At 40.0% G+C, this 288,358-nt stretch overlaps 8 protein-coding genes and 3 long non-coding RNA genes across 15 annotated transcripts in view; 5 read left to right on the top strand and 6 right to left on the bottom strand.

Annotated features, from left to right (window-relative positions):
• The window catches only part of TERB2 (telomere repeat binding bouquet formation protein 2), a 24,096-nt gene extending 1,206 nt beyond the window's left edge, over positions 1 to 22,890 (bottom strand). The window contains exons 1-7 of the mRNA XM_082450186.1: positions 20,678 to 22,890; positions 20,480 to 20,561; positions 19,547 to 19,686; positions 17,466 to 17,527; positions 13,894 to 13,979; positions 6,007 to 6,095; positions 1 to 708 (exon numbers count right to left, since the gene is read on the bottom strand). The exon at positions 1 to 708 is cut by the window's left edge and continues 1,206 nt beyond it. Of these exons, the coding sequence (XP_082306312.1) occupies positions 566 to 708; positions 6,007 to 6,095; positions 13,894 to 13,979; positions 17,466 to 17,527; positions 19,547 to 19,686; positions 20,480 to 20,561; positions 20,678 to 20,741 (666 nt within the window). The 5' untranslated portion in view covers positions 20,742 to 22,890 and the 3' untranslated portion in view covers positions 1 to 565. The remainder of the gene's footprint in view (positions 709 to 6,006; positions 6,096 to 13,893; positions 13,980 to 17,465; positions 17,528 to 19,546; positions 19,687 to 20,479; positions 20,562 to 20,677) is intronic.
• Positions 22,891 to 22,987: 97 nt separating this feature from the next.
• On the bottom strand, positions 22,988 to 83,806 carry TRIM69 (tripartite motif containing 69). 2 transcript variants are annotated; one of them, XM_082450105.1, is made up of 8 exons: positions 83,515 to 83,806; positions 78,811 to 79,346; positions 40,678 to 41,154; positions 39,734 to 39,829; positions 37,182 to 37,415; positions 36,383 to 36,405; positions 36,176 to 36,300; positions 22,988 to 27,161 (listed from the first exon to the last, which is right to left on the bottom strand). In XM_082450105.1, the coding sequence occupies exons 2-8, from the start codon at positions 79,081 to 79,083 to the stop codon at positions 26,620 to 26,622; spliced, it is 1,770 nt and encodes a 589-aa protein (XP_082306231.1). In that variant the 5' UTR covers positions 79,084 to 79,346; positions 83,515 to 83,806; the 3' UTR covers positions 22,988 to 26,619. The 2 variants fall into 2 exon arrangements, with proteins under 2 accessions (XP_082306231.1, XP_082306232.1); XM_082450106.1 differs by lacking the exon at positions 39,734 to 39,829 and having other exon boundaries at positions 83,515 to 83,805.
• LOC309655220 lies at positions 41,174 to 73,068 on the top strand. The gene is made up of 2 exons (XR_014260662.1): positions 41,174 to 44,878; positions 52,691 to 73,068. It is a non-coding gene; the product is annotated as an uncharacterized lncRNA (long non-coding RNA).
• Positions 83,807 to 95,088: 11,282 nt separating the features above from the next.
• Positions 95,089 to 101,952, bottom strand: LOC309655200 (beta-2-microglobulin-like). Its single transcript, XM_082450176.1, has 4 exons — positions 101,794 to 101,952; positions 98,196 to 98,471; positions 97,597 to 97,624; positions 95,089 to 95,612 (listed from the first exon to the last, which is right to left on the bottom strand). The coding sequence occupies exons 1-3, from the start codon at positions 101,858 to 101,860 to the stop codon at positions 97,611 to 97,613; spliced, it is 357 nt and encodes a 118-aa protein (XP_082306302.1). The 5' UTR covers positions 101,861 to 101,952; the 3' UTR covers positions 95,089 to 95,612; positions 97,597 to 97,610.
• A 5,900-nt stretch (positions 101,953 to 107,852) lies between these two features.
• LOC309655208 lies at positions 107,853 to 115,759 on the top strand. Its single transcript, XR_014260647.1, has 2 exons — positions 107,853 to 115,486; positions 115,528 to 115,759. It is a non-coding gene; the product is annotated as an uncharacterized lncRNA (long non-coding RNA).
• On the bottom strand, positions 114,636 to 121,330 carry LOC309655199 (beta-2-microglobulin). The gene is made up of 4 exons (XM_082450175.1): positions 121,173 to 121,330; positions 117,776 to 118,051; positions 117,177 to 117,204; positions 114,636 to 115,811 (listed from the first exon to the last, which is right to left on the bottom strand). The coding sequence occupies exons 1-3, from the start codon at positions 121,237 to 121,239 to the stop codon at positions 117,191 to 117,193; spliced, it is 357 nt and encodes a 118-aa protein (XP_082306301.1). The 5' UTR covers positions 121,240 to 121,330; the 3' UTR covers positions 114,636 to 115,811; positions 117,177 to 117,190.
• A 1,563-nt stretch (positions 121,331 to 122,893) lies between these two features.
• On the top strand, positions 122,894 to 128,603 carry LOC309655209. Its single transcript, XR_014260648.1, has 2 exons — positions 122,894 to 128,330; positions 128,372 to 128,603. It is a non-coding gene; the product is annotated as an uncharacterized lncRNA (long non-coding RNA).
• LOC309655198 (beta-2-microglobulin-like) lies at positions 128,053 to 134,173 on the bottom strand. Its single transcript, XM_082450174.1, has 4 exons — positions 134,021 to 134,173; positions 130,620 to 130,895; positions 130,021 to 130,048; positions 128,053 to 128,655 (listed from the first exon to the last, which is right to left on the bottom strand). Exons 1-3 carry the CDS (start codon positions 134,085 to 134,087, stop codon positions 130,035 to 130,037), a joined length of 357 nt encoding a protein of 118 aa, XP_082306300.1. The 5' UTR covers positions 134,088 to 134,173; the 3' UTR covers positions 128,053 to 128,655; positions 130,021 to 130,034.
• Positions 134,174 to 150,924: 16,751 nt separating this feature from the next.
• Positions 150,925 to 160,687, top strand: PATL2 (PAT1 homolog 2). The gene is made up of 14 exons (XM_082450179.1): positions 150,925 to 151,044; positions 151,650 to 151,879; positions 152,497 to 152,577; positions 153,042 to 153,184; positions 153,694 to 153,765; positions 153,995 to 154,136; positions 155,420 to 155,540; positions 155,644 to 155,741; positions 155,955 to 156,008; positions 156,109 to 156,236; positions 156,376 to 156,535; positions 157,051 to 157,191; positions 157,859 to 157,956; positions 158,525 to 160,687. Exons 1-14 carry the CDS (start codon positions 151,002 to 151,004, stop codon positions 158,676 to 158,678), a joined length of 1,665 nt encoding a protein of 554 aa, XP_082306305.1. The 5' UTR covers positions 150,925 to 151,001; the 3' UTR covers positions 158,679 to 160,687.
• A 982-nt stretch (positions 160,688 to 161,669) lies between these two features.
• On the top strand, positions 161,670 to 250,039 carry SPG11 (SPG11 vesicle trafficking associated, spatacsin). 3 transcript variants are annotated; one of them, XM_082450057.1, is made up of 40 exons: positions 161,670 to 161,923; positions 164,521 to 164,705; positions 165,650 to 165,874; positions 167,320 to 167,521; positions 172,093 to 172,230; positions 172,418 to 172,866; positions 173,943 to 174,088; positions 183,783 to 183,915; positions 192,100 to 192,255; positions 192,665 to 192,840; positions 194,507 to 194,683; positions 195,559 to 195,630; positions 195,920 to 196,047; positions 196,368 to 196,549; positions 197,285 to 197,498; positions 200,797 to 201,000; positions 202,330 to 202,436; positions 204,245 to 204,390; positions 205,567 to 205,728; positions 208,065 to 208,131; positions 212,281 to 212,446; positions 213,579 to 213,784; positions 214,370 to 214,478; positions 215,408 to 215,567; positions 215,941 to 216,213; positions 216,849 to 217,049; positions 217,828 to 217,935; positions 231,381 to 231,543; positions 233,724 to 233,938; positions 234,389 to 235,142; positions 240,779 to 240,918; positions 241,672 to 241,870; positions 242,292 to 242,429; positions 244,385 to 244,518; positions 245,295 to 245,402; positions 247,157 to 247,325; positions 247,783 to 247,871; positions 248,021 to 248,176; positions 248,892 to 249,043; positions 249,515 to 250,039. In XM_082450057.1, the coding sequence occupies exons 1-40, from the start codon at positions 161,757 to 161,759 to the stop codon at positions 249,693 to 249,695; spliced, it is 7,257 nt and encodes a 2,418-aa protein (XP_082306183.1). In that variant the 5' UTR covers positions 161,670 to 161,756; the 3' UTR covers positions 249,696 to 250,039. The 3 variants fall into 3 exon arrangements, 2 of the variants coding, with proteins under 2 accessions (XP_082306183.1, XP_082306182.1); XM_082450056.1 differs by having other exon boundaries at positions 161,692 to 162,164; XR_014260637.1 differs by lacking the exons at positions 247,157 to 247,325; positions 247,783 to 247,871; positions 248,021 to 248,176; positions 248,892 to 249,043; positions 249,515 to 250,039 and having other exon boundaries at positions 161,692 to 162,164; positions 242,292 to 242,371.
• A 727-nt stretch (positions 250,040 to 250,766) lies between these two features.
• Positions 250,767 to 275,880, bottom strand: EIF3J (eukaryotic translation initiation factor 3 subunit J). Of its 2 annotated transcripts, none has more exons than XM_082450166.1 (8): positions 275,721 to 275,880; positions 275,531 to 275,634; positions 262,712 to 262,769; positions 262,115 to 262,203; positions 256,980 to 257,094; positions 254,293 to 254,454; positions 252,205 to 252,278; positions 250,767 to 251,854 (listed from the first exon to the last, which is right to left on the bottom strand). In XM_082450166.1, exons 1-8 carry the CDS (start codon positions 275,755 to 275,757, stop codon positions 251,723 to 251,725), a joined length of 771 nt encoding a protein of 256 aa, XP_082306292.1. In that variant the 5' UTR covers positions 275,758 to 275,880; the 3' UTR covers positions 250,767 to 251,722. The 2 variants fall into 2 exon arrangements, with proteins under 2 accessions (XP_082306292.1, XP_082306291.1); XM_082450165.1 differs by having other exon boundaries at positions 262,115 to 262,206; positions 275,721 to 275,879.
• Positions 275,881 to 288,358: the final 12,478 nt, after the last annotated feature.

Here is a 288,358-nt window from a genome sequence, read left to right as displayed (position 1 = left end):
ACATAACACTTGTTTACATTAAATCACTTCTGATACATTTATTATCAGAAACTGTCCATACATGAAGTCTGAGTTATTAAAATGTTTTACTTTTACTTTCTTACATATTTTTCAAGTCAGAAACAGTAATTCAAAACTCAACTATTGTGTTCTAATTTTTTAGTCAAAATAAGATGACCAGAATCATAAAACTTAGCATTTACAACATTAAACCTAGAAAAAATATGCATAATTAATAGAACATTAAAGCCAAAAGAATATCTGACACAGAGAGAGAGAAATTAAGACTTCTTATGAAGTATGTTTCATTGACAATTACCCCATAACAACTGTGCACTCAGAATTTGTGGACATAACCTTACAAGCAGGGGAAAAGTCCAGCCCAAATGTCAAAACACAGAGCCAAATGAATCTGAATTTCCTAAAGATACATTTTGAGGAAGAAAGAATTCTTTCTTCTCCATTTCCCCATCCTTCTGTCCCAAAGAGGAGAATTTAAAATTATGTACATCTTTGGTAATATTTTACAGAAAATAAATGCCGAGATAGAAGGACAATATTTAACTTAGTATTTCCTCTTCAATTCGTTTTTTATAGCAGACATGTTAATGTCATTTTGAACATGGTACGCCAAATAACCTGAACTTCCAGGAATGAAGTCATGTAGCTCCCCAAGAAATTTCTTCATGGCATCAATTGATACATAACCTACAGAATAAAATATATATATACGAAATTCTATCATATTATCTGCTTTTCAATGTCTTTGATTTATTAGAGTTAAGATTCCCAAAGAGTGTTTTTAGAAAAGAAGTAAAAAGAAGAAATACCAGTGAGAAGATTCTCCGTGAAACTTGATAATTATCAGGGAACACCCTCCTCCCCCCTTCACCACTATCCCCCCAGCCTTCTACCTCCTTTTAAAACACAGATTCTTGATTTGCCACTTTGACTACAGAGAGTGTGATGTACAGGTTGGGGATGGAACATAAAAGTACCTAGACCAAAATAACTGGGACGTGTGTCTGGCTTAGAATGTAATCACTTAGAACTACCTATCCAACTAGCTACTAACAGCACAAACAGCTAGCTCATCTTCCCTAGTACAGCAAGCGACACTTTCCTGCACTGCTAACACTGAGATAACAGTCTTCAGTAAAAAAATTAATAGAAAAATTTTTATCACTGCTTGGTCAACAAAGGTTATAGGTGTGAGTAATTCTGATGTCATTAATAATCTGAAATAGATATGAGAATCAAAAAGAAAACCTAGAATGGGGAGAGCTTAAGGACTCAATGACTTTAAGCAATATTTCCTTGATAGCAGTTGCTCATCTGAGTGATAATGTTTCATGTATAATATGTGTTTGTGGTTTATACTAAAGTTGAAACCTGGTTTAAAAGTAGATACTGTATGAAAAAAATTCTGGTAGAGCTCAGGGATGATTGAATTTAGACCACCACCATTATCACCAGGCTATCTATACAGTTTGACTGTTTATAATAATAGATAATAAATTCACAGTTAATAAATTAACTATGAAGCCAATTATATAAAATAGACTAGTATCTTTAAAGATATTTTAATCATAGCCATTTACTTCAGAAAATCTTTTAAAGCACAATTACTATACTCCATACTGTTCATGGTCTTTGCCTAACGGCTAGATTTCTGTGTAAAATAAACTAGCACATAAAAATATTAAGGTTTAATTAATTGCACATATACACTGTGTGAAGTTTCTAAAGATATGTGTGAGGATAGAAAATTTTTAAATAATTACCATATTAATAAAAATATTCCTGTAAGGTAAAGAAGGATAGGACATTTATGCATAAAAATGGATTATTGTAGCAGTTTTGGAGTAGTTAGGACTTTAGGCTGAAGTTCACATACATCCAATTTAAACTAGCTTAAACAAAAGGGGAGTTTACTGGAAGGACATTGCCATATCAGTCAAACTATGGGGAAGGCAAACATATTGCTGCGAGTCAGAAATAACTAGCACCAGCTCTCATGGCCATGTCACTAACCTCCAGTTTTTTCCTCTGCATGTTAGTTTCATTTTCCTCTCTTGACACAAGCTGGCTTTCCGTACATGGTAGAAAACATGCCCGCTGATAGCCCTTAAGTTTTATATCTTAGAGCTATGGTCACTTGAATAAGAACGACATGACTGCTGCATTCCATGTCTAGAAATCCAGACAAAGAACTGTGATTGGCCCAGCTCAGATCAGTTATTCACTCCCAAACCAACTGTTGCGGGTAGGAGCAAGCTCATGTTTTAGAAAATGTAACCCAAATGAATTGGGAAGAAGAAAAGAGAGTTCTTAGGAAAGGCATTCTTGGTGGACAATTCCATATGAGTCTGTGGTAGCCAGCCCGCCCCAGATGACCCTGAATGATCCCTATCTCCTGGTATTCACAAATTTGTGTAGTCTCCTCCTACTTTGTACTTGGGTTGGTCTATATGACCAGCAGCACTTGGCAGAAGTAATGATATGTCACTTCTGAGAATAGGATATAAAAAAGACATGGCTTCTCTTTGTCTTGGGCACACTCTTTCTCCCACTTGCATTTCGCACTCTGAGGAAAGAAAGCTACCATGTTGTGAACAGCCCTATGGAAAAGTCCACTTGGTGAGGAGTCTAAGCCTTTTGCCAAAACCCAGCAAAAATCCAAGGCCTGCCAACAACCACATGCATGAGCTTTGAAATGGATTTTCCAGTCCCAGCCGTCCCTTGAAATAACTGCAGCCTGGCAAACAAAGTGACTGCAACCTTATTAGAGATTATGAGACAGAAGTATCCAACCAAGATGCTCCTGGATTCCTGGCCCTCAGAAACTATGTAATAGTAAGTGTCCGTTGTTTTAAGCTGCTAAATTTTGGAGCAATTTGTTACACAGCAACAGATAATTAATACAGTATCTACTATAAGTTCCCAAACTTTTAATTATCAGAATTTTTGTTTAAAAATTTTGCCTGCAAGATATTTATCATTATTAGTAATTTTTTTCCTTTTATTAATCACACAAGTAGCTGTTAATCAGAACTTTTTATCATGGGTAATAACCAGTGATATCAGACCTAGAGGATTTAATTGCAGTCAAAAACAAAAAACAGACCAAAAAAAAATCCATTGATATTTTATGGGACATTGGTAATGCCTGTATATATTTTTGGTTGTCACAACTTGGGGGTCACGGGGGTGGGGGCAGGTTTCTGGATGGGATACTACTGGCATCTAGTGGGCACTGGCCAGGGTTGCCCTCTCCAACAAAGAATACCTGTCCTAAAATGCCGGCAGTTCCAGGACTGAGAAACCCTGTTCTACGGTATAGCTCCAACTTGTACTTTCTAAAACCAAACATCTAATCAGTTTTATTTTAAGAGATTTAACATTCACTGAGTTGAACTCAACCCATTTTGAGGAAGAGACAGTCAAGGTATAGTCACAAAAATTGATACCACTGCCTAAATTAGAACTCTCACTCACTACATTTTTAAGTAACACAAGATGATTTTCCCAACAAGAAGTTATTTCTTCCTGTACAAGCAGATGGGCATGGTAAAAAAGGAAGGACTGTCACTTCACATCAAAATTAAAGACAAATGAATTATCTTTTTTTTTTTTTGGCCATACCATGCAGGATCTTAGTTCCCCAACCAGGGATCAAACCCGTGCCCCCTGAAATGGAAGCATGGAGTCTTAAGGGGCATGGAGTCTTAACCACTGGACCACCAGAGAAGTCCCTGAATTATCTTTTAAAAAATGAAGCTTTCTTCCAAGAAAGTGTTATTTTAAAATTTAATGTAGAAATATAAAGGAAGATAATTATTCAATTGCACAAATTAAAAAATCAAAAATTTTACTTCTACTGATAAAATCAATACCAGCTTACCACAGGTTAAAATTATACTTTAAAGATTCTGACTAATGATTATTTTTACAGTTCTTTTTTAGTTTGTTTTTATATAACACTGTCATGTCTTTTTGAACAGTCAGATGGCAATGAAACATAGAGCAACATTGTTACTTGTCCAAATCTAAGCATTTGTCTTTATTGTGTGGCTGATTTTAATATTTATCATTGATTTTTATAATATGTTATCAAACACTTGGTAAGTCCAAATGAACAAAAGATATTTAGTACCTGGTGATGGAGTTGCCTGAAGCAAACTCAATACCAGTACTATACCACAACCATGGTTTAACGTACCTACACTATATCTGAATATGTAGGTGTAAGGATAAATCTAGGCAGCAATCAGCTACTCCCAGTCTTAGTACTTAAATACAGTTGACTCACCAGTAAGGTGGGGGTTAAGGGTGCCAACCCTTCCTGTAGTCGAAAATCCACTTATAATATATAGCTAGCCCTGGGGATTCAAGGTTCCTCTTATCTGTGGTTCTACATCCACAAACTCAACCAACTGAGGATTATGTAGAACTGTAGCATTTATTATTGAAAAAAATCCTCATATATGTGGACCCTCATAGTTCAAACCCATGTTGTCCAAAGGTCAACTGTACTTCTACTTAGTTCATTGTCCTTTGGAGTCAACAATTGCTCCTAAGCGTTCCAAAACTGACTTTTCTACTATCACAGTTGGATAGAAGTTTTCTTTGATGTCTCCAACACTCAGCCCAAAACTACACATTAAAAGTTCTTTTTGAAGTGCTTTTCTGAAGGCTATTTTATATCACTCAAATGAACAGGAGAAAAAAAAATAATAAAACAAATGGCTAGACAAATTGGTTAGAAGGAACAGTAATATGAGAGAAGACATTTAGGAATTTGTGAACTAGTTGCAAGAGGTGGTTTTGACACTGCTAAATAAAGAGAAAATGATAAATGTACAAATGATTTTATAATGCAATGTCAAAAAGCCTATACTTTTTAATTGCAGTGTTTTAAAAACAATTTTTTTAAAACTTCTATTTTTAAAATTATCGATGACCCTGCTGAATACTACCCAGATCAAATTATCCAAATATTATTTCCTTATCTCACCTCACGTAGCACTATCCAAATCCCAATGGTTACTTTTCAACTAGTTCCCTTGTTTGCACCCTCTCAATGTCAGCCTCAGTTAGCTGTCTTCTCTTTATGTTGGGCACTAGGAAACCCAAATATGGAGTCCATCGACACCTGGGTGATCCATGAAAGGGCTTCCGGGCATATCTGAGCCTCTTTAAATTACATGTAAAGTTTGTGTGTTATGTTTGTGTGTGTGTATGCTTAGGGAAAGGGACCTATGTTTCATCAGATTCTCAAAGGAAACTATAATTAGAATTGTCCATACAATTAATCTTCCAAATTGGGACACTTAAGAGTAAAGCAGAAACTAACACACCATTGTAAAGCAATTATGCTCCAATAAAGATGTTAAAAATATAAAAAAGAGTAAACGCTAATGCCAGGACAACACGTATAAATTGGGACTGTCTAATGTAAACAGGGGTGTGTTTTCACCTTACCTATAGACCAGGAATTTTTTTTAAACATCTTTATTGGAGTATAATTGCTTTACAATGGTGTGTTAGTTTCTGCTTTATGACAAAGTGAATCAGCTATACATATACATATATCCCCATATCTCCTCCCTCTTGCGTCTCCCTCCCACCTTCCCTATCCCACCCCTCTAGGTGGCCACAAAGCACCGAGCTGATCTCCCTATGCTATGTGGCTGCTTCCCACTAGCTATCTACTTTACATTTGGTAGTGTATATGTGTCCATGCCACTCTCTCACTTCGTCCCAGCTTACCCTTCCCCCTCCCCATGTCCTCAAGTCTATTCTCTACGTCTAGGGGCAGGACAGACCAGCATTTTAACACAGAAAATATGGGGCCTATCTTTGGCTTAGTTCTGCAGATTAATTTACTTAACGTGTGAATGATGTCTCCTATTAGCATGTATAATAGAGGGGGTTCTACTTTGTACAAAATGTTCCCTTGTTTCTTCCCTACTTGGGTTGACTCTAAATTTTATTTTAAATTACCTGTTACCATGTTGTTCACTGGATAATTCTGAAGAGGGAAGTACATCTGCTTTTCTACAACTGGAGTCCTTATAAAATGCTTTTCTGTGCTATAAAATATAGAAACATATAGAAAGTCATGTTTATATTTTTTTGGACTTGTTTTACAAATGAGAAATGATTCCAGGCAATATATATAGCAATCTAATTGCTCTGTGATCAGACTTCAGTCTTATTGGGTGAAAACGTTAACTATGAACTTCTTTGTGCTTCTAAGTAATACAAGGGCCCATATACATATTTTTGGTTTTCTTGGCTGCTTCATAAAACAAATATTTACTGAGTAAATACAGATGTGGGTCTTTTTCTCAATATTCTTGAAAGTATAATAATGCAATAATACTTTATAATTAGATAAAAAACAGATATACATATGTAATCTTAAATATGTTAAAAGAAAAGTCTCCATTTTAAATAATCACAGCATTTATTATTATTCAGTGTTCAAATAATTGGAATTCTATTAATTCATACTTCCACACTTTAAAATAAATAAAAAATGATGTCTGGGAAAATCATGAGGTATACTAAGTGACTTCTGAGTTAAAAAGAAAAAAGTTAAATTATTCTGAGTGTGGTTGTATAGTATATAATTAATTATATTCTAATTTTTAAAGAGCTAAGCAGTTTTCAACTAAAATATCCTATTTTCTAACTGCCAAATAACAATTTACTATATTTAGACTACATATAATCCATAGATAATACAATTGTATGAAAATAAAAACCTTAATAAAAAATTGAAGTCATCCTTAAATTTATTTTCCTAAAAAATCTAAAATTACACTGAGTGATAACAAAGGTTTTATTTTCAATTTGTTTAAAAGTTAGAGTTCATCTAAACTCTACTAAAAGAAACCATAGCTCAGTTAGGATGAGATCCTACAAATAAAGCAAAACAATGTTCCCAGAAAACTCAGGGACTAAACAAGGATACCCATTATCATTGTTATTATTTATCATGGCTCTAAAATTTCTGGCCAAGCAAAAAGAGATGGGGGAGGGGAGAGAAAGAAATGGAAGAGATATCTAGTGAAATGGAAGAGTTATATAGTAAAACGGAAGAAGAAATAGTTTCATTATTAACAAATGATATAAATGTGTACCCTGAAAAGCCAAGAGAATCAACTGAAATATTTTTAGACTCTTAAAGATTCCAAGTGGGTAAATATAAGACAAATACCCCCAAATAAATGACTTTTCTATGTCAGCAATAACTAATGAAGGAAAAAATGATCCAATCCACAATAGCAACAAAATTCATAAAAATCTAGGAATAACATAATAAGCAGTTTCTGATTCTATCTGTAGAAAAGTCAGGAAACTTTACTAAGATATAGAAAAGAAAAATAAAGAAAAACAAAAAAGCATTGTCTTGGAGAGGAATACTGAAAATTATAAAGACATCAATTCTTCTCAACTTTCATACAATTCTCAATAAAATCCCAAAGGGATTTTAGTGTTTAAGAAAAAAATAATTCTAAAATTCACATGAACAATCACATGTTAGAAGATCTAATAGGAGGCAAGAACAAATTTACAACAGAATGAAAAAAATACCTAGTAATAATCTTAAAAGAAGTATAAGATTTATATGAAAGAAATATGAAAGTGTTTTTTAAGGACCACAAAAGAAAACTTGAACAAGTAAGGAAAAAAATACCATTTTCTCGGATAGGAAGATTCAATATCAAAGTCTCCCTAAATTAATCTATAATTTTTTGTAATGTCACTAAAAATAACAACAGAAATTTTTGTTTTAATATGAACAAGCTGGTTCCAAAATTCAGATGCAAAAGTAAACCAGGAAGAATAGTTAACTAAGAAAATTTGGAAAGAGCAAGGAGGAGGAACTAGCTCTAGTTATTAAATCATATTATAAACAATTGAAACAGAGTGGCATTGTTGCATGACAAATTAATGTAATAGAATATAAAGTCCAGAAATAGACCCAGATACTTATGTGGATTTAACCTAGGATAAAGGTGGCATTTCAGTACAGTGGGGGAAAAGATGAATTATTCAATCAATAGCCAAGAGTAGGTAACTATCTGAAAAAAAAAGAAGGAGGTGGATCGCCACCTCATATCTTACACCAAGATATATTCCAAACGTATCAAAGATTTGAATTTAAAAATAAAGAAATCACTAAGAAGAAACCATAGCAAAATAATAACAGTAATCTTAGAGAAGACTTTCCTAAGTATGACATAAAACTCAAAAAGCCATTAAAGAAAATATTAATAAGAATGAATACATATAGTAAAAAATTTCTGCATGCAAAACCCAACATTTTTAAAGTCAAAAGACAAACATAAGCTAATAACTGTAATTTATTTCACAAAAAATTCATTCTCCTAAACGTAAAGGGTTCTTGCAAAAAAAAAAAGTCAATAGAAAAATGTGCAAAGGATATGAACAAACAGTTCACAGAATAGGAACTATAAATGGTTCTTAAACTATGAAAAGACATTCAACCTCACTCATAATAATGGCAATTCAGACAAAAAACTAGAGTGAGATACCACTTTATATCTATCAGATTAGGAAAGACCAAAACATATGTTAGCACACTGCGTTGGAGAAAGTATAGAAGAAAGAATGGTGACTAACCATCCCAGTTTACCCTAGATTGAGGGGTTTCTCAGGACATGGGCTTTTCAGTGCTAAAACCAGGACAGTCCCAAGCAAACCTGGATGGCTGGTTACCCTAGCCTGGAAAAGGTACTTAAATATACAAACACTAGGAATGTAAACTGGTTTAACCTCTATGGAGGGCAATTTGACAATGATTATATCAAGGATACAAAATGTATATGCCTTTTGACCTAGCAATTCCCCTTCTAAGAATTACCCTAAAGACACTCGCACACATGCAAAATGACATTACATGATCAATCACTGAAGCACTGTTTTTAACAGCAAATTAGAAATTACCTGAAAGTCCAGTAAAATAGGAGACTAGTTAAATAAATTATGGTAAATCCATACAATAAAATACTACACAGCACAAAAATGAAAAAGCTCTTTATGTAGTAATATGGAATGATCTCCAAGGTAAATTATTAAGAGAAAAAAGGAAAGGTGTTGAACAATGTTTATAGAATATTACTATTTGTGAAGAAAAGAAAAAAATGAAAGAATATTTATTTGAATTAGCTAGTATATGCATATATAAGAAACTGATAACATTGGTTGCCTCTGAGAGGGAAACTGGCTATCTAGGAGTCAGTATATTTCATAGTTTCCCCTTTTGTGTATCTTGGATTTTGAACCATATGAATATATTTCCTATTAAAAATAATTAAAATTTGAAAATAGAAAAATAATAAGTAGGCATGAAGAACTAAGGAAGAGATTTTTAAAAGGAGAGTATCACACTGGTCAGAATGGCCATCATCAAAAAATCTACAAACAATAAATGCTGGAGAGGGTGTGGAGAAAAGGGGACCCTCTTGCACTGTTGGTGGGAATGTAAATTGATACAGCCACTATGGAGAACAGTATGGAGATTCCTTAAAAAACTAAAAATAGAACTACCATATGACCCAGCAATCCCACTACTGGGCATATACCCTGAGAAAACCATAATTCAAAAAGAGTCGTGTACCACAATGTTCACTGCAGCTCTATTTACAATAGTCAGGACATGGAAGCAACCTAAGCGTCCATCGACAGATGAATGGATAAAGAAGATGTGGCACATATATACAATGGAACATTACTCAGCCATAAAAAGAAACAAAGTTGAGTTATCTGTAGTGAGGTGGATGGACCCAGAGTCTGTCATACAGAGTGAAGTCAGAAAGAGAAAAACAAATACCGTATGCTAACACATATATATGGAATCTAGAAAAAAAAAAAATGGTCATGAAGAACCTAGGGGCAAGACGGGAATAAAGACGCAGACCTACTAGAGAATGGACTTGAGGGCATGGGGAGGGGGAAGGGTAAGCTGGGACAAAGTGAGAGAGTGGCATGGACATACCTACACTACCAAATGTAAAATAGATAGCTAGTGAGAAGCAGCCACATAGCACAGGGAGATCAGCTCGGTGCTTTGTGACCACCTAGAGGGGTGGGATAGGGAGGGTGGGAGGGAGGGAGACGCAAGAGGGAAGAGATATGGGGATATATGTATATGTATAACTGATTCACTTTGTTATAAAGCAGAAACTAACACACCATTGTAAAGCAATTATAGTCCAGTAAAGATGTTAAAAAAAAAAATTCCCTGTGCTATACAGTAGGTCCTTGTTGATGATCTGTTTTATATAGAGTAGGGTGTGTATGTTAATCCCATGCTTCTAATTTATCCCTCCCCCCACCTTTCCCCTTTCGTAACCATAAGTTTGCTTTCTATGTCTGTGGGTCTGTTTATATTTTGCATATAAGTTCATTTGTATCATTTTTTTAGATTCCACATATAAACAGTATCATTTGAAATAAATAAATAAATAAAAATAAAAGGAGAGTAATGAGTTTGGTATTTACTTGCCTTGTCAGGTATTAAAATACATAAAGTTATATAACTTAAAAGAATATTGTATTGATATCAAAATAGATCCATAGATTAATGGAATAAAACAGTCTAAAAACAGATCTCCAGACACATTAAACACAACATATGAGAATGGAAATCACATCAGTTGGAGATAGATTTATTCTTAAAAAACTGGTGGAAAATTCTTATTTGTAAGACAAAAATAAACTTCGATCTTCACCTATTACCATACATCAAAATAAATATCTGCAGAATTAAAAACCAATTTGATACCTGAATGGGAAAGGACTTTTCTGAATATAAAAGCGACAGAAGAAATAATAAAGGAAAAGTGATTAGTTTAACAATGTAAAAACTCAAAGCTTGTATCTCTAAAAAATATAAGCCAGAGAACAATCTGAGGAAACAATGTGACAAACTGGCAAAAGGATAATATAGCTAAAAATGTCAGACAAGTTGATAAGAAAAGCAATAAGACTCCCAATAGAAAATGGAGAAAGGATAAAAACAAGTCACAGAAAAGAAAATGTAAAATGCTAATAAATTCAAAAAGATTCAAACCTACTAGTAATCAAAGAAAAATGCAAATTAAAACAAGATGCTATTTTTCATCTATTAAATTAGCACAAGCCTTCTTATTAATACTCAATATACTGATGAGGATGTGGTGAGACCAACACTGGTGGTAGTTTTAAATTTGTGCTTTTGAGGGAAGCAACTGACAATAGGCATCACGGCCTTTAAAAACACTCACACCTCATTAATACCGTAAATTCCACATCTGAGAATTTACATTAAGAAAATTATCAAGGGAATTCCCTGGTGGTCCAGTGGTTAGGACTCTGTGCTTTCACTGCCAAGGGCCCGGGTTCTATCCCTGGTTGGGGAACTAAGATCGCACAAGCTACGTGCCACGGCCAAAAGAAAAAGAAAAAAATCTAAAAAGTAGAGAAAGATTTATTTTTAAAAAGATGTTCATGAAAGTGCCGCAAGAGTAACAAATTGTAAATTTTTTTTAAAAAAATTAAAGGAAGGTGGTTAAACAGACAATAAGATTAAATGCCATATACAGCCATTACAAATCATAATATCAAATAAGGTTTTTCAAAATGGGGAACTGCCCATAGAATACTAAATGGAAAATCAAGAGACAGACTATATCTGCAGTCTGACCTCAACTCTACTTAATGTGTATGTCTGTATAATGCTAGCAAGAAACGTACTAATGTTGATGGTGGTTATCTGAGTGGTGGGTTTGCTTATAATTTAAATTTTCTTTATTCTTTTCTTTTTTAGTACTTTTTCTTTTTTTAGTATTTTCCATTTTGACAAATTACACACATTATATTTATAATAAAATAATTAAGAACAAGAAAAATAAGCAAAAATTCATGCCATTTTCAGAAGATCTGGGAACATACTGGGAAAGGAAAACAGCATAGTGATTAAGAATTTGGACTGGATCAGCTAGAGTCGGTGTCAAATTAGGTTCACTACTTAAATAATATTGGGTGAATTATTTAGCTCTCTGAACCTGTTTCCTCAATTGTAAAACGAGGCTAATGCTATTTAACTATCTTACAAGGTTGTGAGAATCAAATGAAATACTGTGAACTGCTTAGCTCACAAATGTCTTGTATTTGGCAAGTGTTCAAAAACTAGTTCACCACTTAGTGTTCACTATCACTAGTAGCATGCCAAAAAAATAAACTTCGAGTAGGGACAAAGTGTATTTTATCTATGTTTGCACTGCACCCTCTGGTGGTTCCACAAAGAAAAAGGCTCTAAGTAGACACCTACCTTTGTCTATTTTTGTTGTTGTTATTGGAAAATACTGGACATATTTTCCCCAGATTTGTAAGCCCTCTTTGTATATTAAGGAAAATAGCCTTTGTCAAATACTTTTTCAAGTGTATATTTTTCTTTTGTCTTGGTTTATGGTATTTTTATTTCCATGTGCAAGTTTAAAATATTTTTGGTAGTCATATTATCAATCTTTTCCTTATGCTTCTGCATTTTGCAGGACAACCATTTCTGTTTTCTTTTTTTTTTTTTAATTTATTTGCTTGTGCCGGGTCTTAGTTGCGGCACGCGGGATCTTTAGTTGCGGCATGTGGGATATTTTAGTTGCAGCATGCAGGATCTAGTTCCCTGACCAGGGATCGAACCTGGGCCCCATGCAATGGGAGTGGAGTCTTAACCATTGGACCTCCAGGGAAGTCCAAGGACAACCATTTCTTGAAAAACAAAAAAACATATATATATCTGATGTCTTCCCTAGTCAAGTGAATCACTGGGAGTTACTTTTTAATTTCTATTTCCCATTCTTCTCTTACAAGGTCACTTAGGATAACCATTTTCTCCTACTTCTTCTATTTCATTTTTCTTCCTCTCCTTACCAGTTTCTTATCTCAGAAACCATAACAAGTTCAAAGGAGTGCTATACATAGAGATCCCAAAGACCTAGAATATGGATACTCAAACCCAAGTGGTGGATTATCTAGAAGTCATAGGACCATGAAGCAATAGTTTACTAAACTTAAAATAATTAAATACAAAACTTCATGTTAAATCAGATAATAACTTATTTCAAATTAAAGAAAAACAGATAGGAGGTACAAAAGGTATTAAAAAATTATGGGAAAAAAACTTAAAATTAAAAAAACTATATAAATTAAACTCATTAATTCTTATATTGAAGAAAGATCATTTTTATTTCAGCAGCTAAATACCAGACTTTCATATAGTTAATGCTCCCTATGAACATCTGAAAACCACTGAACTGGAAAATACGGAATTAGGACTAGATAATGAGTAAGCCTGAAACAAGGGGGCCTCTCAGAGATTGGCCCTAACACAATGGCAAGTCCATGTTTGTTTGTCTTTTAAGATATAATTTTAATTTCTTAAACCAAAGTAGCCACATTACGAACAATTTGGAAAGGAAATGGGGAAATCACCCAGAACTTCCAATCATAATAAAATTACTGCTAATATTTCTTTCTCATTATAATACATATTTTAAAAATAATGTAACAGTGATCAAAATATACATAAAATTTTTGTTTATTTTCTGCAAGGAGAGTCTAGCATAATAGTTAAATGCATGCGTTCTGGAATTAGACTGACCCAGTTCAAATCCTGCTTCTCCCCATTTAATAAAAGTTTGTATGACTTTGGGTGAATTACTTAATCTATATATACTTGATCTCTTTTTCTGTAAAATGGCAATGGTGATAATGATATCAATCTCATAAGACTGTGAAAATTAAATGAGATAAACACACAGTGTTCAAAGGTGTCTATACTGAATTGAATATCAGTGAAGTATACAAATTCAGTACCTTTTAGATAATTCTTTTTTGTGATCTGTTGCTAGTACACTGCTTTCCCTAAGGGACTTTATTTTGTTTGGTGTCACTTCATCATGCTGTGGAGAGCAAAAGAAATCACATTTTAAAAAATCAGCACACCAATGATGCAATCGATAACGTTTTCTTAAAAAGTAAAGAAAAAAATTTGCAATATATATCAAGAGTCACAAAAATATTTATACACTCAGGTCCATCCCATCTAGTTTGGTGGGAAAAACTCACAAAATTTTGTACACACACACATACACACACAGAATTATATATTTTTAGAGATACGTAAAGAAAGAAGACCAGCATTTTTAAAATATCAGCTGTGCTTGTATTAGATAGTAAAACTGACTTATTTTATTCTCTTTTTGATTTTTTAAAATTTTCCCTAAAGTGGTCATATTACTTTTTAGTTTAAAAAAATAAGGAAACCAAAAAAAGTATTATTAATTTAAACTTTCTTAAAATCCTTGACTTGAAAACTCCTAGGCTTCCTGTGAGCTACAAATCAAAAATATGAAGTAAGCTGAACAAATTAAGTTTCCCCTTCAAAATTAAAGTGGAGTATTTAGCTATGAAGTTACAAAAGAACTAAATGTATATTAAGCTTTTCCAAAAGATTATGTGAAAGTGACTGACCTCAGATACTGGTATCTATCACATAATATATTTACTTAATATGCCATTAGGAAATTTCTATATTTGGGTCACAAATCCACTCCAAACAATAATAATATTCCCCAAATTACCTTCCAGGTTTACCCTTTTTAAAAAATATTTATTTCTTTATTTGGCTGCATCAGGTCTTGGTTGCGGCGTGAAGGCTTGTCTGTGGCTTCTCTCTAGCTGTGGCACGCGGGCTCTAGAGTGCGCGGGCTTAGTTGCCCCGTGGCATGTGGGATCTTAGTTACCTGACCAGGGATTGAACCCGCATACCCTGTATTGGAAGGCGGATTCTTAACCACTGGACCACCAGGGAAGTCCCCAGATTTACCCTTATTATTGCCATTGGATGAAGTACCTTCTACTTACATATTCCATGGTTACATTATTATAATTGGATAATATTCAACATCAATCAATATTTGAAAGAACAAAATCCTTTACCGTATAATCATACAATTTCTAGAGTCAACAGTCGGTACAGGCATGTGCTACTAATTTTTTAGTAGAAAAAAACATTGGATTGGGTTGGAGCTGAGAAAATCTGGTTCCACTTTGCTAATATCTGGCTATGTGAACTAAGTCAGGTCTTTACCTTCTTACCTCAGTTTTCTCATTTCTAAAACAGAATGATTAAATTAACAATCTTTAAGGGCCTTTCGGTATACTCAATAATTATTATCAAATAATAACCATTCTACCACCATTCATGTCCCTGGAAACACTCTGACAAGTCAAGGATTAGATATTTGATCCTTAGTACAACATAGCCAAAGATACTAAAAGAGCTATTATTTTCAGATGATGACACTTTGGGAAGAAATAACAAGTTAATGAAAGGAATACAAAATGCATAAATTAATTGCTGGGCTTTAGACACAGAGATTTTCTCTCTTTTTATTCTGAAACAATTCAAGCTTACTGAAAAGTTAAAGAATAATACAATAAGTACTATAAACCTTTTGCCCAGATTCACAAAGTGTTAACATTTTTGCCACACTGCATGCCCTCTCTCTCTCATTTTTTATTTTTGCTGGACCATTTGAAAATATTTGCAGATATTATGACATTTCACTCCTTAATCTTTAGCATGCATTTTCTAAAAAAAAAAAAACAACATTCTTTTATCATTATAATACCACTATCATAATTAAGAAAATTAACATTAACTCAATATCACCTAATATACATTGCATATTTAAATTTTTCCAATTGTTCTCAAAATTTCTTTTTTACCTTTTTTTAAATTAAAAAATCCAGAATCCAATCAAGGTTCATACATCACATTTGGTTGTTATGCCTCAATCTAGAACAGTCTTCCCTGTTTTTTTTGTTTTTTTATGACATTGTTTTAAAGAGTCTAAGCCAGTTAGTTGTTTTGTGACATGTTCCATAATCTGGAATTATGTGAGTATTTACTCATGATTAGATTCAGAATTTTGAACAAGAACACTACGAGATAATATTGTGTACTTTTCCTTTTTTGGCACCACAAGGTGGGCGAGATCTTATTTCCCCGACCAGGATTCGAACCGGGGCCATGGCAGTGAAAGTGCCGAGTCTTAACCACTGGATCCCCAGGGAATTCCCTATATTGTGTACTTTTTATTATATCACATCGAGCTGAACATAACAAGAGGTTGTTCCAATATTGGTGATGCTAAATTTTATCAGTTGGTTATGGTGGTGTCTGCCAGGTCCCTCCATTGTAAAGGTACAAGCATTGCTTGCCTTTGTAATTAATAAGTGATCATCAATGAAGTGATCATTTTAGATCATGATTTTAACACCCATTAATGACCCTTGCCTAAATCAATTATTTTACTGGGGGTGGCACAGTGCGAATTTTCTATTCTATCATCCTTTCTTCGTTTATTACCTTTTATTCTGAAAGGAAATTTTCCTTTATCCTACCCTTTCCTTCCTTCCTTCCTTCCTTCTTCCCTTTCCACCTTTCTTCCTCCTTTCCTTCCTCTGTTCTTCCTTTTTTATTTCTTTATGCTTTTGGAGTATCACTATGGAATCACGGATTTTTTTAAAAATTTAATGTATGGGCTTCCCTGGTGGTGCAGTGGTTAAGAATCCACCTGCCAATACAGGGGACATGGGTTCGAGCCCTGGTCCCGGAAGATCCCACATGCCGCGGAGCAACTAAGCCTGTGCGCCATAACTACTGAGCCTGCGTGCCACAACTATTGAAGCCCGTGCACCTAGAGCCCGTGCTCCGCAACAAGAGAAGCCACCACAATGAGAAGCCCACCCACCACAACAAAGAGTAGCCCCCGCTCGCCGCAACTATAGAAAGCCTGTGAGCATCAACAAAGACCCAACGCAGCCAAAAATAAATAAATTTATATTTTAAAAAATTTAATGTATTATAATCCATTATTCTTTTTGATGCTCAAATTATCCCAAATTTGGCTTTGCATAAAGATTCTGAAGTAAGTCACAAGCATAGGCAAATTTGAGGCAGGATGGCAAAAGCTAAAAAACTTTCAGTATTGCACACATTTATTAAGAGGTATTAGTCAGAACATTTAACAAATGGTACAACACAGGAATTAATCAAATAGCATCTACACTGGCAGTAAAGAACTGGTAAATACTGTGTACCTATTACTCCCTTAATATTACTGAGATTTTCAAGTTTTTTCAAATTTTCAAGTTTTTTACGTGAATAATTTTATTCATACAAAAATATCTCAATTTTACTAAGGTACTAGTGTAAAAATAATGTCAAACTAGATATGTTCAATAAAAGCATGTCCTTTAAATTCCTTACTCTGGGTCATTGGTGCTAACATGTCACAAGTAAGCATTTTTAAGATTACATTGCTTTCAAAATTTTTTGAAACTGTAGATTCTAATCGAGTACCTTAATTTACTCTTACCTTTTCTATCAGAAAATGTTGGTCTTGTTCCCAGATAAAACTACCAATTTTTCTTCTTATTTCTGTAGTAAGAAAAACAAATCCAATACTGTTTTTTAAAAAGTAACTTTGTAGAATTTTCTGAATTTTGTTTAGGTTTCAAATTTCTAAGTCAGTATTATTCCACTTGCATCAAAAGTACCTAAGATACTTGTTTAAAATGCAGATTCTTTTTGAACCAGATCATTGAGGAGAAGCTGGGGAATTGCATTTCTAACAAACTCTCCAGGTGACTCCAGTGCATTATGAGAATCATTGTTGTAAACTTTTTTGGCTGTAATACATATCTTCATCCGATGTCAGTGTCTTTAGGCCAAGCATTAATAAAGAAGACAACTGTCTAGTCAAAATAAAAGGCATAAAATTCCTGAATCTGTAGAGTGCTTCAAGAATTCAAGAGTTTACTTTGTTAAAAAAAAGGTTGGATGAGCAACATGTCTAGTGGGCGTGGTAGTACAGGAATTCTACAATGCTCAGCATGTCAAAGGACTATGAAATTATCTTAAATCAATGATCTCAAAAGTTTCCACAGTAGCCCACTCAAGGACAAAAAGTTAACATTCTTCTAGACCTAAGCTGTCCAATATAGCAGCCACTAGACTAGATACATATTGAAACGTGTGGCTAGTCCAAAATGAGATGTGCTGTTAAGTTTAAAATAAACATTGGATTTCAAATCCAGTATCAAAAAAGAATGTAAAATTTATCAATAATTTTTATACTGATTATATATTGAAATGGTAATATTTTAGATACATTAGGTTAAATAAAACATTTCTTAAAATTAACTTCATCTCTTTTTATTATTTTTAATGTGGGTATTAGAAAATTTTAAATTAGTATGTGGCTTACATTTGTTTGCCTCTCACACTTCTACTAGACAATCCTGGTCTAGGTGGATAATAATGCATACTTTTCATTTTTAAAAAGGATCATGTTTTCATTTAAAACAGATTTTTTTTTAAAAATTGAATGCATTTTAATGTAAGATGCTAAACACAAAGACTTAATAGGAGTGATAATTTAAAATTAGATCAGATAGTCATTCCACAATATAAGTTCCCTGAAGGTGGGTATTCTCTGATTTGCAGTTTTTGAGTAAATCAATTCTCCTATCCAGTTATTAATTTATTTACATAACCACTTAGAACAATTTATTTTTATAAATTATAACTAGGTCTCACCAGGACATCAACTATAGAAGGAACCCAATCTTTGGGGTTTCCAAAGCTCTTCTATAGAAACATTTTTCAAGTTTTGTTTTTTTTTTTTTTTAAATGCTCTGCTCACTGGGAATTTTTACTACTTTCAGTCAGTCTTTCTAGGGATGGACACATACACATCAAAAAACACATCAAGAATTGGATAATAATGCAAGACCTACAAAAATGGGATATTTAAAGTTAGTCCATAAAAGATAGGTAGGATTTGGACAGAACAGGATAAGAAAGGGTGTTCCAAGCAGGGAAAACTAAACAAACCAATCTCAGAAGCAATTTATTCACTTGCCCTTTACTTGATAGGGTTGCTGAAATAATTAATGCGAAAGTACTTTCAATAATATAAAGAACAATATAAATATATGGGTTTATTATCACACTGAATCTTGAAATATCAGGAAAAAAATCCAGAGCAATAATGGTGAGATTCAAAACTAGCAACGAACATTAATTATATACTCACAGGTGAGACTACTTAATATCTCATTTTATCCTCAAAATAACTCGGGAGGTGACAAAATTAGTAAGTGTTGGATCCTAGCCAGTGAACACTGTGAGGACAACATCTGTATCTTACTCACCACTGAATCCCCAGCACCTTGGTTGAAACATGGCACACAGTAAGAGCTCAGTGAACGTGTGAATGAATGATAAACAAAGCGAGGATACACACCCAAGGCAATCTGATCCAAAGTACATGCTTTTCTATTTATATTAAATGATACAAAACACAAAAATCTCTGAGAACAAAGATGAGTAAAGTTGGGTGACATAGCTGGATTTGGCAGTCTAACAGAGATTAGATGAAAGATCTTTGCTAACCTTTTTGAAGGCATTCAGGAGGAAGAATGAAATGACCTAAGGCCACAGAGTTTTTTGTTTCAGCATTAGCTACTGCAGAGAGATAGCAGGCGTGAAAAACTGTAGCATTATCTTCTATGTAATCAAGACTCTGATATATTCTAGGAGAAAGAAAGAAAATATTTGAAGTTATGAAATGAACAAGAATGTATTCAACGTTTCAAAACAAAGAATAAATGAACGGAAAGAGAATTATCGGTAGGTAATCAGGAGACTGGGGGCGGGGGAGTGAAGGGGTGAGAAGGGGATCAGCCAGGACGGTGATCAGACGTCTGTTTTGTAAACATAATCGGACCGCAATGTGAAGGGGGATCACAGGTGGACAGATTGGAGGCAGAGCAACCTCTCAGATAAACTACTGTGATTTGGGGGCAAGAGGTAATTTACGGTGTATACTAAGATAGTGGCAGGAAGAACAAAGAACATTTACAGGGGCACAATCCATGGTGTTCGGTCATGGATTAATTGGATTAATTAATGGATTAATGGGGGTAGGGGTTATTATTCAAAAGAAACTACCAAGGTTTTAAGTTTAAGAACACAGCAGCTGGTACAGGTATGAGAGGCAATCAGGAGATTTGGTTTAAACATGTTGAATATGAGGGTCCTTCAAGGCGCCACGGGGATGTGGGAGAGTCAAATGGAAACACACCACTGGAACTCGGGAAAAGATTTGAGGACCGGGTAGGAGGCCATGCCATTGCGGCAGAAAAGAGAGGAGAAAGGTTAGCTATTCCCACCCCTACTTCCTCCCCGCACATCTAGGACTGGGCTGAAAACTTGCTCGTTTCCAGTATCTTCCTATTATCAATATTTATTAGTGGACTGCAACGTCTATCTCCAACTCCTGGCTCCTCATGACCCAAAAGGTACTGCCAGGTGGGCTTCAGGTACCTCAGCGTGTCTGGGTGTGAGGCATCGCAGCTGAACAAGAAGTCGGCGGCCCTCGGGTCGCTGATGGTCCCCCCTTCGTCCACTGTGGAGGCAAGAGCACAGGGTAAGCCCATCAAGTGTCCTGCGGCCAAGGTACCAGAGGGAGGAGGGGGTGCTCCCCTCCCCACCTCACCCACCCGCTTCTGCCCAGCTTCCTACCCCAGAACTGCCTCAGGTTGCGGCTGACGCTGCGGCAAAACCAACCCCGCTGCCCTTGAAACATGGCGCCGCCTCACACGCCTCACAAGCGAGGACGTGGGGGAGGGGGCCAGGAGCCGAGATCACTGATTGGTCGGACGTCCAAAGCCAGCTCCATGATTGGTTCTCAGAGTAATGGGCGGGGAAAGCCTGAGGCACAAGGGAGAAGGTTCCCGGCGCTGGAAGCCTGTGCGGACCAGCTCGTGGTATTGTGAGGAGGTTCCTCGGCTTCCCCTCACTCGGTGGAGGAGGCAGGTCAGTCGTGCTTGTGAGATTTAAACCTTAAGTATTAACAAAGTTGTTGTGCTGTGTTATTATTTTGAAGCAAAACTCATTTTATCACTTCTTCTATAAATGTTTCAGCTGGAATCTCTAAAAGATGAAGACTTCTTAAAAAACAATATCATTGGACTTCCCTGGCGGTCCAATGGTTAACACTCCACAATTCCACTGCAGGGAACAGGGTTTCTATCCCTGTTCCAGGAACTAAGATCCCACATGGTACATCCCACATGCCGCATGGTGCAGGCAAAAAAAAAAAAAACTTAAAAAATAACAATTCTTCAATATAGTCATATATCACCAGTGTTCAAATTATGTTTTCTTTATAGTTTCCCCACCCCCCGCCTTACATCAGTTTTGATAAGCTATATTTTTCTGGTGTTGGGTCCATTTAATCTAAAATTTCAAAAATATTGATATAAAGTTGACCATAAATCCTTTTATAATATTTTGTAATGTCTGCAGGCTCTGTGGCAATGGTTCCTTTTCCATTTCTGATATTAGTTACTGATGTTAGTGGCTTCTTTTCATTTCTTAGTCTCACCAGAAGTTTGTCATTTTTATTAGACTTTTTCAAAGAACAAACTTATGACATTTTTGATACTCCCATATATTTCTTTTGTATATCCTTAATTTCTGCCCTTATAATTTCCTTTTACTTTTTTTTTTTTTTTGGCTTTAAATTGCTGTTCTTTTTCTAATTTCTTGAAAGAGATGACTGATTTTCATCCTTTGTTTTTCTAATATGCGCATATGAGACTTACCGATTCCGTTTAAACTGTGTGCCAGTTTTTCAGATGTCATTTTTCATTATCATTCAATTCAAAATGTTTTCAGATTTCCAATAGGAGTTTTTTTGATCCATGGGTTATTTAAAATATTTAAAAATTTCCAAATACATGTGATTAGTTATTTTGTTATCGATGTCTGGTTTAAATGAATTAAGGTCAAAGAATATAGCTTGTGTGATTATAATCCTTTTAAATTTGTTGAAATTTTCCTTCTAACTGAAGTATTTGGTCAGTGTTCTGTGTGTGTTTGCAAAGAATGCCCTGCAGCTGTTGGATGTTCTCAGGTGTTTGGTACAGTGTTCTAACATATGTTCATTGAGTCAAGTTTGTTAATCATATTGTCTGATTCTTCTATCAATTACCGAGAGAGGCATGTTAAAAATCTCCTAAGCTGTTTGTAGATTTATTAATTTATTGTTAATTACTGCTTTATCTACATTGAAATTATGTTGTTAGGTGCATGCAAATTTATACTTGTTACTTTTAGTTGATTGAACAATTAAGCATTGAAATATAAAAGGCAGAACTTTAAAACATGTAGAATAAAACACAGGAGAATATCTCTCTGACCTCTGAGAAGGATTTTTTTGTAAATGAGGCACAAGTATTAAGCCATAGGAGAAGATATTTGCAGTGCAAATAACTAACAAAGGATATGGTATCCAGAACATATAAGTAACCCTATGAATCAATAAGAGACAATCTGATGCAAAATTGGGCAAACATCTGTATAGGCATTTCACAGAAGAGGAAACTTAAATGGTTAATAAAATTATGAAAAGATGCTCAACCACAGTGGTAATTAGGGAAATGCAAACTAAAACCAGGAGATACCATTATGTGTACCCACCTTACTGATAAAAACTGACTTGGCAAAGACATAGATTAATGGGAACTCCCACTGCTGGTGGCAGTGTAAATTGGCACAATAGAGTTGACCAACTGTTCAGCATTACTTACTTGAAGATGTGCATACCCTGTGTACCAGTGCTTATCAGGTGTAAACCTAGAGAATTCTTGCTCCCATTTACCAGGTCACATATCCAATAATGTTTATGGCAACATTGTTGCTTTTAGCAATAGCAACAGCAACAATTAAAAAAATAAAACAACTAGAAACAACTACTTACCTATTAACAGTAGTTTGGATGTTTAAATTGTTGAATTTTCATACACTGGAATACAACATAAGTTTGAATTTTATTTATTTATTTATTTTTAAGTTTGAATTTTAAAAAAGCGAAGGAAGGCGTACAACATGATTCCATTCATTTAAAGTTGAAAGAACAGACATAATGAAACTATACTTTCTAGGAATACGTACATATATAGAATAGAAAAAACTAAACAATACATTTGTTGGAAAAACATACCTATGAATTATTTGCAAAAAAGAAAAATCCAGACACAAAATGTAGAATAGTGATTACCTCAGGGCTGGGAGAGATACACAGGGGCCTTCAAAGGTTTTGATACTGTTCTATTTCCAAAGCTAGATGGTGAATTAATGAGTGTTTGTTTCTTCGTATTATTCTCCAAACTGTACATATACATTGCATACATGCTTCTGAATGTATTTTACAAGGCATTTTCCTTTTGAGGTTCTCACCGCAGTGAATCCCAACACACTGACTGGGGCCTCTATATCCTCTACTTCATTTTTTTTTTTTTTTAAGGGAATGCTATTTATTTACTTATTTATTTGGCTGTGTTGGGTCTTCGTTTCTGTGCAAGGGTTTTCTCTAGCTGCGGCGAGCGGGGGCCACTCTTCATCGCGGTGCGCGGGCCTCTCACTGTCGCGGCCTCTCTTGTTGTGGAGCACAAGCTCCAGACGTGCAGGCTCAGTAGTTATGGCTCACGGGCCCAGTTGCTCCGCGGCATGTGGGATCTTCCCAGACCAGGGCTCGAACCCGTGTCCCCTGCATTGGCAGGCAGATTCTCAACCACTGCACCACCAGGGAAGCCCTACTTCATTTTTTGGTTACTATCAGCCTCATCTCCTGTGGCCTGAGAGAAAACAGTATATAAGATAGCCCCAGTCATGCTTCTTAGTGAATACTATTCAGAGTCTATTTCTAGCAGGGAAATCCCATATTGGTGTTTCATAATTCATACTCGTTAGAAGAATTCCTGCCTTTTTTAAAATGTTATTTTATTTATTTATTTATTTACGGCTGCGTTGGGTCTTCTTTGCTGCGCGTGGGCTTTCTCTAGTTGCGGCGAGCGGGGGCTTGTGGTTCACGGGCTCTAGAGCACAGGCTCAGTAGTTGTGGTGCACAGGCTCAGTTGTTCCACGGCATGTGGGATCTTCCTGGACCAGGGATCGGACCCATGTCCCCTGCGCTGGCAGGCGGATTCTTAACCACCACGCCACCAGGGAAGTCCCGAATTCCTGCCTTTAATTACAGTCTGAGTTCCAAGTAGAGGGATTGTTCAAATTACTCAGTATAGAATAACCAATTATAAAAATAACCAATTATCTGGGAAAACTGTGGGAAATTTGTGTCATCTGTGTTAAGACAACTACTGGAGAGCTGAGGTAGTATATCAGAAAAGGTATTAAGGTTGACTCCTACAGATAGTGGAAAATATGTATACACCTGTGGCCTGTTCTAATTCCCTTGGTGATCTGAATAAAACATTCATTTTTTCTTTCCCTTTTTTTAAACACAGCTTTATTGTGGTATAATTTACATCTCAAAAAGTTGCCCATTATAAGTTTACAGTCCATTTATTTCTAGTATATATATATAGCTATGCAACCATCACTACAAAACATTCATTTTTAAGAAGTATATTTTCCAAATCTAGATTAGAATTTATATTCATTGCTACTCATCTTTCATTATGTCCAACTTAATCAATCTTTTCCTTAGAATTTTCTCCTATTCTGATGAATGTTGACCTCCCCTTTCTTTGAACTCTGTAGCACTTGTCTGTCCCCAGGGACAGACTTTAGATATCAATTATCTAGAATTCTGTATATGACTTAGCTAGACCCTCTTCTTTCTCCCAAATTCTTTGTTACATTACTTGAAATTTTACAGTGGCTAAAATCCCACCATTAGAATTATTTACTTATTTATATGGACTATATATTAGCTAGTAAGTAGTATTGTGTTGATGTTAAATTTTCTGAATTTGATAGTTTAGTGCTGTGATTAGGTAAGAGAATACCTTGGTTCTTAGAAGATACTTGCGGATGTATTTAGGAATAAGAATTATAATGCCTGCAACTTAATCTAAAGTAGTTCAGCAAAAATAACATTAGTAATAATTATACTCACACACAAAATCATATGGGGTGGATGCGGGGGAGAGAGACTAAGAAAATGTAGCAAAATGTTAATAATTGGTAATGTAGGTGGAGAGTATATGGGAGTTTATCATATAAATATGTAATTTTTCCTCTACGTTTGAATTTTTTTTAAAGATTATAAAAGGAGAGAAATCATGTTCCTTTAGTTCAGTGGTTCCCTACCCTAGCCACATGTTAGTAAGCTTTTACAAACTACGAATGCCTAGGCCCCATCTGCTAGAGATTTTTATTTAATTGGTCTTAGGTGGGGTCCAGGCACCCGAATTTCTTTTATATCCCCCTAGATGAACCTTTCTTTTTCTTTTTATGCTTCTTTTATATCCTTCGAAACATCTAGCAAGGCTCCAGGCACAAAATAGGTCCTTATTACATTCCAGTTAAAATGAATTCATTTTTTTTTAAAAAAAGGTAATTTCTTAAATGTAGCCATAACATGTCATGGCTGTTTGCCCAAATCAGCAGCTATAAATGTATGTATATTGTATATACCAACACTATACGAATATTACCTGTAGTTGTATGTATCCTTCCCACTATGACAGATAGGATAGAGGGCTTTTATCCTGCCCAAAGAGCTGTGCTAATTGTAATTTTAGAGGGCCATGCTGCAGGTCCTAAGTACTGCACCCCTGCCCCCCATCTCTCCCAAAAAAACTGTCAGATATAGAGCATGAAGCCCAGTTAGATGGGACTTCCAAAGGAAAGGAAATAGGGATGGTTCATCAAGGGTACTGCTGAGATCAATAAGCCTAAGAAGTTTAGGCTTAGAAAGAAGGAACAAGCTAGAGGATGAATATATTGGAGAGGACAAGATGAAATATATGGGTATTTAAATTATAGGCAGTAATGACTAAAAGGATATAGTCAAAAGTAAATGGAAATACTTAAATGTATTTGAATACAGAAAAACAAGTGCTCCATAGGTAGGTAAAGCAAGAAAAAGGGACTGAGAAAGAGTCAGAGATTCGCTGGACTAAAAAGTATCTTGAGAGAATTCAAGACAAGATTATAAACTAGCCCAGAACATTTTATTCTTTAAATCTCTGGAACAGTTTTTTTTTTTAATTACAGTAACAAGTTCCAGAAAATAAATGTGTTGCAAAATGTATATTAAAAGATAATTAAATAGGAAGAAGAGCACACATCTAAAAATTAATCTATTGAGTCATTATGTTGGAGAATAAGGACAGTATGATAGAATTTCTGAGCACGTTTGAAAAGGGTTCCTGAGCATCACAAACTCAAGTTGCATTTTGCTCCAGTTACAATAGGATGATGATCATGCTCATGAGAATGGCTCCTGTGTCATAGTTGACCCCAGAGAGTTAGAATGACATCTTGAAAAGCTCCAGTGAAATCCACTTAGAACAGTGAGAACAGAATTCAATTTGTGAATCCTCTTTTCATTATTCCAGAGTTCCCCATAACTTGGGAAGAGAAACCAGTGAGACTGGTAAACTATTTCAATACCTCTTTAATAATGCTCTGAATTTCTACAATAGTATCACAAATTACTGTGGATGTAAGATATGCAATGGTTCTTTATTCTCTCCACCATCATTAAGGCAAGGGCAGAAGTAGGGATAAAGTTTCTCCATGAAGGTGCTACTGAAGGTGTAAATGTGGGTCATAGTTTTAGCATTGTAGAAGGATACCTGCCCTCCCTCATAATCCAGGTATATGCCCACCTTGTTGAGGTTGTTAGTCAGTTTCAGACTACAGGAAGGCAAATCCAGAGCCTTTAGATCAGTTTGGTTCCGTAGCCTTAAAAGCCAGAATCCTTGCTCAGGAGTTAGAGGACAGCTGCCCTTCCGAAGGATGGATTCTCTGACGACTCCAACTGTCCATTTTGTCTTCTTTGCTACTTCTACTTCCCAGTACCACCTTCCAGATGTGAAGCCTTTTGAGCCCAGCACAGCCACACTTGAGTCAAACCTCTCTGGATCATCAGGCATTACCTGCTTAATGTCACCATGCCATACACTTGTTCGGTTTTTGGAGAGCACTAGATTTGGGTGAGCAGTTTTAGGGTCCAGAGTTAATGGAGACAGGCCTAGTAAGAAAATAAGAGAAAGCAGGGCATGGGGGAAAAGGGGTGAATGCAGGTTCCCATAGATAGTATTTACATAGACACCAGTGCTTTATCTCCCCAATGCCATATACTCTTAGACAGGCAGGTAATTACTTATATACTTTATATTGTTTTGATATCCATGTGGCTATATTCTAGACATTTTTATATTTGTGGTAAAAATCAGACTTTACTCTGAAGCAATTATTATACTCTAATAAAAAATGCAAATAAGATAAATCTGTACTAATAAATATAAGAAAATACAAATACTGAAAGGGTAAAGATTAGGTAAGTGGGTCCTAGGAAAGCTTTCTAAGGGCAATAAGCATTTTAGTTTTGATGTAACATCTATGAGATGTATCAGGATGCTTTGGGTAAAAAAAAGCAAAAAAGGAATGAGTTAAAAACAGTAGCTTGCATGAGAGAGAAGATAAGGGCTTGCCCGTTAGAAGCAGGTGAGACTGAGCTAACTGGCACAGAATTTAGAGGACAATGGTGATAAGTTTACATTTGGTTTAATAGACCCTGGAACTTTTGAGGTCTGGAATGGTTGATGCCACTGATAATCAGAATGTGGTTCACAAACTGTGTAATTGCCAGTCTGTGACAGGATAGTACAGAATTGAGAGTAAGCTCTTAGAAACGTTCATAGAATTCTGACAGAGTAATTTTGTCAGTTGATTTTGTTAAAAAACTGGGCTTGCACTTTGTTATTTTAATTCCACTTTTTCAAGTAATTAATTTATATCATATTCTACAAACATATCAGTTTTAAAAACTGGTCCTTTATCACAGGTAATTTGACAAGTATTGGTTTAGACAAATCAATGGGCAGCAGTATAAAAAAGAATTTCTAAATGAAGAGAGATTGGAAGCATATCAGCAAGAAGGTGACAAATTCTAGATGTGAGATCATTGAACCTTGGCACAAAATTTGATACAGGAAACACAAAAACTATTGTGTGTTCACATCATGGACACAGATACAAATATGCATACATTTGTTGTTAATGGATTTACTTATACTTGGAAGCAAGATCAATCCAGTCTATCTCTCTCTTCTCAGAAAAGCCTGAATCTTTTCCATCATCCCAAGGATTTTTTCTTTCTAACAAGAGGCTTTGAAGAATCCTGAAAATTTCCCATATAGGCTGAATCTTCTCTCTCACACAGATCCTCATCCACTTTGGGTTGTTACTTTTTCCAGTGTGAGAACTAGGATTTCTTTGGAGGTATCATAAAGAATTCCTGCCAACCTTTTAAGAACCGCAGTCTGCTCTCATCACCAAACCTCTGACACCTCCAGCTAGCTCAGCTGGCCCTGGCTTTGAGGGTTCCTGGGAGTCAGCTTTGCATCCCCTTTCTTCTTATGCCATGTTCAATCCAACAGTAAGTTCTGTCAGCTCCACATTTAAAATATATTCTGAGCCTACTCTGAATATATAGACAGATAACTTCCACAAATACCACTGGCTTGGAACTACTGCAATAGCTTTTTAACTGTTCTGTTTCCACTCTTGCCTTTTTGCAGCCTATTCTGCCCATAACACGAATGAGATCATCCAGTTCTCCTACTCAAAATGCTCTTATGCTTCCCATCACCCAAGGTAAAATCCAGAGTCCTTACAGAGCAAACAAGACATACATGATTTACCCACTTCTCTGACCTCATTTCCCACCACTTACCACCCCTTCGCCCCATTTAGTTTGGTCCAACCACCTTTGCCTTTTGGCTCTTCCTTGAACATACTAAGCTCATTCCTACTTCAGAGACTTTACACTTTCTAACCTTGTCCCTAAACACTCTTTCCCCATATGTTCACTCCTTCACATCATTCAGGCCTTTATTCATGCAAGTTCAATAAAATGTTAATGATAGAATCTAGGTAGGTGTAGGAGTGTTCATTGTAAAAGTCTATAAACTTTTCAGTATGTTTAGAAATGTCCACAGTAAAACATAGGGAGAGGGGACTGTTTGCTCAGAGAGGTTTTCTCTGGCCATTCTATCTAAAATAGCATGTTCATCTGTCTATCACTGTTTGTACTCTTATCTTGCTTTATTTTCTCTCATGAATAATTATTTACTGAGTATACCATGCTTTGTTTTCTTCACAATAGTTATCACTATGTGAAATTATTTACTTGTTCATTGTCTCTTCCGTTGGAGTGTAGTCTCTAGAAGGGCAGGGACCATATCTGTTTTGTTTCCTCATATATCTTCAAAATTTTGAACTGTTCCTAGGTATTCAAGTAACTATTTGTTAAACAAATAAACAAACTTCAGTTAGAGTTCCATTTGAAACCTTGACACTAATTAATTTCACCATGCTTCGTATTCCTGTTATCCTTGGCATAAACGCCCAGAATGTAGACTCCTCTAATGATTTATTCTCTACTGTACTTTTATCCCCACCCTTCTGTTCTTTACCTCCTCTGCCTTCACCCATCCTTCCGCTGTTCCCACCCAACCCTTTCCACTCTGCCCTTTAGAACTACCTCCCTAATTATCTCTCCTGCATCCTCAGTTTACAGAATTTTCTCATCACCTCCTTAATTTAACATAAATCTGGCTGGTTCTTCCAAAAAACAAACTAACTAACTGAAAAACAGCTTCCAGAAGTTCATGAGGCTACTCATTTTCTAAATTCAGATGCCAGAGATCAGGTTGCCACCACTGCTACTTCCAGACCCATACTCTACCTCTCATCCTCATGTAAAAAAATCACTCTTCATTTGAGGCTCTTGTCATTCCATTTCATATTTCCCTCTATCTCTATTTGATGCTATTATGTACAAAGTTCCTGGTTATACCCCCTGCACTTTGGGTTAACCTTACTTCTCTACCCCAAATCCAGCCCATCATCTCAAGTGATTTTACTATCTTTTAGATATAGCTACTCTTCTATTCTTGCATGTCCTTGACTTTACTGCTGGTGACTTTTGACTCCATTACATCTAAGCTGTCCATATCAATGACTATATTCTGGATCTTGTAGTCATCAGGAACTATTCATTCTCTAAAATCTTCAATTCAGATATGCCATACTCTTTATTTTTTGAGCTTTCTCACCCTCATCTCTCCCTACAACCATTACTTGACTTCATTAACATCTCTAGTCCCCTATCTCTCTTTATTATCTCTCTTTGCTTCCTGGCTTAAAATCCTTCCCTAAACAGTTAGCAGTGATAGCTTTGTTGCCAATAGCCTCAACGCTTATATCCTCTTACACTATTTCTGCAGCATCTGCCATGCAACTCTCCAACCTTGGATTTATTCAACTATTCAAATTAACACCCCAATTCCTGACCATTGCAGGAGGAAAATCACAAAATTGTGCATACAGGTACCACTACAAATTCATTATTTCCACTCTATGCTTGGCCATCAGCACTGCCCAGAACTCTTATATTTCCCAAATCAAATCCTCTCCAATTCCTCACAACAGCAGTTTCAAACCTTCAACTCCCACCTCAAACCCCTATTCCACCACTTCCCTCCTCACTCCCAGGCAGAAGACTTCATCTCCTGTTTCACAGAGAAGCTACAGTACATCTTATAGGAATCCCTCAGTTCTTCCCACTCATACTGCAAACCCCACCCCACAGAATTGTTCACTTCTACCATCTTTATCTCCTCTCCAGTTTCAGAGGAAACTGTGGAAAGTCAATACCTCTCTCTGCTGTAGCTCTCACTCTTCCCTACTTCCACCAATTATTCCCTTTCTTATACTGTTGATTTCTGCCTTTCTACAGGCTGCTTCCCTTCAGCATGTTTTCCATTCATACATCTTCTCTTCTTAGAGAAACTTCTCAAATGAGTGATCTATTCACTTCATTACTGCCTCATTCCAAATTACTCCTGAACCCTACACAATAACTTCTACTCATTCCACTCTTTTGAAATTGGCCTTGCCAAAGTCACCAGATGTTGTTTAAAATATCTCTTTTCCAGTCATTTTCTAAATTGATCTTCGCATTTGGCGTGAATGACCATTCCCTTCTCTTTGACAGTCTCTTTGTTTTAGATTCCATGTGGACTTCATTTCCTGGTTTTTCTTTTATTTCTGTTGCCAGAATTCCTCAGTCTCTTCTGAGGCTTCATTGACCTTCATCTGTTGTTATTCTCTATAACATGCTCTCTCTCTTTGACTGTATGTTCTCAGTTTCCTTAGGAAATCTCATTTACATGAATAGCTTCAGCTACCCCGACTCTATATTGATTATTCCAGCCCTGGCCTCCCTCCTAAGCTCCAGTTAGAATAATTACCCATGTGAATATATTCACTTAGTTGTCCTGTAGGTCAACACAACATGGCCAAAACTGAACTCATCAGCACCCTCCAAAATCTGCATCTCCTGTATTTCCATCCTTGACATCACCTTTCTCTATCCCTTACCACCAGTTACTGTCCTGTATATTTCAGCTCCAGGAATTCTGCCTCCAGAATCTATTCTTTATTTTCCATTCCCATTCCCATGCCTCTGGCTTACATCTTAATAATTTTTCACCTAGAGGGTTTCTACAGACTCTAACTTGGTCTTCTAGCCTTTCCTGAGGAGCAGAAACTATGTCTTTTATTTCCATATCCTTGGAGCCCAACTTAATGCTTAGCATGTAGTAGGCCCTCTAGAAGAGTGTGTTGAATGAATGAGTGAACTTTGGTGATATTTTACTAATACACACAAAACTAAAGGAAATATATTAAAATATTTTAAGTTAAACAATTCCCTACACTGGAATACATGAATAGCCTTATTGTCCATGGTTGCTTTTTCACTGCAGTGGCATAGTTAAGTACTTTCAACAAAGACCAAACAGCCCACAAAGCCTAAAATATTTACTGTCTGACCCTTTACAGAAAAAATATCAGCCCCTATCCTAAAGCAACAGCCTCATTTATAAGGCAGGAAAGAAGAAAATAGGAATCTGCAGAATAAGCAAAGGCCTAGAAATAAGGAGTATAAAGTATATTTTACCAAGGTTTGACCATGGTGCATTATTATTAAAATAGCCATCTATTAAATAAATCCCATTTGATTTTCTTAAATGTAAAATTATACCAAAGAGAAAAAAATCAGTTTGTGCTTTAAATGATTGCTAAAAGTGAAATTTGATTTTACAGGCAAAGAATACAAGAAGAAAAACACTGTGATCCTGAGACAGCTAGAATTTGCAGGGTAGAGTAACACAGAGGAGGGAGCTGTACATAGACTTTCAAACATCTACAAAGGGATTCCCTCAAGGCTGTGGCTGAATATTGCCACATGTGTGCAGTGAAACTCATAAAGTCCAGAGAGAAAATCTCCAGAAAGCAGTAGGCCTAATAATTTCTAGAGCTCACACAAGACTGGGAATAGTTTTCAATCCTGTCAGCCAGAATGGAAAAATGTTATAGTATGTAGAACATCAGACAGAGTACTCAGAAGGTTAATACCTTAGAAAATTGGCAAAGTTAACCCTAGATTAAAGGCTGCTCTTGAACCACTCTAACAAAGCTTAAAGGCTCAGCAAAGCTTAGAGTGTCAAAAGGAACAAAGTTATTTCAAATAACTTCACTAAATGCCAAAGTTAAATCCATAGAGCTTAAAGGATTACAACAAAATTCAGCAAATAGCGGTGTAAAACTGATCATGTTTGGCAGCCAGAAGAGACAAATCTCCCATGCAGAATTCCAAATAATTTATGTAGATACTCCACCCTCAAGGAGGAGGGAGCATAACTACCCACTCCTTAAGTGTGGGCTGCACATAGTAACTTGCTTCCAAAGTATACAGTATGGAAAAGGGAGGGGGGAATAACTTTACAGTGGAGAAACTTAACAAACACTACCTCAGCTAGGTGATGAAAGCCAACATCAACAGTCGTAAATTATGTTGACAGTATGTATGCTTGATATGATGTGATGAAAATGGCACTTTAACTCTGTGGTCTTCCTCTCAATAACTCATAACGCTGGTCTTATCATGAGAAAATCATCAGACAAATTGCAATAATGTGGCATCCTACAAAATACATGACCAGTATTCCTCAAAACTGTCAAAGTCATCAAAAAACAAGGAAAGTCTGAGAAACTGTCACAGCCAAGAAGAGCTTAACGAAACATGACGACTAAATGTAATGTGGAACCTTAGATGTGATCCTGGAATAGAAAAATGACATTAGGTAAAAAAACAAGGAAATCTAAAGAAACTATTGACTTTAGTTAATAGTAATGTATTAGTATTGATTCATTAATTATAAATCATGTATCACACTAAATATAAGATAATAATAATATAAACTAGGAATGAGGTATACAAGAACTCTCTGTACTATCTTTTCAATTTTTCTGTAAATCTAAAGGTATTCTAAAAAAATTAAGTCAATTAAAAATTTTTAAAAATACCAGCCATGCAAAGCAGCAGGAAAATATGACCTACAGTCTCAAGAAAACTCAAGCAATAACAACATGTTAGAAATTACAATAGTGGTGGAATTAGCAGACAAAGACATTAAAACAGCTATTATATATATCTTCCATTTGCATGAGAATGTAGATGAAACAAGAACATGGTAAGGAGAGAAACTGAAGATATAAAAAGACCCAACTTTTTGAAGAAATGAAATGTATCTGAAATGAAAAACATCTTGTACAGGATTAACAGAAGATTAGACAGTGCAGATGAAAAGATGAGAGAACTTGAATAGCAATAGAAGCTATTCAGAATGAAGCACAGAAAGAAAAAAGGCTAAAAAATGCTGAACATCAATGACAAGTGAGACAATTTTAGGTGGTCTAACATATGTAAAATTAGAGTTCCAGAAGGAGAGAAGAAAAGGTGGATAGGTAAAAAAAACTCTTGAAGAAATAATAGCTGACATTTTCACAAACTTGGTGAAAACAATAAACCCATTGATCCAAGAAACTCAATGAACCACAAACTAAATAAATAAAAAGAAAACACACCAAGACCCAGCATAATCAAACTGGTGGAAACAAGTGACAAAAAAAGTAAATCTTACAAGGAGAAAAGAGATAGTACATACAGAGAAATGAATATAAAAATGATAATAGACATCTCATCAGAAACTATACAAGTGAGAAAACAATGGAGTGACTTTTTATATTAGTGAAAAGAAGTCCATTAACCCAGAATTCTATATGAGGGAATATATCTTTCAAAAAAATAAGGTAAAATAAAACTGTGGTGGTATCCAAACATTATCAAGAGAAAACCCAATATGTAGTGAAAGATGAAAAAAATGACATAAAAATGGAGATTGATATTAAGAGAAACAAAAAGAGTCTTCTAGATCAGCGTGGACAGTACTCCATATGGATGAACCAGAGGCCAAAGGGGGGGGGGAAAAAAAAGCTGAAGGCAAAGCGAAAGAAAGAAAAGGGGGAAAGCAAAGCAAAAGCAGTAAAGGCAGTGAAGGGTTTGGCCTGGTAGACTCTTAAAAACTTGAAAAATGTCACATGGGATAGATCTTTGATTAGAATGTATACATTAGTTTCAGCTTCCACCAAATGAAAACTTTATTTCCATATTTTAACTTGGCCTTTTTCAATTTAAACCCAGCATAACTTCTCAAATTTGTTTTGGGAACTTCAATAAAGTATCTTTTTTGATGGAGTTAAAAAAAAATCAAAAAGATCGACATTATCAAGTTTTAGCAAGGATTTGGAGAAACCGGGACTCTCATCCACTGGAGGTGGCAATTAAGATGGTACCACCACTTAAGAAAAAAATGTGATAGTTTCTTATAGTTAAGCATATACCTAACATACAACCTAGCAATCCCATCACTAGATATTTACCCTAAAGAAATTAAAACACAAAGATTTGTAAACAAATGTTCAGGCAAGTTTATTCATACTAGCCATAAACTAGAAACTACCCAAATGTCCATCAGTTGGTGAATGACTAAGCAAATTGTGATGTATCCATAAAATACAGTGATTGATACATGCAACAACATAGGTGAATCTCAAAAAGCATTTTGCTAAGTGAAAAAAGCCAAACAGAAAAGATTACATAATGTATGGTTCCACTTATATGAGATTTTAGAAAAGACAACTAAAGTGAAATAAAGTAGATCAGTGAGTGTCAGTGGCTGAGGCTAGAAGAAAAGGATTGACTGCAAAGGGGTATGCGGGAACTTGCTGGGATGACAGAAGTTTTCTATATCTTGATTTTGGAGATGTTTACATAAGTGTATACATTTGTCAAACTCATCAAGTTGTACTTTACAATTGGTGAATTTTATTCTGTGTTAATTATACCTCAGTACTGATTTTTTTCAATATCAGTTACCTGGAAAAATTAACAAGGATAGATTTGTGATTTTCATTAAATCAGTAACTACAAATAATAATGAGTCTATATGAAGTCCAGAAAAAACTTTATTTAGAGCTTTATTTCTGTAACGATTTTTATTTAGAACTTTATTTTATGTTCTTGAAATGTCATTTGTGTTCTTTTGTCCTGCTCAGTTTTTTGGTATCTGCAGGATGACAAAAACTTAGTGTTCTTATTAGGCACATCTATTGAAATAATTGGTTTTCTTTTGAAGCACTTAAGATCTCTAAACAGTCTCCTAAGATGAGATACTCCATGTTACGAACATCAAGCACAAGAGGAACTGTATTCATACACATGATGAGTATGTACAGTAACCTCCTCCTCCAGGGCAGAGATGCCTTAGGGACTTACATAACTGTTTTAGAAAAACATTAAAATATTGGTTGTCACATTTGATAGAACAATCCAACAAAATCATAGGCTGAGAAGTAATTCGGACATCAGACTCTGTTTACCAGTACAAAGTCATAAATTCTTAGATGATGGTAAGAGAAGAAATTCAGTCATACCAACTAGCCTTCTTTTGGCTAAACTTCACCCCTCCCTCTGTCCAGACGCTAACGTACTATTTAGGGCCACAGAAGACGTCCCACAGATGAAACATAAAGTGAGAGCCCCAGGAACAAATAACTACTATCCACTGATACCTGGAGAGAGAGTGGACTGCATTTCCCTCCACATCATATACTGGATGGGACCTCTGAACAGGCCTGGGTTCAGCTTTCTGGAGATAAGCTCTCTGGGTGTCAGCACCCTCATTCCTTGCTCCAAGCTGCAGGGGACATTAATCATTTATTCTTAGACATCCTCCAGGGACTGAAGGAAGGGTATTAATACCACACGGAAACAATTACCTATCCAAGAGAGGTGTGATGTCCTAGGAGAGGAAAGGAGAAATAGAAAGGTTAGATGCCTGTTCATCAGCTCCAGAAATTTCTTTGGTCATACAGGCCACCACCAGAATTTGATGGTCAAAACTGCGCTCCTATGCAGATGGTCCCCATCCCATTGCCACCAACTCCTCTCATCCTCCATATGCCTTTTCTGATCTTCATCCTTCATCTATCCCAGGATAAACTGGCTTACTTTGCTCTGATTTTCTAGAGTTCGCTTTTACAGGGAACAAGAAAGAAATTAAGGTTAAGCTGTTTTTACCTACACTGCCACATAGTCTCAGGAGAAAAACACAATAGGTATTCCAACCCCAAGGCCACTTTTCCTTACTCTGGCTAATAAAGCTTCTGAGCACTGAGGTAGTAACCAATGCCACTTTAGAGGTGAAGCCTGAGGAAGCAGAAATTGACCAACAGCTTTTCAAACAGGTCAATTTATGATTGCTGAGAGCCAGTAAAAGATACAACTTAGGTGGCAACATTCTTACTTTTGAGAAATAAAGCTTCAAATTTCTTTATGGAGAAATATTAAAACATGCTGGTTTTCATGGCATTTTATTATCTTCTTTTCTAAGAGTGTGGAAGTAAAGCTTAAAACTGAGTATAAGGTAAAAGCAGCCTCCTGCTTTTCTCCCAAGGAATCTTAAAAGCACTACAGCAGTTTTTTTACCCTCCTGGAGGGGAAAATCTGCTTCTACATCCTTTCCAACCCTCTTTCCCCCTCTATTGTACCCATAGTCATGTTGGTATGGAGTCTCACTTTGAGAAAGTCGAAGGAGTTCTGCTGTTCCATCCGTGCCTGGATGCTCACCAACATCTCCTTGGCTAGGAGGCACTGTTCTTGAATGTGGCTCAGATTCAGCTCCATCTCCTCATTCAAGGCTTTCCCCTCTTCTCGGAGCTCATTTAAAGCGTCCTTTTCTTTGCTGTGCAGGAACTGATGCAGCTTTAGAAACTCCAAGGAGATGTGTTGCTGCAGATGTAGCTTGTTTTCCTGGAAAACTCCATGATTATCGCAATGGTAATTACTGAGATTAACACTTGGGGATGGGGGCCCACACCACTAACACTCACACACTTGGGAAATACTATAACAGGAAAATGCATGCAAATGGCTATCAACATTCAACTGTACTAAAAGGAGCCCTTTGGGAGACTTACTCTGTCTCTCCCAGCTAGTTTAATAGTTCAGCACGAAATAGTCAAAAGTCATCCTAGGTTCCTATTGCAGTACTGAGGTGGGAACCAATGCCATATTAAATAAGACCATGGGGTTAATCAAACATTTTTAAATGAATGATAATTCCCTTTTATGCAGAAGTACAAACCAATATCTACCAAGTGATGCTGTTAGACTGGGTCCATATGAGGCTGGAAGAACTGTCCTTTTTTAAGAAATCAGAACTGGGGGAGATGCCATTCCTGCTGCCAGGACAATATAGAAGAAGCAAGAGATGGGCAATGTCTGAAGCACTGAAATTGATAACTGCTACACTGGCATCTCTTTTCTTAGGTGACCTCAACATCCTCATGGGTATGCCATCTGGCATCCTGGCTTCTCAGTTCCTCATCATCATTTCTAGTGATTTTTACCTTTATCTACTCGTTCTTTTAGTCACATTGAGGATTTTATCATCCCCAGCAATTGTACCATCTCTAAAATTGCTTTTTATGCTCACTTACTCAGGTACCCCTATTGCAACAATTATTGGGTCTCATTGAAACTTCCTGTTCATTGACCCCTTCATTTCCATTCATCAACTTTTCTCTCTTCATGTCCCCTATTATCCAGCTTACATTCTATGGTCAGTCATTATAATTGCACTCTTAAAATAGTCTTAACTCTCACTGTCCTCTAGGTCAGACTTTTCCATTTTTCCTTTTACCTATTTCACCACTATCTCTCAGTCTTATTTGTTGGTTCTGTCTCCTCTAACCAAGCTCTAAATATTAGATTATTTGATATTCTGCCCTGGGCTCTTTCCCCTTCTCATTCTACACTCTCTTTCTAGGTAATAGCCTCTTCTCTCACAACTTTAAATACAATCTATATGCTGACTTCTTATTTTCATCCTAGAGCAACTTCTGAGCTCCAGATTCCTATATCCAACTGTCTATTTGATATCATCACTCACCTCTCACATCTAATCAATCACCACATGCAGGTAATTTTTATTTCCAAAGCATATGCTGAAGCTATTTATTTCTTTTGATCTCTACTGCCTTTCTAGTCCAAGCCATCATCATTCTCTGGGATCACTGCCACAGCCCTCTGCTAACCATTATCCTTGTCATTGTCTTTCTCCAATCCATACTCCACACAGCCACCAGACTGATGCTTTCAAAATGAGATGAAGCCATGTCCTATTTAAACCCTTTAATGACTTCTCATTATTCACAGGATGAAGTTCAAAATTCCTAACATTATCTACAAGGGCCTACATGATTGGCCCCATATCTGCCTTTTAAGTCTCATCTTGCTTACCCGGATCCAGCTTAATTGGCCTTCTCTCTGTTTAACACAGCAACTAACTTCCTGTCTCAGAAATTTTCCGTATGCTCTTTACTCTTCACAGAACATTTTCCAGGCAATTTCCTTCATATTCACCTCACCCAGTTCACTTGACTAAGGATAACACTTATCCTTTCAATTCTCAATTTTTAATAAGTGGCTTCTTCAAAGAACACCCAGTCTAGATTAGGTTCTCCATTTATATGCTCTAATATACCCTATATTTTCATTTATAGTAGTTACCACAGTTGTTGTTTTATTGTTATTGGTGGGATTGTTTAATTAACATCTATCTCCCACCATGGTAGGAATATAGTGTCTAGTATAATACCTGACCCACTCAATAAATATTTGTTGAATGAATGAATGTTGACTGTAATAGCTGAACTAGGATCTCTTACAACAAGAACAAGATCCTCTTGAGACATCATTTCCATCTATCCTTCTTCTTTCCCTCATTGTACATAGTTCTTCTTCCAGATGCCAAATGCCAGAGAAGACACCCCTCTATAGAATAATTAATGAAGAAACAGAACTCCCAGTTTATTCCCCCAACCTAGGAACTGATTTGCCAAGTCTCTTAACCATTAAGCTCCTGTGAAGTTGAAAGTATAAGCAATAGTTTTATTTAGTTTTAGGGAAGCTAGGAAAGATCAAATCAGATGAGAAAAGCCAGCAATCGGAGAGACCTTGGTTCAAAGGTGCCTGGTATGTAAAGGTACCTTTCCACCCACATAGCTGAAGTTACAAGGAGGGTATATTCCGGTTGTATCTCATAACCCCTCTACCCTGCTCCTCACCTTGTGAGTAGCAATAGCATCTTTCTGCCTGTTCCTCAGGGACTGAAGTTCCTTCAGGGTTGCCTCCAGTTGACCCTGATGGATGGTAAGCTCCTCCTGGGAATACCATATAGAATTAACCCATGGTAATTGAGAGATAAAGGGCCATAAGGGACATCTCCCCCAAAGCCCCAGGGTGTCAGGGGAAAAAAAAGCAAGCTCTTGCTACAAAAGTCTCCTTTACCCTGTATCGTAATTTCTGTCTCTTCCAAAAATTGTGAAGAAAATTACAAGCAGCAGAAAAACTTAGTTTTATCCTCTTATTAGCTAACTTCAGGGGTTTGAAGAAGATAAGAGAGCTCTATATATTTTCTACTCTAGTTACACTGTTCTCACTATCTATACTTTTACTTGCATTGTTCTCACTTAAAACACTCATTTCTTCCTTCTGCCCATCCAAATTCAAATAATTTTCCAGTTCAAACTTTCTTTCACCATGCCTCTCCTGACTATTTCAGTTTTCTCTAATCTACTCTGAAATTCTAAACATTTGTGAATTACAAATGTGACAAAAATTTAGCTCACAACAGTAGACTATCTTATATTGCTTTGGTGGTTTTATTCATTTTAAACTTGACTAAATTTCAAGACTTTTATAACAAAAGCAGTATCTTATATGTCCATATTCTGTACAGTGTCTAGTAGAATGCTGTCGTGGCAGGGTTTGGGTTAAATATTTGATTGACTGAGGGAGTAGACCAGAGCTCCTTCACTGCTTTCCTATAATTGGCAACTATAGAAAAAGAACTTTGCAAGATATGTTGTATTTTCTGAGCACTCTGAGCTTTCTAGTAATCATCTGAATAAAGGGGTGGTATTGAAAGAGAGAAGAAGTCCAACAAAAGATTTTTACCAGCCTTACTAAGGAATTGCTCAAGATTGCTCAAGACCCAGGGCTCACCCACCGTGAAGAAACGGACAGCATCAGAGATCTGCAGGAATTCTTTAGACTGCCCCACAGACAATCGAGCATCTTTGCATTGAAAGCATATCAGTTTCCCGTCTGGCTTACTGAATAGTTTCAGGTTCTCTCCATGCTCTGGGCACTGTGGATGGCCCTTGAGTAGGGGTAGCTTCTTAATCTTCTCTACCAGCTTCTCCAGTACAAGGTTAAATGTACAGTTGCTGTATTGACATAGCATCTTACACTCAGGACAGAATGTTTCTTTTGCTTGCTGCTTCCAAAAGTTTTGGATACAAGACTGACAGAAGTTGTGGCCACAGCTTAGCATCAGTGGATCACGAAACCAATCATTACACAGTGGGCAGTGTAACTCCATAGTAATATCTTGTATCTGCGCTTTAGAAGGTATCTGAGTGATGAAATCATTCACTTCAACGTAGTTGTCTGGGTCAATGTTGACGGAGGGGTTGGAAGATACCTTTGGAAAAGAACAGCTAAAATGAGTTTTTCTTTCTTATTGCCCATTTCAGCATTCCAGGATAGTGGGCTCTATTCCTAAAGGAGCTGAGAATTGGTGCAGTCAGAGTAAAAGCACCATAATCTCTTCTTTGAAAGTGATCAATAAATTCATTGTTATCTAACATCATAGTTTATTACTACTCCCAACATTATTAAACTTTAATAGAGAACCAAGGCAGAAGAACAAAGAGTACTCAATCAAAGAAATGTATTTCATTGTACATCACTTCTTCCACCCACTTTCTCTATGTTTCAGTTGAAAGTTTTACTTCCAACTTCTGTTCTACTAGTTATTACCTTTTTGGGTTTTTTTGTTTTCTGGAAGTCATATGCAAAGAACTGGAAGATCAGTCAAGATTCCTCAGTCAATGGCATAATATCACCGACCATAATATCATCCAGGCCCTCCACCCATCCTTTTTAAAAAACACATTACAGAAATAATATTTATACAGAAAAATGCACAATCATAAGTGTACAGCTCAATAACTTTTTACAAAATGAACACATCTGTGTAATCATCACCCCAATCAAGAAACATTTTCAGCATCCCAGAAGCTCCCCATATGCCTGCTTCAAGTCACTATCCCTCATCAAGGTTGACCCCCATCCTGACTTCCAACACTATACATTAGTTTTGCCTGTTTTTGAATTTTATATAAATGCAGCCATGCAATATATACTCTTGTTGTTGGCTTCTTTGGTCAACATTATATTTATGAAATTTATTCATATTGTTCTATATAGTTGTGGTCCATTCATCCTCGTTGCTGTATAGTATCCATTGTGTAAATATACCATAATTTATTTCTCCATTCTACTGTTGATAGACTTTTAGGTAATTACCAGTGTGGAGCTATTATAAATAGTGTTGCTAAGAACATTCCTGCTCATGTTCTTTGGTGAAAAAATGTTATATACAGACATACCTTGGAGATGTTGCAGGTTGGGTTCCATACCACCACAATAAAGTGAATATCACAGTAAAGTGAGTAACACAAAATTTTTGGTTTTCCAGTGCATATAAAAGTTATTACTGTAGTCTATTACATGTGCAATAACATGGTGTCTAAAAAATGCACATACCTTAGTTAAAAAATACTTTATTGCTAAAATATGCTAACCATCATCTGAGCCTTCAGCGAGTGGTAATCTTTTTGCTAGTGGAGAGTCTTGCCTTGATGTTGACAGCTGATCAGGCTGGTGGTTGCTGAAGGCTGGGGTGGCTATGGCAGTTTCTTAGAATAAGACAACAATGAAGTTTTCTGCATCGATTGACTCTTCCTTTCATGAATGATTTCTCTTTAGAATGCAATGCTGTTTGATAGCATTTTACCCACAGTAGAACTTCTTTCAAAATTGGAGTCAGTCCTCTCAAACCTTGCCAATGCTTTATCAACTAATTTTATGTAATATTCTAAATCCTTTGTTGTCATATCAACACTCTTTACAGCATCTTCACCAGGAGTAGATTTTATCTCAAGAAACCACTTTTTTCCTCATCCATAATAAGCAACTCTTCATCTATTAAAGTTTCATCATGAGATTGCAGCAATTCAGTCACATCTTTAGGCTCCACTTCTGATTCTAGTTCTCTTGCTGTTTCCACCACATCTGCAGGTACTTCCTCCACTGAAGTTTTGAACCCCTCAAAGTCATCCATGCAGGTTGGAATCAACTTCTTCCAAACTCCTGTGTATGTTGATATTTTGACCTCTTCCCGCGAATCATGAATGTTCTTAATGGTATCTAGAATGGTGAATCCTTTCCAGAAGGCTTTCAATCTACTTTGCCCAGATCCATCAGAGGAATCACTATCTAAGGCAGCTATAGCCTTACAAAATGTATTTCTTAAATGGTAAGACTTGAAAGTTGAAATTACTCCTTGATCCATGGGCTGCAGAATGGATGTCATGTTAGCAGGCATGAAAACAGCATGAATCTCATTGTACATCTCGATCAGAGTTCTTGAGTGATCAGATGAATTGTCAATGATATTTTGAAAGGAATCTTTTTCTGAGCAGTAGGTCTCAACAGTGGACTTAAAATAGTCAGTAAACCATGTTGTCAACAGATGTGTTGTCATATAGGCTTTGTTTATAGAACACAGGCATAGTAGATTTAATGTAAATCTTAAGGGCCCTAGGATTTTCAGAATGGTAAATGAGCATTGGCTTCAACTTAAAGTTATCAGTTGCATTAGCCCTTAACAAGAGAGTCAGCCTGGCCTTTGAAGCTTAGAAGCCAGCCATTGACTACTCCTCTCTAGCTATGAAAGTTCTAGATGGCATCTTCTTCCAATATAAGGCTGTTTTATCTACATTGAGAATCTGTTGTTTAGTGTAGTCACCTTCACCACTGATCTTAGCTAGATCTTGTGGATAACTTGCTGCATCTTCTACATCAGCACTTGCTACTTCACCTTGAATTTTATGTTATGGAGATGGTTCCTTAAACCTCATGAATCAACTTCGGCTAGATTCAAACTTTTCTTCTGCAGCTTCCTCACCTCTGTAAGCCTTCATAGGAAGAGAATTAGGGCCTTGCTCTAGATTAGGCTTTGACTTAAGGGAACGTTGTAGCTGGTTTGATCTTCTATCCAGAGCACTAGAGCTTTCTCCATTATCAGCAATAAGGCTGTTTCACTTTCTTACTATTCACATGCTTATTGGAGTAGCACTTTTAACTTCCTTCAAGAACATATTCTTTGCATTCACAACTTGGCTAACTGGCACAAGAGGCCTAGCTTTTGGCCTATCTTGGCTTTTGACATGCCTTCCTCACCAAGCTTAATCATTTCTAGCTTTTGATTTGAGGTGAGAGACATGTGACTCTTCCTTTCACTTGAACACTTAGAGGTCATTGTAGGGTTATTAGTCAGCCAAATGTCAATATTGTTATGTCTCAGGGAATAGGGAGGCCCAGGGAAAGGGAGAGAGACAAAGGAATGACCCATCTGTGTAGCAATCAGAACACAAACAACCTTTATCGATTAAGTTCCCTGTTTTATGTGAGTGTGATCTGTGGGGCCTCAGAACAATTACAATAGTAACATCAAAGATCCCTAATCACAGATAACATATTATCTGTGATAATAAATAGAATAATAATATATAATTATATATTTAATTATATAATAATAAATATAATAATATGTAATATCTCATATAATTAATATAATAACTTGAAAGTTTGAAATATTACAAGAATTATCAAAATGTGACACAGAGACACAAAGTGAGCAAATGCTTTTGGAAAAATGGCACTGATAGACTTGCAGAGCACAGGGTTGACACAGACCTTCAATCTGTAAAAAATGCTCAATGCTATTAATAACATTCTTGTTTGTGTCTCTTTGTGAACATGTGTAAGCATTTCTCAAGGATCTGTACCTAGAAATAGCATTGCTAGATCATGGGATATGTAACTCTTTAACTTTACTAGATAATACCAAACGGTTTGCCAAAATAAATGTAGCAATTTACACTGTACTAGCAGAGGATGAAAATTTTGGTTGTTCCATATCCTCACTAACACATATTATTGTCAAATTTTCTATTTTTTGCCAAACCAGCAGGTGTGTAATGGTACCTCAGTATAACTTTAATTTGCATTTTTGTGATTACTAATGCAGTTGAACGTTTTTTCACCTATTTGTGGATCCTCTTTTGTTAAGAGAAGAAGTGTCCATTTAAGTCTTTTTTTTTTTTTTTTTTTTTATTTAACATCTTTATTGAAGTATAATTGCCTTACAATGGTGTGTTAGCTTCTGCTTTATAACAAAGTGAATCAGTTATACATATACAATATGTTCCCATTTCTCTTCCCTCTTGCATCTCCCTCCCTCCCACCCTCCCCATCCCATCCCTCTAGATGGTCACAAAGCACCGAGCTGATCTCCCTGTGCTATGCGGCTGCTTCCCACTAGTTATCTATTTTACATTTGGTGGTGTATATATGTCCATGACACTCTCTTACCCTGTCACATCTCACCCCACCCCCTCCCCATATCCTCAAGTCCATTCTCTAGTAGGTCTGTGTCTTTATTCCCGTCTTGCCACTAGGTTCTTCATGGCCTCTTTTTTTTTTTTTTTTTTTTTTTTTTCCCCTTAGATTCCGTATATATGTGTTAGCATACTGTATTTGTTTTTCTCTTTCTGACTTACTTCACTCTGTATGACAGACTCTAACTCCATCCACCTCATTACAAATACCTCCATTTCATTTCTTTTTATGGCTGAGTAATATTCCATTGTATATATGTGCCACATCTTCTTTATCCATTCATCTGTCGATGGACATTTAGATTGCTTCCATGTCCTGGCTATTGTAAATAGAGCTGCAATGAACATTTTGGTACATGACTCTTTTTGACCTATGGTTTTCTCAGGGTATATGCCCAGTAGTGGGATTGCTGGGTCGTATGGTAGTTCTATTTGTAGTTTTTTAAGGAACCTCCATACTGTTCTCCATAGTGGCTGTATCAATTTACATTCCCACCAACAGTGCAAGAGTGTTCCCTTTCCTCCACACCCTCTCCAGCATTTATTGTTTCTAGATTTTTTGATGATGGCCATTCTGACCGGTGTGAGATGATATCTCATTGTAGTTTTGATTTGCATTTCTCTAATGATTAATGATGTTGAGCATTCTTTCATGTGTCTGTAGGCCATCTGTATATCTTCTTTGGAGAAATGTCTATTTAGGTCTTCGGCCCATTTTTGGATTGGGTTATTCGTTTTTTTGTTATTGAGCTGCATGAGCTGCTTGTAAATCTTGGAGATTAATCCTTTGTCAGTTGCTTCATTTGCAAATATTTTCTCCCATTCTGATGGTTGTCTTTTGGTCTTGTTTATGGTTTCCTTTGCTGTGCAAAAGCTTTTAAGTTTCATTAGGTCCCATTTGTTTATTTGTGTTCTTATTTCCATTTCTCTGGGAGCTGGGTCAAAAAGAATCTTGCTGTGATGTATGTCATAGAGTGTTCTGCCTATGTTTTCCTCTAAGAGTTTGATAGTGTCTGCCCTTACACTTAGGTCTTTAATCCATTTTGAGTTTATTTTTGTGCATGGTGTCAGGGAGTGTTCTATTTTCATACTTTTACATGTACCTGTCCAATTTTCCCAGCACCACTTATTGAAGAGGCTGTCTTTTCTCCACTGTATATGCTTGCCTCCTTTATCAAAAATAAGGTGCCCATATGTGTGTGGGTTTATCTCTGGGCTTTCTATCCTGTTCCATTGATCTATATTTCTGTTTTTGTGCCAGTACCAAACTGTCTTGATTACTGAAGCTTTGTAATATAGTCTGAAGTCAGGGAGCCTGATTCCCCCAGCTCCATTTTTCGTTCTCAAGATTGCTTTGGCTATTCGGGGTCTTTTGTGTTTCCATACAAATTGTGAAATTTTTTGTTCTAATTCTGTGAAAAATGCCAGTGGTAGTTTGATAGGGATTGCATTGAATCTGTAGATTGCTTTGGGTAGTAGAGTCATTTTCACAATGTTGATTCTTCCAATCCAGGAACATGGTATATCTCTCCATCTATTTGTATCATCTTTAATTTCTTTCATCAGTGTCTTATAATTTTCTGCATACAGGTCTTTTGTCTCCTTAGGTAGGTTTATTCCTAGATATTTTATTCTTTTTGTTGCAATGGTAAATGGGAGTGTTTTCTTAATTTCACTTTCAGATTTTTCGTCATTAGTGTATAGAAATGCAAGAGATTTCTGTGCATTAATTTTGTATCCTGCTACTTTACCAAATTCATTGATTAGCTCTAGGAGTTTTCTGGTAGCATCTTTAGGATTCTCTATGTATAGTATCATGTCATCTGCAAATAGTGACAGCTTTACTTCTTCTTTTCCGATTTGGATTCCTTTTATTTCTTTGTCTTCTCTGATTGCTGTGGCTAACACTTCCAAAACTATGTTGAATAATAGTGGTGAGAGTGGGCAACCTTGTCTTGTTCCTGATCTTAGTGGAAATGGTTTCAGTTTTTCACCATTGAGGACAATGTTGGCTGTGGGTTTGTCATATATGGCCTTTATTATGTTGAGGAAAGTTCCCTCTATGCCTACTTTCTGCAGGGCTTTTATCATAAATGGGTGTTGAATTTTGTCGAAAGCTTTCTCTGCATCTATTGAGATGATCATATGGTTTTTCTCCTTCAGTTTGTTAATATGATGTATCACATTGATTGATTTGCGTATATTGAAGAATCCTTGCATTCCTGGGATAAACCCCACTTGATCATGGTGTATGATCCTTTTAATGTGCTGTTGGATTCTGTTTGCTAGTATTTTGTTGAGGATTTTTGCATCTATGTTCATCAGTGATATTGGCCTGTAGTTTTCTTTCTTTGTGACATCTTTGTCTGGTTTTGGTATCAGGGTGATGGTGGCCTCGTAGAATGAGTTTGGAAGTGTTCCTCCCTCTGCAATATTTTGGAAGAGTTTGAGAAGGATAGGTGTTAGCTCTTCTCTAAATGTTTGATAGAATTCACCTGTGAAGCCATCTGGTCCTGGGCTTTTGTTTGTTGGAAGGTTTTTAATCACAGTTTCAATTTCAGTGCTTGTGATTGGTCTGTTCATATTTTCTATTTCTTCCTGGTTCAGTCTCGGCAGTTTGTGCCTTTCTAAGAATCTGTCCATTTCTTCCAGGTTGTCCATTTTATTGGCATAGAGTTGCTTGTAGTAATCTCTCATGATCTTTTGTATTTCTGCAGTGTCAGTGGTTACTTCTCCTTTTTCATTTCTAATTCTATTGATCTGAGTCTTCTCCCTTTTTCTCTTGATGAGTCTGGCTAATGGTTTATCAATTTTGTTTATCTTCTCAAAGAACCAGCTTTTAGTTTCATTGATTTTTGCTATTGTTTCCTTCATTTCTTTTTCATTTATTTCTGACCTGATCTTTATAATTTCTTTCCTTCTGCTGGCTTTGGGGTTTTTTTGTTCTTCTTTCTCTAATTGCTTTAGGTGCAAGGTTAGGTTGTTTATTCGAGATGTTTCCTGTTTCTTGAGGTAGGCTTGTATTGCTATAAACTTCCCTCTTAGCACTGCTTTTGCTGCGTCCCATAGGTTTTGGGTCGTCGTATCTCCATTGTCATTTGTTTCTAGGTATTTTTTGATTTCCCCTTTGATTTCTTCAGTGATCACTTCGTTATTAAGTAATGTATTGTGTAGCCTCCATGTGTTTGTATTTTTTACAGGTCTTTTCCTGTAATTGATATCTAGTCTCATAGCGTTGTGGTCGGAAAAGATACTTGATACGATTTCAATTTTCTTAAATTTACCAAGGCTTGATTTGTGACCCAAGATATGATCTATCCTGGAGAATGTTCCATGAGCACTTGAGAAAAATGTGTATTCTGTTGTTTTTGGATGGAATGTCCTATAAATATCAATTAAGTCTATCTTGTTTAATGTATCATTTAAAGCTTGTGTTTCCTTATTTATTTTCATTTTGGATGATCTGTCCATTGGTGAGAGTGGGGTGTTAAAGTCCCCTACTATGATTGTGTTGCTGTCGATTTCCCCTTTTATGGCTGTTAGTATTTGCCTTATGTATTGAGGTGCTCCTATGTTGGGTGCATAAATATTTACAATTGTTATACCTTCCTCTTGTATCGATCCCTTGATCATTATATAGTGTCCTTCTTTGTCTCTTGTAATAGTCTTTATTTTAAAGTCTATTTTGTCTGATATGAGAATTGCTACTCCAGCTTTCTTTTGATTTCCATTTGCATGGAATATCTTTTTCCATCCCCTCACTTTCAGTCTATATGTGTCTCTAGGTCTGAAGTGGGTCTCTTGTAGACAGCATATATATGGGTCTTGTTTTTGTATCCATTCAGCCAGCCTGTGTCTTTTGGTGGGAGCATTTAATCCATTTACATTCAAGGTAATTATCGATATGTATGTTCCTATTCCCATTTTCTTAAATGTTTTGGGTTTGTTATTGTAGATGTTTTCCTTCTCTTGTGTTTCTTGCCTAGAGAAGTTCCTTTAGCATTTGTTGTAAAGCTGGTTTGGTGGTGCTGAACTCTCTCAGCTTTTGCTTGTCTGTAAAGGTTTTAATTTCTCCATCGAATCTGAATGAGATCCTTGCTGGGTAGTGTAATCTTGGTTGCAGGTTTTTCTCCTTCATCACTTTAAGTATATCCTGCCACTCCCTTCTGGCTTGCAGAGTTTCTGCTGAAAGATCAGATGTTAACCTTATGGGGATTCCCTTGTGTGTTATTTGTTTTTTTTCCCTTGCTGCCTTTAATATGTTTTCCTTATATTTAATTTTTGATAGTTTGATTAATATGTGTCTTGGTGTGTTTCTCCTTGGGTTTATCCTGTATGGGACTCTCTGTGCTTCCAGGACTTGATTAACTATTTCCTTTCCCATATTAGGGAAGTTTTCAACTATAATCTCTTCAAATATCTTCTCAGTCCCTTTCTTTTTCTCTTCTTCTTCTGGGACCCCTATAATTCGAATGTTGGCGCGTTTAATGTTGTCCCAGAGGTCTCTGAGACTGTCCTCAGTTCTTTTCATTCTTTTTTCTTTATCCTGCTCTGCAGTAGTTATTTCCACCATTTTATCTTCCAGGTCACTTATCCTTTCTTCTGCCTCAGTTATTCTGCTATTGATCCCATCTAGAGTATTTTTAATTTCATTTATTGTGGTTTTCATCATTGCTTGGTTCCTCTTTAGTTCTTCTACGTCCTTGTTAAATGTTTCTTGCATTTTGTCTATTCTATTTCCAAGATTTTGGATCATCCTTACTATCATTATTCTGAATTCTTTTTCAGGTAGACTACCTATTTCCTCTTCATTTGTTAAGTCTGGTATGTTCTGACCCTGCTCCTTCATCTGCTGTGTGTTTTTCTGTCGTCTCATTTTGCTTATCTTACTGTGTTTGGGGTCTCCTTTTCACAGGCTGCAGGTTCGTAGTTCCTGTTGTTTTTGGTATCTGTCCCCAGTGGCTAAGGTTGGTTCAGTGGGTTGTGTAGGCTTCCTGGTGGAGGGAACTAGTGCCTGAGCTCTGGTGGATGAGGTTGGCTCTTGTCTTTCTGGTGGGCACGTCCACGTCTGGTGGTGTATTTTGGGGTGTCTGTGGCCTTATTATGATTTTAGGCAGCCTCTCTGCTAATGGATGGGGCTGTGTTCCTGTCTTGCTAGTTGTTTGGCATATGGTGTCCAGCACTGTAGCTTGTTGGTCGTTGAGTGAAGCTGGGTCTTGATGTTGAGATGGAGATCTCTGAGAGATTTTTGCCGTTTGGTATTACGTGAAGCTGGGAGGTCTCTTGTGGACCAGTGTCCTGAAGTTGGCTCTCCCACTTCAGAGGCACGGCCCTGATGCCTGGCTGGAGTACCAAGAGCCTTTCGTCCACACGGCTCAGAGTAAAAGGGAGAAAAAATAGAAAGAAAGAAAGAAAGAAAGAAAGAGGCTATAATATAGTGAAGTAAAATAAAGCTATTGTAAAGCAAAGCTATACAGACAAAATCGCACCCAGAAGCATATACATATACACTCACAAATAAAGGAAAAGGGGAAAAATTAATATATCCTGCTCCCAAAGTCCACCTCCTGAATTTGGGATGATTCGTTGTCTATTCAGGTATTCACCAGATGCAGGCACATCAAGTTGTTTGTGGAGTTTTAATCCGCTGCTTCTAAGGTTGCTGGGAGAGATTTCCCCTTATCTTCCCTGTTCGCACAGTTCCTGGGGTTCAGCTTTGGATTTGGACCCGCCTCTGCGTGTAGGTCGCCTGAGGGCGTCTATTCCCCGCACAGACAGGACGGGGTTAAAGGAGCAGCTGCTTCGGGGGCTCTGTCTCCCTCAGGCCGCGGGGAGGGAGGTGTACAGAGGAGGCGGGGTGAGCCTGCGGCGGCCGAGGCCGGCGTGACGTTGCACCAGCCTGAGGCGGGCAGTGCGTTCTCCCGGGGAACTTGTCCCCGGATCACGGGACCCTGGCAGTGGCGGGCTGCACAGGCTCCCGGGAGGGGCGATGTGGAGAGTGACTTGTGCTCACACACAGGCTTTTTGGAGGCGGCAGCAGCAGCCCCAGCGTCTCACGCCCGTCTCTGGGGTCCGTGCTGATCGCCGCGGCTCACGCCTTTCTCTGGAGTTCGTTTAGGCGGCACTCTGAATCCCCTCTCCTTGCGCGCCGCGAAACAAAGAGGCAAGAAAAAGTCTCTTGCCTCTTCGGCAGCTGCAGACTTTTTCCCGGACTCCCTACCAGCCAGCTGTGGTGCGCTAACCCCTTCAGGCTGTGTTCACGCCGCCAGCCCCAGTCCTCTCCCTGCGATCCAACCGAAACCGAAACCCGAGCCTCAGCTCCCAGCCCCGCCCGCCGAGCAGACAAGCCTCTCGGGCTGGTGAGTGCTGCTCCGCGCCGAGCCTCTGTGCGGGAGTCTCTCCGTTTTTTTCCTCTGCGCCCCTGTTGCTGTGGGGTCTGCGGTGATCGCCGCGGCTCGCGCCCTTCTCTGGAGTTCGTTTAGGCGGCGCTCTGAATCCCCTCTCCTTGCGCGCCGCGAAACAAAGAGGCAAGAAAAAGTCCCTTGCCTCTTCGGCAGCTGCAGACTTTTTCCCGGTCTCCCTCCCAGCCAGCTGTTGTGCGCTAATCCCTTCAGGCTGTGTTCACGCCGCCAGCCTCAGTCCTCTCCCTGCGATCCGACCGAAGCCGAGCCTCAGCTCCCAGCCCCGCCCGCCCCGGCGGGGGAGCAGACAAGCCTCTCGGGCTGGAGAGTGCTGCTCGGCGCCGAGCCTCTGTGCGGGAATCTCTCCGTTTTTCCCTCTGCGCCCCTGTTGCTGTGGGATCCGCGTTGGTAGCTGCGGCTCGCGCCCGTCTCTGAAGTTCGTTTAGGCAGCGCTCTGAATCCCCTCTCCTCGCGCACCCGGAAACAAAGAGGGAAGAAAAAGTCTCTTGCCTCTTCGGCAGCTGCAGACTTTTTCCCGGACTCCCTCTTGGCTAGCTGTGGTGCACTAACGCCTTCAGTCTGTGTTCACGCCGCCAACCCCAGTCCTCTCCCTGCGATCCGACCGAAGCCCGAGCCTCAGCTCCCAGCCCCGCCCGCCCCGGCGGGTGAGCAGACAAGCCTCTCGGGCTGGAGAGTGCTGCTCGGCGCCGAGCCTCCGTGCGGGAGTCTCTCCGCTTTGCCCTCCGCACCCCTGTGGCTGCGCTCTCCTCCGTGGCTCCGAAGCTTCCCCCCTCTGCCACCCGCAGTCTCCGCCCGCGAAGGGGCTTCCTAGTGCGTGGAAATCTTTCCTCCTTCACGGCTCCCTCCCACTAGTGCAGGTGCCGTCCCTATTCTTTTGTCTCTGTTATTTCTTTTTTCTTTTGCCCTACCCAGGTACGGGGGGAGTTTCTTGCCTTTTTGGAGGTCGGACGTTTTCTGCCAGCGTTCAGTGGGTGTTCTGTAGGAGCAGTTCCACGTGTAGATGTATTTCTACTGTATCTGTGGGAAGGAAGGTGATCTCCGCGTCTTACTCTTCCGCCATCTTCCCGAGGACCCCATTTAAGTCTTTTGTTCATTTTTTTCTAATGAGTTGTTTGTCCTCTTATTGATTCAGAGTAGTTGTCTATATATCCCAGATACTAGTTCTATTTTGGTTGTGTTGTAAATATCTTCTCCCACCTCTCAGTATATGGCTTGTCTTTTCACCCCTATTATAGTGTCTTCCCATGAACAGAAGTTCTTAATTTTAGTGTAATTCGGTTTATAAATCTCTTCTATTTTATACTTTGCCTATATTAGAGGTGAGTCCCTACAGAGAATATCTGTGTTTACTTCTGCTTGGAGATCCAGATTACTACCAACCTCCACTATTTTATGTTAATATTATTGGTTTCAAGTCTCTAGATCATAAAGGGATTGTAAATTTTAAGCCTAACCCTGTATGAGGGCAAGCTTGTGGTTAAAAATTCTCTAGGGACACTCTTGTTTATCACTCAGACCCCAGATCAAGATAGTTAAGTTTCGTTTTTTTTTTTTTCTCTTTGCTACCCCTTCACTGAGGATGTAGCTCTTCAAATGTTTTACCTTTATTCAAGGTTCTCAGGTCCAACTACATACTTGGTGTGGGTCTAAAGATTGTTAAATCTGGGTTTTCCTGAGATACACAGAAGATCTCAGTGCAGATACAGCTCTCAGTAACTCCAGCCCATCTCACTGCTTTCCAATCTGTATTCTTTGGAATTTCTTTTTACTTTCTTTTACACTCAAGTATGCATTACAAAGGATGTTTGTTACAGCTTAACTGGCATTTCTAGATGTTCTATAGTGGTAGGTTTTCCAGGATAAATGGTTCACAGTTTTGCCAGAAATGGAACTTAAAATGTATATCTTCAAGTAATTTTTAAAGAAAGTCTGAATAGGGAGTATATTCCATTGGAATAATTTCACTTCCAGTAGTAGTAACCCTATTTTGTCCTAGCATTTGAATGATAGCTTGTGTAGGTTTAGAACTTTCAGTTCCAAACCTTTCCCTCTCAGTACTTTATAGACATTTTCCTTTATTTGCATTTAGTGTTACAGATGAGAAATCCAGTGCCAGTTTGATTCTCACTTCCTTTAGGAATGAGTTTATTTCCCTCTAGAAACTTGTAGGATTTTCTCTTTATTTGGAAATTCACAAATTTTTAGCAGGATGGCTCTAAGTTTATTTCTCTTTTCAGTATTTCTCAGTATTAAGTGATCTTTTTAGCCTAAACAATCAAAACATTATTTAGCTCAGATAATTTTTATTTAACTTTATTGGTTATTTCTTCCTTTTTATCTTCTGTTTTCTTCCTTTAGACTTCATATTAGATGGACATTAAATCTACTACATCTAACATCTTTGTCTCGTAATTTTTCTTTAAAGCTTCTCCCTCTCTCTCCCTCCCCCACCCCTTTACATTCTAGGAGCATTCTTAAATTTGATATTCTAATCCCCTAATTCAGTTTTGGCTGCATTCATTCTGATATTCAGTCCTTTCTCAGAGCTATTTTTGGCTAGAAGGCAATCATGTTTTTAACTTCCAAGACTGCTTTCTTGTTGTTTAGTTATTCCCTTCTCAAATATTCCAGGATGAAGTTGTTCTCTTTAATCTCTATTGAGATGTAGATTAAAATTTTTTTTAGTTCTCTTTTGTTTCTGGTAGTAACTCTTGTTTCTTTGTTCTGGTTATTTGTTCTGCTGGTGTAGCTTGAGATTTCTCTTTCATGTTGTGGGTATTACTCAAAATTTCTGATGATTCTTAAATATCCATTTTATAAATGAAAGCCTAGATCTATTAATATTGCAGTTCTGTGGGCCTCTTTGGCATATAAGAAGTTAGTGCAATGGCAGATTTAAATGAATCAGATGGAATGTGCCAACAGATAAACATCCCTTCAGTGTGTGAAGGTCCCACGTCTGTTGTAAGAATTTGAAGTTACCAGGAACACTGTCCTGTTCTCTCTCCAGCTTTCACTCCTACACTGAGAGCATATTCCTGCATTGTTTAGAGAGAGGCTGTTGCCAGCTGTACCTGGCACTAACACAAAGCCGGTTTACACAGAGCCAAGAACTGGTCCATCTCTGCCAACCTCTCAATTAATACTCAGTTGAACTTTAGCCTTATTCTACTGTAAGCACAGCTGACTTTGAACTTAAAGTTATTAAAGTGTTTTCTCAGGATCTAACACTTCAGCAGTCTCTCCTCTAGAGTTGTGCTGCAGATTTTTTATCAGTTTGGTTTCTATACCACCAAATCCCATTTTCTTTATATCATGCAAACATTCCCCAGTGTTCTTGGTCCACTCCTAGCAATTCACTATGTTCTAGCACAGTTGTGGATTTATTCTTTGTTATATGTATACTTTATGAAATTTGTATGGGATTTTTGAGAAGGTGGACAGTATGTGCAGCCTGCCATCTTGAACTGGTAGTTCAAAGTAATACATTTTAAATCACAGAATTTCAAGCTTTAGTACTCTTTTATTTTTATTTTTAAAATTTTTTTGGGAATGCCACGCAGCATGTAGAATCTCAGTTCCCTGACCAGAGATTGAACCCACTCCACCTGCAGTGGCAGCGTGGAGTCTTAACCACTGGGCCGCCAGGGAAATCCCACTTTAGTAGTCTTTTAGATGCTGCATTCCTGGCTATACTCTAACTATACCACTTACATGACCACCTCTCTGTCTATGTATAAGGCTAAGGGCCACAAATCAAGGGCAAGTTGTGGGGGAAAAAACACACAGAAATAGTAAAAGGGGAAGAAGAGAGAAGGGCAGGAAAGATTCTTTTCTGGCCAATTAGGACCCAGATTCTGAGTGATTTAAATAAGCCAGTCTTTTTTACTCTCAAGCTGATCTCTGGAGCCAACAAATATGCTCTCACTCTACCTAGACTCAGGTGTCCAAGTCCAAACTCAGTGGACCAAGCAGGCACTATAATTACCTAGTACTTCCCACCCCTCATTTTGAGAAGAGAACTCAGGAAGAAAATACCTTCTTTCTCTGTAGTTCTGAACACTTTGGGGATTTCAGTTTGCAGAGCCAGCAGAGGCTTCAGATAGACTTTAAGAACATCAGTCAATAAAACAAGAGTAGCTTTGATAGGTCAGGCAAAGCATTAAACTGAAAAAGGAGCCCAGCCCTTCCTATTGATTAATAGTAACCATTGCACACTTTTCTACAGAAGAACATTGAATTGGGCCTTTAGCAGCTGCCTGATTCATTTTATTTCCTCACCTGTACTAAATATGCTTAAGCTCTAAGTTTTGTTTTGTTTTTTAAATTAATTAATTAATTTATTTATGGCTGTGTTGGGTCTTCGTTTCCGTGCAAGGGCCCTCTTCAGTTGCGGCAAGTGGGGACATTCTTCATCGCGGTGCGCAGGCCTTTCACCATCGCGGCCTCTCTTGTTGCGGAGCACAGGCTCCAGACGCGCAGGCTCAGTAATTGTGGCTCAGGGGCCCAGCCGTTCCGTGGCATGTGGGAACCTCCCAGACCAGGGCTCGAACCTGTGTCCCCTGCATTGGCAGGCAGACCCTCAACCACTGCGCCACCAGGGAAGCCCCCAAGCTCTAAGTTTTAAATTTAAGTACAAAATGCAGTAGATTAAAATTTTCAGTTCAGTACTGACATCACTAAATATGGCAGAGGAGGAAGTCAAGGGAGAACTCCACAAAAACAACTAATAAACTTGCAAAAACTGTCAGAATCAACCTTTGCAGAACTCCAGGACCTAGTAAAAAAAAAAAAATTACAACTAGGGGAAAACTAAAGGAAGAAAGAAGCTGCCACATTGTAGTAAGAATGTACTGTAGTGTTTTCATTCACTTACCATCCCTCACTCTCCAAATTGGTGGCAGCCATGAAGATGGCAGTTGCACTCTTGGTGCAGGTTGCTAGTGCCAGAGGAAATATGTACCTTATTCTCAAACAATTGTGGTAGTATTTTCCACTTTTTCTGGTGGCTCCCTCAAGGGTCAGAACAAGGGCTTGCCTTTGTTTTGTCTAACCCAGAGAGTTCCCAGGGCTGGGACAGCTCCTGGGAGGCTTTTGCTGAATGTACTTAAAGGCAAAAGGATTGGATACATCAACCTGTGGGAAGGGATAATAGGACAAGACCAAAAAGCCTTGGAAGGAAGTTAGAAAATAAGATACGTGGGGCATAAGAGCTTTTAAAAGCTCCAGTATATACTGGGGAGTCAAGAAACCCAAGTGCATGCCCAGGTCTGGATATGTGTTCAGAAAATGCCTGAGAAGACACTAAGCTTTCACCTCTGGCTGACCTTCAGGCTCCACATGAGTGAGAAGTAAAGGCTAAGGCAGAGTTGTAAGTGGCCTGGCTAAATGTTGAAGGAGTGCCCAACACAGAGCCAACTGGAAAAGACTGGAAGATTACATTTTCTTTTTCTTTTTTTCTCTTCTTGGCTCCAAGCATTTGAGCCAAATTTTGTCAAAACACTAGCTGACCACTAAGTTAATGGAACATAGGTTTCAGTGGCCACACATGACAGAGATAGCAAACTGTAAAAAAATAGTTTAGAAAAGTCACTAAGTGAAAAATAGCAACCCACAATAAGCAGAAAAAAAAAACAAAAACAGGTAGGGAGAATTTCATTTCCAGAGTTGCCACATTATAATATTCAAAATATCCAGTTTTAAACAAAAAAGCCATGCAAAAAAACAAGAAAGTATGACCCATTCACAGGGGAAGAAAAATCGATAGAAAATTTCCCTAAGGAAACCCAGGATTTGGACTTACTAGACAAAGACTTTAAATCAACTATCTTAAATATGGTTAAACAGCTAAAGGAACCATGGCCAAAGAACTACAGGAAGCCAGGAGAACAATGTCTCATCACATAGAGACTATCAATAAAAAGATAGAAATAATGAAAAGGAAGCAAATAGAAAATTTGGAAATGAAAAGTACAATAACTGAAATTAAAAATTCACTGAAGAGCAGAAAGAGAAAAGAATGACCAAAATGAACAGAGCCTAACAGACCTTTGGGACACTATCAGGCATACCAACATATGCATAATGGAAGTCCCAGAAAGAGAGGAGAGAGAGAAATGTGCAGAAACCGTATTTGAAGAAATAATGGCTGAAAAGTTCCCAAATATGATGAAAGACATGAATCTATAAACATCCAAGAAACTCAACAAACTCCAAGCAGGATAAATTCAAAGAGATCATGCCAAGACACAGTATAGTCAAACTGTCAAATGACAGAGACAAAGAGAATCATGAAAGCAGAAAAAAAAAAAGCAGCAGTTCATCATGTACAAGAGAGCGTCAATAAGATATACAGCTGATTTCTCCTTCAAAAACGTGGAAGCCAGAAGACAGTGGGATGATATATTTAAAATGCAGGAAAAATAAATGTTAACTAAGAATTCTATATTCATCAAAACTAACCTTCAAAAATGAAAGAGGAGATAAATGAAAACTGATGGAGGTAATCACTAGTAGACCCACTCTACAAGAAATGTTAAAGGGAGTCCTTCAGGCTAAAATGAAAGGACACTAGGAAGTAACTTGAAGACATTAAGAAATAAAGAACAATGGTAAAGGTAAACATAGGTAAATATAAAAGACAAAATTGTTGCAGTTTCTGGTTTTTAACTCCTTTATCATTTTTTAAATTCATAAAACAATAATTATAAGCATACATTAATGGGCATATAATGTATAAAGATGTAATTGGTGACAATGACAACATAAAGAGAAGTAACAGAGTTTTGGTGTACTATTGAAACTAAGTTGGTATTAATTCACACTTGATTAATCTGAATTGAATTTCTAGCTTGATTGTTAGAAAATTCAAATACTAATTTTAATCCCCTGGGTAACCAATAAAGAAAAACACTAGAAATATATAAAAACAATATATAGAAAAAGAAAAGGAAAGGGAATCAAAATGGGACACTAAGAACAAATTTATTTGAATGCAGTAACAGAATTTAGAAACAAAAAGATATTACATGTAGAAAATAAATAGAAAAATGGCATAAGTGAGTCTTTCCTTATCAGTAATTACTTTACATGAAAATGGATTAACCTGTGATTCAAAGGCAAAGATTGAGAGAATGGATAAAAAGAACATGATCTAACTATATGCTGTCTACAGGAGATTCACTTTTTTTTAATAGTTTTTTTTTAATTTATTTATTTATTTATTTATTTATTTTTGGCTGCTTTTGGTTCTTTGTTGCTGTGTGTGCCTTTCTCTAGTTGCGGTGAACAAGGGCTACTCTTCGTTGCGGTATGTGGGTTTCTCATTGTGGTGGCTTCTCTTGTTGTGGAGCACAGGCTCTAGGTGCGTGGGCTTCAGTAGTTGTAGCTCACAGGCTCTAGAGTGCAGGCTCAGTAGTTGTGGCGCACGGGCTTTGTTGATCTGCAGCATGTGGGATCTTCCCGGACCAGGGCTCGAACCCATGTCCCCTGCATTGGCAGAAGGATTCTTAACCACTGTGCCACCAAGGAAGCCCAGAGATTCACTTTAGATCAAAACCATAAATAGGTTAAAAGTGAAAGGATGGGAAAGATATTTCATACAAATAATTACCAAAAGAGAGATGGAGTGGCTACACCAATGTTAAACAAAAATTGACTTAAGACAAAAATTGTTATAAGAGAAAATAAGGACATTATATATTGATATAAGGGTCAGTCTATCAAGAAGAGATAACAATTATAAACATATACACACTTAACAATAGAGCACCAAATTATGTGAAGCAAAAAAAAAATATATGTGAAGCAAAAACTGACAGAATTGAAGTTAGAAATAGATAGTTCTACATTCATAGTTGTAGGTCCCAATACTAAGCTTTCAATAATGAATAGAACAACTAGACAGAGTATCTATCAGTAAGGAAATAGAGGACTTGAGCAACACTGTAAACCAACTAGACCCAACAGACATATATAGACCATTCTACCCAACAATAGCAGAACACACATTTTTACCAAGTGCACAGAGAACATTCTCCAGGATAGACCATATGTTAGGACACAAAATAAGTCTTAGAAGATTAAAGTCATACAAACTATCTTCTCTGACTACAATGAAATGATATTATAAATTAAGAGAAGGAAACCTGGAATTTAACAAACATGGAAATAAAGAACAACTCTTAAACAATGAGTCAAAGAAGAAATTACAAGTGAAATTAGAAAATACTTTGAGATGAATGAAAACAAAAACACAAAATACAAAAACTTATGGAATGTGGTGAAAGCAGTGTTAACAGAGAAATTTGTACTGATAAACATCTACATTAAAAAAAGAAGGAAGATCACAAATCACAAATCAACCTAACTTTCCTCCTTAAAGAATTTAGAAAAGCAAACTAAACACAAAGCTAGCAAAAGAGGACATAAAGATTAGAGTGGAGATAAATGAAAAAGAATAGAAAAACAATAGAGAAAAGTAATGAAACCAAAAGTTCAGTCTTTGAAAAACATCCACAAAATTGATAAACCTTTAGCAGGATTGATGACAGAGACAGAGAGAGAGAGGGAGGGATGGAGGGGGGGAGGTGGAGAGAGAGAGATGGAAGGGGGCAGAGGAGGGGAGAGGAGAGAAAGAGAGGAGAGGAGAGGACAGACTGAAATTACCTAAATCAGAAATGAAAGTAGCGGGACTTCCATGGTGGTGCAGTGGTTAAGAATCCACCTGCCAATGCAGGGGACACGGGTTCAAGCCCTGGTCTGGGAAGATCCCACATGCCACGGAGCAACTAAGCCTGTGCACCACAACTACTGACCCTGTGCTCTAGAGCCCGTGAGCCACAACTACTGAAGCCTGCGCACCTAGAGCCTGTGCTCCGCAACAAGAGAAGCCACCACAATGAGAAGCCCGCACACTGCAATGGAGAGTAGCCCCCGCTCGCCACAACTAGAGAAAGCCCACGCACAGCAACGAAGACCAACACAGCCAAAAATAAAATAAATTAAATAAAATAAAAAAGAAATGAAAGTAGGGACATTACCACAGACTGTACAGAAATAGAAAAGAATTATAAGAGAATACTATGAAAAGCTGTATGCCAATAAATTGGATAACCTAGATGAAATAGAAAAACACAGAAATTACCAAAACTGACCCAAGGAAAAATTGAAAATCTGAACAGACCTATAACAAGAGATTGAATCAATCATTTAAAACCTCCCAACAAAGAAAAGCCCAGGACCAGATAACTTCACTGGTGAATTCTACCAAACATTTAAAGAAGAATTAACATCACTCCTTTCCAAACTTTTCCAGAAAATAGAATAGAAGGGAACATTTCCTAACTCTTTCTATGAGGGTAGCATTATCCTGATATTAACACCAGATAAAGACATCACAAGAAAAGAAACTAATTTTAGTTTTCTTTTCACAAGATAGTGAAAAGGCAATTCACAGAATAGTGGGAGTGGGGGGCAATATTTGCAAATATATATACCTAAGGGTCTAGAATCCAGAATATATAAAGAACTCTTACAAATCAACAACAAAAAGATGCTCAATTTACAGGTTAGCAAAGGACTTGAACAGACATTTCTCAAAGAAGATAGACAGATGGCCAACAAGCACATGAAAAGATGCTCAACATCATTAGGGAAATGCAAATAAGAACTACAGTGATGGGGGCTTCCCTGGTGGCGCAGCGGTTGAGAATCTGCCTGCCAATGCAGGGGACACGGGTTCGAGCCCTGGTCTGGGAAGATCCCACATGCCACGGAGCAACTGGGCCCGTGAGCCACAATTATTGAGCCTGCGCGTCTGGACCCTGTGCCCCGCAACAAGAGAGGCCGCGATAGTGAGAGGCCTGCGCACCGCGATGAAGAGTGGCCCCCGCTTGCCGCAACTGGAGAAAGCCCTCGCACAGAAACGAAGACCCAACACAGCAAAAATAAATAAATAAATAAAATTAAGAAGTGTTGTAAGAAAGGTTTAATTTAAAAAAAAAAAAAAAGAACTACAGTGATATCCCACTTCATACCCACTAAGATTGTTATATTTTTTCATGGAAAATAACAAATATTGGTGGGGATGTGGAGAAATTGGAACCCTCGTATATTGCTGTTGAAAGTGTAAGATGGTGCAGCTGCTGTGGAAAACAGCTTGTCAGTTCCTCAGAAAGTTAACCAGAGAATTACCATATAATCCAACAATTCTACTCGTAGGTATATACCCAAAAGAGTTGAAAACAGATATTCAAACAAAAACTTGTATGCAAATATTAATAGCAGCACTAGTCACAGTAGCCACAGATGGAAACAACCCAAATTCCATCAGTTAATGAATGGATAAACAAAATGTGGCATATCAATAAAATGAAAGGTTATTCAGCCATAGAAAGGAATCAAGCACTGATATCTGCTACAACAACATTATGCTAAGTGAAAGAAGCCAGACATAAAAAAATCACATATTATATGATTCCATTTATATGAAATATCCAGAATAGGTAAATCCATAGAGACAGAAAGCATATTAGTTGTTGCCAGAAGCTGGGGGACGGAGAAATGGGAAGTGACTTTTTAATGGTATGGGGTTTCTTTGGGAGGGCGATGAAAATATTTTGGAACTAGATAGAGGTGGTGGTTGCGCAATATTGTGTATGAGCTAAATGTCACTGAATTGTATACTTTAAAATGGTTAAAAAATGATAAAATGGTTAATTTTATGTTATGTAAGTTTTACCTCAATTTTAAAAGATTGAAACTATATCTGACTCCAGAGCAAGAATTTTTATGTTGACAGTATCCTGCATTGAAGAATGCTGTATTATAGCTACTATTATCAAAAAGTAGCCACCAGAAGTGGCTTTGAGCTCAATACCTAAGAGTCTGATGAAGTAAACATTCAATAATTCCAGCTCTGTTCTAATGACCATACTTGCTGGGGCATAGAAGTGGGTAAGATAGAGGCTCTGCCCATGAACTGCTCATATCTGGGTTTCCACTAGCACTTGTGGGTCAAGACAAAGTACAACTAGAAGTCCCTGGCCCATTCTTCTTCCCCTCCTGACCCCCTCACCCTGTCCCATACATCATAAGCATGTGTGTGGAAAACCTAGCCCACAGAACCAAGCTCCATACATGTACACACACCCCTACACACAGCTGCCCTTTAGGCACACAGTTGCCTATGGGAGCTATGGAAGTCCTAACAGTGGACTCAGAATCTTTTGGACAGAGAATTTTAGAGTCCTGGATACCTGGCATGTAATTTAAAGTAGGAAAGAGCATAGGCTCTGTGGGCTCATGGACTCCTTATCTTGTAAAGAGGAACATAGCTGGAGGAGGGTGAGAGTGGGATCCTTAAAGCATAAGCCAAAGGAAAAGCCCTTCATTGCCCAGGTCTAGGGGTGGTACTTCCCTACCCACTCCACTCACCCTTTTCTGTCCATCTGAGCACCAGCCATGGATAGAGCCTGTCTCTGCTCTGGAATCAACAAGGAGAGGCTGGCCTGAAAGAAAGTCTGGTGTTTCATCTCACAGGCTACACCTTTACCAGAACTGAATTTCTGGAGCCTCAGGGACCCTGTGGGGTTTGCGTGACTTAGCTGTGTGGAAGACCTTGCTGTCACCATTGACTTCCCAGATTCCAGGATTTTGGACTCTACTTCCTGCAGAGTTTTCTGCCAGAATTCCTGAAGTGACCTTGCCCACCTTAGACTTTCCAATGCCAGGATCCACTGCTCCCAGCATATTCCATTACCAGCTCTCTGTGTTCTTACCTTTTCCTAAATGCTAAAGATGAAAAGCTATGATCCAGGAGTATAAAAATGGGGACTGAGATGAAACCTCCTCAAAGTAGGAGGATTATTTGTATCAATATAATGGAGATAAGTATGTTTTAGGAGAGAATAATAGATGGGTCCCTGATGCATGACTAGGGGTTGTGGTCAAGGGAAATATATAGGATACTAAGATGGGACTTAAAAGATCAAATATTGGGCAGACAAAAGTGAGGAAGATTATTATGGGGGGAAAAGAAATGTTCAATGTACATACACTATTTTTCAGTTTGCACACTGTGGCCTCTGAAGGATGAAAAACTTAAATATAGACAGAAGATTTATTCTGAGGCAGAATCCCTGAGGATTGGTCCATGGGTTAGTCTCATGCTCTTGAAAGGAAAACTAGAACTCAGAACTTGCTTTGACACTCAAGTCAGTGGTAGAATCGAGGGAATCCAAAGAATTCTAACCCTAAGACCAGAGCTGTCTCCATCTTCTGTACATCCCCTTGAGAATCTGAGTATCCAGAACTCTTTATTCTTCATTTCTAACCCTCCATTCCCAGTCATAACTTTGTGTTTGCCTCTATTTGTGAGCTTAGTTTCACTCATAGTCAGATCTGTTCTAGCCAAGGGAACATGGCTAAAAATCCTTTGCCTCACCATCCATCAAATTCCATACTCATTGATGACTCTTTCTTTTGCTCTCTTTCCATACCTATATCTTCACCTCTTTCTATCCAAATTCTTTAGCTTGAGTCCCTAGACCTTTGCTCCCTAGTTTCCCATACTGCCTGTGTTCCTTACCCCTGATACCTGGTCTTCCCAAACCTGGGTCTTGCCTGCCTGGACCAAATATAGCCATTTTCTCTTGGAATATTACCTCTCGTGTATTCTCTGCAGTCTTTCTGAAACTCATATCAGACAAATGTAAGAATTTCTTACTCTAGCCCACATTCCTCTTAATTTCCTTCTCATATTCTCTAACTCCATAGTTCTCTGTGCTTTGCTCTGGACATTTCTCCCCACTCTTGTTTTATGGACGCTACTTATATTTTTGTTTCTTTAAACATTGAATGAGGTGAGTTCTTCCTGAATCAGCTGTTTGCAAGAGACTTGCAAGAGGGTGGAGGCAGTACCATATTTAAGGCCATTTTCTTTATGAAATAGTATTTGCATGAGTTCTTATAGCCTTTGCTTTTTCCCATGATTAGCATTTCAGGGTTGCTTACAATGCAGAGTCTATGTCCTTCACTATTCCTCACCAACAGACTGCTTTCTACAAATATAGCTGTTTGTCCCTTTTCAACTTCACCTTCCCTGTATCTCAAGTCTTTGTGTCAAATGGGTGTAAAAAAAAGCCCCTACTTCACTCTGCTTGCCTCTTCTTATTGTTCAGTACAAGGACTTGTGGGTCTTGGGTCACTTTCTTTGGAGAGCTATGTCACTCTCACTTTGTATAAAATCTGCATCCTTAGGCATCCATTATCACATTCCTGTTTGACTTTCACTATATTGGGCAGTTCTTACTCATAGGTTGTAGTCCAGGCTTACAGGTGTTTCTAGTTACATCACAAAAAAAGTTTGTCCATTTTTCACTCTCCTTGTAGTTTTGAGTTAAAGAGGGTTGAATTTCTGAGAAGAGGAAAAAAAAATCACTGTTTTTATTCTGCCATTTGAAAACCGAAGCTTCAACTGTTTTTCACAATTTATCCAACCATTTTATGTATTCAGAGAAGGGTTGGGGGGAGGGAAAGGGGAAGATATTTCAGTATGTCCTCTTAACTGGATTGAGTAAATGGACTTACAGCAATAATCAATATGGATGCCTCTCTTCAAAGATTACAAGTTGAATTTCCTTCCAGCCACAGGAATGGGGACTCAAAGTCAATATAAACAGTGTTATAGAAAAGGCTATGCCCTATTCTTCGCACAACTGAGATTCACCCGCAATACCTACTCGATATATTAATCACAGTTGCTGTCGTTCCCATAGTCCATGCTAAAGGTTAAGCCTGAACATAGCTTGTGGCCTCCAATCCTTCTCCTGGGCCACAGGTGATGAAAATACAGGTGGGCTTCTGACTGATTCCATGGGCTGTTCAACAATTCAATGAAAAAAGATGATCTGGGCAAACCAGAACCTCTTGCAAATTTAGCTCTGGGAACAAAAGAGAGAATCAGGAAATTGACAGTCGAAGCAAAAGCTTAAAGATTTCTATGAGGTAGAGTTTGGGACAGAAAGGCCATGACATGGAGAATCATAAGGAAACAGAATCTAAGAGATGAATTTTAAACAGGAGGCAAAAAAATGCAGAGATGTAGGGTGGAAAGAGTCAATTAGTTGGTAGAGACAAGAATTACACATAGAAACAAATGTGGAGAGTGGCTCTGTTATGTTAATCACAGCACTGTCCTTTGACTTTTCCTGGATTCCTGTACCTAACACAACACCTTGCCATAGTAGGGCCTCAACAAATGCGTTAGAGGGATGGATGTTTATCCTCAGGATAAGTGAGGCTACCTCTTTGCTTAAGGTAACCTGTCTGAATCTCTGCTCTTGTTACAGACCCTCTACCCCAGCACTCTATAGAAACTGTTTTCTTAAAGCTTGCCGTGGAGTTTGCTAAACACTCATTTAATGACTTATTCTTCATTCTCCTCGATTTATTGAGTCTCTCCTTTGGCTCTTGTAGTGCAGCACTGTCCTAGTTCTCTTGCCTCTGACCACTCCCCTGCCTCAGCTGGTTTCTCTTCCTTTTCTTCTCTTCCTGAGTAAATAATCACCAAGGACTGTCTTCAGCTCTCTTCTAGTTCTATACTCTCTTCTTACCAAGTGAGCTATTCATACCCGTAACTTCATGTATAGCTGCTATAGAGGTGACTCCCAAATCTGAATCTCTGGGAGCCCACATCTCTGAGCCCACAACTGGGTCCTTGAAACTCAACACGACTTAAACAGAACGTGTCTTTCTTTCTAAATCAGTTCCTTCTCTTGACTTCCCTATTTCTATTGCACTACCAGTATCTCAGTTTTGAAATCTGAATTATCTTTGGCTGCTTTCTTCTTCATTCTCCATCGTCTAATCAGTTGCAGAGTCTAGTTAATAATGCTCATAGAAATAATAATTGCTAACCCTCCTCTGCCTCAAAAATCTTCTGTTGCTCTCCATAGCCTACCAAAATAAGTTTTGTGTTTTTTTAAAGGGCCCCAGAATTCAGAATTCTCTACAACATGTTGCAAACTCATATTTCTAGTCTTATTTCCTATGGTTCTGTTGTACAGTGAGAATTTTAAATTTACCATCCCTTTACATATTAATGATTCATTTATTTCCATTAACCAAAGATAACAAATGATTTTCTAAAAGATTATTCCTTTTTTTTTTTGTACTAGGCTGAATGGGAAATTCTGTGGAAGTAAAGAGGAAAAAATGTGTTTATTCTCCACCCTCTCTCAATATGTGCTCAGAAAATTATGCCCATCAGGGAATATGACAGGACAAAAAACATTGCATTTTAAGCCACTCAGACTATCTTGAAAACTTTAAAATTAGATACATTCTGTATAAGATAAAACTTGTAGAAGAACCTGGCCAATTGAAGGTGATTTAAGAGAAAGTCTTGCCTACTAGAGCTGGTTTTTAAGCCTTGTGAATGCAGTATCTTTTGGAAGTGGATGCCATTTAGGAATTTTATTTCATGTGTTTTATAAACACAAACAATAAATGCTGGAGAAGGTGTCGAGAAAAGGGAACCCTCCTACACTGTTGGTGGGAATATAAATTGGTATAACCACTATGGAGAACAGAATAGAGGTTCCTTAAAAAACTAAAAATAGAACTACCATATGATCCAGCAACCCCACTCCTGGGTATATATCTGGAGAAAACCATAATCCAAAAAGATACATACACCCCAATGTTCATTGCAGCACTATTTACAATAGCCAAGACATGGAAGCAACCTAAATGCCCATCAACAGAGAACTGGATAAAGAAGATGTGGTACATATATACAATGGAATATTACTCAGCCTTAAAAAAGAATGAAATAATGCCATTTGCAGCAACATGGATGGACCTAGAGATTATCATACTAAGTGAAGTAAATCAGACAGACAAATATCATATGATATCACTCATATGTGGAATCTAATTTTTAAAAAATGATACAAATGAACTTATTTACAAAACAGAAACAGTCTTACAGATAGTGAAAACAAAGTTTTGGTTCTCAAAGGGGAAATGTGGGGGGAGGGATAAATCAGGAGCTTGGGATGAACATACACACACTACTATGTATAAGATTGATAAGCAACAAGGACATGCTGTATAGCACAGGGAACTCTACTCAATATTCTGTGATAATGTATAACAGAAAGAATCCAGAAAAGAATGAACATATGTTTATGTATAACTGAATCACTTTGCTGTACACCTGAAACTAACACAACATTGTAAATCAACTATACACCAATAAAATTAAAAATTTTTTTAAAAAGTAGATAAGTGGTTGCTAGGCCTGGGGCAAGGGGAAAATGAGGAGTGATTGTTAACGGTATGGAATTTCTTTTGGAGTGATGAAATGTTCTGAAGTTAGATAGTGGTGATGGTTGTACAACTGTGAATATGCTAAAAGCCACTGGTAGAAGGGTGAATTTCATGATATGAAATATACATATTTAATGTTATTAATTTTTTAAAATTTATTTATTTATATTTTTTTAATTTTTGGCTGCATCGGGTCGTAGTTGTGGCACTCCGGATCTTTGTTGCGGCATGCAGAATCTTTCATTGTGGCGCACGGGCTCCAGAGCCTGTGGGTTCTGTAGTTTATGGCACGCAGGCTCTCTAGTTGAGGCATGCAGGCTCAGTAGTTGTAGCGCGCAGGCTTAGTCGCCCCATGGCATGTAGGATCTTAGTTCCCTGACCAGGGATTGAACCCGTGCCCCCTGCATTGGAAGGCGGATTCTTTACTACTGGACCACTGGGGAAGTCCCTATTAATTGTTGATGTAATTGGATTGTGAATTCATCTTGCCAGTTGAGGTTTTGCCAGTTACCCTGCTTTTCATGAATATAGCCTCTGCTATAAAACAAGGGATTCTTTTAATCATATTAGCTAATATTTGCTGAGCTTTCACTGTGCAAAATGCTTTGTATACATTAATCCTCATATAACCTTATAAGACAGATATTATTCCATTTTTAAGGAAATTGAAGCTTAGAGAGGTTAAATAACTTGCCAAGGTCACATAGTAATTAAGTGGTGGAGCTTGGGTTTGAACAATTTATCTGACCCAGAGCCCATTATCCTAATCACTGAGTCACCAGAAAGCCAATCAATGTTTTGTGCAATTAAATTTATTAAATGGATCAAATTTGTGAGGCAAAATACCTAGAAAAACTTCCCACTGCTCTAGAGGGAGGAATGGAATTGGAAACCAAAGAAGATTCTGCAATTTCTCTACCTGGAAATCTTAGGAGCCCCTTACAGAAAGTCTAACCTTAAGGCAGAGGGAGAGAAATCCAAGTCAGGGATTGATATTCATCCTTCTAAGCCTGTCTAAGAAAGCCCATCCTCCTCCTTCCATTCACCAAGCATAGTCTCCTAGAACAGAGAAAAAGCAAGGAGTAATGTAGTCCTTGGAAACTTGCAGAAGAAATGATTTTTCCCCAAGATTTTTTTTTTCCTGAGAAGTTTTGGATTGTGATTTTTGAAATCATGGTTAATAAAATATTTAAGGGAATTTGTTGCTTGGTAAGGGCCTTTGTTGCATATTTAAGAGCATTTTTTGCTCAGTTTTTATTATTTCAAAGTAATTTTTAAAAATTCTGATGGGCAGGGCTTCCCTGGTGGCACAGTGGTTAAGAATCTGCCTGCCAATGCAGGGGACACGGGTTTGAGCCCTGGTCTGGGAAGATCCCACATACCGCCGAGCAACTAAGCCCATGCGCCACAACTACTGAGCCTGCTCTCTAGAGCCCGTGAGCCACAACTACTGAGCCCCTGTGCTACAGCCACTGAAGCCCGCACGCCTAGAGCCCATGCTCCACAACAAGAGAATCCACGGCAATGAGAAGCCCACACACTGCAACTAAGAGTACCCCCGCTCGCCGCAACTAGAGGAAGCCCGTCTGCAGCAACAAAGACACAACGCAGCCAAAAATAAATAAATTAATTAATTAATTTAAAAAAATATCTGATGGGAAGGTTTTCTGAAGAATTAACCTTAAACATGGAGAAATACGATTCATCTATAGAGGACAAACCACATGGCACAGTTACCGTAAGAGCAGGACACATGCTTCACACATCCTGCCATTTTCACGTAAGAAGGAAAGATAATGAACTTTTTGACTTATCAGAACTCAAAATTGAAAGAGATCTTAAGTCATTTAATTCAGTCCTTTCCAGCCTCTGCCTGAAATTTTGAAATAAGGGGAAGTTCATGATTACACAAATGATTTTTTTTTTTTTACTATTAGAGAAAAGTGTCTATTTTTACTGACCTTGCCTTAAAGGAACAAGAATGTAGTAGGAATAGGCAATAGTGGTTTTTTTTTTCCTCTAGAAATTATAAACAAAATACTTATACCTTTTTTTGTTTCAACAGCTAAGGACAGAGAAGGATAAGAGCAAATCTAAAGGTCCTGTGATAGAGGAAATTAGAACCTGATCTTAATGATTAATATACATATAATTAAATTAAACTTTGTAAGAATGGTAACTGGTGGAAATGATAACTCAGAACTTAAGGGCTCAGTGTCACAATCTCTTGTTGATGAATTTTAGTGAGGTTTTTTACCTTTCTTGTAGTAAATAAACATTTTCTTTTATCTGTACGACCATCAAGAAAACACTAAATTCAGAATATAACTGCATTTACTTTTAGCTCCGAAGAGATCTTGAAGGAATTCAATTTAAAATGTTCAATCAACTCCACTTTAAGTATAAAATACCGAGTGTGATAGTATAATGAGCAAATCAAGTTATACATAATAAATTTTTTCAATCCAAAATAATAAAGTGATTATATTAATAAGGAAAGTACATTTTTGTATAGTATTTATTTTAATTTTTCTCAAAAGTGTTTGGTGGGTTTCATCACTTTCCTACCAAACTCTCTTCTCTAAATTCTCAATTATTCCAAGGCCTAGAGAGAGTATAGAAGCTATAAGCTGCCACAAGTTAACTATCTCCCTGAATTTTCTTTCATGCTGTAAAATCCATACCCTCTTCTGTGATCCAGTTTTCCACATTATGCTCCGGAAATCAGCTAAGTTAGAAAAAGGTAACTCACCTCCATGAAGCTCTATCATCAGGCCACCAGGGGACAGAGGCAGGCACTTGGACCCGAGCTCAACAGGCCTAGGATGGTTTCAGACCAGAAGTCTGTGACCTGTTAGTTTGCTAAGAATGGGCCCAGAGCATGACGGAAGGAGGGAAAGTCCAGGAGCTGGGAGGCGGGGAAGGCCAGAGTGAGGTCTGGCAGATTCCGTGACAGTTTGTCAGTTGCTTTGATCATCATTAGCTTAAAAGAAAGAGAAACCCTGACTGGAATGGCCTACCTGCCCACCATTTTTTGTGAGGGAGGGGAAAGCAACTCATTTAGATCCAAGGTGGCAGTCTAATCTTAAGGGTCACATATCCCCATTTCTGTCCTAGGGCACTCTACGAAAGAGGAAATAATCATTATCATCTGCCTATAAGTCTAACACATGAGAAGTAACCACCTTATCCCTGCTCATGATTTCATCACAGCATTGAGACACCAGCTAATTGACTTTAATAGTTATTCCACCTCTCAGAGCTCACATTCCATTGAAACAGCTTGGACTCTGAGAAAGTAACAAATGCCTGGAAAACTCTAGACCATAAGGAAGCAAGATGAGAAAAGCTTCATTTCAAACAGCTTTCTTTAGCAGTTTTAGCTCACAGCAGTACATACCTAGACAGTGCTCCTGAGTGACTTATACAGAGCCATCATGGAACCAGTTTTTCTTACAATAATTCCTCTAACTCAATATATTTTCTTGAATGTCTAGCCCCTGCCTAGCTGTCCAGCCTTAATGCCTACAGCTCTTCCACCAGTGTGTGGGATTGCCCAAATATGCTATGCTTCTGTGGCTTTGTACATGTTGTTCCTTATTCTGGGGATCTTCCCTCCCTAACCCCAATCATTATCTCTTCAGTAAACTCTTCACAACCAGTCCCCCAAGATATAACCCCCTCAACCATCCCTTGTGGAAAATATTTTGCTGGCTGTCTACCACAGTTTCTCAACCTCAGCCCTATTGACATTTTGGGCTGCCTAAGTCTTTGTTGCTGGGGCACTGACCTGTGAACTTTAAGAGGTTTAGCAGCATTTCTGGCCTCTGATCGCAAGATACCAGTATCACCACCACCACCACCACCCACAAGTTGTGAGAACCAAAACTGTCTCCAGACATTGCCAAACGTCTGTTGGGTATATGGGAGTGGGACCCACCCCCAGCTGGGAATCATTGCTTTACACATTTCTATAGCACCCTAAACCTTTGTACATGCTTGTACATAATTATTTTAATTGTTTGATTGCATGTCTGCCCCTTCCCTAAGTTGTGAACAACTGCTGGGTTGTGCTGTGTCTTGCTTACCTTGACAGTACATGGCATTCATTGGATCAAATTCTTTGTCAAATAAATGGCTATGAAATGCTGATGATCACCTAGAAACGATGTCCCCAAGTAAAAAAAGAATTTTTTTTGTTTCATCTTGAATGTTTTGTTGTTGGCTAAAATGTTTAACAATGTTTAGTAAAGATGATTGTATGAAAACCTGAAGTCTGCACATTCTTGAGTCTTTGGCCCTGGGGCAAGAACAGTGGGCTAGAAGAGAGAAGTCTTGTGCTTCCCTGGTGGTGCAGTGGTTAAGAATCCGGCTGCCAATGCAGGGGACACGAGTTCGAGCCCTGGTCCAGGAAGATCCCACATGCCGCGGAGCAACTGAGCCTGCGCTCTAGAGCCTGTGCTCTGCAACAAGAGAAGCCAAGACAATGAGAAGCCTGCACACCGCAACGAAAGACTAGCCCCCGCTTGCCTCAACTAGAGAAAGCCCATGAGCAGCAACAAAGACCCAATACAGCCAAAAATAAAAACAAATTAATAAATAAATTTATTAAAAAAGAAGAGAGAAGCCTTGTCTCCCACCAGAACAATGAGTAACTTTGGTTAAGATGTTTAACTCCTCTGGGCATCAGTTCTTCCACCATAAAATATGAGTTCCTAAGACTCCCCTTCCACCTCCAAAGTTTGTGATTCCACAACCTATGTAGCAAGAGGTCCCAAATCTCACAAAAAGGCACTTCAAGCTTCTGTTTTACTATTTAAAAACCAAGTTTTGTGCAGCGGAACAGTGATGTTTAAGAAACTACATACCAGGTTTTACCATATAATTGGTACCAGGAGATGGGAAACAAAAACAAAGTCATAAACCAAAGTTACTTTTCTTTTGCAAGCCTCAATTTTATCATATATAAAATAGAGATAATAGGGAATTCCCTGGCGGTCCAGTGGTTAGGACTCCATGCTTCCACTGAAGGGGGTATGGCTTCAATCCCTGGTCGGGGAACTAAGATCCCACAAGCCGTGGGGTGTGGCCAAAAAATAAAAAAATTAAAATTATAGAGATAATAATACTTACCTCATAGGATTGTGGTGAGGATTAAATGAGATGATGTATGTAAAGTGCTTAACAGTACCTGGCACATAGTGAGCACACAATAAATGGTCATAGCTACTATTATTGTTATTGTACTAACATTGGTATAGAAAATAGTTTGCCAAACTGATGCCCCCTCAAATTAACTTTGTCTTGAAATATAACAAGAAGTGTAAGTAGGTATTAATCTTCAAGGACTCCATGGAGCTGAATGTAAATTAAAAGTTCAATTTTCCATCTTCTAGACTCCAAGGAAGCTACTGAGAAGTCAGAGTTATTTCCTCTTTTATGCCTCGGCAGCACCTGGCAGATATTTCTGTCATAGCTTTTATTTCACTGCGTTATTTCTTTTATTGTATTATAACTATTTTCACATCTCTTCCCCACTAGCTGTGAGCTTCTTGGAGACTGTCTTATATATCTTTTTAACTATATAGGTCTACCACACTATCAAAATTTAATAAATACTAGGCAAATGAGCAGATGAATGAAAGAATTAATGAATGGTCCATGCCCAGCAATGCACTGCACCTTCTCTTTTCTGGTTGGAGAATACAGCAGCTGCTACTTCTGTGACTTGGCCTTGTTCAGAGGAAAGGAAGAGAGAAATTTGTTCTCTAAAGGCTCTCATCTCAGCAGGGAAGCCAAGTGCTGTGGGTAACTGCTACCTCTGTCTTGTCACACCACACTGGCAGCCCCTCTGCCCTCCCTTTAGAGGGTCAGTGATGCTGGCAGAGTCCTACCTGGGGCCACATGCCTTCTCCATGCCACTCCACAGGAGAAAGGACTATGCCCTGTAGGATCTTTTTGCCTGCTGAAAGCTAAGGGGGCAGGGAAGGGCCCATGTCCAATGCTGCCCTGATTAATGTTCCTCACACAGGAGGGTTATCATGTTAGAGCTGTCTGTAAATAGTCCCTGGATAGTGAAACAAAAAACATCTTCTCAAAGTCAGAAATCCATCTGCATAATAACATGAAACTGAACTATGAAATTGGAGATGGAAAAAGAAAACTACATGTTTTACTTTCAAAATACTATGTACTAACAAATGTCTAAAGCTCTTATAAATAAGGAAACCAGTAGGAGAGAACCGTTGGGAGTGCCTGTGCATTTGTGCAAGTGCCGCTGCTGTTCCCTGCTCTTGTTGCAGGGAAACTACTGTTTTAGAGACAAGACACTGAGCCAATGATATCATTGAAACCTACTTAATTAACACTCCCTGGGATAGTCATCTCAGTATGCAGATTTTAATATCAAATCAGTGGGATCTAATTGATATAGCTAAGGAAAGGATCTAAAAGTTTATCCATCTTAACAATTTTAGGTTCTCAGAGAGTAACTTGTTCCTTCTGGCAGGTGTGCTTAACATTTGCTGCAGGGATGAATTCAGCGTGGATCAGACAATAGAAAGACCAATCCTTGCTGAAAGACGCTTCTGACTTCTCCACTCTGTCTCTCTTAACCCTTTTCTTGAACAGCTTGATTTTAATCAGTGATTGATGAAATCCTCACATATTATAGCTCAAGAAGTTTGGCTTTAGTTCCCTGCTGTAACTTCAGGGAACATCAGGAAACAGCAAATTTAAATTGCCAGATTATCTCACTGTGAGGCTAACTTGTTCTAAAGCTAGATTGGTCATCAAGTGGATAAATTTGATTGTCCAACCTCTTCTAATACATTTCCACTCTGGTCAAATGAGCTTCCACTTTTCCAAAAAGGTACCTGAAAGCTAAATCCAAACCACCACAGCTGTTCTCTTGATTCCTATCATTGCCACCTCAGACCAACAACCATCTCCCAAGAGCTGCCATAGCTCAAAAGACTTGCACAGCCCTGCTGGCTGTGCTAAAATGAAACTGTTAATATCAAGGGCAAGAGAGTACCAGTGCATTACCACATTCCTCAGACCAAGGTTACTTTCATCCTTTTTCTTACACATTTCAGAAAATTCACTTCTATTTTGAGAGGAAAATCAACACCAGGATCTTTCCTTCCTGATCCTACCTCCATATTTTCCCCCCAATTTTCAAACAGTATCTTCAACCCTCACTGATATCATGCTGAACCCTTAAGAATCCTTCTCTGGAGGCTCTTTTTCAGAGCCTTTAATGGTTCCTTAGCAACTGTAGACTAAAATCTGAACTCCATAACACAGCACACAATGCTCTACTCATGATGTGGCCTTAATATTCTTTTCTAGCTTTAGTTCTCACTTCTTCCCACAGCCATGTACAATAGTCAGCCAACCTATTCACACTAATGTGCCCATGGCAGCTGCCTTCAACTTCTGTTCTTACATCCTGTTGGGTTCCTGCTGTTGCCTAGATGTATACCTTGACTGCCTGTGATGTGTGAAGTACCTTGTACTGTGCCTGGAAAATAGCTATTTTTTTCTTTTTTTTTTTATTTATTTATTTATTTTTGGCTGTGTTGGGTCTTTGTTGCTGTGCGCGGGCTTTCTCTAGTTGCAGTGAGTGGGGGCTACTCTTCGTTGCAGTGCGCAGGCTTCTCATTGTCGTGGCTTCTCGTTGTGGAGCACAGGCTCTAGGCTTGTGGGCTTCAGTAGCTGTGGCACGTGGGCTCAGTAGTTGTGGCTTGTGGGCTCTAGACCTCAGGCTCAGTAGTTGTGGAGCACGAGCTTAGTTGCTCCACGGCATGTGGGATCTTCCCTGGCCAGGGCTCGAACCTGTGTCCCTTGCATTGGCAGGCAGATTCTTAACCACTGTGCCACCAGGGAAGCCCCTGGAAAATAGCTATTGTTTAATAAATAGCAGGTGTCATTATTAATACCTTCTTGCTTCAATTCTTAAGAGAGATGATATGTCATACTCCCACTAAAATAAACCCTTAACCCTTGCCTAATGCTTATGTTCCAAATTTCCCTATCAAACTTTCCTCCCAGATGATCTGGGCTAATGAAGTAATAAAAGTCAGTGTCCCCAAACATATCTATGATGATAGTAATCAAAAAAGTGGTTGGTAGTAATCAAAAAAGTGGTTGGTAGTAATCAAAAAAGTGGTTGCCTGTGGGGGATGGGGATTGACTAGATGGGAACTTTTTGGAATGATGGAATTGTTTTATATATATGTGTGTGTGTGTGTGTGTATGTGTGTATATATATATATATATATTTTTTTTTTCCTGACAAAGCAAAAGACTTTACTGGGAAGGGGCACCCAGGTGGAGAGCAAAAGGAAACGCAGGAGAACTGCTCTGGAATTGTTCTATATTTTGATTGGGGTGTTGGTCCTATGAATGTACATATTTGCCCCGGCTCATCTAATTATACACTTAAGATCAGTGAATTTTTCTGTCTGTAAAATTTATCTCAATTTTTCAGAAAAGTCAGAATCCCCTCTATTTTTAGCCCCTAAAGCAGAGATCAAAAACTCAAATGTCTACATGAGTTTGGTAGATAAGGTAAAAATGTAGTGGACTGGGTAGAACACAGTAGGGAGGGTCAAGGGCTGCTGGCAAGCTGGAGAGAGTATGCTCTTTTTCCTGATCACATGGGCAATATATGCAAAAGCAGAATCTGTATATTTAATAGGCACCTCAGGTGTTTCGATCATTAGCCAAGTTTGTGATACACTGTGCTATGTGACAGAGCAATTAACAGTCTCCAAAGTGGAACACACAAGATGTCCTATTGAAATGCAGGAAGTTCTACATCTAATATTTAGAACTTCTTTCTTTTAAAAAAATTTTCATGTTGTTTTTCTTCCTCGTTTTATTTTATTTAATTTTAATAAGTTTATTATTTAGTTTTGGCTGCGTTGGGTCTTCGTTGCTGCACGTGGGCTTTCTCTAGTTGCGGCGAGTGGGGCTACTCTTCATTGCGGTGCGCAGGCTTCTCACTGAGGTGGCTTCTCTTGTTGTGGAGCATGGGCTCTAGGCACATGGGCTTCAGTAGTTTTGGCACGCGGGCTTAATAGTTGTGGCTTGCGGGCTCTAGAGAGCAGAGGCTCAGTAGTTGTGGCACACGGGCTTAGTTGCTCCACAGCATGTGGGATCTTCCCAGACCAGGGATCGAACCCATGTCCCCTGCATTAGCAGGCGGATTCTTAACCACTGCGCCACCAGGGAAATCCCCTCATTTCATTTTAGAACATACAAAGAAACCCACGCAAGGGTGTATACCCATTTATCTTGCATATCCTGTGCCAAGACAAGCAACTGAGGTTTGGAGTATGAGATATTGCAGAGAATGCAGTGTGTAGAACAGACATGATGCTGGGATGGGCACTGCTCCATTGGCACAACTGAGCCTCCACGGAGGAAAGCAACACTGCTACAACCATTGAAGGTAAGGAACAAGCTTTACTGCACATTTCATTATGAGGGAAAAGGAGAGAGCACAGTAGAAATCATGTCCTCTCTAATTCTAAAGTACAGATGGAATTGTGAGTCCTTTGTGATTTTCTTCAAAAGAAAAAAGAGCTAGTGTGTGTGTGTGTGTGTGTGTCCGTGTGTTGGGGGTCTGGGGGCAGTGGCGATGAGGTCTTCTCAAGCCTGTGACCCAGTCAGGCTGCAGGAGCAGCTAGGATGGTGATGCAGTGATGTATTTGTTCACAGAGAAGCAGACCAACTTGTTGATTAGCTGACCAGTATGGTGGAAGGCAGGCACACCTGTAAGCCCAGGGTGAAGGGAGCCTCTCTCTGGTGTGGCAGGTCAGAGAGCACAGAACCACAACTCTAGATTCCAGTGTGTCTAGGTGACTTCTCAGGCTGGTTTCAAAGGCCACCAGGAGTCCCAGCAGGACATGGTACCTGCTTGTCTACCTGCCTCCACCTTGCTGGTCAGAGAGGTGGTCAGAAAGGACTGACTTCCTTTTACTCCAGTGGAGTCAGGAAATTCAGAAAAACCAGGAAGATATTACCCTGCCTGCTCCATTAATTAAAATAAAGTTCCCATTGCTCTAAACAAGACTCAGTAGAATAGTTGCATAAACAAGAATGAAGTTTATTCATCTCTCAAGTAAAAGCCCAAACTTGTAGGTGGCTCTGGTTTGCAAAGTTGTCAGTCTCTCAGGTTCCTTCCATCTTCTTGTTCCATCATCTCTAGGATGTTGCCCTTATTGACATGACCCAAAATGCTCACATGTGGCCAATTAAAAATTGATTGTTATGAGAAAGAAAGGAAAATTTGCTTTGAGGACAACCACCAGTCTCTGGCACACTGTGACAACCAAGTCCAGTCCTGCAGCGTGAAACAAAACAAATCAAAAGGTAGTCTCATTGTGTGTGGGAAATTAAAAAAAATTTTATATACTTCAGAGAACAATTTTTAAAATCAGGCATTTTTAACTCAGTGCACTGAATGCCAACAACCCATAGTTTCTGCACAAGGACATGGAAGAATCTAGCTAGGTTGTCTGTCTGTCCTGAGCAACACAGCACATGTCACATATAGATGCGGTGGTACAGATGGCAGCTGATTTTTTTCAAACAAACTGGGCAATTTCTAGTATATTTAAGGGAAGTGCAGAGGCACTGACTACAGAAGATGTGGCCACATTCTGTAGAGTAGATATGTCGTTTACTCAGTTCAATCTCTAAGTACCCATCCATACAAATTCGACACCAGATATAACCAGGTAGTGTGCAACTTAAAGTTTCTTCTTCCAGGGCATTATGGTAGGCACTGTTGGTTACAGATACATCTCTGTCCCTCATCAACCCCTCCTTATCACTGCTCACCACACAGCTGCCAGTTTGGCCTTGGAGTGACCTTGTATTTCCCCTTGGCCTCCTCCTTTCTTTAGTAATCACAATAGAGTCATGGTGAGTTAGGTCAATCACTGAAGGTTCTAGAGAGTCACAAGTGAGGTCAATTATTTCATCACTTTCCCCAAGTTCTATCAGTTCCACTGCCAGAATCACCTCAGGAGTTGTGCCTCCTTGCCCCAGTGTACAGAATTCTCGTGCTTGTCTGGAATTCACCCTGGTACCATAGCACATTCTTGTGTTCATTGTGCTTTTTGGATCCAGTATTCAGAGAAATAAGTGACCTGTGCTAAAGTTTACAGTGAATGCTGAAGTCCTCAGTGTCCCACAGCTCTTGGCCAGTCAGTCTCTGACTTACATAAGAATTTAGAGCCCACATTTTCTGGTATATTTGAACTCTGATTCTGGTTCCATTCCTGTCTCCATCTCCACAACTGCTGTGTTCCCACAGTGGGGTGGGGTGAATCTTCTGGGAGCCACTTATGAGAAAGCTCAATCTGAATTTTTAACTGAAAAAAAATGAGACAAAGATTAAGCATTAGTAATACTTAAAATAAGATTGACAGCAGTATAAAATATATAGATAAATAGAGAAAAATGTGTACTCAGAAGTTTTTGATAACTGTGCATTTAAACAAAGTTTAAACTTTGCGTCCCTCCTCATTCTGTGTCCTGATGGTAGTGAGTAGAAGGAGAAGCCCAATGGGCACTTACATGAAGAGAAGCACAAAATCATTAAACACTAAGAAAGGGTCACTACTTCATACATGATCCAGTATGAGGATCTCAAGAAAACACTTATTTTTTTCCAGAGTAAAAATGGAGAGACTAAAAAGCTCTTTGATAATTTGAGTTTCTAATAGCAAATAAGAAATGAACCAATTAATCTATGCAGAGGTTCATCTTGCCCGGGATTCCCTTTCTAACAGAGGCAGCAAGTGAAGTTATAAAGAGTTTTATCCTAGATTCTGATTTAGGAACAAGAGATGGAGTTCAAGCATTAGCCATAGAGAGACTTGGTTTGAGTGTAGGCTCTGTGACTTTGGGACATGTGACCTAGACAAAGTTCTCAAAAACTCAGCATGCAAATACTTTTTAAAAATTATTTTGTAATTTAAAAATAATGCATCATTAGTCATCATTAGGGAAATGCAAATCAAAGCCATAATTAGATACCATTTCACACCCATTAGGATGACTATAATTTAAGAGATAGATAATAACAAGTGTTCACCCAACACAGAAGCACCTAAATACATAAAGCAAATATGAACAGACATACAGGGAGAAATTGAAAGTAACATAATAATAGTAGGGGACTTTAACACCCCACATACATCAATGGACAGATCATCTAGACAGAAAATCAATAAGGAAACACTGGCCTTAAGAAACACATTAGAACAAATGGACTTAATAGATATATAAAGAACAGTCCATGCAAATGAAGCAGAACACACATCTTTTCAGTTGCACATGGAACATTCTCCAGAATAGGTCACAACACAAGGCCACAAAACAAGTCTCAGTAAATTTAAGAAAACTGAAATCATATCAAGCATCTTTTCCAATCACAATGCTATGAGACTAGAAATCAACTACAAGAAAAAAAAGACCACACAAAACACAAACACATGGAGGCTAAACAGTATGCTACTAAACAACCAATGGATCACTGAAGAAATCAAAGAAGAAATTTAAAACATACCTGGAGACAAATGAAAACAAAAACATGATCCAAAAATCTGTGGGATGCAGTAAAAGCAGTTCTAAGAGGGAAGTTTATAGTGATACAAGCCTAAGTCAGGAAACAAGAAAAATCTCAGATAAACAACCTAACCTTACACCTATAGGAACTAGAAAAAGAAAAACAAAACTCAAAATTAGTGAAAGGAAAGAAATCATAAAGATCAGAGTGGAAATAAATGAAATAGGGACTTAAAAAATAGAAAAGATCAATGAAACTAAGAGCTGGTTCTTTGAAAAGATAAACAAAATTGATCAACCTCTAGCCAGACTCATCAAGAAAAAAAGAGAGAGGGCCCAAATAAATGAAAACAGAAATGAAAAAGGAGAAGTTACAACTGACACCACAGAAATACCAAGTATCATAAGAGATTACTGGGAACAATTATATGCCAATAAAGTGGACAACCTAAGTGAAATAAATCAGAGAAAGACAAATACTGTCTGATTTCACTTATATGTGGAATCTAAAAATCAGAACAAATGAACAAACATAAAAAAACAGAAACAGAGTTATAATTACAGAGAACAAACAGGTGGTTGCCAGAGGGGCAGTGGTGGGGGAGGAAAGAAACAGATGAGGGAGATTAAGAGGTACAAATGTCCAGTTGCAAAATAAATAAGCCATGGGTATAAAATGTACAGTGTGTAGAATATAGTCAATACCTATATAATATCTTTGTATGGTGACACTATAATCATGGTGACTATTTTGAAATGTATAGAAATATCAAATCACTACATTGTGTGACAGGAACTAATATAGTGTTGTAGGTTAATTATACTTCAAAAGCAAACTCATAGAAAAAGAGACCATATTTGTGGTTACCAGAGGCAGGGGGTTGTGGGAGGGGGAATTCAATGAAGGCAGTCAAAAGGTACAAATTTACAGTTATAAGATAAATAAGTATAGGGATGTAATGTACAACATGATAAATATAATTAACAGCAGGATGTTATATATAAAAATTGTTAAGAGAGTAAATCCTAAGAGTTCTCATCACGAGGAAAAATTTTTTTCTATTTCTTTAATTTTGTATCCATATGAAATGACGGATGTTCACTAAACTTATTGTGATAATTGTTTCGTGATGTAACACCTTAAACTTATACAGTGCTGTATGTCAATTATATCTCAATAAAACTGGAAGAAAAAATAAGTGTTGGCAAGGATGTAGAAAAATTGGGACTCTCATATACTGCTGTTGGGAAGGTAAAATGGGTGGCACCTCTGGAAAATAGTCTGGCAGTTCCTCAAAAGGTAAACATAACTATATGGTAAACATATAGTTATTATATGACCCAGCAATTCCACTCCTAAGTATATACCCAAGAGAATTGAAAACTTCTGTTCACACTGAAAAGTTGTACATGAATGTCAATAATAGTATTATTTTTATTTTTAAAAAAATTTTATTTAATTTATTTATTATTTTTGGCTGTGTTGGGTCTTCATTGCTGCATGCGGGCTTTCTCTAGTTGCGGTGAGCGGGGACTACTCTTTGTTGCGGTGCGCGGGCTTCTCATTGCAGTGGCTTCTCTTGTTGCAGAGCATGGGCTCTAGGCACCAGGCTTCACTAGTTGTGGCGCACAGCCTCAGTTGCTCCACGGCATGTGGGATCTTCCCGGACCAGGGCTCGAACCAGTGTCCCCTGCATTGGCAGGTGGATTCTTAACCACTGCGCCACCAGGGAAGCCCAGTAATAGTATTATTTTTAATAGCCAAAAAGTGGAAACAACCCAAATGCTCATAAACTGATGAATGAATAAATAAAATGTGGTATAGTCCTACAATGGAATATTATTCAGCAATAAGAAAAGAAATAAAGTGCCAATACTTGCTATAATGGATGATCTTTGAAAACATCATATCAAATGACAGAAGCCAATCACAGAAGACCACATACTGTTATGATCCCACTTATATGATAAATCAAGAATAGGCAAATCCATAGGGACAGAAAGATTAGTGGTTTCTTAGGGCTGGGGGTGGTTGGGGAGAAATGAGGAATGATGTCTAATCGGTACAATGTTTCTTTTGGGGGTGATGAAAATGATCTAATATTGAGAAAATGGTTGCACAACTCCATGAATATACTGTAACCCACTGAAGTACATTGTAAATAGGAGGATTTTATGGTTTGTGAATTATACCTCAATAAAGCTTTAACGAAAACAAATACCTAAAGATGCCATAGAAATATTACACAAAACAGTGTGAGATATCTAAATTTAGACACAAGCCCTGGAAGCTGGGAGCCCCAGAAGAAAATGGGGGGAGCCTAGAGGAGGCTTTAACGAATACAAATACCTTAATAAAGCTTTAACGAAAACAAATACTTTAAGATGCCATAGAAATATTTCACAAAACAGTGTGAGATATCTAAATTTAGACACAAGCCCTGGAAGCTGGGAGCCCCAGAAGAAAATGGGGGGAGCCCAGAGGAGGGTGCAGTGCTCAATGCTCCACCCGATGGCGCCCACCTACTTACTGAGTCAGTCCTTATCTTAGACCCCACAAACACCTGTCTCTCATCGGATCACTACCTTCGTGACTGGCCTGCCCCTCCAATGCTCTGCACTCAGGGAAAGACAACCCTCGGGGTGACACCGGGCAGCCCTGCTAAACAGTGCCCACCACCCTCGACTCCACCCACGCAGCCAGCAGCTCATCAATGACCTAGTGTTTTGTCCGGTTGCGCCCTGTCCTGCCTGGGTAGCTATGCACTAAGAATAGAGCAGGAAGCCTGCGCTCCAGCGGCCTGCCACTTTCCGGCCCCTCCGCTGCTTGTCGGTCCGCTCGGGAACGAGCCTGAACCAGCCGAACCTGGCGCCTGACTACACTGGGCCGGGAAAGAGCACCAAGGAGCCAGAGGCCAGGGAAGAAAAGGAGAAGCGGAGGGAGGGGGCGGCACGGGAACGGGTACTCACGGTGAACGCGCCCAGGCTGGCGGCAGCGCCCAGTGAAGAACAGAGCCAAGGTCACAGAGCAGCAGTCGCGGCGCTTATTCCCACCCACCTGATGGCAGAAAACGCTGGGGTTTTCTCTCCTTTCAACCCGCTAGTTTAGTTTCTCAACTGCCCAATCAACATTCGAGCCCGTAGTAGCTCGTCACAGGTCTCTGGGCAGAAATCGCTGTTCCAGGTTAGAAAAGGGGACTTTCCCGTCCCTATTTTCTCTCTCTCTCTCTCTCTCTCTCTCTCTCTCTCTCTCTCTCTCTCCCCGCCTCTCCCCCTCCCCCTCCCCCTCCCCCTCCCCTCCCCTCCCCCTCTCCCTCTCTCCCCCTCCCTCTCCCTCTCCCCCTCCCCCTCCCTCTCCCCCTCCCCCTCCCCTCCCCCTCCCCCTCCCCCTCCCCCTCTCCCCCTCCCCTCCCCCTCCCCCTCCTCCTCCCCCTCCCCCTCCCCCTCCCTCTCTCCCTCTCCCTCTCCCTCTCCCTCTCTCCCTCTCCCTCTCCCTCTCCCTCTCCCCCTCTCTCTCTCTCTCTCTCTCTCTCTCTCTCGTGCCCGGTTCTCCGACCGGGTAGTTTGTTGTTTGTTTGTTTGTTTTCTAGTCATTAGATCAGCAACTCTCACGCTGACAAAAGTGCTTCTCAATGGAGGCGGAAATTGACTGGGTTTCTTTTGCTTCTTCCAATAATGTGGTCCCTATGGGTATTTAAGGGCTGAGGGCCAGGGACCCCAGCCTATACACACACTCTGTTTCTCTCTCTCTTCCTCTCTCTCTTTGAAAAACCTGCTTATACCAGCTCAGTACCAAGAAGTTTTCCTTTGTATCTCCTTGCTGTGGTTTTAGGTAATTTTATGTTTTCTAGTGGGCTGTGAAAATAAATAACCACTGGAAATAAAAGCAGTTGCCTAGAGCTTTACATTTTACAGAGCTCTTCTTATCACCATCCGCTTCTCAGAATAACCCTTGAACAGAATCTCAGAGTACACACTCCATATTCATGGAATGAATGATTGATCAAATAAATGAGTAAACTTTCTGATGTAGGGATGATTCTTCCGTTTTATGGATATGGTGACAAAGAGTCAAAACAGTAATAATGACTTTTCCAATTTCTTTTATGGGGTTAGGATTCAAACTTAAACAGTAATATGACTTTTCCCATTCCTTCTGTGGAATTAGGATTTCAACTCAAATTGGGGTTCAATGGTATTCACACTTTAATGCCAGCTGCTTAGAAACTTTGAACTTTATTGGAAGTTTGGGATTACATGTGTTGTGGGCCCAGTAGAGGAAGTTAACAGGAAACTCACAGTACCAAACTGAAGCCCCACCCATGGTCTATGAGCCCATCCCCAGGTTTTTCATATTTTGCTGCTATCAGCTGCACCTGCACATTACCCCTAGTCCTGCAAATTACCCTCAGGCACTGGAGTGAGCTGAAAGTACCTGGGAGTTCTATGTTTCACCCCACTTCACCCTCCTGGCAGCCTATAGACAAAGCCAGGCTGATGTGGAGTACAAAAGCCCAGGTCCTTTGTTTCAAGGCAGGACAAACTCTGATGTCTATTCCTTTATTCTGAACTCCCATGGGCATAGGTTGAGTGTAGGACTTCTGAAATCACACCCTCATTTGGCTTCTTACCATTCCCTATCCTTCATCCCCCATGCCCTTATTGGTTTCTCCTGGAAGCCCTTTCTTTTTTTTTTTTTTTTTTGAATTTTATTTAATTTATTTTTTTATACAGCAGGTCCTTATTAGTCATCAATTTTATACACATCAGTGTATACATGTCAATACCAATCGCCCAATTCAACACACCACCACCACCACCAACCCCCACCACTTCCTCCCCTTGGTGTCCATACGTTTGTTCTCTATATCTGTATCTCAATTTCTGCCCTGCAAACCGGTTCATCTGTACCATTTTTCTAGGTTCCACATATATGTGTTAATATACGATATTTGTTTTTCTCTTTCTGACTTACTTCACTCTGTATGACAGTCTCTAGATCCATCCACGTCTCTAAAAATGATGCAGTTTCGTTCCTTTTTATGGCTGAGTAATATTCCATTGTATATATGTACCACACCTTCTTTATCCATTCATCTGTCAGTGGGCATTTAGGTTGCTTCCATGACCTGGCTATTGTAAATAGTGCTGCAATAAACATTGGGGTGCATGGGTCTTTTTGAATTATGGTTTTCTCAGGGTATATGCCCAGTAGTGGGATTTCTGGGTCATATGGTAATTCTATTTTTAGTTTTTTAAGGAACCTCCATACTGTTCTCCATAGTGGCTGTATCAATTTACATTCCCACCAACAGTGCAAGAGGGTTCCCTTTTCTCCACACCCTCTCCAGCATTTGTTGTTTGTAGATTTTCTGATGATGCCCATTCTAACTGGTGTGAGGTGACACCTCATTGTAGTTTTGATTTGCATTTCTCTAATAATTAGAGATGTTGAGCAGCTTTTCATGTGCTTCTTGGCCATCTGTATGTCTTCTTTGGAGAAATGTCTATTTAGGTCTTCTGACCATTTTTGGATTGAGTTGTTTGTTTTTTTCATATTGAGCTGCATGAGCTGTTTATATATTTTGGAGATTAATCCTTTGTCCGTTGATTCGTTTGCAAATATTTTCTCCCATTCTGAGGGGTGTCTTTTCGTCTTGTTTATGGTTTCCTTTCCTGTACAAAAGCTTTGACGTTTCATTAGGTCCCATTTGTTTATTTTTGTTTTTATTTCCATTACTCCAGGAGGTGGATCAAAAAAGATCTTGCTGTGATTTATGTCAAAGAGTGTTCTTCCTATGTTTTCCTCTAAGAGTTTTATAGTGTCTGGTCTTACATTTAGGTCTCGAATCCATTTTGAGTTTATTTTTGTGTATGGTGTTAGGGAGTGTTCTAATTTCATTCTTTTACATATAGCTGTCCAGTTTTCCCAGCACCACTTATTGAAGAGACTGTCTTTTCTCCATTGTATATCCTTGCCTCCTGTGTCATAGATTAGTTGACCATAGGTGCGTGGGTTTATCTCCAGGCTTTCTATCTTATTCCATTGATCTATGTTTCTGTTTTTGTGCCAGTACCATATTGTCTTGATTACTGTAGCTTTGTAGTGTAGCCTGAACTCAGGGAGTCTGATTCCTCCAGCTCCGTTTTTTTCCCTCAAGACTGCTTTGGTTATTTGGGGTCTTTTGTGTCTCCATACAAATTTTAAGATGATTTGTTCTAGCTCTGTAAAAAATGCCATTGGTAATTTGATAGGGATTGCATTGAATCTATAGATTGCTTTGGGTAGTATAGTCATTTTCACAGTATTGATTCTTCCAATCCAAGAACATGGTATATCTGTCCATTGTTGGTATCATCTTTAATTTCTTTCATCAGTGTCTTATAGTTTTCTGCATACAGGTCTTTTGTCTCCCTAGGTAGGTTTATTCCTAGGTATTTTATTCTTTTTGTTGCAATGGTAAATGGGAGTGTTTCCATAATTTCTCTTTCAGATTTTTCATCATTAGTGTATAGGTATGCAAGAGATTTCTGTGCATTAATTTTGTATCCTGCAACTTTACCATATTCATTAATTAGCTCTAGCAGTTTTCTGGCAGCAGTTTTAGGATTCTCTATGTATAGTATCATGTCATCCGCAAACAGTGACAGTTTTACTTCCTCTTTTCCAATTTGTATTCCCTTTATTTCTTTTTCTTCTCTGATTGCCGTGGCTAGGACTTCCAGAACTATGTTGAATAATAGTGGTGAGAGTGGACATCCTTGTCTCGTTCCTGATCTTAGAGGAAATGCTTTCAGTTTTTCACCATTGAGAATGATGTTTGCTGTGGGTTTGTCATATATGGCCTTTATTATGTTGAGGTAGTTTCCCTCTATGCCCACTTTCTGGAGAGTTTTTATCAGAAATGGGTGTTGAATTTTGTCAAAAGCTTTCTCTGCATCTATTGAGATGATCATATAGTTTTTATTCTTCAATTTGTTAATATGGTGTATCACATTGATTGATTTGCGTATATTGAAGAATCCTTGCATCCCTGGGATAAATCCCACTTGATCGTGGTGTATGATCCTTTTAATGTGTTGTTGGATTCTGTTTGCTAGTATTTTGTTGAGGATTTTTGCATCTATATTCATCAGTGATATTGGTCTGTAATTTTCTTTTTTTGTAGTGTCTTTGTCTGGTTTTGGTATCAGGGTGATGGTGGCCTCATAGAATGAGTTTGGGAGTGTTCCTTCCTCCACAGTTTTTTGGAAGAGTTTGAGAAGGAGGGGTGTTAGCTCTTCTCTAAATGTTTGATAGGACTCACCTGTGAAGCCATCTGGTACTAGGCTTTTGTTTGTTGGAGGATTTTTTTTTTTTTTTTTTTTTTTTTGTTGGAGGATTTTTAATCACAGTTTCAATTTCATTACTTGTGATTTGTCTGTTCATATTTTCTGTTTCTTCCTGGTTCAGTCTTGGAAGGTTATACCTTTCTAAGAATTTGTCCATTTCTTCCAGGTTGTCCATTTCATTGGCATAGAGTTGCTTGTAGTAGTCTCTTAGGATGCTTTGTATTTCTGCGGTGTCTGTTGTAACTTCTCCTTTTTCATTTCTAATTTTATTGATTTGAGTCCTCTCCCTCTTTTTCTTGATGAGTCTGGCTAATGGTTTATCAGTTTTGTTTATCTTCTCAAAGAACCAGCTTTTAATTTTATTGATCTTTGCTATTGTTTTCTTTGTTTCTATTTCATTTATTTCTTCTCTGATCTTTATGACTTCTTTCCTTCTGCTAACTTTGGGTTTTGTTTGTTCTTCTTTCTCTAGTTCCTTTAGGTGTAAGTTTAGATTGTTTACTTGAGATTTTTCTTGTTTCTTTAGGTAGGATTTTATAGCTATAAACTTCCCTCTTAGAACTGCTTTTGCTGCATCCCATAGGTTTTGGATCATCGTGTTTTCATTGTCATTTGTCTCTAGGTATTTTTTGATTTCCTCTTTGATTTCTTCAGTGATCTCTTGGTTATTTAGTAACATATTGTTTAGCCTCCATGTGTTTGTGTTTTTTACGTTTTTTTCCCTGTAATTCATTTCTAATCTCATAGCGTTGTGGTCAGAAAAGATGCTTGATATGATTTCAATTTTCTTAAATTTACTGAGGCTTGATTTGTGCCCAAGATGTGATCTATCCTGGAGAATGTTCCGTGCGCACTTGAGAAGTACGTGTAATCTGCTGTTTTTGGATGGAATGTCCTATAAATATAATTAAATCTATCTGGTCTATTGTGTCATTTAAAGCTTCTGTTTCCTTATTTATTTTCATTTTGGATGATCTGTCCATTGGTGTAAGTGAGGTGTTAAAGTCCCCCACTATGATTGTGTTACTGTCGATTTCCTCTTTTATAGCTGTTAGCAGTTGCCTTATGTATTGAGGTGCTCCTATGTTGGGTGCATGTATATTTATAATTGTTATATCTTCTTGGATTGATCCCTTTATCATTATGTAGTGTCCTTCCTTGTCTCTTGTAACATTCTTTATTTTAAAGTCTATTTTATCTGATATGAGTATAGCTACTCCAGCTTTTTTTTTGATTTCCATTTGCATGGAATATCTTTTTCCATTCCCTCACTTTCAGTCTGTTTGTGTCCCTAGGTGTGAAGTGGGTCTCTTGTAGACAGCATATATATGGATCTTGTTTTTGTATCCATTCAGCAAGCCTGTGTCTTTTGGTTGGAGCATTTAATCCATTCACGTTTAAGGTAATTATCGATATGTATGTTCCTATGACCATTTTCTTAATTGTTTTGGGTTTGTTTTTGTAGGTCCTTTTCTTCTCTTGTGTTTCCCACTTAGAGAAGTTCCTTTAGCATTTGTTGTAGAGTTGGTTTGGTGGTGCTGAATTCTCTTAGCTTTTGCTTGTCTGTAAAGCTTTTGATTTCTCCATCTAATCTGAGTGAGATCCTTGCCGGCTAGAGTAATCTTGGTTGTACCTTCTTCCCTTTCATCACTTTAAGTATATCATGCCATTCCCTTCTGGCTTGTAGAGTTTCTGCTGAGAAATCAGCTGTTAACCTTATGGGAGTTCCCTTGTATGTTATTTGTCGTTTTCCCTTGTTGCTTTCAATAGTTTTTCTTTGTCTTTAATTTTTGCCAGTTTGATTACTATGTGTCTCGGCATGTTTCTCCTTGGGTTTATCCTGTATGGGACTCTCTGCGTGGAAACCCTTTCTTAATACTAAATTACTTACATCCAAATCCCTGGCTCTGGGCCTGCTTCTGCAAGAACTCAACCTAAGACATTCACTGACTCTTCAGATGATGAAAATGGTATGCAAAGTTGTAGATAGCTTAGTATACCAAGAAAACCACTTCAAATAACAGTATGGCATTGTGTGGCATCAAGAGTCCTCTCTGTTTTTTCTAAGTGAAAACAGTAAAAAAGAGGAAGTGGGCCATGGGGGAGGGGAAGGCTGCACATCACTGAGGTCTTCAGTTGGGCCTGTATGCTGTAGAGATATAAATATCTTCTTAGTTTTGTAGACTTTTTAATCATCTATGTTGTGGAGGACCAAAGAAGATGAATAACTGTATCCAATTAATGAGAGAAGTTGTGTGGAATTTAGCGCATAGTAAGTACTTGATACATGATCAAACTGTGATTTTTAATTATATTTACTAGTTGGTTTTTTTTCTGTTAGCCCTTCTTGTGCTCTCTAAAGTATCAGAATAGTTTTTAATGCATAAAGTTTCCAATTAAGGTACTCACAGATATTTTATTTCTTAAGATAACTGGGACCCAAATTTTAGTCTTCAATTTTTTTTTTGTAAAAGCCTAGAATTCAAGGAAAGATGAGGCTGATTTTTGGCCCTCAAATCTTGATGGCTACATTGCAGACAAAATACTGATTTTTATTAAAGAAAGGCTTTGAGTTTTACCTCAAGAGTTTACAACATAAGAAATATAAGTAAAAAGCAACAAGCCCAAACATATTGGGAGAGTAGTTGTTGACAAAAACGAGAAAAGAACATTTGCCAGTTCTCTGTATTGTTTCCTTTTATGCCATGTTTTCATTTGGGACAGTGAAAAAAAAGTGAGATATAAATATTATTATTTCAAACAATTTTTAAATAAACATAATAATAATGACCATTTTTTAAATGATAGAATTAAAATCTCCTGAAAAGCCAACCACACCAAAATGAACACTGATAAGTGATCATCTATAGGTGGTGGGATTAACAAGTTTTTTTCTGCCTATACAAACTTGATATTTTTAAAAATAATGAACATACACTCAATAAAAGTGGTAAAAATTCAGATCATATAGAAGTATGTAGAATTATATTTTAAAAGTCTGCCTCCATCTTCTCCTGACATCTTAGCCCCTACCCCCAGGTAAACATTGTTAAGAGGTTGTTGGATACATTTTTGGACCTTTTCTTGTTGGTGTATCTGCTTAGAGAGGTTGAGAAAATAAGTTAATGTAGTTTGTTTTAAATCTATATAAAAATGTGGTCAGAGGTAGCACCTCAGCTTGGAGTACCTGAGATGGCAAACGCTGATGCTCTGAAATGGGGGATGAGCAGGATGACCACCACAGTTGCCAAGATCTGAGCACCATTCTTTTTTTTTTTTTTTAATTTATTTATTTATTTATTTAATTTTTTTTTTTTTGGCTGTGTTGGGTCTTCGTTTCTGTGCGAGGGCTTTCTCTAGTTGTGGCGAGCGGGGGCCACTCTTCATCACGGTGCGCGGGCCTCTCACTGTCGCGGCCTCTCTTGTTGCGGAGCACAGGCTCCAGACGCGCAGTCTCAGTAGTTGTGGCTCACGGGCCCAGTTGCTTCGCGGCATGTGGGATCTTCCCAGACCAGGGCTCGAACCCGTGTCCCCTGCATTGGCAGGCAGATTCTCAACCACTGCGCCACCAGGGAAGCCCCTGAGCACCATTCTTGAGGAATATTCTCAAGGAATACACAAACCACTAAGTTACAGTCACAGTCTCATCTCTTGATGTTTCCTTGTAGGTCTTTGGATCAACAGAGCAGTTCCAGGTTAAAACTGATGAATCCTAACTCACATTTCTGTATTTCTTTAGACTCTCTCTTCCAGGTGTGTTTTTTCTCCCTTTACCTTGGTGAATTGCCTTAAGCCATGGGTCCCTCCCTAAAGCTTTTTCTCACTATTGCTTGCTTTGGTCAGTTAAGGTAGGGGGTCCCCTCAGGCTGTCCCTGCAGTTCTAAAACCTGCATCTGATCATATGCTGTCTTTCTCTAGTTTCTTGGATCTTTCTAAATTCTTCTAAATGGGGAATTATAAGGAAATGGAAGGAGAACTATTTACCAAAGGTTAAATTTTAAAAATAGCCATAACATAAAATGGAGAGTGATGGGTAAACATTGAGAGAATCCAGTGGAATCCAAAAGGTGGTAATCCTGTTATAAGAGATAACAGGAGTTCATGATATTTTTTTCTTTATTTTCAGTATTTGATGATGAGGGGGACAATTTTAGAACAATTATAAAATCAATTTCCTAAAAGAAAAATGTTATATATCAATTAGCCAAATAATTCTTCAAATAATCAATTTGCCCCAAACTGAGAGACAGCTTCTTTGGGACCTTTCATCAGCACAGCCTGGGGTGAGACCAGCCCTCTGCCTGGGAGAATGGCGGAGTATTGTGGGTTCCACCCTCCTTCCATCTGGCCAGGCCATGGTAGGTGGTGGTTGGCTCAGCTGCCACATCCCCCAGTGTTTAGAAGAGCAAGACACAGGCTCTATTGTTGGCCATGGTGAGCAGGAGGGAAACACCACTGTTCAGGGTCTGACCCTGCCATTTCCCCTCTACTCCTCCACTCTCATCCCACCCCAAAATCCCTCCTCCTTCCCCCCAATACATATGGTTTCAGAAAAACACCAACTGACACCAAGGAAAATGGATTTTAGCAAATTGATTTTCTAACATACTAGTCAGCTTTCTCTTCTTTATTTACCCCTCATCCATGCCTTGAGTAACAACTATTAAGGGCATTACCTACCAGACCTGCTATGGTGGGTGATAACAAATATAAAATGCATGTGCTTGTATATAATGGCTTCCAATATATATTTTCTAGAACCTGCTTTTTGTTTCAGCAATATAGCATGGTTCTTCTTCCATGTCAGTATATAAGATCTAATTCTTTATTACTGAAATTGAGACTTTTTAATTTGCATTGCACAGTTATATTTAATAAGCTTAATTAAGCTCCAACATTTTTCCTCTTTGATCAATCTCTTCTTCTGAAATGGGGGACTAAGCCATGCTCCAAAGGGGCATTACATTGAACCATTAGCCAGCAAAGCAGCTTTTCACAAAATTGTTCTGTTGAGTGACATGGAACAAAAAGTCCTTTATGATTTAACCCAATAGGTCTCAACCTTGGCTGCACATAAGAACTATTCAGAAATTTAAACAAACAATACTGTGAAAACTTATGTCCACAAAAATCTGCACATGCCATTTATAGCAGCTTTATCCATAATTGACAAAATTTGGAACAAACCAAGATGTACTTCAGTAGGTGAATGGATAAATAGACTGTGGTACATCCAGCTAAAAAATTAGTTATAAAGTCATGAAAAGACATGGAGGAACTTTAAATGCATATAACTACGTGAAAGAAGTCAATATGAGGGACTTCCCTGGTGGTGCAGTGGTTAGGAATCCACCTGCCAATACAGGGGACACGGGTTTGAGCCCTGGTCTGGGAAGATCCCACATACCGTGGAGCAACTAAGCCCATGTGCCGCAACTACTGAAGCCTGTGTGCCTAAAGCCCGTGCTCCACAAGAGAAGCCATCGCAATGAGAGGCCCGTGCACCTCAGTGAAGAGTAGCCCCCCCTCGCCACAACCAGAGAAAGCCTGCACGCAGCAACGAAGACCCAATGCAGCCAATAAATAAATAAATAAATAAATTTTTTAAAAATAAAATTTTAAAAAAATTTTAAAAGTCAGTATGAAAAAGCTACATACTGTATGATTCTGGATAAGGAAAACTATGGAGACAGTAAAAAGATCAGTGATTGCCAGGGGTGGGAGAAATTAATAGGCCAAGCACATAGGAATTTTAGGGCAGTATAATGATGGATACATGTCATTATACATAGTATATACCTACAGAACAAAACACCAAGAGCAACCTTAAATTATGGACCTTGTTGATTATGATGTGTCAGTGTAGGTTCATCAGTTGTAACACATGTACCACTCTGGTGGGGGATGTTGATAATGGGGGAGGTTATGCATGTGTGGGAGCAGGGGGTATATGGGAAATACCTGCACCTTCCCCTCAATTCTGCTGTGAACCTAAAACTGCTCTAAAAACATAAGGTCTTAATTAAAAGAAAAAAACCCAGTAATAATAATACTGATATCTGGGCTTCATACTTACAGACTGTGATTTAGTTGGTCTGGATTGGTGCCTGGAAAGCTGGGGTTTTTTTTTTTTTAATAGACTTTATTTTTTAGAGCTGGTATTGTTTATTAAGTTCCACAGGTGATTCTAATGTGCATCGATGGTGGAGAGTTACCAGTCTAAATAAGGCACCCCTCAGTCTGCCCAGCTGAGTTCCTACAAGTCTTCACCCAGGTACCCTTGCTCCACTGGTTGGAATTATCCACACCTGTCGCACCTCTATACGTCTTATAATTTTACCTCCTTACCTCAGGCCCCGTTTACCATTTGGAAGAACCACTACCCAGTAAGTCTCAGCACAAGCAAATGCCTTCCTTAACACTTACCTAAAGTTTTTGTTTTTGCATATTGGAAGTTAGTTAGTTAGTTAGGCAGAAATATAGATAAATATTGGAGAAAAGGGAACACAGTTGGTGCACAGTTGGTGGGAATGTAAATTGCTACAGCCACTATGGAAAACAGTATGGAAACTCCTTAAGAAATAAAAACAGAGCTACCGTACAACCTACCTAAGGATTTTTGTTCCCTGAACACATTTTCCTATCACCTAGTTCTTTGGGCACAATTATGCTATACTCTTTATCAGGATATATTTTACTTGTTCAAGTGCATGTCTACCCCTCCACTAAGGCAATCTGAGAGCAGTGTTGTGTCTTATTCATCTCGTCAGTACCTGGCACTAACTCACTCAAATTCCTGCTCAAATTTTTTTAAATGCACAGAGCTGGTCATCAAGTATGCCAGTATGCCTTGAAATTTTTTAATCTAGTATTTTTCATTTAGGTATATTGCTTGCTAAAATAGGAAATCCTCCAGATACTTTTGCTCCCTCTTAAAGTCCGCACAGTCCTCATTTCTTAGCCCAGGGAACAGAATTCTGGTTAAAAGACAGAAGCCAGGTCTTCCAGCAGATAGCTATGTCACCCTAAGTCATTTAACTTCTTGGGGATGCTGTTCCTCATTCGGAAAATGCAGATCGCTGATGCCCCTTCCACTGTGAGCCAAACCCTATACATCAGGAGTTCACACTCTCCTCCAAGTGATACTGGAAGATCATTTCCCTGTTTGAACAAAGGGGTTAGAAGAGGAGTGATATATAAGTACTAAACACATCAAGTTTTACCAGCATTTTAATTAGTGAAACAAAATAAAATAAAAACAGGCACAACCATGTCTCATACTAACGGGTTAAGAAGTAAATATGATTTCATGTGACAAAATGTCATCCGCTATAACAAATTTCCAATAATTCTGACAATTATCTTTCCAAAAATTTTCCAAAATTCTAAGAAACATTACAAATTGGAGGTTTACTCTAAATATGCATAGTTATCTTACTACCTAGTTTTGTGTGCAAAAGACAATAGACTTTAAATTTGACCAAGATGTTGATGCTGAACATGAGAGTTCTTTCCTCCCCACCTCTAAGCTACCAGCGCCCCAACTACAGCTACCTGCCAAGACAGGTCAAACGTGGAGACGTAGTGCACAAAGAAAAATTACAAAGAAGATGATATTTGTGGTAACATCAATATAACTTCTGATTTATGTCCATAAAGCATAAAAGCATATCAGTATTAAAAAGCAAGAAAACAGAATTTGGAATTAGTCCGATCCAAATGAGGCATCTTCAAACCTGAAAAAAAGAAAAAAACGGTTATTAGCAAATACATTTATTTTATTTGGATAACAGATAGCACTACCAAACTTTACCTAACCTATGCTATATAAATCACTGTTGGTAAAAGTAATAGCTGCAGACAATTTTCCGGACTCATTAAAAGAGGATATCCTACTAGTTTATCCCATTGGTTCTCCCACAGTCTTAGAGGAAAGAATGCTGGTATTACAGTTCAGATCCTGGCTCTACCATTTAGTAACTGTGTGACTCTGGGCAGGTCACCTGAACTCTCTCATGCTCTCGAAAATTACCTTCCCTGTCCTACAGTGTAACAGGAAATTTGAATAGGTTTTCAGTGCCAAGATACCCTGTGGAGTAAAATTTCCCAGAAAAGCTGGATTATCTGCCTCTGGCCTCCAACTGAAGATGCAGAGAAGTCCAGTTGCTCCCTGTTTCACGCTGCTACAGATACTTGCAAGATACGTCTGTTATGAAGTGAGAGAGTGGCATTGACATATATACACTACCAAATGTAAAATAGATAGCTAGTGGGAAGCAGCCACATAGCACAGGGAGATCAGCTCTGTGCTTTGTGTCCACCTAGAGGGGTGGGATAGGGAGGGTGGGAGGGAGATGCAAGAGGGAAGGGATATGGGGATATATGTATACGTATAGCTGATTCACTTTGTTATACAGCAGAAACTAACACAGCATTGTAAAGCAATTATACTGCAATAAACATGTTTAAAAAAAAAAGATACGTCTGTTATAGTAGCTTTACATTAGGTTACAACAATCTGTTTCCATTTCTTTCCTCCATTGGACTGGGAGCTTCTAGAGGCAACCACAGTGCCCACACAGTTAGGAATGGTGTGTCTGCAGAACCATGTCACTCTTCCTTTCTGGCTAAATAACAAAGCAACTGCCATGCAAAGGAAGGGACGGTTCACTTTTGAAGGCCCAGAGATGCCCAAGGTAGAAATGGCAGAAGAAAGAGCAAACCGTTGCAGGTGCTATGGGTAACCGCTGCCTCTGTCCTGTCACAGCACACCTGCAGCTCTTCTGTCCTCCCTTTATTTTTTTTTTTTTTTTAAATATTTTTTTTTTTTTTTTTTATTATTTATTTTATTATGTTTATTTTTGGCTGTGTTGGGTCTTCGTTTCTGTGTGAGGGCTTTCTCCAGTTGTGGCGAGCGGGGGCCACTCTTCATCGCGGTGCGCGGGCCTCTCACTATCGTGGCCTCTCTTGTTGCGGAGCAGAGGCTCCAGACGCTCAGGCTCAGTAGTTGTGGCTCACGGGCCCAGTTGCTCCGCGGCATGTGGGATCTTCCCAGACCAGGGCTCGAACCCGTGTCCCCTGCATTGGCAGGCAGATTCTCAACCACTGCGCCACCGGGGAAGCCCCTGTCCTCCCTTTAGAGGGTCCGTGATGCTGGCAGAGCCCCACCCAGGGCCACATGCCTTCCTCATGCCACCCCACAGGAGAAGGGAATGTGATCCCATGGGCTTCTTCTCTGCCAGCTAAATTGCTACCCTGATTAATGTCCTCCAGACAGTGAGGGTTATCATATTAGAGCTGTCTATAACAGTCCCGGGATAGTGACATTAAAAAAAAGATTTTCTGGGGCTCCCCTGGTGGCGTGGTGGTTAAGAATCCGCCTGCCAATGCAGGGGACACGGGTTCGATCCCTGGTCCGCGAAGATCCCACATGCTGCGCAGCAACTAAACCCGTGCACCACACCTACTGAGCCTGCGCTCTAGAGACCGTGAGCCACAACTACTGAGCCTACATGCCACAACTACTGAAGCCCACGTGCCTAGGCCCGTGCTCTGCAACAAGAGAAGCCACCACAGTAAGAAGCCAGCCCACCACAACGAAGAGTAGCCCCCGCTCGCTGCAACTAGAGAAATCCCGTGTGCATCAACAAACACCCAACACAGCCAAAAATAAATAAATAAATTTATAAAAGAAAGATTTTCTTAAGATTAGAAACCCACCTCCATGATGCTGGTTAGTGGTCTCGATCTACGGAAAAGAAAATGGAGAAAGAAAAAGAGAAACAGTTAAGTTCCACTTTTGAAATACCATGTACTAACAGATGTCTAAAACTGTTATAAATAAAGCTGGCAGAAGAGCCCACTGTCCCTCACCGTGAGTGTCTTGTTAAGAAAAACCCAGGAGGTGCCCACCTTGCCTACTAGCCTTAGACCCCAAGCCAGCCAGAGAACTGCAGGAGTCTAGGATTGGAGGGCACGACCACAGCAGGGCTTACAGACAAGGCTGGTGCCTTCCTGAGACTCTCCTTGGTCTTGAGTATCCCTGAGGCTGTCAGGAAGGCCCAAGGGAGCCAGTAGGGAAGAACCACTGGGAATGCCTGTGCACTTGTGGAAGCGCTGCTACTGCCCCCTGCTCTCACTACAGGGAAACCACTGTCTCAGTGACCACGCTGTGCAGAGATCTCTCACAAGGTGCCACTAATCAGAGCTTTAATAACATTCCCTGCTAATCCCAGTATGCAGATGTTTTTATATCAAGGCAGCTTTATGCTGTGGCTATGTTCAGATACAACTGTCAGCAGCTAAGGAAGGGAACTTACCCCACTTAACTATCTTGGGCTCGCTGAGAGTAACGTGTTTCACGCGGCAGCTATACTGGTCCACTGCGTTGGGAGTGAACGCAGTGTGAACCAGAAGGTAGAAAGACCAGTCCTTGCTGAAAGACAGGTCTGATTGCTCCACTTCCATCTTCTCCCCATTCTTCAGCAAATCAATCTCAATCTGGGGTGGATGGAACCCAGACACATAGCAGTTCAGGTAATTTGGTTTTCCATTCTCTGCGGGGTATCGTGAGTACACCTGAACCTTCGGAGGACCTGAGGAGCAGCAGGGAAAGACTGTGAGTGTCTTGTTAAGAAAAACCCAGGAGGTGCCCACCTTGCCTACTAGCCTTAGACCCCAAGCCAGCCAGAGAACTGCAGGAGTCTAGGATTGGAGGGCACGACCACAGCAGGGCTTACAGACAACGCTGGTGCCTTCCTGAGACTCTCCTTGGTCTTGAGTATCCCTGAGGCTGTCAGGAAGGCCCAAGGGAGCCAGTAGATGAAATTGCAGAGTATTTCACTTGGGGCTACCTTGGTCTAAAGCTAGATCAGGCCCCAGGTGTTTATATTTGATCCTCCATTTCTCCCAATTCCATTTCCCCTCATGCCAAATGAGCTTCCATTTTTCCAAAAGGCAGCCTCCATTTTCTGGGATAAACCATGACTTAGTATCTTTCCCACATAATTCCCCTACACATGCCTTCAGGGCTTTTTCTAGCAGATTTCTCTTAACATCTTCTTCTGTCAGTGGAGATTGTGCTGTATCTTTAATAATCTCTCTGTGGAGAATCTCAAGAACTTTTCACGGCTCCTCAGCACCTACAGAATTCCTTATCATTCAAGAGTCTACATGATTTGGCCCTAATCTACTTATCAAGCTTTGTTTCTCACTTCACACTCCCTCCAGATTAGCCACATCAAAAATTCCCGTTATTGTACACTGTTTCAACCCAGTCAATTTTTTTCCCCTATGTTTACTCCTTTTTTTTTTTTTTTTTGCCTCCTGCCTAGATCCAGACCAATCTGACTTCTCAATATGTGCCTAGTACAGTGCCTGGCACACAGCAATTGCTCTGTAAGTGGCAGGTGTAATTATTTTACCTCCTTGCTCAGGTTCCTAATAGAGTCAACCGAAAGTATATTTCTACAAATCACAACCTCTTCATCATGTCCAGAGTTTATATGACAAATCTTTATCTGAATCTGTATCTGATTTCATGAGCTAGAAAACAAAGAAATAAAACTGAAACACCTACAGGAGCTGGCAAATACCTTAAATGAAGTAGTTGGGCTGGGTAAGAACAACAGGGAAGGGTGAGGACTATTGCAAATGGGAGAGAACATACTCTCCTTTAGGACCAGGTGGAGTAATGCATGTGACAGTGGAATTTGTATTTTTAATTAGCATGCTCAAGTGATTGCCATAATCTGCCAGGTTGGGAATATTGCATAATGCTACAGAACAGTGGCTTCCAAAATGGGATGCATGTCTAGACCCTTCATGGGGATGTGTAAAGAAAATATTATAAACTCTATTTTTATATTTTTCTTCCAAAGTGAAGTGTTACTGCTCCTGAATATACAGACTGATATAAATATATATATATAACCACTTAAATACAAATACACTCAGAGTACATGGTTATAAAGGTCAGCTCATCCTCCATGTCCAGTGGTAGAGAGAAGGTGGAGTACCAGGCCACTCTGAACAGATGTATCTGTCTAGAAATGTCCCATCATCAAAGAAAAGGCCCCTAGGCCCACCAAGAGCTAGACTGGAAATACCATGAAGCCCCGATATTTTTTCATAGTTCAAAGTGAAGATAATTCAGAAACCTCTTTGCATTTGAGCTTCTAATAATTAGAACACAGTAGGTGCTACAGTAGTGAGAGCACAGGTTCATCCCACCTGGAATTCTCTCTCTGAGGGAGCTAGGCAGTTTGTGGGTTTTTTTTTGGGGGGGGGGGGAATAATATCACAATAGTGGCTTTTAAGAGGAGGAGGTGTATCAGACAGGCCTGGGTTTGAATCTGCCCTCAACCACTTACTGGCTCTGGGTTTTGGGGAGAGTTATTTGAGTTTCTGTAGTTTAATCGAAAAATTATCTACACCCAGAGTGAAATAAAACCCACACAGGGGAAAGAGCAGAAAATAGATACCCCAGAGGGAATCACAATTACATGTTTCTTGTATACGTTCCGGAAATGGCCTTGTATATCTTCCAGGCATGTACTACTTAGGAAATTTTCAAATTCAGATAGTTTTTAATGTCAGCTTGCTATTTTTCTAAAGCTATATGCCACCACAAATATCAATAATAGTGATAATACAGACATTATGCTTCTTTTGTAAATAAATTTTAAACTTCCTTTTTCTCATGAACAACAAACAAACACACAAACAAACAAACAAAAAACCCCGCTTCACAGAGCCTTTTGTGAGAGAGAAAAATCTGAGGGTCCGGTATATTGCAGGGTATTTAGAAGGTACTCAGTATCCATGGTGTCGCTGACAGACAGCTTGGGTAAGCATGTTGATTACTCTTATCCCTAGTTTTACAACCTTTCTGAATGATAAACCTTCGCTTACTCAAAACTGAAAGTAGAGACTCAGCTCATCTTGGAAAGAACCAGGCAAGGAGCCAAAGGAGGGGCCCTCTGTGAAGAAAGGCAACAGGGGCCCATGTCCGCCCAGCTTGCTCCCGAGAATCTCACCCCAGAAGGTTGTGAAAAACGCACGATTACAGGCAAAGGGCTCACGACCCGCCAAATGCTCTGGTCAGGCTCTACTGTCTGCCATTAATCCCCTGCGTGATTAAGTTACTTCAGCTCTTCGAGCCTCTCTTTCCTCATCTGTGACAAGCTGATGATAAAGGCATCCTGTTTACATCGCAGGCGCATTTCACAATTAAATGACAGCACATAGCGTAGGTCAGTGAGCCGCCAACGGGTAGCTCCATGATTATTACTAAGAGTGACAGGTAGCGGGAACAAGAGAATGAACGACGTGAAACGGTATGTAAACACCTCAGGATATTCCACAAAAGTCGCGTGCAACTTCCTCGCCGTGGTTTGGTCATCGCGTATTTGGGGAAAGTGCAGAGCGTCAGCTGAACCTGGCGGGCGCCTGGAGGAAGCTCGAGGCCCTCGGGCTCCCAGCGGACTCATACACCCTGGCGGCGACTCCCCCAAAGCCCACGCGTGGTCTCCACCCATTCGCAGCCCCCAACCCAGCCCTTTGGGACCTGCCAGCCCGTCCTCCGCTCCCGCTGTGCGGGGGGAGCCAAAGGCCCCGCGAACCAGCGGAAGAGAACCCCTCCCCCACCTCGGTCGCTCTGTCCCGACCCACCCAGTGCGGGCGTGACAGAGGTCCCCTCCCCCATCCCGGAGAAGCCGGCGTCCTGGGCTCGCACCCCCTCCCCACTCCCCACCCCCCCCACTGCCTCCACAGCCCGAGAGAAAGCCGCGTGCTACTCCACCGAGTCGGGAAGGAAAACTTGGGAGCGCGACCGAGGGGTACGGAGTTAGTGCCCAGTGGCTGCGAGCGGGACAGGACGGGCTGGTGGAAGAGGGAAAGGGAGGAGGGGACACTCACGCGGGACGGCGTCCAGGCCAGACAGCGAGAGCAGCCCGAGCAGGACCAAGGTCACGAAGGGAGCCATCGCTACAGAAGCAGCCCGGGTAGCGAAGTGAGGGCCCGGTCCCGCGCCCGCATTTATAGTCCACGCCTAGGCCGCCAATCAGAACCCTGCCCGCCGGGACGTCACCTGTCTCCTAGCGAGCGAGGCCCGGGCAGGTTAGAAAGAGGGACTTCCCGGTTTTCAGTTTCATTTTCTGGTAAGTCTCGTGATGCTTAGGAAGGCAGGGTTCAACCAGGTGGATTCGCTGTCTGTACATCGGCGCCCTCTTATCAGGGGTGCGCGCCCAAGCTTGGGGCGCGGGCCGCCCACCCGAGAACTTGAGTCTGGAGGAAGCTTCGCTTTTGGGAACAGCACCAGAAACGCTCAGGCACTTGCTCCCCAAGCATGCCCCAGCGAGTTAGGAGCCTAGAACCTGGTTTTCGATCGGGAAAACTGAAGCCCAGAAAAATTAATAAGCGTAAGGACAGAGATTGAATGGTACTGGGCAGAATCAGAACTTGGGTTCACAATTACAGCCCGGAAGTACGCTGTAGGGCTTCTGGATTCTTTGGGCAAGAAAAGTCGTCCAGAAACCTCGAGGCCTCATGAGGACAGCTCAGAGAACCGTCCAGAGTGAAGGAGGACCGTCTTGCTTCCTGAGTCCTTTCAGGGAAAATCCTGTGCGGAGAAAGTGTGGCCTGTATCTTGCCGCTGTAGTTTAGGTAATTTTCTTTGTTTTGTTGATTTGTGGGGACATGACCCCTGATGGTAAAAGGTAAAAGCAGTAAGTGCTTAGAGCGTTAGACTTTACCGACCCCTTGAGGAACATCATTCCCTGTGAATTACCACACTAGAATGGTGCTTGGCATGGAGTAAATACTTGGTAAACTGACTGAATGAGTGAATGGATGGATGGATGGAAGGATGGATGGATGAACCTACGAATGAAGGAGCGAACGAACATGCGAGGGAATACGTGAGTAAACATTAGGATGTAGGAATTACCCCGTTACATTTTTATGGATAGGAAAACAAAGGCTAAGTGTTAGGTTTCAGACGGGCCTGATTCATTTGTCATTCGTGCTTCAGACACTTGGAAGATAGAGGACTGGACAATTTTAGTGAGAATTTGGCTTGCATCTGCTGTGGGCCCAGCCAAAGAAGTTAGGCCTACTGACTCTAAGACCGTGTCAGTGTTAGACTCCTTAAGGAAACCTCCACTCCAGAGATACCATAAAAAGATGCTGACATCACCTGGTGGCTGAGTCCAGGGATCTTTTCTGAGTGGAACACTCAGAAGAGGGAGTGAACCATGGGGGCGGGGAGGGGCAGAGATCTTGGAAATCACCCTAGTTTGCAGTTGAAGGGAGTTGGGTGGTGCTTCCCCAAAGAGCACAACAAATGTCATCTGGATTTCTTTTACATGTTTTTAGACGTTTCAACTATCCCTACTGTGGCGGTTGTGTCTAAACTAGAAAAAGTAGGATACTCTCCTCAGACCTAATGAAAGGAGATAATGCACAGAGAGAGCCCCAGGGAGCACAGAGGGAGTGTTCAGTAATGATTAAGAAGTGTACTATGATTACTGATGCTAGTTACCTATTTTTTCTACCAGCTCTCTATAACTCTGTCGAAATGAAAGAATAATTGTTAGTCATAAAGTGATGAGTAAAGGCACTCCTGCCCCTCCCTTTTGTTTGTTTGTTGTTAACTCATTTAAGGGTCTTAACGCCTGGAATGTCAGTGTTGAATTCTTTTCTACTGCCTTGTGAGTATAGGAAGAGACAGGGCTAGTGGTCACCTCTGTATTCCTTGTTTACCACATCACAGACAAATACTGGAGTACTAAAAATTCTTAAAAGATAGAATCTGATCTATTCACTTGGAAAACCAGTTTTAAAAACACTTTTTAAAAAAACAGTGAAGACAGAGAAAATTATATGTTTTCAGTTTTTTTTTTTTTAAAAAGGAGACCACTGCCTAGGAGGGCAGACTTCTGGAAATGTACAAACATGGACTTTTAACAGTGTTATCTTCCATTAGGGGAATGAAAGATGGAATTTTTTATTTTTTTGGCCTAATGACTTTTCCAAAAATTTTTTTACAATAAATGTTATTCATAATAGTAAATATTTTCTGAATGTGGAAGAACTGGGATTTCATACACTTTTGCTGGGAATGGAAAATGGTACAACTACTTTGGAAAACAGTTTCACAGTTTTTAAGAAAGTTAAACATATGCTGGCCATATGACCCAACCACTCACTCTAGGGATTTACCCAAGAGAAAATGAAAGTGTATTTTCATGATGAGGACTTGTACAAAACTGTTCAAAGCAGCTTTATTGGTAACAGCCAGAAATTGGAAACAATCCAAACTTCCATCAACAGGCATACAATGGAATACTATCAGCAATAAACAAGGCATGAACTATTGGTACACAGATTAATGGATGAAATAATGAGGCTGAAGGAAAAAAGCAAGACAATAAAGAGTACGTGCTGTATGATTCTTTTTATTTAAAACTCTAGAAAAAGCAGACTAATCTATGTAACAGAAGCAGATGGTCGGTTTCCAGAGGGTGGAGGGAGCATCAGGAGGCTAAGGACACTTGATCCATTATCTTGAGCATGATGATGGTTTCTCAAGTGTGTACATGTAGTAGAACTTATTAAAGTGTATACTTTAAGTGTAATTTATCATACGTCAATTATACCTCAGTAAAGCTCCTTTTAAAAAGAAATAACCTAATAAGACTCCACCCTTCCAGTGCAGTGGGCATGGGTTCAATCCCTGGGCAGGGAAGTTCTACAGGCCGCGTGGTGCGGCCAAAAACAAATCAAAAAAAACAAAAAAACCTAAAAGCACAGGTACCTGTATCTTTGTTAGGCCAAGGAAGAATGACGTCCTTGAACAGAAAGAAAAAGAAGGATATTGAAGTGGGGAGAAAATAGGAATAGGTTAAAGCTCAAATGAGTTGGGTTGCACCTCAGTGGATTTCAGTCAGCACTTTTCTGAGGTGAACTCATCAAACAGCCAGAAAATCCAGGCCCCCTGGAAGGAGAGGAACAAGCACATGTAGGACATTTGTGCCTGGGCTCTTTCAAATGTTATGTCACTAATCAAAGTGTGGTACATGCATCACAACATCAGCAACACCTAGGAGCTCTTAGAAAGGGAGACACTCGGGCCCATCCTAGCCTGCATTTTAACAACATCCCAGGTGATTCGTATACACATTAAAGTTTGTGAAGCCGCTGCCCCAAACTACTCAACAATCCAGAAGGTAGGTCTTACTTTCTTTTACAGATAAAGAGACAGTTTCAGAGAATTAAGATGCTTGTCCACGTTAGCTCTGAGCTATGATTCCAATGCTGGTCCATGTGATTCGAAAGGCCTTATAACGTCCACTTGACAACCACTTCTGAGAAGGGGTTCACGGGAAACGGTTCATTGGGTGGCTTGGATCAGGGCAAGGATTAAAAGCATATGAGAAGGTGCAGAGAAGCAGGAACAAGTAAGACAATGTATGGTAGTTTTTATTTAACTCACATTTGTTTTTGTCTGCCCACAAAAATAATATATGCATATGATAGAAAGCTGGAACAATCAAAAAACTATAGGGAATTCCCTGATGTTCCAATGGTTAGAACTCTGAGCTTCCACTACAGGGGCCCCGGGGTTTGATCCCTGGTTGGGGAACTAAGATCCCACAGGCTGTGCAGCGTGACCAAAATAAATTTTTTTAAAAACTAAAAATAAATTAAAAATAAGAAAAACTGGGGCTTCCCTGGTGGCGCAGTGGTTGAGGATCTGCCTGCTAATGCAGGGGACACGGGTTCGAGCCCTGGTCTGGGAGGATCCCACATGCCGCGGAGCAACTAGGCCCGTGAGCCACAACTACTGAGCCTGCGCGTCTGGAGTCTGTGCCCCGCAACAAAAGAGGCCGCGACAGTGAGAGGCCCGCGCACCGCGATGAAGAGTGGCCCCCACTTGCCGCAACTAGAGAAAACCCTCGCACAGAAACAAAGACCCAACACAGCCAAAAATAAAAAAAATAAATAAATAAAATTAAAAAAAAAAAAATAAGAAAAACTATAAAGAGGAACATCAAAACCACAGTGACCCTCCAACCCAGAGAGAACTATCGTTAAATGGTTTAATTTAATGAGTTTGAAGGTGGTTGCCTGCTCAGAAGTCCATCCTGAAAGCATGTCTCTATGTGTATAACTGAGTCACTTTGCTGTGCAGCAGAGATTGGCACAGCGTTGTAAATCCACTATACTTCAATTAGAAAAATAGAATTAACAAAAAAGTCAATCCTGGTTAGATCTGTTTTGGGGCTGGAAATCCTCAGTCTTCTGTGTTAAATTCCATTGAATACAGCCAATGTCAGTTGAGTGCAGGCTTTGTGGCAAATGGAAATACTGTAAGGATAAATCAGAAGATGCCAGACTGCCAACCAGGAGAATCCAATCTAGAGTTCAAATCAGCCCAATAATTAATTTATTAGCAGCCACCTCAGGTGTTCATGCCGACTGAATTCTCAGATTTGTGCTGTTACATAACAGGCAACAGACCCAAAGCAAATGGGACACAGAGGGGAGCTGTTTTGTTTCCTGATAGTTACAAAGTCAGACGCCATACAAAGGAGGGGAAAAACCTCACAAGATCCCAGGAAGGCAAGTACTGTTTTCACTAATTGAGAGAGAGTATGTGGGAAGCCTAAAGTTGAGACAGGTGAAGTATCTCGTTGGTGAGGAATCTCTGCCTCACAGGCTTGCGTGTAACCACCACGCTCTTCCAATTGCCAGGGTGATTTTATTGGGAAAATCATACAGACCTGGTATAAAATAAATCAAGCAGTACAGAACTATAAACAGTAGTAACCACAGTGTTTCAAGCACTTTTTATTTTTAATTACAATTCTGATACATGAATGTATGTCTGTTGCAAAAATACAAAAAGGTCTACTGAGTGAAAGTGAAAGTTGCCCTCCTGTGTCTCTTCCCATCTCACTGTCCTCTCCTCAGGAAACATTGTTAAGCTTCGGTGCCTATCCCTTCGTGGATATATATTGTATATAGTTTGGAAGGTGAGGAATTTTAAAATTATAACTACACAGACTGCTATTATTACGTGTTAAGAACTCAGTGCCCACTAAAAGCATAAAGGGAGTTAGAGGTAGCATCGGTCCTCAGCTTGGATGGAGAGAGGGTTAGGGAAATGCTGAAGCCAAGACCCCCTGACACTGTGGGGACAACAGGACAATCCCAGGAGCCAAGGATTGGGCACCGTCCCTGGGGAATGCTACGCCCAGTGACTAAGTTACTGGCACAGCCTCGTTTCATGGGTGTTTTCCTCTCCTGGGTCCTTGGGTCTGCATCTCAGAACCTACTTAAAACTGCAGAATTCCTGCATGGATTTTCTATCCTGCCTTGGATTCTATTCAGCACTATTAAAACTGAAGACTCTCCTTCAAATGCCCTTTTTCCCTTTTGGCAAATTCCTGTAAGCCTCACCTTCTCACTTTCCACATTGCTTGGCTGACTCTTGCCTCTGGCCAATTACAGTGTGTGGTCCTTTCTGGCTGTCCCCTGCTATGTTGAACCTGCATCAGATCCTTTCCTCTCTACTCTCTGGTGTCTTGGACCTTTCTAAACTCTTCTCCTAAAAGAGGACTGTGAAGAAACCAGTGCCTTGAGGGTTGAGTGGGTGAGGTGGGCTCAACCATCTCCCCGAAGAAGCCAGGCTATGAACGGTGGGGTGCGGCTCAGAGAATTCATTCAGCATTTATTGGGGGCAAGGGAGATTCCACAAAATTTGGATCATTCTATAAATATGTACTGAACTTGCTTATTTCCATTTCATAATATATCATCGATACTATCCATGTCGTTATATACAGAGCTGCCTACTTATCATTAACAATATTATACTTTTCTCCTTACCATACCTTGTGGTAGGGAGACTAATAAAATCCCTGGGTGATTTTATTGGGAAAATCATACACACCTGGTATAAAATTAAAAAAAGATGTTCATAGCCTAATTCCTGGAACCTGTAAATATGTTACCTTACATGGCATAAAGGGCTTTGCAGGTGTGGTTAAGGTTAGGGACCTTGAGATGGGGAGATTATCAGAGATGATTGGGGTCAGCCCAGTGTAACCACATAGGACTTAACAGCAGAGAACTTTGGGACTTCCCTGATGGTCCAGTAGTTAGGACTCTGAGCTTCCACTGCAGGGGGCACCAGTTTGATCCATGGTCGGGGAACTAGGATCCTGCATGCCTCGCTGAGTGGCAAAAAAAAAAAAAAAAAACCGCAGAGAACTTTCCTGACTGTGGTCAGAGGGAGATGTGACTACAGAAGTATGATCAGAGAGGTGCAGCATGCTGGTTTTGCAGATGAAGAAGGGACCATGAGTCAAGGAATGTAGGCAACTTCTAGAAGGTGGGAAAGGTAAGGACATGGAATCTCCCATAGTCTGCAGAAGGGAAAGCAGCCCTGCCTTAATGTTAAGCCCAGGAGACTTGTGTTGGACTTCTGACTTACAGAACTGTAGGATGATAAATTGTGTTGTTTTAAGCCATCAGCTTTGTGGTAATTTATAACAGCAGCAAGAAAAAAAGAAACAAACCCCATTCGTACTGCTCCAGAATCATACAGTTTTGGGCCTTGGTTGCCAGGAGCCTAGCTCAGTGTAAATATTTGCCTTTTCAATGTTGTCTTTACCTGTCGGTTAACCAGATCTGGCCACACAGCGCATTTTGGGTACTCTCGTGTGAGGGAGGGCTATCATCAGCTCAACAGCTGAGGGGGGAGGAGTTTTGCTGTAGCCTGGCTTGGTCAGGAGCCTTGGTCCTCCCCCTCCTACCACTGCCCCGACTGAGCTGGGTCATCCCCAGTGATGTGGGCCCAGCTGGCCCTGCCATTTCTGGACTATTTCTCCGACAGCACGCACCCAGTGGGCCAAACCACTCCTGCTCTACCTGCCGTTGCCAGTGCTGAACAGGGAAGGAGAGTAAGAAGAGGAGCCCTCTAGTCCCCAGGACAAAGGTGCCGCAAAGCTTTGGCTTCTTTCTTCTTAGCCTGGCCCCAACCTATCCATCAGGCCTCAGTGTTCACAGCAATCATTCAGGTTCTACAAACCTTTACTGTCACCTTGCTAGGTGCTGGGCACTGGGCTGGTCTGGGGAAAACTCTTTCCTCAAAGAATTCATGGACTCTGGTTTATATACCTTTAATAGATTATGATTCCAGGGAAGCAGCCTATTCCACATGGAGGGGTCAAAGAGCCTGTGATCGACTTTGGAGCCAAGAAAAATAATGTGGACTTAACCTTTAGACCATGATGCTGGTGCCAGTGGAGCTGGGGTTTTGTTTTTGTTTTTTCCTTGTGGTTTTCTTTTGAGCATTTTTTGTTTGATATTTTAAAAATCTTTTCCACTTAGCTTAATTTTTTTCCAATTATAAAACTCATATCCATTATGAAAAGTTCACACAATATAGGTAAGAATAAAGATAAAAATTTAAATCACCTGTTAACCCTCCATCCAAAAATATCCACTGCTAATGAATTGATGTTTGTTCCCAGACTTTGTCTATTCATATACAGATATAAGCATGGATATATATGTTTGGAAAGATGTAATCATTCTGCCCATATTTCTTTGCAACAGCTTTTTAATTTGATGATGTGTCATGAAAATATATCTCTTTCTATAATAAAAGATGTACATAGTTTTTTCATACTTTCATAGCATTTCATTATATGAATATTCCATATTTTTATCCAATCCTGTATTGGGGATGTTTCCAGTTTTTTTCTATTATAACTCATCCTGCACACTATGAAACTGCCCTTTGGACCATGAACTATTTAATGGTCATGGTAGTGGTGTCAGCCATTCAGGTTTTATGCTAATCCATCTATTTGAAAGTAAGCAGAAAAGTAGAACTTACTCCAATCTATTTAACATTTTATAAAGGGGGCTGAAATGCAATAAACTGTCACAGTAGAGATTATTAATAGTCTTATAACCATGACAAAAGAGCTCTAACTTGCATTTTTAGTGTAGAGAATTAGCTTCACTTTTAGTTTTATTCAGAAGTTCTGTAAAGCCTGTGTGTTTCAGCTGAACACAGGATGTGGGCACAGAACCCAGAATCGCTGAGGGGCTAGATGAGGCGCAGATGGGTCTCAGGTTTTGCCACCAGCAGTCCCGAGGTGCTTGTTTTTTTAAATAAATTTATTTATTTATTTATTTTTGGCTGTGTTGGGTCTTCATTTCTGTGCGAGGGCCTTCTCTAGTTGCGGCGAGCGAGGGCCACGCTTCATCGCGGTGCGTGGGCCTCTCACTATTGCGGCCTCTCTTGTTGCGGAGCACAAGCTCCAGACGTGCAGGCTCAGTAGCTGTGGCTCACGGGCCCAGTTGCTCCGCGGCATGTGGGATCTTCCCAGACCAGGGCTCGAACCCGTGTCCCCTTCATTGGCAGGCAGATTCTCAACCACTGTGCCACCAGGGAAGCCCAAGGTGCTTGTTTTTGTTGTTGTTTCTTTTTCTTTTTACTCCTGAGCTTCTGAACCAGTTTTCCATTTACAGCAGCCAAGAAGATATGGGATTATCTGTGTAACTCATGCAAAAGTGTTTTTAACTTGAACATCTGGCTTCTACATTCTGAGTGTAGTACCCATGAGTGGGTAGCCAGCTCAAGCTCACGGGACCCAGTGAAGGGCAAGCATCACCAGGTGGACTTTAGGGGTCCACAAGCACCCTGCCCTGAAGCACTGAGAACTTGGCTGCTCAGTAATCACCTCAAGATCCACCCAGGGATTTCCTATCCAATTTAATGGAGCAAAGCTTAAGGATTGAGAGACCATAACTTCACACAGTTCCTATTAAGGGTGTGGAAAACAGGGATCCTCTTTTTAAATATCTGCTCCCCAGTAGTGATCCCAACACACTGTACTCACAACCATGGATGGTTAAAAATGCACTTTAATTCTCTTGCCCTTTCAAGGGTTTTCTTTCTCATGAGTTTGTGTTCTGACATTTCTACCAGGATGCAGTGGTTGGGGATGCTGGCCCTTTAACAGGGGAGCAGAAGAGGGGCTGGGAATCTTTTTTTTTTTTTTAAAGAGGATGTATTTTGTTTTCTTGTTTGTTTAAATTTTATTTATTTCTTGGCTGCATTGGGTCTTGTTGCTGCGCGCGGGCTTTTATCTAGTTGCAGCGTTGCAATGTGCAAGCTTCTCATAGTGGTGGCTTCTTTTGTTGCGGAGCACGGGCTCTAGGCAGGCGGGCTTCAGCATTGCGGTGCATGGGCCCAGTAGTTGTGGCTCGTGGGCTCTAGGGAGCGTGGGCTTCAGTAGTTGTGGCGCATGGGCTTCATTGCTCCACGGCATGTGGGATCTTCCTGGACCAGGGATCGAACCTGTGGCCCCTGCGTTGGCAGGCGGATTCTTAACCACTGGGCCATCAGGGAAGCCCTGACTTGTATTTTCCTAATGACTAATGTGTTGAACATGTTTTCAAGTGCTTATTGGCCACTTATATATGACTTTGGAGAAATGTCTACTTAAATCCTTTGTTCACTTTGTAATTGAGTTATTTGTTTTTATTGTTGAGTTCTAAGAGTTCTTTATATATTCTAGACCTTTCTGAGGTATATGATTTGCAAATATTTTCTGCTCTTCTATGGGTTGTCTTTTCACCTTCTCGATGGTGTCCTATGAAACTCAAAAGTTTTTAAAAGTCAGTTTTTACCTTTTTCGGGTCACTTGTGCTTTTGGTGTCACGTCTAAGAAACCATTGCCTAATCTGAGATCATGAAGATGTTTTTACAAGAGTTTTATAGTTTTAGCTCTCACATTTATGTCTTTGATGGATTTTGATTATTTTTTGTGTATGGTATGACTAACAGACCCAACGTCATTCTTTTGCATGTGGATATTCCATTTTTCCAGCACCATTTGTTGAAAAACTTACCTTTATATACTACAGAATATCGCTGTAGAACATTTGAGTAATAGAGGAAAAAAGGAAATTTGTCACTTATAAATCTATTACTCAGAGTGATCTTGTTTACTATTAGGATTATTTCCTTATAGTTGTTTTTTCTTAAATATTAATGTTAACAATCAGGTGTTATCTAGTTAATCTTATCAGTTTTATAGGTAAGTACTGTTATTATTTCCATTTTACAGATGAGGGAACACAGAGAGATTAGGAATTCTAATTCAGATGTACTTGGGCAGTAAGTGGTAGTGCCAGGATTTGAACCCAGGCAGTGTGACTGCAGAGCCTCTGCACTTCTACAGTATGCAGGCGTGTGTGAGTTAAATTATTATTTTGTGGTATTACAGCAGTGTTCTAGCCTTAGTCTCCCCCTACATACAAATGAGTGAATATGTATGATTTAATTGATAACAACAATAATAACAAAACACACTCTTGTTCCCACCATCCAGGCAAGAACTCAGGTATCTCCAATATCTTTAAATGTGTGCCCCTCCTGTTGAATGTGTGTGCCCATCCCCATTCTATTCCCTTACCTTGCCAGCCTCAGAGTTAACTACCATTTTGAAATTTTAACTACCTCAGAGTTAACTACCATTCTGAAATTTTCTACCATTCCCTGTTTTTCTTTATCTTACTTACTCCATATAAATATATACCCAAATAGTGCTATTTAGTTTTGGCTACTGTTGAGTTTTATATAAAATGGAATCACTGTATATATTTTGGGGGGACTTGCTGGGTTTTTCTTCACTCAACATTTATTGTGATTCATCCATGTTAATTTTTATAACAACAATTCATTTAGTTTCACCCCTGCATAGCATTCCATTGTCTGTGTATCTTTATCCAACTTTAGATTGTTTCCATTGTTTGCTGTTAGAAACAGTGTTGCAGTAAACTTTTTTTTTAATAGATCTTTATTGGCGTATAATTACTTCACAATACTGTGTTAGTTTCTGTTGTACAACAAAGCGAATCAGCCATATGCATACACATTTTATACATCTATTGCAGCCCGTGTGCAAGAGTTTCTCTATGTTGGTAGTAGAATTGCTGGGTCATAGGGCATGTGCATCTTTAATTTTACTACATAATACTCTAGTTTTCCAAAGTTGTTTTATCAGTTTATGCTCTCAACAGCAATGTAATAAGTTCTCATTGGGGTATGTCTTTGCCAACACTTAGCATATGCAGATTTTTAAAACTTTTGCCTATCTGATGGTATGATGGGTTTTAATTTGCATTAATGTTAAACACCATATATATATGGTGTGGAGTTTTTTGTAAAATGACTATTCAAGTCTTTTGCCTATTTTTCTCTTGGGGTGTTGCCTTTTTCTTAGTGGTTTGTAGTGTTTGATATATTCTAGATACCAATCTTTGTTGTAGGTGTGGTGAATATATTCAGATCTGTGGCTTGACTTTTTACTTTTTTCATGGGGTCTCTAATTTTAATGTAGTTCTAAATTTTAATGAGATTAATCAATCAGTCTTTTGCTATATGCATGTAATTTGTGACTTCCATGTTGAGGTCAGAAAAATGGTTTTATATTTTTTTCCTATGTTTAAAATTTTTGAATCTTGCATCTAAGTCCTTTTCCGATGGAACTTAACATTTGTGCATAGTGTGAGGTAGGGACCTATTTTCCCCCCACATACTGATAACCATTTGTCTCAGCACCGTTTTTTTTTTCAGAAGTCCTTCCTTTTACCATTGATCTGAAATGTCTTGTATGTCAAGTTTCCATAGATGCATGAGTTTGTTTCTGGGCTCTTTTCTATTCCATTGGTCTTTGTCCATCCCTGGGCCAATACCATCCTGTTTTAATTATAAATCTCTCACTTTATTATTCTTCAGGTGTGTCTTTGTCTTTCTTCCTCCATTAACCCTCTTCCATATTTTAGGATCAGTTTGTCAAGTTTCATGAAAAACTATTAAAATTTTGTTAATAATTACATTAAATCTATATATCAAGTTGGGAAGAAGTGATATCTTTAGGATATTTAATCTTCCTATACATAAACATACTCTCTCTCCCCATTTTTATAAGTTTTCATTAATTTCCTCCACTAAAACAATTCCTACAATTTTTCCATTAAGAGCTTCCATTAACATCTTTTGTTAGCTTTATATTGGTGTATGCATTTATATTTAAACACTGTATATATCTAAATGTGTGTGTATTTAAATTTAAATACTGTTATTTGAACATATATAGCATATATATTTATATATACTTAAGTACTATGTATATTGCTATTATAAATTAAATATTTTTAATTTACATTTTGTTACCAGTATAAATGCATTTAACTTTTATGTTGATTTTTGTGTCCAGCAAATTTGTTAAATTCTCTTATTAATCCTAATAATTCATCTTTTATACCTTATTGACATTTCTATAGTTAATCTATATATAACATCAAAATAATATAATTTTGTTTCTTCTCTTCAAATCCTTATTCATTTTACTTTTTTTCCTTGTCTTAATTTGCTGCTGGGACCTCTAGTATAATAACACTCGGAAGTAGCATTGGGCCTCCATATCTTATCTCTGATTTTACCTGTAGAATACCGATATCTCTCTATTAATGTGTGTATGTGTCTGTTTATGTGTGTTAAGAAAACGCTTATAAGTCTAAGTAAATTAGCCTGTTTTTCCTCCAGCTATGAGTTTTTTATCATAAACTCATTGAGTGTTGAAATTTAATTGAACACTTATTCTGAATCTTTGAAATAAGCATATAAATCATCTCCTTTAATCTGTTACTGTAATAAAGCACATTAATCAATTTTATGATTTTTAATGTGAAATATAACATTCCTTTAAAATGTGCAGAATATATGTACATTTAACAAAAAATTACAAAGCAAAATCTCTTGTAACCACCATCCTTGTCAAGAAATAAAACATTACTAGCACTCCATAAGCTCCTGTGCCCTCTACTAGTTAGATATTAAATATTCAGTTTATGTGCTTGTTTAGGTTGATTTCTTTTTACACAAAACTGATACATTTCCTTTGCGCTTCCTTTCTTCTCACATTTTGGGCCTTCTCTCTGCCTGAAGTGTATCATTTAGAATCTCCTTTAGTGAGGATCTAAAGGGTACTGAAATCTGACTTTTTATCTAACGATGTTTACTTTGCTGTCATTTTTTAAAAGATATTTTTGTTGTGTATGGAATTCTAGGTAGGCAGTTGTTTTACTACATTCATGATTACTTTCTGCTATGTTCTGGATCCCACTGACATTGAGAAGTCAGCTGTTGTTCCTTTGAGAAGCTGAACACAATGTTTTACCATTGTTTTAATTAGTGAAACAAACAAAATAGGTACAACCAAGTCTCTCTCTAACAGATGTAAGAGGTAAATATGAATTTTATATGGCAAAATGTTTTATCCACTATAACAAATTTCCATAATTCTGAAAATTATCTTTCAAAATTTTTCCAAAATTCTAAGAAAAATTACAAATTGGAGGCTTACTCTAAACATGCATACTATCTTATTATCCAGTTTTGTATGCAGAAGAGACTGAAGAGTTCAGATTTGACCAAGATGTTGATGTTAAACCTGAAATTCCGTCTTCCCCACCTCTAGGCTGCCAGAGCCCCCACGACAGCTTCCTGCCAAGACAGGTCAAACATGGAGACATAGCGCCAGCTACCTGCCAAGACAGGTCAAACATGGAGACGTGGCGCCCTAGGTAGAATTATAAGGAAGATGATATTTGCGGTAACATCAAATACAACTTCTGATTTATATGCGTAAAGCATAAAAGCATATCAGCATTAAAAAGCAAGACAACAATAACTGCATCACTTTGCTATACAGCAGAAGTTAACACAATATTATAAATCAACTATACTTCAATAAAATAAATTTTAAAAAAAGAAAATTAAAAATAAAAAGCAAGACAACAGAATTTGGAATTAGTCCAATCCAAATGAGGCATCTTCAAACCTGAAAAAAAGAAAAAATGGAATATTAGCAAATACATTTATTTTATTTGGATTACAGATAGCACCACCAAACTTATGTAACTTGTGCTGTATAAATAACTCACTGTTGGTAAAAGTAGTAGGTGCAGGTGATTTTCCAGATCCATTAAAAGAGCATATCCTACTAGTTTATCCCACTGGTTTCCCCACGACCTTAGAGGAAAGAATGCTGGTACTATAGTTCAGATTCTGGCTCTACCATTTAGTAACTGTGTGACTCTGGGCAGGTCATCCAAACTCTCATGCTTTCGAAAATTACCTTCCCTGTCCTACAGTGTAACAGGAAATTTGAATAGGTTTTCAGTGCCAAGATACCCTGTGGAGTAAAATTTCCCAGAAAAGCTGGATTATCTGCCTCTGGCCTCCAACTGAAGATGCAGAGAAGTCCAATTGCTCCCTGTTTCATGCTGCTACAGATACTTGCAAGATACGTCTGTTATAGTAGCTTTACATTAGGTTACAACAATCTGTTTCCATTTCTTTCCTCTATTGGACTGGGAGCTTCTAAAGGCAACCACAGTGCCCACACACTTAGGAATGGTGCGTCTGCAGAACCATGTCACTCTTCCCTTCTGGCTAAATAACAAAGTAACTGCCATGCAAAGGAAGGGACGGTTCACTTTTGAAGGCCCAGAGATGCCCAAGGCAGAAATGGCAGAAGAAAGAGCAAACCGTTGCAGGTGCTGTGGGTAACCGCTGCCTCTGTCCTGTCACAGCACACCTGCAGCTCTTCTGTCCTCCCTTTACAGGGTCAGTGATGCTGGCAGAGCCCCACCCAGGGCCACATGCCTTCCTCATGCCACCCCACAGGAGAAGGGAATGTGACCCCATGGGGTTCTTCTCTGCCTGCTAAATTGCTACCCTGATTAATGTCCTCCAGACGGTGAGGGTTATCATATTAGAGCTGTCTATAACAGTCTCCGGGATAGTGACATTAAAAAAAGATTTTCTGGGGCTCCCCTGGTGGCGCAGTGGTTAAGAATCCACCTGCCAATGCAGGGGACATGGGTTCGAGCCTTGGTCCAGGAAGATCCCACATGCCACGCAGCAACTAAACCCATGCACCACAACTACTAAGCATGCGCTCTAGAGCCCGCGAGCCACAACTACTGAGCCCAAATGCCACAACTACTGAAGCCCGCACGCTTAGGCCCGTGCTCCGCAACAAGAGAAGCCACCACAGTAAGAAGCGAGCCCACCACAACGAAGAGTAGCCCCCGCTCGCCGCAACTAGAGAAACCCCGTGTGCAGCAACAAACACCCAACACAGCCAAAAATAAATAAATAAATTTATAAAAGAAAGATTTTCTTAAGATTAGAAACCCACCTCCATGATGCTGGTTAGTGGTCTCGATCTACGGAAAAGAAAATGGAGAAAGAAAAAGAAAAACAGTTAAGTTTCACTTTTGAAAAAGCATGTACTAACAAATGTCTAAAACTGTTATAAATAAAGCTGGCAGAAGAGCCCACTGTCCCTCACCGTGAGTGCCTTGTTAAGAAAAACCCAGGAGGTGCCCACCTTGCCTACTAGCCTTAGACCCCAAGCCAGCCAGAGAACTGCAGGAGTCTAGGATTGGAGGGCACGGCCACAGCAGGGCTTACAGACAAGGCCGGTGCCTTCCTGAGACTCTCCTTGGTCCTGAGTATCCCTGAGGCTGTCAGGAAGGCCCAAGGGAGCCAGTAGGGAAGAACCACTGGGAATGCCTGTGCACTTGTGGAAGCGCTGCTACTGCCCCCTGCTCTCACTACAGGGAAACCACTGTCTCAGTGACCACGCTGTGCAGAGATCTCTCACAAGGTGCCACTAATCAGAGCTTTAATAACATTCCCTGCTAATCCCAGTATGCAGATGTTTTTATATCAAGGCAGCTTTATGCTGTGGCTATGTTCAGATACAACTGTCAGCAGCTAAGGAAGGGAACTTACCCCACTTAACTATCTTGGGCTCGCTGAGAGTAACGTGTTTCACGCGGCAGCTATACTGGTCCACTGCGTTGGGAGTGAACGCAGTGTGGACCAGAAGGTAGAAAGACCAGTCCTTGCTGAAAGACAGGTCTGATTGCTCCACTTCCATCTTCTCCCCATTCTTCAGCAAATCAATCTCAATCTCGGGTGGATGGAACCCAGACACATAGCAGTTCAGGTAATTTGGTTTTCCATTCTCTGCGGGGTGTCGTGAGTACACCTGAACCTTCGGAGGACCTGAGGAGCAGCAGGGAAAGACAGATGAAATTGCAGAGTATTTCACTTGGGGCTACCTTGGTCTAAAGCTAGATCAGGCCCCAGGTGTTTATATTTGATCCTCCATTTCTCCCAATTCCATTTCCCCTCATGCCAAATGAGCTTCCATTTTTCCAAAAGGCAGCCTCCATTTTCTGGGATAAACCATGACTTAGTATCTTTCCCACATAATGCCCCTACACATGCCTTTAGGGCTTTTTCTAGCAGATTTCTCTTAACATCTTCTTCTGTCAATGGAGATTGTGCTGTATCTTTAATAATCTCTATGTGGAGAATCTCAAGAACTTTTCACGGCTCCTCAGCACCTACAGAATTTCTTATCATTCAAGAGTCTACATGATATGGCCCTAATCTACTTATCAAGCTTCGTTTCTCACTTCACACTCCCTCCAGATTAGCCACATCAAAAATTCCCGTTATTGTACGCTGTTTCAACCCAGTCAATTTTTTTCCCCTATGTTTACTCCTTTTTTTTTTTTTTTTTTTTGCCTCCTGCCTAGATCCAGACCAATCTGACTTCTCAATATGTGCCTAGTACAGTGCCTGGCACACAGCAATTGCTCTGTAAGTGGCAGGTGTAATTATTTTACCTCCTTGCTCAGGTTCCTAATAGAGTCAACCGAAAGTATATTTCTACAAATCACAACCTCTTCATCATGTCCAGAGTTTATATGACAAATCTTTATCTGAATCTGTATCTGATTTCATGAGCTAGAAAACAAAGAAATAAAACTGAAACACCTACAGGAGCTGGCAAATACCTTAAATGAAGTAGTTGGGCTGGGTAAGAACAACAGGGAAGGGTGAGGACTATGGCAAATGGGAGAGAACATACTCTCCTTTAGGACCAGGTGGAGTAATGCATGTGACAGTGGAATTTGTATTTTTAATTAGCATGCTCAAGTGATTGCCATAATCTGCCAGGTTGGGAATATTGCATAATGCTACAGAACAGTGGCTTCCAAAATGGGATGCATGTCTAGACCCTTCATGGGGATGTGTAAAGAAAATATTATAAACTCTATTTTTATATTTTTCTTCCAAAGTGAAGTGTTACTGCTCCTGAATATACAGACTGATATAAATATATATATATAACCACTTAAATACAAATACACTCAGAGTACATGGTTATAAAGGTCAGCTCATCCTCCATGTCCAGTGGTAGAGAGAAGGTGGAGTACCAGGCCACTCTGAACAGATGTATCTGTCTAGAAATGTCCCATCATCAAAGAAAAGGCCCCTAGGCCCACCAAGAGCTAGACTGGAAATACCATGAAGCCCCGATATTTTTTCATAGTTCAAAGTGAAGATAATTCAGAAACCTCTTTGCATTTGAGCTTCTAATAATTAGAACACAGTAGGTGCTACAGTAGTGAGAGCACAGGTTCATCCCACCTGGAATTCTCTCTCTGAGGGAGCTAGGCAGTTTGTGGGTTTTTTTTGGGGGGGGGGGAATAATATCACAATAGTGGCTTTTAAGAGGAGGAGGTGTATCAGACAGGCCTGGGTTTGAATCTGCCCTCAACCACTTACTGGCTCTGGGTTTTGGGGAGAGTTATTTGAGTTTCTGTAGTTTAATCGAAAAATTATCTACACCCAGAGTGAAATAAAACCCACACAGGGGAAAGAGCAGAAAATAGATACCCCAGAGGGAATCACAATTACATGTTTCTTGTATACGTTCCGGAAATGGCCTTGTATATCTTCCAGGCATGTACTACTTAGGAAATTTTCAAATTCAGATAGTTTTTAATGTCAGCTTGCTATTTTTCTAAAGCTATATGCCACCACAAATATCAATAATAGTGATAATACAGACATTATGCTTCTTTTGTAAATAAATTTTAAACTTCCTTTTTCTCATGAACAACAAACAAACAAACACACAAACAAACAAAAAACCCCGCTTCACAGAGCCTTTTGTGAGAGAGAAAAATCTGAGGGTCCGGTATATTGCAGGGTATTTAGAAGGTACTCAGTATCCATGGTGTCGCTGACAGACAGCTTGGATAAGCATATTGATTACTCTTATCCCTAGTTTTACAACCTTTCTGAATGATAAACCTTCGCTTACTCAAAACTGAAAGTAGAGACTCAGCTCATCTTGGAAAGAACCAGGCAAGGAGCCAAAGGAGGGGCCCTCTGTGAAGAAAGGTAACAGGGGCCCATGTCCGCCCAGCTTGCTCCCGAGAATCTCACCCCAGAAGGTTGTGAAAAACGCACGATTACAGGCAAAGGGCTCACGACCCGCCAAATGCTCTGGTCAGGCTCTACTGTCTGCCATTAATCCCCTGCGTGATTAAGTTACTTCAGCTCTTCGAGCCTCTCTTTCCTCATCTGTGACAAGCTGATGATAAAGGCATCCTGTTTACATCGCAGGCGCATTTCACAATTAAATGACAGCACATAGCGTAGGTCAGTGAGCCGCCAACGGGTAGCTCTATGATTATTACTAAGAGTGACAGGTAGCGGGAACAAGAGAATGAACGACGTGAAACGGTATGTAAACACCTCAGGATATTCCACAAAAGTCGCGTGCAACTTCCTCGCCGTGGTTTGGTCATCGCGTATTTGGGGAAAGTGCAGAGCGTCAGCTGAACCTGGCGGGCGCCTGGAGGAAGCTCGAGGCCCTCGGGCTCCCAGCGGACTGATACACCCTGGCGGCGACTCCCCCAAAGCCCACGCGTGGTCTCCACCCATTCGCAGCCCCCAACCCAGCCCTTTGGGACCTGCCAGCCCGCCCTCCGCTCCCGCTGCGCGGGGGGAGCCAAAGGCCCCACGAACCAGCGGAAGAGAACCCCTCCCCCACCGCGGTCGCTCTGTCCCGACCCACCCGGTGCGGGCGTGACAGAGGTCCCCTCCCCCATCCCGGAGAAGCCGGCGTCCTGGGCTCGCACCCCCTCCCCACTCCCCACCCCCCCCACTGCCTCCACAGCCCGAGAGAAAGCCGCGTGCTACTCCACCGAGTCGGGAAGGAAAACTTGGGAGCGCGACCGAGGGGTACGGAGTTAGTGCCCAGTGGCTGCGAGCGGGACAGGACGGGCTGGTGGAAGAGGGAAAGGGAGGAGGGGACACTCACGCTGGACGGCGTCCAGGCCAGACAGCGAGAGCAGCCCGAGCAGGACCAAGGTCACGAAGGGAGCCATCGCTACAGAAGCAGCCCGGGTAGCGAAGTGAGGGCCCGGTCCCGCGCCCGCATTTATAGTCCACGCCTAGGCCGCCAATCAGAACCCTGCCCGCCGGGACGTCACCGGTCTCCTAGCGAGCGAGGCCCGGGCAGGTTAGAAAGAGGGACTTCTCGGTTTTCAGTTTCATTTTCTGATAAGTCTCGGGATGCTTAGGAAGGCAGGGTTCAACCGGGTGGATTCGCTGTCTGTACATCGGCGCCCTCTTATCAGGGGTGCGCGCCCAAGCTTGGGGCGCGGGCCGCCCACCCGAGAACTTGAGTCTGGAGGAAGCTTCGCTTTTCGGAACAGCACCAGAAACGCTCAGGCACTTGCTCCCCAAGCATGCCCCAGCGAGTTAGGAGCCTAGAACCTGGTTTTCGATCGGGAAAACTGAAGCCCAGAAAAATTAATAAGCGTAAGGACAGAGATTGAATGGTACTGGGCAGAATCAGAACTTGGGTTCACAATTACAGCCCGGAAATACGCTGTAGGGCTTCTGGATTCTTTGGGCAAGAAAAGTCGTCCAGAAACCTCGAGGCCTCGTGAGGACAGCTCAGAGAACCGTCCAGAGTGAAGGAGGACCTTCTTGCTTCCTGAGTCCTTTCAGGGAAAATCCTGTGCGGAGAAAGTGTGGCCTGTATCTTGCCGCTGTAGTTTAGGTAATTTTCTTTGTTTTGTTGATTTGTGGGGAAATGACCCCTGATGGTAAAAGGTAAAAGCAGTAAGTGCTTAGAGCGTTAGACTTTACCGACCCCTTGAGGAACATCATTCCCTGCGAATTACCACACTAGAATGGTGCTTGGCATGGAGTAAATACTTGGTAAACTGACTGAATGAGTGAATGGATGGATGGATGGAAGGATGGATGGATGAACCTACGAATGAAGGAACGAACGAACATGCGAGGGAATACGTGAGTAAACATTAGGATGTAGGAATTACCCCGTTACATTTTAATGCATAGGAAAACAAAGGCTAAGTGTTAGGTTTCAGACGGGCCTGATTCATTTGTCATTCGTGCTTCAGACACTTGGAAGATAGAGGACTGGACAATTTTAGTGAGAATTTGGCTTGCATCTGCTGTGGGCCCAGCCAAAGAAGTTAGGCCTACTGACTCTAAGACCGTGTCAGTGTTAGACTCCTTAAGGAAACCTGCACTCCAGAGATACCATAAAAAGATGCTGACATCACCTGGTGGCTGAGTCCAGGGATCTTTTCTGAGTGGAACACTCAGAAGAGGGAGTGAACCATGGGGGCGGGGAGGGGCAGAGATCTTGGAAATCACCCTAGTTTGCAGTTGAAGGGAGTTGGGTGGTGCTTCCCCAAAGAGCACAACAAATGTCATCTGGATTTCTTTTACATGTTTTTAGACGTTTCAACTATCCCTACTGTGGCGGTTGTGTCTAAACTAGAAAAAGTAGGATACTCTCCGCAGACTTAATGAAAGGAGATAATGCACAGAGAGAGCCCCAGGGAGCACAGAGGGAGTGTTCAGTAATGATTAAGAAGTGTACTATGATTTTTGATGCTAGTTACCTATTTTTTCTACCAGCTCTCTATAACTCTGTCGAAATGAAAGAATAATTGTTAGTCATAGTGATGAGTAAAGACACTCCTGCCCCTCCCTTTTTTTTTTTTTTTTTAAAGAATTTCACTTTTATTTATTTATTTATTTATGGCTGTGTTGGGTCTTCGTTTCTGTGCGAGGGCCTTCTCTAGTTGCGGCGAGCGGGAGCCACTCTTCATCGCGGTGCGCGGGCCTCTCGCTATCGCGGCCTCTCCTGTTGCGGAGCACAGGCTCCAGACGCGCAGGCTCAGTAGCTGTGGCGCACGGGCTTAGTTGCTCCGCGGCATGTGTGATCTTCCCAGACCAGGGCTCGAACCCGTGTCCCCTTCATTGGCAGGCAGATTCTCAACCACTGTGCCACCAGGGAAGCCCAAGGTGCTTGTTTTTGTTGTTGTTTCTTTTTCTTTTTACTCCTGAGCTTCTGAACCAGTTTTCCATTTACAGCAGCCAAGAAGATATGGGATTATCTGTGTAACTCATGCAAAAGTGTTTTTAACTTGAACATCTGGCTTCTACATTCTGAGTGTAGTACCCATGAGTGGGTAGCCAGCTCAAGCTCACGGGACCCAGTGAAGGGCAAGCATCACCAGGTGGACTTTAGGGGTCCACAAGCACCCTGCCCTGAAGCACTGAGAACTTGGCTGCTCAGTAATCACCTCAAGATCCACCCAGGGATTTCCTATCCAATTTAATGGAGCAAAGCTTAAGGATTGAGAGACCATAACTTCACACAGTTCCTATTAAGGGTGTGGAAAACAGGGATCCTCTTTTTAAATATCTGCTCCCCAGTAGTGATCCCAACACACTGTACTCACAACCATGGATGGTTAAAAATGCACTTTAATTCTCTTGCCCTTTCAAGGGTTTTCTTTCTCATGAGTTTGTGTTCTGACATTTCTACCAGGATGCAGTGGTTGGGGATGCTGGCCCTTTAACAGGGGAGCAGAAGAGGGGCTGGGAATCTTTTTTTTTTTTTTAAAGAGGATGTATTTTGTTTTCTTGTTTGTTTAAATTTTATTTATTTCTTGGCTGCATTGGGTCTTGTTGCTGCGCGCGGGCTTTTATCTAGTTGCAGCGTTGCAATGTGCAAGCTTCTCATAGTGGTGGCTTCTTTTGTTGCGGAGCACGGGCTCTAGGCAGGCGGGCTTCAGCATTGCGGTGCATGGGCCCAGTAGTTGTGGCTCGTGGGCTCTAGGGAGCGTGGGCTTCAGTAGTTGTGGCGCATGGGCTTCATTGCTCCACGGCATGTGGGATCTTCCTGGACCAGGGATCGAACCTGTGGCCCCTGCGTTGGCAGGCGGATTCTTAACCACTGGGCCATCAGGGAAGCCCTGACTTGTATTTTCCTAATGACTAATGTGTTGAACATGTTTTCAAGTGCTTATTGGCCACTTATATATGACTTTGGAGAAATGTCTACTTAAATCCTTTGTTCACTTTGTAATTGAGTTATTTGTTTTTATTGTTGAGTTCTAAGAGTTCTTTATATATTCTAGACCTTTCTGAGGTATATGATTTGCAAATATTTTCTGCTCTTCTATGGGTTGTCTTTTCACCTTCTCGATGGTGTCCTATGAAACTCAAAAGTTTTTAAAAGTCAGTTTTTACCTTTTTCGGGTCACTTGTGCTTTTGGTGTCACGTCTAAGAAACCATTGCCTAATCTGAGATCATGAAGATGTTTTTACAAGAGTTTTATAGTTTTAGCTCTCACATTTATGTCTTTGATGGATTTTGATTATTTTTTGTGTATGGTATGACTAACAGACCCAACGTCATTCTTTTGCATGTGGATATTCCATTTTTCCAGCACCATTTGTTGAAAAACTTACCTTTATATACTACAGAATATCGCTGTAGAACATTTGAGTAATAGAGGAAAAAAGGAAATTTGTCACTTATAAATCTATTACTCAGAGTGATCTTGTTTACTATTAGGATTATTTCCTTATAGTTGTTTTTTCTTAAATATTAATGTTAACAATCAGGTGTTATCTAGTTAATCTTATCAGTTTTATAGGTAAGTACTGTTATTATTTCCATTTTACAGATGAGGGAACACAGAGAGATTAGGAATTCTAATTCAGATGTACTTGGGCAGTAAGTGGTAGTGCCAGGATTTGAACCCAGGCAGTGTGACTGCAGAGCCTCTGCACTTCTACAGTATGCAGGCGTGTGTGAGTTAAATTATTATTTTGTGGTATTACAGCAGTGTTCTAGCCTTAGTCTCCCCCTACATACAAATGAGTGAATATGTATGATTTAATTGATAACAACAATAATAACAAAACACACTCTTGTTCCCACCATCCAGGCAAGAACTCAGGTATCTCCAATATCTTTAAATGTGTGCCCCTCCTGTTGAATGTGTGTGCCCATCCCCATTCTATTCCCTTACCTTGCCAGCCTCAGAGTTAACTACCATTTTGAAATTTTAACTACCTCAGAGTTAACTACCATTCTGAAATTTTCTACCATTCCCTGTTTTTCTTTATCTTACTTACTCCATATAAATATATACCCAAATAGTGCTATTTAGTTTTGGCTACTGTTGAGTTTTATATAAAATGGAATCACTGTATATATTTTGGGGGGACTTGCTGGGTTTTTCTTCACTCAACATTTATTGTGATTCATCCATGTTAATTTTTATAACAACAATTCATTTAGTTTCACCCCTGCATAGCATTCCATTGTCTGTGTATCTTTATCCAACTTTAGATTGTTTCCATTGTTTGCTGTTAGAAACAGTGTTGCAGTAAACTTTTTTTTTAATAGATCTTTATTGGCGTATAATTACTTCACAATACTGTGTTAGTTTCTGTTGTACAACAAAGCGAATCAGCCATATGCATACACATTTTATACATCTATTGCAGCCCGTGTGCAAGAGTTTCTCTATGTTGGTAGTAGAATTGCTGGGTCATAGGGCATGTGCATCTTTAATTTTACTACATAATACTCTAGTTTTCCAAAGTTGTTTTATCAGTTTATGCTCTCAACAGCAATGTAATAAGTTCTCATTGGGGTATGTCTTTGCCAACACTTAGCATATGCAGATTTTTAAAACTTTTGCCTATCTGATGGTATGATGGGTTTTAATTTGCATTAATGTTAAACACCATATATATATGGTGTGGAGTTTTTTGTAAAATGACTATTCAAGTCTTTTGCCTATTTTTCTCTTGGGGTGTTGCCTTTTTCTTAGTGGTTTGTAGTGTTTGATATATTCTAGATACCAATCTTTGTTGTAGGTGTGGTGAATATATTCAGATCTGTGGCTTGACTTTTTACTTTTTTCATGGGGTCTCTAATTTTAATGTAGTTCTAAATTTTAATGAGATTAATCAATCAGTCTTTTGCTATATGCATGTAATTTGTGACTTCCATGTTGAGGTCAGAAAAATGGTTTTATATTTTTTTCCTATGTTTAAAATTTTTGAATCTTGCATCTAAGTCCTTTTCCGATGGAACTTAACATTTGTGCATAGTGTGAGGTAGGGACCTATTTTCCCCCCACATACTGATAACCATTTGTCTCAGCACCGTTTTTTTTTTCAGAAGTCCTTCCTTTTACCATTGATCTGAAATGTCTTGTATGTCAAGTTTCCATAGATGCATGAGTTTGTTTCTGGGCTCTTTTCTATTCCATTGGTCTTTGTCCATCCCTGGGCCAATACCATCCTGTTTTAATTATAAATCTCTCACTTTATTATTCTTCAGGTGTGTCTTTGTCTTTCTTCCTCCATTAACCCTCTTCCATATTTTAGGATCAGTTTGTCAAGTTTCATGAAAAACTATTAAAATTTTGTTAATAATTACATTAAATCTATATATCAAGTTGGGAAGAAGTGATATCTTTAGGATATTTAATCTTCCTATACATAAACATACTCTCTCTCCCCATTTTTATAAGTTTTCATTAATTTCCTCCACTAAAACAATTCCTACAATTTTTCCATTAAGAGCTTCCATTAACATCTTTTGTTAGCTTTATATTGGTGTATGCATTTATATTTAAACACTGTATATATCTAAATGTGTGTGTATTTAAATTTAAATACTGTTATTTGAACATATATAGCATATATATTTATATATACTTAAGTACTATGTATATTGCTATTATAAATTAAATATTTTTAATTTACATTTTGTTACCAGTATAAATGCATTTAACTTTTATGTTGATTTTTGTGTCCAGCAAATTTGTTAAATTCTCTTATTAATCCTAATAATTCATCTTTTATACCTTATTGACATTTCTATAGTTAATCTATATATAACATCAAAATAATATAATTTTGTTTCTTCTCTTCAAATCCTTATTCATTTTACTTTTTTTCCTTGTCTTAATTTGCTGCTGGGACCTCTAGTATAATAACACTCGGAAGTAGCATTGGGCCTCCATATCTTATCTCTGATTTTACCTGTAGAATACCGATATCTCTCTATTAATGTGTGTATGTGTCTGTTTATGTGTGTTAAGAAAACGCTTATAAGTCTAAGTAAATTAGCCTGTTTTTCCTCCAGCTATGAGTTTTTTATCATAAACTCATTGAGTGTTGAAATTTAATTGAACACTTATTCTGAATCTTTGAAATAAGCATATAAATCATCTCCTTTAATCTGTTACTGTAATAAAGCACATTAATCAATTTTATGATTTTTAATGTGAAATATAACATTCCTTTAAAATGTGCAGAATATATGTACATTTAACAAAAAATTACAAAGCAAAATCTCTTGTAACCACCATCCTTGTCAAGAAATAAAACATTACTAGCACTCCATAAGCTCCTGTGCCCTCTACTAGTTAGATATTAAATATTCAGTTTATGTGCTTGTTTAGGTTGATTTCTTTTTACACAAAACTGATACATTTCCTTTGCGCTTCCTTTCTTCTCACATTTTGGGCCTTCTCTCTGCCTGAAGTGTATCATTTAGAATCTCCTTTAGTGAGGATCTAAAGGGTACTGAAATCTGACTTTTTATCTAACGATGTTTACTTTGCTGTCATTTTTTAAAAGATATTTTTGTTGTGTATGGAATTCTAGGTAGGCAGTTGTTTTACTACATTCATGATTACTTTCTGCTATGTTCTGGATCCCACTGACATTGAGAAGTCAGCTGTTGTTCCTTTGAGAAGCTGAACACAATGTTTTACCATTGTTTTAATTAGTGAAACAAACAAAATAGGTACAACCAAGTCTCTCTCTAACAGATGTAAGAGGTAAATATGAATTTTATATGGCAAAATGTTTTATCCACTATAACAAATTTCCATAATTCTGAAAATTATCTTTCAAAATTTTTCCAAAATTCTAAGAAAAATTACAAATTGGAGGCTTACTCTAAACATGCATACTATCTTATTATCCAGTTTTGTATGCAGAAGAGACTGAAGAGTTCAGATTTGACCAAGATGTTGATGTTAAACCTGAAATTCCGTCTTCCCCACCTCTAGGCTGCCAGAGCCCCCACGACAGCTTCCTGCCAAGACAGGTCAAACATGGAGACATAGCGCCAGCTACCTGCCAAGACAGGTCAAACATGGAGACGTGGCGCCCTAGGTAGAATTATAAGGAAGATGATATTTGCGGTAACATCAAATACAACTTCTGATTTATATGCGTAAAGCATAAAAGCATATCAGCATTAAAAAGCAAGACAACAATAACTGCATCACTTTGCTATACAGCAGAAGTTAACACAATATTATAAATCAACTATACTTCAATAAAATAAATTTTAAAAAAAGAAAATTAAAAATAAAAAGCAAGACAACAGAATTTGGAATTAGTCCAATCCAAATGAGGCATCTTCAAACCTGAAAAAAAGAAAAAATGGAATATTAGCAAATACATTTATTTTATTTGGATTACAGATAGCACCACCAAACTTATGTAACTTGTGCTGTATAAATAACTCACTGTTGGTAAAAGTAGTAGGTGCAGGTGATTTTCCAGATCCATTAAAAGAGCATATCCTACTAGTTTATCCCACTGGTTTCCCCACGACCTTAGAGGAAAGAATGCTGGTACTATAGTTCAGATTCTGGCTCTACCATTTAGTAACTGTGTGACTCTGGGCAGGTCATCCAAACTCTCATGCTTTCGAAAATTACCTTCCCTGTCCTACAGTGTAACAGGAAATTTGAATAGGTTTTCAGTGCCAAGATACCCTGTGGAGTAAAATTTCCCAGAAAAGCTGGATTATCTGCCTCTGGCCTCCAACTGAAGATGCAGAGAAGTCCAATTGCTCCCTGTTTCATGCTGCTACAGATACTTGCAAGATACGTCTGTTATAGTAGCTTTACATTAGGTTACAACAATCTGTTTCCATTTCTTTCCTCTATTGGACTGGGAGCTTCTAAAGGCAACCACAGTGCCCACACACTTAGGAATGGTGCGTCTGCAGAACCATGTCACTCTTCCCTTCTGGCTAAATAACAAAGTAACTGCCATGCAAAGGAAGGGACGGTTCACTTTTGAAGGCCCAGAGATGCCCAAGGCAGAAATGGCAGAAGAAAGAGCAAACCGTTGCAGGTGCTGTGGGTAACCGCTGCCTCTGTCCTGTCACAGCACACCTGCAGCTCTTCTGTCCTCCCTTTACAGGGTCAGTGATGCTGGCAGAGCCCCACCCAGGGCCACATGCCTTCCTCATGCCACCCCACAGGAGAAGGGAATGTGACCCCATGGGGTTCTTCTCTGCCTGCTAAATTGCTACCCTGATTAATGTCCTCCAGACGGTGAGGGTTATCATATTAGAGCTGTCTATAACAGTCTCCGGGATAGTGACATTAAAAAAAGATTTTCTGGGGCTCCCCTGGTGGCGCAGTGGTTAAGAATCCACCTGCCAATGCAGGGGACATGGGTTCGAGCCTTGGTCCAGGAAGATCCCACATGCCACGCAGCAACTAAACCCATGCACCACAACTACTAAGCATGCGCTCTAGAGCCCGCGAGCCACAACTACTGAGCCCAAATGCCACAACTACTGAAGCCCGCACGCTTAGGCCCGTGCTCCGCAACAAGAGAAGCCACCACAGTAAGAAGCGAGCCCACCACAACGAAGAGTAGCCCCCGCTCGCCGCAACTAGAGAAACCCCGTGTGCAGCAACAAACACCCAACACAGCCAAAAATAAATAAATAAATTTATAAAAGAAAGATTTTCTTAAGATTAGAAACCCACCTCCATGATGCTGGTTAGTGGTCTCGATCTACGGAAAAGAAAATGGAGAAAGAAAAAGAAAAACAGTTAAGTTTCACTTTTGAAAAAGCATGTACTAACAAATGTCTAAAACTGTTATAAATAAAGCTGGCAGAAGAGCCCACTGTCCCTCACCGTGAGTGCCTTGTTAAGAAAAACCCAGGAGGTGCCCACCTTGCCTACTAGCCTTAGACCCCAAGCCAGCCAGAGAACTGCAGGAGTCTAGGATTGGAGGGCACGGCCACAGCAGGGCTTACAGACAAGGCCGGTGCCTTCCTGAGACTCTCCTTGGTCCTGAGTATCCCTGAGGCTGTCAGGAAGGCCCAAGGGAGCCAGTAGGGAAGAACCACTGGGAATGCCTGTGCACTTGTGGAAGCGCTGCTACTGCCCCCTGCTCTCACTACAGGGAAACCACTGTCTCAGTGACCACGCTGTGCAGAGATCTCTCAGAAGGTGCCACTAATCAGAGCTTTAATAACATTCCCTGATAATCCCAGTATGCAGATGTTTTTATATCAAGGCAGCTTTATGCTGTGGCTATGTTCAGATACAACTGTCAGCAGCTAAGGAAGGGAACTTACCCCACTTAACTATCTTGGGCTCGCTGAGAGTAACGTGTTTCACGCGGCAGCTATACTGGTCCACTGCGTTGGGAGTGAACGCAGTGTGAACCAGAAGGTAGAAAGACCAGTCCTTGCTGAAAGACAGATCTGATTGCTCCACTTCCATCTTCTTCCCATTCTTCAGCAAATCAATCTCAATCTCGGGTGGATGGAACCCAGACACATAGCAGTTCAGGTAATTTGGTTTTCCATTCTCTGCGGGGTGTCGTGAGTACACCTGAACCTTCGGAGGACCTGAGGAGCAGCAGGGAAAGACAGATGAAATTGCAGAGTATTTCACTTGGGGCTACCTTGGTCTAAAGCTAGATCAGGCCCCAGGTGTTTATATTTGATCCTCCATTTCTCCCAATTCCATTTCCCCTCATGCCAAATGAGCTTCCATTTTTCCAAAAGGCAGCCCCCATTTTCTGGGATAAACCATGACTTAGTATCTTTCCCACATAAGGCCCCTACACATGCCTTCAGGGCTTTTTCTAGCAGATTTCTCTTAACATCTTCTTCTGTCAATGGAGATTGTGCTGTATCTTTAATAATCTCTATGTGGAGAATCTCAAGAACTTTTCACGGCTCCTCAGCACCTACAGAATTTCTTATCATTCAAGAGTCTACATGATTTGGCCCTAATCTACTTATCAAGCTTCGTTTCTCACTTCACACTCCCTCCAGATTAGCCACATCAAAAATTCCCGTTATTGTATGCTGTTTCAACCCAGTCAATTTTTTTCCCCTATGTTTACTCCTTTTTTTTTTTTTTTTGCCTCCTGCCTAGATCCAGACCAATCTGACTTCTCAATATGTGCCTAGTACAGTGCCTGGCACACAGCAATTGCTCTGTAAGTGGCAGGTGTAATTATTTTACCTCCTTGCTCAGGTTCCTAATAGAGTCAACCGAAAGTATATTTCTACAAATCACAACCTCTTCATCATGTCCAGAGTTTATATGACAAATCTTTATCTGAATCTGTATCTGATTTCATGAGCTAGAAAACAAAGAAGTAAAACTGAAACACCTACAGGAGCTGGCAAATACCTTAAATGAAGTAGTTGGGCTGGGTAAGAACAACAGGGAAGGGTGAGGACTATGGCAAATGGGAGAGAACATACTCTCCATTAGGACCAGGTGGAGTAATGCATGTGACAGTGGGATTTGTATTTTTAATTAGCATGCTCAAGTGATTGCCATAATCTGCCAGGTTGAGAATATTGCATAATGCTACAGAACAGTGGCTTCCAAAATGGGATGCATGTCTAGACCCTTCATGGGGATGTGTAAAGAAAATATTATAAACTCTATTTTTATATTTTTCTTCCAAAGTGAAGTGTTACTGCTCCTGAATATACAGACTGATATAAATATATATATATAACCACTTAAATACAAATACACTCAGAGTACATGGTTATAAAGGTCAGCTCATCCTCCATGTCCAGTGGTAGAGAGAAGGTGGAGTACCAGGCCACTCTGAACAGATGTATCTGTCTAGAAATGTCCCATCATCAAAGAAAAGGCCCCTAGGCCCACCAAGAGCTAGACTGGAAATACCATGAAGCCCCGATATTTTTTCATAGTTCAAAGTGAAGATAATTCAGAAACCTCTTTGCATTTGAGCTTCTAATAATTAGAACACAGTAGGTGCTACAGTAGTGAGAGCACAGGTTCATCCCACCTGGAATTCTCTCTCTGAGGGAGCTAGGCAGTTTGTGGGTTTTTTTTTTTTTTTTTTTTTTTGGAAGAATATCACAATAGTGGCTTCTAAGAGGAGGAGGTGTATCAGGCAGGCCTGGGTTTGAATCTGCCCTCAACCACTTACTGGCTCTGGGTTTTGGGGAGAGTTATTTGAGTTTCTGTAGTTTAATCGAAAAATTATCTACACCCAGAGTGAAATAAAACCCACACAGGGGAAAGAGTAGAAAATAGATCCCCCAGAGGGAATCACAATTACATGTTTCTTGTATACGTTCCGGAAATGGCCTTGTATATCTTCCAGGCATGTACTACTTAGGAAATTTTCAAATTCAGATAGTTTTTAATGTCAGCTTGCTATTTTTCTAAAGCTATATGCCACCACAAATATCAATAATAGTGATAATACAGACATTATGCTTCTTTTGTAAATAAATTTTAAACTTCCTTTTTCTCATGAACAACAACAAACAAACAAACACACAAACAAACAAAAAACCCCGCTTCACAGAGCCTTTTGTGAGAGAGAAAAATCTGAGGGTCCGGTATATTGCAGGGTATTTAGAAGGTACTCAGTATCCATGGTGTCGCTGACAGACAGCTTGGATAAGCATATTGATTACTCTTATCCCTAGTTTTACAACCTTTCTGAATGATAAACCTTCGCTTACTCAAAACTGAAAGTAGAGACTCAGCTCATCTTGGAAAGAACCAGGCAAGGAGCCAAAGGAGGGGCCCTCTGTGAAGAAAGGCAACAGGGGCCCATGTCCGCCCAGCTTGCTCCCGAGAATCTCACCCCAGAAGGTTGTGAAAAACGCACGATTACAGGCAAAGGGCTCACGACCCGCCAAATGCTCTGGTCAGGCTCTACTGTCTGCCATTAATCCCCTGCGTGATTAAGTTACTTCAGCTCTTCGAGCCTCTCTTTCCTCATCTGTGACAAGCTGATGATAAAGGCATCCTGTTTACATCGCAGGCGCATTTCACAATTAAATGACAGCACATAGCGTAGGTCAGTGAGCCGCCAACGGGTAGCTCTATGATTATTACTAAGAGTGACAGGTAGCGGGAACAAGAGAATGAACGACGTGAAACGGTATGTAAACACCTCAGGATACTCCACAAAAGTCGCGTGCAACTTCCTCGCCGTGGTTTGGTCATCGCGTGTTTGGGGAAAGTGCAGAGCGTCAGCTGAACCTGGCGGGCGCCTGGAGGAAGCTCGAGGCCCTCGGGCTCCCAGCGGACTCATACACCCTGGCGGCGACTCCCCCAAAGCCCACGCGTGGTCTCCACCCATTCGCAGCCCCCAACCCAGCCCTTTGGGACCTGCCAGCCCGCCCTCCGCTCCCGCTGCGCGGGGGGAGCCAAAGGCTCCACGAACCAGCGGAAGAGAACACCTCCCCCACCGCGGTCGCTCTGTCCCGACCCACCCGGTGCGGGCGTGACAGAGGTCCCCTCCCCCATCCCGGAGAAGCCGGCGTCCTGGGCTCGCACCCCCTCCCCACTCCCCACCCCCCCACTGCCTCCACAGCCCGAGAGAAAGCCGCGTGCTACTCCACCGAGTCGGGAAGGAAAACTTGGGAGCGCGACCGAGGGGTACGGAGTTAGTGCCCAGTGGCTGCGAGCGGGACAGGACGGGCTGGTGGAAGAGGGAGAGGGAGGAGGGGACACTCACGCGGGACGGCGTCCAGGCCAGACAGCGAGAGCAGCCCGAGCAGGACCAAGGTCACGAAGGGAGCCATCGCTACAGAAGCAGCCCGGGTAGCGAAGTGAGGGCCCGGTCCCGCGCCCGCGTTTATAGTCCACGCCTAGGCCGCCAATCAGAACCCTGCCCGCCGGGACGTCACCGGTCTCCTAGCGAGCGAGGCCCGGGCAGGTTAGAAAGAGGGACTTCCCGGTTTTCAGTTTCATTTTCTGGTAAGTCTCGGGATGCTTAGGAAGGCAGGGTTCAACCGGGTGGATTCGCTGTCTGTACATCGGCGCCCTCTTATCAGGGGTGCGCGCCCAAGCTTGGGGCGCGGGCCGCCCACCCGAGAACTTGAGTCTGGAGGAAGCTTCGCTTTTCGGAACAGCACCAGAAACGCTCAGGCACTTGCTCCCCAAGCATGCCCCAGCGAGTTAGGAGCCTAGAACCTGGTTTTCGATCGGGAAAACTGAAGCCCAGAAAAATTAATAAGCGTAAGGACAGAGATTGAATGGTACTGGGCAGAATCAGAACTTGGGTTCACAATTACAGCCCGGAAATACGCTGTAGGGCTTCTGGATTCTTTGGGCAAGAAAAGTCGTCCAGAAACCTCGAGGCCTCGTGAGGACAGCTCAGAGAACCGTCCAGAGTGAAGGAGGACCGTCTTGCTTCCTGAGTCCTTTCAGGGAAAATCCTGTGCGGAGAAAGTGTGGCCTGTATCTTGCCGCTGTAGTTTAGGTAATTTTCTTTGTTTTGTTGATTTGTGGGGAAATGACCCCTGATGGTAAAAGGTAAAAGCAGTAAGTGCTTAGAGCGTTAGACTTTACCGACCCCTTGAGGAACATCATTCCCTGCGAATTACCACACTAGAATGGTGCTTGGCATGGAGTAAATACTTGGTAAACTGACTGAATGAGTGAATGGATGGATGGATGGAAGGATGGATGGATGAACCTACGAATGAAGGAGCGAACGAACATGCGAGGGAATACGTGAGTAAACATTAGGATGTAGGAATTACCCCGTTACATTTTAATGCATAGGAAAACAAAGGCTAAGTGTTAGGTTTCAGACGGGCCTGATTCATTTGTCATTCGTGCTTCAGACACTTGGAAGATAGAGGACTGGACAATTTTAGTGAGAATTTGGCTTGCATCTGCTGTGGGCCCAGCCAAAGAAGTTAGGCCTACTGACTCTAAGACCGTGTCAGTGTTAGACTCCTTAAGGAAACCTCCACTCCAGAGATACCATAAAAAGATGCTGACATCACCTGGTGGCTGAGTCCAGGGATCTTTTCTGAGTGGAACACTCAGAAGAGGGAGTGAACCATGGGGGTGGGGAGGGGCAGAGATCTTGGAAATCACCCTAGTTTGCAGTTGAAGGGAGTTGGGTGGTGCTTCCCCAAAGAGCACAACAAATGTCATCTGGATTTCTTTTACATGTTTTTAGACGTTTCAACTATCCCTACTGTGGCGGTTGTGTCTAAACTAGAAAAAGTAGGATACTCTCCTCAGACCTAATGAAAGGAGATAATGCACAGAGAGAGCCCCAGGGAGCACAGAGGGAGTGTTCAGTAATGATTAAGAAGTGTACTATGATTATTGATGCTAGTTACCTATTTTTTCTACCAGCTCTCTATAACTCTGTCGAAATGAAAGAATAATTGTTAGTCATAAAGTGATGAGTAAAGACACTCCTGCCCCTCCCTTTTGTTTGTTTGTTGTTAACTCATTTAAGGGTCTTAACGCCTGGAATGTCAGTGTTGAATTCTTTTCTACTGCCTTGGGAGTATAGGAAGAGACAGGGCTAGTGGTCACCTCTGTATTCCTTGTTTACCACATCACAGACAAATACTGGAGTACTAAAAATTCTTAAAAGATAGAATCTGATCTATTCACTTGGAAAACCAGTTTTAAAAACACTTTTTAAAAAAACAGTGAAGACAGAGAAAATTATATGTTTTCAGTTTTTTTTTTTTTTTTTAAAAAGGAGACCACTGCCTAGGAGGGCAGACTTCTGGAAATGTACAAACATGGGCTTTTAACAGTGTTGTCTTCCATTAGGGGAATGAAAGATAGAATTTTTTGTTTTTTTGGCCTAATGACTTTTCTAAAAAAATTTTTTACAATAAATGTTATTCATAATAGTAAATATTTTCTGAATGTGGAAGAACTGGGATTTCATACACTCTTGCTGGGAATGGAAAATGGTACAACTACTTTGGAAAACAGTTTCACAGTTTTTAAGAAAGTTAAACATATGCTGGCCATATGACCCAACCACTCACTCTAGATATTTACCCAAGAGAAAATGTAAGTGTATTTTCATGATGAGGACTTGTACAAAACTGTTCAAAGCAGCTTTATTGGTAACAGCCAGAAATTGGAAACAATCCAAACTTCCATCAACAGGCATACAATGGAATACTATCAGCAATAAACAAGGCATGAACTATTGGTACACAGATTAATGGATGAAATAATGAGGCTGAAGGAAAAAAGCAAGACAATAAAGAGTACGTGCTGTATGATTCTTTTTATTTAAAACTCTAGAAAAAGCAGACTAATCTATGTAACAGAAGCAGATGGTCGGTTTCCAGAGGGTGGAGGGAGCATCAGGAGGCTAAGGACACTTGATCCATTATCTTGAGCATGATGATGGTTTCTCAAGTGTGTACATGTAGTAGAACTTATTAAAGTGTATACTTTAAGTGTAATTTATCATACGTCAATTATACCTCAGTAAAGCTCCTTTTAAAAAGAAATAACCTAATAAGACTCCACCCTTCCAGTGCAGTGGGCATGGGTTCAATCCCTGGGCAGGGAAGTTCTACAGGCCGCGTGGTGCGGCCAAAAACAAATCAAAAAAAACAAAAAAACCTAAAAGCACAGGTACCTGTATCTTTGTTAGGCCAAGGAAGAATGACGTCCTTGAACAGAAAGAAAAAGAAGGATATTGAAGTGGGGAGAAAATAGGAATAGGTTAAAGCTCAAATGAGTTGGGTTGCACCTCAGTGGATTTCAGTCAGCACTTTTCTGAGGTGAACTCATCAAACAGCCAGAAAATCCAGGCCCCCTGGAAGGAGAGGAACAAGCACATGTAGGACATTTGTGCCTGGGCTCTTTCAAATGTTATGTCACTAATCAAAGTGTGGTACATGCATCACAACATCAGCAACACCTAGGAGCTCTTAGAAAGGGAGACACTCGGGCCCATCCTAGCCTGCATTTTAACAACATCCCAGGTGATTCGTATACACATTAAAGTTTGTGAAGCCGCTGCCCCAAACTACTCAACAATCCAGAAGGTAGGTCTTACTTTCTTTTACAGATAAAGAGACAGTTTCAGAGAATTAAGATGCTTGTCCACGTTAGCTCTGAGCTATGATTCCAATGCTGGTCCATGTGATTCGAAAGGCCTTATAACGTCCACTTGACAACCACTTCTGAGAAGGGGTTCACGGGAAACGGTTCATTGGGTGGCTTGGATCAGGGCAAGGATTAAAAGTATATGAGGGGGCTTCCCTGGTGTCGCAGTGGTTAAGAGTCCGCCTGCTAATGCAGGGGACACGGGTTTGTGCCCCGGTCCGGGAAGATCCCACATGCCGCGGAGCGGCTAGGCCCGTGAGCCACAACTGCTGAGCCTGCGCGTCTGGAGCCTGTGCTCCGCAACGGGAGGGGCCCGCGCACCACGATGAAGAGTGGCCCCCGCTCGCCGCAACTGGAGAATGCCCTCGCACAGAAGCAAAGACCCACCACAGCCTAAATAAATAAATAAATAAATAAATTTAAAGCCATGTATTTAAAAAAAAAGCATATGAGAAGGTGCAGAGAAGCAGGAACAAGTAACACAATGTATGGTAGTTTTTATTTAACTCACATTTGTTTTTGTCTGCCCACAAAAATAATATATGCATGTGATAGAAAACTGGAACAATCAAAAAACTATAGGGAATTCCCTGATGGTCCAGTGGTTAGGACTCCAAGCTTCTACTGCAGGGGCCCCAAGGTTTGATCCCTGGTTGGGGAACTAAGATCCCACAAGCTGTGCAGCATGACCGAAATAAATAAATAAATAAAATTTTTTAAAAACTAAAATTAATTAAAAATAAGAAAAACTATACAGAGGAAAATTAAAACCATAGTGACCCTCCAACCCAGAGAGAACTATCGTTAAATGGTTTAATTTAATGAGTTTGAAGGTGGTTGCCTGCTCAGAAGTCCATCCTGAAAGCATGTCTCTATGTGTATAACTGAGTCACTTTGCTGTGCAGCAGAGATTGGCACAGCGTTGTAAATCCACTATACTTCAATTAGAAAAATAGAATTAACAAAAAAGTCAATCCTGGTTAGATCTGTTTTGGGGCTGGAAATCCTCAGTCTTCTGTGTTAAATTCCATTGAATACAGCCAATGTCAGTTGAGTGCAGGCTTTGTGGCAAATGGAAATACTGTAAGGATAAATCAGAAGATGCCAGACTGCCAACCAGGAGAATCCAATCTAGAGTTCAAATCAGCCCAATAATTAATTTATTAGCAGCCACCTCAGGTGTTCATGCCGACTGAATTCTCAGATTTGTGCTGTTACATAACAGGCAACAGACCCAAAGCAAATGGGACACAGAGGGGAGCTGTTTTGTTTCCTGATAGTTACAAAGTCAGACGCCATACAAAGGAGGGGAAAAACCTCACAAGATCCCAGGAAGGCAAGTACTGTTTTCACTAATTGAGAGAGAGTATGTGGGAAGCCTAAAGTTGAGACAGGTGAAGTATCTCGTTGGTGAGGAATCTCTGCCTCACAGGCTTGCGTGTAACCACCACGCTCTTCCAATTGCCAGGGTGATTTTATTGGGAAAATCATACAGACCTGGTATAAAATAAATCAAGCAGTACAGAACTATAAACAGTAGTAACCACAGTGTTTCAAGCACTTCTTATTTTTAATTACAATTCTGATACATGAATGTATGTCTGTTGCAAAAATACAGTCAGAGGTCTACTGAGTGAAAGTGAAAGTTGCCCTCCTGTGTCTCTTCCCATCTCACTGTCCTCTCCTCTGGAAACATTGTTAAGCTTTGGTGCCTATCCCTTCGTGGATATATATTGTATATAGTTTGGAAGGTGAGGAATTTTAAAATTATAACTACACAGACTGCTATTATTATGTGTTAAGAACTCAGTGCCCACTAAAAGCATAAAGGGAGTTAGAGGTAGCATCGGTCCTCAGCTTGGATGGAGAGAGGGTTAGGGAAATGCTGAAGCCAAGACCCCCTGACACTGTGGGGACAACAGGACAATCCCAGGAGCCAAGGATTGGGCACCGTCCCTGGGGAATGCTACGCCCAGTGACTAAGTTACTGGCACAGCCTCGTTTCATGGGTGTTTTCCTCTCATAGGTCCTTGGGTCTGCATCTCAGAACCTAGTTAAAACTGCAGAATTCCTGCTTGGACTTTCTATCCTGCCTTGGATTCTATTCAGCACTATTAAAAATGAAGACTCTCCTTCAAATGCCCTTTTTCCTTTTTGGCAAATTCCTGTAAGCCTCACCTTCTCACTTTCCACATTGCTTGGCTGACACTTGCCTCTGGCCAATTACAGTGTGTGGTCCTTTCTGGCTGTCCCCTGCTATGTTGAACCTGCATCAGATCCTTTCCTCTCTACTCTCTGGTGTCTTGGACCTTTCTAAACTCTTCTCCTAAAAGAGGACTGTGAAGAAACCAGTGCCTTGAGGGTTGAGTGGGTGAGGTGGGCTCCACCATCTCCCCGAAGAAGCCAGGCTATGAACGGTGGGGTGCGGCTCAGAGAGAATTCATTCAGCATTTATTGGGGGCAAGGGAGATTCCACAAAATTTGGATCATTCTATAAATACTTACTGAACTTGCTTATTTCCATTTCATAATATATCATCGATACTATCCATGTCGTTATGTACAGAGCTGCCTACTTATCATTAACAATATTATACTTTTCTCCTTACCATACCTTGTGGTAGGGAGACTAATGCCTCCCCCCTCCCCCCAAAAGAAGATGTTCATAACCTAATTCCTGGAGCCTGTGAATATGTTACCTTACATGGCATAAAGGGCTTTGCAGGTGTGATTAAGGTTAGGGACCTTGAGATGGGGAGATTATCAGAAATGATTGGGGTCAGCCCAGTATAACCACATAGGACTTAACAGCAGAGAAATTTGGGGCTTCCCTATATATGCATATGATAGAAAACTGGAACAATCAAAAAACTATAGGGAATTCCCTGATGGTCCAGTGGTTAGGACTCTGAGCTTCCACTGCAGGGGGCACCAGTTTGATCCATGGTCGGGGAACTAGGATCCTGCATGCCTCGCTGAGTGGCAAAAAAAAAAAACCGCAGAGAACTTTCCTGACTGTGGTCAGAGGGAGATGTGACTACAGAAGTATGATCAGAGAGGTGCAGCATGCTGGTTTTGCAGATGAAGAAGGGACCATGAGTCAAGGAATGTAGGCAACTTCTAGAAGGTGGGAAAGGTAAGGACATGGAATCTCCCATAGTCTGCAGAAGGGAAAGCAGCCCTGCCTTAATGTTAAGCCCAGGAGACTTGTGTTGGACTTCTGACTTACAGAACTGTAGGATGATAAATTGTGTTGTTTTAAGCCATCAGCTTTGTGGTAATTTATAACAGCAGCAAGAAAAAAAGAAACAAACCCCATTCGTACTGCTCCAGAATCATACAGTTTTGGGCCTTGGTTGCCAGGAGCCTAGCTCAGTGTAAATATTTGCCTTTTCAATGTTGTCTTTACCTGTCGGTTAACCAGATCTGGCCACACAGCGCATTTTGGGTACTCTCGTGTGAGGGAGGGCTATCATCAGCTCAACAGCTGAGGGGGGAGGAGTTTTGCTGTAGCCTGGCTTGGTCAGGAGCCTTGGTCCTCCCCCTCCTACCACTGCCCCGACTGAGCTGGGTCATCCCCAGTGATGTGGGCCCAGCTGGCCCTGCCATTTCTGGACTATTTCTCCGACAGCACGCACCCAGTGGGCCAAACCACTCCTGCTCTACCTGCCGTTGCCAGTGCTGAACAGGGAAGGAGAGTAAGAAGAGGAGCCCTCTAGTCCCCAGGACAAAGGTGCCGCAAAGCTTTGGCTTCTTTCTTCTTAGCCTGGCCCCAACCTATCCATCAGGCCTCAGTGTTCACAGCAATCATTCAGGTTCTACAAACCTTTACTGTCACCTTGCTAGGTGCTGGGCACTGGGCTCATCTGGGGAAATTATTTTCTCAAGGAGGAAATGTTTAAGATGTTTTATATGTTTACTTGTTATTTGTTTTTCTCCTGTGAATTTCCTGTTCATAGTCTGTCAGCCAAAGTCCCTGATCACTAGGGACAGACACTGCCTGATGTAGCAGAGAAGGAGTTTATTTAAAGAATATTGCGGGACTTCCCTGGTGGCGCAGTGGTTAAGAATCCGCCTGCCAATGCAAGGAACACGGGTTCGCGTCCTGGTCGGGGAAGATCCCACATGCCGCGGAGCAACTAAGGCCGTGTGCCACAACTACTGAGCCTGCACTCTAGAGCCCACGAGCCACAACTCCTGAACCTGCATGTCCCAACTACTGAAGCCCGTGCTCTGCAACAAGAGAAGCTACCTCAATGAAAAGCCCGCACACCGCAACAAAGAGTAGCCCCCGCTCCATGAAACTAGAGAAAGCCTGCGGGCTGCAATGAAGACCCATACAGCCAAAAATAAATTAATTAATTAATTTTAAAAAATAAAAAAATAAAGAATATTGCTAAGCAAAATGTTATCAACTGCTAAGTAAAGGATACACAGAAGTTAATTTTATTATCCTCTCAACTTTTTGTCGGACTGAAGATTTTCAAAATAAAACACTAGGAGGAAGAGGGTACTGAGGACACAGAGGCCCACAAGTGTTCAGAAAGTGATTGCAGCCCAACCTGGATCTCTCCCGTTCTCCGACCATGCTCCCAGCTCTGAGGACGATTGACACCACTATCTGGAGGTTCTCAGCCAACTTGAATGAGTCCACCTCTTCCAACAGGATGGGTGACAAGAGCCAGCCTGCTCCTGAGCTAGCCTCAGCTCTTCTGTACAGTGACTTTCACCTCAGTGGAAATCAACTACCACGTTTCAGATAAAGCAGGAAAAGATATTGATTTTCATCATGCCTCTCCAGGAATGAAAACCTCAGTTTTTGAACAGAGAAAATCAGGTAGAGTACACATGGTGGACACTAAGGTTGGTGACTATACATTCAGCACCATTTCTGAAAGGTGACTTCCTCTGAATTAATCCTGGATAATATGGGGGAACAGGACCAAGCACAGGAGGAAATATATTATAGGCACAGATGAATTGGATATGAAACCAAAAGACATCCTGGAACCATCTGCAGCATCAAATCAGGGTTAGGCGAATGTAGTCATATCCACATTCTGCTTAGAGCATTTAAAGCTCATGATCAAAATTTACAAGGAAACAACTTTGATAGAGTTGAGTTCTGATCCATGAACAATTTAATAATCATGGTAGTAGTGTCAGCCATTCAGGTTTTACGCTAATCCATCTTTTTGAAAGTAAGCAGAAAAGTTGAACTTAGTACTCCCAACTATTTAACATGAAAAAAAAAAGATGCTGAAAAATGCAATAAACTGTCACTGTCACTGTCATTAATAGTCTCCTCCAGCTTGTTTTCAGGCAGTCTTACGTGTAAAACAAATGTAATTTAAATGTGAAAGGAAAATCTTCACTTTTGTCTATGTAATCTTATTTATTCAACTGTAATTCATTCAATTTTGTGTAACAGAAATATTTTAGAGCTTAGGTATAATTCAATGAAACCCTAAACTGCACTTTCCTAAGGTGAAAAAATTTTCCAAATATTATAGGTGATTTAAATGAATGAACCTTGAGACTTCCCTGGTGACACAGTGGATAAGTCTCCACGCTCCCAATGCAGGGGGCCTGGGTTCGATCCCTAGTCAGGGAACTAGATCCCACATGCATGCTGCAACTAAGAGTTTGCATGCCGCAACTAAGGAGCCCACCTGCTGCAATTAAGACCGAGCGCAACCAAATAAATAAATATTTTAAAAAAATAAAATAAATGAATGAACATTGAAATGAAGAAAGTAAAATTTTTAATAAACAAACAAACAAACAAACATTGAGACTAAATGCAGCACCAAACAGTCTCTTTTTAAAAGTTTCTCTTAACCAGGAGTTTCTTTATAAATGTGACAATTACAGATTAATCACAGAAATTGAATTACCTGATTATAGATTGAATATAGATTTGGAAAACAAAGTCTCAACTTTTCTCTGTCTACATATGCACCTGTCCTATAATGTAAATAGAAGCATAGTTTTGGGAAACAATATCATTTTTGAGATTTTTATAACCAAATATTGTAATTCAACATAAAATATCGGTTAAAAAATAGTAGTTTTATATCCTTAGCCTATATTCCTCAAAGGTCATGGCTTTGGACTAAATATCTGTGTCCCCCCCCAAATTCATATGTTGAAATCCTATCCCCCAAGGTGATGGTATTAGGAGGAAGGGGCCTCTGGGAGGTGGTTATGTCATGAGGCTGGAGCCCTCATGAATCGGATCAGTACTCTTATAAAAGAAACCCCAGAGAGCTCCCTTGCCCGTCCCTCTTACCATGTGTGGATACGGTGAGAAGGCACCATCTGTGAACCAGAAAGTGGGTTCTCACCAGACACCAAATCTACTGGCACCTTGATTTTGAACTTCTAGCCTCCCAGAACTGTGAGAAATAAGTTTCTGTTGTTTATAAGCTACCCAGTCTCTGGTATTTGGTTATAGCGGCTCAAATGGATTAAGACACGTTTCGATAATTAATTAAAAATACAAAGTCATATTTATTTAAATTAGGACGAATTTTCCTTTTGAAGAAGTGAGAACATGGTAAAAGATTTCTCAGTTTCCACAGGATGCAATGTTCTGTTACAAGATATTCAGCACATAATTAAGGATAAGACTTTAAAAGTAAATGTGAGAGAAAATAGCTATCTTATTTTTATATTATCCATCAACAGTGTTATGTTAATTTTGACATGGGTGCTGATAGGATAATATTGATTACCAGCAGTTGTGAAGGAAATATGGATAAAAGGATCTGGGTCTAACATAAATATCTCTTTTTCTGAGTCCTCAAAATTCAGAAACATTACAGAGAATCTTCATCTAAAAGTTCTTTTAAATAATTTTTAAAGGTAAGTATAAGATTACCAGATCAAAATAAAGTTCTTTTGACTTTGTTTATGGCTCTTTGTTTATGGCTTTATTTTTTGACACTCAGAAGCTGGACATTTTTATGTAGGCAAATTTATCAGTCACCCTTCATGGCTTATGGTTTGGGGTCATGGTTAGAAGGGCCTTCTCTACTCACTCCACATTTTTAAAAAAATGTTTACACTATTTTCTTTGTATATTTTTGAGGTTTAATTTTTTTTTAATATGTAAAACTTTGCTCCATAAGAATTTACTTTGGCATAAATATGTCTTTAGTATGGAAGGCTAACAGTCAAATCTGTATGTCTTTTCTTTTATGATTTCTGGCTTAGGTATCATGAGGTTTGTTTTCATAGAATTACATTTCTTGGGAGCAATGTGGACAGTGGGCCAGAGTAGGACACATCCAGGGGACAGGCAAGAAACCCCATCTGAAGAAGTCTTTGCAGGGAAGGACCATTATTTTTCATTTAAGTTCAGCTCATTTAACATTTACTGAGAACCTACTCTGTTGTAGATATTGTGTTAAGTGCTGGAGGCACAAAGATGGAGAAGACACATCTCTGTTCTCAACTGGGAGTGGCAAATACAGAAGCAGAATTACAACTCAGTGTGGTAGGTACAATGAAGAAAAAACTGTAAGGGCCAAAGAGCGCACAAAAGGGCACCTCATCCAACCTGGAAGGGAGGAGGGTGTCTGAGAAGGCTTCCTGGAGGAGATAAGGCCTGAGCTGAGTTGTTCTCCATTTGAATATTTAGAATATTAGTATAAGACAATTCAATCAAGCGTCTGAAATCGCTTTCCAATTAAAATAACTCTTCCTTCACAAATTCATTTTGCTGATGTGACATAGTGAACAGCATGTTACCTGCTAAGATATACAGGTAGCTTCTTTAATAACAATTAAATATAACTCCCAGACCAAGGGTGAGGGGTCCCCAGGGTAGGGAGAGAGATCCTGGTGCAGAGTGATAATTAGAGAGGGCTCCATTAGAGTCCCACTCTTCCCACACAACTAAAAGCAGTTCACTATTTCTGAAACACAAACTCGAGATCAGGGAACTTGAAAACAGGAGGCTGGAGAGGCAGGGTACAACTGTAGAGAGTCTAATGCCTTACGTAAAGGACAGGAGATGAAAACCACTGAGATGCTTTAAGTTGGGAGGTGTCAGATCTGTCAAAAGGACTTGGAAATCATCAGAGTGTGGCTGGTAGGAAAATGTGAGTAGATGAGGTTGCCCAGAGATACCAAGTTACAGAGGACTTAACCTTTAGAGGGATTCTTGATCTCTTTGAGAATGTGATGAAAGGTCTGGACTGTCTCTCCAGAAAAATGCACATGTTAAAAATCACACAAACATCTATACAATTTCAGGGGACCCTCTGATTAAGAATATTTGACACAGAGGGGAAAGGGAAGAGGCTTGAGGAAGAGGATATTTGAAGGATGGGAAGAAAATGAGCAGAGCAGGAAAGGGGCCAATGAGAGGTGACCCAAGAAGTCAAAAACCAGGAGACTGAAGTGTCAGAAAGCTGTGGGAGAATAGAGATGTAAAGAGGACAGTGTCACATGCTGTAGAGACTTCCGCTGAGGTAAGGACTGAAACATGTCTTTCGCACTTAGTTAAGAAATCACTGGTGATTCAGAATAGTATTGAGAATAGTTTCTGAGGAGTGATGGGTAATGATAGTTCCAGGTTTATTTTTTTTAACCCGAGAAGTGTTTAGGGGTGGCATATGGGTAGAAATGAGGGTAGGGGACTTGTCTTGATGGTGTGTTTGCAGAGTACTAACATAAAGTTGAAAAATTGTGAATTGTCCATAGAGAGGGTTGAGGGGCGTGTGGGATTAAGTTCATCCATCCCCTAGGGCCCCCAATATTGATGGAGTCAGAAGCCAGAGAGCAATGGCTGAAGGAATGATGTGAGCTGAGGAAATGGAGAAGCTTGGTTTGTTGAATAGGAGCCTGATAAGGGGCAGTTAACATAAGAAACAAAAACGAGAAAGTAACTTTGTTTCTATGAATGAACACGTCCTGATATTTCTGTGCTTTCCTATAAGAAGAATGAAGGAGGGCTTCCCTGGTGGCGCAGTGGTCAAGAATCCACCTGCCAACGCAGGGGACATGGGATCGAGCCCTGGTCCAGGAAGATCCCACATGCCGCGGAGCAACTAAACCTGTGCACCACAGCTACTGAGCCTGCGCTCTAGAGCCCGCGAGCCACAACTACTGAGCCCATGTGCCACAACTACTGAAGCCCGTGCGCCTAGAGCCCGTGCTCCGCAACAAAAGAAGCAACAGAGATGAGAAGCCCACGCACCGCAACGAAGAGTAGCCCTCGCCCGCCGCAACTGGAGAAAGTTCGCGCGCTGCAACGAAGACCCAACGCAGCGCAGCCAGAAGTAATAAACAAATAAAATAAATAAATAAAAATAAAACTTAAAAAAAAAAAGAAGAAGAAGAATGAAGGAAGATGGAGAGGCTGAATACACAGAGGAGAGAAGCAGGCCTGCAGTGTCTGGAGTGCACAGAATCCCAGAAGAGAGGCTGCACTTAGAAAGGAGGAGGGACACCCCACCAGGCAGAATGAGGTGAGGAGGCCTGTGGTGCGTATACATTTCCTTCAAGTATAAATTTAAGTAGATCAGCCCAAATGGCCTCTATTTTCTCATTAACACAAGGGGCGAGGTTGACTGCTGAGAGTCAAGAGATGAGATTGTGTAGGGGCCCTGAGGCCAATGGTTTTGTTTTAGAATCCCTGATGATTGACAGATGGGAGAGGAAGCTGAACAAGAACAAGGAAAGAATGGCTCAGCAAGCTGGTGATGGAGATGGTGTCAGTCAGGGTCCTGACAGGAAGCAAACAGCACATTCAAGTGGGGTAACTGAGGAGAGTTTGGGGAAGGGAATATTTACCAAGCTGTGAGCACGGTTAAGGGAAATGCATAAAGAATAGTGAAGCCCCCAGGGCCTAGCAAGAGTGGAGAGCCTTTACCACACTGAGGCCTCATGAGGCAAGAGGAGAGAGAGGATCCCAGATCTCAAAGAGAAGGGATATTGTTTAGGAGAGGGCTGCCACACTGGAGCCCACTGGACGCAGATGTTGAAGTTATCTGCCAGCCAGGCAGCCTTCTCTGTCTCCAGGTTCTGGTAACCACTCCATTCTCTTGCCTAAAGTGGTTACTACCAACTGTTACTAGTCCCAGGGGACTGTACTATTCCTTATGATTGCACTATATTCTTTCTATACATTTATAAATATCCTTTTATTAAAATTCTATATCTTAATAAATTTAATTTTATTAAAATTATCCAATTTCAGTGTCCTATTTTTCCCTGCAGAAACCCTGACTTATGTGTGATGTTTTGAAAAGACTAATAAAATATATAGACTCTGGAAAGAAGAAAAAAGGAGGGGATAATATATAAATAATGTTAGAAGTTAAAAGTGGGGCAAAGTACAGGTATAGCATGGATTTGAAAGATACTCTTATACTATGAACGACTTTATGCCAATAAATTTGAAAACTTACAAGGAATGGACAAATTCCTAGAAGATATATAATTGAACAAGACAGCTTCAAGAAGAAATTGAAAACCAGAATGGACTGACAACCATTAAAGGAACTGAAATAACGGATTAAAAATCTCCCCATAAAAGTGGAGGGCTTCCCTGGTGGCGCAGTGGTTGAGAGTCTGCCTGCCAATGCAGGGGACACGGGTTTGAGCCCTGGTCTGGGAGGATCCCACACGCCACGGAGCAACTAAGCCCGTGAGCCACAATTACTGAGCCTGCGCGTCTGGAGCCTGTGCTCCGCAACAAGAGAGGCCGCGATAGTGAGAGGCCCGCGCACCGCAATGAAGAGTGGCCCCCGCTCGCCGCAACTGGAGAAAGCCCTCGCACAGAAACGAAGACCCAACGCAACCATAAATAAATAAATTAAAAAAAAAATGCAAACCTTAAAAAAAAAAAAAAAGTGGAGCAGTCCTTAGGTGTTTTATTCAGCAAATGTAAACATTTCCTTTTTTTAATATTTATTTAGTTAGTTGCGTGGGATCTTAGTTGTGGCAAACGGGCTCAGTTGCGGCTCGCTGGCTCCTTAATTGTGGCATGCAGGCTCCTTAGTTTTAGCATGTGAACTCTCAGTTGCGGCATGCATGTGGGATATAGTTCCCTGACCAGGGATTGAACCCAGGCCCCCTGCATTGGGAGCACAGAGTCTTACCCACTGTGCCACCAGGGAAGTCCCAACCTTTGTAATGTATCTTTTTTTTAAATTGAACTATAGTTGATTTATAATGTTGTGTTAATTTCTTCTGAACAGCAAAGTGATTCAGTTCTCTATGTATATATATATACACACACACACACACACACACACACATTTTTTATATTCTTTTCCATTATGGTTTATCACAGGATACTGCATATAGTTCCCTGTGCTATACAGTTCTAATATATGTTTTGTCTGATCCAAAAGTCCTGTTAAGCTGTCTGTACTTCTTATTCTATTATGGAAAGTTCTAAGAGTCCATGGGTAGCATTACCTCATTCACTGCCTATGCCCCAAGGCTAGCACAGGCTTGGCTTAAACTTAGCACAAACTATGGCAGAAAGCTAGAAAATCTAAAGGATCAGTAGACATATAAGACTTCAAAAGGGGAGGGGACTTTTACAAAAGGCTCTAGGTCCCAAGTGAAACTTCAGACAGCCAAGAGAGGGCTGTAATCTTGCAGACTACCCCTAGTCCACCTGCTCTGGTACTAGTTGGTACAAGGAAGTACCTTCAAAATGAAGTTCTGCATACAGCAAGTGAATCTCCCCCAACACCTGGTCTCTATAACAACCCGATAAATCACTTCTGGAACCCTGAAAGTCACCATTTGGCCCTTTTTAAAAAAATTAATTTATTAATTTATTTTTATTTTTGGCTGTGTTGGGTCTTCTTTGCTGCGCGCAGGCTTTCTCTAGTTGTGGCGAGCGGGGGCTACTCTACTTTGTGGTGCCGCAGGCTTCTCACTGCGGTGGCTTCTCTTGTTGCAGAGCACGGGCTCTAGGCACGCAGGCTTCAGTAGCTGTAGCACACGGGCACAGTAGTTGTGGCTTGCAGGCTCTAAAGCGCAGGCTCAGTAGTTGTGGCGCACAGGCTTAGTTGCTCCGTGGCATGTGGGATCTTCCCAGACCAGAGCTCGAACCTGTGTCTCCTGCATTGACAGACAGATTCTTAACCACTGTGCCACCAGGGAAGCCCACCATTTGGCCCTTTTGATAATAATACCAGGGTAAATGATTAGGGAGTTATTGAGAGAAACAGCTGAATAGCATTACCAAAAAGGCCTGAACCCAATTAGATATTTGAAAATAATTTCAATAACTTTCAAGCTATTTAAATTTTTTCCCTCACCCATATGGTTCTACCTACAGCAAAACTTTTGAAAAGAATATTTTTCTTTAGAGGCACCAAGAATCATGGCCCTATAACCATGACAATAGGGCCCTAACTTGCATTTTTAATGTAGAGAATTAGCTTCATTTTTAGTTTTATTCAGAAGTTCTGTAAAGCCTGTATGCTTCAGCTGAACACAGGATGTGGGCACAGAACCCAGAATCGCTGAGGGGCTAGATGAGGCGCAGATGGGTCTCAGGTTTTACCACCAGCAGTCCTGAGGTGCTTGTTTTTGTTGTTGTTTCCTTTTCTTTTTAGTCTTGAGCTTCTGAACCAGTTTTCCATTTACAGCAACCAAGAAGATATGGGATTATCTGTGTAACTCATGCAAAAGTGTTTTTACCTCGAAGATCTGGCTTCTATATTCACAGGGGTCCCTCGTCAGTAGGAGTGCTTAGTAGACTCAAGCTCAAGCGGACTCAAGGACACGGTGAAGGGCAAGCATCACCAGGTGGACCTAAGGGATCCACAAGCACCCTGCCCTGAAGCACTGAGAATTTGGCTGCTCAGTAATCGCCTCAAGATCCACCCAGGGATTTCCTATCCAATTTAATGGAGCAAAGCTTAGGGATTGAAGAGAACAGAACCTCACAAAATTCCTATTAAGGGTGTGGAAAACAGGGATCCTCTTTTTAAATATCTGCTCCCAAATAGCGATCCCAATAAACTGTACTCACAACCATGGATGGATAAAAATGCACTTTAATTCTCTTGCCCTTTCAAGGGTTTTCTTTCTCATGAGTTTGTGTTCTGACTTTTCTACCAGGATGCAGTGGTTGGGGATGCTGGCCCTTTAACAGGGGAGCAGGGGAGGGGCTGGGAATCTTAAAGCCAGGGGCCAAGAGCCTGCCTGGCCCAGGCCGCCATGGCTAAGCTAAGCAGGACGGACAGCTACAGTCCTGGGGTGGGTGTCGCCACCCAGGCAGCTGTGAGCCCCCTCCCTGTGCACAGACCGAGGCTGGTGGTGACTGTGAAGAAGTGCTTCCCCTCCAATTCCTAGCCCGGCTCCTCCTTTCTGTCCCTTGGCAGGACAGCTCCCTAGAGCTGGGCTAGTGAGGTCAGAGGGTGGAGGTTTAGGGCAGTCTGAGAGCCCAGGGTCCTGCTCCTTGAGATCTGGGTCAAAACTTTTCTGACAACCTTGCTCGGGGGGAGACCTTGGCTGTTTGGGTGCCACGCCATCCTTACCCAGGACAGGGTCTCTGGGTCTCTTCCTTTTCCCAGGTTTACCTTCCAGAGGCTGACAGTGCTCTCTCACCAGAGGAAGCAGCCATGGAGCAAGTCTGCCAGCCCGAAGAGATGAGACGCCTTCAAGGTAGTATCACCAAGTGGTCTGTGGTATCTGATAAAAGGCCCGGGAGTGCGGCAGTTTGATGGCCTGGTTCAGGGGATAGACATGGGTTTGGATGTCCAGAATTGCTGGGAGTGATTCCCAGCGACGTCATGACGGTGACTGAGATAACTTTTATGGGCCCTGTATTTATCTCACCTTCAGAGAAAAATGATCAATACCGGCCTTGTGTGGTTGTTGTGAGAATTAAACGAACAGATAGATGTAAAATCCCCAGCACACTGGGGTTAAATTGTTATGAGTCAGGGCAGCTGGAACTTGGTTGATTAAAGAGGCACAGAAAGGGCTGTCAGAGGGGGTGAGCAGGTGGAGAAGCCTGTGCTGGGACTAATGAGGCAATGGAAGAGGGGATGAAGAAACTGAAAGTGATTGGCACCTGCCAGGTTCTGTTTGCTCTAATGGGGATGGTTAGGGGCGCCCTGGGGTAGTGAGGCTGAGTTGAACTCATAGAACAAGAGAAGATGTTTGAAGATGGTGCTGGAGATGGCTTGTGAACAGAAGTGCTACAGAGACGCATCCTCTCTAGACCAGGCCCTTCACAGCTGAACCCCTGTCTACTTCCTCCTCAGGCACCCACTTAAACCAAAGCCCAGGCAAGTCCTATGACCCCTTGGCTCTTAAGGAAGTGCTGGTGTGTGCCTCCCAGTTGGAGGAAGAGGAACAAAATGAGGAAGAGAGGGAGGAGGAGGTGGACCCAGATTTAGCCCCTGACCTGGAGGAGGAGGAGGAGCAGGAAGAGGAGGAGGAAGAGAATGATCTCGGGGATCCAGCTGTCCTCAGCGCTGTCCGTAACATCCAGGTACCAGAGCAGGAAGACGTGGGGGAGGGTTGTCCTGAACTGTCTGCATCTCACAGGCTGTTGCTACACATCTCTCTCCTTTTCTTCACCCCTTTCTAGGTGGGCTAACACTTTCTATTTCAGGCTTGAACCCCAGTAAAGACTCTCTCCTTCCTTCCCTCCTTTCTTCTGTCTCCTACTTAGTTTCTGATGCTGCCCTCACCTGAATCCAGGTCCTAGCAGGGCTGTGCATCACCTAGAGATGCTGGCCCTGCTCCTGGTGGTGAAAGTGAGTCATCTTTGACCCTGGGCCCCTGTGTCTTCCCAGTCCATCCCTGGTCTTTATTCCCTTGGATTCCCCCAGCAGGTGGAGAGACACAAAGGAGTGCCATGTAGAAATGAAGTTACTCAGACCCTGCTTCAGCTTAACTCCTAAGATGCCAGTCTGGCTTCCCTTTAGTGGAAGGAGAGGGGTCCTGATTGTATTGACTTTGAAATTGAGGGAGGGCCAGGCTGCCACTGTCCTGGGTATTGGAAATGGTTGGTCCTGCTGCTCCCCTCCCCCCATTAACACAGGTGAATGTAGATGATGCCACAGGGGCTCATTCCAGCCTGGGGTTTCCTCCCTCTCATTCCAGAAAGGTCTTCTCAGCTCCCCTGGAATCAAGGCCCCTGGTGTGCTGGGGATGTCGCCTGCTTCCTTGCACTTTCTGTGGCAGGTGAGTCACTCCAGTCTCCATCCTGTGAGAAATAGGCTGGGTGTTGAGAAGCAGCATGCCGCCTGTCCCTTATTTCCGTTATGTTCACTGTGCCCTTGATCTTGCTCTGGAGGGCTTCAGAGGTGTCCGAAAAGAGCTAAGCATGGCACCAGTGGCTAAAGACAAGATCTGAGTGAACACTCAGAGAGGAAAGGGCAGGGAGTTGACTCACAGTGGGGAAAGCACAGGCCTCCACATTGTCAGGGACCGTGGAGTTGCTCCCTAGGAGGTGACAAACCTGTTGGAAACAAGAACGGGCTCTACAGTCTGGTGTCCTCACAACTGGCTCGAGGGGCCCCAAGATGAGTGAGGTTCTTGAAGGAAAAGGCAGGTGAGACCATAGAGGCAGAAAGGCAATCAACAGCAAAAGCAGGATTCTGTTGGTGGAGATGCCCTTCTCCCAGAACCTGAAATTCCTCTCCCAGACTCTGGACTACCTGGCACCACTTCCTTTCCGGCCTGCCTTTCCCAGCACCAGCACTGCAGCCCCGCACTTCGGACCTCGACTGCCCTCTCCAGACCCATCTGTCCTCTGCAGCCCGTCGACCTCGTGGCCCCTTAGGCTCAGGTACTGGTTCAGAGTGCCCAGGGTCCCAGGGTCCAGGACAGGCTGAGCTCTTCTCCAGAAGTCTCAGGACGTAGTGGCTGAGGAGGCATGGCTGCCCCTCTACCAGCTGCCACAGAAAATACTTAGAGAAACTCACGAAGAGAAGGATGTGGTAGAGTGCAATTCCTTCCCCTCACAGGTAAGGAAATGGAGGCCCAGGGACTATCTGAGGTCAGCCAGCACAGCAGAACTGAGAGTAGGACTCAGAAGTCCTGACAACCAGGCCAAATGGTTTTATATTGTGTCAGGATTTCCTGCAGCCAAGTTTCAGGGAAAAGCATATCCTGGAGGGGAGGTAAGCCCTGCTGAGCTAGGATAGTGATGCTTCATGTGGCTGACGCTTGGGCAGGGTCATAAGCAGGTAGGGTCCCTTAGATGTCTGGCTGAGGTTCCCAGAGGCTAAAGGAATGGGGGCGGGGGGCTGAGAGCTTGCTCCCACCCAGCCCAAGATTCTTTCTACGTCTTCCCAGTCATCTGACCCAGCTCCACCCTCAGCACCAGCGGATCTTGAAGCAACAGCAGCAGCATGGTCGACCACCAAGGTAAAACCGAGAGGAGAAGCAGGATTAAGGGGAGCCCCCTGCATGCTGGGGTTTCCCTTGTGACAGAGCACCTCCCCCGAAGCCCCACCAGTTAAGCCTCTCGCACCCTGGCCCACCTCTGCACTCTGCTGTCCTCCCCCGACATCCCGCTCCGAGCTCTCCACTCCTTGGGGGAGTTCTCTGTGGCAGGGGTGGGTAGGTCTAAAGGGACACTCCTCCTGGCTTGAAGTCCCCCAGCCAAGAAGCCTTGGTCTCAGCAGCCAGACCCCTATGCTAACCTCATGACCCGAAAAGAGAAGGACTGGGTGGTAAAAGTGCAGATGGTTCAGCTGCAGAGTGAGAACCCCCGCCTGGATGACTATTACTACCAGGTGAGCCCCAGGGGCTCTGCCCCGCCTCTGACCTTGGTGTCAAATGGGCCTGACCCCGTGGGTCCTCTGAGATTCTCCCTTCCCCTCACAGTGGCCACGTCCCTTCAGGTGGGAGGAACGATTGCTAAAGGATGGGGGTCATATTTCTACACTTGACATCCAAACTCTCCTTCCCCTTCTTCTCCTAAATTTCAGCCACATGGGATTAGTTATGATTCCCCAAACACACTCTGAGGTTTCTGTCTCCGTCCTTTGCCGAGAATTTCTCCTATCCAGTCGGCAAATGAGGACTCTCTCATCTTTGTACGCTTTGGTTTCTCTCAGAAATGACTTGTTATAAACATTCATCTACTTACTTTTTACTTTTTAAGATCTAAAACACAGGGAACTTTTATAAGTCATGGGATTCAATTTCTTGAACAAATGCTGGCAGACTTTTGAACTCCTTTCTGTCTGCTTCCTGTCTGCCCTTTGTCCATGAGTTTTGGGTTGTCTAAATTGTATTTCAATTTCTCTTCAACCTCCATGAGACCCCTACCGAGATTTCCACCCTTATCTCCTTCCTATTGACATTACTTTCTTCCTTTATTCCCACCAGCTTCAAAACCCTCTGCCTTCTGCCAGGATTCCTTGAATGTGATCATCTTCCACTCTTGACTTTTAGACATTGCTCCTCAATGAAGGAGCTGTATTTAAATCCTTGTTTGTCTCTCAGTCAGTGGCTTTATTTTAGTTCTGGATTTCACAGTCTTCCTTAAGAAGATATTAGAGCTGCTGCACAAATCCTCACAAGCGTAGGACTGGCCTAGAGGCCAACTGAAGTAGTGTTCTCTCTGTACTTCAAGCTGCTGATTGGTCTTCATACCATCAGATAACTCTGATTTTGGAGATCACAGGTAGGATCACCAAATTAAAATGGGGAGGGGGAAGGATAGCGGTGTCCCATGTGTAACCTGGAATAAAGATTGCAGGAAGGTTGCAGACCCTGGGACACGTTTGCTTCCTGGCTCTCTGCCTTGCTCTCTGCCTTTCTCTCTGCCTTTCCATCAGATCTGGTGGTGGTACTAGCTCTTCAAGTCCTTAGGATGGGGACCCTAAAACAGCTGGCATGAGGCCTAGGGTGCTTTAAGATGCATTATAGTGGCTACTATAAGGCCCTAAGGTGCCAGGAGCATTTCTGGAATGAATGCTGTAGGCAAGGGTATATTAAGAGGTTGCATTGCAGAGCCCTAATTCTAAGTTCAGCCAATGAGTATACATTTGACTAATCCATGGACTCTCAGGAATATTATCAGAAACTAGAGAAGAAGCAGGCAGATGAAGAGCTGCTTGGGCGAAGGAGCAGGTTTGAGTCCTTCAAGCTGGTCACGCCTTACATTCAGAAGGCGGAGGCTTATGAGTCAGGTAGGACCGGGGCTAACCTGCTGGGTTGGGGTGGACATCCGGGTTGACACAGGTGGAAAGCAGAGGGGCACGTGCCTGCAGACAGGAACCTCCTTCCATGCAGTGGTTCGCATCGAGGGTTCCCTGGGCCAGGTAGCTGTATCAACGTGTTTTAGCCCTCGCCGAGCTATTGATGCTGTGCCCCATGGAACTCAAGAGCAGGTAGGAGCGTTATCTTCCTACAGCCTTTTTCTCTCCCCTGTTTTGGAGAAAGGTCTGGAACACTCTCATGCTTGAGTTCAGGTTGGGACCTAAGAGTGAGGAAGAAGAGTGATCGGGCGTTGTGGTCTAGCCTTTCCAGATCACGTTCTAGCTCACCTAGGCTTGGGCTGCTGCTGTGGAGGTGTGGCTGACAGCCAGGGACTCTTTCTCTAGGAGACTGGAGCTGCAAGCAGTCAGAGGCTTCAGGTGTTGTACCGGATTGAGAAGGTGAGACATCAGCCTTAGCAGTGAATTCCTTACCTCCCTTGAGAACAGGATATACTCACGTTGACCCCTTCTTCCTCTCTCCCCACCCTCACATCCCCAGCTGTTCCTTCAGTTACTAGAGATAGAGGAGGGCCAGAAGGACGGGCCCGCACAGCCCTGTGAGCAGCAGAGCAGCCAGCTTGAGAAGCTCTTCCAGGCCTTAAAGACCCAGGAACAGAATAATCTGGAGTGAGTGTGGGAGGGTCACACCTCAGCCCAGGAAGGGACGGCTCAGCAAAGACAGTGGCTTAGCTTCTGCCTCTCCTTTCTGGCCTGTGGCCCTTTGCTCTATGCACATCCCTGCAATGCTCTCCTATGTCACCTGTAGGGAGGCAGCGGATGGCTTCCTGCAGGTGCTCTCCGTGAGGAAGGGAAAAGCCCTAGTGGCCCGGCTGCTCCCCTTCCTGCCCCGAGATCGAACTGTCAGCCTTCTTCTGGCCATCACCCGCCATCTGCCCCTCCTTGTCAAGAGGGATGTGGCTGATCAGGTACTGTGGCACTGAGTGGAGGAGAGGACGGTTTTGTGGATGGGTTAGGAGTGTCTATTCCTCCTCCTCTTCCCCTTCCTCCTCCTCCTCCTCCTTCCGATCCCCACCCCCAGAGAAGCCAGAGAAGGTGCTGGGCAGTGAGGAGTGTGGACCCTGCCACCCTCAGGTGAGGGGGTTTCAGAACAAACTACCACAGGAACAGCTGATCATCTTCAGGCAAATGAAGAGAGGAAAACCCACAGGCCTATGGTTACACAGGTGTGAATGTGCTCTGGAGGTTGAGAAGCTCAGGACTCCCTGATAAGTGGTGAGCCCCATAGCTACTTTGCTTAGGGAAGGCATCCTAGACAAGTGGGTATTGAAGGACCAGTGTTAGGGATGGAGACACCTGAGTGGTGATAGGCCTGGTAGGTCTGACCTGACCAGAAGGGGCCAGAGGCAGGTGAGCAAGGAAAGAGACCGGAGGTGAAGTTGTCGAGGAGTCAGAGAGAGGCCCTTACCTGACCTTCTTGCAGGCCCTGCAAACGTTATTCGAACCTCTGGGCAAATGTATCAGCCACTTGACCTTCCATGAACTTCTCCAAGGACTTCAGGGACTCATGCTGCAACCACCTGGCTCCTCAGAGCGGCCAGTCACTGTGGTGCTGCAGAATCAGGTAACACGCGTGGGAGGCTTTTGTCTTTCCACAGGTGGCTCCAGGTGCTATCTGGAATGGACCCAGGGTGGGGCTGCTTTTTTAACAAGCTCCCTGATGGTGGTGCTGCTATCACCTCTAGATCAGAAGTCACCAAACATTTTTGATAGTGAATCCATTTTACCAAAAAAATGCTGAACTATACCACCTGTGTGTGTTTATAAATCATGTACGTGGAACACTATACTTACCTTAGGTACAAAATAAATACAAGATGAGACTCTAGATGTGAAAGATCTCATATCTTCTAATATCCTAGTGGATTATCTTGTGAACCCCTCTGAAGATCTTTGCCTAAAGCAATGCCTCTTAAAACGGGCTCCACGGCCTACCCACGTCAGATTCCTGGGTCCGTTCCTGATCCGCAGTCTCCGATTCCGGGGGCGGAGCCCACAAGTGTGCATTTAATCAGCTCCCCAGAGGAATCTTTTGGAATATTCAGAGCAGTGGTTTCCTTGGAAAGGGCTCAGAGTTCTTGGCCAGACAGTATAAAACTTGATGGGTTTATGGGTGTTGGACTCCATTTGTACCTGTGAACTTGCCCTTTTAGTTGGGAAATAGCAGAGCCAGGGAAGCACTGAATGCCTAGGGTAAACTCATTTTACTCTGGATACTTTATCACTTGCAGTTTGGAATATCTTTGCTCTATGCCCTGCTAAGTCATGGGGAACAGCTGATGTCCCTGGATTCTTCCCTAGAGGAACCCAGCAGTGACCACACAGCTTGGTAAGATCATAAAAGCCTTGTAAATACTATTTCAGTACCCCTGGGATGTATAGGCTGAGCCAGATGAGATGTTTCCTGAGTGGTTTATTCAAGCACCAGGGAGGAGGTTGGACAGAGAAACAGAGTTGTAGCTGTTCTGCCCTTTTTTTTTTTTTTTTCTGTAATGCCCTAGAGCGTTGTCCCCCATGCAAGGCAGTGTAAGATAGACTCTAAAGCTTGTCCCTTTAATTACTCACAGGCCTAGGTGTGAATTCTGCTTCTGTCACTTATCAGGAACATAACATTGGGGCACATTATTTTACTTTCCTTAGCCTGTTTCCTCATCTATAAACTAGGGATCTAAGGATAAGGGTACTAACCAGTTAGAGATCTAAAGATTAAATGAAATGGAAGATGTGTAAAGCACTAAACGTTGCCTGGCACATACCAAATGTGCAAATGTTCTCTCTTAGTTGCTGGAGGTACAGAGGGTGATAGTGGTGGTAGAAAGATAATAAGAAACCTGGGCCCTGAGCCTATTTCCTGCATGCATACAAAGATGCTGATGTATTACTTCTCTGCCCTCCAGGACAGACATGGTAGTTCTCACTGCCTGGGAGATAGCTCAAATGCCCACAGCCTCTCTGGCAGAACCCCTGGCCTTCCCCAGCAACCTTCTTCCTCTGTTCTGTCACCATGTGGACAAACAACTGGTACAGCAGCTGGAGGCTAGGATGGAGTAAGTGACTGTGGAAACAAGGTCATAGCCCCCTGTTCAAGCCCAGACTAGGTTCTGTCACTTCTCTACTACTTTTAAACCAAGAGTATGGAGGATAACTTGCTTTTAGAAGTATTTCTAGACATTGGTACTTACTGAGTAATCAGTCTGCTCCAAGTTAGGGTCGTGGAGCCTGTTTCTTCAGCCAAACCTTTCCATTTATTCCCAGGAACTTTGATTATTTATCATGCTAAGCTATCTGAGGGTAAGAACTAGTTTGAGAAGATGAACTGTTCATTAAAGAAGTATTTGAGGGACAACTCAAACGTAAATAAGATGTAAACACACAAACAACATGTAGGTCATCTCTCAGAACTTACCATCTGCTGGAAAGAGACATATTAATCACATCACACAATATTTTAAAGGGAAGTTGTTTGGAGTTAACATCTCTTCTCTTTGTAGGTTTGCCTTGATCTACTGATCAGGTTGTTCCAGAATACGTATATGTGGGAAGAGTTTAATGATCAGACACTAGTTGTGTATGGGTTTTGCCTAAAGCGATCCAGAGAGTCTGAAGACAGTTGTATGCCTTGATATATTGGTGAACCCTGCCCAAAACCTTTTCTTATGCTTCAAAAAGTTGAACTATGTGCCTAAAAAGGCATGGCAAAATGAGGTATAATTAAAAAGATAATATAATGAAGTGTTGCAGTTTGTTTGTAAGTTAAGAAAATGGCTTTCATTATACCTCCTATGTGTGAAGCTTTAAGTGTCCTTAATGTAAGGGACAAGTCCTTGTTATATCTAACAATAGACTGACCTTGGAAACTGTTCCGCTGTTGCCATTTTTTATAAGTAGCCCTAGCTGAGCTAAGAGCATTTTATATAAATATCTCCTTTGAGATATGGGATGTTTGGTTTACTTTGACAAACAAGGTCATGCACTCATCAAAAAACACGAGTCCCTTTTATGAACCAGGTACCATTTTAGGTGGTCGAGAAACAGTGGTGACCAAGGAAAAGCCCCTGCTCTTCTGAAGCTTACATTCTGATTGCACAGGGACTGACAGAAGACATCAAATAGTGATAAATACCATGGTGAAAACAAAATTGGGGGATGAGTGACCGGAGTGGAATGGAAGGGCTGTCAGTAGAGGCTACAATTAAGCTGGAATCAATGACAAGTATTCCATGCAGAGGCACTAGTGAGCACAAAGCCCCCAAAATGAGAATGAACTTGGTGTGTTTCAGGAAAAGAAAGAAGGACAGTGTGGCTGAAGTATACAGGTAAGGGGTGGGGGGGAGGGGGATATAGTAGGAGAGAGGTAAGCAGAGTACACATCTGTAAGCCATGATTATTTTTTAAAGTCTGGATTTTTAACTGCTGGGAAGTCAGAATTTTAAACAGGGAAGTGACATGACGTGATTTTGTTTGAAGAAGATCACTCTGACTGCTGATTGTTAGGGGAACAGGATAGAAAGCAGAGAAAAAAATGTTCAGAAATTCTTTTTCCAAAGCTGGGGCAAGAAGTGAAGAACTTTAGGAACAGAAAGAGAAGAAGTTGGGAAAAGGTTTTGGAAGAGTTGACAGACATTGCTGATGGGCTGGATAAGGGTGGTGGTGAAGAATCCAGGATGACTCCCAGGCAGAGTGAATGGTGGGTGCCCTAGACTAACGTGGGGAAAACATGAGGAAAAATGCATTGGGAAGGATTATAATCAACATTGTAGACGCTTTAATATGTCCTGTTAGAAATCCAAGTAGATATATCAAGTAGGTAAAGAGCAGTCTGGAGGCGAAGGAAAAGGTCAGGGATCAAGACACAAAAGTGGGAGTATCAGCACACAGATGTATTACAAGTTAGGAGTGAGGAAAAGATGACGTAGGAAGAAAAGCCAACATAGGGGACTGAGGAGGAGTTATCTGAAAAAAATAGGTTGAAGATTACGGAAGTGGTGCTACCAAAGTTGGAAAGAAAGTACTTTAAGAAAGGAGTGTGTGGGCTTCCCTGGTGGCGCAGTGGTTAAGAATCCACCTGCCAAGGCAGGAGACCACGGGTTCGAGCTCTGGTCCGGGAAGATCCCACACGCAGCAGAGCAGCTAAGTCCATGGGCCACAACTACTGAGCCTGCGCTCTAGAGCCCGCAAGCCACAGCTACTGAGCCCGTGTGCCACAACTACTGAAGCCCGCACGCCTAGAGCCGGTGCTCCGCAGCAAGAGAAGCCACTGCAGTGAGAAGACCCGGCTCACCGCAACTAACGAAAGCCCACGCGCAGCAACAAAGACCCATGCAGCCAAAAATTAAATTTATTTTTTAAAAAAGAGTGTGGAATGAGGAGAGAGACGTGACGGAGGAGGGAGGCACTGACTACAGAAAGAGTCAATTTGGAATCTTCTGAAAGGGTAGCAGAGCAATTGGACAGTAGGTAGTAGTCTATGTAGGTTAAGGAACACTTTTCTTTTAAAGAGTGATATTACAGCATGCCTGCATGATAATGAAAGCACTCCAATAAAGTGGCCAGGGCAGGGAAGAGTGGAGAGTAACGAAGGCGAAGAAAGTTTACAAAGTCCTACAACAGGAGGAGGATGGGAATCAAAGCACAGACAAAGGAGGCGACCTTTGATAGCTGTGTGACCCCATCTGATTGTGGAAGAGAATGTGTTAAGAAAGGCACTGCTGTCCTTTAGGAGACCATTCCAAAATGCCTATTTCCCACCTCTTCTCGCCCCCTCTGCTGCCGATCTTGGATTATACCTTCCGGAGGAAAGAGTAGTAGGAAACAGGAACTCTACCACTTCCACCCAGCCTGTTGCCCTGGCTGTTACAATGGATATTATTTCATGTCAGCATCAAGTCAGCTCCCTCATCATGGATCGGTCAAATACCAGGACATTGCACCACTCAGGGCCTGCAAGCAAAAATAACAGCCCAATAAAAGCGAAGAGTGGCAGGCACAGGCCTCCAATAGGTAGGAGGCAGCAAGGGTAAGAAAGCAAAGGGTAATGCCACTCAGTGAGAACAGCTGCTACAGCCACCTTAGGCCGCTAATGGAGGCCCTCAACTCTCTCAGCAAACCGTGGGCTCAAAACATACGCAGATGTGGCTTTGCTGGAGTGGGTGGTGCGGAGAACGTAACCGGGCAGACTACGTCACCGGGCAGACTACGTCAGCGCATCTCTCCGCGCGGGAGTCACGAGGTCGAGGGCGGGTCGGCTACACAGCGCACGCGCAGGACGCAGCGGGCCGTACGGACCGGAAGGACCGGTGCGAGCGGGATGGCTGCAGACAAGGGGGCTGGAAGCGCTGAAGCCGTGGAGCGGGTTCTACCCGTGTTGTTGGTGCCGGTCCCCGCCGAGGCAACAGGGCGGCTGGGATCCCGGGCGCAGTTGCACAGGGAGCAGGAGGTTCTGGGGAGCCTGACGGCTGCAGGCAGCCTTCAAGTGCTTCCCTTGGCGCCCGGCGGCCGGGGCGGGGGCGGCTGCCGCCTGGAAGGCCGTTTTCGGCAGTAAGTGCTGTGGCCGGGCTTGGCCTTGTGGAGGGAGTCCGCAGCCTTAGCTTGGCTGGCGCCTCTGCTCCCCTCCTACCTTGGAGGTAGCGGGAGAGGGATGACGGTGGAGGGCAACGCCTCAGAGGCAGGCCCTGTTCCTTCTCGGAACATTTTCCTCGGTTTGTCGCGTCCCTGCACCCATTCTTTCCCGTTCCGGGTGGGTGGAGACAGTATCCAGATCTTCTCCGGACGTGGAGAACCTGTAATGAATCCCAGCTTGGACGCTTTTTTAATTCATTTAACACAGGTTGATTAATCGTCACTGTGCCGTGCCCCACGCCCATTTTCTTCAGTTAAATCTGTTAAAGATGCCAGCTGAGGGGCATCATCTCTCATTTGAATCATCCTGTTACCTTTTCCTTATCTCTGATACAAGTAGCTGTTTCCTTCACATTTGGGCTTCCCCTCCCCTCCATCCCCCTTCAAGGACAGAGCCTACTTTTTCTACTCTCTTATTCACGTATTCACTCAACAAATACTTATTATGCGCTTTCTGTTCGTTACCTAGGAGCAGTGCCTAAAAGGTTTAATAAGACAGTTCTTACATGTGAGGTTGTATGGTTGGGAAGACAGAAAAGAAACAATTTCAATCATGTATTACTTTCTACATATGTAACTCTTACAGTTTACATCATTAAGTTTGAGAGTGACTTCCGACACTTTGGACTCTTTAATAACAAAACATTTTAGAAATGTTACGATTTTGAGTAGCCACAGAGGAGTTCTGGAATCTCCAGGTCCTATAAAAGTGCCTCACAGTAGAGATTGGTTTGTTCAATCACTGAATGTTTTAACCTGTTTGTCTTCTTTATTCCTGATCTCTAGTTGCTAGGAAAAGGAATCTCTCCTTACCATAAGTTAGTTGATTCAACAGTATTAAGTACCTATGAACACAGCCATGTAAAGAAAGGAATGAGGCAGAGAGAGAACCTCACAGAAGATAAGCAGAACAGACATAAAATAATGGGGACTTTTGTAAGCTATTGCATGAAATTAGTGGGGGAGGATCAAGAAGGGCTACTTTTTAGTTTTTTTAGTTGAATTAATTCAATTAAAAATTCGTAGGGTAAAAATAAGGACAAGCTTATAGTGTACAGAATTTGCTTCCTCCTCTTCTCAAAGTATGTATGGTCCTTTGTATATTGTTGAACTCACTGTACATTATATATTATGTTCACTGAAAATTCTCTTTCCACGTGGCAGTATAGATAGTCCCATGTGCTAATGATGTTACTGGTTTCACAGTATTCAGCCTTTTATATCTTAATTTGTTTAACCTTTTCCATATTTGGCCTCAGATTTCAGTGTGAACAGTCAGGAATTGGCTGTTTATGAAACATCATTCTAGGAATAAAGAGAGAAATATAAAATGTCAATGTTTTTTTCTAATAATAACATAGTAGCACCAAGTCCACTGTTTTTAGATATAAAACTTACTACTTCTGTAGAAAAAAGATTTTTTTAAAAGGTGAAACTTTATCAGCATGGTAACCTCATCTCATTCCATTGCATTGTTTTCAGAATTGGGGCTTTTTTTTTCTCTTTTAATGTAACTTAATTTTATTATTTAATTTGAAGCTGTAACATCATTAGCCTCTTTCCATCCTTGTTAGTCATGTTGGGATGTTGACTTTACACTGCTTTAAATATTCTATAACTGCACTTAAAATTGAAAATTTAGTTCCTCAGTTGCACTACCCACATTTCAGGTGCTCAGTAGCCACATGAGGTTGTTGGCTACTGTATTGGACTTTGCAGATGTGTAGAACACTTGCATCTCATGGAAAGTTCCATTGGACAGAGCTATTTTATAATACGCCACTTTAGAGTCTTCAAAGTCTATAAATGCAAATAATCACTTTCTTTTTTTAAAGTTATTGAAAGCATTTATGTCAGCAAAACATATTTTGTTAATTGTGAAGACCATCTCTTATAAATAATAGACATATTTGGTTGTTGAAACATATCCTTGATCATGACAGTTCTTTTATACATATCATCAGTCCAGATTTAGGATGAAGGAAAAAAGCAGCCACCATTTCTTGCTCTTTGCCCCCTTTTCACGAATGACTCCTATATTCTTGTGTCGCCCTGAAGGGGGCTGAGGGGAGAGAAATGAGGAAGGGGAAGGAGATGGGGGAAGGGGCTGGAAGTTCTACAGCAGTTTACATTCCCTTAGGTTGTATATAGAAGTAATGCTATTAGGTGAACCAAAGAGTTGTTCTCTACTTCTTCTGTCCTTCTACCTTCACCATTGTGGGTAAGTATTATTGTGGATATAGAATATAATAAATAGTCTAAACTTTTTCCTTAGGTTTGTATGGGAGGACTCTCATAACAGTGGGACACCAACAGACAAGCCCAGACTGCTTGCTCTTAGTGAAAATAATGAACTGCTCATCTGCGAATTTAATTTGAAAGATGGAAGATGTGATGCAACCATTTCATATAGCTATACTGAGGAGACATTGCAAAAGCTCGTTGAAGATCAAATTATCAGTAAGTATTTGCAGGTGGTCTTTCAGCATGTTTGAATTTGTGTATTACTATGTAATTTTATGTATTTCAGGAAAAGTTCTTATATAGAGGTGAAGTCAGGGAGGGATATTTGCCCTGTCCAGTATAGTAGGCACTAGCCACGTGAGGCTATTAAGCCCTTAATGTGGTTAATATGAATTAATATGTCCTTCAAATGTCAAATATTGATACATTTCCAGATTTGAAGACTTGGTACTAAAAAAGTAAAATATCTCACGAATAGTTTTCGTATTACATGTTGATAATGATATTTTGAATATGAGGTAAATAATATATAATAAAATCAGTTTCACCTGTTTTCTTTTTTCAGTGCAGCTACTAGAAAATTTAAAATTCCATGTGTGGCTCACTTTTGTGACTGACATTATATTTCTATTGGATAATGTGCTGATCTAGACTGGTTACAGACCTGTTTGCTATGTCCCATCCTGAGGGCTGCAGGGAGCAGAAATCAAAGCACTCAGGCTTCTATCTTTAAGGCAGTTGCATTCTCGCTACCCTGATTTATAAGGTTCCTTCTTTTCCTTTTAAAAAAAGAGTCTGTGATTATTCTTATTGGGTCTCATGGGTAAGTAGGCTTTTTTTGTTTGTTTGTTTTGTTTTCTCTTTGCTTGGTAAGTAACCCTCCCAGCCTTCCAGTAAGTAGGCTTTTTTGATCATCTTCTGGTGTGTTGTCACCCTCTGGCTGTCAACAGAAGGCATAGAGACATTGTAGGCCATCTTTATTAAGTTCCTTACTTACCTTCCACTTGCTTAGGTGAGTTTGACCAATAATTGTCTAGAGTTGGACTAAGTTAAATGCTGTTTTTTTTGTTTTACCTGTTTGTGTTATGTTAACAGAATCAAATTTACCAGTTGTAAAATTGTGACCAGCGAGTTTGACGTAATATCCTTTTGTTTTATAGGTGTTTCCTTATTATCTTTGAGAATTCTGTCATTTCACAGTAACACATCATTATTGTTCATCAATGAATGTATCGTCCTGCACATTATATTTCCTGAAAGAGATGCTGAGATTAGGGTACTCAACTGTTTCACATTATCCTTGCCTGCACAAGCAGTGGACAGGATTATTGACACACAGCTCTGCAGAGGAATTCTTTTTGTTTTGAGTCGTTTAGGCTGGATCTGTATCCTTGTTGGTAAAGATGTTGATGTGTGGGGGAGGAGAATATGTAGAAAAATGAGCCTTTTTATAGGCTCTTAGTTTTAGGTACTGGGCTGTAGGTAGAAAGATTAATTTTTCAGTAAAACTTTCAGGGAAAACGATCTTCATGAACTTAAAATACTCAACTACATTGCTTTATATTCCATTCAAATATTTTTCAGTTTATAAATCAATCATCTTGGCCAACTTATTTATGTTGTTTTTAAATTGTATATGTTCTGCATTACCCATTTATTTAAAATATACTTATTAAATATCTACTTTGTGCTTGTTCCAGGAGAGATTTAGATGACTGCTTATGATATGATACACACATTTTCATGTATGATTATAACCTATTCTTATCATCTCTGATGATGATTCCATCATATTAGGGAATCAGATGGTTTGCATAACTGTTTGAAATTTGTTGCTGGAAAACTATCACAGATTTTTTGTCTTTAGCAGATTCATAGGTCACCAGCAAAATTATTTTGAAGACTATTTGAAGAACGACCCGTTATGTGTTTTTGGAACTTTCATTTATGCATTAAAGGAGTAACTTTTCTATTTTACATGTATCATAGCCTGTGTTAAAATTTATTTTGTAAAAAATGTTATAGAATATTGGATTAACTTCATTTTTGCTGCCGGGTTACAGAACTGAGCTGTCCGATGTGGTAGGCAGTAAGCATGTGTGGCTGTTGAACACTTGAAATTTTTTGGCTAGTGTGACTGAGGAACTGAATTCTTAATTGTATTTAATTACTTTAGATTTAAAGTCGGATACTTGATTCAGTTATTGGAGAACTTTTGAGTATGTTTGGAACAACTTTGGCTGTTCCAAGTTCTTAAATATAAATTTTTGAAGTCTAAATACAGGCCAGATATTTCCAATGAAAATTTAATTGTCCAAATTGAGATGTGCTATAAGTATAAAATAACTAGGTTTGAACACTTATGTGAAAAAAGATGTAAAATATCTCAATTTTTTAATATTGATTACATAATAGAGATAATATTTTGGATATACTAGGATAAATGAAATATGTTCTTAAAATTAGGTTCACTGGTTTCTTTTTACTTTTTTAACAAGGCTGCTAGAAAATTTACAGTGACAAATGTGCCTCGCATTGTTTCTTTTGGACAGCACTGTTGTAGGACACTAGTGGAAGATATTGTTGTCTCAGGGCCTGGCACAGAGTGGAGATTCAGCCAAGTATTGTTGAGTGAACTCTCTATCAGGTTGTTTATGGGTCCCCAACTTCATAGTCAACTGGTTAATATGATGGGGTTTTTAGTGTCCGTCTTCCTTCTATTATTATTCCTACAAGGTTGGAGCAGTGAAGTCTATAACTCTGTTTCGTCTTGTGTTTTAAATGGTTAGGCATACTTAAGACTGACATTTTCTTTAACTCTAACTCGAAGACATTTTTGACACTGTGGATGGTAGACATGTAGCTCATGTGGATTTAGCACTTCCTCAAGAAGATATGTATAATGAGCAGCAACAAGAGCCAGCCAAGAGTTCTTCCTTTACTTCATTGAAAGTGTCTCAAGACCTAGATGTTGTAGTGATTGTCAGCTCCTCCAACACTGCAATTGCTCTTAACTTAAATTTGTATTTCAGGTATGTAGATTACTTCCTTCTCTGATTTCAGGTAAATAATTAGAGCCGTAAGAGATTAAAAATGTACTTGTTAGCTTCTTTTTTTTCTTTTAACCAGTTTTCTTCCTCTATTTCTTTTTTTTTTTTTAAAGATTTTAATTTATATGAAACTTCTTTGTTTTTTTTTAAAAGATTTATTGATTGATTGATTGTTATGTTGGGTCTTCATTTCTGTGCTAGGGCTTTCTCTGGTTGCGGCAAGCGGGGGCCACTCTTCATCGCGGTGCGCAGGCCTCTCACTATCGTGGCCTCTCTTGTTGCAGAGCACAGGCTCCAGACGCGCAGGCTCAGTAGTTGTGGCTCACGGGCCTGGTTGCTCTGCGGCATGTGGGATCTTCCCAGACCAGGGCTCGAACCCGTGTCCCCTGCATTAGCAGGCAGATTCGCAACTGCTGCGCCACCAGGGAAGCCCTTCCTCTATTTCTTGATCACATTCTAGCTACTACCTAATGAGCTTGTTACTATATAAAAATATGTACAAGTGACCACTGGCTACCTTTTTATTTCTGGATACATATCCAAGTTTGATTTTGATTTATATTTATTATTATATATGGCTTATATCATCATACGTAAAAAGTAACCAAGCACAATTTTAAAAGCCCTTAGCTATTGTACATTATCTACTCACTTCTTCTCAACACTAGAGTAGAAGAAAAATGGGATTTACCCTGTGTTAGAATTGTATCTTATGTGGGTTAGGGTCCTGGCTGCCTAGGGGATCACTTTTCACTTAAGGACTTTGACAAGATGTATTAACTGTGCTTTCTCCATTTTAGGATTTCCTCAGGTGTTTCCCTTGGAGGGCCCACACACTTCCTAAATATATTAGTGACAATTGAGTATTTCTTTGTGTAGCTTTTTGATTTAGAAATTCTAATTGCTTCCAATTCTATAATGTTTGAAAGGAATATGTGTGTATGCATACACACACACACACACACACACACACACACAGCACCCTGTTTATTGAAACTTGCAAGTAGGGTAATCCACATTTATGACTTTCAGTATTAAGGGACATTTCAAACCATTAGGATTTTTGGTCCTAACTTCATATGAATGAAATAAACATATCCTTGAGAAATTGGGAGTGTACTTTGATGGGTTTATTGCTCATTGTTTGGATTACAAGAAAGGGTTAATTTCATCTTCACATATCAGCCAGAACTTCTTACTACTGTGATTTTTTCATTTGTTTTCAATGGCCTTTTAATACTTTTCATTTTTTTTTAATCTTTGAGCAGGGATGATTGTCACATTTTCAGACTGTGTGCTTGTGTATCAGTAGGCCATTTTCACTGACTAAAATATATCCTGTATGTGTAGAGTTACCTTCTAATCAACTTCCTTGGAAAAATAATTTGACAGGTGAGGGGGGGAAGGAAAGCCCACTCAGCTACTCTGATCCTTGAGTGTAGGGTTCTGTTCCTCTGGATGTTTTGGCAACACCGCAAGAAGAAGAACACTGAAGTGGGCACCAGGCACATTCCTTTGAACAAATTTCATTGAACTCAGCCACTGTAACATCAGCCAGTGAAGAGCTGCTGTTCTGTTCCCTGTAGTCAGTTTAGGGATCTGTCCTGTCCAACTAAATGAGTGATCTCTGTTTGTTAATTATTTACATGAGTGCTCTTTAATTAGTATAATTTCTTGAGGAAGTTGACTGCATGTTTATTTTCTAAGTGTACTCTGAAATCTGACAGTGTTTTTTTTTACCATTCCTGCCTCCTGACCCTAGTTGTTCTTTCCTGCCATACAGAAAGTCAGCCACCCCTTTTCATTTTATCAAGTCCTATTCATGCTTTGAGATCCACCTCGTTCATGAAGTCATTCCTTACTAAAATCCCTTCCACTTGTAAATTTCTACTCATTTTATGGTTTTTCTCTCCTTTGAACTTCTGTAGCACTTTTGCTTTGAACTACAGTTTAGCACTTAATTGTGTATAGTCTTGTATTATTTCTCTAATTTTTTTGTGTTGCCTACAGAGTTTGTAAGCTCCATGTAAGCTCCTCATGGTTTGTCCATTCAGTTCACTGTCAATGACTTTTTCTTCCAGTTTACCTTAGCTGTCCATTCCCATAGTCATACCCAGGGCTTTGTCATTATATGACACGGCTCCTCCCCCAAATCACTCTTCTATACGTCCCACTCTGAGCACAACTTGCCAAACTGTACAGCTTGCTTACTCAAGTACCCCCACTTCTCTCATCTGACCTCACTGGAATTTCTAATATGCTGACTTCACAAGTGAAGACAGGAGCCCCCTCTGTCTTCACTGCCCTCCCTTTACAGCATAGATTCTATGACCTGTCATTTCAGTCACTTTCTTGAATGAGCCCTAAACTCTTGCTCTTGCCCTGTGGTAGCACTTGATCTGACAAATCTTTTTTTTTATTCTGTCTTCTCATTCCCTGCACTCAAGCAACTGAGCACTTGTGAGAAAACCACAGAGGAAAATTGATACCACTATAAGTTCACATTCAGTGCCTTCTGTGGTCTCTCATGTTGCCTGGAAATTTTACGATGATTTTTCATGAGTCCATTCTTTACAACAATGTTTTAAACCTCCATTTTCCTCAAACCTTTATTCATCTCTTTACCCCCAACTGTTCTTGGATGACTTTACCTCCAACTTTATAAAGGAAGTAGAACCCATCTAATGGGAGCTCCTTCAGTTTCTCACATTAAATTGCAAACCCACTTTCCTGCACTCGTCTTCTCCATCTTCCCTCCTGTTACAATGGAGGGATTCCCTTCTCCTATGAAGGCCAATCCTTCTGTGTGTACTCTGGACCCCATTCCTTCCCTCCTTCTCAGGGACCGTTTTCTGTTTCCTCTCTTTTCTAGATCTCTAGCCTCTTTTAAGTATTAGATCCACATCCAGCTAATCACCAGGTCCTAGCCATTCTAGCTCCTGAGTGTGTCTTGAATCTGCCCACTTGTTTTAACTCCTCTGTCGTCATTGTGATCTATTCCGCTGTCATCACTTACCTGAACTAGCTTACCAGCCTCGTAATTGGTCTCCCCATATCTGTTCTTCCCCCCTCAAATCCATCATCTACGGAGTAGCCAGAGTGGTGGTGTTACAATGCATATCTTATCAGAGTATAGCCAGGTATGAACATCTGGGGCAGGGTATGTATCTTTTGTTGGTGCGGGAACTACCTTCTCCATGGATCATATATTCTCACTGTCACCCTGCCTTCTCTAACATCATCTCTTTGACAAATGTATATCAAGCTGTTACCTTCAAATTGTTGAAAGGGTTAATAATTTAAGTGTTCAGGGGGTTTACATGCATCCCATTCTCCCCACAGCTACTCCTCTGTGTCTGATCATATGGCTTCTCTGCGTAAAACCCTTATTTAGCTTCTTCCCGCGCCGCCCCCCGACCCCAAGATAGAAGCTAAGAATCCTTAGTAGCCCATAAAACCTGACCCCATCTGGCTCTTGCCAAGCTCTCCAGCCTCATTTCACACCACCTTGCTTCTCATTCACTATGCTTTAACCACTGTAGCCTTCTTTGTCCTTCTGCAATGTGACAGCCCTCCTTCCACATACACTCTCCATCCACACCTGCACTCATACTTTGCTTTCCTAGCTTTTATGTGTTCCCCGGGTCTCAGCCTAAGTCTTAATTTGTGGTGGCGGTATGGTGACTGATTAAAAACCTGGGCTTATGGTCACATTCACCTGGTTCAAATCCAGCTCCACTGTTTGAGCCTTACTTTCTGTATCTACAAAACTGACTTCTATTTACCTCATAGGGTTGTTGAAAGGCTCAAATACCTTAGTTTAGGTAAAGTTTTTAGCACAACATCTACAATGTAGCAGATAATCCATGCTTTTATCTACATAAAGCTAACTTTCCTTAAGGGTCAAATATTTTTTAATTGACATAAACATTATATTAGTTTCAAATACACAACATATATCTATGTATATTGTGAAATGATCACCACAATCAATCTAGTTGACATCTATCTTCACACATAGTTACAAGTGGGTCAAATTTTTAAGGCTGACTTTATCAATCTGCCTTAAGCAATGGAGGTAAGGAGTCTGGGTAAAGGAAACTTATTGTCTATACTCTTTCTACTCTAACACCTCCACCCCATACCCCCTTCCATTTTTTTTTTAATATATATTTATTTATTTCATTTTTGGCTGCGTTTGGCCCTTAGTTGCAGCGTGCAGGCTTCTCTCTAGTTGTGGCGCACAGGCTCCAGCGCACATAGGCTCTGTAGTTGTGGTGCGCAGGCTCCAGAGCGCATGGGCTCTGTAGTTGCAGCACGCAGGCTCTCTAGTTGTGGCGTGCGGGCTTAGTTGCCCCGCAATATGTGGGATCTTAGTTCCCTGACCAGGGATCAAACCCGCATCCCCTGCATTGGAAGGTGGATTCTTAACCACTGGACCACCAGGGAAGTTCCCCCCTTCCCCCGCCCTTCCATTTTTAACAGGAGCAATAATAGCACAGATTTTGTTTGATCATCATTTTTTTACCATGACTATTGTTTTTAAAACATAGGCAATACCCAGGACACCTACTATGTGAAAGAACACTAGAAGACATTCCTATTGAAGGCCCTAAGGGGATAGATGAAGATGATCCTGTTAATTCTGACTACAACATGAAACTGACCAAGTTTTCCTTCCAAGTTGATCGGTACAGAAACCTCCTTTTTGGATTTACTTTATTATTTCCATTTTTTGTCATGCTGATACTGTGCCTTTTCACTAAAAGTCTTTACAGAGGTAGACACTTTTATTTTCCTAAGTGCATCTTTGCTTGGTTTAGTGCTTTACTTTGTGCCTTTCACTGTCACAGATGTAAGTTCTGCCCTATCTTCCAGGTCTTGGCAAGCCCAGCTGTCATCACTGAATGAAACAATAAAGAACTCCAAGCTGGAAGGTACCTGTTGTGCTCCGTGGTTCCAGGATATTTTGCATTTGGAGCCCCCTGAATCTGGTAACCACAGTACCAGTGTGCCAAACTGGGCCTTCACTCCACAGGATGTAATGTGCAGCCAGTATAGTTTTCCACAGAAAGGTCCTGCCAAGACCAGTGATTCAGGAAGATCATGGAAAAGAATACACATCAGTGAACAGGAGGAACCCCTTGAGCTTACATGTATGTCTGTGACAGGCTTCACTGCGCTGTTTACTTGGTCAGTTGAAAGGACGGGCTGTACCATTGTCCTGTGGGATTTGGAGACCCAGAGCATGCAGTGTTTTTCGCTGGGCAAGAAGTGTATTCCTGTAGACAGTGGTGGAGACCAGCAACTGTGCCTTGTTTTGACAGGTGAGAATGTCTTGTATCAGGTTGAAATCCATGCTGAGAGGTGCTCTCTTATCTATTTTACTTCTGCTGCCCGGGTGGTGGTGGTGCCTACTCCTCTAAGCCTAGGCTTTGATGGAGAAAATTTGGTGGTACTCTCAGTAATGTTGTCTCATGTGTTTGATTTTTAATTAAGGTTATTTCTGCTCAGCTAAATGCTAGGACTGAGTCAGGAAGAGTTTGAGAGTAAGAAAGGTTGGTTTTAACCCAGCGAGTCGTTCATGGGACTTCAGTCTGTACAGGCAAAGGTTACAAGCTGTTAGCTCGTGGGCCATGCATGAACTCAGATTCATTTTGTTTGGCCTACACTACCTAGGCTTTTTAAAAAATATTTTATTTATTATAAACATGTAAAATTAGAGGGTTTCACACGAAATCTGGAATTTCAGTTGTTACTGAAAAATTAAAAGATCTGCCACACTGCTCCTCATCCCTCATAGTAATTTATGGATTGGAGCCAAATTTCAGTGCTCTTAGATGGGTTAGTTTCTTTCAGGTTAGGTTTTCTTGCACTTCTTCTCTCCACCTGTTTGGTCCCATAGGCGTTTGGGTTTGGTGTGTCAGATATACATTGATTCAGCATTTATGCCATAACCTCCTATAAAGCTACTGAGTGTTCTCATTGAACTAACCATGTGTTTCTTCTTCAGTATCTCAATTTTGGTAATCATGTATTTCTTTGTGTCAAGAGCATGCTATTAATTGTTTTATTTTAGTAAACCAGAAATCTGACACCTCGGTAAATAGTTAAAGGTTCCAGGTATTGATTGTGCAATATAGTACAATGTAGAAAAGAGAGGTTCAATGTTATTTCATAGGATGCGTTGTTCTTACGAGAATTTGTCTTGCAGTTACTGTTTTAAAAAATAACATTCTTTGAAAAATCATGATGAATTTATTACTTCAGGTCATTAGTTACTAGTACCCAATAAATCTATTTGTAATTACAATGCTGAAGTATTGAGTAATTAGAAATTCCTGTCATAATCCTAAAACCTAACTCCTAATAATTTATTAAAGCTAACTTTTTTTTCTTGTAGAAGGTGGACTCTCTCTGATTTTGTTTGGTTTGACTCAAGAGGAATTTTTGAATAGGCTAATGATCCATGGAAGTGCCAGCACTGTGGACTCTCTTTGCCATCTCAATGGTTGGGGGAGGTGCTCCATTCCCATACATGCCCTAGAGGTAACAGAATTAAATGTCTGTAGAACTTTGCTTGGTTATTTTCCGTCATCTACCCTTATTTGACTAACAATTTCGGAGATTCATTTAACCTAGCAGCAAAGGATCTGTAGCCTCTACCCATCCGTTTGGTTAGTTTTGGTGGTTTTTTTACCCTAATTTTGCTTAGCAGTTTACCCTTTTTGGCTTTAAAAGATAAAAGATTATAATAAACACTATTTAAGAAAGAAAAAGTTACGAGAGTTGGAGGCAACAGTAAGCTGATGAGAATAAATGAAGTGGAAACGAGCTATGGAAAGCTCGAGCAGGAGTGATCTCTTATTCCTACTCTGTAGCCCCTAATCCTCTAATCCAGCTGTGGTAGTGACATACCTGAATTTATGTAGCATTTTCTAGTTCACAAACACTCTTTTTTATGAATTCTCTAGATTGTGCTAAAATAATCACATGCGACGGGTTGGGTAGTTTTTATTCATTTCATTTTACAGATGAGAAACGTAAGGCTCAGAAGGGTTGAGTGAGTGGCCCATAGCCATACTAATAAGGCAGGGTCTAGAATCAAAATCAGGGCACTTTCTACTGTACCGCACAGCCCAGCAAGGTCGAAAACTGGAAGTTAATAATGCTATGTACCAGACTGTTTTTTTAGTGGCAGCTTTATTGAGATATAATTCACATACCATAAAATTCACCTATCTAATGTACAATTCAGTGGGTTTTAGTATATTCAGAGTTATACAACCATTCTGTGTAATTCCAGAACATTTTCATCACCCCAAAGAGAAACAGCATACCCATTAGCAGTCACTCCCAATTCCTCACAAACCCTAATTTCTAAACACTTAATCTCGTTTCTGTCTCTGGATTTTCCTGTTCTGACAATTTCATATAAATGGAATTATAAAAAATGTGGCCTTTCATGACTGGCTTCTGTCATTTGGCATGTTTTCAAGGGTCATCCATGTCGCATGTGTCAGTACTTCATTTGTTTTTATGGCTGAATAACATTCCATTATGTGGATAAAGCAGATATTTTTTATCCATTCATCAGTCCATGGACATTTAGGTGGTTTTTCCTTTTTGGCTGTTAGGAATTATCCTGCGATGAAAGGTGGTGTACTAGTTTTTGTGTCGTCATGTGTGTTTATTTCTCTTGGGTATACACCTGGCAGTGGAATTATGAAGTCATTTAACTTTCTGAAGAACCACCAAACTGTTTTCACAGTTTCACAGTTTCACAGTGGTTACACTATTTTACATTCCCACCAGCAATGTGTGGGAGTTCCTGTAGCTCTCCATTCTCACCAAAACTTGTTATTGTCCAATTTTTTATTATCATAGCCATCCTACTAGCTGTGAAGTCAAAGTGAAGTGGTATCTCGTTGTGGCTTTGACTTGCATTTCCTAATGACTAATGTGTTGAACATGTTTTCAAATGCTTACTGGCCGTGTGTGTATCTCTTTGGAGTAATGTCTACTTAAATCCTTTGTTCATTTTGTAATTGAGTTATTTGTTTTTATTTTTGAATTCTAAGAGTTCTTTCTATATTCTAGACCTTTATGAGATACATGATTTGTAAATATTTTCTCCTGTTTTTATGGGTTGTCTTTTCACCTTCTTGATGGTGTCCTTTGAAACACAAAAGTTTTTAATTTTGATGAAGTTAGTTTACCTTTTTTCTTGTTTTGGGGGTTTTTTTTTTTTTTTTTTTTTGATCACTTGGGCTTTTGGTGTCATATCTAAGAAACCAGTGCCTATTCTGAGGTCATGAAGATTTACTCTTATAAGAGTTTTATAGTTTTAGTTCTTACGTTTAGGTCTTTGATGCATTTTGATTAATTTTTGTGTACGGTCAGTGGAAGGGACCCAACCTCATTCTTTTGCATGTGGATATTCAATAGTCCAGCACCATTTGTTGAAAAACTTACCTTAATATACTACAAAATATTTATTGTAGAAAATTTGAGAATGGGAGAAAAAAGAAAATTAGTCTCTTATAAATCTATTATTCAGAAGGAATAGTGTTTACTCTTAGGTTATTTCCTATAGTTATTTTTCCTAAATATTAATGTTAATAGTCAGATGCTAGCTCATTAATTTTCTTATCTATAGATAAATATTGTTTATTATTTCCATTTTATAGGTGAGGGAACACAGAGAGGTTGTGAATTCTTGTTTGTTTGTTTGTTTTTATACTGCAGGTTCTTGTTAGTCATCAATTTTATACACATCAGTGTATACATGTCAATCCCAATCGCCCAATTCAGCACACCACCATCCCCAACCCACCGCAGTTTTCCCTCCTTGGTGTCCATATGTCTGTTCTCTACATCTGTGTCTCAACTTCTGCCCTGCAAACCGGCTCACCTGTACCATTTTTCTAGGTTCCACATATGTGCGTTAATATATGATATTTGTTTTTCTCTTTCTGACTTACTTCACTCTGTATGACAGTCTCTAGATCTATCCACGTCTCAGCAAATGACTCAATTTCGTTCCTCTTTATGGCTGAGTAATATTCCATTGTATATATGTACCACATCTTCTTTAACCATTCGTCTGTCGATGGGCATTTAGGTTGCTTCCATGACCTGGCTATTGTAAATAGTGCTTCAATGAACATTGGGGTGCATGTGTCTTTTTGAATTATGGTTTTCTCTGGGTATACGCCCAGTAGTGGGATTGCTGGATCATATGGTAAATCTATTTTTAGTTTTTTAAGGAACCTCCATATTGTTCTCCATAGTGGCTGTATCAATTTACATTCCCACCAACAGTGCAAGAGGGTTCCCTTTTCTCCACACCCTCTCCAGCATTTGTTGTTTGTAGATTTTCTGATGATGCCCATTCTAACTGGTGTGAGGTGATACCTCATTGTAGTTTTCATTTTCATTTCTCTAATAATTAGTGATGTTGAGCATCTTTTCATGTGCTTCTTGGCCATCTGTATGTCTTCTTTGGAGAAATGTCTATTTAGGTCTTCTGCCCATTTTTGGATTGGGTTGTTTGTTTCTTTAATATTGAGCTGAATGAGCTGTTTATATATTTTGGAGATTAATCCTTTGTCTGTTGATTCGTTTGCAAATATTTTCTCCCATTCTGAGGGTTGTCTTTTGGTCTTGTTTATGGTTTCCTTTGCTGTGCAAAAGCTTTGAAGTTTCATTAGGTCCCATTTGTTTATTTTTGTTTTTATTTCCATTACTCTAGGAGGTGGATCAAAAAAGATCTTGCTGTGATTTATGTCAAAGAGTGTTCTTCCTATGTTTTCCACTAAGAGTTTTATAGTGTCCGGTCTTACATTTAGGTCTCGAATCCATTTAGAGTTTATTTTTGTGTATGGTGTTAAGGAGTATTCTAATTTCATTCTTTGACATGTAGCTGTCCAGTTTTCCCAGCACCACTTATTGAAGAGACTGTCTTTTCTCCATTGTATATCTTTGCCTCCTTTGTCATAGATTAGTTGACCATAGGTGCGTGGGTTTATCTCTGGGCTTTCTATCCTGTTCCACTGATTTATGTTTCTGTTTTTGTGCCAGTACCATATTGTCTTGATTACTGTAGCTTTGTAGTATAGTCTGAAGTCAGGGAGTCTGATTCCTCCAGCTCCGTTTTTTTCCCTCAAGACTGCTTTGGCTATTCGGGGTCTTTTGTGTCTCCATACAAATTTTAAGATGATTTGTTCTAGTTCCATAAAAAAATGCCATTGGTAATTTGATAGGGATTGCATTGAATCTGTAGATTGCTTTGGGTAATATAGTCATTTTCACAATATTGATTCTTCCAATCCAAGAACATGGTATATCTCTCTATCTGTTGGTATCACCTTTAATTTCTTTCATCAGTGTCATAGTTTTCTGCATACAGGTCTTTTGTCTCCCTAGGTAGGTTTATTCCTAGGTATTTTTATTCTTTTTGTTGCAATGGTAAATGGGAGTGTTTCCATAATTTCTCTTTCAGATTTTTCATCATTGGTGTATAGGAATGCAAGAGATTTCTGTGCATTAATTTTGTATCCTGCAACTTTACCGAATTCATTGATTAGCTCTAGTAGTTTTCTGGTGGCATTTTTAGGATTCTCTATGTATAGTATCATGTCATCTGCAAACAGTGACAGTTTTACTTCTTCTTTTCCAATTTGTATTCCTTTTATTTCTTTTTCTTCTCTGATTGCCGTGGCTAGGACTTCCAAACTATGTTGAATAATAGTGGTGAGAGTGGACATCCTTGTCTCGTTCCTGATCTTAGAGGAAATGCTTCCAGTTTTTCACCATTGAGAATGATGTTTGCTGTGGGTTTGTCGTATATGGCCTTTATTATGTTGAGGAAAGTTCTCTCTATGCCCACTTTCTGGAGAGTTTTTATCATAAATGGGTGTTGAATTTTGTCAAAAGCTTTTTCTGCATCTATTGAGATGATCATATGGTTTTTATTCTTCAGTTTGTTAATATGGTGTATCACATTGATTGATTTGCGTATATTGAAGAATCCTTGCATCCCTGGGATAAATCCCACTTGATCGTGGTGTATGATCCTTTTAATGTGTTGTTAGATTCTGTTTGCCAGTATTTTGTTGAGGATTTTTGCATCTATATTCATCAGTGATATTGGTTTGTAATTTTCTTTTTTTGTAGTATCTTTGTCTGGTTTTGGTATCAGGGTGATGGTGGCCTCATAGAATGAGTTTGGGAGTGTTCCTTCCTCTGCAATTTTTTGGAAGAGTTTGAGAAGGATGGGTGTTAGCTCTTCTCTAAATGGTTGATAGAATTCACCTGTGAAGCCATCTGGTCCTGGACTTTTGTTTGTTGGAAGATTTTTAATCACAGTTTCAATTTCATTACTTGTGATTGGTCTGTTCATATTTTCTGTTTCTTCCTGGTTCAGTCTTGGAAGGTTATACCTTTCTAAAAATTTGTCCATTTCTTCCAGGTCGTCCATTTCATTGGCATAGAGTTGCTTGTAGTAGTCTCTTAGGATGCTTTGTATTTCTGCGGTGTCTGTTGTAACTTCTCCTTTTTCATTTCTAATTTTATTGATTTGAGTCCTCTCCCTCTTTTTCTTGATGAGTCTGGCTAATGGATTATCAATTTTGTTTATCTTCTCAAAGAACCAACTTCTAGTTTTATTGATCTTTGCTATTGTTTTCTTTGTTTCTATTTCATTTATTTCCGCTCTGATCTTCATGATTTCTTTCCTTCTGCTAACTTTGGGTTTTGTTTGTTCTCCTTTCTCTAGTTCCTTTAGGTGTAAAGTTAGATTGTTTACTTGAGGTTTTTCTTGTTTCTTTAGGTAGGCTTGTATAGCTATAAACTTCCCTCTTAGAACTGCTTTTGCTGCATCCCATAGGTTTTGGATCGTCGTGTGTTCATTGTCATTTGTCTCTAGGTATTTTTTGATTTCCTCTTTGATTTCTTCAGTGATCTCTTGGTTATTTAGTAACGTATTGTTTAGCCTCCATGTGTTTGTCTTTTTTACGTTTTTTTCCCTGTAATTCATTTCTAATCTCATAACGTTGTGGTCAGTAAAGATGCTTGATATGATTTCAATTTTCTTAAATTTACTGAGGCTTGATTTGTGACCCAAGATGTGATCTATCCTGGAGAATGTTCCGTGCGCACTTGAGAAGAACGTGTAATCTGCTGTTTTTGGATGGAATGTCCTATAAATATCAATTAAATCTATCTGGTCTATTGTGTTATTTAAAGCTTGTGTTTCCTTATTTATTTTCATTTTGGATGTTTTGTCCATTGGTGTAAGTGAGGTGTTAAAGTCCCCCACTATTATTGTGTTACTGTTGATTTCCTCTTTTATAGCTGTTAGCAGTTGCCTTATGTATTGAGGTGCTCCTATGTTGGGTGCATATATATTTATAATTGTTGTATCTTCTTCTTGGATTGATCCCTTGATCATTATGTAGTGTCCTTCCTTGTCTCTTGTAACATTCTTTATTTTAAAGTCTATTTTATCTGATATGAATATAGCTACTCCAGCTTTCTTTTGATTTCCATTTGCGTGGAATATCATTTTCCATCTCTTCACTTTCAGTCTGTATGTGTCCCTAGGTGTGAAGTGGGTCTCTTGTAGACAGCATATATATGGGTCTTGTCTTTGTATCCATTCAGCAAGCCTGTGTCTTTTGGTTGGAGCATTTAATCCATTCACGTTTAAGGTAATTATCGATATGTATGTTCCTATGACCATTTTCTTAATTGTTTTTGGGTTGTTTTTGTAGGTCCTTTTCTTCTCTTGTGTTTCCCACTTAGAGAAATTCCTTTAGCATTTGTTGTAGAGCTGGTTTGGTGGTGCTGAATTCTCTTAGCTTTTGCTTGTCTGTAAAGCTTTTGATTTCTCCATCAAATCTGAATGAGATTCTTGCCGGGTAGAGTAATCTTGGTTGTAGGTTCTTCCCTTTCATCACTTTAAGTATATCCTGCCACTCCCTTCTGGCTTGTAGAGTTTCTGCTGAGAAATCTGCTGTTAACCTTATGGGAGTTCCCTTGTATGTTATTTGTCGTTTTTCCCTTGGTGCTTTCAATAATTTTTCTTTGTCTTTAATTTTTGCCAATTTGATTACTATGTGTCTTGGCGTGTTTCTCCTTGGGTTTATCCTGTATGGGACTCTCTGCACTTCCTGGACTTGGGTGGCTATTTCCTTTCCCATGTTAGGGAAGTGTTCGACTATAACCTCTTCAAATATTTTCTCTGGTCCTTTCTCTCTCTCTTCTCCTTCTTGGACCCCTATAATGCGAATGTTGTTGCGTTTAATGTTGTCCCAGAGGTCTCTTAGGGTGTCTTCATTTCTTTTCATTCTTTTTTCTTTAGTCTGTTCAGCAGCAGTGAATTCCACCATTCTGTGTTCCAGGTCACTTATCTGTTCTTCTGCCTCAGTTATTCTGCTATTGATTCCTTCTAGTGTAGTTTTCATTTCAGTTATTGTATTGTTCATCTCTGTTTGTTTGTTCTTTAATTCTTCTAGGTCTTTGTTAAACATTTCTTGCATCTTCTCGATCTTTGCCTCCATTCTTTTTCCGAGGTCCTGGATCATCTTCACTATCATTATTCTGAATTCTTTTTCTGGAAGGTTGCCTATCTCCACTTCATTTAGTTGTTTTTCTGGGGTTTTATCTTGTTCCTTCATCTGGTATGTAGCTCTCTGCCTTTTCATCTTGTCTATCTTTCTGTGAATAAGAGGTTGTGAATTCCAATACAGATATAGTTGGACACTAAGCAGTTGCACCAGGGTTTGAACCCAGGCAGTGTGACTGTAAAGCCTCTGTCTTTATACATAGTGTGTCCATGTAGTGAGTTTAATTAGGATGATGTGGTATTACAGCATTGTTTTGGCCTTAGTCTCCCCCCACATACAAACGAGTGAATTTGTTGAGACTCAGGTATAGCCTAGTAAGTACTCAGTTTCATAAATGTTCCATGTGTGTGAAAATTGAATATGCATTTTCCAGTTGTCACAATGGTACTTCCATCAGAAGTAGTTAGAATTTTCATACTTTCCTCAGTTTCTCTTAATCTCTCTTAACTCATGTCTTTGGATAATTCCTTTATATCACTCTTTCAGCTCGTTATTTCTCTTTTCAGCTATATCTAATCTGGTATTAAATACATCCACTGAGCATCTAGTTTCAATTTTTATTTTTTTTATTTCTAGAATTACTATTTGGTCATTATTTTTAAATGTGTTATTTTGAAATTTTTCAAATTTATAGGAAAATTATAAAAATAGTAAAATGAGCATCCATTTACCTCTTTCCCATTTACCGACTGTTAACATTTTGCCACATTTGTTTTGACTGTATGTGTACTTCTTATTTTTGCTGAACTATTTGAAAGTTGCAAACTTCATAACTTTTCATTCTAAGTACTTTAACGTATATCTCCTAAGAGCAATAATGTTCTTATTTAACCATACATAATATAGTTTTTCCTTTCACTACCTAGTGCAAAGGCATGGTTTGTTTATGGTCTCCCTCTGGTGGAGTAATTTTTCTAGTTCATCTTCTCTTGGAGATTGTCACTGTGCATAGACCCTAGGTTTATCCTCTCTTTTCTTCCTTCACACATAACTTTCACCAATACCTCTCACCTGGCCTGCCTGGCCTAGCACCCCGAACTTCAGCCCATTGATTCTCAGTGTGGTCCCCAGACCAGCAGCATCACTATCTCCTGCAGATTTATTAGAAATGTAAATTTTCAGGCCCCACCCCAGACTTAGGGAATCAGAATCTCTGGGGAATGGGCTCAGCAATCCACATTTTAACAAGCCCTCCAGGTGATTCTTAGGCACAGTGCTTTAGGCTAGGCATGGGAAAGTTTTTCTGTCAAGGACCAGAAAATAAATATTTTAGGCTTTCCAGGAAGATTTCTGTTACAAATACTCAGATATGTCATTATAGCCATTGACAATAGGTAAATGAACGGATGTGGCCATGTTCCCATAAAACTTCATTTACAAAGACAGACAGGAGTTGAATTTGGTTGGTGGGCCCTGTTTTTCAGCCCCTGCTTTATTTAGGCCATCAGAGATTTGTTTGTACTCTCTGAGGATTTTTCTCTTTCTTTCCAGTTCAACTGAGCATTTAAAGGTATATTTTATAAACACACACACATAATTGACCCGTGAACAACATGGGTTTGAGCTGCGCGGGTCCGCTTGTATGATGACTTTTTTCAATAGTGAGTACTACAGTACTGCACAATCCAAGGCTGGTTGAATACATGGATGTGGAACCTCTGATTCACAGTGATGACTGTAGAGTTATACATGGGTTTTCCACTGCACAGGAGGGTCAGCGTCCCTAACTCCTGAGTTGTTCAAGGGTCAACTGTATATATATTTTTAAATCTGTGATTTTTACGTGTTCTTTATAGAAAACTTTCCTCAGATGCCTACTTTAGAAATGGGAGTCTGTATTTAGCCTGCTTTTTCAGTTTAACTTTGTATCATACTGCTTTAACATTTTAATTCAAATAGACGATAACTGTGAGGGTGATCCCTGAGTACCTAGCTTTGAATGGTGTTAGAATTACAGAATGGTAGAGCTAAAGCAGAACTGATGTTCAGAAAGGTTACAGAGACTTGCCCCAAGTCACATGGTCATTGTCAGACTCCTCACTAGAACTCAGGTACTCTTGCAAGATAAAGATAGCCTTGTGGGGACTTCCCTGGTGGTCCAGTGGTAAGGAACTTGCCTTCCAATGCAGCGGGCGCGGATTCGATCCCTGGTCAGGGAACTAAGATCCCACATGCTGCGGGGCAACTAAGCCCGCACGCCACAACTACTGAGCTCACGCGCCTCAAGTAGAGAGCCTGCGTGCCACAAACTACAGAGCCCACGTGCTCTGGAACCCGCACACCACAACTACAGAGCCCACGCACCCTGGAGCCTGCACACCACAACTAGAGAGAGAAAACCCGCATGCCCCAACTAGAGAGAAGCCTGTGCGCTGCAACGAAGAGCCCGTGCGCCGCGGTGAAAGATCCTGCATGCCTCAATGAAGATCCCGCGTGCTGCAACTAAAGACCTGATGCAGCCAAAAATAAATAAATAAATAAAAATCTTAAAAAAAAAAAAAAAAGATAGCCTGTGTCTCTTTGTGTTAGTACATTAAGTTGTAAAGTTTAAAAAATCTGTATCCCAATTTTTTTTCCTATTGTAATTTTTTTCTGATTTTCTCTCACCTCAGGCAGGAATAGAAAATCGTCAGCTGGACACAGTAGATTTCTTTTTGAAGAGCAAGGAAAATCTTTGGAGTCCATCCTCAAAATCTTCTGTACCTGATCAGTTTGATCACTTTCCATCCCATTCATATTTAAAACGTAAGTAGAGACTTCTACATTTGTATTTATTATTTTTCCTTTTTAATCACTTTCAAATTATTGTTCTGTTTTCTGATGACTTATTTATTTGCCAGGAGTCAGTCATAACATTTTATTTACTTTCTGGAATCTTGAGATAGTTGTGAGAATCTATAAATGTTCTTATCATATGTTGGGTGTTGATTATTCATATCCTGTACTGTGCTTTGTATTTTTGGTATGTAAAGAAGAGATGATCTTTCAAATTCAAGAGAATTTTATTCAAAAGAGAATAAAATTCATTTGCAAAAATTTCCCACTCTTGCAATTGTCTGAGATATTGATGTATAGTGGCAGTGCAGCTGGCTGAGTTGGGGACTGGGACTTGTTATAAGACTTTCCAGCCTGACTCTTCTGCTTTTTTGCTACATTACCAACACTTCTTTTCAGGACTTTGGCTTTCATTTATTTATTTATTTATTAATCAGTCATCAATTTTATACACATCATTGTATATATGTCAATCCCAATCTCCCAATTCAGCACACCACCATCCCCACCCCACCGCGGTTTTACCCCCTTGGTGTCCATACGTTTGTTCTCTACATCTGTGTCTCAACTTCTGCCCTGCAAACCGGTTCATCTGTACCATTTTTCTAGGTTCCACATACATGCGTTAATATACGATATTTGTTTTTCTCTTTCTGACTTACTTCACTCTGTATGACAGTCTCTAGATCCATCCACGTCTCAACAAATGACCCAATTTCGTTCCTTTTTATGGCTGAGTAATATTCCATTGTATATATGTAGCACATCTTCTTTATCCATTCATCTGTCGATGGGCATTTAGGTTGCTTCCATGACCTGGCTATTGTAAATAGTGCTGCAATGAACATTGGGGTGCATGTGTCTTTTTGAATTGCGGTTTTCTCAGGGTATATGCCCAGTAGTGGGATTGCTGGGTCATCTGGTAATTCTATTTTTAGTTTTTTAAGGAACCTCCATATTGTTCTCCATAGTGGCTGTATCAATTTACATTCCCACCAACAGTGCAAGAGGGTTCCCTTTTCTCCACACCCTCCCCAGCATTTGTTGTTTGTAGATTTTCTGATGATGCCCATTCTAACTGGTGTGAGGTGATACCTCATTGTAGTTTTTTTTTTTTTTTTTTAATTTATTTTATTTATTTATGGCTGGTAGGGTCTTCGTTGCTGTGCACAGGCTTTCCCTAGTTGTGGCAAATGGGGTCCACTCTTCGCCGCAGTGCATGGGCCTCTCACTGTGGCGGCCTCTCCTGCTGTGGAGCACAGGCTCCAGGCACACGGGCTTCAGTAGTTGTGGCACGCAGGCTCAGTAGTTGTGGCGCACGGGCCCAGCTGCTCCGCAGCATGTGGGGTCCTCCCAGACCAGGGCCCGAACCCATGTACCCTGCATTGGCAGGCGGACTCCTAACCACTGTGCCACCAGGGAAGTCTTCATTGTAGTTTTGATTTGCATTTTTCTAATAATTAGTGATGTTGAACATCTTTTCATGTGCTTCTTGGCCATCTGTATGTCTTCTTTGGAGAAATGTCTATTTAGGTCTTCTGACCATTTTTGGTTTGGGTTGTTTGTTTCTTTAATATTGAGCTGCATGAGCTGTTTATATATTTTAGAGATTAATCCTTTGTCCGTTGATTTGTTTGCAAATATTCTCTACCATTCTGAGGGTTGTCTTTTCGTCTTGTTTATGGTTTCCTTTGCTGTGCAAAAGCTTTGAAGTTTCATTAGGTCCCATTTGTTTATTTTTGTTTTTATTTCCATTACTCTAGGAGGTGGATCAAAAAAGATTTTGCTGTGATTTATGTCAAAGAGTGTTCTTCCTATGTTTTCCTCTAAGAACTTTATAGTGTCCGGTCTTACGTTTAGGTCTCGAATCCATTTTGAGTTTATTTTTGTGTATGGTGTTAGGGAGTATTCTAATTTCATTCTTTGACATGTAGCTGTCCAGTTTTCCCAGCACCACTTATTGAAGAGACTGTCTTTTCTCCATTGTATATCTTTGCCTCCTTTGTCATAGATTAGTTGACCATAGGTGCGTGGGTTTATCTCTGGGCTTTCTATCTTATTCCATTGATCTATGTTTCTGTTTTTGTGCCAGTACCACATTGTCTTGATTACTGTAGCTTTGTAGTATAGTCTGAAGTCAGGGAGTCTGATTCCTCCAGCTCCGTTTTTTTCCCTCAGGACTGCTTTGGCTATTCGGGGTCTTTTGTGTCTGCATACAAATTTTAAGATGATTTGTTCTAGCTCCGTAAAAAATGCCATTGGTAATTTGATAGGGATTGCATTGAATCTGTAGATTGCTTTGGGTAATATAGTCATTTTCACAATATTGATTCTTCCAATCCAAGAACATGGTATATGTCTCCATCTGTTGGTATCATCTTTAATTTCTTTCATCAGTGTCTTATAGTTTTCTGCATACAGGTCTTTTGTCTCCCTAGGTAGGTTTATTCCTAGGTATTTTATTCTTTTTGTTGCAACGGTAAATGGGAGTGTTTCCACAATTTCTCTTTCAGATTTTTCATCATTAGTGTATAGGAATGCAAGAGATTTTTGTGCATTAATTTTGTATCCTGCAACTTTACCGAATTCATTGATTAGCTCTAGTAGTTTTCTGGTGGCATTTTTAGGATTCTCTATGTATAGTATCATGTCATCTGCAAACAGTGACAGTTTTACTTCTTCTTTTCCAATTTGTATTCCTTTTATTTCTTTTTCTTCTCTGATTGCCATGGCTAGGACTTCCAAAACTATGTTGTATAATAGTGGTGAGAGTGGACACCCTTGTCTCGTTCCTGATCTTAGAGAAAATGCTTTCAGTTTTTCACTGTTGACAATGATGTTTGCTGTGGGTTTGTCGTATATGGCCTTTATTATGTTGAGGTAGGTTCCCTCTATGCCCACTTTCTGGAGAGTTTTTATCATAAATGGGTGTTGAATTTTGTCAAAAGCTTTTTCTGCATCTATTGAGATGATCATATGGTTTTTATTCTTCAATTTGTTAATATGGTGTATCACATTCATTGATTTGCATATATTGAAGAATCCTTGCATCCCTGGGATAAATCCCACTTGATCGTGGTGTATGATCCTTTTAATGTGTTGTTGGATTCTGTTTGCTAGTATTTTATTGAGGATTTTTGCGTCTATATTCATCAGTGATATTGGTCTGTAATTTTCTTTTTTTGTAGAATTTTGTCTGGTTTTGGTATCAGGGTGATGGTGGCCTCATAGAATGAGTTTGGGAGTGTTCCTTCCTCTGCAATTTTTTTGGAAGAGTTTGAGAAGGATGGGTGTTAGCTCTTCTCTAAATGTTTGATAGAATTCACCTGTGAAGCCATCTGGTCCTGGACTTTTGTTTGTTGGAAGATTTTTAATCACAGTTTCAATTTCATTACTTGTGATTGGTCTGTTCATATTTTCTGTTTCTTCCTGGTTCAGTCTTGGAAGGTTATACCTTTCTAAGAATTTGTCCATTGCTTCCAGGTTGTCCATTTTATTGGCATAGAGTTGCTTATAGTAGTCTCTTAGGATGCTTTGTATTTCTGTGGTGTCTGTTGTAACTTCTCCTTTTTCATTTCTGATTTTATTGATTTGAGTCCTCTCCCTCTTTTTCTTGATGAGTCTGGCTAATGGTTTATCAATTTTGTTTATCTTCTCAAAGAAGCAGCTTTTAGTTTTATTGATCTTTGCTATTGTTTTCTTTGTTTCTATTTCATTTATTTCTGCTCTGATCTTTATGATTTCTTTCCTTCTGCTAACTTTGGGTTTTGTTTGTTCTTCTTTCTCTAGTTCCTTTAGGTGTAAGGTTAGATTATTTACTTGAGATTTTTCTTGTTTCTTTAGGTAGGCTTGTATAGCTATAAACTTCCCTCTTAGAACTGCTTTTGCTGCATCCCATAGGTTTTGGATCATCGTGTGTTCATTGTCATTTGTCTCTAGGTATTTTTTGATTTCCTCTTTGATTTCTTCAGTGATCTCTTGGTTATTTAGTAACGTATTGTTTAGCCTCCATGTGTTTGTGCTTTTCACGTTTTTTCCCCTGTAATTCATTTCTAATCTCATAACGTTGTGGTCAGAAAAGATGCTTGATATGATTTCAATTTTCTTAAATTTACTGAGGCTTGATTTGTGACCCAAGATGTTATCTATCCTGGAGAATGTTCCGTGCGCACTTGAGAAGAACGTGTAATCTGCTGTTTTTGGATAGAATGTCCTATAAATATCAATCAAATCTATCTGGTCTATTGTGTCATTTAAAGCTTGTGTTTCCTTATTTATTTTCATTTTGGATGATCTGTCCATTGGTGTAAGTGAGGTGTTAAAGTCCCCTATTATTATTGTGTTACTGTCGATTTCCTCTTTTATAGCTGTTAGCAGTTGCCTTATGTATTGAGGTGCTCCTATGTTAGGTGCATATATATTTATAATTGTTATATCTTCTTCTTGGATTGATCCCTTGATCATTATGTAGTGTCCTTCCTTGTCTCTTGTAACATTCTTTATTTTAAAGTCTATTTTATCTGATATGAGTATAGCTACTCCAGCTTTCTTTTGATTTCCATTGGCATGGAATATCTTTTTCCATCTCTTCACTTTCAGTCTGTATGTGTCCCTAAGTCTGAAGTGGGTCTCTTGTAGACAGCATATATATGGGTCTTGTCTTTGTATCCATTCAGCAAGCCTGTGTCTTTTGGTTGGAGCATTTAATCCATTCACGTTTAAGGTAATTATCGATATGTATGTTCCTTTGACCATTTTCTTTATTGTTTTGGGTATGTTTTTGTAGGTCCTTTTCTTCTCTTGTGTTTCCCATTTAGAGAAGTTCCTTTAGCATTTGTTGTAGAGCTGGTTTGGTGGTGCTGAATTCTCTTAGCTTTTGCTTGTCTGTAAAGCTTTTGATTTCTCCATCAAATCTAAATGAGATCCTTGCCAGTAGAGTAATCTTGGTTGTAGCTTCTTCCCTTTCATCACTTTAAGTATATCATGCCACTTCCTTGTGGCTTGTAGAGTTTCTGCTGAGAAATCTGCTGTTAACCTTATGGGAGTTCCCTTGTATGTTATTTGTCGTTTTTCCCTTGGTGCTTTCAATAATTTTTCTTTGTCTTTAATTTTTGCCAATTTGATTACTATGTGTGTCGGCGTGTTTCTCCTTGGGTTTATCCTGTATGGGACTTGCTGCGCTTCCTGGACTTGGGTGGCTATTTCCTTTCCCATGTTAGGGAAGTGTTCGACTATAATCTCTTCAAATATTTTCTCTGGTCCTTTCTCTCTCTCTTCTCCTTCTGGGACCCCTATAATGCGAATGTTGTTGCGTTTAATGTTGTCCCAGAGGTCTCTTAGGGTGTCTTCATTTCTTTTCATTCTTTTTTCTTTAGTCTGTTCAGCAGCAGTGAATTCCACCATTCTGTGTTCCAGGTCACTTATCTGTTCTTCTGCCTCAGTTATTCTGCTATTGATTCCTTCTAGTGTAGTTTTCATTTCAGTTATTGTATTGTTCATCTCTGTTTGTTTGTTCTTTAATTCTTCTAGGTCTTTGTTAAACATTTCTTGCATCTTCTCGATCTTTGCCTCCATTCTTATTCCGAGGTCTTGGATCATCTTCACTATCATTATTCTGAATTCTTTTTCTGGAAGGTTGCCTATCTCCACTTCATTTAGTGTTTTTCTGGGGTTTTATCTTGTTCCTTCATCTGGTATATAGCCCTCTGCCTTCTCATCTTGCCTATGTTTCTGTGAATGTGGTTTTTGTTCCTTAGGCTGCAGGTTTGTAGTTTTTCTTGCTTCTGCTGGCTGCCCTCTGGTGTTTGAGGCTATCTAAGAGACTTGATGGGAGGCTCTGGTGGTGGGTAGAGCTGACTGTTGCTGTGGTGGTCAGAGCTCCGTAAAACGTTAATCCACTTGACTGTTGATGGGTGGGGCTGGGTTCCCTCCCTGTTGGTTGTTTTGCCTGAGGCAACCCAACACTGGAGCCTACCTGGGCTCTTTGGTGGGGCTAATGACAGACTCTGGGAGGGCTCACGCCAAGGAGTACTTCCCAGGACTTCTGCTGCCAGTGTCCTTGTCCCCACGGTGAAACAGAGCCACCCCCCACCTCTGCAGGAGACCTTCCAACGCTAGCAGGTAGGTCTGGTTCAGTCTCCCGCGGGGTCACTGTTCCTTCCCCTGGGTTCCGATGCGCACACTATTTTGTGTGCGCCCTCCAAGAGTGGGGTCTCTGTTTCCCCCAGTCCTGTCGAAGTCCTGCAATCAATTCCCACTAGGCTTCAAAGTCTGATTCTCTATGAATTCCTCCTCCCGTTGCCAGACCCCCAGGTTGGGAAGCCTGACATGGGGCTCAGAACCGTCACTCCAGTGGGTAGACTTCTGTGGTATAAGTGTTCGCCAGTCTGTGAGTCACCCACCCAGCAGTTATGGGATTTGATTTTACTCTGATTGCGCCCCTCCTACCGTCTCATTGTGGCTTCTCCTTTGTCTTTCGATGTGGGGTATCTTTTTTGGTGAGTTCCATTGTCTTCCTGTCAATTATTGTCCAGCAGCTAGTTGTGGTTCTGTTGTTCTTGCAAGAGGGAGTGAGAGCACGTCCTTCTACTCCGCCATCTTGGTTAATCTCCTAGCTAATCCTGAGTTGTGGTGAAGGAAAGCGCAGCGTTTATTGTAGGGCACCAAGCAAGGAATTCAGGAGTGCGAGTGCTCAAAATACCCCAACTCGGCTTTCATTTTTAATAAATGGGAGCTCTGCTTTTCTTCTTGGACCAGGTAGTCATGCAAATCCTCTCTTTAGAGGGACAGGGTAATAAAGTGTGTTTTCCCTTGTACATGAAGTTTTATAACCTGCTTTTTTTTTTTTTTTACTTGATAATATGTTACAGACATCTTTCTTGATAGTGATAGATATACCTATTATTTATGGTGGCATAGAATTTCATTGTATGGGCTGTACCATAATTTACCCAACCAAACTCCTATTACACATTTAGGTTGATTCTGATTTTTACTATTATTGGCAATGTGCTATAAATGCTGTGTGTTTGTGTAATTTCCCATATGTACAATTATTGGGATTAATTTCTAGATGTAGAATTCACAGGTCAAAGAGACACACAATTTACATTCTTAAATTTTTTTGTAAATTATCCTCCAGAAAAGTTTCACCAATTTGTACTCTTAAGTGGAGAAAATGACAACCTACTTTTTCTATCAATTTAACGTTAGTCCTTACTGACAATGTGGATTAGAAATTTTCTATTTAAAAACATTCTCTTTTGTTTTGCATGCAGAGTTTGGTCTCTTCCCTCTTGAATTGCTAATTTTTTTATGCTCCATTGTTTTTTTTAAGTCTGCTTGAATTTATAGAGAAAGGCCTGGTTTGTGGTGTTGAAGGAGACTCCATCAACGATTATATGGTCATTACTCACTTCTGCTGTTTGGTGGTCAGTGATTACTCCTTACTCCACTCTCAGCTGCACTGCTGTTCCTTAAAGGGTAGGGATGGATCTGGAAACAAGAAGCATAGGACTAACTTTACCTGCTTTCTCAGGGTAAAATCCATGTTTCCCATCATTCTCACACAGGTACAATTCTAGAGGTGGGGCCAATGCTAAGATAAACAGGAATCTTTTTTTTATTTTGCAGCTGGCAAATAGAGGATTTATTTATTTGCAGCTGGCAAATAGAGGATTCAGGGGCCTTGCTTTCACCTGTGTGTTTAAGAGAATGGTTTTGGAATCAGACAGGCTTAAATTCAAATTTTGTCTGTGCCACTTACTTTCAAATTAGCTTGGACAAGTTATTTATCCGCTCGAAACCTCAGTTTCCTCATCTGTGGAAAGGGGGCTATAACACCTACCTCTCAGGTTGCTAAATGGAATAAATGAGGTAGCATTTATAAAACACCAAGTACAGTATTTAAAATATAGTAGTTGGTCAGCAAAATCGTAGTTACTAGTAGTATCAGTAAATGATGACTAGTAGTAAGTAGAGTAACTAAAGTTTGCAAATAATGAGACTTCATGAAAGTTTTTTGAGCTTTTTGAGAATAAAACATCAGTCTTTGTCTTATGTTTTAAGATATTGCAGCATGGTATTTCTGGATAGGTTAATTTTACTGGGAGTATCCTGGTGTTCTTCATGTTCCCTTCTTTGGTTTTTCCTCAGATGTGGAAGAGCTGACACCAGCATTGGATTTACTTTGCTCAGCAATTAGAGAAAATGATTCTGAAACCCAGAGCAAACACTTTTCAGAACAATTGCTTAATCTTACACTGTCTTTCCTTAACAAACAAATAAAGGAGCTTTTTATTCACAATGAAGGTAAGAACAGCAGCAAAGAAGGGGATAATTAGCCCATTCTTACGTCAGGACAGAGATATAAGTAGTCCTATTGCATGAGAGAGCATAAGCTGGGGAGTACCATTTGCTTAGGTTGGGTAAAGTCAGTGTGTAACTGAGTGAGTGAATTGGGTTTTAATACTGGGAAATTTGGCAGAAAGAACTAATCATTGTGAAGAGGGTGAAAAGGGTTATATTAAAACATGGACGTACTTGTAAATAGGAGAAACCTCAGAGATTTTTTGTTTGACATGAAAACGCTGAGTTTGAATTTTCCCATTTTGTAAACTTCTTTATAATTATAATAGCTCATGGTTTATTCTGTCTGCGCGCACGCACACACACACACACATTTATGTACATGAAATTGGCACATTGGTGTTTTCCATAGGGCTAGATCAACATCTACAGAAAGGAGTGAACATTTTGACCAGCTACATTAATGAACTTCGAACCTTCATGATAAAGTTTCCTTGGAAGCTAACAGATGCTATAGATGAATATGATGTAAATGAAAATGTCCCCAGAGTAAAGGAGAGCAATATATGGGAGAAGCTCAGCCTTGAGGTAAATATGAGTAATTATCACTTCTTTTATTTGCCAGATTTAGAGGATCTGAGAAAACGATAGAAGAAACAGAATTTAGAATCTGTACACTTGTGATTCAGAATCTTTGGCAAGGGTTTTAGGTTTTATAGATTTTTGGATCTCTGGGCACAACTTCAAATTTAGGTCTACAAGTTTCATTTATTTAATTCAGAACACAGATAGGCTCCCTCTTTATGTCAGATCTGCCCATTTGGATCCAGGGACAAACACCCAACCCCAAACTCATTGTGAACTGTCACTCCTTCAATGTCTAGGGCCTGGCACTTTGGACTTATGCATTCTGCCTGACCCTTGAATAAATCAAATTGCTGCTGTTGATTCTATCTTAGGAAAATTTTATTTTATGACATTATTGCTTAGAAGTATATTCGAGTCCTATCTCAGATTCTAGTTAAGATATTTGGTAAATTAAGTTTCCTGTATTTATCAACTTGCCTTTCTTTTTATAGTGTAAGTTAATACAGCCAAACTCTGATGCTTTTTTCTGACTAGGGACTGGAAGAATTCCTCTAACCTCTTGGAGAGTGTTGGCATTGGAAAGACAAAGGCCAGAATAGCTTAACCCAGAGGATCAGAATTGATAGGGTTTGAAAGTTGATACGGTTGAGATGCTGCCAGGTTCACAAGACTGCTCTTCTTGGGGTGGAAGGGTAGGGAAGGACCTGCTGTGACTGCATTTTCTGTCTCTTAATCATTCTCTAGCCAAAAATACTTGATTTTCCTTCCACTCTTTTGGGCGTCTCTCTTCCCGTCTCCTTCGCAGGTTTCATTTCCTGTTTTCCCCTCTTTTAATGTGCTCCATGGCTTCATCCGTGGTCTTCTGCTCGTTTTACTCATAATCATTGATTTCTAATTTTGGGGGAGGTCACAGTCCACTTTGATGAAAGCTGTGGACGCTGTCTCCAAAAACATGCATATGAATGCATGTTCTTTTTAAAACATATATATCTTCCTAAAATATATATATGATTATATCACCCTTGCTTTTAAGATCCTTCAGTGGCTCTGCATAAGTTTCAGGATAAAATCCATCTCACACACACAGTGCCCTTTATGATGGAGCCTTTGCTTTTCTTTCAAGTCTCGCCTGCTACTGTCTTCAGCTTTTTCTCCAGTTATATTAAGTAATTTGGAGTTCTCTGAATGCTTGATACTGTTTCTTGCCTTTATGCCTCTGCATATAATATTCTCTCTTTTTTGGAACACATGTTCTTTTTTCAATAAACGTATGTAACACATACTTGTCTTTAAAACTTTTACTTCATCAGTCATCTCTACTAGGAAACCTTTTCTTTTTTTTTCATCTGTCTTATTTAGATGTTCCTTTTCTGGACCCTCCTCTCTGGAACCCTGGGATACCTATATCATCACCCTTATCATACAGTACTATAATCAGTGCTTTATTTGCATTTCTTCTACTAGTCTAAAACCTCCTAGAGAGCAGAGTCCATCTTTTGGTCAATTCATGTCCCCTGTGCGAAGCCCCAAATCTAGTAGAAGGTTTTCAGTATAAGTCCCTTATTGAGGTACTCAGTAAATGTATAAGTCCCATGTTGATAATCATAATAAGGTAATAAAAAGGAACTCAAAAAGCAAATATTTTTCTTCCTTCCATCTTTCCTAGGAAGTTATTGCCAATGCCATTTTAAACAACAAAATACCAGAGGCACAAACTTTCTTCAGGATTAACAGTCATTCTGCTCAAAGACTCGAGGAGTTGATTAGAATAGGCCTAGATTTGGTCTTTGACAATTTGAAAAAGAATAATATAAAGGAAGCCTCTGAGCTTTTGAAGAATATGGTAAGTGGCATAATCTGTTTGATCGTAAAGTCTCTAATGTAAGAGAAGTTCTCTTATGTATTTAATATAATTTCTGGTTGATATAAAAATTGACTTGTATTCATAGATGTGTCACAAACTAAGAAATCTGTGTAACTTTTACTAGGAAATTATGACAGTAATACTGGGAAACATTCTTTGGTACTAAGAACTTTCTTGAAGAGATTTTTTGATTGGCATTTCCATCATTTGTTCTCTGTTAGATATGGTACTTTGGTTAGAAGGAGACAGTGTTTCTCATAAAAGGTTTCACACATGTCAGAGCATGCACAGGACCTCATTATTTGTTGGGGGACATTCTTTATTGTTTATGTGACCTCTTATATCTCCATTTGAACTTTCCAGTGGCTTTTACCTTTGCTTTGTGTTCCATGGTTTTACTTCATTTGAGAAGGGAATGTCCTAGAGGTGGGGTTCTTGGACTAAGCTGAGATCTGGGCCTCATCTGCGTGGTTGAGGTCTTGCCCACGGTAACTTGCTGGAAGTTCAGAGGAGTGAAACTATGTAAAGGTTTTTATTTACACAGGCTTTTGTCTTCAAGTGAATCATCATAGCAGATAGCTGTAGTTTTGGTACTATGGTCACCTGGCATTACCCTAAATTGTTCTATGTGCTGCCTTTCTTCTGGCAAACAAAGTGCCTTAAGGAGTTTAGGGATAGGCAGTAAATATGCATGATAAATGTAGAAAATGAATGTTTACAAGAGCTGAAAAGTTGTGGAATTCTAACAAGGCATATGTCTATAATAGAGTACTTCTGTATTTAACATATATTTATGTTCAAAATAGCTCCATTACAAAATGTAAGTTTTCTTGATTTTCTGTGTTTTACTTCAGGGCTTTAACGTAAAAGACCAGTTGCTCAAGATATGTTTCTATACAACTGATAAAAACATACGGGACTTTTTGGTAGGTAAAGGTGAGACTAAGTAGTTTACATTTTCTAGTAAATGTTGGTGAAACTTCAAAACGAATTATTTTAATATTCAACTAATGCCCAGTAAGTAAAAGTATGACAATTCTTTTGTCTTTTTAAATGATCATTTTGCATTTGTGGTAAAGGAAACTTTGTGCAAATACATACATTGCCTCAAAAATTCAAAACACAATTCTTAAATGATATTTAATATCATGACATTTGTTTTGCAAATGTTCTTGATTTTTGTGAGGTCACTGCTTTAATTACTTTTTATTCAAGGTTGAAATTTTAAAAGAAAAAAATTATTTTTCCGAAGAAGAAAAAAGAACTATAGACTTTGTGCATCAAGTTGAGAAGTTTTATTCAGGACCTTTCCAAGAAAATATGCAGATCCAGTCTTTTCCCAGGTAGTCTCATTAGCCCCCTTTTTATAACATGGGAAGAATATTGTAGACAAAGCTTAGCTTATAATTGTTAGCATGGACTTCTTATGTGGAACTGAGCTTACATTCCTTATGAAGATAAAACTTGTATCATCTAGAAGGGACTTAGGAATTCCCTGTCATTTCAATATGTGCATAATCAGATATATATTTTTAAGATAATAAATACAAAATTAAGAGTATTGAATTTTGTGTTCCCCAAAAGAGTAGAACTTTCTTGAGCAGAGAAAAAGGAATGATGCTTTTTCCTCCAAAATTAAAAAAATTTCATATCACTCTTTTAGGTATTCGATAAAGGAACAAGATTTTTTCAAGCACAAGTCTGTTTTGGACTCATTCCTGAAATATGATCATAAAGATACAGATAAACTTAACAAGCAAGATCACAGAATTGTGTTAACTTGGGCTCAGTGGTGGAATCAACTAACACAAGAATCCATCCTTCTCCCCAGGATAAGTCCAGAAGGCAAGTGTGAAAGAGCCTAAAATCTGAACATAGTGAATGAGGATTAAATTAGGCATTGGTATTTGAATATTTTGGTGTGTCCTCATTTTAGAATTCCTTTTGGGGGAAAAATATATTCAGTTACTTTAAAATGTAAGTCATTACATTGAGCCCTTTTTCTTATCTTGAGGTTTTTGTAAGGGATTTATAATGTGATAGTGAAAGAGAAAAGTCACGTGGTTCAGTGAATTGAGATTTCAAGGCTAAGAGTTCTCTTCCCAGCCTCAGAGTGACATTCTTTGTTTTTCCAAATAGTCTTTGGTTTCTTCTTATTTAAACTGAGGATCTGTATCATACCAGGGCTCTGGGGAATATGTAACACTGGCAAACAGTGGTAATTCATAGGGTGTCAAATTCGTGTTTATTATTACAGCCAGAGTTTTTATTTATATTAAGGAAAAGAGAAGGGAAAAAGAGGGCTGAAAAGGTAAATGAAACACACAGATAATTCCCAAGTTTCATTTAACCACTGTAGTAATGAGAAGAAACATTTAGCTCTTCCTCCAGCTGATATATCGATTATAAAATGAACACCGCCACAAAAGAGGAAAATAGTAAAAGAAGCAGAGGGCCTGAATAATTCATCTGTTATATAAATATTTGTCCAGATCATCATATTTACTCAGTTAGTGTTGAGTTTTGTGTCAGTAATCATCATTCATTGCTATTCTAAAATGTATTTTGTTCTTAATGTAGAATACAAATCATATTCTCCCGAAGCCCTCTGGAGATACCTCACAGCTCGCCATGATTGGTTCAGCATTATCTTGTGGATTGGAGAATTTCAGACCCGAAATAGTTATGCCTCACTTCAGCAGAACAAATGGCCCCCTCTGACTGTTGACGTTGTTGATCAGAATACTCGCTGCAACAACTACATGAGGAATGAAATTTTAGATATGCTGGCCAGGTACTGTAAACTGTGGGGATGTGTAAAAGGAAGAACAATAAAATACAGTGGTGCAACTTTTCCTCTGAAATGCCATAAATCCAATGCAACATTGTTTCATGATATTGATATTTTAAAATTGAAAGGGCATTATTGTATATTGAGGTTTTAAAATCACATGCATTTAACATTAGGTAGTGAATAGGCCCTCAAATTCTAGATGAAGCTTCTTCCCAAAACACTGTATATGCTTTGGTGTAGAAATGGTAAGCTATCCATGGGGCTACAAGGACCAAGTGACAAGAGCTGAGATGAGGATACCTTAGTATCCTATAATGTTTCCCACTATTCTCAGTACTATCACTGCACCCGTACGCCATGTATGGCCTTTAACTAAAGAGGGCTGCTCAATTAAGAAAACAGTGAGGGGAAGTATCTCTTGAAGTGATAACTGAAGACTTTAAACTTTTAATTCATTTCTAAAAATAATTGTTAGCTTGAACCATGTGAACTTGCCGTTTGTAGAGGTCAAAAATGGTTGAATATCAGCAATTTCATAGAGCTCAACCTATCTCCCTAAGCTGTCAAAATAATATGAGACTTAACATATTTGTTAATTTTTAAGTTTCTTAAAATTATTTCCCATGTATTCTTTTATATTTATACTTACTGGGGAAGTATAGCTGTACTGTCCTACCCAACTTAAAGATGTGGAGAGGGAGATCTAAAGAAGTTAAGAGCTTTGCCTAACCCAGTTACTTACAGGCTTCAATCATTTTACCCCTGACTTTCTAGTCACTGTTCTTTTCATTGCACTTAAATCCTTTTCTTCTTGTTTGCTAAAAGTAGACTTTTGTATAACTTGTATGCTTATCAAATATTTTGCTTAATACTTGATTGTTTAGAAAGATAATATATGTGTTTTAACATGAATTATGACAATAACGAATTAGTGAGATCTACTATATTAACAGATTAAAGGGAAAAAATCATACCACCCTGATAGATACAGAAAAGCATTTGATAAAATTCAACATCTATTTCTAATAAAACCTATTAGCAAACTAAGAATAGCTGCAAACTTCCTTAACTTTAAAGAGGTGTTAAAAAAGAAATCTTCTAGCTAATATTATACTTAATGGTGAAACATCACAAGCATTCTCTTTAGATTTGGAACAAGACAAGCCTGCTATCAATTCTTCCCAAGTTGATCTTTAGATATAGTGCAATCTCAATAAAAATCCCAGCAATGGATTTGACAAGCTGATTATAAATATTTATATGTAAATTCAGAGGGTCAAGAACAACCCTGAAAAAGAACCTGCCCTACCAGATATTAAAACTTACTCTAAAGCTATAGCAATTAAGACAGAATAGTGAGCATAGAAACAGACTTTTTTTTTTTTTTTTAATTATTTTTATTTATTTATTTTTGGCTGCATTGGGTCTTCATAGCTGCGCACCGGCTTTCTCCAGTTGTGGTGAGCAGGGGCTACTATTCGTTGCGGTGTGCGGGCTTCTCATTGCAGTGGCTTCTTTCGTTGCGGAGCACAGGCTCTAGGCGTGCGAGCTTCAGTAGTTGTGGCATGTGGGCTCAGTAGTTGTGGTGCAGGGGCTTAGTTGCTCCGTGGCATGTGGGATCTTTCCAGACCAGGGATCGAACCCATGTCCCCTGCATTGGCAGGCGGATTCTTAACCACTGTGCCACCGGGGAAGCCCTGAAACAGACTTACATATGTATGCTCACCTTATATATGACAGAGGTGCCACTGCAGAACAGTCTTTTTGGAGGAAACAATAGTCTTTTCAACAAATGGGGTTGGGATAACTAGATAGCTATATGGGGGAAATGAAATTGGACTCTCTGCCTTATATCATGCATAAAATCAATTCCAGGTAGATTTTAAAACCTAAATGTAAAATGTAAAAATTATAATGCTTTTAGAAGGTAGGGAAGAATATCTTCATGACCTTGGGAGTAGGGTGTGCTTTCTAAAAGGCCTGATGGGGCAAAGGAAGACAACAGTTACTGAGACCAAGGGAGCTGCCTGGCAGGAGTTGTGTCTCTTAGTGGAGAATGTCAGCCAACCTGCTCTCACCTCACACAGAGAGTGCCAAGGTATCCCCATCCTCCCTTTTTCTCTAATTCTTATCTCCCGATGGGAGTCTCCCATAGGAGACGAAACCAAAACAGAAACCTGAGGGCACAGGAGTCTTCTAGAGCAACCATACAGGTGAGCCTCCAGGGACACAGAGCAGGAGAGTAGAGCTTGGATCTGGAGGGGAAAGATACCAGCACACACAGACATTTCACAAAAGAGGAAGCACAAATGGCCAATAAACATATGAGGAGATGTTCTTCCTCATTTGTAATCATGGAAATGGAAATTTATTTTACCAAAAATCTAGGAACAATGACCATCAAAGTTAGAGCAGATAAGTAAAATGTAGTATAATCGTACAGTGGAACACTATATAACAATGAAAACTAAAAAACTATAGCCATAGGTATCAACATGGATAAATCACACAATGGTGAGTAGAAGAAACAAGACAACAGTATATCTAGGACGTTCCCTTCTTATATAAAGTTTGAAATAGGCAAAACCAAACCTTATATTATTTGGGGTTACACACATGGGTGGTAAAACTATATGGGTGAATAAAAGTAAGGGAATAGTTATCATGAAAGTCAGGATAGTGGTTACCTCTGAGGGCAAAGCACATGTAAAGGGGGAGGAATACACAGAGGACTTCTAGGTACAATGTTGTGTAATCTGGGTGCTGGCTATGCAGTGTTTCTCTAAACTCCACATAATATGTTCTCTATACTCCTTTAATGGTATGTGTGATGTATTAGTAAACTTATAAAAAATATTTAAATGCAAATTTCTGTTCTTTAATTGTTGGTCTATTTAAATTATTCTGCTTTAATTTCTTAATGATTTTGTTTGGATATTTTGGTGAATTCCTCAATGTGTAAAGCATCTAGTTTCAAGAGTTAACCACTGTTGCCACACTGGGTTGTACAGTTTCAGTAAAAACAAAGTAATGGAGGTAGCTTAGTTTAGGTTTTTGAAATATTTAATATAACTCGAGACTGTCATTACTACCTTAAAATACTGCAGTGGTGCAGAAACCTTTATTGGAAACTAGCAAAATATGTGTGTCAGAACATATTTATGGGGTAAGAATTGTTAAGTATTAATTTGTAAATACTTTTAACTAGTTGAGACTACTTAACAATGGAAATGATTTGGTCTGCTCTGAATATAGCAACTTTTTAACTTGCCATCTTTTATTTAAACCTGCCCAATAGGAATGGAATTTTTATTACATCTGAACTAGAAGACTTTGAACTCTTTCTCAAAAGACTGAACCGTATTGGGGGCGTGATGCAAGATACCCTCCCTGTTCAAAACTATAGGTCCAAAGATGGTTGGGATTTCCATTCTCACTTCATTCTCTATTGTTTGGAACACAGTCTGCAGTATCTTCTTTACGTCTTTCTTGACTATTACAAGTGAGTACTAAGAATTAACTTGTCCTTGAGCAGGCCTTCACGTTCCCTCTTTCCGTACTACTTCTGAATGTGACTTTTAGGAAAATATTAAGGGTTGTCGTGAGGAATACTGATATTTTTGAAGTAGTGCCTCCCACTCTAACATTTGGTACATCTTTTAGTTCAATACTGCATTCAACTAAATGCTTATTATGTGTTTTTTGGTGATGTTAATTCTGTAACATCTCTGTTAACCTTTTAAATAACTAGAAATTAGAAAGAAATGCTTTACAAGTTTAAAAGAGGGAGGATTCTAAAGGTTAACTTGGACTTCTTTGATATTTTCATTACCAAGCAAATGTTAAAAACTTTAAATTCATTGCCACTGCAAGGTATCTTAGAAATGCTCTAAAGTTTATAGTTAGATAGACATCAATATATATTGATGTCTAAGGTCAACCTGCACAATTGTATCTGTGGCCAGTGTTAATTGCTATTGGGTCAGTAATAATAAAAATAGTAGTAGTCTCTAACGTATGAGTGCTTACAGTGTTCTTGACACTAGCCTTAGTACTTTACATGCATTATCTCTTTTAATCTTCAGAAAACCCTGTGAGGTGGTTACTTACACCTCCATTTCACAGATGAGGAAACTGAAGCTTTGAAAGAGACTAAGTACCCTATTTAAGGCGTGCAGCTAGTAATTGGCAAAGCTAGATTTAATTATACTTATGTTTGATTCCAGAACCCACATTCATGTGCTAATGAGAACATTTTTATTTTATTTTGTGTAGTGAAGACTAGGAAGTCAAGCAAAGGGTGTATTTCTTGTTCATATCATTAAGACTTACTTGAACACAGAAATGTTTTCCTCAAAGCTACTGGCAAGTGGAAGTTTAAAAGCTATATTTTTAGAGGACCTGTTATGAGCCTTAACTGCTTAGTCCCAGCTTCTCTTGTAGTTATGTAAAGGTTTTCAAAAACCTCTTAAGTTTGAAAAAGCTAAAGAGCTTTTGTTGTTAAAAAAAAAAAAAAAAAAAAACAATACAACGTATCTTCAAGTGCAAAGATATCTGGTAATCTTATACAGAGTTGGTAAAATTTCATCATGGTAGGAAATACATTTTAAGTGATATTATCCCTGTCTCTAAAGTTCTCTATTTCCAGATCATAAGGCATATGTAAAACACAACACAAGACTGGGATTATATTGTGTTATATTTACTTTTTAATTACAAAGTTCTTTTTTTTTTTAATGCTAGTTATCACCTGAGCAAACATGGTTGTAATTGTCTGTCTTATCCTCTGTGTTAATCAGATAGTTTTTTTGTTTGTTTGTTTTATATACAGACTTAGTCCTCCAAATTGTCCCTTTTTGGAAAAAAAAGAATTACATGAAGCTCACCCTTGGTTTGAATTTTTAGTTCAGTGTCGACAAGTTTCCAGTAATTTAACAGGTATGGGTGTATTGTATTAAATAACAAAACTTGCTTTGGATAAATAACTGGTCTGTTGAATGGAATTTAAATTGCGAACTCTTTGAATAAACTGTCTAGCTGTAGACAAATATTTGACCATAATCTAGACTCAAGCTTTATTTAAAAAGCAAAAGACCAAAAATGTTAGCCTCTTGACAGTGAAGAAAACCAGACTCGGAGCAGATAGCATGTGTGGTTATGCTGGTCATCTCCTGTCCTACCAGTTGATCACAGGTTCCTGCTCTTTGGTAGACTGACAGCCTGTTTCCATGAGGAGGTGGTCTGTCTTCCAAATGGCTGCCCTGAATCTTTTAGTAAGGAACTCCAATTGGAGTGAAAATAAATCCATCGTATATGTGGGATTGTTGTGTCTTCTCTAGTGGAGCCAGTGATGGAGAGCCTTGCTCTGGTTATAATCAGGTAGAAAAACCCTGTGACCCCTGAGGGCTTAGTGGTTGTTATTCTAGAGGGTCAGGAAAGGGGACAGGCCAACGCCTTAACATAGGCAAGGAATGTCAACAGCCAATCTTTCACTTTTATGTAATGCCCGGTTTCTTTCCTCATGAATAATTTTTTTCATAATGTGGGTTGAGGTTTTTTTGGTTTTGTTTTATTTTTCTGGTGATCATAAAGTAACATGTTTCATTGTTAAAAAATAATAATAATAAAAAAGGAAGCCACAGACAACTATCAAGATAACACCTCAGTAGGTAGACAGCCTACGTGAACAGGAAGATAACTATCCATAGGGAACTCTGGATATATTTTAATATATTTTGTTCTGGTTATTTTCTCTATACTTTTTTTAAACCTAGTCAGTATTGTATTTCATTCATCCAGCAAATATTTATTTATCCCCTACCTTTTGACAGTCTGTAAGTGCTAGGGATATAACCAGAAACATCTATGTATTTGTATATTGCGTTTTTTCATACAGTAATTATAACATAAGAATTTTCCTATGTTCTTAGAGACAATGACCATTTTATGTCTACATAATATTTCATTGTATAGAAATAGTCTTATTTAATTTACTATCCTCTCATTTTTTGACATTAAGGCTGTTTTCAGTTTTTCCTATTATAAATAATAATCTTGAGTATATTTGAACTTAAAATTTTTGTGCTTGTTTCAGATTATTTCCTTAGTACAGATGGGTTCCTGGATATAAAATTCCTGGGTCTGGGGTTATATGCATTTTGAAGGTTCTTGATATAAGGCTAGATTGCTTTCCAGGAGGGTTATACCATTCTTTTCTGTAAGTCCCAGCTTCTATGCACGCTGACCAGCTCTGTGCTTGAGGATGAATATTTTTAAATATCATTGCTGATTTGATAGGTGATGTATGGCATCTAATTACTATTTTAATTTGCATTTCTTTATTGCTAATGAATTATATAATTTTATGTGTCAGACATTTATATTTCCTTGTTTGTAAAATGGTTATTTCTTTTGTCCATTTATCTGTTACAGTCAGTATTTTGGGCTTTTGTATTGATATGAGCGCTTTGTTGAAGGCATTAATTGTTAGGTTGTCATCTGTTGTTGATTTTTCCCCTTGTTCATTACTACCTTTCAATTTTCTTTGTTTGAATGGAAGTTTTTATTTTTATGTGGACAAATCGTTCTTTTTTTCCCTTTGTGACGTTTTCCCATTGCTCTTAAACTTAGAAAATCCTTCTTACTGTGGATAGAGTTAAAAATTAATTTTCTTTCTCAGAATTATGTAATCCTTAGTTTAGTATTTCTCTCTCTCAAGGAGAAAAATGTACTCTCTTATTTTTCAGATCCCAAACTGATCTTCCAGGCTAGCCTTGCAAATGCTCAGATACTTATTCCCAGCAACCAGGCCAGTGTAAGCAGTATGCTATTGGAAGGACATACCCTCCTGGCCCTTGCTACCACAATGTATGCCCCTGGGGGCGTCAGCCAGGTATGGACAGCACTTCTACCTGTTATGGCAAAATAGGACTGATTTTAAATTTAGCAGAAATATCGGTGGATTTTCTAGATCTCAGTTGATATTAAAATATGACCACTTACAAGTATTTCATTAGATTAAAGAGCATAAAACAAGGGTGAATTTTTAAACTTTATATCATATCCTCTCAAGTTGAAAGGAGACTGCTATAGTCAGCCCTCCATATTCGGGGATTCTGCATCCACAGATATGGAGGGCTGACTGTACTACAGTATTTATATGAGGGACTTGAACATCCTTGGATTTCGGCATCTGTGGGGGTCTTGGAACCAATCCCCTGTGGATACCAAGGGGCGACTGAATGTTGTATAGCGATTTTTTTCCCGTTTATTTGTTCTCTAATACTCCAGGTTTGTTTTCAGGATAGACTCAAGATCTAATTGCTCCTTGGAGTAAGTATACTTTAAATCTGTGACTTGGGAATTATTCTCTGTTATTTGACGTCTTTGAGAGTTAAAAAGGAAATCGTAATTTTTAGCTGCCCTTAAATACTCTTGAGGAATCCAGTGAAAAGTTGCCCATCTCTGCTTTTTTGAAAGTATAGTGTGGCTGGTTAGAGGGAACTTAAGAATGCTGTTAAACATCTAATCTGCAAAAATTTGTTACTGATGCTAGCTTAATTTAATACCACCTCTTTTAGATTGTTGCAGTATACCTTAACTTCATGGTTATTTATTCTTCTGTTTTTGATCACCTGTCAGAAATCAGTCAGAATAACTTGAGACCTGAGAGGAAAGGACCTAAGAGTCATCTAGTCTAATAGGTTTTTATCTTGTAAAATATTTACTATTTAATATCTAAAATTTTTAAATATTGTAGTAGCAGAGCCTTTTTTAAAACAGCTTTTCCTTATGCAGTTTGAAAACCACTGATCTAGCTGAACTTTCTAATTCTGTAGGTGAGGAAACTGAAGTCTGCCTGATATTAAATATCTAGCCCAAGGTCATACAGCTAGTTTGTCTTAGAACCAGAACTGGAACTGTTGGCTACTGACCTCTTGTCCAGTGCTGTTTTCACTACCACCTATTATATCAAGCTAATCTTGTTTCACAGGCTACTTATGAAGAAAGGACTTAAATTTGGAGAAGAGAAAAACATTATTCTATACCATGTTATCTTTTTATTTAGGTTGTTCAGAATGAAGAAAATGAGAACTGTGTGAAGAAAGTAGATCCCCAGCTACTGAAGATGGCATTAACTCCTTACCCTAAGCTTAAAACTGCTCTCTTCCCACAGTACACTGCCCCTAGTGTCCTGCCACCAGATATTACACTCTACCACCTGATTCAGGTACAGTATTTAGGAGTATCAGTCAGCGTTCAGCCAGGAAAACAGGAACCACTGTGGGTCTTCCAAATGGAAGCCATTTAATATAGGGAATTACTTACACAGAATGATAGCAACATGGAGAAACCAAACGTGTGATGATGAGACAACCCAAAAATTAACAAAGAAGGAAGCAGTCAACACCCCCTAAGGCTGCAAGAAAGTGGTGGTGTCTGAACCCAACAGCTGGAGCCTCTCTGGGAGCTAAAATCACAACCGGGCTACCTACTGGGAGCTGGGACGAGAGGGTAGGGCTGGAACCATGCAAGAGATGCCCTAGAAAACAAAGAAGGGGAAAATATCTTGGTTTCTCCCCTCTTCCCACCTTTAATCTCCCATGTTGTCTCTCATGGCTAAACCTATCTGGTAGCCAGAGGGCAAGTGAGTTTGGGAAATGCAGTTCTCTGCAATTCAGGGCAGAACATGGGAAAGGTAGAAATGGAACTGAGAGCAGACAGATAGTTGGCCAGCATATTTGTCTGCTACTTTCATTGAAAGCTGCTTCATTCTACCACTGATAATTTCTGTCTCTTCTCAGTGAATAAGGCTGTCTATTTATTTAAGTCACGTTTAGGACAAAGACCTCTTTAAGAATGTGAGAGACTTCCCTGGTGGTCCAGTGGTTAAGAATCCGCCTTCCAATGCAGGAGATGCAGGTTTGATCCCTGGTCAGGGAACTAAGATCCCACATGCCGCACGGTCAGCTAAGCCCGTGTGACGCAACTACAGAGCCCGTGCGCCTCAAGTAGAGAGCAGCCCATGTGCCACAACTAGAGAGCCCATGTGCCGCAACCAAGACCTGATGCAGCCAAAAACAATAAATTAAAAAAAAAAATATGAGAGAGCTGTGAACTCTCTACCCAGAAAAGTTGCACATAATTTTGCTTATATTTCAGAGGAATTCACAGATTCCCTGAAACCTATCCAGGGATCCTCAATTAAGGACACCTTTTGCTCATTTCTCATTTCAAAAGGCCTTTGCTTTTTTTCCTGGGTACAAATATTCCTATAGTGTCTTCAGTTCAATCTAAACTCTATAATCCTATAAAGGTACAAAACCTCTCTTACTCTAATGTGAAAACTTTTTAGGGTACAGACTGCTGGTGCTACTTAAAAATGTGGTCCCCAGGCAGGTGCCAGTCCGTGAACTGCTTGTTGCTGGTATGTGTCAGCAGAGTTGGGTTTTTTTTTTTGGTTCGTTTGTTTTGTTTTGTTTTGTTTTGTTTTTATGTAGCAAGACTTTCTCAAAGAAGGAAGCAGTAAGCTAGATTTATATTTATCACAAGCTTCTTATCTCATTGCAGACCAGCACTTTGAGTAACATTGGTATATAAACTAGATATAAGTAGATTATATAAAAACATAGTTTTACTACCTAAAGTGGATTCAATCAGCCTAAAACATAAGCGGTTTCAGGTTGTTCTTTGTTCTGTTTTCAGGTTGACTGATGCAATTTTTTAGTCCTGTTATTTTAGGCAAAGTATTCCTTCCTTAATAGACCACAAGAGTCTCCCTTAATTTAAAATTAAAGCTGCTTTGGAATTCTATGGCTGTCCAGTGGTTAGGACTTGGCACTTTCACTGCCATGGCCCAGGTTCAATCCCTGGTCTGGGAACTAAGAATAAATAAATACATACATGCATACATAAATACATAAATAAAATTAAAGCTGCTCTTTTCTTAGCCATCCAGATCTTGGCCTAAGAGTTCTGTCGTCTCCTATATCCCTCCCACCATCTACTTACTGTCTTTGCTAAACCTTTGGCCTACAGATTTCAAAACAGCCAGTGCTCCTTGCTCTCAAACCTTTTCTGACTGTCCTGATCTTAGTCGGCTGTTTTTTCTTTGCTGTTGTTATTGATGGTTTGGTCATCACATTCCTTTAACCCTTGATCTAGTTGTCTCACTCTTTCCTGACCTGCCTCAGCACACCTTGTTGTATTTACGTGGTAACATTTTCTTGCCTCTTAGTCCTCTTGCCTTTTGATTCCAAAGGACTTCTAAAGCCCATTTTTACATTATAATTGATGCTGGTTCTACCAAAAGAGAGTGTATTTTGCAGGCATAGTTTGAAGTGCGGAGAGTCTTTAAAAGGAACATAGCCAGTTCTATTTTTATTAAAGTAGAAAAATGTCTCATATGCTCTGTGTTCAAAGAATTTATGTCTAGAAAGATAAAAGTTTTTAATTGCCCTGAAGAAGGGAAGCAGACTGCCTGTGAAGCTCTTTCATATGGTTTTGTTTACTTCGCTTTAGAATCAATTAACTTTTAACTCTGATTTGACTTTTCCCCTTTTTCAGTCATTATTGCCCTTTGATCCTAGCAGATTGTTTGGCTGGCAGTCTGCCAACACACTGACTATAGGAGGTAAGTCATTATGGATTCTTCTTGCTTTAGAAGCATTTCAGCAGTGTTGACAGAAGTTCATTTATGTAAAACCAGCCTAGTTTCCCCCCTGCTTTCTATTTTAAAAATAAAGGCACATTCCACTGGAAAACATTTTCTTTTTTTTTAATTGAAGTATCGTTGATTTATAGTATTGTGTTAGTTTCAGGTGTACAGCACAGTGATTCAGTTGTATATATATTCTTTCTCTGATTCTTTTCCCTTATAGGTTATTACAAAATATTGAATATAGTGCCCTGTGCTATACAGTAGGTCACTGTTGGTTATCCGTTTTATATATAATAGTATGTATATGTTAATCCCAACCTCCTAACTTATCCTTCCCCACCCTTTCCCCTTTGATAACCATAAGTTTGTCTTCTGTGTCTGTGAGTCTCTTTCTGTTTTGTAAATAAGTTCATTTATATCATTTATTTAGATTCCACATATAAGCTATATCATATGATATTTGTCTTTGTTTGACTTATTTCACTTAGTATGATAATCTCTAGGTCCATCCCTGTTGCTGCAGATGGCATTATTTCTTTTTTATGGCTCAGTATAATTATATATATATATATATATATATATATATATATATATATATCTCACATCTTCTTTATTCATTTATCTGCTGATGGACATCTAGGTTGCTTCTATGTCTTGGCTATTGTAAATAGTGCTGCAGTGAACTTTGGGGTGCTTGTATCTTTTCTGATTATAGTTTTCTCTGGATATATGCCCAGGAGTGGGATTGCTGGATCTTTTTTTTTTTTTCCCACTTATATTTATCCTTTATTCTCATAAATAATATCAAGACACTCTCTATGTTGAATCAGCTATGGAGGATATTAAAAAAAAACACACAAAGCTCTCACTGGATATATGATGCCCTTCCTTAGGTTGGCTTTTACATTCTGAAACATATATAGAAGAGTATATATAATGTAAATGTATGGTAAAAATAATAAAATGAACAGCAATGTACCCTCCACCCGGCCTTTTTTTTTTTTTTTAATTTGTGGTATAGTTGATTTACAATGTTGTGTTAGTTTCGGGTGTACAGCAAAGTAAATCTTTTATACATATATCCACTCTTTCTTAGATTCTTTTCCCATACAGGCCTTTACAGAGTATTGAGTGGAGTTCCCTGTGCTATACAGTAGGTCCTTCTTAGTTATCTGTTTTATATATAGTAGTGTGTATATGTCAATCCCAATCTTCCAATTTATCCCTCCCCACCCTCCCCTGCCAGTTACCCCCTGGTAACCATAAGTTTGTTTTCTACATCTGTAACTCTGTTTCTGTTTTGTAGATAAGTTCATTTATGCCCTTTTTTTAAGATTCCACATATAAGCAATATCATATGATATTCGTTTTTCTCTGTCTGACTTATTTCACTCAGTATGACAATCTCTGGGTCCATCCATGTTGCTGCAAATGGCATTATTTCATTCTTTTTTATGGCTGAGTAATATTCCATTATACATATATGTACCACATCTTCTTTATCCAATCCTCTGTTGATGGGCATTTAGGTTGCTTCCATGTCCTGGCTATTGTAAATAGTGCTGCAGTGACCATTGGGGTGCATGTATCTTTTCAAATTATGGCTTTCTCTGGATATATGCCCAGGAGTGGGATTGCTGGATCATATAGTAGCTCTACTTTTAGTTTTTTAAGGAACCTCCATACTGTTTTCCATAGTGGCTGTACCAATTTACATTCTCCCCAACAGTGTAGAAGGGTTCCTTTTTCTCCACACCCTCTCCAGCATTTATTATTTTTAGACTTTTTATGATGGCCATTCTGACCATAGTAAGGTGATACCTCATGGTAGTTTTGATGGAAAACATTTTCTAGGAAGCTGTATGAGGTCACTAGTGCTTTACTTGCTGGGGAATGTAATATAGACCTGCTTAAATTTCTCCCTTTCCAAAAATTCTTGTTCACTTGCACTATAGTATTATAAAGGTTAAGAGCATAGGTATTGGCATTAGACAAATCCTGGCTCTACCATGTAATAGCTGTATGACCTTGGGCAACTGATTTAACTTCTCTTCAGTTTTCTATAAAATAAGGTAAGTGACAGTGTCCACCTCACATGTTACATGAGAATGAAAGGAGACAAGGCATCTAAAAAGCTCTTGCAGTTCCTGACACGTGGTAAGCACCAGATGCGCACACACTGCCATCCTCTCTAGACCATAAAACTTCCCCGGATTTTTTTTTGTGCTGTTCTTAAACTCTGCTTTTTCTATTTTCTTTTTACTTATTCATTTTGAATTAGCCTTTAATATCATATTACCTGTGGTGCCTCTGCCTATATTACTCTAAAGGAGGCTTCAAATTAGTACTTTTCGCATAATATATACCCTGTAAATATTTATTGACTTATGTAAAAGTGCATTTTCTAGTGTGTCACTTTTATAAGTTCAAATTTCAATATATTGAATTTACCTAGTGCCTAGTGCAGTGCTGGGCCTATAATAGATATTCAATCGATATTTGTTCAGTGCAGGATAAAGTAGTGCCTATTGCATTTTCAAGTGAAAATACTCATTCTAATCTCAGTGAGGTTACTGGAGAGTAGACAGAATCCCCTGTACTGTTCTAATGGCTCCAACTCCATCAGTTAGCCAGAGTCCTGAGGCCCTGGTGGAGATGGAGCTCTCTACTGGGTACACAGAGGAAGTTGAAGGCATGTTCCCTGCCTGATTTTTAGAAGTTTAAAACATATTTGAGGAAATAAAGCACAAATTAAATGAAACAATTATCATGAAGACATAATACGGATTTTTAAAATTGGAGAGTTGTATTTAATTAGAATGTTGACTTCTTTTATCATATGGTTTTACCACTGAAAGTGGCCACAAGGCACCTGCGTGGTGATTTGGCTTCTGCAGCAGGCCAGAGAAAAATTTCTCTTCAGGTAGAATTTTCTCTTATACAAAATCTCCATACTAGCCACCAAACCACTAATCAGGGTCTTATTTGAATAAAAACTCAAGTTTGTTCGTTCAGCTTTATATGAACTCAGCAAATATTGAATGAATGAATGGTTTTATATGTAATTGTAAGTTACCAGAGTCACTCTGATCTTACAAAGAATACAGATAAGGCGTGTGACAGTTTTTTAATCTCGAAGGAGGTATACTTTTAAGTAATAGCTTTGTAAGATGACAGACTCCTCTAAAGTCTTCAAGTCCTGTTTTTTTAATAAGAGCTAAGTCACAATATAAAACGTCCTTGGAATTCCATGGGAGGGATACAACTTTATTTCAGAAATAAGCTTTGAACTTTGGAAATAAGAGCAGATACACTGTTAGCAGTTCAAAATGTTGTTTTGTCTCATTTTTTTAATAGGTAGGAAGTGGTTAAGAAGCAGTTCACTGTTCCTATCAAGCCCTAACTTTATTTCATACCAACTTTTCACATCCAAATATCTTTTGACTTCGTATTTTTCTAAAAAGACCAAAAAAAATTTTTTCTGCTTTTTTCGTGGGCACAGAGGAACTTTGAACTACTCTGCTGGTCTTGGAAAGATGGTATCATGATGTAGATAATAAGGTGCTCTATGACTCCAACATCAGAAAGTACAGGTAGTGATAACAAAAGTTTATTAGGAGGGTATTAATATGGAGAAAAGGATGTTCTCAGAGTATTTGTTGGAGAGAGGTACAGTGAGTTGGCCTTGGTGAATAGAGGATTCATATAAATACGAGACGAAGAGATTTCATTGTGCAGTGAGCTGCATGAATGAATTTAAAAGCTACATTTGCAAATCATTAGCAGAGAGATTGTAGTTAAAGGGTTATTGCCACTGTGAACTTAATGGATCATCAGATATAAAATTAAAGCATCTAAAATAACAAGTAAGTTCAGTAGGGGAAAAGCATAGTTTATAAGTTTTTATGCAACTTCTCAGGTACACATTTTTGTATAAAATGAGGGCTACCTCCACACATTAAAATTATTACATCTTGGTGGTTCAAAGTGATACACAGTGGTACAAAATGATTATAGCAACCAGTTTTCTTTTACCATTGCAGAGTAGAGTTTTCCACGTGCAGATCTGAAATTAATCACGGTGAGGTGCAGAGGATTAATACTGCTTCACTTTCCCCCCAGATGCAGCGAGTCAGCTCCCACATTTCTCTAGCCCTGACCTGGTTAATAAATATGCTATAGTAGAACGTCTGAATTTTGCTTATTATTTACATCATGGACGACCATCATTTGCGTTTGGTACTTTTCTGGTTCAGGAATTAATCAAGAGCAAGACCCCCAAGCAGCTGTGAGTATTTAAGACATAATTTGTACTCTTAATAAAAGGCATATCTGTGTACTTTTACACATGCATATAAATGCATATAAAAAACCTATTGGAAACATACCACAGTTAGTAATTATATTTGACTGGGGAATTATATATATATGTATTTTTTCATTTGTGCTTTTCTGTATATCCCAGGTTTTTGGCATTTAGCTTGTCTTTTGTGTTTTTTGTTTGTTTGTTTGTTTGTATTTTGGCCCGCGCCATGCAGTTTGCGGGATCTTAGTTCCCCCACCAGGGATTGAACCCATGCTCCCTGCGGTAGAAGCATGGAGTCCTAACCACTGGACCGCCAGGGAAAAAAGATTAAAATATATTTTAAATAAGATAATAAATATATCTGAAAACCATGTTTTAAAATAATGATCCAGGAGCTTGCCAAATGTTAGCGCTTATTATAAAGAGGGAATTCTATAGTGAGATGTGAATTCTGTATTTAAGATCTTGGTCTTTTATAATTCACTTTTATAAAGCACAGAATTGGGAGGAGTATTTGATATAATCAGCAGCTAAATACAGATTTATTGTTTTATAGTTAACAAAGTAATGCATCTTTATGTTAAAATATTTAAGTAGGTCAGAAGGGTGAAAAATGAAAGAGAAAAGTCCCTCATTCTCTCATCTTCATTCTACATAGTATATAAACATGGTCCTCGAAATTTTCCTGTTCATGTAAAAGTACATATATGAGTCATTTAAAATGTATGTGCTTTATGATGTCAAATTTTAGGTGGCATTAATTTTCTTGGTAGTTCGTGTACATACTCACAATAAGATCATAAGTTGGTAGTCTTTCATAAGTTCTATTCCATGTTCCCTGAATAAAGTTGGAAGCAAAAATAATTTGGACTATGAGTAGGCGTTTTAGGAGAAGGTAAAATACAAGGGAATAGGGGGCTATGGAGCCGGAAGGTGACTAAAAGCTACCAAGAACCTAAATGGATGTACACAAGGGGTGAAAAAGGGAAGGGGGAGGAAGTCAAAAATCGCATGCGTCTGACGCTGCAAGTATCACTGATGTAATTCAATCCGCTTTTCCTGGTGAGAAAAAATTTTCACATGCTCATGTGATTTTGATTCCTTTCTTTTTCAGGATCCAGCAAGTAGGCAATGAAGCCTATGTTTTAGGGCTCTCCTCCTTCCACATACCTTCAATAGGAGCTGCCTGTGTTTGTTTCTTAGAACTGCTTGGCCTCGACAGCCTCAAGCTCAGAGTTGATATGAAAGTGGCCAATATAATTTTGAGCTACACGTATAGAAATGAAGATGCTCAGTACAACTTTATCAGAGAGTCTCTAGGTACAGCACCTTTATGTCATTTGTTTTGTTGAGAGGACAAGGGACAAATAGGTCTAAGGCATTGAATTGTGAGTGGTTGGGGAGGAAACAGTTATCTTCTGTTTCATCCTTTTTCTGCAGAATTTTTTACACTTTATCTCACATTATTGGGCCCTTTAATGGGTTTCTGAAATGTCTCTGGGCCACACTCTTCAAACAGAACTGCCTAGTTCCTGACCTTTTCTCTTGACCATATATATATATATTTTTTTTAAGGGAATGCTAGCTATTTATTTATTTATTTATTTATGGCTGTGTTGGGTCTTCGTTTCTGTGCGAGGGCTTTCTCTAGTTGCGGCGAGCGGGGGCCACTCTTCATCGCGGTGCGCGGGCCTCTCACAGTCACAGCCTCTCGTTGCGGAGCACAAGCTCCAGACGCGCAGGCTCAGTAGTTGTGGCTCACGGGCCTAGTTGCTCCACGGCATGTGGGATCCTCCCAGACCAGGGCCCGAACCCATGTCCCCTGCATCTGGCAGGCAGATTCTCAACCACTGCGCCACCAGGGAAGCCCTCTTGACCATATTTTGTTGTTTATATTTCTTATAGCTGAAAAACTATCTAAACTGGCTATGGGTGAAAAGTCAACCATAGAAGAATTGCTTGTTCTCGTAGAAGAAGGTATATGGGACAGCATTCAGCAGCAGGAAATAAAGAGGTTTGTGAGCTGTGATCCCAGCCTCTTTTCTAGCAAGCTTTATTGTTCCAATCTGTGTTTGCCTAGTCTTTTTTCCAACACATGTTTTCACCAGTGCCCCTAGACCTTATCTTCTTACTCATCGAGCACATAACAGATTTCAGTTGCATCTTGCCATCAGTAAAAGGAGGGTGAAGATAATGATTCCCTCTTTACAGATAGAGTTTCCAAGAGGTGGAGAAGAGCTTTGTCTCCTCCACTGTGCTGCTGGTCTGAGAAGTCTCTTAAGTGTTACATGTTGAAATCATTTCAGAAGGAGCGGGATAGATCTCACAAAATTTGACTCTAAGTGATGTCCTTGATTTTTTTCTTGCTAATATATGTCAGTTGATAATGGAAGGTGAGGTGACCATCTGTCCACGAAAGCCCCTCTCCTTATACATTGATGTCATCTTTCCTCTGTGCTATTATCCGCTGGGGCTGACCCAGCTACCCCGACCCTGGGAATGCACCATTCTCATGTACCTCCTGTCACTGACTGTTCTCAACAGTTTCCTTCTCAGCAGGTACCCTCCCCTTAGCAAGGAAGCCCAGGCACCTGTCAGGGCTCTGATACTCTAAAGTGAATCATGCAAGAGAATTAAGCACTCAGACAATTTCTGAGTGACTATTTTTCTCAATTCTCCTAACAATGGTGCATAGCTGTTTGATAGATACTTGGTCGATAAAATGAGGAATGAATTTTGCCAGTATGCTAAGAAAATTATTGTACGTTATGGGTGAAAGAGTCCTTTTTTTTTTTTCCAAAGCAGTCTAATAAATATTTGGTATTTGTTGAAAGGCTTTTTAGAGAATATACTGTAGTTTATTTTTTACTAAGTTTCCAGTTTAAAACTATATTTTAACAAGTTTTTTTCCTCTTAACCCCCCACCCCCACTCCCAATTATAGGTTATCCAGTGAATCCAGCAGCCAGTGGGCATTAGTGGTACAATTCTGCAGGCTCCACAATCTGAAACTGAGCACATCTTACCTTAGAGAATGTGCCAAAGCAAATGATTGGTTACAGTTTATTATTCACAGCCAACTCCATAATTACCACCCAGAGGAGGTAAGCCACCGATTGTTGCCAGTTATTCAAGAAGCGGAAATTGGAACACTTCTCAGAAGACAGTGTTCTTTCTGTTGTGTATACCTAGGCTTTTGTTTGCTATGATACTATTATTTTTACTAAGATTCCAGTGGGTTGGCTTCAGAGGACTAGTCATTACTACTAAAGAGCTGAAGGAAGAGTTTTTGTGACTCCAGATTGAATATGGAAACTCACTCAAACACAACAACTATGTAAAATTATATGGTCACCTCTGACACAGTTCAGGGTGAGAAAGAACTTTGCCTATGCTTTTCTCCAGCATTTTCAGCTCCAGCTGAAATTGGAAGTTGGTTGTCTTTTTTGATCATCACTCATCTAATATGTTTTCTAGGTGAAATCTCTTCTCCAGTATTTCAGCCCTGTTCTTCAAGACCACTTAAGACTGGCTTTTGAGAACTTGCCCTCAGTGTCCAAGTCTAGAATGGACAGTGATCAAGTCTGCAACAAGTCCCCGCAGGAACTCCAAAGAAACGAAGTAGAGATGACTGATTTCTTTGAAATTCTGCTTCAGTGCTCAGAGGTGCCAAACTCCTGGTGCTGGCTCCTGGCAGAAGCAGTGAAACAACAGGCCCCAATCCTTAGTGTCCTGGCCTCATGTGTCCAGGTGAGAATCTTGAGAAGCCTACATTAGGGACTCAGAGGGCAGTAGAAAAAGTGGGAAGAGACAGGGAAGGCTGATAATCAGGGAGGATGTGAGGTGATGACAGTGAGGCCCTAGCATGTGTTTCCAAGGTCACTGCCACTTTTTGTGCTTCCCCAGCTTAGGCTTCAGGCCATCTAGTGCATTTCCTTGTGCCTTAATGTTCAGTAACTTAAGTGATCAGAGCCTTGGCTTCCGGTTGGCAGTCATAGAGAAGGATGCTTTGGTGGACCGACCACCTCTGTGTCTTGAGCAGGGAAGGAGGGATGCTCCGAACAGTCCCTTGATCAGCAGTTCTGTAGAGGACAGTCTTGTTTTCTTATACTTAGTACTTTCCTGACCTCCACATATATCCCCTCGGTTTCTTGGCCTTTTGACCTACTATACTCTGCAGGACAGTTTATAACAGTCCCTTGGTTGTTCATTAGAGTTTGTTTCATGTTTGAAGGATTTTCAAGTCATTTTAACCAATTTAGTGAGGTGACTTGTTCTAAACAGGAAATATCCATCTGTAGTTGTAGCATTGCTGGAAGCTTCTGCAGTCAAGTAATCCATGTGCAGTCATTATCTTATTTTGAAAAGTTCTTATCCACTGGCAGGACGCCAGTGCTATTCCTTGCCTCTGTGTTTGGATCATCACTTCTGTGGAGCACAGTGTTGCAGCTGAAGCAATGGGACACATTCAGGACTCACTGGAGGGCCATACCTGGGACCTTGAGGACCTCTCAGTCATCTGGAGGACATTATTAACATGGCAGAAGAGCAAAACTCTCATCAGAGGTTTCCAGCTTTTCTTTAAGGTAGTGTTAGTTCATTTCTTTCCTCAGTTTAAAAGGGTTACTTCAGAATATCCCCCGTTGGCTTTTAAAATTATTCCTATCTCTGGGATTTTTTTTTTTAAGCCAACAACAGATAACGATATTAGAACTATCATTTATTTAGCAAAGTGCTTTATATATATTATTTTAGTCAATTCTAACAATAATCCTATATAAAGTAATATTTTAGAAGAATGTTATGAAGTGATATTATCCTCATTTTATCCTCAGAGTGATATACCAAGGCTCACAGAACTTAACTAACATGCCCACGGTCTCAAAGTACTTTAGTAAGTGGTTTACTTACGGTTCAGATCCATAATCTCTAATTCTAAAACTCCTATCCTCTGACCAAAAAGCTCCCACCGAAGTGATGGAAATGTATGGATTAATGCCACAAACAAGCAGTAGGTTAACAGATCAGTGGAGCCCATTACCCAGGAGTGTATGTAGAGATGTCTTAGCAGCGTCTAATGGAACATCTCCTGCTCATGTGTAGTGGACCAAGTATAGACTGGAGTATGGACTGTTGAGTAGGTGTACCTGGCCTGAGTATCTTTTTTCCAAAAGGAAATATAAATTTAATTTCCCTTCTTTTTAATATATATGATTTCATTCTACTACAAAGCTGTTATTAATAGTTTTGTTTTGTTTTGTTTTGTTTTTTACTTTAACCTCTCTTATATTGGCATTACTCATTGAGAATATAGTATTGATTAAGTTTCAGGATTTTTAACTTCATTCAAACTCTTCCTCAAAGGAGTCCCCATTACTATTCATAATGGAGATGTATGAACTGTGTATGTTCTTCAAGAATTATGAGGAAGCCGAAGCTAAACTTCTGGAGTTCCAGAAGAGCCTTGAAACTGTAAGTTGGAATTATAGTGCTCTTTCTCGCTGATCTGAAATTGGTTCAAGTGGCCTCTTGTCTGCTCGTAGTCAGGATAGGGCAGCAGTTGAATAGCTGTTACGTGGCATAATGCAAACTGAATCATCTGTATTGTTCCAGAGATGGAGAGGCAGGACAGGGGTTGCAGTGACCTTGCATACAGCACATCAGTTGCCATGGATGACAGAGAGGTTTCATCCAGTGTGCTAATGAACTCTGATCAGTATCCTGATGCTGCAGCCAAGCTCAGTGGGAAAGGGAATAGTGGTATCCACTGTGGATGCTACAGAGGAGTGTGGTGGTACCTGGGCCGTGTTTTGCCAATCCAAAATAACTCCAAGAGCATTGAGAGTGAAGGATGTTTAATGCTGCTTTATTCACTGTGACAGAAAATAATGGTTTTTTCCATCAACACTCCTTGTGGTCTCTGTCCAAATGATGCTGAGCCTTATGGTCAATTTCAGGCTTTACCTATTCTGATGCTTGTTTCAGACCTATTAACATGTGGAGCTAATTAACCCTATGGAAAAAAGAGGAAGCTGTAAAAAAGGAAAATACACCTTAGTCCTGCTTGGGGTTTCAGCACTTTTGCCCTCTCTATCCCAAAAAAGCTTTATGATAAATGAGACAGAACCATATACTGCTTTTACCCAACAAATACATCACAGTGGAACCTGTGTATATGATTTTCCTCTCAGTCACATTCATCTTAACTGTAATGAAGATTTTAAAGTTTTATTATTCGAAAATACTGAATCAGTTATTCAAATATGCCTGAAGTTCCTAAATCACAGAAAATAGGGACATTCATTTCCTTCATCTGTCACTCTCCATGGCTAGAGCCATACAGTATCTTCTTTTTTTTTTTTAATTATATTTAAAAATTGTCAGGGGCTTCCTTGGTGGTGCAGTGGTTGAGATTCTGCCTGCCAGTGCAGGGGACATGAGTTTGGGCCCTGGTCTGGGAAGATCCCACATGCCGTGGAGCAACTAGGCCCGTGAGCCACAACTACTGAGCCTGCACGTCTGGAGCCTGTGCTCCGCAACAAGAGAGGCCGTGATAGTGAGAGGCCCGCGCACCGCCATGAAGAGTGGCCCCCGCTTGCCGCAGCTAGAGGAAGCCCTCGCACAGAAACGAAGACCCAACACAGCCAAAAATAAATAAATAATTAATTAAAAACTTAAAAAAAAAATTGTGATAAAATACACATAACATTTACCATCTTAACCTTTTTTTCTTAAAAAAAACAGGTGTTTCTTTTTTAATTTTAATTTATTTTATTTATTTATTTTTGGCTGTGTTGGGTCTTCGTTGCTGCACATGGGCTTTCTCTAGTTGTGGCGAGTGGGGGCTACTCTTCGTTGCGGTGCACGGGCTTCTCATTGTGGTAGCTTCTCTTGTTGCAGAGCACGGGCTCTAGGCGCGTGGGCTTCAGAAGTTGTGGCATGTGGGCTCAGTAGTTGTGGCTCGTGGGCTCTAGAGCGCAGGCTCAGTAGTTGTGGTGCACGGGCTTAGTTGCTCCACGGCATGTGGGATCTTCCCGGGCCAGGGCTCGAACCCGTTTTCCTCTGCATTGGCAGGCGGATTCTTAATCACTGCACCACCAGGGAAGCCCTATACCATCTTAACCATTTTTAAGTACATAGTTCAGTGGCATTAACTACATTCACATTGTTGTGCAACCGTCAGCACCACCATCCATCCCCATAGATCTCTTTTCTTTTTTTTTTTTTCCCATAACTCTCTTTTCATCTTGTAAAGCTGAAATTCTATAGCCATTAAACAATAATTCTCCATTCTCCCCTCCCACTAGCCCCTGTCAATCACCATTCTACTTTCTGTCTTTATGATTTTGACTAAGTACCTCATAGAAGTGGAATCATACAGTATTTTTCTTCTTGTGACTGGTTTATTTCACTTAACATAATGTCCTCAAGATTCATCCATGTTGTAACATGTGTCAGAATTTCCTCCCTTTGTAGTGCTGAATAATATTCATATTCCATTGTATTTATATACCACATTTTGCCTGTCCATTCATCCATCAATGGACATTTGGGTTGCTTCTATTTTTTAGCTTTTGCAAATAATACTGCTATGAACATTGTGTACAAATATATATAGACCTTGCTTTCAATTTGTTTGGGTATCTACCTAGAAGTGAAATTGCTGGATGACATGGTAATTCTATTTCTGATATTTTGAGGAACTGCCATACTGTTTTCCATAGCAGCTATACTATTCCCACTAACAGTACACAGGCTTCCAGTTTTCCACATCCTCTTCAGCACTTGTTTTCTGTATTTTTGATAGTAGTCATCCTAATGGCTGTGAGATGGTATCTCATTGTATTTTTGATTTGCATTTCCCTAATGATTAGTGATGTTGAGCATCTTTTCATGTGCTTATTGGCCATTTGTATATCTTCTTTGGAGAAATGTCTATTCAAGTCCTTTGCCCATTTTTGAATTGAGTTGCTTGTTTTTTTGGTTGTTGAATTTTAGGAATTCTCTATATATTCTGGATATTAATCCCATGTCATACATATGATTTGTAAATATTTTCTCCCATTCTGTGGGTTGCCTTTTTACTCTGTTGATGGTGTCCTTTGATGCATAAAATTGTTTAAATTTTCATGAAGTCCAATTTGCATATTTTTTTTTTTTTTGCTACCTGTGCCTGTGGTATCCTAGCCAAGAAATTATTGCCAAATCCAGTGTTGTGAAGCTCTTGTCCTGTGTTTTCTTCTAAGAGTTATATTGTTTTAGGTCTTACATATTTAGGTCCTTGGTCCATTTTGAGTTAATTTTTGTGTATGTTGTTCAGTAAGGGTCCAACTTCATTTTTTTGCATGTGGATATCCAGTTTTCCTAGCACCATTTGTTGAAAAGACTGTTCTTTCCTCATTGAATGGTCTTGGCACCCTTGTCAAATATCATTTGACCATGTATATGAGGGTTTATTTCTGGGCTTTCTGTTCTTAGCCATTGGTCTATATGTCTGTCTTCATTTGGCTATTTTGATTACTGTAGTAGCTTTGTAATAAGTTTTGAAATCAGGAAGAGTGAGTCCTCTAGTTTTTTTAGTTTTTTTCAAGATTGTTTTGGCTATTCAGGGTTCCTTGAGATTCCATATGATTTTAGAATTTTCTGTGAAAACAAAATGTCATGGGGATTTTGATAGGGATTGCATTGAATCTGTAGATTTTTGGGATAGTAATGAGATTTTAACTATAGTAAGACTTCCAATTCATAAACATGGAATGTGTTTCCATTTACTTATGTCTTTAGTTTCTTTCAGCAGTGTTTTGTAGTTTTCATTGTACAAGTCTTTTACCTCATTGGTTAAGTTAATTCCTAAGTACTTTATTCTTTTTCTTTGGCTGCACCATGTGGCATGTGGGATCCTAGCTCCCTGACCAGGGATTGAACCCCCATCCCCTGCAGTGGAAGCACAGAGTCTTAAATGCTGTACTGCCAGGGAAGTCCTATTCTTTTTGATGCTATTGGAAATGGAAACATAATTTCCTTTAAAGATTGCTCATTGTTTGTGTATAGAAATGCAACTGATTTTTGTGTGTTGACTTTGTATCCTGCTACTTTGCTCAGTTCATTTACCCTTAAGTTTTATGGTGGAATCTTTAGGGTTTTCTATATAAGATCATACCTGCAAACAGAGATCATTTTATTTCTTCCTTTCCAACTTGGATGCGTTTTATTTCTTTTTCTTGCCTAAACACTCTGGCTAGAACTTAACAGAACTGTGTTGAATAGAAGTGGTGAAAGCAGGCATCTTTGCCTTGTTCCTGATCTTAGAGGAATGCTCTCAGTCTTGCTCCGTTGAGTATGATGTTTGTTGTGGGTTTTTCACATAAGGCTTTTACTATCTGGAGGTAGTTTCCTTCTATTCCTAGTTTGTTGAGTGTTTTTTTATCATGCGGTGGTGTTTAATTTTGTCAGATACTTTTTCTGCATCAATTAAGATGATCATGTGGGTTTTTTTTTTTCTTCATTCTGTTGAAGAAAACTGTGATGTATATATTGAATTTTGTATGTTGAACCATTCTTGCATTCCAGGAATAAATCCCATTTGGTTATGGTATATAATCCTTTTAATATGCTGCTGAATTCAGATTGCCAGTCTTGTGTTGAGGATTTTTACATCAGTGTTCATAAAAGATATTGGTCGGTAGTTTTATTGTAGTGTCTTTATCTGTCTTTGGTATCAAGATTATGCTGGTTTCATAGAATAAGTAGGGAAGTGTTCTTTCCTCTCCAGTTTTTTGGAAAAGTTTGAGAAAGATTGGTATTAGTTCTTTAAATGTTTGGTAGAATTCACCAGTAAACCCATCAGGTCCATGACTTTTCTTTGTTAGGAATCGGTTTTGGTTTTTTGTTTTTTTTTTTTTTAAAGGAATTCCTTTATTTTTATTATTTATTTATTTATTTTTGGCTGAGTTGGGTCTTCGTTTCTGTGCAAGGGCTTTCTCCAGTTGCGGCAAGCGGGGGCCACTCTTCATTGCGGTGCGCGGGCCTCTCACTAGCGCGGCCTCTCTTGTTGCGGAGCACAGGCTCCAGACGCGCAGGCTCAGTAATTGTGGCTCACGGGCCTAGTAGCTCCGCGGCATGTGGGATCTTCCCAGACCAGGGCTCGAACCCGTGTTCCCTGCATTGGCAGGCAGAGTCTCAACCACTGCGCCACCAGGGAAGCCCTCGGTTTTGGTTTTGTTTTGCTTTTTTGGTTGGGAGATTTTTGACTACTGATTAAATCTCCTTACTAGGAGATTTGGTCTATTCAGATTATCTATTTCTTTGTGATTTAGTCTTGGTAGATTTTGTGTTTCAAGGAATCTGTCCATTTCATCTAGGTCATCCAACTTTTTGGCATACAGTTGTTCATAGTACTCTCTTATAATCCTTTTTATTTCTGTAGAATAGGTAGTAATGTCCCCACTTTCATTTCTGATTTAGTAATTTGAGTCTTCTTTCTTTAAAAATGTGTTGTTTAATTTCCACAATTTTGTCAGTTTTCCAGTTTTCCTTTTGTTATTGACTTCTAACATCATCCCATTGTAGTCAGAGAAGATACTTCATATGATATCTGTCTTTTAAAATCTGTGAGACTTAATTGCAGTTAACATATGTTCTCTCCTGGAAAATATGCCATGTGAACTCGAGAAGAATGTGTTTTTTATTGTTGTTGGGAGAGTGTTCTGTGTATGTCTGTTAGATCTAGTTGGTTTATTGTGTGAAGTCCTCTATTTCCTTACTTGTCTCCTGTCAGGTTATTCTGTCCATTATTGTAAGCAGAGTACGGGCATACCTTTGAGATATTGCAGGTTCAGTTCCAGACCACCACAATAAAGTGAATATCGCAATAAAGTGAGTCACATAGATTTTTTGGTTTCCCGGTGCATATAAAAGTTATGTTTAGGGCTTCCCTGGTGGCGCAGTGGTTGAGAATCTGCCTGCCAATGCAGGGGACACGGGTTCGAGCCCTGGTCTGGGAAGATCCCACATGCCGCGGAGCAACTAGGCCCGTAAGCCACAATTACTGAGCCTGCGCGTCTGGAGCCTGTGCTCCGCAACAAGAGAGGCCGCGATAGTGAGAGGCCCGCGCACCGCGATGAAGAGTGGCCCCCGCTTGCCGCAACTGGAGAAAGCCCTCGCACAGAAACAAAGACCCAACACAGCCATAAATAAAAAATAAATAAATAAAATAAAGTAAATAAATTTAAAAAAATATAAATCTTTAAAAAAAAAGTTATGTTTACACTATACTGTAGTCTGTTAAGGGTGCAATAGTATTATGTCTAAAAATATATATATACATACCTTAATTTAAAAACACTTTATTGCTAAAAAATGGTAGTTCTAATTTCAGTTTTTTACGGAAACTCCATACTGTTCTCCATAGTGGCTGTATCAATTTACATTCCCACCAGCAGTGCAGGAGGATTCCCTTTTCTCCACACCCTCTCCAGCATTTATTGTTTGTAGATTTTTTTGATGGTGGCCATTCTGATTGGGAGGTGATACCTCACTGTAGTTTTGACTTGCATTTCTCTAATAATTAGTAATGTTGAGCATCTTTTCATGTGCCTCTTGGCCATCTGTATGTGTTCTTTGGAGAAATGTCTGTTTAGGTCTTCTGCCCATTTTTTGATTGGGTTTGTTGTTTTGATATTGAGCTGCATGAGCTGTTTGTATATTTTGGAGATTAATCCTTTGTCAGTTGCTTCATTTGCAAATATTTTCTCCCATTTTGAGGGTTGTCTTTTCATCTTGTTTATGGTTTCCTTTGCTGTGCAGAAGCTTTTAAGTTTCATTAGGTCCCATTTGTTTATTTTTGTTTTTATTTCCATTTCTCTAGGAGGTGAGTCAAAAAAGATCTTGCTGTGATTTATGTCAAGAAGTGTTTTTCCTATGTTATCCTGTAAGAGTATTATAATGTCCAGTATTACATTTAGGCCTTTAATCCATTTTCAGTTTATTTTTGTGTATGGTGTTAGGGAGTGTTCTAATTTCATTCGTTTACATGTAGCTGTCCAGTTTTCCCAGCACCACTTATTGAAGAGACTGTCTTTTCTCCACTGTATATTCTTGCCTCCTTTGGCATAGATTAGGTGACCATAGGTACGTGGGTTAATCTCTGGGCTTTCTATCCTGTACCATTGATCTATATTTCTGTTTTTGTGCCAGTATCATAGTGTCTTGATTACTGTAGCTTTGTAGTATAGTCTGAAGTCAGGGAGCCTGATTCCTCCAGCTCGGTTATTTTCCCTCAAGACCACTTTGGATATGCGGGGTCTTTTGTGACTCCATACAAATTTTAAGATTTTTTGTTCTAGTTCCATAAAAAGTGCCATTGGTAATTTGATAGGGATTGCATTGAATCTGTAGATTGCTTTGGGTAATATAGTCATTTTCACAATATTGATTCTTCCAATCCAAGAACATGGTATATCTCTCCATCTGTTTGCATCATCTTTAATTTCTTTCATCAGTGTCTTATAGTTTTCTGCATACAGGTCTTTTGTCTCCCTAGGTAGCTTTATTCCTAGGTATTTTATTCTTTTTGTTGCAGTGGTAAATGGGAGTGTTTCCTTAATTTCTCTTCCAGATTTTTCATCATTAACGTATAGGAATGCAAGAGATTTCTGTGCCTTAATTTTGTATCCTGCAACTTTACCAAATTCATTGATTAGCTCTAGTAGTTTTCTGGTGGCATTTTTAGGATTCTCTATGAATAGTATCATGTCATCTGCAAACAGTGACAGTTTTACTTCTTCTTTTCCAATTTGTATTTCTTTTTCTTCTCTGATTGCCGTGGCTAGGACTTCCAAAACTATGTTGAATAATAGTGGTGAGAGTGGACATCCTTATCTTGTTCCTGATCTTAGAGGAAATGCTTTCAGTTTTTCACCATTGAGAATGATGTTTGCTGTGGGTTTGTCATACATGGCCTTTATTATGTTGAGGTAGTGGCCTGTGCCCACTTTCTGGAGAGTTTTTATCATAAATGGGTGTTGAATTTTGTCAAAAGCTTTTTCTGCATCTATTGAGATGATCATATGGTTTTTATTCTTCAATTTGTTTATATGGTGTATCACATTGATTGATTTGCATATATTGAAGAATCCTTGCATCCCTGGGATAAATCCCACTTGATCATGGTGTATGATCCTTTTAATGTGTTGTTGGATTCTGTTTGCTAGTATTTTGTTGAGGATTTTTGCATCTATATTGATGAGTGATATTGGTCTGTAATTTCCTTTTTTGTGTAGTATCTTTTTCTGGTTTTGGTATCAGGGTGATGGTGGCCTCATAGAATGAGTTTGGGAGTGATCCTTCCTCCACAGTTTTTTGGAAGAGTTTGAGAAGGATGGGTGTTAGCTATTCTCTAAATGTTTGATAGAATTCACCTGTGAAGCCATCTGGTCCTGGGCTTTTGTTTGTTGGAAGATTTTTAATCACAGTTTCAATTTCATTACTTGTGATTGGTCTGTTCATATTTTCTATTTCTTCCTGGTTTAGTCTTGGAAGGTTATACCTTTCTAAGAATTTGTCCATTTCTTCCAGGTTGTCCATTTTATTGACATATAGTTGCTTGTAGTAAGTAGTCTCTTATGATCCTTTGTACTTCTGCAGTGTCAGTTGTAATTTCTCCTTTTCTCATTTCTAATTTTACTGATTTGAATCCTCTCCTTTTTTTAAAAATATTTATTTATTTGGTTGCACCGGGTCTTAATTGCAGCTGGTGGGCTCCTTAGTTGCGGCATGTGGGCGCCTTAGTTATGGCTCACCAGCTCCATGGTTGCAGCACATGGGCTCCTTTGTTGCAGCTCATGGGCTCCTTAGTTGCAGCTATCCGGCTCCTTAGTTGTGGCATGCAAACTCTTGGTTGCAGCATGCATGTGGGATCTAGTTCCCTGACCAGGGATCGAAGCCGGGCCCCCTGCATTGGGAACGTGGAGTCTTAACCACTGCACCACCAGGGAAGTCCCTCCCTTTTTTTCTTGATGAGTCTGGCTTAAGGTTTATCAATTTTGTTTATCTTCTCAAAGAACCAACTTTTAGTTTTATTGATCTTTGCTATTGTTTTCTTTGTTTCTGTTGCATTTATTTCTGCTCTGATCTTTATGATTTCTTTCCTTCTACTAACTCTAGGGTTTTTTTTGTTCTTCTTTCTGCAGTTGCTTTAGATGTAAGGTTAGATTGTTTGAGATTTTTCTTGTTTCTTCAGGTGAGATTGAATTGCTATAAACTTCCCTTTTAGAACTGCTTTTGCTGTGTCCCATAGGTTTTGGGTTGTTATGTTTTCATTGTCATTTGTTTCTATGTATTCTTTTATTTCCTCTTTGATTTCTTCAGTGATCTCTTGGTTATTCAGTAGTATATTGTTTAGCCTCCATGTGTTTGTGTGTTTTATAGTTTTTTTTCCTGTAATTGATTTCTTTTTTAAAAATATTTATTTATTTATTTATTTATTCATTTGGCTGCATCGGGTCTTAGGTGCAGCGTGCGGGCTCTTTATTGCAGTGTGTGGGCTCTCTAGTTGTGGCGTGTGGGCTCTCTAGTTGTGGCGCACGGGCTCCAGAGCACGCAGGCCCGGTAGTTGTGGTGCACAGGCTCTCTAGTTGTGTTGTGCTGGCTCCAGAGCACACAGGCTCTCTAATTGTGGCATGCAGGATCCAGAGCACGTGGCCTCAGTAGTTGTGACATGTGGGGTCTCTAGTTGTGGCACAGGGTCTCTAGAGCATGCGGGCTCAGTAGTTGTGGCGCACAGACTTAGTTGCCCTGCGGCATATGGGATCTTAGTTCCCTGACCAGGGATTGAACCTGCGTCCCCTGCATTGGAAGGCAGATTCTTAACTGCTGGACCACCAGGGAAGTCCTTCCTGTAATTGATTTCTAATCTCATAGTGTTGTGGTCAGAAAAGATGCTTGATACGATTTCAACTTTCTTAAATTTACCGAGGCTTGATTTGTGACCCAAGATGTGCTCTATCCTGGAAAATGTTCTGTGTGCTCTTGAGAAGAAAGTGTATTCTGCCGCTTTTGAGTGGAACGTCCTATAAATATCAATTAAGTCTATCTGGTCTACTGTGTCATTTAAAGCTGTGTTTCCTCATTTATTTTCTATCTGGATGATCTGTCCATTGGTGTATGTGGAGTGTTAAAGTCCCCCACTATTATTGTGTTACTGTGGATTTCCCCTTTTATGGTTGTTAGCATTTGCTTTACGTATTGAGGTGCTCCTATGTTGAGTGCATAACTATTTATAATTGTTATATCTTCTTCTTGGATTGATCCCTTGATCATTATGTAGTGGCCTTCCTTGTCTCTTGTAACAGTCTTTATTTTAAAGTCTATTTTATCTGATATGAGCATTGCTACTCCAGCTTTCTTTTGATTTCCATTTGCATGGAATATCTTTTTCCATCCCCTCACTTTCAGTCTGTATGTGTCCCTAGGTCTGAAGTGGTCTCTTGTAGACAGCATATATATGGGTCTTGTGTTTGTATCCATTCAACCAGTTTGTGTCTTTTGGTTGGAGCATTTAATCCATTTACATTCAAGGTAATTATCAATATGTATGTTCCTGTTACTGTTTTCTTAATTGTTTTGGGTTTGTTTTTGTGGGTCTTTTTTTCTCTTGTGTTTCCCACCTAGAGAAGTTCCTTTAGCATTTGTTGTAAAGCTGGTTTGGTGGAGCTGAATTCTCTTAGCTTTTGCTTGTCTGTAAAGCTTTTGATTTCTCTGTTGAATCTGAATGAGATCCTTGCTGGGAGAGTAATCTTGCTTGTAGGTTTTTCCCTTTCATCACTTTAAATATCCTGCCACTCCCTTCTGGCCTGCAGAGTTTCTGCTGAAAAATCAGCTGATAACCTTATGGGGATTCCCTTGTAGGTTATTTGTTGCTTTTCCCTTGTTGCTTTTAATATTTTTTCTTTGATTTAATTTTTGTTAGTTTTATTAATGTGTGTCTTGGCATGTTTCCCCTTGGATTTATCCTGTATGGGACTCTCTGTGCTTCCTGGACTTGATTGACTATTTTCTTTCCCATGTTAGGGGATTTTTCGACTATAATCTCTTCAAATATTTTCTCAGACCCTTTCCCTTTCTCTTCTTCTTCTGGGACCCCTGTAATTCAAATGTTGGTGCGTTTAATGTTGTCCCAGAGGTCTCTGAGACTGTCCTTATTTCTTTTCATTTTTTTTTCTTTATTCTGCTCCTTGGCTGTTATTTCTACCATTCTATCTTCCAGCTCACTTATTTGTTCTTCTCCTTCAGTTCTGTTATTGATTCCTTCTAGTGTATTTTTCATTTCAGTTGTTGTGTTGTTCATCACTGTTTGTTTGTTCTTTAGTTCTTCTAGGTCCTTGTTAAACATTCTTGTATTTTTTTGATCTGTGCCTCCATTCTATTTACGAGATTTTGTATCATCTTTACTATCAGTACTCTGAATTCTTTTTCAGGTAGGTTGCTGATTTCCTCTTCATTTATTTGGTCTTGTAGGTTTTTACCTTGTTTCTTCGTCTGTAGCATATTTTTTTGTCGTCTCATTTTTTTTGATGGGTGGGGCCGTGTTCCTGTCTTGCTGGTTGTTTGGCCTGAGGCGTCCAGCACTGGAGTTTGCAGGCAGTTGGGTGGAGCTGGGTCTTGGTGCTGAGATGAGGACCAATGGGAGAGCTCACACCCATTAATATTCCCTGTGGTCTGAGGTTCTCTGTTAGTCCAGTGGTTTGGACTCAGCACTCCCACCACAGGAGCTCAGGCCTGACCCCTGGCCTGGGAACCAAGGCCCTGGTCACACAGGGATTCCTCCCGTCCCCTTAGGTGTCCAAGGTCCCTCACCAGCGCCTGGTTGGTGCCCTAGATGTGAGGAGACATGAACTCTACGTCCTCCTACTCCACCATCTTGACTCCACACCCTGCATTTAAGTTTCTTTCATGTCTTTTTCATGGCTTGATAGCTCATTTCTTTTTAGTGCTGAATAATACTACATTGTCTGGATATACCAGTCTATTTATCCATTCACCTACTGCAGGACATCTTGGTTGCTTCCAAGTTTTGGCAATTATGAATAAAGCTGCTCTAAACATCCGTGTGCAGGTTTTTCTGTGGACATAAGTTTTCAACTCATTTGGGTAAATATCAATGCCAAGGAGTACTCGATCATATGGTGAGAGTATGTTAGTTTTGGAAGAGACCACCAAACTGTCTTCCAAAATGGCTGTACTGTTTTGCATTCCCACCAGCAATGAATGAGAGTTCCTGTGTCTCCATATCCTTGCTAACCTTTGGTGTTGTCAGAGTTCCAGATTTTGGCCATTCTTAGGTATGTTGTGATATGTCATTGTCTTAATTTGCATTTCCCTGATGACATATGGTTTGGATCTTATTCTCATATGCTTATTTGCCATCTGTGTATGTTGTTTGGTCAGGTATCTGTTAAGTTCTTTGGCCTATTTTTTTAATAGTGTTGTTTGTCTTCTTTTGTTCAGTTTTAAGAGTTCTTTGTATATTTTAGATAACAGTCCTTTATCAGGTGTGTATTTTGCAAATATTTTCTCCCAGTCTGTGGCTTGTCATCTGATTCTCTTGACATTGTCTTTTGTAGGGCAGTTTTTAATTTTAATGAAGTCCAGCTTGTCAGTTATTTCCTTCATGAATTCTTTCTTTGGTATTTTATCTAAAAAAGCCATCACCATACCCAAGGTCACCTAAGTTTCCTCCCATGTTATCTCCTAGGAGTTTTATAGTTTTGCATTTTACATTTAGGTCCTTCCAGGTCTCTTCTTATTCTTGCTTGTCTGCCTGTGCTCCAGCCCCCAACCAAGGGGCAGTGCAGCTGCTCCATCGTTACCTGAGCTCTTTACTTCCATATATTTTTTACTTTAACCAGTTCCATCGTCTGTCTGCCATAGACCCTCTTCTTAGAGCAATAGAGGTAGGGAAACAAGTAAATAAAGACTAAGAACTAATGCTCTGGGGGCTTCCCTGGTGGCGCAGTGGTTAGGAATCCGCCTGCCAATGCAGGGGACCGGGTTTGAGCCCTGCTCCAGGAAGATCCCACGTGCCGTGTGCCACAACTACTGAGCTTGCACTCTAGAGCCCATGCTCCGCAATAAGAGAAGCCACTGCAGTGAGAAGCCCACGCACCGCAATGAAGAGTAGCCCCCGCTCGCCGCAACTAGAGAAAGCCCACGTGTAGCAACGAAGACTCAACGCAGCCAAAAATAAATAAATTAAATACATAAATTTTTTTAAAAGGAACTAATGCTCTGATTCAAGCTTGATGTGGCTGCTTCTTGGGGTCATCTTCCTATTAATATTTTTAGCATTTGATTGAAATGACAAAAGTTCAGGCTTACTAATTGAGATCCTTCTCTAATGATAGTATAAAGTACAAGCAAACTAATAGAACCAGCTCAGCAATGTTAAGCAAGTCTTTTTAAGAGGTCTTCGTATGTGAATTTCAAATCTTCTGGACTCAGGGCAGGACTAGACCCCTCTCTAAAGAAGCTGCTAAGTGAAACATGTCTGGTTAATTTCACAGCCACTCACAGGACTGTTACTTTGGCAGTCCCTAACTTGGCGGTATTTGCATTGCTTCACTCCATTCAGTCTTTAGGTCTCTTTCCCATTTTTGACTTTCACACACATAGCTCTCTACAACAGGATGTCCCACAAAGAGACAAACTACAAAGCTGCCAAAGAGGGCTTATTTTTGCTACTCCTCTGAGCTGCACTACAAATTACTGCTGTTTGAAAAGGACCTGAATAAGCATCCTCCTTTGTAATAGGAGATGCCTTTGATGGTACCTTGGCTTTCTTAGACATTCCCAACTTCAGAGGTTTTGATTTGCTGTTCCTGAGAAACCACTTTCCCTGACCCTTTCTTTTTTTTTCATAGCTTGAAACGGCAGCCACAAGGGTCCACACTATCATTCCTGCCCCATGGCTGAAGGAGCATGTGTATTTTCTTTTGAAGCTTATGCTGCAGCAGTGTAGGACCCAGTATGAGCTGGGGAAGCTTTTACAGCTGTTTGTTGGAATAGAGCATCTCTTCTCTGACGGTAAGGCAATACTTACAGGTAAGTTGCTATTAAGAAGTTAGCTTACCTAATCCTGAAAATATTTTAGAAGGGCATTCTGGAAATTAAAATGCATAGGATATAAGACATTACAGTCCAGAACAGGGTGTGAAGAAGAGGTTACAGGAAACTTCAGTCATGGTTAAAGCATTTACAACAGCACAACAGGGTATAACACAAGTAATACAACTATCTACTAATTCTAAGCAAATAGCCAAATTTCCCCTGGCTAGCCTCTATACCACCCTGTCACTATTATTGTTTTCTTTGACAAGTAACCTTAACATGTCATCATTGTTCAAGGTCACAGACTTGTTTCAGGAATGCCTAATTCATTTTGAAGGTTTTAAGAGACTAATTGTGTCGATTTTTTCCAGATTCCTCCAGACATTGGCAGTCTCTAAGCTTGTTGCTGATTGAATGAAACCAGTATTGCCTTACCCTCTTTTCTACTTGTCTGATAATTTCAAGTTTTTGTTGAGTGATAATGTTCTTTTACGCTAGATTCTGGTATTTTTCAGTACCAGGGTTATTTTATCACATTTAAACTCACAGATGTTCAACTGGAAAGCTCACATTTGCACAGAACAGGCGCAGAATGCCTGGGCTTCATGCCCATGTTGCAGGCTGTGGGGCTGGTGACTAGAAGGGAAGGGGGGTGTTTCCAAAATGCAGTGTATATAAACTACTGTCAGTTACTACGTAGACCAGACAGTAGGTCCTTTTAATATAAGGTACTTTCATTGGTCTCTAGTAACTTTAATTTTCTTAAGAAATAAATTTCCTGTTCTCTTGCCAGAGTTAACCCTATCCTTAAAAAATTACAAGGATTGTCTACATTGTTAACCATTACTATAATGCTTTTATTCACGTAATTAAATTATTTCTGTTTTTATAGAATAGTTGTACGTGTATATCATGTATGTGCTTAGAGAAAAGAAAGGTTTTTTAAAAGACTTATGTTTTATATTATGCCTGCAAAGAAACCCAGTATGCTCATACTGGTGGTTATTGTGCGAGGTGTCTCACTGTCCCTGGAACTGCGCAAATCGGAGCACAGCTCAGCAGGTGGCATTGGGAGCAGGCTCCTACAGAAGGTTTTTCATGCCCCTCCCTCCTTTATGGTAGGGCACACGTAGGCTCTATGCATACTATATTTGGGAGTAGGAGCAAACCCAGCCACATAAATTATTGGCAGAGAATTCCTAATGTTACTAAGGATAAGAATTTGTTTGATTTCACTTATATGTGGAATCTAAAGAACGAATGAACAAACAGAAACAAACTCATAGATACCAGGAGCAAACTGTTGGTTGCCAGAGAGAGGGAGGGTGAGGGGATGGGCAAAATAAGTGAAGGGGATTAAGAGGTACAAACTCCCAGTTATAAAATAAGTAAGTCACAAGGATGTAATGTAGCATAGGGAATATAGTCAATAAAATGGTAATAACTTTGTATGGTGATAGTAACTAGATGTATCATGGTGATCATTTTGTAATGTTCAAAAATATCAAATCACTATGTTGTACACCTGAAACTGATATAATATTGTTAAGTCACTTATATTATACTTTGATTAAAAAAAGAGAGAGAGACTTTCCTGGGGACATCAGGCAGTGCTTAGCTGGGTCTCCCTGGGTTAAGTTAGATAGGTATCTGGAGGAGCAAGTGGTGCTCCATTCTGAATACAGTGTACCACGTTAGAGCTTCGGCTGTTGACCACCTGCAGTTTCAACTGTCCTAGAAGTTCTGTGTCTTGATCCACATGATGCCTGCAGTGAATGAATGAGTGAACAATCATAAAAACAAATTTGTTCAAGGTAGGAGAAAAATCTGGAAAAAGATGGAACTAACCTGAATGAATGGCCAAATCTTCCCAAGTTTAACTGAGTTGCTACTACATAGTAGGCCACCAACTTCTGCCTGGTATATAAAGCCAGATTTATAGATGGAGTCCATGTGCTGATCTTAATAGTTCTTACTATATAGGAGTTGCCTTTGGCTTCCTCTGCCAGCCAACCAGAGTAGAAAAATCGGTTTTTATTTTCCCTTTAACTACATTGTTATGTTAAATATATTCTCCCCTCATATTTAGTTACTCTTGAAATGCCATAGCAGTATTTTACTGATTAAATGCTTATATCTGCTTCTCTTTGGCACAGGTCCAGATGTGAAGAAGCTGTGTGTCCTTAGCCAAATTTTGAAGGATACGTCCATAGCCATTAATCATGTAATTATTACCAGCTACAGCCTTGAGAATTTTCAGCATGAATGTAGATCAATTTTGGAAAAACTGGAGACAGATGGATACTTTGCTTTGGCCAGGAGGGTAGCAGAACTAGCTGAGCTACCTGTGGACAACTTGGTTATTGAAGAGGTATCATTAGTCTTTTAAGTTATTTAAAATCTTAGCTTTTTGAACCAGCATTAAGCAGAACTAAATGAGGTATGTGATTTACCAGTGATGATACTTTTTCGCTTTCGACACAGACATTACTTTCAGAAATGAATGAGCCTAGAATGCCCATTTTTGAGGAACGTTTCCTTTAATATAAGGTTAGCTTACAGGACATGCTACAATTATTTTACTTTGAATAGAATTAAATATAAAGTGGCTTCCTCTTGAACCTCATTCAATTAGATAAATTTAGAGTTGTTTTTCATACCTTAACTTTCCAGATAAAATATCCAGGATCATGTGTAGCCAAGTCCCATGTTCTCTGACTTGATTTGGGTTTTAACAAGTATGGTATACCGAGGGAGCATTAGCATTTATGATATTTCTTTATCCAGGAAAGGCTAAAAATTGCTGTGTTCAATTTCACAGATAACACAGGAAATGCAGACCTTAAAACACATTGACCAGTGGTCCCTGAAACAAGCAAGAATTGACTTCTGGAAAAAATGTCATGAGAATTTTAAGAAAAATTCCATTTCAAGCAAAGCAGCTTCTTCCTTTTTCTCAGCCCAGGCTCTTACGGCATGTGAGTGCCCAGCTGAAGAGGGACCAAGCAGCACTGAGGAGCGCCATCTGCTGCTCACTCTGGCAGGACACTGGCTTGCCCAGGAGGACCTGGTGCCTTTGGAGGAGCTGGAGGAGCTAGAGAAGCAGATCTGGCTCTGCCGCATCACCCAGCACACCCTCAGGGGAAACCAGGAGGAAATAGACCCCAGATGTTCTCAACAGATTTCAACTACTGGTGAACTTTCCTTTGAAAGCTTAGCCAATGAGTTTTCATTCTCTAAGTTGGCTGCTCTGAACACATCAAAATACTTAGAATTTAATGGCCTTCCATCCAAAGACACTTGTGAGAACAAACTGAATTGGAAGGAGCAGGAGTCCCTAAACTTTTTGATTGGGCGCCTATTGGATGATGGCTGTGTGCATGAAGCAAGTAGAGTATGCCGATATTTTCATTTCTATAACCAAGATGTTGCCTTGGTGTTGCATTGCAGAGCACTAGCTTCAGGGGAAGCTAGTGTAGGTGACCTGCACCCAGAGATCCATGCTCTCTTACAAAGTGCTGAGCTGCTTGAGGAAGAAGAAGAACCTGGCGTTCCTCTAAGGAAAGTCGAAAGCAGTAAGTGAAGGAGATGAAATTGCCCTGAGTCCTGTGAGGTGCTGTTGGCATTCTCTCCAGGAAGAAAGGGTCCCTTTTGGTGTACCAGTTACACTAAGTTAAGGGTAATTCATAAACTAGGTAATTAACTAGTCAATGAAGTAGAAACACCTATGTCTTTTTTTTTTTTTAAACCTAGAGCTCTAGTTTATTGCACTTATTTATTTATTTATTTATTTATTTATTTATTTATTTGGCTGCATTGGGTCTTAGTTGTGGCACATGGGATCTTTGTTGCAGCATGCGAGATCTTTAGTTGTGGCATGTGGGATCTTTAGTTGCAGCATGTGGGATCTTTTAGATGTGGTATGCAGAACCGTTAGTTGTGGCATGCGAACTCTTAGTTGTAGCATGTGGGATCTAGTTCCCTGACCAGGGATCGAACCTGGGCCCTCTGCATTGGGAGCACGGAGTCTTAGCCACTGGACCATCAGGGAAGTCCCATCTAGGTCTTTTAACTAGGTAAGTAGCAAAGTTAGAGGGAATCTATCTGACTTGTGGCTAGTTCACTGAAATTTATCCTATGTAAATAATCATGTTTCCAATTGTACATGATCACATATAGAAATATGATTGATTTTTTATGTTAACCTTTAATCCTGTGATCTTGCTGAACTCACTTATCCTAGGAGTTTTCTTATAGATTCCTTGGGATTTTCTATGGAGATAATCATATCTGTGAATAGAGGCAGTTCTGTTTCCTCCTTTCCAATCTATTTGCCTTATTTATTTTTCTTGCTTTACTGCTCTAGCAAGGACTTCCGGCATGATGTTGGATAGGGGTGGTGAGAGTGGACATCCTTGCCTTGTTACTGATCTTAGGGAGGAAGCATTCAGTCTTTCATCATTAAGTGTGATATTAGCTGTAGGTTTTTTGAAGATACCCTTTGTCATGTTGAGGAAGTTCCCTATTTGCTGAGAGTTTTTATCATGGATCAATGTTGAATTTTTTCCTGTTTTTTCTGCATCCATTGATATGATCGTGTTTTGTTTTTTTTTTCTTGTTTAGACTAGTAATACAGTAGATTACATTAATTGATCTTTTAATATATTGAACCAGCTTTTGTATTCCCAGGAAAAACCTCACTTGGTTATGGTGCATTATTCTTTTTGATATATTACTGGAATCAACTTGCTATTTTGTTGAGAATTCTTACATTTATGTTCATGAAGAATATTGATCTGTACTTTTTTTTTTAATACCGTCTTTGGTTTTTGCATCAGGGTAATGCTAGTTTAATGCGTTTCTGGAAAACATTACGTGGAATTGGTGTTATTTCTTCTTTAAGTGTTCAGTAGAATTTACCAGTAAAACCATCTAAACCTGGAGATTTTTGTTTTGGAAGATTTTTTTTTTAATTTATTTTATTTATTTACTTTTGGCTGTGTTGGGTCTTCGTTGCTGCACGTGGGCTTTCTCTAGTTGGGGTGTGTGGGGTCTACTCTTCATTGCAGTGTGCAGGCTTCTCATTATGGTGGCTTCTCTTGTTGCGGAGCACGGGCTCTAGGTGCACGGGCTTCAGTAGTTGTGGCTCGCGGGCTCTAGAACGCAGGCTCAGTAGTTGTGGCACACCGGCTTAGTTGCTCCGCGGCATGTGGGATCTTCCCAGACCAGGGCTCGAACCCGTGTCCCCTGCATTGGCAGGCGGATTCTTAACCACTGCGGCACCAGGGAAACCCTGGAAGATTTTTAACTACAAACTTATTTCATAGTTATATGACTAATCAGGTTATCTTTTTCATCTCAGGTGAGTTTTGGTAGTTTGCAGTTTTTGAGGAAACCTTTTCTTGCCTTTGGGTTATTTGCACATTTTTTAGTCATCCATTTTAATTTGTGATTTTTTTTTTTTAATTATTAGCACCTTTAATTATTATTTATTTATTTATTTTTTTGGCTGTGTTGGGTCTTCGTTTCTGTGCGAGGGCTTCCTCTAGTTGCGGCAAGCGGGGGCCACTCTTCATCGCGGTGCGCGGGCCTCTCACTATCGTGGCCTCTCTTGTTACGGAGCACAGGCTCCAGATGCGCAGGCTCAGTATTTGTGGCTCACGGGCCTAGCTGCTCCATGGCATGCGGGATCCTCCCAGACCAGGGCTCGAACCCGTGTCCCCTGCATTAGCAGGCAGATTCTCAACCACTGCGCCACCAGGGAAGCCCTAATTTGTGATTTTGACTGTATAGCTTTGCATAGCTTTTTTAATTGGTTGCTTTATGGGTTACATTATACATTTGTAACTTTTCACAGTCTACTTAAAATTATATTTTAAGGGTAGAAACCTTACCATCATGTAGGTTACTTTACTTCTCTCCCTTTATGTCTTAGTTGCCTTATTATATTACACCTACATACACTGAAAATCTCATCAAACAATGCCAATTTTTTGTTTTCAACCGGAAAATATATTTTAACAAACTCAAGAGGAGAGTAGTTTATTATATTTACTCAGATATTTACAATTTTTGTTGCTCTTCCTTCATTCCTGATGTTCCAAGTTTCCTTCTAGTTTCTTTTTCCTTCTGTGTGAAGGACTTCCTTTAGTAATTCTTTCAGAGTTGTCTGCTGGAAACAGATTCTCTTAGTTTTACTTCATCTGAGAATGTCTCTATTGCACCTTCATTCCTGAAGGATGATTTTTGCTGGATATAGAACATTTATTATTTTCTTTCCACACTTAAAAATGCTCTGACACTTCCTTTTGACTTCCGTGGTATTTGATGAATAATCTGCAGTCATTCGAATCATTGTTCCCCTGTAGATAATGCATTTTTCTCTTGTTGCTTTCAAGATTTTTTCCTGTCTTTTGTCTTCAGCAGTTTGCTTATAGCATGACTGGACATGTATTTTGGGGGGCTTATGCTATTTGGGGTTCACTGAGTTTCTTAAATATGTAGCTTTATCAAATTTAGGTAGTTTTCAGACATCATTTTTTTCAAATATTTTTCCAGCACCATAATCTTACTCCTCTCCTTATGGGACTCCAATGACTCCAATGAAACAAAAACAAAAGTTATTGTTTCACAAGTGCCTGAAGCTTTGTTCAGTCTTTTTCAATCTTTCTCTGTTGTTCAGATTGGGTAATTTCTATTTATCTATCTTCAATTTCACTGACTCTTTCCTCTGGCATTGCCATTCTGCTATCAAGATTTTTTTTTTTTAATTTCTGTGATTTTTAAATTTCAGTTCTAAAACTTCCATTTTATTCTTCTTTATACCTTTAATTTCTTTGCTAAGACTTTCTGTTTTTCTGTTTATCTTAAGAGCGTTCATAATTGCTTGTTGGAACATTTGTAATAGCTGCTTTAAAGTCTTTTTCAGATAACTTCAACATTTATATCATTTTAGTGCTGGGTTTCATCGTTTGTCTTTCCTTTGTCTTATATGAGTTGAGATCTTCCTGTATTTTTGTATGCTGAATAACTTCATGTTGTATCTTGGACATTTCGAATAGTGTGTTATGGGATGCTGCGTCTTGTTTAAATCCTATGAAGACTGTTGATATTTTTTTAGCAGGCAATTGACCTGGCTATGTTCAGACTACACGTTCCAATGTACTTTCTGTGGGCTGTGGTTCTAACATCAGTTCAGTTTTCAAATTCTTTGTGGTGCTGTTCAGATCCATCCTGTATGTGCCATCCTGTGGTCAGTCCGCAACCTGCGTAGTGGTCTGTCTGTTGACTTAGTTCTCAAAGTCTTTGATATGTTGGTCGGGATCAGATCCATACATGCAAAGCCCAGGAATGAGCCCTAATGTTTATAAACAACTTTATTGTGTTGCTTTCCTGAATCTGTCTTCCAAGTACTTTCTGGTTACCCGAGGCTTTCCTTTTCAGTCTTCTGGCCAAAGCTGGAGGTTTAGTTACCCCATCCTGTCATGTACTTTCCTGACTGCCCGCATCTAGGGCCAGCTGACAGGAGGATAATACAAAAAGGAACAGGGATTCACTCTGCCCCCTTAGGACCAGAGCACCTCTGATCCAAAAAGAAGGTCCCTCTCTGAGTTTTGGCTCTTGCCAGCTGCTGCTGCAGCCCCTCCCACCACAGCCGAGTGGTTGCTTAGGAGCTAGGACCAGAGAGAATGGGCTGTGGGAGTTCCCTTTCCGCTCCTTGAGCCTGTTCTGGAGGACGTCTCCTGGAGCCCACTCTCTTTGTGAGCTGTAGTGCTTGGTTCTGGGTTTCGGGCAGCGTTGCATTCACTCTGGAGATTCCTAGAGGGGAGAAAGTGGTAATGCAGGTTATCTTCGATCCATCTGCTGCTGTTTGCTCTTCAGAGTCCTCATATAGCACTGCATGCCCTGTGTCCAGCTTTTATATTGAGGTCAGTGGGAGAGACCTAGAACTGAAAACTCTAATGAAGGATTTTAAGCAGGGGAATAACATGGTCTGAGTTGCCTTTTATATTTTTGTGTTTAAAGCATATTTTTAAAAGAGTAATGTCTTAAAAGCAAAAGTATTACATGCTTAATGTAATAAATCACACAATACAGAAGTGCATAAAGTAAAAAGTGAGTTATTTATCCGTTGAACACCACGCCCACCAAATTCCCCAGAATAACATCTTTTACTTGCTTGGCGTGCATTATTTTCTACGTGTTGTGCTCGCACATGTGTGCGGGTGTGCGCACACATACACACACACAAATATTTATTTTCTACAAAAATACGGTTATATTGTTCTGCAACATTTTTCCCTCTCAGTACAGATAGATTGACCTCATTCTTTTAATAACTGCAGGGTATTCTATATGAATGTACTGTTTTTTTTTAATTGGAGTATGGTTGCTTTACAATATTGTGTTAGCTGATTCACTTTTCTGTACAGTATAAACTATATGTATACATATATCCTCTCTTTTTTGGATTTCCTTCTCAGGTCATGTACTATGATTTTTTTAACAATGATTTACTGAGACACGTTTAAAATTTTTCCATTTTGTTTTTTGCTATTAGAAACAGTGTTATATAAATATTCTTTTCTACTTTTTTCCACTAAGAGAAACCCTTTCTCAAATTAAAAAAGTTTTATTTTAGGCTAAGAGCTTTTTTTAAAAAATCAGGAATGGATTCTAACTTTACCGTGCCTTTAAGGTATCTGTCAGATGATCCTTGATTTTTGTGATTTGCATTTTAGAATGTGAAGAACGCTGAGTGTGTGGAAGATTGAGTTGGGGAAGAAGGGAGGCTGGCGGCAGGAGACAGTAACACCTCTAGATGCAGGGCGATAAAGGCTGGACTAAGGTGGTGACTGGAGACATGTTTAGGAGATACAGTCCGGTAGACCTGGTGATTATTTGACATAAGGGGAAGTTGGGAGGCAGTGTATGTGGAGGAGAGTCTGGCAGGCATCTTTGGTGATGATCTCTAGCGTGTTCATTAAGTGGCTTTGAGTCTTTGAAGTATCCTGGGCTGGGGATTTCCTAGAAGAAGGCAATGAAAGAAGTTTAAGTGGGGTGTGAGCCCTGTTAGAAGTGGTCCCAGACCCAGGGGGAGTCAACAGGGTGCAGTGAAGGAAGCTGTGAGCAGAGAGGTAGAGTCATAGGGGGCTGAGGAGAGACCTTAAAAGCCCCTTAAAGCCCCCCTCAGACCTGTATTTGCTTCCAGCTTCAAGTTTGGATAGTCAGTCATTTGTGATGCTGCCCCCCAGTGATGAAGTGGTGACTACTCTGGAAACTCTGACAAGCAAATGCCTCCATGGGAAGAATTATTGCCGGCAGGTCCTCTGTCTCTATGCACTTGCCAAGGTACGTGCCAAAGGGCTGGGTCTCCACAGGAGCTCCCTCTGAGAGGGAGGGAAGGGAGAAGGTGAAGGTGGATTTTGGACATTGCCCTCAGTAGTCAGCCCTTCAGATTATAATCATGACCTGGGAGTAGAGCTCTTGTCAGGACGTTGGCCCCTATAAATCCATCCCTGGGGAATAGTGGTGAGCTTTCCATATGGGAAAGAGCCCAAAATAAGTTTTAAAATAAAATTAAATGGAATGTAATGACTATAAAACAGGAGCCAGAGCAGCCAGGAATTGTTTTGGCTTTGTGCTGATTGAGGGAGAAAAAGAGTAGATTCTAAGTGCAATGGAAGAGCACGAGAGAAAGCAAGCCGAGCACTAAAAGCCCTTCCTTGGACAACAAGGCTCAGAGACTTCTTTGGAAATTGAGGGTTCCTGCTGCCATGGGAACAATAAAGAAGGGGCTCCGCCTTTTCTTCAACTTCCTTAGGTTTCATAATATTTGAAAAGCTCAGTGTTCAGTGAGAGATCAGTCACCTGATGTTTTCTGAAGACAAGCCTTTCTCTTGCTTGGATTCACCTCATTGGCAAAGCAGTAGAAAGGGCTAGAAAACAGTGTTTGCTTCTTCTAAGGTTCCTGCTCAGGATGAGGGATCTTTAAGCTCAGAAAACCATGGCATCTGTCCACATCAGATTTCAGGAAAGGCTGTCTTCTGCTAGCTTTTTCCTGGTTCCTAATGATGGCTTGGATTGGCTCTGCCTTCCTCTCAGGAGTTGGGCTGTTCCTACACAGATGTCGCTGCCCAGGATGGTGAGGCCATTCTCCGGGTAATCTTGGCCTCTCAGCAGCCTGACCGATGCAAGCGAGCTCAAGCCTTCATCAGCACCCAGGGCCTCGAGCCAGACACAGTGGCTGAACTTGTGGCTGAAGAGGTGACCCGGGAGCTGCTGACCCCATCAGAGGGAACAGGTGCCCTACCCTTCAGGCCTCCCCAGCCTTTCAGACCACATTCTCAAGTTCCCAGCATTAAGGATTTGATGTTATGCTCATATATATCTTGTATGCTGTCCTTTCAAGTTGCCAGGTTGCACTTGTAAGAGGAGAACACATTGCATTTATTTTGTTGTTATTGCTTTTTGTTTATTGTTTTATGATTATATTTAGAGTAACTGTGCCTTTCTCTGAGCTAATGAGCTCCTGCTGTCCCGTAAGATGGCATCTCACCTGAGATATTTGACCCCAGCAAGAGGAGAGCTGCCCCGGAGCGTCTTCATCATTACCTCCTGGTGCCCAGGCCTGGGCAGGGTGGGCCTCCTGCCCTGGGGCTCTTGTCTTCCTTTCATCTCTCTCAAGGTAAAACTAGCACCTTTCTCCACATCTTTCTGTATAGGACATAAGCAGACGTTCACCCCAACAGAGGAAAGCCAGACGTTTCTTCAGCTGACCGCTCTGTGTCAAGACCGCACCTTGGTAGGCATGAAGTTGTTGGATAAGATTTCCTCCGTTCCCCATGGGGAATTGTCTTGCAGTAAGTTCTTGGCCACTTTCTTACATGTTTTGGGCCCAAGCAGGTCTCTAAGAAGTCTTCTGAGGTTAAGTCTTTTCAAAACTCAATTTGGATCCTTGTTCCTTCTCTGGATCCCTACTCCTCCAGGATTGTTTATAAGTTCTTAGTAGAAAGCCATAAGTTCATTGAAGAAAAGCTAGAAAATATATATGGCAAAGCAACCCCAAATTTAAAATCACACAAAAAGGTAACCTTTTAACATTTGGCATATTTAGCTTATTTTATTCTTACATTACCCTGAGAAATGGCTATTATTGTCCCCATTTTAGAAGAAGGAAACTGAAGCTTTAGAAAAGTTGATTAATTTATAACTATTAAGTGGCAGAGCTGGCACTTGAACCCTGTCTGTGTGGTTTCAGAGCCTGCTCACTTTTCGCAGTGTCGCTGTATGCGTTCAGTAGTATGTGTCCCTCTCATCTTTTTCTATGCAAGTCCATAGGTTTTTATTTTTCAAAAATAGCATTATACTGTGTATACTGTTTATAATTACCACTATGCTGTCATTAATATCTTTCCATGACACTATTCTATATAATTTTTTATAATTTTTAGTCATTACATAATATTTCTCTTGTATGTAATTAAAAAATGTATACCCTATTGTAGGCCCTATAGATTGCTTCCAATTTTCCGCTGTTTTAAGCATTGTGATAGACATGCTTATAGGCAAATCTGTGTGCACATCCATGGTTATTTCCCTAAGACAAATTCCTGATTCAGGAGTATGCCCATTTTTAAGGTTTTATATATATATTGCCAAATTTACTTCAGGAAAAAAAATTCACTTCTCACTCCCTCTTAAGCAGTGCGTGAGAGTATCATTTCCTGGAGCCCATTATACTCTGCAAATTTGACGTGAAAAAGGCATTTTACTGATGTTTAGTGAACACGTGAGATTTTAAGAGGTTGAATAGGTTTATTTTTAAAACAGCCTTCTGGGAATTCCCTGGCGGTCCAGTGGTTAGGACTTGGCAATTTCACTGCTGTGTGCCCGGGTTCGATCCCTGGTCAGGGAACTAAGATCCCACAAACCGTGCAGCGCAGCCAAAACATAAATAAATAAAACAGCCTTCTGTATCTCTTCTCAGTCCAGTTCAGCAACATCTACTGAGTACTGACTGTGTACCAGGCACTCTAAAATCAGGGGTATGGTGAACAAGTTAAGCAGCAGTCCTGGAGCTCACAGACTAGGGGTGTAATTCACAGTAAGCATACTGATGGGGCCAACAAAGGTTTTGGGAGGAAATGTGCAAACCAAGACCAGAAGCATTAGTAGCCAGTAGGTTTGGGGAGGGCCCCACAGGTGCAGAGGCCCAGAGGGCACAGCATGTATTAAGGCTGAGAACCCCTCTTCTGTCTTCCAGCATTCCAGATATTTTTCCCAGTTTGCCTTTTAATTGTGCTCATAGTGATTGTGTATAGTAGTTTTAAATTTGTGTGTGTCACATTTCAATCTAGAAAGCCTGTAGAAGTGCAGAGCATCAAATAGCACTTGATTAGGTCCTAAGACTCTCCACTCAGCTACAGAGAATGCCCTCGGACTTGTATTGGCAGGTACTCCATCAGTATTGGCAGGTACTCCATCAGTTTGTCTGCAGAAAGTTTCTCCATCTTTAGAAAGCTAGCGTTTTTTGTTCTCATTTTTTGAGCCTTTTGGAAATGCTGTCTCTATATGCAGACTGTCTTTGAGGAGAGAGTTAATCCCTGTGCTGTCACTGAGAGAAGAACTGACTTCATCCGGGGGCCATCCCAGAGCTAGAACTGGTGAGGTCAGGGATCTCAGAGGACTTGGTGAGAGAGCCTTCTCCAGACAGGCCCAGCTGTCCCAGGCCCCTTGACCCTGCTGCCAGGCACAGAGCTAGACAGGGGTTAGCCAGGGTTGACAGTCCTGTCTCACCAGTGCCCAACCCACCCAGCCACAGAGCTGCTGATCCTGGCTCATCACTGCTTCACACTGACCTGCCACACGGAGGGCATCACCCGAGTCCTGCAGGCCGCCCGGCTGCTCACAGACCACCACTTGGCCCCCAGTGAGGAGTACGGACTGGTGGTAAGTCACCCCCTCACCTTCACCCTCCATCCTGAGGAAACCTTTGATAGAACAGATAGGCTGGAGACTATCAGCTCAGAGCTGATGTGGTCTTAGGGAATTTGCCTATCTGGATACCACTACCTACTTACCTGGTAGCTGGCTGGGCAGTTCAACCCTCTGCTCCAGGTTATGATTTCTCTCCAAATCAGAGATTGCACCAAAGGAATAGAAACCAAAGAGGATCCCCGCCGTGCTCCAGGACTGTCATACCCCCTTTACCAAGCAGTTAGCTTTTCTAGAGGGCTAAGACGGCAGTTACTTCCCCCGCAAAACAAGGGTCAGACCTGCCTCTTATATCTGAATTGAAATGAACTGACAACTCAAGCTTCCTGTACCTCCCCCCCAGATTCTCTAGGCTTGAAACTGACCCAAGTGTCTGAGCAAGCCATTGGGTGCTGTAATAAGGAGTGGTGGGAAGAGGAAGAGTGCCTGCCCAGGAGGATGGCACTTCAGCACTTGATAGTCATGTTTAGAGACAACAGAGGAGGGGACAGCCAGCGGTTTCCCAATGACTTAGCATTTCTGAATCCTCCAGAGAAGGCCCCTGTTGGGTACATGGGATGGGAAGGGGGGAGACAGGCAAGGAGGAAAGGAGTTAATAAGCATGGCAGCCTGGCCATTAACCCTTCTTCCCGCCAGAGTTTGGTATTTGAAAGCAACCAAACTGTTGGGGTAGTGGTCTGGCTCAGAGAACTCCAAGCAATGCTGATGCAAGCTGCCCTCTCCCTTTGTAGGTGCGTCTCCTCACTGGCATTGGAAGGTACAATGAGATGACATACATATTTGATTTGCTGCATAAAAAACACTACTTTGAAGTGCTGATGAGGAAGAAGTTGGACCCGGTAGGTGTACAGTATTTTTGAGCTGCAGTATGACATGTACTGTTGATACTTGGGAGTCTCAGGTTTTCTCAGGAATAATCCCAATCAGGATGGACTCCCAGGATATAGAGGGAGGGAATTAAGGACCTCCCTAAGACATATACTGTAACCAGTAGCTTTAAGGTTACAGAGCTCAGACCAGGTCACAGTTATGCTGATAGGTGCTAAATAATGAAGAAAAAGAGTTTGTGCGCTTCCACCTGTCTCTGTCTCCTGCCTTACTGTCCCAGTGCCTGCTTTGGCAGGGGCAAAAACCCTTCCTGAGAGCCAGGTGGGAATGGATTGACCAGCTTGGAAGGCTGTGTCTGGGGCCTTTTAGAGTGGAGAGTTTTCAGGGGACCATGAAAAAGTGTGTTGCCGAGAGCTATTCAGAAGTGAATGCCAAGGTCTGGGTCTAGAAAGCTGTGGAGCTATTTATGATGATGACCAGGAAGGAGGCTGGGAAGCAAAAGCCTGACTTGCCAGGCCTTTGGTCTCTGGGCGCTTGTCTGTCCTCAGCATACTATGTGACACCAGGCATGCACTCACAGAGCCTCTGTTTTCAAGTTATTCATTGGCTAATTCGTTGTTTTCACCTCTAAAGATTTAAAAACCTATGGGACTTCCCTGGCGGTCCAGTGGTTAAGACTCTGCGCTTCGGGGAACTAAGATCCCACATGCTGTGTGGCGCAGTCAAAAAATAAATAAATAAATAAAAACCTAGGTGCACTTTTGACATCTGGGAACTTGGGCCCAGACAAGCAGGATTAAGAGACAAAAGCAGAAAAACTCCTCAGTGCTGGGCTAGTTTCAGGACAGACCAGTCCGGTTGTAAGGAAAGGAGCAAGTCCTGGACATAGGGACACCTTCAGGATTTTTAAAATTGTTTTTGAGGCATTTTTGTTCCTGCATTTAAATATTCTTTTAATAACTTTGTTTCTGATTACAAAAGTAATGAATATTCAACGTTAAGACACTTGAGGGTCCTCGCTTCGGCAACACATATACTAAAAATAGGAACAATACAGAGAAGACTAGCGTGGCCCCTGCGCAAGGATGACACGCAAATTCGTGAAGCGTTCCATATTTAAAAAAAAAAAAAGACACCTGGAAAACAGAACACGAAAAAAAGCCCTGTGTGTCTAGCTACTGTCTGCAGACAGCCACTGCTAACAATTTGGTATAGGCCCTTTCTTTGCACATATACCCACAAACATATATACATACATGTTCACATATTTTTATCAAATTTCTGTCATGCTGTGCAGATAGGAAATAGCCTGCTTTTCTCAGTTAACAATAAGCATGAATAATTTTCAAGTCAACATCGGTTTTAATGGCTACATGGTGTTCTCTTAGATCTTATTCTGGACATCTGGATTATTTCTAATTGTTTGCTATTAAATATCCTTGTTACATCCATCTTAGCACTTTTCTCTGCTTACTTCTTTAGGGATAGAGTCCTAGAAGTGGAATCGTTAGACTAATGCACGTGTGTACATTTGTAAGGCTTCTCGCCTCTGACAGGTCTTACCATTTACACTCTCACCAGCAGAGAGGCTGTGGCTGTTTCCTTATACTCAGGATAGTATAAACTTTGGTATTCATTTTTGCTTATCTTTTCCTTTTCCTTGGGAGTTTTTGAGGAACTTTCAGAATCAAAGGACTAGGCCAGTCCTGCCTACCTTGCAGTACATGGCTGAGACCTTGGTATCCCCCCCCCTTTTTCTGGGCAGAGTGGTACCCTGAAGACAGCCCTACTGGACTACATCAAACGCTGCCGCCCTGGGGACAGTGAGAAGCACAACATGATTGCCCTGTGTTTCAGCATGTGCCGGGAGATTGGGGAGAACCATGAGGCAGCTGCCTGCATCCAACTGAAATTGATTGAGTCTCAGCCCTGGGGTGAGCAGAGGTCACAGCAGGGCAGTGCTGCCGGCCAGGGAAGGTTCTCAGGGCTAAGCAGGGCAAGAGTCCATGAGACTAATACCCACCTCAGCTTCTAACATTTATTCAGTGGGGCCCCAGGGGGCAGAAAGGAGACAGAAGGGGGGTTGGAAGGCATTTTACCCCTCTTGTAGCCAGTGCATCCAGGGGTGTCATCTGTCAAGAACCAATGTATGTTGATGCTGTGTAAGCCTGCCTTGATGTTTCAGAGAGAAATTGAACTAGATGGGGCAGTGAATCCTACTCCAGTGTGTGTGTGTACTTTTGGCCCAATAGCCTTTACCTGAGTGAGACATACCTGCCTCCCTGTGAACATGAGCTGGCTTGTCTCTATAGTCCACCCTACTACTGAGTGGGATGAGAGTAGCCAGCCTTGGGAGTCAGACACACGCACGTTTCCTTTACTCCCCTGCAGAGGACAGCCTCAAGGATGGGCACCACCTGAAGCAGCTGCTGCTGAAGGCCCTGACTCTGATGCTGGATGCAGCAGAGAGTTATGCCAAGGTAACCATGAGAGTCTTATTCCAGACTGGACTTGGGGCTTGGTGTCTGCCGTAGGAATAATTTTATTTTGTTCCATTGCTGGAGGGTTCACGGGGGAGATGACGGCAACAAAGTCTTAATCTGTGCCTACTGCCACCCTTATCCTTCAGGACTCCTGCGTGCGACAGGCCCTGCACTGTCACCGGCTCACCAAGCTGATAACACTGCAGATTCACTTTCTGAACACCGGCCAGAACACAGTGCTCATCAACCTGGGCCGCCACAGGCTGATGGACTGTATCATGGCCCTACCTCGGTTCTACCAGGTGAGCAAGGAGGAAAAACCTAGCCAGTGCTGCCAGCATCCTCTCCTGCTGTCTCTTGTCATGGGACCCAGAAACTGAGTGGTTTACCTAAGGTCTCGGGGCTAGTGACAGAACCAGGACAGTCCAGCTCTCCAGCTGCCTTTCCATAGTAGTATTTCTTACCAGCATATTGTTTGGGCAGAGGTTGGAGAACAGTGAGACATACTGTCTCCTTTCCCCACACTATTAAGCCAGCAGAGAGGCAGACATCTTTGCACTTAAGACAGTTGAGGTTCAGGGGAACATCCCTGCCAGTGGTCCTGCAAGCACCTCTTAGCCCCAGCATTTCCAGAACAGTGCACTTGGGTTAGCATAAAAAGTCAGGGCTTCTGGGAGGCTGGTTCTAGCCCTTTAACAAGGAGGGACGGTTATCAGGGAATCAGCCCTTTCACTGTTCCTTAGAGAGTTGAGTTAGTGAGAAAAATACTCATCAGCAGTTCTTTTAACCCATTGTGAGGAAGATTAAAAACACTGAAGGAAGGTGTTTGGGGTGTCAGGGAAGGGGAACTGGCAAACTTTTCACCAACCCTGATACGTAGAGCCTTCTAACATTATTGGTGATGATAATACTGTACACTCATAGAGTGGATATGAAGTCATTTTCTAGAGCAGTTTGCCTTCAGTTTTACATCCAATAGGCTCTAATGGTGTCCTCCTTCCCCTCCATCCTTTTAAGGCTTCTATTGTGGCTGAGGCCTATGACTTTGTTCCTGATTGGGCTGAAATTCTATACCAACAAGTGATTCTTAAAGGAGACTTTAATTACTTGGAAGAATTCAAGCAGCAAAGGTTATTAAGATCCAGTATATTTGAAGAAATTTCAATAAAGTAAGTTAAAATGCCTCAGCTTTGAGATCAGGCACGGGTAAGAATTTTATGACTACGTATAACATGCCTATAGGCTACCCCTCTGCTTGAGATGGCAAAGAGATGTCAAGAATACCCAGAAAGACAATCTTTTAACAAATTTATGCAAACCAGATGAATGAGAATAGTTTGCTTATGGTGCTCTGTACTTAAAATGGGAGGAGAGCTACTCAGCTTGTCTGAGGTGCCAAAAACACTAAACATCAGAGGTCCCCTTTGGATTACTGAAATTATTCTAATTAAGGCCAGCATTAAGATACTCATTTTTAATGAAATAATTTCATTGTCTATCAATCAAGCACTCCCTAATAGTCTGAATGATTTCTCAGATTCAAGCACCTTCTCCTCTATAGACAGTGATAAGTATCAGAGCTGATAGCCCTCGTTCAAGATACAGTATCTTAACCTGTACGTTCTTGTTTCTTTGTCTAGATGTAAACATCATCAGCCTACTGACTTAGCTGTGAAAAACCTGAAGAAGTTACTCACATATTGTGAAGATGTCTACTTGTATTACAAGCTGGCATATGAACACAAATTTTATGACGTTGTAAATGTGCTTCTGAAGGACCCTCAGACAGGTTGCTGTCTAAAGGACATGCTAGCAGGTTAGCTGGATTCAGATGACATGAGGATGGTTACTGCCAAGAATTCATACATGCCTGTTTTCTTATACTGAAATGAGGTACTGACAGATGTTTGTGGTCAGACTAGAGAAATGCCATGGGGATCTTTGATGTCTGATTGTAAAACCCCAGGACTGACCATACCAGTCCTTTGTGAATAGTGGGTGAAGAAGGAGAATTTTCACAAGGAAATTCCTATTTGAAAATAATTATTCATCTATACCATTTTATATAGATATTGGTATTAAGATCAAAAGCTCCATCTTCCTCAGGATAGCTTCTACTTTAGGAGATGATACAATATTTAGTAAAGAATACCTGTGCCTGCAGATTCCAGTTTCAAAGGAATTTAATATTATTTACACAGTTAAGGAACAGATGATACATTTCCATTTATTAGAAACTGATCTCTATAATAAAATAATATTTTAAATTCAGTGTATGTCATTATCACTGCTAAGGAAATCTTAGCCCTTGTTTGCCTTAAAACAATCTTTATTGGCTGTAATTATTGCTGTGTAGTCACTGCTTTCTGTTAATTCCTCAAATCATTTAGATGGTCCTGTCTTCGACTTAGTGGTCTACACAGCTTTGATTGAGGCTCCTAATTCCTGTGTAAGAGAAATTTAAAATATTTTTTGCTCTGTCCCTACTTCTGATTCTGTGGCAGTTTCAAAAAAAAGACTCCAACCACAGATTTGGTTAAATTGCTTAAAAGAAAATATATAATAGAGACGATCACCCTCTATCTCTGCTTACAGCCACAACCTGAGTTATAAGTTCAATTACTCCAAATAAATAGTTCTTCTAGGTACTTAATTAGGCCTTAGTATCTAAACAACCAATTTCCCCAAATAAATAAGAAAAGGAAGGCAGCTCTATGCCTTTGTTGCTCTAGGGTGACACTATTAAGGACCTCACAAATCATTTTTGTTTTAAAACTACATCTACTCATCAAGCACTTATTAAGCTTTATAAGTATACAGAGAACTGTAGTCCCAAGAGCTTTGTTCTTTACTCTCCAAAAATATCTCTTGGGAGGTAACACAAAATTTAAGTCCTCACAATAGTGACTTTATTAAATTAGTTGCTTTATAAAACATTGCAGATGTCATAATTGTTAACATAACAATTTACCAAACTGTAGTTAAGTGGCGCAGTTTGCTGAACACGTTTTATAAAGGAAAGGAAATGCCAAAACCCTGTTAAAGCTGATCCACTGCAGCCTCAGAGAACAAAGATTTGTTTCTCAGACACTTAAATCAATCAGACAAATAAAATAATAGGTAAGGAGTTTCCCTCCCCCATCTGAAGCACTCCATCAGCAGAATAGTCTGATAAATAGAAACTAGACAGTCTGTGCATTCAAGAGATTCCACAACTTGGTAATGCAATAATGGAGAGGTTTACCTTCTTCAGCTTCAAAGTTGGAGGGTTTTGGTCATTTAATTTTTAAGTATCAAACTAGTGCTTTTCAGCCGCCGTATCTTCACTCTGAGATAAGCAGTCTTCTTCACAATGTATTTTTAATATCCTCACGCTCAATTTTAAAAGACAAAGCAACTTTAATACTAGGTGCACACCACATGCCCTTGCAGCAGACTGCTTTTCTTGACAAGTTATGAAGTAGTTCAAGGAGGTATGGTTAAGGCTGTATTACTGAATGGTGCTGGTAAATACTACACAATTTTTTGTCATGTTGCAACCTTTGTTTCCAATTTAGTGACTGCTGCTATGGAATCAGATAGCAACAACAACAACATTATTAGGTCTGTTTTTTTAAACTATGATTTAGTAGCAATGGAGGTTCCCAATTTTAACCCCTTGGCAGCAAGATCCAAGTTCCCTCATTTGCACATTAGCACCTAAGTAAGTGTCAAGGGGTTAATAACCAGCACAAAAGATACTGCACTTCTGATTGTAGCATTTGGCAGAACTGAAAGGAAAGGAAGTTGTGCTACATGTTGAAGGGATTGTGGGCAACAGAAAGAAGACACCAGGAGAAGATAAAACGTCACATGAAGTCTTCAAAATCTTGTACATATCCTCCATCATAACCACCATAATCTGCCAGATCATCTTTCATGGTAGCCTTTAATCCCCCTCCGGGAACCACACCTTTCTTCTTCTTTTTGGCTTTGCTTTGCTGAAGATGATAAAAGGAGAATTAATTCATGAGATTTTATCTACTATGGGCATCTTATATGGTACAGCAACCCTCATAGAGTCAACAAAGCTCTGCTTCCAGAAAAACCTTAGTTCTCTAAAGGAGATCCCACACCTGATCCAGAGAAATTTCTATTATTAATTCACAAAAACATGGAACATGTCTGTAAACAAAAGGATGGTAATGGCACTCATACTCCTGTTCTATTCCAATATAAATGGTATTGGTGAATTGCTTGACTTCTCAGGCTCCTACTACACTTGTTGAGAATATTATGCCTATACCCTGATCCTTGTGTAATACACATTTCCCACGCAGCTAGCTCTTACCTTTTCTTGCTTCTGTTTTTCACTGCAAAGTACAGTCAATGAATTGGTAATCTTTTTCAAGTCATCAATTTCCACTAAAAAAAAAAAAAATACCAGTAATTTTTAAGCATTTTGGAGAATAAGTAAAAGCAAAATATACATTCTTCCACAGTGTTATGAGAAATCTAATTTGTCCATCATTAACTTCGGTAACTTGGAAAGACTATTAATTTCTCCTGTTTAACATAACACGATGGAGAATCATTCAGTCTATGGCTAGGCTCACAGATCAGAACTGTTTAAAGTAAAATGGCAAACTCAGCAACAAAAATTTATAATAAACTGTAATTATATAATGACACTGCTCAACCAGAGAGAAACTAGAAATGTCTTTATAGCTCACAGTGCTCCCTACCATTTTTCCTTATCCGGTCTAAATACGCAGAGAATAACCATGACTTATGGAAATAAACATCCTTGATGCTCAGTGAGGAGTATCTGAATGAATATGTAACGACAATTCTTTTTTTTTTTTTTTAATTTATTTATTTATTTATTTATTTTTGGCTGTGTTGGGTCTTCGTTTCTGTGCAAGGGCTTTCTCTAGTTGCGGCAAGCGGGGACCACTCCTCATCGCGGTGCGCGGGCCTCTCAGTATCGCAGCCTCTCTTATTGCAGAGCACAGGCTACAGACGCACAGGCTCAGCAGCTGTGGCCCACGGGCCCAGCCGCTCTGCGGCATGTGGGATCCTCCCAGGCCAGGGCCCGAACCCATGTCCCCCGCATCGGCAGGCAGACTTTCAACCACTGCGCCACCAGGGAAGCCCTGTAACGACAATTCTTAAACCTACAGATGATAACTCCCCACCCCTCGGGGTCTCCATTTTCTAGCATAGGAACGAGAATGAAGATGGTAGTTATCTCAGAAATCTAAGTGCCCCACCAGGAAATAAGCCCGTTTAGTGGACAACGCATCCTTCCATCCTTATAAAAATATAAAGCTGGAAACAGACATGAGTTTTTAGCTACCCAAAAAAGTGTTCAGTCTGGTTAGAGAGCACCTTCAAAAACAGTAAAAATAGTATATGGAAAATAAAATACCAACTATGGGTATATCACTGATCAAATTCAGAACCTTCAGCTTAGTAATAATTTCCCAAAGAAAACCTAACTTAAAATTCATTGTGTAGGGACTTCCCTAGTGGCGCAGTAGTTAAGAATCTGCCTGCCAATGCAGGGTACACAGATTCAAGCCCTGGTCCGGGAAGATCCCACATGCCGTGGAGCAACTGAGCCCATACTCCACAACTACTGAGCCCACGTGCCACAACTACTGAAGCCCGTGCGCCTAAAGCCTGAGCTCCGCAACAAGACAAACCACCACAATGAGAAGCCCGTGCACCACAAGGAAGAGTAGCCCCCGCTTGAGGCAACTAGAGAAAGCCCGCGTGCAGCAATGAAGACCCAACGCAACCAGATTAATTAATTAAGAAAAAAAAAAAAACTCATTGTGTAGAATTTATTTTTCTCAATCTTAAAAACAGCGAACACTAGCAAAGGCATCCTTCCCACCTTAGTGCTATACCACCCCGGGTTGTCACTCCCATATCCCCTGCCCCCTGAAATATATGACTCAGAGCATGAAGCCAAACCCATGGACCCAGAGAATGGGTGCCAGCTCTGCTGAGCAACTTGCATCTGGTCATGGGCTTCCTCATTTATAAAATGAACAGACACACACTGTGGTCTCACTCAGGCTCTAAAATTCTGTATGATTTTCCCCAAAAGACACTTCGCTAGCTGCCGCCTCCAATGTATAATTAGATAAAATAAGAAACTAGTGTTTTATTAGCTGTTGTGCCAACAAGCACAGATGTCTCTTTGGGAAGCCACTGTAAAAACACTCAGAAGGCACCCTCAAAAAACAAAAACAAAACCGCTCAAACTCAATGTATATCTGCAGAACAACACTCCCAAGCTAACCGCTAAAAAGCAAATCTTAAATATATTAGAGCATCCCCTCCCCTCGAAAGTCAATCTCCATCCTCCTAAGTATGATGTGCCCCTACTTAAATCCATTCACAGAGGCCAGAGATTAGAATTACTTACATGAAATACACACATCTCGAACTAAGGCTTCCAAAAAACTGGCATAATATAGTGATTTTTCGTATTGTGTAATTTTATCTTTTAGTAACTTTCCAAACTCTGTGAAGTCATCCCTTGAAGATGGGTTCATAGCATCTATTCCATAAACTGTATTAATAACACCTGTAGGAGAAAGGGGACACAGAAAATATCAAAGATTTTTTTAAAGTTTAGAAACTAATTAGATACCTGAATAACCCTGTTATTTCATTCTAAAACAGAGGTTCTTAACCTGAGTCTACTGAAATCCTTGGACAGAATTCAAATGGTCTGTACATAATTACTGTATCACAGGTTATTTCAATATTTTGATACCTATTTCAATATAACAGGTTTCCTTTGTAAGTAAAATCCTGTGTATTTTATGCATTTAAAAACAGTATATTAAGAAGGGGCCCAAAGGCTTCACCAGACTGCCAAAGAGTCCCTGGCACAAAAGCGATGCTCTTAAAGCATCTGTCCAAGAACAGCCCACAGAGAAGTTGGGAGAGAAAGAAAAAAGCAAAGCAAACGAAGATGGTTTCTGTGAAAGTATCCAGCTAACTACAGAAGCTAAATAAGAGCAAACCATGTGTTAAATCCCAACAGAAAAATTAATCTGGCCTAAAAGGATTCTAGGCGATTAGACACTATGCTTCTGTATACTCCTCAATTATCAAGCAAATTAGTTGTTAACATTGATCCAGTACTTTAGTATGAGAAACACATTAAAATCCTATTAACCAAATGATCACTGTATGAATACATATTTTTGCCTTTTAATCTATAATTGGTGTCCCATCTTAGAATTTTATTACCACATAAACCCTTCTCTTTAATAAACACATGGGTGGCTTTTACCATGCTACAAAGACAGGATCGTGGCCAAGTGCTCTCTGTAATGAGGTGCATGTGGTTAAGACATGCCAAGCACTCGCCAGTGGAGCATCCATAGCAACTCCTGAGATTGCTAAAGACCCACTGAGAGATAAGGTCACACTTCCAGTGAAAAGGAGAATGATCGCTACAGTCAGCCTACTTGATCCATTTTAAAGAAGAAGGGTTGGGGGGGTGGAAATCAAAATAACTAGATCCTTCTTGGCTCTAGGTTTCATTTAAAAGTTATTTAACTGTTTCAGGACTTCCCTGGTGGCACAGTGGTTGAGACTCTGCACTCCCAATGCAGGGGGCCCGGGTTCAATACCTGGTCAGGGAACTAGATCCCACAGGCATGCCGCAACTAAGAGTTTGCATGCCGCAACTAAGGAGCCTGTGTGCCGCAACTATGACCCAGCACAAGCAAATAAATACTGAAAAAAAAAGTTATTTAACTGTTTCAACACAACATTCTACTCTGCAAAGCACTCAATAGACAACAACAAACTTGGTTAAATGAAGTGAGAATTTTAATTATTTCTCTGACCATGTTTCTTACATTACCCTCTGTGCCATGTAACTATCCCCCTGGAACACTCTGAACTTATTATCTATTTACAGAACCCTGAACATATCTTTTATCGTACACACTAACCACAGCTGCAGGCATGGCACACAGAAATGGAAGTCCTCTAAAGATAGGGCATGGTGAAGGCCAAGAAGGGGTACAGAAAGAAAGGACCCTGAGCACAAGAAGGCACAACCAAAGCTGAATGCCCCACTGGGACCAGCATACTATCGTCTAAATCTTATCCAGACATAAGACAACAGGACAGTCCTACAGTCAGTTCAATATTTAAGTCTCAAAGCTACAGACTTCACATTTCATCCAAATTTCATCCAGCAGATACATACATTTAAAGCAGCAATATACTTTATTTGGGTCCAATGACTTTTTATCTTTTTTTTTTAACATCTTTATTGGAGTATAATTGCTTCAAAATGGTGTGCTAGTTTTTGCTCTATAACAAAGTGAATAAGCTATACATACACATATATCCCCATATCTCCTCCCTCTTGCGTCTCCCTCCCACCCTCCCTATCCCACCCCTCTAGGTGGTCACAAAGCACCGAGCTCATCTCCCTGTGCTATGCAGCTGCTTCCCACTAGCTATCTATCTTACATTTGGTAGTGTATACATGTCCATGCCACTCTCTCACTTCATCCCATCTTACCCTTCCCCCTTCCCGTGTCCTCAAGTCCATTCTCTACGCCTGCGTCTTTATTCCTGTCCTGCCCCTAGGTTCTTCAGAACCATTTTTTTTTTTTAGATTCCATATATATGTGTTAGCATACGGTATTTGTTTTTCTCTTTCTGACTTACTTCACTCTGTATGACAGACTCTAGGTCCATCCACCTCACTACAAATAACTCAATTTCATTTCTTTTTATGGTTCAGTAATATTCCATTGTATATATGTGCCACATCTTCTTTATCCATTCATCTGTCAATGGACACTTAGGTTGCTTCCACAATGACTTTTTATCTTAATCATCTTTTATACAATACTCAAAATAAATTATTCAAAAATCTGAACATGTATCTCACTCTACCTTAAGTAATGAAATCTCAAATATAAACAAAAGAGATTAAAAACTGCTTTCTACTATCTAAATTAGCCAGTATCATGTTTCTTCAAAAAGGTGTTTTCTGAATTTTCGTAACTAGTAAGACTTCCACGGTGTTCACTTGGAACTTCAATACTGCACTGTTATCACACCCCCACTTACCAAAAGTTTCTTTCGCTAATTCGAGGTCTGACTCTTCCTGTAATTTCTTTAGCCGCAGTTTATCTGCTAATTGTTCGTCTGGTGTTAGCACTTTAGATTCTTCAGGTTCTTCTAACTAAAATGAGACAGCAATGAAGTTTTAAAAGGGCTGGGATTATAATGGACTCAGAACATTTCTGTATTGTATGAATTTTTTTTCTAGACACATATAAATAATAGCAAACACTTACAAAGTGTTTACTGTATTTCAGGCATTCTTTTAGATACTCTTATCCCAATTTTACAAGAAAAAAACCTGAGGCACAGAGAGGGTAAGCAACCTGCCCATGGTAACAGAGGGTTAACTCAGGTGGTCATGTGACAGAGTTCAGATTTGAAGACTGGGTTTATTTTATGGTAATTTTTTTAAATTAAGGAATTGAGATTGCAGACGAGTTGAAAATGGCACTCTCACATACTGTGGCTAAGACTGTATATTGAAACAACCTTTCTACGGTAACTTGGTAATATTTATCAAGTCTTAAAAATATTCTTATATGCTTTAATCAAATAATTCCACTTGTAGGTATTCATCTTAAGAAACCAAAGCTGCATACAAATATTTAACCAAAAGGAGGTCAAATGGGGTATTATTCATAATATCAAATAAATTTAGAGGTGACCTAAATGTTCCACAATAGAATGGTTAAATAAAGTAGATGGCACATCCATATGACAACACAATGTAGACAGAAAAAAAATTTTTTTCAAAGAATCAGAAAAACATTTCCCCCCTATTTATCTTTTTGTTCCACTTCTCTGAGATGACAGTTAACAGTTTAGTTTATATCCTTTCTATATACTGTGATATAATTTTCTACAACAAATATGTTACTACAAGGGGCTATCTTTGATAATATTTATCAAAGTGGGAAAAAGATGAAGGGAATTTGTGCCATTCATGGTTACCCATGCCTGTGCAGTTCGACGAGTTTGATTCAGAAGTCCACTTCTGAAATAGACCACATTTTATTTCTCATGGAGAAGATGAAATAAGAAAGGTCATGATGCCAAGTTAGGAAATCTCAGAACACTTTCTCAAAAGAAAAAGGGAAATATCTCAATTGTTTTAGTAGACATGAACATCATTAAGTATTTCCTGCATCAAAATTGAATATATCTTAACTCAACACTTGACCTAAGATAAAATTAATTTACTCAAACTAAGGTTTCTTTATGTTGGAGACTAATATCAAGATACAACAAAATAAGTATAATTCTAACTTCAATGACCAAGAAAAGAAAGATCAAATCAATACAACTTCTTAGACTGAGCTGTAAGAATCCATTGCTTGTTCTGATCATATAAATACACATGTAGGGACTTCCCTGGTGGTGCAGTGGTTAAGAATCCACCTGCCAGTGCAGGAGACACGGGTTCGATCCCTGGTCTGGCAAGATCCCACATGCTGCAGAGCAACTAAGCCCGTGTGCCACAACTACTGAGCCTGCGCTCTAGAGCCCGCGAGCCACAACTACTGAGCCCACGTGCCACAACTACTGAAGCCTGTGTGCCTAGAGATCATGCTCCACAACAACAGAAGCCACCACAATGAGAAGCTCGCACACTGCAATGACGACTAGCCCCTGCTCGCTGCAACTAAGCCCGTGTGCCACAACTACTGAGCCTGCGCTCTAGAGCCCGCGAGCCACAACTACTGAGCCCACGTGCCACAACTACTGAAGCCTGTGTGCCTAGAGACCATGCTCCACAACAAGAGAAGCCACCACAATGAGAAGCTCGCACACTGCAATGACGAGTAGCCCCCGCTCGCTGCAACTAGAGAAAGCCCTCACGCAGCAACAAAGACCCAACGCAGCCAATAATTAATTAATTAATTTAAAAACACACATGTAGGTATTTTTAGATACACAAATTATTAAAAAGAATCTAAAATGTTCCTGAATTGGGGGAAACAGACATTCTCACATACTGTTGGCCATGACAATTTGCTACTAAAAAGGAATTTTAGTAGCTGATTCCAGGCCTAAGGGAGTTTACCAGATAAGCTGGGCATTACATTTTTTTCTTTTAATTTTTATTTATTTTTGGCTGCACTGGGTCTTTGTTGCTGCACGCAGGCTTTCTCTAGTTGCGGTGAGCGGGGGCTACTCTTCGTTGCAGTGCGCGGGCTCTCATTGCGGTGGCTTCTCTTGTTGCGGAGCACGGGCTCTACGTGTGCGGGCTTCAGTAGTTGTGGCTTATGGGCTCTAGAGCGCAGGCTCAGTAGTTGTGGCACATGGGCTTAGTTGCTCTGCAGCATGTGGGATCTCCCCAGACCAGGAATCGAACCCGTGTCCCCTGCATTGGCAGGCGGATTCTTAACCACTGTGCCACCAGGGAAGCCCCAGGCATTACTTATTGTGCCAGAAAACAAGGAACCTTTCAAAGACTAATGGAGTTCTGTCAAAAGGATGAAGATAGGAACAGCTTAGAGGGACCCCTACTGTCCAATGTTGGAACAATTTCAGCATCAAAAATAATCGCTGTGGGCTTCCCTGGTGGCGCAGTGGTTGAAACTCTGCCTGCCAATGCAGGGGACACGGGTTCGAGCCCTGGTCTGGGAAGATCCCACATGCCGTGGAGCAACTGGGCCCGTGAGCCATAATTACTGAGACTGCACGCCATAATTACTAAGCCTGCGCGTCTGGAGCCTGTGCTCCACAACGAGAGAGGCCGCGATAGTGAGAGAGGCCACGATAGTGAGAAGGCCCACGCCCCGCGATGAAGAGTGGCCCCCGCTTGCCGCAACTGGAGAAAGCCCTCGCACAGAAACGAAGACCCAACACAACCATAAATAAATAAATTAATAATAATAATAATAATAATAATCACTGTATCTGAATGAAATGTATAAAAACCTGTAAGTCCATAAATTTACTCAAAAAGAAAAAATTAAAACCCACAAAATCGGGCTTCCTTGGTGGCGCAGTGGTTGAGAATCTGCCTGCCAATGCAGGGGACACGGGTTCGGGCCCTGGTCTGGGAAGATCCCACATGCCGCGCGCGGAGCAACTAGGCCCTGTGAGCCACAGCTACTGAGCCTGCGCGTCTGGAGCCTGTGCTCCGCAACAAGAGAGGCCGCGATAGTGAGAGGCCCGCGCACCGCGATGAAGAGTGGCCCCCGCTTGCCGCAACTAGAGAAAGCCCTCGCACAGAAACGAAGACCCAACACAGCCAAAAATAAATAAATAAATAAATAAAATAAATAAATAAAAATAAAAATAAGGGAGAGTGAAAGCATCCTCTCTCTTTCCTTAAAAAAAAAAAAAAAACCCCACAAAATCCCTCATTTTTCACCACTTAAAGTTATTATACCCCCTCCTTACTCTGAAAATTGGCAATTAAAAGAAAAGAAGCTTTTACATTTTCTAATACAAACCATATCCAAAGTAACCAAATAGCAAAAAAGAAAAAAAAGCCAGCCAATAAAAAAATGGAAGAAAAGTCATAGAATGAAAAACCACCATTCTGCAATCCCTTAAGAAATAATTAGGCAATGATCATCAATGACACTAAAACTACTGGGTGACAAGTTGATGTGAAACTGGCTTACCTGTAAGAAGAAATATGTAATTAATTTTACAACAGAAGGATCAGACTGTCACCAACTTAACCCAGTAATCAATTTTAGCATCACTAATAATAGGACAGACATTACATGACTCCTGATGTGTGTGATGCAATATGAAGCATACAGCATTACCTCTGAAGTATTCCAACCAAAAATGTTTAATCTGAATCCAATCAAACTTTCAGACTTCACCGCCAAGTTACAGGAAATTGTAACTACAAGGAAGCAATAAGACAAATCTAGAAGGTGGGGTGTTCTACAAGACAACTGCCCTACTCTCTTCAATAAGTCAATGTCATTTTAAAGAGAAAGACATACACTCTAAGAGACTTAGGATACATTAACAACAAAGTAAATGCAAGGTCCTTGTCTGAACAAACCATATGTAAAAACATTTTGGGACAATTAAAGAAATGTATATAAACTGAGTATTAGATGATGTTAAAAAATTATTGTTCATTACATTAGGAAAGTAATCACGTGAGAAACATTCTTGCTTTTTCAGAGATGTATACTGAAGTATTTAAAGGTAAAATGCATAATGTTTGTTATTTATTTGATTATATTTTAGCAAAAAAAAGAACAGATGAAGTATGGTAAAATATTAACAACTGTTAAATTTAGGTAATTTGTATGATTATCCATCATGCTATTTGCTTGAAATTTTTCTTAATGAAAAGTCAAGGGAATTCCCTGGTGGTCCAGTGGTTAGGACTGGGCATTTTCACTGCAGGGGCCCAGGTTAAAAATAAAATAAGAAAGCTCGCCATGATCTATGGCAAGATTTCCATGATATATTAAATAAAGCAAGGTGAAAACTATAAAAATTGGGAGGAATATGACTATACAGTTGTATACAAATGTACAAAGTCACCTTGGAGACATCATAAACCAATATTTACTTATGGGATAGAGGGAGAGAAACAGGACAAATGAGTGAAGAGTTGGGAGTGCTTCTTAATACCATTCTGATTTTTGAATCATGTAAATGTGTTTTCTATTCAAAAAGCAAGTAAATTAACACAAAATTCCTGATCTTGCTCCAAATAATCAAGAACAAAAACATTTATATAGCACATGGCAGAGAAATGGACACTTTCTGTATTCACTCAAAATGTACACTGCAAAAAAAAAAGACTAATCACAGCTAGAGAGAACTGCAGGCACTGACAAAAATCACTGATTATGGTCACACACAGTCATGTTCCCAAATGTCTGTGAAAACTTAAAAAGGCATTCTAATACATAAAGCTTCTGGGTTTGGTTTTTGCAAAAACTACAAATTCAGTTTGTTTGGGATCATCTTATCTGACGGTATCCATTTATAGTCCTTACAAAGCCCTTCAAATGATTAGGTAATATTGCCTATTAAGATACTGCACCGCTACTGATGTGAGAATTCTATATTTTAGAAAATAAATAGTACTTACTATTAGGTAATATTAGGTAATACTGCCTGTTAAGATGCTGCACCACTACTGATGTGAGAATTCTGTATTTTAGAAAATAAATAGTACTTACCCTCTTTTTAATTTCTTCTTGCCTTTTCTTCTGCTGCCGTTCTTTCTCTTTTATCTTCTCTGCTGTTTTTTTCTTTTCTGAAATTTTTACTTCTGAAAGTAATGTTTTAATCACAGTTATCTTGAATACTTGCCAGTTTATGAATGAGACAGACATGATACTTATATACTTCAAGAGACCAAACCTCACCCAGCTCCAATTTCGTATGGTGATTTCCTGGCAAATAAGAATAGGAAAGTTCTGGGACTCTTCCCTTCTCCTCTCTAATTTGACCCCTAAGATCCAAACATCTCCCTTCTTATTTCCCTACAGTCCTTTAGGCAGGACTTAGATCATTCAACTATGATGCCTTATCTTTTACTCTCTCCTTTAACAAAAACACTCAAACAGAAATGTGGCAGGTATCTAATCTGATTATGTTTTGAGGAGAGAGAAGAGATACAGGGAGAAGAGAATGAAGTGGGAATGGAAGGATGTTTGGTTTCTAAAAATAACCAAAATTTCCGATTTTGTAGGCATTTTCTCATTTGTCTTAACATAAGCATCAGATATTCACTAAGATATAAAACCAAAAATGGAAGAACCCCAATGGCTCACCTGGTTTTACTTCTGCTTCTTCTTTTTTTTCATCATCATCATCATCATCCCAGTTATCCTAAAGAAAAGGACCTCCATTAATAATTCTTGCATGTTTACTTTTCCATGTGATCTTTATTATCAGCTTGTCTAACTCCACAGAAACAAGTTTGTTGGGGTTTTTTTTGGTGTTGCATTAAATTTCTAAATTAATTTTGGGAGAACTGACATCTTATAATGTTGAACTGCCCTAGCCAAGAAAAAGGGCTATCTTTCCATCTGTTCAAGGCTACCTCTGTATCTTTCAAGAAGTGTTTTAAAGTTTCTCTTAGAGGTTTTGCGCATTTCTCTTTAGGTTTATTCCTAAGTATTTCATCATCTCTGTTGCCATTGTAAATAGGTTTTTTTTTCCTTTTATGTCCTCTAACCAGTTACTATTTTAGTATAGAAAACCTATTGGTTTTTTTATGTTAATTTTATATCTTGCTACCTTACTAAATTCATTTCACTTAAGTTAGTTCCATCATTGATTCTCTAGGGTTTTCCCAGGTATACTACCATATCATCTGCAAACAAGAGATAGCTTTATTCCTTCTTTACCAATTCGTGTGCCTCCACAGTTGATTTCTCTAACTGCACTGGCAAAACCTCTAGTACAGTGTTAATGAACAGTGGCAGAGAAAATGGGCATCATTGCTTTGTTCTTCTCTTAATGGAAATGCCTCTAGTGTTTTCCCCATTAAGTGCTATGTACCCCACCACATTTATGCAGTAAAATTTAATCTTTTCTTTTATTCCCTCTGGATTCCAAGTCAATTAGAAAGTCTTTTCTTTTTTTTTTTTAATTTGTTTATTTTATTTATTTATTTTTGGCTGTGTTAGGTCTTCGTTGCTGCACGCGGGCTTTCTCTAGTTGCGGCGAGCGGGGGCTACTCTACATTGAGGTATGCAGGCTTCTCACTGCGGTGGCTTGTCTTGTTGCGGAGCACGGGCTCTAGCCGCGCGGGCTTCAGTAGTTGTGGCTCGCGGGCTCTAGAGCGCAGGCTCGGTAGTTGTGGCGCACAGCCTTAGTTGCTCCGCGGCATGTGGGATCTTCCCGGACCAGGGCTCGAACCTGTGTCCCCTTCATTGGCAGGTGGATTCTTAACCACTACGCCACCAGGGAAGCCCAGAAAGTCTTTTCTTAAAGCAAGGAATTTTCTTCTAGAACATGTATGCTTTCATTGTTTTTTCATTTAGATCTCTGATCCACTGGAGGTTTTTCTTTTGTATGGTGTCAAGTATGGATCTAATTTTAACTTTTTCCAAATGGTTACCCACTGTCACAGCACCATCTATTGAAAAGTCCACCTTTCCAATATTTTCTAACTATAAATGGAGTATAATCTCTAAAAATTGTGAACCACTATGTTGTACACCTGAAACTTATAATATTGTAAATCAGCTATATCTCAATTTTAAAAAAAGTCCATCTTTGCCCTGTGATTTACCATATACTAAATTTTCTTAGGTACCTGGTCTATTTCTGTTTTCTATTCTACCCACTGGTCTGTTGTCTCTTCACGTACCAGTACCTACTGTTTTGATTAGAGGCTTTATCATATGTAAGCTGGGGCTAGTCACCCCTTGCAGGTTTTCAGGGTTTTTTTACTGTTTTCCTGGCCATTCTTGCACATTTGTTTTTCCATATGAACTCTTATATCAACTTGTCTAACTCCACAAAAAAGCTTCTCCATTAACAATTAAAACACAGGACAACCAAGCCAAAACTAACAGCCTCTCTTAAATAATTCACAGTTGTTTTAAATGAAAAATTGAGCAGTCTTTATACTTCTTACTTCCCCAAATGTAAAAGCATCCAACATTCTAGCTAATGGCTTGATTATTTCAAGCAATATTCCATACAACACAACCCTGGTTAATGAATTAAATCTTTATAAAAATTTAAGCCCAACACTATAAATCAACTATATTTCAATTTTAAAAAATTAAATTAAAAAAAAGTTAATCCCAGTATTAGAAAAGTCAAGAGCTGATCAACAGCTTCATGGAACCCACTCCCTAAATTGGGTGAGGCACTTTAAGGTGGATCTATACTGTCTTTTCTATGGCCAGCACAGTCACTGGGCTAAATATAAACCAATTATCAAACAATCTTCTAAAGGCTCCACAGAAGTTAGAAGGTTTAAGTTTAATAGAGAAAGACACAGCCCTTTGTTTAAATAGGCTTTAATCTATAGGTAGCCTGACCACTGTCTCAACAACCGCCAGGCACACCAGGACACGTCACTGGAAGCTGAGCCACAGCATGGCAGGTGCAAAGCAGGAGGCCCTGACGCTACTGGAAGATGCAAAGGCTGACTAATGTGCCATAACTATGACATCAAGCTTCTGGTTTTTAACAAGACAGGTCATAAATCTGAATCAGTCTAGGTATATAAACTAACCAAGCCTTGATTCTTAATAAAAATCTGTAAATCCAAAGAAATAAAAAATCCTGATTAAGGCTGCCATGGGGTCTGCAAGCAGTGGGAAGAACTTTGTACAAAAGCATTTTTATAACAACTTTACCTTCGCAATTTAACCCTTAGTTCATAGTTAACAAACAGAATGAAAGCAAACCAGCTAGTCATCGTTTGAACATCTAAGACACTAGATTAGAAATTAGACAGCAAATGTTTATATTACCCTGCTGGTTTGCTTAAGTGCTTGTATCAATACACCATAGTACAAAAGGAACCAGAGAGCTAAGTATAAAAGTTAACTACTACCAGGAGTTTTTTGTCATTTTATTCTTCACAGAACACAGGAAAGCTGGGTCTGTGAGTGATGTGCTGCCTAGATGGTGCTTCAGATAAAAGGACCATCTGCTTACTTCCAGGGGATGTTTATTTATAACTCCCTACTAATAACAGTGATGATGATAATAATAACAATAGATAGCATTTACTGAGGGCTGACTTTGCACCAAGCACTGTGCAACGTACTTTATGTTTTATTTTTACTTTTTAGAATAAAAAGAATAAAATACCTAGGAATAAACCTACCTAGGGAGACAAAAGACCTGTATGCAGAAAACTATAAGACACTGATGAAAGAAATTGAAGATGATACCAACAGATGGAGAGATATACCATGTTCTTGGATTGGAAGATTCAACATTGTGAAAATGAGTATACTACCCAAAGCAATCTACAGATTCAATGCAATCCTATCAAATTACCAATGGCATTTTTTACAGAGCTAGAACAAATCATCTTAAAACTTGTATGGAGTCACAAAAGACCCCGAATAGCCAAAGCAGTCTTGAGGGAAAAAAATGGAGCTGGAGGAATCAGACTCCCTGACTTCAGACTATACTACAAAGCTACAGTAATCAAGACAATATGGTACTGGCACAAAAACAGAAACATAGATCAATGGAACAAGATAAAAAGCCCAGAGATTAACCCACGCACCTATGGTCAACTAATCTATGACAAAGGAGGCAAAGATATACAATGGAGAAAAGACAGTCTCTTCAATAAGTGGTGCTGGGAAAACTGGACAGCTACATGGAAAAGAATGAAATTAGAATACTCCCTAACACCATACACAAAAATAAACTCAAAATGGATTAGAGACCTAAATATAAGACTGGACACTATAAAACTCTTAGAGGAAAACATAGGAAGAACACTCTTTGGCATAAATCACAGCAAGATCTTTTTTGATCCACCTCCTAGAGTAATGGAAATAAAAACAAAAATAAACAAATGGGACCTAATGAAACTTCAAAGCTTTTGTACAGCAAAGGAAACCATAAACAAGATGAAAAGACAACCCTCAGAATGGGAGAAAATATTTGCAAACGAATCAACGGACAAAGGATTAATCTCCAAAATATATAAACAGCTCATTCAGCTCAATATTAAAGAAACAAACACCCCAATCCAAAAATGGGCAGAAGACCTAAATAGATATTTCTCCAAAGAAGACATACAGACGGCCACGAAGCACATGAAAAGATGCTCAACATCACTAATTACTAGAGAAATGCAAATCAAAACTACAATGAGGTATCACCTCACTCCTGTTAGAATGGGCATCATCAGAAAATCTACAAACAACAAATGCTGGAGAGGGTGTGGAGAAAAGGGAACCCTCTTGCACTGTTGGTGGGAATGTAAATTGATACAGCCACTATGGAGAACAATATGGAGGTTCCTTAAAAAACTAAAAATAGAATTACCATATGACCCAGCAATCCCACTACTGGGCATATACCCAGAGAAAACCGTAATTCAAAAAGACACATGCACCCGAATGTTCATTGCAGCACTATTTACAATAGCCAGGTCATGGAAGCAACCTAAATGCCCATCAACAGACGAATGGATAAAGAAGTTGTGGTACATATATACAATGGAATATTACTCAGCCATAAAAAGGAACGAAATTGAGTCATTTGTTGAGAAGTGGACGGATCTAGAGACTGTCATACAGAGTGAAGTAAGTCAGAAAGAGAAAAACAAATATCGTATATTAATGCATGTATGTGGAACCTAGAAAAATGGTACAGATGAGCCGGTTTGCAGGGCAGAAGTTGAGACACAGATATAGAGAATGGACACCAAGGGGGGAAAACTGCGGTGGGGTGGGGATGGTGGTGTGCTGAATTGGGCGATTGGGATTGACATGTATACACTGATGTGTATAAAATTGATGCCTAATAAGAACCTGTAGTATGAAAAAACAAACAAACAAAACAACTAATACTAAACTTTCATTGGGTTATTTGTATGGAAATATGTTAATATAAATGTTTCAGACATTACATGCAATTTCTAAAAATCTTATATTTGTATTTGTATGGAAATATGTATGGAAATATGTTAATATAAATGTTTCAGACATTACATGAAATTTCTAAAAATCTTATATGTTCTGGTATAATGTTATAAGTCATAATCCTAGTTATTACTTTAAAATGTATATCTCAGAAATAACCAATTTTCTTGTCAACTGCATTATTATGAACTTTCATCAAATCTTTAACTGTGGTCATTTTTAAGTCTTTTGTCATTTACAGACAGTTCTGGGTGTACTCTGATGCTTTTGCAAATATGTTCCTATAAAAGGGTTTCATCTTCAAGAAATTCATGGAAAAGACTCTGACAAGTACAGGTTTCTGGTAACTGACTGTACTGCTGAACTGAGAATAAGCATTTTCAGAACTCTAATGAAAAACTGATGAACTCAAAAAAGTGCTAACAAAAGATCAAGATGAAAAAAAAAATTTAATTACATGGGACTGAGTGAACTGATGAGGATGAGTACAATTTTTGTGACTTTCTGTCTGAATTTAAAAAAAAAAAATCCCACAAGGACTCAGAGGCAAAGAATATACAAATCAATTTTCACTGCAAAGTAAAGGAGCTGTTACAGTGGAGGATTACTGGACTGAATGTCAATATTATGACATAGTATGAGTGTGTTTCAGGTTTGGTAATTGCAATCACTGTTGCTTTTGTTGTGGTCATCCATGTACAATGCTTGGTGTCAGTCTATTTATCTCTTGTAAAAATAAAATACAGTGTGTGTATGTGAAGAAAAAAAAAAAAAAAATTTTGGCTGCACAGAGAGGCTTGTGGGATTTTAGTTCCCCAGCCAGGGATTGAACCTGGGCCCTTGGCAGTGAGAGCACGGAGTCCTAACCATTGGAAAGCCAGGGAATTCCCCAAAGGACTTTACATATAGTAACAATTAACCCTCACAAAAGTTCTGTAAGTAAGGTGGTGTTATCCCTACTTTACATATAAGTACACTAAGGCCCAGAGATAGCTATCCCACAATCTGAATGGAAAAATAATGAAGGAACCTGTTTTGAACAGGCCAAAGTTCCTTTAAAGCGTCATATTAAACATGACTTCTTAACTGAGTGCTGAAGTATAAAATAAATGTCTGGGAACTAGGTCCCTCCACACCAAAATCTGTTCTTTCAATTAGTTCTGGAATGAGGTCCCCTGGAATTTCAAGGAACCCCATATCAAAGAGAAGGGTTACAGTACATACTAAGATATGCCCAGCTACAACTATGTCAATTATTCATCTCAAATTGCCTGTGCTAGATTTCCACTAATTTTAACAAATGAGTCTAGCAGCCTCTGGTACTAGGAGGCCAAGAAGGGAGAGGTATAGCTGGAAAGGAGCAGCTCCATCCCAGTAACTCCAACACAGAGAAACAGCACAACAGAGTAACATTTTTGTTCAATGCTGATGTGCCTCAGTTCCCTTTACCAGTAAAACATCACCCCACCCATATCACTGCTCCTTCAGTATCTCATTTGCACTAACTCTATGCCCCACCCCTACCCCGCCCTGGTTTCCCTATCAAAGAATAAACCTTATTCCAGACAGTCATTACATTGTCCCATCAGTGCAAGCATAACAAGGCTACCTAGAATTCCACCACAGAATGGATTTTAGTAGCAAAAACAGTGGTTCCTATCAATAAGTCCTGGAAACAGCCATGACATCTGCTCCTCAGTTCATAAAAGGACCATGAAAGGCACCCTCACCCCAGACTGCTTGAAACAGTAATAACTGCCCTGAAGTTATTCCTATACTGAGAACAAGTTCCTAAAGAAGGAGCATAGTGATGTCAGCAAAAAGAGACTGGCCATACTTCCAAATAGATGCAATCCCAAAAGCAGAAGGCCAGGTAGCTTTCCTCCAGAACTTAAGAGTTTTTGCATCCTTAGTTATAAAAGTAAATGTATAAAAGTAGACGAACGTCTACATCTGCCCAATTTTCCATAAACGTCAGGACTTTGTAAATGCTGACAATAAATTCAGATAAAATGTTAAGAAGGGTTCCAAGAGAAACACCTAAAATGAACACTTAAAATAGGGAGTTAAGTCTATAATTTAGTAAGCCCTAAATGGTTGTTTTTGGTTCAAAAGATTACCTATAAATATCCAGTTACATTCTTTACCCAATTATCATTGGTAGCCAATAACTCTTCCAACTATAATATCCAATCTATCTCCAAAAGTATTAACCAGGCTGCTCTCCTAAAATGGCCAGCTTCCTTAGAAGAGAGGCTGTTGATAAACTACTCGCTTATCTATACTCATGTTCTACAGACACACACCCAGCATCATTTGAGCCACTTCTCTGAGAGATGGCTGCTTTTCAAGTTTAAAACCTGCTTCCCAATCAAATATGACTAAGAATTGAAAACATAACATAAAAAATTTAAACCCTGCTTTCTTTTTATTCTTAATAATGCAGCCAATAGTTGGCCAGTCTGTCATTTTTATAATGTACAACTACAGAATGTCACATGCAATGAGAGAACACATTTAGGGCTGAAAATGTTTTCCAACTTAAGCAAGATATATTTATAGATCGTCAAATAGAAGTAGCTTCAAATGAGCAGTAAATTTCTTCTGTCCCATAGCAATAGCCCATTAACTAACATATACTCCTCCCCCTTTCTTTAGTTTGGTTTAGATAAAGCATAATCTCTTGCAGTAAGAGTCATTTACTGGTGTTCTGTAAGCTGTACCAACCTGCTCTGAGAAGCCTCAGAACTCTGTAGTCAGCTCCTGCCATGGCTAGACCTGCCAGGAAAGTTTAGTTTTTAAAAGAAGCCCAAATATTCTTTCATCACCTCAAAACTATGATGGTCTCTGGAAGCCAAGGTACCTCTCTCAATAAATTCTACTTCACTTAATTCAATTCATTAAGTTTTTAACACCCTACTATGTGGCTCAGCACTCTGCTAAATTCCATCTGAATGCTGACCTGTCTCATATTTGGAACTGTTATCAATTCTACTTTAAATTCCTGGCTAAGCTAGATCAAGAACAAGACACTGAACTCTAAACAAGTGGCTTATTTATTTTCAATGGTCCAGCATGACAAACATATTAGGTAAACATTTTTCAGTATTTTTTTTCTGCCTTTTAAATTCTTAAGATGTCATTTATTTTGTTTTTCTTTTAAAAAGGAAAAAACAAAAACAAAACAAAAAAGGTAAAAGGAGATTCAAATTGCAAAACAAAGGAGAATACAGAGGCACAAGTGGAGGAGTTGTTTACTCGATAGAAACAAGGTAGCCGAGTTTAATTATGGCGAACTGGGTAGGGGGCCCGGAGGGGGTAATGGATGCCTTATTGTAAAAATAACCGTCCTAACTAAACATGCTTCCTAACTAAAAACTTACTAGTTTATAAAAAAAACTGTCAGGGTATTGAAATGATATAATTGGTATTTTCTTCAAAATAATCTGGTTGGGGGAGGAAAGCAGTAAGTGGGGATATAGAAGATAAAAGATTGGTCATGGTTTCTTAAAATTTTATTTTTCTTTATTTTATTTTTTGGCTGTGTCGGGTCTTAGTTGTGGCACGCAGGCTTCTCTCTAGCTGTGGTGTGCAGGTTCTCTCTCTAGTTGTGGCGCGTAGGCTCCAGAGTAGGTGGGCTCTGTAATTTGCAGCACATGAGCTCTCTAGTTGAGGCGTGTGGGCTCAGTAGTTGCGGCACGCAGGCTTAGTTGCCCCGTGGCATGTGGGATCTTAGTGCCCTGACCAGGGATCGAACCTGTGTCCCCTGCATTGGAAGGCAGATTCTCTACCACTGGACCACCAGGGAAGTCCCTGGTCACGGGTTTATTAAACTTTTCTTTCCACTTCTGTATGTGTTTAGAACTTCTCATAAGTTACACACACACACTTCCAGATACCCATTTCCTAGCAAAATGCCACCTTCTGAGAACTTCCCAGCAATCTCCAATTTCTTTGAAATACAGATCCCCTACTTCAGAAGTAATGTTTCCAACGCTTAAAAATGTCCTTACTCTGGTAGATTTAAACTATTAACCAGGATAGGATCCTAACAGACAGTTGAATGGGCACAATGAGGCAGGCAGTTTTCAACTAAGTCAGCTCTCTAGGATCTTTTAAAGAAATTCTGTAATAACATTACAGAAGCAAATGTCTGAGATGCTTGATCAAAGCCATAAGTTTTCTCAAAACAAACTCTACACACTCTGAATAAATCTAGCTTCTAATCTGTTTTACTGAAATGATGGGATACTAGTAAAATGGAGTAAAAGTTGTATTGTTCCAGCTTGCAGTGGGTAGGTACTCACTGCCTTCTTTCTTTCTTTTTTTCCATGTATCTATTTGGCTGCGTTGGGTCTTCACTACTGCGCATGGGCTTTTCTCTCGTTGTGGCAAGCGGGGGCTACTCTTTGTTGCAGTGCACGGGCTCTAGGCGCACAGGCTTCAGTAGTTGTGGCACGTGGGCTCTAGAGAGCAGGCTCAGTAGTTGTGGCACACGAGCTTAGTTGCTCCGCAGCATGTGGGATCTTCCCGGACCAGGATCGAACCCGTGTCCCTTGCACTGGCAGGCGGACTCTTAACCACTGCACCACCAGGGAAGTCTGTGCCTTCTTAATCAACACAGCCTACACACCATTCCAGCAATGGGGAAGGAGTCCAGAGATATATGCCAAGCAAACAATTCCTCCCACTGCCTCTGCATAACATCAGAATAGTACAGAAAGGGAATATAAAGCTAATGTGACATGAAAGTACGCTCCCTAGTTCTCACCTTTTCACTGGGAAGAAGCATAGACTCCCCCACCCCCATGAATATTAAAAATTCTACAGTTTCACCTAAATGCACTGCCACTTTCAGATAGCTATTTGAAAAGTCAAGGGCAGCAAAATGCTCTATCTACTGAAAGACAGTAAACTACTGAAGCAAGTTACTGTAACGAAGACCTCAGTTTTCCTTTCATTTCTCAGGACACTACAAATGACATTAAACCTATACTCTTAAAGGTTAAACACTAGATGCTGACATAAACTGAAGAACTTACTGTTTCTACATACCTTACTTTTGAAGGACTTTTCAAAAATTCACATACTGTATTATTTAAGGACTATGATTATTCGCTCTCATGGAAACTAAACCTTGTTAGCATCTCCTTACAAAAGGATTAAACGCTAAAACATTAGAAATCAGAAATTTGGTATTATAGGTATCCCTCACTTTTTAAAGTTCACTTTATGCCACTTCGCTTTTTCGAATGACCTTCATTAATAACTGTGCTCGCTAAGTAAAAGAAATCCAAAGAGGATTTTCGCTTTTATTACAAGTGAAAATAGCATTTGTTTTTGCACTGAGCCATTATAGAGGCAGCGTGCACCCAAGCAGCAAGAGTGGCACCGCCAAGGCCAAGCTCCTTCTCCACCAAGCTGCTCAGCATCTCAGCATCAAGCTGTCATAGCTTTGAACTGTGTCTGCGAGCATCTGTGCTTTACCTTGATTCATCTTGTGCATTTGTTAGCAAGATGTGTCCTAAGGCAATTGCTTCTTTCAGCTTAGGGAAGGTTTCATAGGAATGCTCTACTTTCGGATAGCAGGGAAAACCTGTACTCACTACCATTCAAAGTGACAAATTTCAACTCTAGACTGGTAACCTCTGAGCAAGCAAAAACTTGCTTGATAACCATGGTCATTCAGTTCAAAACAAAAAATTCACAGTAAACAGCCACCGTGGAGAGAACTTACTCCTACTGAGCTTAAGAAAGCACAAAAAAATGTGGCACAAAAATAACCCCAGCTACTCGATCTAAACAGCCTAAAGATATTTTCCATTAGCCAGAAAAATATTCTCTCTTGCAGAGAGAGAGAATTAACATTTACTGAGTGCCTACCAAGTGCCAGGCAACTCTGCTTAATGCCTGACATATTATCTCATTTAAAGTGCAAAATAATCCTCTGAGGTAGCTTCTGTAATGACAAGATTGGGAAATGGAAGAGAAAAAAAAAGGATTAAAAAACTGGTTCATGACCACAAACAGAAAATGTCAAGGCAAAAATATAGATCCAGGTCTGTCTATTCCAAACTACTAGGAATCAGACTACTCCATGAACACCTTATCTTGGAAATCTTGGAGAAACTGAACAGAAATAAACCAGCATTTCAACATGGAAATAAAATGGACAAGTTCAGTTTTCTACTCCAATATCAACTTCAAAGTTTATGTAAAAGAAATAAGCTACTTGTATAAAAGAAAGAAATTCTGCACTAAAAGAGTGCAAAGAGGCGAGATGACCTTTAGGATACATAAGATTTACCTTTTTGTAAATAAGATTTACAACTTATAAATCTCCAATATTAGTTCCAAGTGGTAAGAATTATATTTATCAGGATTGACACCATTTAGATACAATAGTTTCAGTCAGGCTTCTTCATGATATCAGTCTAGACTACTTCATTCAAACTTCATTTTCTGGTAATTCTTTTCTGATTTCTCTAGTCGTTTCTTCTCACTTATTCCCAATTTTCATAACAGATGTCTTAACTCCTACATCCACTCTGCACAGAAAAAGTGAAAGGACAAATCTGAACTAAAGGCTCAAAACAGAAAATCTGCTACAATGTAGGGAGGTAACTAATATCTTGCAATGAGGCTGATAACACAATCCATTCCCATGTCTATACAACATTTAAATGAAGCATTTAAGTATCTTCACAATAGTATTGCTCATTTATTAACCCCAAGATTTGCAAAGCTCAGGTCATCCCTGAACCTCAGGCTGTTCAATGAATTGGACATCCACCTCATCAGACTCAGGTAAAATGGGTAAAATGTAACAAAAGCAGTATTAACACAAAATTCAGAGTGATTACCTAGCTTAAATTTTTTTCAACCCAAGCAGAAGGATTTGTAGGGTTGTTAGCATGAGCTGAAGGGTAGAAGTTAGAAGAGTAAAACATTCACTAAATGAATCGAAACCATAAAAAACCATTTTCCAACTCATACTAAACTTTATCTTCACAAAAATAAAAAGATTTTGAGAACTCTGTTAATAAGAGTCTTAACATTCTGTGCTTGAGACTTTTGTAGCTACCTGAAAAACAAAAACGAATGCAGTAGGCATAATGTCATCTGAAGCTGCATCTAAAGCCCCCAGGAGTTCTCAAAAACAAACGAAGATGGTAAATCGGGTTCAAATCTACAAGGCATAGGAAAAACAAACAACCACCAAAAAAACACAAAACACTGACTCCCTCGTCTTCTCCAACCACCAAATCTTCACTATTCCCTTACGCGTTCGTGTGTAGATGAATAATAGGTCGCTGTGTGGACTACCCAGGTTTCTCATAACTAATTGCTAGCTATCTCAGTACTCAGTTCATCCTTTTACCACAGGATGCAAGAAGGGAGGCTAAAAATTACTGCATTTGTGTGGGGGGGGGGGGGGAAGTGGCTGAAATTAAACCACAATATTTCACTCATTCAACACCTCAAACAAACTCTACAAATGGGCCTTCAGGGATATAAATGAGTTATTGGCCCCGGGGAGACCTGAGCTTGAAAGGGCAGGTGGGTTGCAAGACTTTCCATATGGGATAAGCCAGGGGCTCCATTCTCAGCTTCCCAGTCTCATCCCCGCGAGCAACTCCGGACCGCGAAGTTTGCACGTGGGCCGGTCCAGTCCCTGCTGTCACCTCCCGTCCCCAGTTGGCGGGTGGGTTCCAGGCCGGAGAGCAGACCTTCAAAGAAGGGCTGGGCCCAGGGCTAAGGCTAGGGCTGGGGCCGGCGACTCGCCAGGGAAGTTCAACAGACCACGCTGCCCGCCTCCGGCCCATATGGCCGGCGAAAGGAGGGGAACAGGTCACCGCCAGGCCCTACGCTCCCGCCTAGACCCACGGCCCGCAGGCCCGGGCGGCGCCCCTGGGCCCACAGTCCGTCCGCCCGCCCGTCGGCGGGCAACTCTGCCCGCGACGGCGCCAGCCCGCTCCAACACTGCTCGGAGCCCCGGCCCGCACCCACCTTGACGTCCTCGTCCTCGTCCTCGCCTTCCCAGCGGTCCCCGCCGGCGGTGCCGCCGCCCCCCACCTTCCGCACCGGGTCTTCCACGGAGAACGTGTCCGCGTCTACGAAAGAGAGCGAGCCACGTTAATGCCTGCCTGGGCGTGGGGCCAGCGCCGGCCCGGGCCCTGCCCCCGGAACTTCTCCTCACCCCAGGAGTCGGAGTCCCCCGCCGCTGCCGCCGCCATCTCGAGCCGGGTGTAAGCGTGTGCGAGTAGAGAGCGAGCAAAGAGTTAGCACGGCGGAGGTGACTCACTGGATCTGCTCTCGTTGGCCGGCGCAGGGCACGCTGGGACCTTGGCTGACTGAAAGCCAGGGCCCAGGCCCCGCCCCTTCTGGCGGCTGCTGGGGCGACGTGCGCGCGGGCCGGAAGGGGGCGCGGAATGCGGCGGGCGAGGCGGAGCGTCCTGTACTCCACGCCCCGGGGAGGTCCTGTGGGCTAGTGGGGTGGGGAGAGAGGAAGCGGCAGAGGGAAGGCACCCAATCCTGGGCCCTGGGAAGGAAATGTAAGTGCGAGGAAGTTAGCAGGGCGGTACCTTGCCTGGCGCTGGGCTCTCGCCTGCCCTCTCCACCCCTCCCCTGCCAACCCCATCCGCGCCCCTACCAGTCGGATGCGCCATTCCTCTGGTCACACGGATCGCCACTCGCTGCCGCTGGCTGATACCTAGGAGACCCACAGCCTCTCCACGCCTCACTCAGAAGCGGGCTCTGAACTCCACGCCCACCTGTGGGGGCGGTGGATTGGCCTCCCAGATCCCTGGAGGGCGCGGTTGCGCTGGGCGAGGTGGGGTCCCTCTGGAAGCCGGGGTACGCAGGGCTCCCGGGAAGAAGCGAGCGGAGAGGGCTGAGCTCCTGGCAGCCTTCCTAGCCCGGGTGCTCAGAGTCAGCTCCTGGCACACTTGCCTCCAGTTCGTCATGAAGGGATCGAAGGCAGCCCCCAGTGCTCAAGGATTTTCCCTTCCTTTGAGCTCCTGAAGCCAATACATGATTCATTCTTTCGCAGAATAATTTCGGAACTCGGTCTGTGCTAAGCATAAACTCTAGCCTTGCCCTAAAGGAGCGCACAATCAAGTAGCAAAAATAGACATGTAAACAAATTTCGACGCAGTGCGATGACCGCAACAAAAAGAAGCATTGCGAGGTTAAATGTAAAAGGGTAACATTAACCGCGGGGGGCGGGCGGGGAGCTCTAGGCTACATGAAAGGCTTCGGGAGGGTAAGCACTGCAGTAACGAGTTTTAAAGACCAAGTGAAATTTGCTCCAGTGCATTTCCAGTAGAAAGATTGCATGTGATCCCTGATCTGACTGAATGGCGCAATTGGAGATAAGCTGAACAGGTAAACTGATCGTAATAAAGGGTTTAAGATGGGTTAACCTTCACTCTGTCCTTTGGGCCATTGGGCTCCACTGCAGGATTTTCAGAGGCGTGCAGTTTCAGATATTTTTATTTTGTTTTTGTTGTTTTCTTAATTTATTTTTGAATATGTAACACGTACTTGGTACAACGTTCAGGTTATAAAAGGGTATACACAGTGATCAGCCATTCTGTTTTTTCTGGTGGCAACTATTGTTTCCCACTTCTTGTGTACCTTTTCAGAGTCTACAAATAGTACACATTTTATAAAAGATGGTCTTCCAAAAGATATCCTACAGCCCACTTACTCAAAGTTTGCTCCTGATCAGCAACACCTGGGAGCTTGTCAGAAATGTAGAATCTCAGACCCCATCCCAGAATCAGAATCTGCCTTTTAACAAGCTCCTCAGATGATTGTATGTTAAAGTGTGAGAGGCAATGCTATACAGCCATCCATTTATAAAGAGGGATTGGAAGGAGGCAAGACAGAAGGCAAGGAAAGACTAGAATGTAAGGTCCCTAGGGCACAATCTGTCTTTTATTAACAGTTATATCTCCAGCATTTGGCACCGTATCTAATACATAAGTAAATATTTTATGAATTAATAGAGAAGAACACCATCCTAAAGCAAGGCAGTGGCAAAAGAGGAAGGAACCAATCAGAGAAATAGTTAAGGGTCAGAATCAACAGAATTTAGTGACTGTGATGATTAATTTTATGTGTCATCTTGGCTAGGCCATGGTACCCAGTTTTTGGTTAATCACTAGTCTAGTTGTTGCTGTGAATGTATTTTTTGTTTATGATTAACCTTTAAGACACAGATTTTGAGTAAAACAGATTACCCTCCATAATGTGTATGGGTCTTATCCAATGAATTGAAGGCATTAAGAAAACACACCGAGGGCTTCCCTTGTGGCGCAGTGGTTAAGAATCCGCCTGCCAATGCAGGGGACATGGGTTCGAGCCTTGGTCCGGGAAGATCCCACATGCCGTGGAGCAACTAAGCCCGTGTGCCACAACTACTGAGCCTGCGTGCCACAACTACTGAAGCCTGCGTGCCTAGAGCCCGTGCTCTGCAACAAGAGAAGCCACCGCAATGAGAAGCCTGTGCACTGCAACGAAGAGTAGCCCCCACTCGCCACAACCAGAGAAAGCCCACACGCAGCAACGAAGACCCAACACGGCCAAAAATAAATAAATTAATTAATTAATTTAAAAGAAAAGAAAAGAAAAGAAAACACACTGAGGGACTTCCCTGGTGGCACCGTGGTTGGGAATCCGCCTGCCAATGCAGGAGACACGGGTTCGAGCCCTGGTCCAGGAAGATCCCACATGCCGCGGAGCAACTAAGCCCAATGCACCACAACTACTGAGCCTGTGCTCTAGAGCCTGTGAGCCACAGCTGCTGAGCCTGTGAGCCACAGCTGCTGAGCCTGTGAGCCACAGCTGCTGAAGCCCCTGCGCCTAGAGCCTGCGCTCCGCAAGAAGAGAAGCCACCACAATGAGAAGCCCGTGCACCGCAATGAAGAGTATCCCCCGCTCTCCACAACTAGAGAAAGCCCACACCCAGCAACAAAAACCAAAAAATTAATTAATTAATTAATTATTTTTAAAAAGGAAAGAAAACACACTGAGAAAAAAGGGATTCTGCCTACAGACTGCCTTTGGACTCTGCAGCATCAGCTCTTCCGTGGGTCTCCAGCCTGCTGACCTGCCCTGCAGATTTGAGACTTGCCAGCTCCCACAATTACGTGAGCCAATTTCTTTCTTTTCTTTTCTTTCTTTCTTTCTTTCTTTCTTTCTTTCTTTCTTTCTTTCTTTCTTTCTTTCTCTTTCTTTCTTTCATTCTTTCGCTGCGCTGCACAGCTTGTGGGATCTTAGTTCCTCAACCAAGGATTGAACCCAGGCCCTCAACAGTGAAAGTGCCAAGTCCTAACCATTGGACAGCCAGGGAATTCCCTGTGAGCCATTTCTTAAAATAAATCTTTCTCTCTCTATATACACATGCTACTGGTTCTGTTTCTCTGAATAACCTTGACTAACACAGTGACTGACTGGATATGGAGGAGGAGGGGAAGGGAGCAGTAGAGGATAATGCCTTTGGAGATTGAGTGGAAGTAACACCCATCTATAGGTGCTCAAGTCAAAAACCTAGGAGCTATCCTTGCTTTCTTCCTCTCACTTACCCCTTAAATTCAGTCCATCACCAACGTCTGTGAATTACTTCCAATATTAATCTCGAATCCATGTCTCTTGCTACCACCTTAATCCAAGCTTTCTCTAGGCTGTTCTACTATAATATGCTTTCAATTGGTTTTCCTTCTTCTACTCTTCCCTCTCCACAGTCCATTTACTACACACCAGGCAGTTTATTTTAAAAATGTAAATTAGATCATCACACCCCTTCCTCCTAGTTGAAATCCCTTTATTGGCTTCTTGGTGTTTGTGTGTTTGTTTGTTTGTTTTGGATTTAAATTCAACTCCTTATGGGCCTACAAGGCTCTGCGTAATCTGACTCCTACCTCCCATCAACCCCCTTATGATGCCATTCCCTCTCATTAACATCATTGTTACTGGCCCTCTGAGGCTACTAAGCCTTTTCCTATTTTTGGACTCTGTGCTTGCTATTCTTTCTGTCTACAGTGCTCTTTCCACACCTTTACATGGTTGGCTTTTCTTCCTCCAAAATTCAGATGTTATCTTTGTAGAAAGTTCTTCCCTGATCTCCCTCCAGCAAGGGGCCTCGCCCAGTTACTCATCTTGTCACTCTGGTTTTGTCATAGCATTTATCACAATTTCTAATGACCTTGTTTCCTTATTTAATATCTGTTTGGAGCACAGGTATCTTGTCTGTGTTCTTTGCTACTGTATTCCCAGTGCCTAGCATGTAGTAAATGCTCCATAAATGTTTCTGAAGATGCCTGAATGGTGTTTCTCATCATAATAAGGAATGAGGATAGGTTAAGTTTTGGCCACACAGATCTTGACATTCCTCTGAGGCATCCAAATAGAAATGTCTAGTATACATTTGGAACTAGAGAGGTCTGAGCCACAGATAGAGGATTAGGAGTTATCTGATGATGGGGGTTGGATGGAATCACCTGAAGTAGAGGCCATCTGAAGATAGGGTAGAATAAGAAACCTTGAAGGACATCAACATTTAAAAGTAGCCAGGGGAAAAAGGTATATAAAGGATAGTAAGTTAAAAAAAATGTTTGTATCCTTCCAATTCTACTACATTTTTTAAATACAAATTTTAAAATACTATGGAATATAGTATATTTGAAAATTCACTGTTGTAAGTCAGGAGACCTGAGTTCTAATCATTCAAATGATCAGATTATATTGAACTGAACACTGGACACTTATGTTGAGGAGTGGGGAAAGCTCACAATGATTTCTCCTTTTCTGGAAATCGTCCTAGTATACAAGAGTAGGTGGGCTCCCCAAGCCATTCTACTCCCTTAACCATAGCTGATTTGGGAAGGGGGGTCAGAAGCAGATTAACTGTGAATCTAATGAAGCTGTAGCTTCAGGGCCCCTCATTGCATAGGCCCCTTCCATTCTTCAAGAAAGCCCTCCAAATTGTATTTGCTTCAAACTGTATAAAATCTGAATCTGCCCCTAGGTGGGATATAAATAACCCAGTGGAACCATCAAATTATCTGGTAGCTAGTCTCCAAAGATGGCCCTTTAATGAATAGTATCCAAGCCCTTATGTAATTTTTGAGTCTGGGGTAGCCATATGATTCATATTTAACCAGTAGAATAGGACAGAAGTGACACCCAAGGCTAGGCTATAACAAGCCTTGCAGCTTCCACCTGTGCCTTTTGGAATGCTCACTCTGGTAGAAGCCAGCTGCCATTTAAGAAGTCTTACTACCCTAAGATTGCCATGCTGTTTCAAGATAACCTTATGGAGAGCCTGTTTAGGGAGAGAGAAGTATTCAGCCAGCCCCTGGCTGTTCCAGATTATCCCAGCAGAGATGCCAGACACGGGAGCAAAGAAGTCATCTTGGACATCCAGTCTAGTTGAACCGTCAGATGATTCCATCCACAGCTACCTTTTTTTTTTTTTTTTTTTGCCATGCAGCTTGTGGTATCCTAGTTCCCCAACCAGGGATCGAACCCGGGCCCCCTGCAGTAGAAGCTTGGAGTCCTAACCACTGGACCACCAGGGAATTTGCAATCCACAACTACCATTTGATTGCAACCACAGAAGACCCCAAGCAAGAGCTGTCCAGTTGAGCCCAGTCAGCCCACAGATCTGTGAGAGATATCTTAAGCCTCTTAAGTCTTGAGGTGAATTGTTATACAGTGATAACGGAAAGATTCTTTTTCCTAGGACTTTAGAATTTGGAACTCAAGACGCTCAGGGCCTGGGAGTTGGTGGCAGATGACAGCAGCCTGAAGGAAAGACCACCTGATGAAGTGATGATTTCCCAAGCCACCTTATTTCCTCTTGCCTTCCCTTGAGGTCCAGTTGTCCAGCTCTTCCTTAAATGCCATGAGGTATACCCCAGTATCTTTCCAGTAAATTCCATTATTGGCCTCAGCTAAAATTTTTAACAAATACATCTTAGTAGTCTTATCTGCAGATAAGAAATCTTGAGAGGCTAAGCTCTGCTATACTTAAGTCTGTTTGGCACATAGTGGGCACTTAATAACTGTTGAATGACTGCATGAATAAATTTCTAGGCAAAACTGGGTTTTTTCTCAAAGAAAAACTCGCCCATCAGGCCATTGTTTCTCCTCATGAAAGGTAGTCTCAAAAGAAAATTAATACAGCTGCACCCCAAAGAAAGCTGCCTTTTTAATATATTACTAGTAAGCCCACAGCATTATAGCAATGACCTGAACTAGGAAATAGTAAATAATTGGCTAAGAAGGTGCCAGACTCAATCAAATATCCCAAGGTGAAGACTCAGGAAAGCAAGACTGTGTATTTCTGAAGTGGTAATACAGTCATATGTATTTACTTGCCTGAAGATGTTCTAAGACAATGTATCTTCAAACAAACAAAAAATGTTAACAGAAAGAAGGTGAAATATAAGGGAGGTGAGGCCAAAGAACAAGATTTTGACAGTCCCCAGAGAAAAGGCTAAGCTGACCTGCAGACTTCTGGCAGATACCTAGTAGAGATGAAGATGAGGGCATCCTGTTGCCTTGATATTAGCCATTACGATTCTCTTTCAGTTGACCTCTCTGGTTCTACCCTTACCAAGCTGGCATCTGATTCTGATTTAGTTTCATAAGGAGGTAAATGAATGGAATTGATATTTGGCCTAAAAATTAATGTTTTGTGAGTTTAATTAGTGTGAACCAATTCCTCTGAATTTCATCAATTCTGAGTTGCACATTCAGAATCAATTTTCTGGACTTATAAATTGAAGTCCAGACTTTGAAATATGAGCTCATTCATTATGTCATGTATTCAACAAATAATTATTGACGGCCTACCCTGTACCAAGTACTATTCTAGGTTCTGGGGTATTAACTTCAAGGTATTAAACCACATGCAATTGAAAATAGGGTGTGAGAGTGGGAGGTGCTATGGAAAAAATACATGGGCTATATGTATGCTTCATTGATAAATTTTTGAAGCAGAAATTGAGAATAGAATTTATTCACAGAATTGTGCATGCTGCTTTTTGAAATAAAGAAGCCGGGAGACAATTGTCAAGAACTCTGTGCTGGAGACTTCGATTATTCCTTAAAACTAATCTGTGATCCACACACTAATCTCTAGGGAAACCCTATAATCACACATAACACTATTCCCATCTTACAGATGAGCAGAGTAACTGATCAGTGTTTGTTGAACAAATTAACATTAAAACCTCTGCCTTCAAGAAGCTTCATCATTAAAGCCATAGGAGAGTAAATGCCAGCAGAAAAGCAGCAGGGCTGCTTATGGCTTATTTTTAAGTGAAGTGCCTTAAGCACCAGACTCAAAATCTCATAAAGATGAAATAAGGCAAGGCTGAGGAGGCGGTTTTAATAGCACCAGATTAAAACTCATTTATAGGGACTTCCCTGGCGGTCCAGTGGTTAAGACTCCGCACTTCCAGTGCAGGGGCCGTGGGTTCCATCCCTGGTTGGGGAACTAAGATCTCACATGCTGCCCTGCTTGGCCAAAAAACCCCCAAAAAACACTAATTTATAAAATACCAAAATCACTGATTTGATTTACATGATTTGATGTAGAAACAACTAACGACTTTTTCAATTTTAACCCTTCTCCCCTAAAGAGCCTACCCAAGACGTGAAATGACAGCATCTGTCTCCTTTCAACTCCTATACATTTTTCCGTACTTAACTTTTATATGGTGCCATAAAATCCTAGAGTACCTTCCCATTTCTATCATTAAGCTGGGCAAGCCATACTTTCCCTAGAACTTTACCAATCTCCGACTCAGATTGTCCATTACGATGCTAGCACCCAATACATTAACTATATTATCGTGGAGAAAGGAAATTCTTTGCGTGGAATGAATTAGATCAACGTCTATATTTCTTCAAACTGCTCTCCCACTCACTCAATCTATTCCCTATTCAGCAGTCAAAGTGATCTTTTTAAAACAAATCTGATTATTTGCCTCCTTGCTTAACTTTACCCCCTCCCCCAACCAAGCCTGGCTTAATATTCTTTCAATAAATGTTCTACAGATCTCAACTTAATACTTCTTCAGCCAATCCAAGCCTGACTTCAGATTAGATTGTTATTAGCCCTCAAAGCCAGTCTTTTCGTTCATGTTCCTTTTCCCAGCAAATGTCAGTCTCCACTGCTAGCCTGTTAGCTTGAGAGCAGTGTCAGGTTTGCTTTCTTCTGCTATCCACAGAGCCTAGCATAGTTAAAGCAGTGTTTTTAAACGACTTTTACTGTCATCAGGAAGGCTACCTACAGCTACCTTCAACAATTGTCATACATCAACTATAACATTAAAGCTCAGTACATGGGAGCCACTAAAAGCTCTAGTTCATTTGGTTCACTGATTACTAAGAGACCTCTAACTCGGCAAGTCATTTACATGAGCCTGCTACCCCAACTACTTACTTCTCAAGCCATTTAATACTCACTCTTTAATTTCCTCATCCTTCATTTCTTCCTTCACAGTTAGCATTATTTTCATCCAAAATGTTCTTAACCAGGGGTCCCCAACCCCCGGGCCGCGGACGGGTACCGGTCAGTGGCCTTTTAGGAACCGAGCCACACAGCAAGAGGTGAGCAGTGGGTGGGAAAGCGAAGCTTCATCTGTATTTACAGCTACTTCCCGTCGTCGCTCACATTACCGCCTGAGCTCCGCCTCCTGTCAGCATTATGGTGAGTTGTGTAACTATTTCATTATCTATTACAATGTAATAATAATAGAAATAAAGTGCACAGTAAATGTAATGCGCTTGAATCATCCCGAAACCATCCCCCCCCCGCCCCCACCAGGCCGTGTTAAAATTGTCTTCCACAAAACTGGTCTCTGGTGCCAAAAAGGTTGGGGACCGCTGTTCTTAACAATCATAGGTGACCTCTCCATTACCACTTCTCTAGTCTTTCTTTCCAGACTGCTTGCTGCTCATGTCTTTCTTAAAAAATCTCCCTGACATCTGTGGTATTACAATAACCTGATTCTACTGCTCATTTCTGCCCCCTCTAGCTTCAGACATCTCCCAACACCCTGTATATATCTCACACACCCTCAAGAAAATTAGCTGCTTTAACATTTCAGTTCTGGTAGTTATCTGTGTACATGTTTCACCACCCATTTTACAGATGAACAAATTAAGGATCAGAGAGAACTCCTTTGTCTAGTTAAGTGGATGAGTTCTTAAGTTCTTGAATTCAGGTCTTTTGACTCTGAACTTTATTTTCCTTTTTATTAACCATACTCCTAAGTCAGCTATTCCCAGGTCCAATCATTTATTTCTAAAGGCCTACTGCAGCGACACTCAAACCAGTCTGTGTGCATTACACTCCTTTGAAGCTTAGGGAAAATAGTTATCAAGTGTCATCCCAGCCAGGAACTGGGCGGGGGGGGGGGGGCGGGTGAGGAAAATGAAGAGATGTTGGTCAAAGGGTACAGATTTCTAGTGGTTTGAGGATCTAATGTTCCAAGGATCTAACATATAGTATGGTGACTATAGTTAACAATACTGTATTTAAGTCTCATCACAGAGATTGGGGTGGGACCAGCTTGCTATTTTGTTGTTATACTGGTTCAAGTTATTTAGCCCATTACATCAAGTATAATTTCATTTTAGCTCACCATAATCTGGTTCTTTTCTTGCCATTTTATCTCTACTTTTTAAAGCTAACCACTTCATTATTCAGGTTTTATGCAACTTCTGCACTTCTGGTAGTTCCAGAAATTAAGAATGTTATTCCTCCTAAAGTCATTACTTTGAGTAATGGTAATTAAGAGAGCTGGATTCTAATCCCAGCTTTGTGATCTTGGGAAGACACTTTTCTAGACACATTTTACATCTGTAAAATAAAGATGTACAGTTAGAAGATGGAATTTCCTTCTAGTTTAAAAATTGGATTGTTAAACTCTAGGGCCTAGTTTGTACCACAAGCTTTTGCACTGAGTTAATATATTCTTTTATAAGAACATTTTGTTGGCTACATTCATTTTATAAACTAGGGAAAGCTTTGTATTTATGTACAAACATGATTATACAAAAATGCCAACGCCTTGGGAAATAGCCTGTCGTAATGATACTTGAATTCAAGTCTCCTAGAACAGCTGTGAGGTCTTGGGCCACAGCCCTCTCTGAGCTTGTTTCCTTATCTGTTTTTTCCGTATCTGTAACCTGCTCTACGTTCCTTATAGGTCATCAAAAGAGAAAGCAATGTGAAAAAATTGTGTACTTGTAAACAAAGCACTATACAAATATAAGTTGTTAGATATTATATTGTTTCTAATGGCTGAAAAATATCACCAGAGAAAAGTGCTTCCATAAAAGTTTTATTTATCCCCACAACAACCCTGTGAGGTAGGGTGATCAGGGCATTTGAAGATGAGAAAACTAAATCTACATTACTTGTTCACGGCTATACTGCATAGTAAATATGTAGAAATTAAATTGAATATTTTAAATGTCCATGACTTTATATTGATTCATGTGGAAAAAGGTAGAGAGAATATTAACTCCCCCCTACCTTAATGCCAAAAGGACACTGCCTTGAAAAATCCCATTTCAAAAGATGAAAGTAGTATTTCATTGCTTATTTCTACAAAGATTTATAAAATAAAAAAATAGTGAAATATTTTACAGTTAATATATATAATGGTCTCATTCAGGGATATGTCCTTCAGCTGTGTATATGATCAACTATTCCAAGTGCTAGAAAATGCAAACTCTTAAAAAGTATGAAAGACATGAATGATAATAAGCAGTAACCTCAATCTTCTTTATTATTCCTCCATGCATCTTGAATAAGTTCTGTGAAATCTGGTCCCAGTTAAAAAAAGAAAAAAGAAAACTCTACCACAAAGAGATGTCTGGTAAACTTAATTTTGTTGCCTACTCTCAACTCTCAAACCACTGTCACATAAGTAAAGCAGTGATTTCCCAAATCTATGAGAATCACTTGAGAGCTTTTAAAAAATACAGAACTCTCAGGCCCCACTCTAGACCCAGTGAGACAATTTGGCAGAGGTCAGGTCTCAAGAATCTGTATTTCTAAAGCTCCACAGAGTAATTCTAATGAAGAGTCAGGTTTGGGAACCAGTGATATATTTTAAAATACTAATAACTAATATAAAAACCATAAAGTAAGTATAAACTTGTTGCTCTCATCTCCCCTTTTAAAAATTTCGCAAAACACACAACCCCGGAACTCTTGCCTCCGGGCAAGTAATTTCAATTCAAGATACAGAGAAACATTTTATAAAAATGTATCCTAGTGAGTGAGACTTGGATTCCAATAATAATTTAAGTAGCATTTAAATATAAGATACTGAGTTCTGTGGTTCTTATTCTGAAATTTTAAAATGTATTTTATACAGGTTCCTAGCAGGCTTTTAACTCAGGGGATGACATGAAAAGTAATGACATATTCAAGCACATAAGCACTGAAAAAATACTATACTCAAAAACAGCTCATGAGAGGAATAAGAAAGTGAATGAATGACAACCTAAGGCCTTTTGGCCCATACATTTTTGTTCCCAGTCCACTCTTCCCCTATAAGGGGAAATAAAATAAACATTCTTTCCTAGTTACTTGGCATAGTTATTTGGTGGGTGACTATTAACACTAAGTTAATTTAGATACACAAGATTAAAAGAGATAACAAATAAATACCTAGGAAGACAAAGAGAAGTCAGGTCAGAAAACCTTAACTAGCTAATGATGTAGTATATAACACCATCATGTTAGGACAATTAAATGAAGGCTTCAGTGTCCTTTACATTTCAGCTTTATGTGATTGACACAAGACGTGGAAAAGATCTGGTCCTTATGAAGAAGTCTGTGCTCGCTGCAAAGATTTGTAGGAATAATGAAACGCTTTCTTCATTGATGAGATGAAGTCTCTGTTTTTCAGCAAGTTGACTGAACAAAACAGTGAAAAACAAACTTCTTTAGATGGTTGAATGAAAGTAATATCTAGTTGAAAAAGTCATTGACCAAAGATAACTTTTTTTAAAAAAAATGATTCTATGTTTAACCATCTCCCCCCAAAACCCAAAAAACAAACAAACCAGGAAAACCAAAGTAATATAAAAACACAACGTACACATCCATTTTCACTGACAGTTACAAGAAAATAGCCATTTATGGAAGTTACAATGCTTTCAACAAATCCCCCCAAAATTTTGGGAAACAAGATAAAGCCATCGGGTAAATAAATATACATACTAGCTAATATAAAACAATTTATGCTTTTAAATTGTTGTCAACTCTCTTTTAAGACCCAAGGAGAAATATGGTGCTATAAATCTGATTAGGGCTACATATATTACATGGAATTAAAAAACACAACTGATTAAAACATCCTAACAATAATACAAATATTTAAAAGAATGTCTTTAAAAGTCAGACATTTACCACTGGAAATATCACAATTATAATATGTACTTCAGAGTCGTAATGTGTATATAGGTCACTTTTGCTGTGTCTTATCAGGTATCCATCTCTCCTGCATTTACTACAGTCAGTTTTTAAGAGTTCATGTTTTCTGTGTGAACTGAAGGGGCTGGGCACATCTCAATTCATAAACACCTCCATTTAATTAATGGAAATGTTTAAGGTAATATCTACCAACAGATAAAGGAAAGAAGGGGTAATAAGATAACACATTTTAAAGTGGAGGAAGCTGGATAACTGTCTCTATAACTTATTTTAAATTTTGTATTAATAACAAATTTAAAATGACTCAAATCAAGTAATGAAGAAAAATAGATTGAACTTATCTCAAGAAATTTTCTCAGGCC

The sequence above is a fragment of the Balaenoptera physalus genome, assembly GCF_965194825.1.
Source record: "Balaenoptera physalus genome assembly, chromosome: 2".
In the NCBI taxonomy this organism is placed as follows: domain Eukaryota; kingdom Metazoa; phylum Chordata; class Mammalia; order Artiodactyla; family Balaenopteridae; genus Balaenoptera; species Balaenoptera physalus.
The sequence above is the reverse complement of the archived record's forward strand: the minus strand, read 5'-3'. Positions and strand labels throughout refer to the sequence as shown.

What these genes read in the sequence shown, in the direction of transcription:
- TRIM69 (XM_082450105.1), bottom strand. Translation starts at nt 79,083, where the DNA reads ATGAACACAAGAATGTGCTATGGTACCAGGGTGAATTCCAGACAAGCA. An exon ending in ATGCTGTCCGTTTCTTCACG is followed by an intron (nt 39,830 to 40,677) that starts GTGGGTGAGCCC and finishes TGGTATTCCCAG; the next exon opens with GAGGAGCTTACCATCCATCA. An exon ending in ATGCTATTGCTACTCACAAG is followed by an intron (nt 37,416 to 39,733) that starts GTGAGGAGCAGG and finishes GGAGTTTTCCAG; the next exon opens with GAAAACAAGCTACATCTGCA.
- LOC309655200 (XM_082450176.1), bottom strand. Translation starts at nt 101,860, where the DNA reads ATGGCTCCCTTCGTGACCTTGGTCCTGCTCGGGCTGCTCTCGCTGTCT. An exon ending in TGGCCTGGACGCCGTCCCGC is followed by an intron (nt 98,472 to 101,793) that starts GTGAGTGTCCCC and finishes GCTGCTCCTCAG; the next exon opens with GTCCTCCGAAGGTTCAGGTG.
- LOC309655199 (XM_082450175.1), bottom strand. Translation starts at nt 121,239, where the DNA reads ATGGCTCCCTTCGTGACCTTGGTCCTGCTCGGGCTGCTCTCGCTGTCT. An exon ending in TGGCCTGGACGCCGTCCAGC is followed by an intron (nt 118,052 to 121,172) that starts GTGAGTGTCCCC and finishes GCTGCTCCTCAG; the next exon opens with GTCCTCCGAAGGTTCAGGTG.
- LOC309655198 (XM_082450174.1), bottom strand. Translation starts at nt 134,087, where the DNA reads ATGGCTCCCTTCGTGACCTTGGTCCTGCTCGGGCTGCTCTCGCTGTCT. An exon ending in TGGCCTGGACGCCGTCCCGC is followed by an intron (nt 130,896 to 134,020) that starts GTGAGTGTCCCC and finishes GCTGCTCCTCAG; the next exon opens with GTCCTCCGAAGGTTCAGGTG.
- PATL2 (XM_082450179.1), top strand. Translation starts at nt 151,002, where the DNA reads ATGGAGCAAGTCTGCCAGCCCGAAGAGATGAGACGCCTTCAAG. An exon ending in GGCGGAGGCTTATGAGTCAG is followed by an intron (nt 155,541 to 155,643) that starts GTAGGACCGGGG and finishes CCTTCCATGCAG; the next exon opens with TGGTTCGCATCGAGGGTTCC. An exon ending in CTGTGGTGCTGCAGAATCAG is followed by an intron (nt 157,192 to 157,858) that starts GTAACACGCGTG and finishes TATCACTTGCAG; the next exon opens with TTTGGAATATCTTTGCTCTA.
- SPG11 (XM_082450056.1), top strand. Translation starts at nt 161,707, where the DNA reads ATGGAGGCCCTCAACTCTCTCAGCAAACCGTGGGCTCAAAACATACGC. An exon ending in AGCAAGACCCCCAAGCAGCT is followed by an intron (nt 212,447 to 213,578) that starts GTGAGTATTTAA and finishes TTTCTTTTTCAG; the next exon opens with GATCCAGCAAGTAGGCAATG. An exon ending in CCATGGGGAATTGTCTTGCA is followed by an intron (nt 242,430 to 244,384) that starts GTAAGTTCTTGG and finishes CAACCCACCCAG; the next exon opens with CCACAGAGCTGCTGATCCTG.
- EIF3J (XM_082450165.1), bottom strand. Translation starts at nt 275,757, where the DNA reads ATGGCGGCGGCAGCGGCGGGGGACTCCGACTCCTGGG. An exon ending in AGAAGCAGAAGTAAAACCAG is followed by an intron (nt 262,207 to 262,711) that starts GTGAGCCATTGG and finishes CATTACTTTCAG; the next exon opens with AAGTAAAAATTTCAGAAAAG. An exon ending in TCGAGATGTGTGTATTTCAT is followed by an intron (nt 252,279 to 254,292) that starts GTAAGTAATTCT and finishes TTTTTTTTTTAG; the next exon opens with TGGAAATTGATGACTTGAAA.